Raw genomic sequence first — 220,364 nt, 5'->3', positions numbered from 1 at the left:
TTTTAATTTTAAGAGTCAAGCACTTACATTAATCTGAGTCTGAAATAATAGGCCCCTGATTTAAAATCTCCTAACATTCTTTCACACTTCATAAAACTAAAAATAAAATTGTCTCAGCAAACACTGACCTATTCCGCCAGCCAAAGAACTGTATCTCAAGGAGAACTGGAACAAGAGGTCTCAAAACTGCCAAGTGCTGGCAGTCTACTGTGTGTAGCCTTAATCGGTCTTAAATGCGAGGTGGGAGAGAAGAGCCTACGGACTGTCCAGGATAAGAGATTTACTCCCCTTCTTAAATCAAAAGCAGATTCCATGCTTCAGCTGTGCCCTAACCCGCTCGCCCCGCCCCCCACGGGGTTGTTTTCCCCTATTTTCGTATATATTTTACTCGAAGATGACAGGTGAGGGAAGCTTCAAGCGCCGTATCTGGTCCACAAAGTAAACAGAGGGGTTAGGGTGGGCTTATTTATTTACAAGGCGTTCAGCCTCTCAGCTGTTTTTCCCCTCATTGGCATTTGGAAGCTTGCCGTCCTTCAGAAAAGAGACAGATTTGGCAGGAATGTTCTTTGTGCCCGCCTCCCTTTTTACCGGGGAGGAAAAAGGGGGACAGATTTATAATAACAACCTTGAGTGGTGGGTGGGGGGCGGGGGTGGGGAGAAAAAGTTTCAGCCCGCACGACAATGCCTGTTTTTTCTTTCATGGGCAACACCGTGCCACGAACAGTTTTGGTGCCACTCGGAGCCCTCCCCCTGTCCCCTCCCTCTCCCTCTGCAGGCTCGCTCCGGCAGGCGGAGGCACAGTTAAATTCCAGCACCTTCTCCACATACCCCCAAACTACTACGCGCTATTACTACGGCTGCCCTCCCTCTCGCCGTGCCTCCTCTGCTTCCCCAGCCTCCCCGGGGGAGCCCGGCAGCGCCCCCCCCAGGACGACGGCCGGGAGAGGGATAACGGGTGCCTAACTCCTCCAGGGCTCGGGGCTCTCTGCGTCCTGCGCAGTTTCTCTGCTCCAGGCACGAGCACGGCCCGAGAGCCGGCGCCTTGCAGACACACACGGATCCACGCATACAGTAGAGCTGTCTCGATCCACATTCTTGCACACCGCCCCCTCCTTCCCCCGAGCTCCCGGAGTCGCTGAGCGGGGCGAGTGACAGGCGCGTCCCGCCAACCCGCGCCCGGGCGGGCAGGGAGGAGCGGCGCGCGGGGCCAACTGCGGCGCGTCTTCCGGCGCCCGTGGAGGCGGCGAGGGTGGGACGCGGGGCGGAGCCCGAGTTTAGGAAGAGGAGGGGATGGCTGTCATCAATGAAGTCATATTCATAATCTAGTCCTCTCTCCCTCTGTTTCTGTACTCTGGGTGACTCAGAGAGGGAAGAGATTCAGCCAGCACACTCCTCGCGAGCAAGGTAAATATAACTTACAACTCCTTTCTCCTCTTTCCCCTCCCTCCGGCCTCCCGGCTGCAGCCGCCGCACAAACCCCTCCGGCACGGAGCCGCCTTCGCCGGGGATTATTCATTATTATCCTAATTATTATTTATTGTGCATGCACGGAGACCCAAAACAAACAGGCGGGCCAACCGCCACAACAACAACAAAAAAGCCCGCCTCCTCCCCGCGGGCCTCAGGTGGAATGCTCTAACGACAGCTCCCGGGCGGCCGTGGAAGAAACGGGAAAGTTTCAACCGAACCTTGCTGTTCTAATAATAACAGTAATAATTACTACTTTGGGGAGGCGAGGGGCGGGGGGAATCCCAACAAACCACAGCCTTGACCCTAGGTAGGCAGTCAGCGATGCGCTGCCAACTCAAGGTTGCAACACACACACACACTCGGCAAGGTTGCAATCCCCCCATCCCCTTAAAGCTGGGGGAGGGGGGCGGTGGAGGGGGGGAAGGCGACAGTTCACCCCGAGCCGTCTTCCCCGGAAGAGTTGGAAGGGGAGCGGGAGAGGAGGGCGAGGAGCCCGGGCTGGCGGCCGGGCGCCAACGAACGCGGCTGCCACCCGCTTCCCGGGGACTTGTTTAAAGGGCTCCGGTTGCCGAGACGCGAGCGGATCGCGGCGGGAGAAGCCGGAGCTGGCGCGCCGTAGAGGCGGCAGCCACCGCCGCGGGGCCGGTGCGTGCCGGATCGGAGGTGTCACCTCCACTTTGCGCGTTCCCTCGGGCGGGGATGAGGACGCTGACCGGTAGGCAGGCCTTTAGGCAAAGGGGTTACCGGGGCGCTGCGCCCGGGGCTCTGCGGACGTCCCTGCCTCTGGTACCTGGCGGCCGCGCGGGCTCGGGTGTTGAAGTTCGGGGTGTCCGGCCCGGGCCGCACTGCCGGGAGGGAGGGAGGAGGCCCCAAAGAAGGAGGTCGGAGGTGCCCGCCGGGCTCAGTTACCCTGCCCTCCCCCCCCCCCCCCGGGGGTTGTTTTCTTTTGCTTGGCGTCTTCCCCCAGCTTGAGCCGCGGGAACCTCGGGCGTGAGTCGCCCGCGATCGTCCGGGTGCTAGGGGCTCGTTGGGGCCCGGGAGAGCCATCGTGGCTGCGGGCCGGGAGGCCATGATCCGGATAATCCTCTCTGCCTGACTGTCACAAACAGGACCCGCGCGCACCAGGGCAGCACTGGTGGCGTTCGCCGGAGAAGGGGAAGGGCTGCTGGGGGGGGGGCGGGGGGGCGGGAGCGGGCGGGGGAAGGAGGGAGGGGGTGGCCAGGGCGGGAGGCGGGGAGACCGGGTGGGAGCCTCCTCCCAACGATGACACGCACCCCTTCCTTCTCGCTCCCTGCTTTCGAGTTTGCTTTATTCCCATCCCAACCTGATTTACCCCTTCCTCTGCTCTCCCCCTCCATCCGGCCGTCTTCCCTCCTCCCGTTTGCGTTGCAAAACAGGGCCATGCCATCTGCAAAGGTGTCGCGATGCACTTCCCCAAATAACCGGTCCGGCGTGCCAGTCCCTAGGCGCCCTCCGGCTGCGGGCGCACACCGAGCCCAGTCCTCCGGGTGCCCCGCACCAGGCCTCGCAGCCTGGGCGCAGTTGCACCGCGCGGGGCGAGGCGCAGCAGTGCGGGCTCCAGGGGACACCCGTGCCCTAGTCCCGGCACTCGGCCGGTTTCCGGTACACGCGGGGAAATCGCCTCCTGCCAGTGTCTTCGCGCTCGCCCCTGCCTCCGCCGCCTGGATTGCATTATTATTATCCGGGTTGCAGCTTGCGGCGGATCCTGGTGAGCGCGGGGCAGGCCGGACTGCTGGGGGGTGGGGGGTGGGGGTGGAGGGAAGTTGGACGTGGATCAGGCAGGGAAAAAAAAAAAAAAAAGTTTGGCAGGGCGGCTAAGTAGGGAGGGGGGTGGGAGGGGGCGGCGAGCTCCCGCGGCTCGCGTCTCCGCGCCTCGGGGCCGGCGCGAGTGTGTCTGCGCGTGAGTGTGAGTGTGTGTTGTGCGCGCCGGGGCCAGCGCGACGCGAGCAGAGGCGCCGGCAGCCGCCGGGAGCCCGGGGAGGACCAGGCGAGGTTTGGTGGCGGGGGCTGGTGGGGGTGGCGTGTGCGTGTGGCTGTGAGTGTGAGTGTGAGTGTGCGCGCGCGAGCGGCGGAGAATCAGGAAGTCACAGCAGCGAAGCGCACACAGACATGTTTGATCGCCGTGACATGACGCGCGCGAGGGAGGAAGCGGCGGCGGCGGCGGGGGCCGGGCCGCGGGCTCGGGCGCGGGCCTAGGGCTCGGGTGGGGAGAGCCGCTCCGGCAGCCGGCCGCGCCGCCGCCACAGGCTCGGCGAGCCCCGCGCCTCTTTTTGTTCCGCGTCCCCCAGGTAAGGAGCCTGCGCCGGCGCCGCCCGCTGAGTGCGGAGCTTTCCGGCTCTCTCCCTGCCGGCCCCCGCCGGTCTCCCGGCTCGCCTTTCCTGCAAAGTCAGGCAGGCGGGGGAAGCGGGCTCCTCGCCCTCCGATCGATCGCGTGGAAAACTTTCCAGCGGGAAGCACCGCGAGGGGGAAGGAGAAGGCCTTGCTGGTTGCTGTCGCTTGTCAGTTCTTTCTCCTCCGGGTCCGGAGCGTGGAGTCGCTGCGCCCTGGGGCTGTTGCACATTCAAAACTTCGGGCCTAAACGTGCCTCCAACTCTCGCAGGATTTACTCCAGCAATAAAATAAATATTCCAAGTCGTCCATTTGGTCTTGCCAGGCATTAGGATTTTTTAAGAGAAGGAGACGGGCTTGGGGAGTCGAGGAAAGTCGGGGGGGGGGTGTTGTGCAGAATCCATTCCTTCTCTAATGTCTGCGCCGGGTGTTATGTAATTTTAGTAGCACATGGGTGCAAAGCCCACACTGGGCTTCTCCCCTCCTTTGTTTATATAACTTTTGGGAGAGTTTTGCAAGGTTTCGCCTTTTATCCTTCCTCCCCAATCTGATGGACGTTGGTGCTTTTGAAACAACAAAGCGACCGGGGTTAATATTTTATGGAGAGGTGTCATCATTGTCTCCTGGTCATTAGATAGACTGTATTCCTAAATACGTGTAATGTTAGAGCCTAAGGGAGGCATTAAGGATACACGTTTGTCTCCTGTATGGAGTGGTTATTTTTAACGTCTGTGCGTCATGAATAGCAGAGTTAAATTTTAAACTCCCATTTCAAAGGACTTTTTTATTTACACCTGGTTGTGCCATGCTCCTAGGAGCAGAATGCTTGTATGAACAGAAAGATTGTTGCTGGCGTATGGAGTGGCAGAGAATTTCTGTCTAACCATCTAAGATTCAGAAGGCCCTGAGAGCTGGACTAAAATAAAAGCCATACCCAATATTATGTGTGTGTATAGACACTTAGATGTGCACATTCAAATATTTCGGTAATATTTTCCATCGGTTACTTGGGGGGCCACTGCCCCAGGCTTGTTTGCCAACACTAGACTTGGTAGGCATCCAGCCGACTTTGAGCACACTGGTTAAGTGCTAAGAGGTGTGGCAGGTTTGAATCCAAGTTGGTGCATTGTTATGCAAATCCAGACACACTTTCTCTGTTAAGGATCTAATTGCGCTTTTATTCTCCTGGACTTTTTTTTTTTTTTTTTAAAGCTCCTTGACGACTCAAATGTTTGCCACTGGGAAGAAGGGATCTGGAGATACCTGTTAGGTACCCAAGATATTTATTCCAGTGGACTAAGGAAAAAATCCAAGCCTGGAGACCGGGGTCCATTTACCTGATTGGAGGCATTAAGCAGAGGTGCCTTGTGGGTAAAGAACGCTGTGAAAATAAATTAGGAGTTTGGGGTATCAGAATCCTTGAAGAATGGTCAGAGGTGCGGGAGTGCCCCCTTCAATGCAGCCTTTCTCTTCTGAGTGACAGCAGTGACATCCCAGCTCCAGGACTAGCTGCACTGTGGCGTCTTAAGAAAAAATTCACCGCAAGAGTGTGTTCAAAGCAGCTTTAGATCTTTTCTTTTGTTCGGTTTTAAAGTGTTTTTTGAGCATTTCTCGTCAAGTTTTCTTGAAAGGTGCTTTGACCAACACCTGAGGCTTGGAATTGACCAAAAAAAAGGAATGAAAAAGTGCCCCTGCTTGTATTTTATCGCTAATGCTTGAATTCTGTTTAAGATATTTCTGACAGTATAACTGGAAAGTAACACTTTGGCAAATAATTATTCAAAACTTTCTGTCTTTGATAAAGATAAGACATTTACAGGCCAGTGTAAAAGCGTATTCCATTCTCTCTGGGAGACCATTGTGACGCCCCTTATATTACTGTAATATTTTGACATTTCATTTTAAAGGCTTATTATGTATTAGAGCAAGATCAGAAAAGAGAAAACTTTCATAAGCTATAAAAGTGGTGGTGTCCCCCAGTGTTTTGGTGGCTTTTTCCTTTTTTTTTTTTCTCCTTTAGAAGTCTTCCTTTGTAAACAAGGCCTTTGTCAAACTCCCCTAGGTCAGCAGCTTTTTGATAGTCCAGAGAAATAATAAATCACGATTTGTGACATCTTGACATGCTGCCATGAGAACAACTGAATTATCACAGCTATAATCCTGGGTAGTGTGTGTCACTGCTGGCCTATTGAGGGAGTGTTGATAGGACCTGGTTTCAACCAGCACAAGTTTTGATTCCCACTGTGTTGTGGTCAAGATGATTTTAAGGGGAGCCACGGACAATTTGTTGCTTAACATGAGTGGACTTGGAGAACTCCCTATAAGTGGATCACTTGTCTCTTCTGCAGTATTTCTGGGGAACAGATGAGAAAATCTCCCTAATGGGAAAGCCCATATATGGGAGCTACTTGGGATTTTTCTCTTGTCACTTTTTTTATGTGAAAGAATGATCTTCTGAATCACTCCCTGTCCTTAAATGTGTTCTGTAGATTGTTTTAGACCAACAGAGGATGCTGACTTTTCTGTCATCTTGGTAAGAGTTTGCATTATGGGACTTTAATCTCTAGCCATTTGAAAAAAGTCTTGGGTCATTCCCTAAGTAGTTGGTAGCAGAAGATCCGGATGGTGGTGAAAGTTATTTGGTAGAGTATTTAGGAAGGCCTGAGATGTTTATTTTTTCTACATAGGAAGTCATGACTTCATATTTACCAGGGAATACAGAAGTTTAAAACTTAGTTCTGCCACAATCGTTATGAAAGACAGCATATTTATTTTGAGGTTATTTATGAGCAAGTTAAATGGAATCTTGCAACGTGGGTTTGGAAAACTTTACGACCTCATTACTGCTTATTATGATTTTTTTTCTCATGTTAATATAGCACTTTTCCTTGAAAGTATTTAGGATACATTAGAGACTTTAAGTAATACAGGTTTTAAAGATACAAAGATGCTTGAATAATTATACCTTAGCAAAACATATAATAGAGCTGATGAAATTCAGGAGCCACCTAGCTGGGTCTTTAGGATGTTGGATAGAAGCATCATTTAATTTTAATTACGAGTGAATAACTCATTAATTCACTCATTTGGAATGATGGTTTAGATACGGAATACAGGATTTTGACTGAAATATTGACATAAGTGGTGCCCTTCTGGACGTCTGGATTTATAACACATTATTATGTAATTGAAGCTGTGAATTGTGATAGTTTTTTCGTTATGTAAGACTTCCAGGACATTCATACAGTTATAATCCAGCTATATGCCTGTATCATGTAAAACCTTTAAAAATCGCAATATTCTATTGTATTTTCAGGCACGTAAGCATCAGTTTAGGCATCGGTCTTACACCAAGATGTTATCTACAGCTATGCAAGCACTAATGCTTCAGAAACTTTTTAGAAACTGATCTAATCTAAATATGGGCTGACCCTTTTGTGAATTGTAGAGTGGAACCTCTAGGAGTTGAAATAAGTTTGAAGTTTAAAAACCATTAAATATAATTATAACTCCCCCTTCCTCCCTTTTTTAAAGAACTGAATTCACAATTTGGAAATTTACAAACTTAAAAATAGAAAACACATATCTGACCAAAAAAGATCAGGATATATTGTTTTGTAGGTTCACAGTAGTCCAAGGGAAATTCTCTATCAGTTTGTGTTTGTTTTTCTTATTTAGGATGATTACGTATTTCTTCACCTACTTGATGTTGTATATTTCAGTTGTTACCATCCCACTGAAAGAGGGGTCACTGAACTTGGAAATTGAATGTCCAGGAGGAAAGCCCTCTCCCCTCTTCCCCCCGTGCTTTTGAAGCGGGCATGTGTTTACCTTTGTAGGGTCTACACTGCCTCTGTACGTTGCCGCCGTTCGCTGTATTCATACATGTGCTAAAATGCAATTAAGCAAAGCCCGTAACTCTTTAAAAAACAATCTACAATTGAGAATTTGTGTTTTAAAGAATATACCTGAGCAAATGGCAAACTGCACAGGCCTCGTGGTGGAGGGAGTGGTCAGGGTGATCTGTCACGGGTCCATGGGGTAGCCTTGCGGCCAGAGGAGGGCAGGGGTGGAGGAGGTGGGGTGCTGATCATCAGAAGAAAATCCAGAGATCACGGGGACTGGTCTGAAGAGTCCATGAGAAGACTCAGGGAAGGGGTTCTAGTTGCGAATTTGCGGAAGACAACGCTGGACATGGTAGAAAGACTTGATGTCCAGGCTAACGCATGAATATTTTATCCAGTGCATATTGGAGGCTTGTCTCAGAAGTTTTGAATGAGGGAATTCATGAGCAAAAATAGTTGAGATTAATCTGTGGATTCGAGTCCAGGGTGGGTATTGAAGCCATGGAAAGGATCCTCCAGGTAATGTACATTTTTACACCATAGCTCACAAGGTGTCTTCAGATGTGATATTTTACTTGATTCATATCAGGATTGTAGCTGTAGCTGGCGAGGATTTTGTCTAGTTTGTAGATGAAGAACTCGAAACTTGAAGAGCTCAAATGAACTATGGTGGTGATTTTTTTAAAGGGCATGTTAGCATGTAAATGGCCATTATCTACTTTAATTGCAGCGAACTTGAAGGGTTCCTGTTTGAAATTCTGTGGCTACTCTGAAAGCCCGGGCAAGTGGGGCATATCAAAACCCATCCGTCATATACCTGGGGTTCATTCAGCAAAGAAGGGTCGAGATTTACTGCGAACTCGTAGCGTGCCATCTCAGCCAGAGGAGTTTTTAAAATGTGTATTTCAGACTCATATGTTTAATGTGTAAATACAATTATCTTAGCAGACGGAGAAGGAAGTGGCTATCATCGGTTCTTATCAGCATCCCAGATGAGGTTGCCTTGTAAAGGGGCCTAACAGAACCTAGGAAGGAGGGTTGTATGTGTAAATGGACACAAGATAGTACACGTCAGGGGGGCGTGCCCTGAAACTAGCTTTTGTTGGTTTGATTGGCATGGTTTGGTTTTGGCCAATTGCCTTGCAGTTTAGGTTCAACTAAATGTTGGAAGTGATAGTGATCCGTGATAACCTTGATAAGTACCGACGGACGTGAGTCCTGCTTTAGAAGGATGCTCTGCCCTAGTGTTTTTTTGTTGAGGGACTTCTGGTACTTCAGGTTTTCTCGTAGGCACCGTCCTCCAAAGACGTTTTCCTTGGTGGAAATGTTGGCTGTCCTCGTAAGGGAGGTCCTGGGATTGTATCACGGGGTAGGTTCTTAAAAGAAGGCAACCCACTGTCTCTGCAGGGTGATGATGTTAAGTGCCAGGTCCCTGAGTATCCCCTGGGGATGGCGGGGGCAGGAATTAGCTGCTGCGATGTTTGTGTTCTCTTTTGTCCCATGCAGAGCTGCCCCCGAGCCTTGGTCTGACTCTGGGCAAGGACAGTCCCAGGGCAGGTTATTTAAAGGGAGGGCAGCAGCTAACAACGTAATGTTTCCTTGACCGTGTGGCGGAAACGTCCACAGAAGCCAGACAAACAGAGCACCATTTTTGAATCCAGCCCCTTTTTAAAACCTACTTGACTTTGAATGGGAAACTGACAGGAAGCACTAGGAGGAAAATGTTTTCCAGGCTTTTCTAGAGTTTCAGGTCCGGTGACGTGTCACGTTGAACTTTTAAGCCCGGCGTGGTTTTTCCCCGTGGCACAAATCATGGTGCGCCCTGTTTAAAGTTGCACGTCCCAGACCGAGAAGTGGGAGGGCTTTTGGTAATGTTTCACCGTCTATCCAGGCAACCTTGGCCTCTGAAAAAGAAACTTCTGGTAGATTTATTTCCTTTATCTTCACTGCTATTCGTGCCCACGCCCCACTCCCCCATTAAGAATAGCAGTGCTTCTGTTCCCGTTGGAGAGATGTTGCTACTTCTTGTAGGGGAATTATCAATTCCTTTATACAGACAGCTACACAGAAAGCGAGAAGCCCTTCAGGTCAGGAGATGTTCTGAATCAGCAAACAGACATAAAAAGAACCCTTATCTTAACTATCTCCTGAGCCTTGCAGTTCTCCCGCACCAGCCAGAAAACTTTAAAAAGACAGAGCTGTTCCCGGGGATGCGCGAGGGGCCTAATGTTTATTTCTAATGTTCCACCTTTGGCCCATACCCCAGTCTTTCTGCAAGTCCAGCAGTGATAAAGATGTGCGGAAAAGCCAGGGTTTGCCCACGCTTCCTCGCCACGTTTGGTGAAGAGTTATTGAAGAGGTGCTGTCTGGTCGGGGTGGTCGTGTTTCCCCCAAAACCCTTTCTGGGACTAGAAAACAAAAGTGTCTGGGAGACATGCATCTATTTATTTGTTTGTTTGGTCGGTTGGTATTATTTATGTTTTTTTCTTGGAGGCCTAGCTGAAAGGCCTCCTTCTCCAGGAAGCCTCCCCGCATTCCCTCTTCCTTCTTCCACCCTGCAGGCTGTAAGCACTCTCCCCTGTCCGCCCTTAGCTGTAGCCCTTCTTGTCTTGCAGGACCTTCCATTTGTTCTCCCCGCCCCTACTGCTATTTATGGAAAAGTCCCATTTCCCTATCAGACTTGCAGAGCCTTGGGGTACGCCCTCGGGGCCTTTCTGTGCATCCTACCTGCCCTGTGCCCAATCCCTTGTGGAGATTCAGGACAGCTGGGAACAGATAAGTAAAACGGGCCCTCTGGATGTTTGATTAGACTTCACAGATCTTCATCCATGATGTCGTGTCCACCTCCTACTCTCTCCGGAGCTTCTTTTCACTTCTCTGTCCCTTCATAGGTTGATCTAGCACCACAGCCAAAGCCTAAGCCTGGCAGAATCTCCCTCCCGTTGTTTCCGTCTCGGCCTCTAGGCCCTTCTCTCTCCGTTCCTGGTTCCTGCGCATGGTGGGTCTCCAGCCGGAGTGAAAGCCCTCCTGCCTGGTGGCCGGCCTTTGTCCCCTGGGTGCAGTGGCTCAGCCCTGGGCTGGGTCAAGAGACGCAAAGTTCCGCTGACAGACTTGACTTCAGGCCAGCTGTGTGGTCCCTTCCTTCCTGCCCTCACCTTTTACATGGGCATGGGCCCACATGGGACCAAATGTGTCCTCAACTCAGGTTGCTCCAGTGACTGTGAAGCACACGTGGGTGTGTTTAAATATCCCCGCAAGGCGGGGGTCAGTGGTGTTCCAGCCGATCGCAGTAGGACAGGAAAAGGTGTATGTTTGGTCACAGCTGTCGTGGTTAGACTGGCGACCCTTCCAATTCCAGGAAGTTGAACTCATTTAATATGCTGATGGGTGTGCTGGGGCTTGTTGAGCCAAGGGGAGAAGGAAGGAGGAAGGCGTCTGGGGTGGTTGCAGCTGTGGGAAGCTCCGACAACTTTTATTTTTAAAAACACAACATTCCCCAGTTGTAAAGGCAGGGTTAGGACGCAGAAAAAGACAGGTGTACTGCTGAAAATGCCTTGGCCAAGAACACAGCGGCCAGCCCTCAGGGAGTGCATTACGGGAGGACGGGGACTCGCAGTGCCGTGCATGGGGGGGGTTGCGGTGCTTTACGCCCCTGTCCCCCCCCCCCCCAGACACGTTTCCTTCATTCTCTCAGCCACATACCTGTCGAACAGGCCGTGCTCATCTGTGACAATGTATAACCCTCCCCACCCTACCTCCCAACACAAAAGAAACGCAGATTTTGAGTGTTACCTTGTGCGGAGACCTACTGCGCCTACCCTGCCCTGGTGATCTGAGCCGTCCCCTCCCGGGTCCCCACTGTGCCCACCCCCATCACTGCCTGTCTGCATCCTGTCATCAGTGCTTTGAAGGAGGAAGAAAAGGGTTTGATTCCTAGGACACCCGGTGTGGTTGGTGAAGGAGAAGCTGAGTTGGCCAACCCTGGACTTTAAACCTTAACCACGCTAACTTAGTAATGCCCCGCGCCTCCGCTTGAGAGCTGAGCCGCTCTGTAATTTACATCGGCCGAGTTGCTTTACGCAGTGAGACAGGCTGGTTATGTCCTCGAGCTGTGCGATGAAGCTGCCAGCAGAAATGCAGAGGGAGGGCAGAGGCCAGGGCGGTGACCTCCTCTTTGAGAGTCACTCCTCTTCAGTCTTCCTGGGTGCTGGTGGCGAGGCGTGAATCCCGGGACAGCCCAGATTCCGCCCCACCCCGAACCCCACTGCGCGCAGCATTGGAGCAAGTCCTCGAGATGCTTTGCGTCCCGGGTGCACAGGTGGGGGAAGCCTTGAGATACTCTCTCCTCAAGCCCAGAAGAACCAAAAAGGCTCTACAGAGGAAAAGCACTCTGCCCCGGGCCCGGGACAAGAAGACCAGACGGAACCCAAGTCTCTGGACACCCGGTCAGACCAGCCGGAGTATCCCATGCCCGAGTTGGATGATCCTCCAGATTCCTGCCCTTCGTTAGCTGGGCTCAGGGCTCCTCCTCTGTTACACTTGGCGGTTTCTCTGAGCTACTTTCTTTTGTTCGTTGGTGCTGCTTCATGGACGCACGCCTTAGGCCCATGCATCGGACGCTTCTCTTCTTACTCAGGAGTGTCCTCCACAGCACGTCCCTGTGTTCACGTTCCCCTGAAGTAGCCAGTACTTTTCCATTCCCCCCTCTCGTCGGTTTTCCCCTTTAAGAAGCTTTTTAGGAGTTGCCTTTAACCAAAAATGAGGAGCATTTTTATGGGACGGCATACAAGTAATCACAGCATTCTGCCAGATTCCCCCATGAAAATGATCCCATAGGCACGAGGGAGGATTATGGGATAACATATGTTAAAATAGAAAATGTGGCAAGTGGGGACTGCCAGGCTGAGTGTTTGTATCTTCATTGTTCAGACTGGTGATAGGTTACCGGAAGAGCTATTGAAGCCCATTTCAAGGTAAACCATAACAGGAAGTAAGCAATTTCCTTTTATTCACTAAAAAATAAAGGGGTGTATTAGTTTGCTGATATACATGAAAGAACATTATAACTTGTAGTACCCCTGAATTGACGTCAGCTTCCTAAATTTAAGACGCTGACTGAACGAGCCTGTATGTGAGGGGGTGGCAGGCCAAAAAAATGTTTTAAAAAGTTTAAAAAAGGTAAAAAAAAAAAGTTACTTCTGCCTGCTTTGTTAATCACAAAGAATAAATAATAACATTTGGCTCTCTAGTGAATTCAAGGCTATAATTCACCCTTGAAGCTTCCCTGTTGTTTTAGAAACCACTTCAGCTGGGTTCTCTGAGTCCTATCTTGTATCAGCAAAACACTGTGTTATAATCGCTCCAACGTAGCCTTTCATTGCTTCCCGTTTTAGCCCGAATTCATTTACCAGAATGGCCTAAATTCTTGCCCACCCTTCTTAGATTTCTTTATGTGAACATAGCTCAGGCACGAATTACTCTCTAATTTTTTATTTATAAAATAACGATGCTATTAATAGTTTGCCCTTGGAATTCGTGGGCAGTTCATTCAGATCTTTTTTTTGAGCCCTTACTCCACGCGGGCTGGAGGTGCCGAGGACACAGAGGAGTGAAGAAGAGCAAGACCCCTGCCCTCAAGGCCCTCACCTTCTAGAGACTCAGCAAGAGGGGAGAGCAGGTGGCTAAGAATGGAACTAATGTGGGTTTTTTGTGTTTCCGCTGTAACCTCATCTCCCTGTGGAAAGACCCTGGCTGTGAGTGGCTGGGTTAGACCCCTGTGGTTAAGTCCCAGCCCTGTCACTAAATAGTGGGTAAGCAAATCACTGAGGGGGTCTCATTCTGTGTTTTGTGAGGTTGACAGAAAAGTTTTTGTGTGTACGGGTGTGTGTGGCCCCAGATAACATAAGGTCTGGTGTCACATTTAACTCTCACTAGTGCTATTCAGCTATATCATTGATGGGAGTCTGGGAAACGGCTTATTTGCTCGTTTTGGCTCATGTCCAAGATGCAAGCATACCCCCACCATGAGGCGGTTCCCCAGGGGAGGGGATGCCAAGAAGTCTTGGAGTGTGGGTGATGGAATACGGCTTTCCCGAAATCGGAGAACTGGGATTTTCTCACCTTGTCCGTGCTGGGCCCACTCCGGTAGTCAACGGCTGACTTCTCTTGGGGATCCTGGACCACAGAGAAGCCTTGGATGAATCCTGGCCTCAGCTCTCCAAGTGGTCTTCAGTTCATGAGCTGGCAGGAGGACCACACTTGAAACCATTTCTTCTGGGGCGCCTGGGTGGCTCAGTCGGTGAAGCGTCTGCCTTCGGCTCAGGTCCATGATCCCAGGGTCCTGGCATCATCATCGAGCCCCCTGTTGGGATCCCTGCTCAGCAGGGAGCCTGCTTCTCCCTCTCCCTCTGCTGCTCCCCCTGCTTGTGCTTGCTCGCTCTCTCTCTCTCAAATAAATAAATAAAATCTTGAAAAAAAAAATAAATAAACCATTTCTTCTGATCACTTGCGGCACAGCGGAGATGGTGGAGAACACAATGCTGCATGGGCGGGGGGGGTGGGGGGGGCGGGGAAGGTGCTGCTTGCTGCGTGGGGCCCGGAGCTGATACACTTACCAACACTGCATTTCAGTCTCAGCCAGTGGTTGTTCTGTGTGGCTCTTTGGACCCCTGTTTGTTTGAGTCCCACGTCCCACAGCCTCTGCTTTTCCCACGATGGGTAATTCTCTTTCCTTCTCAGTTTCTGAAATTGTATTTCTTTCCCCCTTTTAACTGTCTAGAATTTTCTGTGAAGTTTCCGACGCTCATTTACTTAGGAAAATGTGTCTTGGTTGGATACTTTTTCAGGGGTTTTATGTTCTAATGGCTTTGGGGGGTTAATGACTTGTAAGGTGCCCAAGCCAGTAAGTAATGGAGAGCATCTGTTGACTTCAGTAATAAATTTCAAACTTGTTTAGAATTCTGCTTATGCATTAAATTTGAGTTTCTCCAGTGGGTCTTTTTTTGTATCTTGGATGATTTATATCTTTCTGGGGAATCATTTAGAGTGTTTTTTTTTTCTTTTAAACAAGTGGTCTTCATAAAGACTAGGGCAGATGGATATATATCACACTCCCTCAAACATCTGGACGAGACAGGGCAGTTCTGTTTGATGTTTGTTACAGAAATGGCACCATGAAAGACTAACAACTGTTTCATTCTGATCTTAACATCATGTTTAAGACATTCCTTTCTCTTTTCTTCCTTCCAACTCAGTATCCCTCTACTGACTGGCAGAGACAGGAGAGGTAGATGTCCACGCCCACAGACCCTGGCGCGATGCCCCACCCAGGGCCTTCGCCGGGGCCGGGACCCTCGCCCGGACCCATTCTTGGACCTAGTCCAGGACCCGGGCCATCCCCGGGTTCTGTGCACAGTATGATGGGGCCGAGCCCTGGACCTCCCAGTGTCTCACACCCTATGCCGACAATGGGGTCTGCCGACTTCCCGCAGGAAGGCATACACCAAATGCATAAGGTAAGAGTTTATTTTCTTGTTCACTCTCGTCTTCTGAGTCATGGATGGCTAAAATCCCTGATAATCCCCTCCCCCTCTTTTTCCCCCCTACTCTTGTTAATAAGAGAATCAAGCGAGGTCTTTGTCTTATCTTGTATATTATTAAAAACATACGTTCTGAGGCTCTGTTATTGTTACAGATGTTGTACAGGAAGATCAGATCTTGGCTTTTTGAACAATACTAGATAGGATTTGCAGTTCTGACAATTAGATGCTGTGATTTGTGGGTTGTGGGTTGTGGGCTGTGGGCCTGGTGAGTAAGTGTATTCACGCATAAGTCTTGATTTTTTTCCAACTGTATATGTAAAATAACATATCATCCACGAATGGATGTATTGAAATTTATTCTTCCCTAAGAGTATTGATATTTATTTAAAAAAATAGATCCCACAGAGTGGAAAGAAAACGAGTCATTTTCTAAGGCATTTTTTTTGAAGGCTTTATCGAAATGAAATAGTTTCTGGGGACTCCCTAAAATGTACTTTGCTATCCCCTCTGTCAAGTGGCTTTTTTCTGATTTTGGAAGAGGGCTGGGATTTTGCAGAGCGCAGGTCTATTTGTCTGTTTTCGGACTGAGGTTATAATAATCTTCTATTTATGAGGCTTGGATTGTTGCTGTAGGAATGATCCTATCAGTACAACTTGGCATTAGGCCTTTCACAGGAGATGCGAAGAAGAAAGAATTGCCTCTTGAGAAAGCCGGCCAGGTCCTGTGACAGTTTGCTTTAAAAGGGAATAAGTAGCCAGTGAAACTCAGTGAGCCACACCACGCATGACCCGAGGGTCGTACCTGATAAGACAAGTAGAGGTTTTCTATCGCTTTCGGACGATGTCACAGGTGGACGGGGTGGTGGGGCTGCCTCTTGGTATTAAGTAGGCAAACCATGGAAGATCCTGGTTTAAAACAGAAAGATTATATCAAAAAAGAGCAAGTCTTTCCTCTAATCCTATAGGACTGTAGGTCAATTTTAAGGTAGGGCATTGGAGCCCAGAGGGTTTTTCTTTAATTTTCTTTCCTTTCCTTTCTTTTTTTTTTACAAATTTTGTTATTTGATGATTTTCAAATCAGGAAAGTAATATATACTTATTTTGAAAAGTAAAACTGTACTGAGATAAAGAAACAGTTAATCCTGGCCTCACCCAAAGTAACAGCTTTGTGCTCGCTTTTTATACCTCATGTTTCTCCCTGTTCAGTGAAAAGTCCTGTGTAAGCCCAAGTAGGCGTATCATACAGGTCTGATTTTTTTGTTTTGTTTTCCTTTTACCATAATACAGTCATGTCATCACTGTTAATTACTCTGAAACTTCCTCTTTTCCTTTAACAACATGTCCTGGATATCCCCCATCGTATCCCCATGTTCTCTCTCTGCTTTTGAGGTTTGTTTTTGTTTTTTTTTTTAAACACATTTTCAACTTGTCAGGTATCTAAAGAAATAAAGCTGCTTATTTTCTGTATCATATTCTTGAAGAGACATATTGAACATCTAGACATACTGAAGTCATTACATTGTCTTGTGTTCATATTAAATTAATTTGGGAGCTATTATAGGTCTGATCTGTCACTCGTCGGCCTCAGTCCAAGTGGGTTGAATAATTTCAGAACGATGTGAGGCTGTCTCACCTCCCAAATGAAAGATAAACTGTGAAGGAAAGATTTAGCTGACCTTTAGTATCATTTAGGCATTTGGAAGGTTAAAAGGTATGACTGAAGGTTGGGTCATGGGTAGATTTTTGCACTGGGTTGTTTCTATGGGTGATTATCTCTTCTGATCCCTTCTGTTTTGTGACCTAGTGTCTTTGTCACATTTTCTCATACCCACCCCCCTTGATACTCTTTTTTTGTTTCGCTTTCTTTTGTTTTGCTGAGAGTTTGCATTTTTTGCCATCCTGCTTTTCCTTACTCCCAGCCCCTGCATGGGGACGTGGTTAAGTGCCTGAGTTCACACCTGCTGACCAGATGCCCTCACTTTCTCAGAGTCCTTTTACAAGGCAGCTCTATTCCTTGTCTTTCTCCTCCTTCTCCCTCTGAGATTCAGCTCTTTGCTTTTCAGCATCACTGGAAATAAATAAACAAGTGGCCTAAATACATCTGCTTGTGTTGCTTTGATTTCCTCCCTATTATTACTATTTAACAGACTCAGAGACACTCTTTATATCAAATTCTTCCCATTTTTCTTCTGAACATCCTCTTTATGGCAAATTTTTCCTCTTTTCAAGTGCGTGCTTTTGACTCTGCAGAAATTAACTTTCCTTTCTGTAAAACTGCAAACACTCATACTTTCTTGCTTGAAGTCATTTGGTTTCTATAAACTCCTGGAACTATTTCTTTCAGGCGGTTCTGAAAATTGCTCTTACAGTTTGGGGAGGAATAGACTTTTCCTTTTTTTTTCAAACACATGCTCCGTTGCCCAATTCTGGATTGGATTAATGTCAACTCAATGGCTCTTTATCGTGTGCTTGCTAGGCATGAGGCCTCACGTCCTGGTTTGAGTCCCTGTGATCTTGACATTTTTTTTTTTTTTTTCCAAACTCTGCCTTTAAAACATTTTCAAGTTGGGTTCTCTCTGTGGTTCGGATTCATCCGTCGTACCTTCCTTCTCTGGCAGTACTCTGCTCCACCCCGGCTCTTCCTCTTTTCCCAACTGCATGGAACTTTCTGGTTTCGACTTTGAAACTTTCCATATAGTTCTTTCCTCTCTGATGAAAAAAAATGACCAAAAAAAAAAAAAAAATACATCATCACAGACATTTCAAATAGGCTTCCTTCAGACTTTGGACTAACTTCAATCTACAACAGGTTTCAGGACTTACTTAAAAGGGTAGGGAAGAATGGCTTATATTTGTGAGCAGGACTTCATTTTTATTTGTAGGCCTTTGACATTACAAAAAAAAAAAATCCAACTTTTTAAAGCCTTAACTTTCGACTTATGGATAGTTTCGCTGACCCTGTTGGTGTAGTCTTATTTTTTTTGTCCCCACCTATAAAGTCTATGTAATATATGATAAAACAGGTGGTATAGGTATGAAAATATATGTCTGTCCTATGAGCAACAGATGATTATGCCACAGTTTTGAAGACTTTAAAAGTGAGGGATCTTAAAAGGTCCAGATGGAAATTTTGTACCTTCAAGAGGCATCTAACTGATGTCCTTTAAATGTTTCAGCCCATCGATGGTCTGCATGACAAGGGGATTGTGGAAGATATCCACTGTGGATCCATGAAGGGCTCCAGTATGCGGCCACCTCACCCAGGAATGGGTCCTCCCCAGAGTCCGATGGATCAACACAGCCAAGGTTTGTGTCCGCTGCACACCTGGTATTGTTCCATACCATAGTCTTTCATCTTTCTTACCGGTTACTTTACTTGTGACTTCCAAAGAACGTGTCTAAGGAAGGCTGAATCTGCAGGCTGCTTCTCCCCTTGCCCGTACCAATACGACTATGATTTTTGTATGGGCAGTTCTATTTCCAAGATACTAGTAAATTCTACTAGCCACCCTGTGTCCAAGCAATCCGCAAGGTGGCTTTGTGTACCCGATGCAGATTCTTTATTATGATCTTCGAAGGTAAATTAGGTCAGCCCCATTTTCTAGGTGGGGAAGCTAAAGCTCAGAGAATTTGCTGTGTTTTCCTAAGTGAACACATCCAGTAAGCGAAAGGGCCAGGAGGAGAATCCAGGTCTGTCTCCAAATGACAGCAGAGATGTGAAGGTAAGATGAGCCACCTGTGTCCCTTGACTTGCATGCTCATGCGTTGTAAGGTGGCTTTTTCTGGCCGTGGAATTACCTGTTATTGCTGGTGGGTGGCTGTATTTGTCTCCTAGAGCCGCTGTAACAAATTCCCACAAACCGGGGGGCATGAAACAACAGAAATTGATTCTCTCCCAGTTCTGGAGGCTGGAAGCCTGAAATCAAGGTATTAGCAGGCCATGCTCTCGCTGAAGGCTTTTGGGAAGAATCTTTTGTTTTGCCTCTTCCTAGCTTCTGGTGGTTGAGAGCAACCCTTGGGATTCCTTGGCTTGTAGATCTCTCATTCCAATCTGTTTTGGTCTCCGTATGACGTTTTCCTGAGTGTCTATGCCTGTGTCCAGATTTCCCTCTTCTCGTAAGGACATGAGTCATTGGTTTAGGGTCTCCCCTGATCCAGTATGGTCTCATCTTAACTTGATGACATCTGCAGAGATCCTGTATCCAAATCAGGTCACCTGCACGGGTACTAGGGGCTAGGGCTTTGGCATACACAATCTCTATAGAAGACATAATTCAACCCACAATAATGGCCAGTCAATGTACGGCATATTTCTCTTCCCTTTGGTGCCTTCCTCCCTCACTGTTGAAGGCGTAGTAAAGATACCTCAGAGTCTTTGAGGACATTGTAACCTGTTTTCAGAATCATTGTACGGTCATTTCAGCATGCAAGGGCATGCATTAATCTAGGACCGGTTAACCCTAACGTGTTGATCTTCTCATTCAAAGTTTGTGGTTTATGTGTTGTTGTATGTACTCCTTTGTCATTTAATAAATGTGGGGTTTTTTTTCTCTATTCATGATCAGCCATCCATCCACCCGAGGGGAGATTTTTTGACTGAGGATTTAGAGAAATGTATCACAATTAAAATACACACACACACACACACACACATATGCAAATCATGGAGGCATAGGAATGTATCTTCATTCATAGTCAAGCAGGTTTTGAATATCCCAGCCTCTGATCAGAATTTTGATGGCAGACAGGTATAAGTGTTGCAGATGACGCCTCAAATGTTGACCACATCAGCCAAGCAGACTGATTCATTGGGATTTTTTGCAGTATAGGAAGAAAATATTTGACCCATTCAGCGTTAAGAATGGATTTAGACAACGCTCGCAGGTTTAACAGTTATATTCTGAGGAGCCAGGTGGGTTCCCAGAGCTAATGTAGATCTCATTTATACTACCTGGGAGGTGTAGATGAGTGACGTTCAGTGACTCTCAAAGCCCAGTGCCTGCTCTGTCTGCTCCTGGCTTTGCAGTACCTCCAGGAGTAAGGCCCAAGGAAAACTCCAGCACAAAACACTTTAAATGCACGAATTTTCAGTGAGCACTTTTATGTATCTTAAAATTTCTCTCACTGCTTGGTTCCTTTTATTCTTCTTGGAATCTCCAACACTTGGTACAGTATCCAGCACATAACTGGATAGATACCTCGTTCATTTTGTTCAGTTAGGTAGAGAAGTGAACTGATGCATTCACCGTCAACAATTTTAAATAGATACTAATTTTTGTATAATTTCGGCAAGTTATAATTACCTGGGAATGTAGGGGTCTGCACTAAATGGAATCCGAATTAGCACGTAATATTTTTCCCCAAACTAGTAAAGTGCATTGCAGGCTGGGGAATGAGTTATTTAAAAGCATATTTTTCAACAAAGTAGTATTGGTATAATAGAGTCTTATTCTATATAATGATCTAAAAAGAGTTTAGACTCTGTAATAGCATGTATCTTTAAAGACCCCATTGTAAAAAAAAACCAAACATTTATAAACACACATGTATGGAGAGGTGCGGTATTGATCGGAAGGCTGCTAGCTTTAACTACCTAGCAACGTATTAGGTTATTTGGAGGTATTGGTTGAGAAGCAAAACCATTTCCTTCAATAAATACTGAATCATGTACCTTATGGTCCCAATGATAGCATTGTTTATTTTTAGTCCGTTGGATAGGAAAAGCCTTCAAAGGCAAGTATATAATAGTTAATGTGTGTGTGTGTGTGAGAGAGAGAGAGAGAGAGAGAGAAGAGAAAATTCATATAAAATTGGCACTTATAAGTTCTAGATTATTAAAAGGAGAGACATGATGGCTTCTCTTGAGACAAGGTGAAACCAGAGAGATAATGCCCTCAAAGACTAGGGAAGGAAAACTGCTACTTTTTTGGGGACCACTTTTGAATGAGCAAATCAAACCAGCCTTCAAAAAGAGCAGATTCTGTATTGAGGCTGGCGTCCTGCAGACAATCGCGTGTTCACTCTCAGGCAGTTTCTTCGCCCCGTTTTCTTAACTAAAGATAATTAATAAAATACGTTATGTTGTCTCATCATTTCGATTCTGGTTTTTCCTGAGGTTGCATGGAATGCTGGTCATGTAGGGGGAAAAAAATCTGTCTCTTTAGCTGAAATGCTGTCACATTTGTAATGTCATACTGTGATAGAATGATTTAACATGCCCTATATTTTCTAGGAAAAAAAAAAAAATTTCCCGTCCCCAGTTTCTTCTTGTCACATTTGAGGTAAAATTTTGTTGCATGGATTAATTCCAGAAAATGATTTTTATTCCACTCTCAGCTTCTTCCTTAGCGAATTTGAGGTAAACTTAATCCTTGTGCCTGATATCGCTGTCTCACCTTCCTAGCTCCATTTGCCCATACTTCAGAGTTTAACAGAGCAGTTTAGTCAACACTTGAGTTTAGACCAGATTGTCTGATGTTTTGGTCCATTGTGTTGGCCATCCCATGATGTATCTTGGGTAAGCCGTAATTGAGGACCTCGGAAGTAGGAGAGACCGGAAGGCAGGAGACCTATGACCCATTTCAACGCCTGGTAGTATCCCTTCTACTATGAGAATCCCAGGAGGAGGATTTTTGGTAGCAAGTTTCTTACCCCTGTGGTAGATAGAGGGTTGGCCAAAAAGGTGTCAGGAAAGTATTTTCCATAATGAACAAACTATATACCCTTATGCGCCAGCATTACAATTAAGGGGCGAACGTAAGCCTCATTAAGGAGGAAGAATGTTAATGACAAAGTTCTGTGCATGTTGGGGATCCTCTCTAAACGTTTTCTGTCATAAGTAACAACATACCAGGCTCTAACTTTCTGCTGGTCTCGCAGGCTGCTCTCGGGGGCATTTTCTTGGCTGACTCATATGACTGACTAGAACCCTAATGGCTGAGTGGTTTTGCACTCTGTTATGAAGTAGGGATTTGGGGAACGGGAGTTAGTAGATCTTCCAGTTCTCATCAGGGCAGTGTTGGCTCTGAATGGAGCTCCACTTCTCACCAGCTAATAGCACAGAACCTACCCTTGTCTTCGAGCACCTGAATACATTTGTTTCCCTTTCCAAATGGCGATTTGAGATAAAAGTAATTACGGCCTTTCTTTTCTCTAGTTTCTCGAACGGTGATGGTGAGTCCCCAGCCAGTGTTGGTCTGATGTTCTTGGGCCTCTGCAATCCCACGTGGATGCACAGAGCTTTCGGCCCAAACCTAACATGGGTTCCAACACACAGCAGATGTCTAATAGAAACCGATGTGATGACCTTTATGGTAATTGTGACCCAAGCACATTTATTAAAGGGCAAAGACCTTGAATCTGATATTTGATATTGTGTCTTAGGACACCTTTGACTTGATTCATTAGCACTTAGCTTCAATTCAGGGTAACCTTTAGGATTACAGGAGGCTAGTTTGTTCCCTCCTCACCTTGGCTCTCCCTGCAGCCATGCTCAATCATAGGTTTTTCTAAGAATTTTTTGGCCAGGATCTACAGTTCATCTCTGGGAATGAGTTCCTTGAGATACTTCATGCATTTTTTTTTTTTACTTTTCTTCCCCAAGAAATGTATTCTTAAATTTCCCACGTAGATCTCTTAAAACCCAAACAGATTTCTCTCATGTTTATGTGATACCGTAAACGGTTCTAGAAGATTTTTGAGACTTTCAAGTCTCTAACTTCCAAATTAATATTAGAGCCTTGAGAGAATATATACACATTGGAGTCAGACAGACTTTGGTTTGAATCTTGAAGCTGCCAAGACCTAATTGTGTGACACTCTGAGCCTCGGTTTCCTTATTAAAAAAAAAAAATGGAGGTGACAACACTTAACTTCTAGGGTTGTTGTGAGAATTGAAGAAATAATGTGTACTCCATTCATATCCCTTTAATTGTCCTCACCCTCTCTGTGCTCCCACCCGCCTGATATCCATTGGCCAGCCTGCCATCTTGCCTCCAGTGGACTCCAGCCCCTCTTACCAACACCTGGAAAAGTCTCTGGGGACTAATGATCCCCAGAGTCATAACCAGTGACCTAAGCAGTGACCAATGATCCTAAGAGTGTGAAAACTCCAGCTTCTTCCCCACCCCCACCCCGTTCCCTGGGATAATTTGGAGGCGAGTCATTGACCTCATACTCCAGAGGTTCTGCCTGAAATTAGTCTGCAGCAGCTGCTGTCTCTTTCTTATATCACCTTTCTTTTTTTTTAATTTTACTTTATTTTATTAAGTTATGGTAGTCACCATACATTACATCATTAGTTTTTGATGTAGTGTTCCATGATTCATTGTTTGCGTATAACACCCAGTGCTCCATTCAGTACATGCCCTCTTTAATACCCGTCACCAGGCTAACCCATCCCTCCGCCCCCCTCCCCTCTAGAACCCTCAGTTGGTTTCTCAGAGTCCATAGTCTCTCATGGTTTGTCTCCACCTCTGATTTCCCCCCTTCATTTTTCCCTTCCTACTATCTTCTTTTTTTTTTTTAACATATAATGTATTATTTGTTTCAGAGGTACAGGTCTGTGATTCAACAGTCTTGCACAATTCACAGCGTTCACCATAGCACATACCCTCCCCAGTGTCCATCACCCAGTCACCCCATCCCTCCCACCCCCCTCCACTCCAGCAACACTCAGTTTGTTTCCTGAGATTAAGAATTCCTCATATCAGTGAGATCATATGATACATGTCTTTCTCTGATTGTTATATTACCTTTCTGTACTCCCCTGCCAGTGTGCCTGCACCTTCCAAATAAATCCCCTGCACTCAATCCTTCCATCAGGCTCTGTTTCGAGGGAGAACTCAACTAAGTGCCTTGGGTAGTGGCTATGACAGTGGAGGCCCTCAATAATTGTGCCCAAGAATAAACCAAGTAATAATTTGCTGTCCCTATGAGAGACTCTTCATTCCCCCTTGCAAGATAGTACATACTCTCCAGGTTTTGTTCTGGAGGTTGGAGCTACTTTTAACATATAACACCGTCCCCTGCTGTCTTTGCTTTATGTGTACAACAGCCATGTGCAGTGAACCTTCTAGGACACACGTGGCTATTGGTCATTTCTTGAAATATGGCTTGTCCTAATTGAGATGTGCTGTCGCTTAGCATGGAAAACAAAAAAGCACGTAAAATATGTCTTTATGTCTTTAATAATTTTTGTATTTTGAAACGATGATATTTGGGGTATGTTGATTTCAGCAAAACATATTATCAAAATTGGCTCTGTGTCTTTTACTTTTTAATGTGACTACTGGAAAATTTTCATTGCATATATTTGGTCCAGGGCAATTTGATAATTACACGTAGTTCTGTAATTATTAAGTGACGTATGCTTTAAATTTCTAGCAGGCGGTGCCGTTGCAGAAAAATCATCCAAATGGCCAGGAATGCCGGGTTTTCAGGGTCACTGGGGGCAGCCTGTGATCTCCTTTCCTGTTTTGTTCTAGGTTACATGTCGCCACACCCGTCTCCGCTGGGAGCCCCCGAGCACGTCTCCAGCCCTCTGTCGGGGGGCGGCCCGACCCCACCCCAGATGCCGCCGAGCCAGCCGGGGCCCCTCATCTCGGGCGACCCGCAGGCGATGAGCCAGCCCAGCAGAGGTCCCTCGCCTTTCAGCCCCGTCCAGCTGCATCAGCTGCGAGCGCAGATTTTAGCTTACAAAATGCTGGCCCGGGGCCAGCCCCTCCCCGAAACACTGCAGCTTGCAGTCCAGGGGAAAAGGACGTTGCCCGGCATGCAGCAGGCCCCACAGCCCCAGCCACAAGCACAGCAGCCGCAGCAGCAGGCCCTTGTTAACTACAACAGACCATCTGGTAGGTTAATGTGCAACCAAATGAATAACGCCGTGGTCCAGTCCGGCTAAGGAGGACTGCGAAGGGCGCCGGAGTGCGGGGCTGCTCTAAGCCCGGGGCCGACTTAGCCTTTTGTTGTTCCTTGTTGGCTCCCTTGTCTTGCTTCACTTGGCTGCCCGGGACCCTTGGGCTCCTGGGCCGCAGGGTCCCAGGAAGGAAGCAGTACACCCCCCCCGCCGTCCCCGGGCCTCTGCATTCTCTTTCAAGAGGCTCAAGGTTTGTCGGGAGCCTGGCCACATGCCCCAGGTTAAGAACCCTGCCCCCAGCGCCTTCCTGCGGCCAGAAGGTGCCCCTAGACTCCGCTCTCCTCGAGCCATGTTATGTGAGCTGACTTATTTATTTCTACCCCTTTGTGTGGTTAGAAAAGCATTTAGGGAGACCTCCAAGAAGCATACCTGCAGTAAAATAATTATCAAGTGTAGGAAATCAGAAACAAAGGGAAATGGCAATTGGGGTCAGGGAGGTCAGGAGCGTGGAGCCCCCCCATACCCCCTCCTCCCCAGAGCTCACGGTTGCTGCCTCTGAGCTTGACAGAGGACTCCAGCTTCCTGGCAGTCAGGAAAGGAGAGAGAGTCTGGTACTACATCCTCACCATTTGGCAGCAAGTGACAGAGGAACACAGAGCCTTTTATAAGCATGAGACTATAAAGTAGAATTTCCAAGTGGGATTGTTTTTTTTAATCATTGGTATTATTATTATTATTGTACGAGACACTGAACGATAGAGGCATCCATAAGATTTGTTCATAATAAACAGAGTAACAGAATCCACGCGGCCTATTTCTTCTATAGACCCTGGCATCAGATCCGAAGCTGTGATATTATGTAACGGGCAGAGATGAGCTAGTCCTTTGTATGGCCTTCTGGCGGTCTGGCTTGATCCCACCGCTAGAATTCAGAGGTGCGGGGGGCTATGCGATGAGCTTCCACGATTGTTGTTTTCTCTGGCAAGGTTTTTGTTAACCACCAGAGAAGCAAAGAGTTGATGGTTCTGTTCTAACTAGAGTTTTGAATTCCGGGGTCTTCCTTGACATTGACACCATTTCCTGTGAATGCTTCCCTCGCGCTGGGGCAAGCCAGGACGTACCGATCACTGCGAATGATTCGTTTGGGACATTGGTACTTTGTCTAAGTTTGGGGACTTAGGCAGTGGGGAGGAGTTCAGATTATTATTATTATTTTTCAATTATCATTTCTGCCTTCTGAGTTTGTAAATGTTTCTTTTCCGGTGGGGCAAGCTCCAAGAGTTGCCCTACCCAAAGGGTTAACTCACCTTGTTAATTGTGGATGTAGCCTTAGGAATGGGTTTTTTAAAGAGCAAGAAAGGATCATGTCAGCTCCAGATCTTTGTGTAGTGACTGTGGTGCGTTGGTAGGTGGAAGATCATGTGGGACTGAACGTCAAGGACCAAGAAGGTTATAGAGGAAAACCATGCTGAAATGGTAGTTTGGACACTTGATGTGTTTAGAGGGTTCAAAACAGCATAACTCCAGCTCTTGGGAAGGCAGCTAGATGAAAGAAAAAATATATGGATGTCTCGGCGTAGCCGGTACTTATGAAGCACCTACTGGCCTGTGTCATGCTCAGCTTGAGTACTCTGCATGTGGGACTCATCTAGAATATGGAGAGTCGGGACTCCCATGCTAGCAGTCTGACCCGAGAGCCCATGTCCTTACCAGCTGCCCCGTCCTGGCTCCTTCATAACAAAGGGGCTCATGGCAAGGGAAAGAACCTGTCATAAACTGTGTACCAAAGGCGGCAACCATTTTACTCCTGTGTGTGCCAAAAGGAGAAGTATCTCCGCTCCTCACCTAGAGCCTTTTTACTTGTTCTCTAGACACAATGTCACAGAAATTAGTACTCTTGACATCCCACATCGTAGTAGTTCCCAGTAGAGGCTGAATGGCAACCAGAGAGTTGGTAGTTGGAGGAAGATGGAGCAAAACCTGTACCTCCCAGGAGCTAGTGATATGGGACTGTGTCGTGTAGGCGTCCTTCACTGTGCATGGAAGTGTGTCCCAGGGTGTCTTCACAGACCTCCATGAGCATTGCTCCTTTTTTTCTTTTTTTTTTAAATTTTATTTGAGAGAGCGAGAGAGAGGACAAGCAGGGTAAAGGGCAGAGGGAGAAGCAGACTCCCTGCGGAACAGGGAGCCCGATGCGGGGCTCGATCCCAGGACCCTGGCTGGGATCATGACCTGAGCCGAAGGCAGACCCTTAACTAACTGAGCCACCCAGGTGCCCCAAACATTAGTGCTTTAAAAATGACCTGTGCTCAGCAGGAAAAGATCCCAAAGTATCCTTTAAGAAGGCAAGAAGCTGAATGATTCATTGATTCATTTCAGAAACCTTTTCACCCAAAGTTCGAATAAGGAAACCAAATAAAGTAGTAAAACTTAGGGGACCAAGTTTCCGTTGTCTGGACCCTTGTACCTAACAGCCACTTCACATCCCAGTAAACATAATCCCTAGTGCGTTTTCTGGACCATTTCCTGAGGAGGGGGCTCCATGACGTTACCCATCTCTGATGCTTCATCTTTCCTCACCACGCCTCTGTCGTCAGGAGGAATCTGTTTTGTTACTCAGTGCTCTGTCTCTTGTATTTCGGGCAGTCAGGCTTCATTAGAAATGAAAATATTGGGGCAGATAGTATTTTATGCCAGAGTGGGCAAGGAGGCCATGGATAAAGTTGGAAGAAGCTCCCTCCTGCCAACAGAGCAGACCCATTCCTGCCACTGGGAAGGAGGTTACACCCCAGAGTGTTGCAGAACTTGTACCCAAACCTCAGTTTTCAGAGGGAGGTGGCATCCTTACTTGACAAAGACTTTTTTGGGGGGGTTGGCGTTTAGGACAAGTCAAAATAAGGCAAAGAATATTTTATTTTTAGAGTTAATATTTTTAATTGTTATTACTTATCTCCATCCCTCCTTAACAAAAAAAAAGTATTATTGTGTATAAATACCTCTACTAATTTTTCAGGAAAAAATAAGTTTAAGTATATCCGCTTATCTGGAGATAACTCCTGTTCCTTGTTTCTTTTGTCCGGCTTTATAGTGTTATCCATGTTTGAGAGAATCTCTTTGGCTGGGGTGGTCTGCCTCAAACCTACTCCAGAGATGTGACTCACCCTAAGTGACACACATCATCAGAGGCATCACTAGGGAATTATGGGTTGACTGCAGGAGTTGCACACTGAACAAATAATTCTTCAGTCCTCATCTGCTGTGGGCTCCCTGCAAATCTAACCCATCATCTTCTTTTTCACTTTGATTCATTTTTTTCTTTTATAGAAACTAAAACAAAATTAAAAATAGGAACTGTAAAAGTTTGGGTTTGGGGTTTTTTTGGTTTGTTTTTTGGGTTTTTTGTTGTTGTTATTGTTTGTTTTTGTTTTTGTTTTTTTTTTGGTGTGGGGTACGGAGGACCTTATGGTAGAAAGTAAAAGTATCATTGCTAATTTTTTTCAGTACTTGTCTCTCTCCTGCTCCCTGCCCCTGCCACCCCCGCTCTTTTTAGGTATCTAAAATACCTAGGTATGTTCAATTTAAATACACTTCTTTACATTTATATTTTTTCAACCCGTGGAAACCACTTAAATCCTTATTTAAGGCACAGAATTTTGAGTAAGGATCCTAGTGTGCCAGGAAGACGGTGTGAGTTCTGAATGCACAGAAATTCTGTACGTGCGAGACTCGGGTATTTTAATAAGTTCGTTTTCCTGTTTCTTAAAATCAGGCAGAGGGCTGCATCTGAGAAAGACCCCCCTCCCCACCTTAGCTGCACTAGGTCACTCTCAGGGATATCAGGACATACCTCTGCCTTGATTTCCAAGGTGAGGACTGCGGGGAAAACAGACACATTTGGAACCTCTGACAAGTAAGCCTAAATTGTTTATGGGGGCGGGGGGGTGGATAGGAGATAAGCTAGGGAATGTAATTTGTCTTAAGTTTGAAGATATCAGGAAGTGGTCTTATCATTTAGCAGACCCCGAGTGTCTGTAGCAGAGATGATTTCTGTGGATAGAGAGCCAATCCAGCCAGGCATCTCAACTATAAGCCGCCTGAGGGACAAGCAAGAAACCTGAGGAACAGGTAGTTACATTCTGGGCATGTCCAGTTGCAGCAAGCTGCACTCGCTTCCCTGGGCTCTGTAAGTAGGAGTTTTTATGTAATCTGTTGGGAGGGAGGAAAAAATAGCCCCGTGCAGTAAATGAACTCACGGTGTTTAGTTAGGAAAGGAATTTGCTTGTAAGTGGCTCTGATAGCCGCTTGGCAGGAAGTACTTGGCAAGCTGACTTATCTGAGTATTTGTGCTGAGTCGTTGTGAGCCGTAGAAACATTCTGAAGTTTGCTGTAGGAGAGTGTACTCCCAACGTTGCCAGCTAACCCAGTACCAATCTTCCTTAAAAGCCTTTTTTTCGCCATGGGGTTTTTCTATAAAGCTAAGTAACTAAATTAGACTTCTTAGCCTCTGTGGACTTGCAAGTGTTAAAAACGACAAGAGTGGAGGGTGTGGATCATGTGGTTACATGATCTCATTGAATCCTCACTCCCACTCTGGGGGTTATATTATTATCCCCATTCTACAGATGAGGAGACTGAGGCGCACGGGGTTAAGTGACTAGCTCAGACTCACGCAACCAGCAGGTGGTAGAGCTCAGGTGACCCTCATGAGTTCTTTTGGAAAGAGGCAGGATGCTTTGAATGTGCCTATTTTCGTTCACAGCAAGTTGTAGGACTTTTTGAATTGGAGATTTGAATATGTAAGTTCATGTTTGGGTCTCTCTTTCTCTGCTTCTCCATTTTAAGGGTCCATCAACTTTAAAGAACGTCTTTGTTTTTAACGGATTCAAAAGTCTAGCCCTGTGCCTGTGTATTAGATCTGGTCTTGAGTCATAGGCTAAAAATGACTAGAACTAGAATCAGGGATATCAGACATGCTCTGGATACCTTCCTTTGATGAAATGTGGCTTAAAAATAGTGACTTGAATGTACCTCAAGGAGTCATCAGAGGCTTCTGCATAGGTATTTACAGGAGAGAAGGCTAAAGAAGAAAGCTCCGGAAACAGGTGGAATGTGTAACACCGCTGCCCTGTTCTGGCTTTGGTTGATGAATTATTTAAACTTTGAAAGGAGGAAAAACACTTGCGGGACTGAATGTAGAGTAATTATTATGATATTATCGTATCAGCAAGACCCGAGTTTTCTTTTTGTTAAAGATGGTGGTGTTTTTAGGGGGCTTCAGTGTAGTAAGTTTGTTACTTAGTATGCTTATCCCGACTCTTGAAATATATTTAATTCTACCAGTTTCTTGAGTTTATTAAGGAGATTTATAGAATCACAGAGAATCAGCCTGTTAGAAATCTCTGTCTTCTCTTTTTTTGGCTGGATCACACCTAAAACAACCCCGATGAAAAATCTACCCTGTTTCAACGACCTCTAGAGAGAACATATTCTAGAACATCCCTCCATAACTCATTCCAATGCTTAACAACCCCAAGATTTAATGTTTAGAAATCGGTTTCTTATATATGAATGAAAGAAACTTCTAAATATAAAATATTATGAAAAGCCATGCATTATGTAAAAGACTTCCCATTCAGAAAAAAAAAATCAGAAAGTACATAGCTGAAAAGAATCTCTTTATTACGATAGTACATCTACGATACCTAAAATAGAAAATTTTTAAAAATGCATTTTTCCCTCAAGAGTTTTTCATCCCCCAGTGGACCCAGGGCTACCTCAGGATTATGTAGCTGCATGTGTTTTGGAAAGTTTACCTAATATCTCAAGGAAGGTGAAAAAAGCCCAACAGTAATACACACACACACACACACACACACACACACACACGTACAGTTTCCTAAGCAGTTTGTTCTAATTCCTCACATTCCTCCTGTCAAAATGTTTGCTTATACTCTTCTTGCATTGTCATTTAAGCCCATTTCTAAATGGTGTTTGCTGGAAATTGAATAAATGTGTCTAATTTTTCATAATGTACGTCTTTGTATGGTTAATTATTAAGGTGCCCTGAAGTATATAGACTATTATTTTATTACCATTTAATAGTTTTAACTTTTCTTAGAAAAGATATAGAAAATGCTCGGGAGAATGCTTCTCAGAGGTTTTAACAGCTTACTGAGTTTTTTTTTTTTTTCATTTCCTAATTCATCTGGTAGCATCCCTAATCTTACTTATAATTTTGAAGTAAGTAAAAATGTAACTATGAGGAGAGACAGAACACTTCTTACTTTCGGTCCATACCTAGCAATCAGTTTAAACTCCTGAAGTTTAATGTGGAAAATTGCATTAAATTAACTTATTAAGTACATTTTGATAAGCTTGATGATTGCATATCTCTTTATTCTGTTAGCATGAGAAAAAATGCTCCCTTGAATCTTAATATTTGCTAGTTTTTATAGGTGGAATGAGCAGATTTGCTCCCCTGCCTCCACTGAATGTTTTTAGAAACATTTTCTAATATGTAGTAAAACAAACAAAAAAATTCAGTTCCTGAGATGCACTGATTAAGCCTGAAATGTGCCTTTTAGGTCATTAAGGGAAAATGTGTGCCCCTTTCAGTTCACATGGGAGGGCTGGCCAACGTGCTGGCTGTATTTGGAAAGTGAGGGTCAGGCCTCTGAGGGTCTGCCTCAAGTCCCCCAAGGTGCAATTTGCAAAATGTGATTTTAGGACCACACCCAAATTGCATCTGACTGTTCCATGACTCCCTTACTTTTCTGAATTTTTGAATGCACCTGCAATTCTTATTTAAAAAAAACAAAAAACAACAAACTACTCTAGAGCTACATTAAATGCTGACCATCCGCTCCTTTAATGGATGTACTGCTTGAGTCATTTTTGGACCATTTCAGCGGTGTCCATCAGTGAATGCCAATTGCCCTGTGGGGATAGATGCCTGGTTCTTCTTAACTTTTTCCCCCTCCCCGCCCCCCCGCCCTCCCTCCTTCCTCGTCTCCTTTCCTCCCCCCTCCTCCCTTGTCTGGAGATGTTCAGTGGTCCCGGAGGCGGGGGGCAGCGGGCAGGCCGGGGGTGGCTGCAGGGCGCCGGCCCGCCCGAGCTGCCCATGTCGCTCTTGTCCCGCAGGCCCGGGGCCGGAGCTGAGCGGCCCCAGCACCCCGCAGAAGCTGCCGGTGCCCGCGCCCAGCGGCCGGCCCTCGCCCGCGCCCCCCGCCGCCGCCGCGCAGCCACCCGCGGCCGCCGTGCCCGGGCCCTCCGTGGCGCAGCCGGCCCCGGGGCAGCCCTCGCCCATCCTGCAGCTGCAGCAGAAGCAGAGCCGCATCAGCCCCATCCAGAAACCGCAAGGCCTGGACCCGGTGGAGATCCTGCAGGAGCGCGAGTACAGGTACCACGCACCCCGGCCCCGGGGGTGGGGGCTGGCAGCCGTGTCCTCGTGGGGACCACCGAGCCCAGCGGGGGGCGGGGGGGGGGACGCCCTGCCCTGTGGGACAAGGCACAGGCCGAAACTCATGCTGCAGGAAGGACCTTAGAACCAGAGTTTGCTTGCCATTGGGGTGGCGGGAGGAGGCCTGTCGTGGCTCTGGGTGGGCAGGACTGTGATTTTCACGCGTTGAGTCAGAAAAAGGTCATCACCCCCTGTGACACGCCAGGCACGGTGCTGGGCCCTAGGGAGGCAGAGACCAAAGCCCAGCGGCGAGTGCTTGTGGATCCAAGAAAGCGCTCCTCCCACCCTTAGCCTACGCAGTGCCTCGTGGTTTGAAGTTTTATCCTCCAAAGATGACTCTGAGCTGGCCACTTGTTGCGGGTGTCCTGCGGCCAGACCTTCGGGTTAATGACCCATCTCATGATACTAAAGCATTCTTGGTGGCTCAGTATAATATATTCTTCGTTTTAATTTGTGCATTTGTGGATCTGCTGCCCGGTCCAGCCCTCGGGGTAAGCTGTCTTCATGCAGGGTCCATATTTAAACTCTTACTCCAGAAACTTAATTTTCGCCTGATTTGGCACATTCATCTACATCCGTGGTTGGCAAACCTTTTCTGTAAGAGGCCAGGTGGTAAACATTTTACCCTTTGCGGACCCATAGCAAAGGTCCCTCAGCTCGGCCCTGACCACGTGAGAGCATCCACAGACAATAATGCGCTGGCTGTGTTCCAGTAAAACTTTATTTGCAAAAATGGCCTGTGGACAGGCTGGAGTTAGCAGATGCTTCATGTAAATAAATGGTTAATGTTAACCAAAAAGAGAGTCCATGAGTAAGGAGTCAAGATAAAACAAGGCTAAGATCACTATCTCTGGAGTTGGCCGGTAATGCGGGCTCGGTCACTTACCAGCTGTGTTACCTTGGTCAAGTTACATCTCTCTCTCTTTTTTTTTTTTTTTAAGATTTTATTTATGTATTTACTTCAGAGAGGGAGAGAGCGAATGTGAGTGGGGCAGAGGGGTAGAAGGAAAGGGAGAGAGAATCCCAAGCAGACACCCCACTGGGTGTGAAGCCTGACGCGGGGCTCAGTCTCATGACCCTGAGATCTTGACCTGAGCTGAAATCAAGAGTCGGACCCCTAACCTCCTGAGCCACCCAGGCGCCCCAAGTTACATCTCCTTTCTGTGACTCACTTTCCTTTTATGTTAAAAGAGAGTCTTATAGTACCTCTTGTAGGGGGAAGATAAAATGATACAAAGACTTTCAGTACATATCAGCTATTATTGTCTCCCAATTCTTATTTCCTTCCAAAGAAAATTAAAGTTTGGAAATTATAGGGAATGTTAGTAAATAACATCAAGGCTCCCTTTAAAGACATTACCTGGGTCTTTATCAAAAAACACATGACTTATATGTTATTAGATTAAAATGCTACGTTGCCGGCTTTGAGAGTAACTCCGTGAAAGAAATCACAGTAACATGCCATTAAATGCGCTTAGCTTTTTGGATGAAGAGTAGAGCTTTGCTCTCATTACTATTACTAATCCTCGATGAAGAGTTTTATACTGCTGTTTCCCGAATTTTAGGTACCGCTAGAGAGCTAGATATGCGTCAGTTCGTTGGTATTGCCGTGTTGAGGCGCAGATCACTGTGCGATACAAAAGTCAAATGTCAGCACTATACTCTCATTTGGGGCAGAAGAACTTTTTTCATATGCAGTACTTTCTTTATGTTTCTACTGAATAAAAAAACGTCAGAAGTATTTCTTTTAAAAGATTTATTTATTTAAGAGAGAGAGCTCGCACGCTTGCAAGCTAGGAGAGGGGTTGAGGGAGAGGGGAAGCAGAGCCCGATGTGATGCAGGGCTCCATCTCACGACCCTGAGATCATGACCTGAGCCAGTATCAGGAGTTGGCCACTTAACCGACTGAGCCACCCGGGCACCCCCACAGGTATTTTTTAAAAAGACAGTAAAGGGATAGAGGGGTATCGTTTAGTTACTCTAAGATCCTGACTTCCTAAGAGCTAACATTTTTTCCCCTTCCTTGAACTACCAGTACTGTTGTCACATCATGCAAATGACATTCATAACAAAGACACTCTCTGTACCTAGAAACACATCTGGACTTTTTTCCTTACTCGGCCTGTGTCGTGGGTGTGTGTGTATGTGTGTGTGTGTGTGTATTTTACTGACTCCTAAATTTTCTTTATGATTTTTACCAGAACCTTATTTGCAGGCCTTTCTAGTCATGAGCCCATTTTAGCCCCTTTTTCAGAAGTGATCTTAATGGATGGTCTCCCAAAGTATATAGGACTAAGTAGTACAATGTAGCCTATCCTGGGGTGTGAAACGCTTTGATCTTCCAGTCCTGTATCAATAAGAAAAAAATATAGGTGTCAGTATCTTTTAAATTATAAGCCCCGCAGAATGTGGTGTGATGGCTATTTTTCATTTATTATCATTGCTATAAATGTCTTCTCTTCGGTAAAGCCGCATGGCTTCCGAAACCATCCCTCTGGCAACCCTGGGTCTGAAAAGCTGGTGGGGACTTTGGACTGGAACTTTCCCGCGGCCATCTTGAGAAGAAGCGTAGGTTTCCACTGGTAGCCTTGTAGGGCATCTTTTATCTTCCTTGGTCAGAGAGCAACAGCTGACTTCTCTTTTTTATTATTTTTTTAATTTTATTTTATTATGTTAGTCACCATACAATACATCATTAGTTTTTGATGTAGTGATCCACAGTCCATTGTTTTCTTGTAACACCCAGTGCTCCATGCAGTACGTGCCCTCCTTAATACCCATCACCGGGCTGACCCATCCCCCCACCCCCCTCCCCTCTAGAACCCTCAGTTTGTTTCTCGGAGTCCATAGTCTCTCATGACTTCTCTTTATGGAGATAAATTGTTCAGCTGCAGAGATTAGTTACATTTCTCCTTTAGAAAGGGTTAGATCAAGTGCTCTTGTAAGAGAGCGAAGAACTCTTCCTTTTGCCCCTCGTTGAGAGAACGGCTCACTCATCTTTAGCAACAATAACTGGAGGGGTCCAGTGTATCTTTATCTTCTCATTGACTATTTGAGCAAGGTCTAAGGAAAAAAAAAAGAACTCTTTTATAATTTTATAAACTTGGTTGGAGCAAAAATCATCTGTCAGAAACTCTAACAGATGTTCATTTCTTTGACCGTTGTAATATCACTTACCTCATCTATAAAAATTGAAAGGAAGTTGTCAGAATCTCAGATTTCTTTCTAACTTTTAAGTCATTTGGCTGTTTCTCTTGTTCATCATAAAATCAGAATTTTGACAGATTGACCTTCTTTATTCGGCAAGAGCATAAATAAGTTTCTGCCTGTGGACTGTGAACACTTTGCCTCAGACCAGTACAAGTTCTGCCATTAAAACATTTTGTTCCCGTTTAAATTGGATCCTTTCTTTTTGACCATCTTTCTCTTAATAATGGAACTGACTGCCTTTTTCTGTAGTAAGTGTCAGAGAGAGATTTCCAGTGCTTTTTTTTTTCACCCCTCCCGCCCCCCCCCCCCCCCGGTCTTTCTGGCACTTTCCTTGCCCTATCCGTGTACCTAACTTCTGTCCTTCCACTCCAAGGTAGATATTTGGGCAAAAGGGCTCCGGGTTTCACATTTGCATGCAAACTGATTCCACAAATGTTTGCACGGAAGATGCACTTCTCATTCCAAGGAGGGTATCTGAGAAGAGCCCCGTTGCATCGTGCCAGCCCTCTTCGGGATCACTTCTGAATTCAGCCTGAACACGGTGGCGCACCTTGCTTCAGGAAGCAAGCGTAGCCTGCTTAGCCTGCTTTTTGTCCTTCCCTGCTCCCCATTGCAACCCTGAAATTCCTTCTCGAAAATTACCAAGGGCCATTTTATAAGCAGAGTTACAAAAAGTCAGTCTCCCTTTCCCTCCCTCTCTCTCTCTTTTTTAAGTGTCACTCAGCTTCTTGAAGGAACAAAATGTACCAGTGTCATTTTCTGTTCAAATAACTCTCCTACAGGAATCATAAACTTCTCCTCTGGACCTGAACAAATATTCTGTTACCTTTAATGGAACTCTTTTTCTTGCCGGAACAGTAACCCCTCTTGATTTACTGTTCAATCTGTATGAAAAACCTGAGTGACCTAATTCTGCTTCAATTTTCTGTGCTCGTGAGGACACTAAATGAGTCTCCTGCAGTTATGCAGTATTGCTTGTGTTGTTGTTTCTAGAAGTTTAGAATCCTGAATCTCTTTATCGGACTACCTGCTGAATCCCATTGATGGGGAGATGAAATTGTCTGGAGAGGAGCATTATTTAAAATGAAGATTTCTATTAACAACGACGACAACCACGGCAAGGAGATAAAATTTCCTACATTAAAGGAGCCCCTCCCATACCCTCGCTACCCACCCACCATGTACTGAATCGAATGCATATAATTTTACTCTGGAATCTCCCTTTCCTATTCTATAGTTTAAATGTTTGCACTTTGCACTTCTTGCCTCCCTTTCGTAAAAGAAGGATTCTTTTGTGCCGGGGAAGCTGAGATTCACTGACAAATTACTAGGCCCTTTGGAGAAGCAGACATTTAGGGAAGAAGTGCCCCCCCCCCCGCCCCCGCACACCACACCGGCTCCCCACCTACTCTGAGGCTCCATCTGCCCCCAGTCCCCGCCTCCCCGCCCCCCTCCATCCCCACCCAGTCTGTGTGATTTAATCTCTATACTCTCAGCCCCGTTGCCCTAAGATTATTTGTTTAGTCCTATTTCCACAGACCTTTAGAAGATTAAGGAAAGGCAGCTATGCCTCTAATTTCATACCTGACCCACTTCGTCAAAGAGAGAAAACCAGAATATCAAGGGATGGTTGGAGTTCTGGGATATTCAAATGAAAAAGGTCTGCAGTAAATCTAGAACCAAGGAAGTGGCATGTAAATCCAAATCAATGGCCCTCACCTACCACGCTGTAATATTTATTTTTCCTGCAGTATGGCCTTCATTGTACATGAGTAAAGTTGTTCTGTTTAGGGTGTTTTTTTTTTCTCATTTAAATTACATATTTGGAAAAAAAACCATAATAGGTTTTTCTATCAATATTGTAGTTAAGATGCATCATCTTTGGCTATATTTGGAGATTTTTGGCTATGTCACTATTTAAAAAATTGAATTGGACAAATGAAATGGACCTTTGTTCCTACAGTGAAAAATAAAAAAAAACCCATGATACTCATCCCATGAGTATCAATAGTAATAGAAATGTGAAAGAATGTTGGGTAAGTCTGAACAATTTGATCAAAAGAGTAAAATGGTGGAAGTTTATTATTTTTTATTTTATTTATTTTATTTTTCTATTTCAAAACTGATGGAAGTTTCTTATTGTTGTTTGTGCTCACAAATGTTTAGTGTGTTGCAGTTAAACCACTTAAAGGTGTGATTGCTTGTGTTGGTACATATAGCCGAAATAACAGGGTGATAACATACTAATAGCACATTATGACGATAAATCATTCAGTAAATCAGAATTAATAACATGTGTGTACCAAATAAGATAGGAATCTGCCATAATGTTGTTTCCAGTGAAGTCAGTGAAAAAAATATGCGTTTCTCTTACTATCATTTTCGAAGTTTTGAAAAAAATGACATTCCCTTCTCTACCAGAGCAAACAGCTCTAAGTTTGGTTTTGTTGTTGTTGTTGTTGTTGTTGTTGTTTTTAAAGCACTCATTTTGATATTCGGGCTAAATGAAGTATTAAGATATTTTGTGACATCTAGGTCAGACAAGATTTTACTTTTTCGTGTTAACACAGAGCATCATAAAGGCTGACAAAACCATAATACGGATTTGTATTTATTTATTTATTTATTTTACTTTTTCCTTTTTTTTTTTTTAAGATTTTACTTTTTAAGTAATTTCTACACCCAGCGGAGGGCTTGAACTCACAACCCTGAGATCCAGAGTCACACGCTCCACCGACTGAGCCAGCCAGGCGCCCTGCATAATATGAATTATTATAAATACAAAAATCTTTAATTATCATCTTTTAGAGTTGAGGTCCAGGAAAGCGGTAGTTAGGAAATGTATATTAATTATCTACGGTATTATACTGCAGGTATCAGGTGAATCACTAGCTCTGTGAAGTCGGCCTGTTTCTTGCTATCTCCAAACCTGAATTTTCTCATCAGTAAGATGGGACCATTATTAGCATTTACCTGGTAGGGGTGCGTGAGTGTGTGCGACAGAGACAGAGACAGAAGGAGAGAGGGAGGGAGGAAGAATTAAAGAAAACTGTGCATTAGATACACCTTAGTGTAGTTAATGTTAACTTAGCTTAACTTACTACCTTTTACTGTTCTTCAGGAAATCTGTTCCAAGACGCTCCTGCCCCAAATTTGGAGGGAGGTAGTTCTAAAAATAGAGTTAAATGGTGTGTAATTATTTGTAAGGATAGGATCCAGGTGAACTCTGGAGCCAGTTTATATGGGTAACAGTAAAAGTATCCCAACTGAGTGAAGAAAGTGGGATGTCTTTTCTCATCTCTTCTGCCTTTATTATGAAGAAGGGCCTGCAGTTATATTTTTGAGGATGTCTGGGATGAGAATCCCCAGCAATCCTCTTCTAGAAATTCGTAGATTTTAAACACTGTTACTTCACCAGCTCCTGCCGCCCCAAGCCTGATTTTTAAAAATGCCCAATTTGCCTCTTCTTTTCTCAGACAAGCACTGCTCGTAGAGGGAGTGGTTGTGGTCGGCAGGGCTCTCTCTGAATGTTTCGGGTTGGCTGATTTCTGTGGCCTCAGCAGCACCTAAAACTGCTCTTGTTCACTCAGCTTTAACGGCTGTTGTCATCAGCGTCTTGACAAGGAGGGCAAATAGCCCAGTTGCCTGGGACAGAACTAAAACTTAAGAAGAAAACTCTCGTCTCAGCTCTGCGCTCTGGCTGGCTGGGTGTTTGGGAGCCAATCCCACGGTCCCGTCTCTCGTTTTCCCTCCGTTCAAGACAAGCTATGGCACTTGACTTCCCTCCTAGGTGTATCATGAGCCCTTCTTCTTCTGGGTGTTAGAGAGAGGTTAGTGAAGAAGGCCAGAGTGTTCGGTAACACGTAGCACCTGTCTGCGTTCATGCAAAGGTAGCTTTTCTCTGTTTTACATCAGAAACTCTAGTTGGGTGTCAGAAATTGGCCGACCGGCAATGTCTGGAATGTGTCTTGCCAGGAACTTAGACCCGAGGGTTATTGTTTATCATTAAGGCTAAATCGTAATGTATATTTCCACCTCTCCCTTCCCTCATTTCATCGTCTCCTCTAGGCTCCAGGCTCGCATAGCTCATAGGATACAAGAACTGGAAAATCTGCCTGGCTCTTTGCCACCAGATTTACGAACCAAAGCAACCGTGGAACTGAAAGCACTTCGGTTACTCAATTTCCAGCGTCAGGTAATACCTTTTCCCCAGTGAATCTGAGATGTAGGAAATAAATGTAAGTCTGTTCAATACTGTTAGAAAGATATAAACTTAGTAAAATAGTGTATCTTTTAGACCAGCCACATAGAGCTAAAAGTAATGAGGATGAATTGCTTATTATTCTATATATATATTTTTTTGCTTCTGTAGATCAGAGACATTTTTTTCCCTTCCATATTATGGTTTCCAAAGTCAGAGTAATGGCATTTTGTTACCATGGATGAAACCTCGAGAACAAATGGGATAGCTTGCCTTTATGAGTGCAAAGAAAAACAAGAAGGTGGGAGAGCAGGATCAGAGCCTCTTTTGTAAACACAAATGTAAAATCCTAGCCATGACGATGAAAATAATCTTAACAAATACGATAACCACTCTGCTAAATGAATAGCTCATCATTTACAGAAACACATAAAACTGTTTGTCCCCATCACACCCCCACGTGGTGACTGATCAGTTGATGATCATCTCTTCTTCTTGCTCTGGTTCTTAGTAGTTACTGATGAATCAAAGCTAGCATGATGATCTATTTTACCATTGCTAAATTACTAGGGAAACGAAGGAGCGCTAATTTTTACCTTGGTGAGTTTGGCTTTGTGGACCCAAAAGGTGCCAGTCTCCCGGTCTGCGCACTGCCTCATTTAGCCAAAGGGGAGGAGGAGCACGTATTCCTCAGGCCGGTGGGTTGACTTGGTGAAAGTCCCGGGGGGTGCAAAATGAATTACTAATGAATGAAAGGAATTTGCATGACTCGGTATGTTGCAGGATGTGACTGAAATCGCAAAGCCACCCCACTTGCCTCTGTCCTATGAACCTGGGAGTACACTTGCCCTCTTGGTTATAATGTCACAAGAGGACATCCATGGTGGTGGGGAACTAGCTGGCTACGGCTCTGTGGGAGTAAAAGAAAGAAAATAAAAGGCTCTGAGTCCCATTCACTTCCTTTCTTACAGGCGATGTCCTACCATGCATTGATAAAGTGCTTAATCCAGTATTGTTAAATGATTAATAACCAAGTAGATTTTCACAAATGAGATTATATTCAGATTCACTTCACTATGCTGGACTCTTACTGGTTTCTGACTTTTTGGTTGATACTGTGGAAAAATCCATGATCTGTGGAGTTTCCCAGTGAATTAACTCTAGTTGCTGCTGACTTGAGGTTCAATCGAATTCCTATTTTAATGTATATTCCCAACCCCAACCCTCAGCTACCACCACATAACGTCCAACATGGATAAGACATCACATTGATGATAATCTAAGGGAAGTCCATGATACAGTGTGAAACCTAAATATCTTGACGAATATCCTCATTGGGAGTGGGAGGAAGCCAACGCCAGGATCTCCCATCTTTCGTATGAGAATGAACATTGCATTAATAGTGTTTGAGTAGCTGCTGCTATTGTACATGAACAGGAAGTCATTTTTCCACTCTTTTTTGCAGAGCATCATTAAAGTTAATCTCTAGACACAAAGAGAATGTTAGTATGGCACTTAAAATGAAGTAAAATATTTCAAAAGCTCTTTAACTAATTAATATCATTAGAATAATTAAGCGGGATGAATGAATTTATTTAAAACCCCAAGACAACGTCGGCTTTTTTTCAGTGTCACAGTGCTGGGGTTTTTTGTTGTTGTTGTTGTTTGTTTTGTTTTTTGGGGTTTTTTTTTTTTTTTTTTTTTGTCTTGTTTTGTTCTGTTTCCTTAATCTGAACGGCTTGGAAAGAAAACTTATGCCATCTCTGAAAACACCACGTAAATTTGGCACGGTTTAGTCCCTTGGTTTACAGAAAGGTCCGCTGTGGTGGTGCCCCTTCTAGAGCCCCCCCGTGTGCCCGTGCTGACCGGGAGCTAGGGCAGGGCAGGGCCCAGGAGCCAGGCCTTGCGTCTGGCGAGGCTCTCCAACCACTCTCCCCCCCGCCACCCCGACAGCTGAGACAGGAGGTGGTGGCCTGCATGCGACGGGACACCACGCTGGAGACGGCCCTCAACTCCAAAGCCTACAAACGGAGTAAGCGCCAGACGCTGCGGGAGGCCCGCATGACGGAGAAACTGGAGAAGCAGCAGAAGATCGAGCAGGAGAGGAAGCGTCGGCAGAAGCACCAGGTACCGAGGTCTGGGCTGTGCGCCCCCACGCTGGCAGAGACGCCCCGACCGAGCCCTCAGGCGGGGTCTGGAGGCCTGGAGAACGGACCGGGGTGTGCGGTGGGAACATCACAGAGCAGAAAGGCTCCCGGGAGCTCCCGTGGGCAGACTGCCCCATGGAACAGGCAGGGGGGAAAAGCAGGCCATGCCAGGGACATGGGCGGCCTGCCCACGGCCTCCTGTGGCGGGGATGAGATGGGGGACCCTGCTTTCTGGATACCAGGCAGGTGTCCTCTTCATCATCCCACCCGCAGATGCCCGCCGGATGGGCACGGGAGAGTTGCCAGGGGCAAAATCCTCAGGAGCAGGAACTTGGAAAAGGAAAGAAGAGAGCACATGGTTATTTTTATAGCAAATATAAATACAGTCTCCTGGGCTTTTCCAGGGCCCAGTTGGAGGTTTCATAGGGGCAGATATTTTATTTTATTATTTTTTTTTCCTTTTCTACATTTTATTTTTTTTTAATTTTTTTATTGTTATGTTAATGCCCATACATTACATCATTAGTTTTAGATATAGTGTTCCATGATTCATTGTTTGTGCATAACACCCAGTGCTCCATGCAGAACGGGGGCAGATATTTTAAAACATTCCTTTCTAGGCGTTTGGAAGTAGTTTGATGGAGAGTTTGATTTTGCGTTACAATCCTATACATTGTGTTTGTTTTCCTGTGCTTAATTTAGTGCCCGGCGTTAGCTTCATTTTGAAAGATGTTAGCTGTCCGTTGGTACACGTTTCCTCTCCTGTCTTTCAAAAGTCGATCCAGGGGCGCCTGGGTGGCTCAGTCGTTAAGCGGCTGCCTTCGGCTCAGGTCATGATTCCAGGTCCTGGGATCGAGCCCCGCATCGGGCTCCCTGCTCGGCGGGAAGCCTGCTTCTCCCTGTCCCACTCCCCCTGCTTGTGTTCCTTCTCTCGCTGTGTCTCTCTCTGTCAAATAAATAAATAAAATCTTAAAAAAAAAAAAAAAAAAAAAAAGTCGATCCAAATAAGGTGGAGGGGTGGCGAATCATGGTGCTGAGGCATTTGAGTTAGAGCAGAAGGGGCATTAACTTTTGTAACCTGGTTCTCCCTGGAAATATCCGCCTACCTTGGGCTGACTGGTGGGTGATTTGCTTTCAATTTTATCCTTGCCCGTTTTGCAGGCATCTGTCAGTCCTTGATCTTGCTGTTTTCACGAGGCCCTATATCTTTGAGGTCCTAGAGGCTTCCCTTCCACAAGCTGGTGCCTTTGAGAGGCTGCTTTTCCCACTAGCCCCAAAGCCCACAGCTCAGCTACCAAGAGACATCCCAGGGCACCTGCCCCACAGAAGATTCTAGTCTTCTGCTGTTGTGAAAGGCTCCCTGAGCGTTTTCTTGGGCTCCATGGATGACACTGGGAAGTAGACTTTAAGTATCCTTTTCCCTCCTCCCTTCGGGGCCTGTAGGAATACCTGAACAGCATTTTGCAGCATGCAAAAGATTTTAAGGAGTACCATCGGTCTGTGGCTGGGAAGATCCAGAAGCTATCCAAAGCAGTGGCAACTTGGCATGCCAACACCGAAAGAGAACAGAAAAAAGAGACGGAGCGGATCGAAAAGGAGAGAATGCGGAGGCTGATGGTAAGGGGCTCACCTGCGGGCACCCCGGGCAGTGGGGTTCCAGCATGCACCTGTATCGAGAATGTTAAATATGCCATCTCAAGAGTGGGTAAAAGCGGCTTATGAAATATATGAACACGCCCCTTTGAACTTCATATGGATGGAGTAAAAATATCTCCTTTCTGAACGATGCATGCCACAAACCCAGGGCCACAGCTGATGAGTATTTAATATCTCCGTGTCCTGGGGTGGCCTTGCTGTGTGGAATATAGCTTCTCGCATCAAGGCAGGTACCCCAGTTCATAGGAAGTTTAACAACCAGATCTAGAAGGATGGATATGCTCGTTCTTTTTAAAATATTGCCACTTTTGAGACTAATGACACAAGTTGTTTTGAGCGAATGCGTCATTAACTTGTGTCTTGGACTCGAAGAAGGTCTGTTTCTTGAAGCCGCTGGTGCTTATCCCTTTTTTTTTTTTTTTTTAAGTGGTAGAAATTTCTCCCTTCTAGTGTAAAAAGTGATTTTTAAGTTAACTTTGAAATGTTACTTTTTTGGTTATGGCTGTGTTATTGTCAAAGGCTATTCGTGGATCATTACCTTTGTGCCGTTATTTTTTAATGGGTAGATACATATAGAAGGGATCAGTTTACATCATTGGCCTGGGAGTCTGGTTTTATTGACCGTTCATTTTTGGAATTGGACCTCAGAGCACACTGTGGGTTTTAGAAAAGCGTGTGTGATCTCTAATGATAGGAGACCTGCACATCCTACCTGGGACATAATGCCCGAGTATGGGATGGAGATGAAATTGTTAGCTTTGGCCCCTAATTACGTCCCTGGAAAATTCCAAGTGACACTGTCTTCATTGGTGGTATTATGGTTTGCATTTTGTTTTCATTACCTTTTTTGGATTCCAGAGAGTTAACACCATATTTTAAAAGGCTCTGCGTCCAGGTACCACTAAATCTTACCATCTTCTCCCACCTCCCTCTCCATTTTTGTGGGGGGAGGGGCGGGGAAGGAGAAGACTGTCCACGAGATTTCCACCCAGGTAGGGAGGCCATTTTTATAGTGATCTGAGCAGCAAGCAGTCAAACTTGTCTGATTCAGCTGGAGAGAAACTGTATTAGAACTTCAGTAACAGATTGGCTTGACACTAATGATTAGGCATTTGCAAATCATTAATTTTTGCAATTAAATGATGGAATATACAGATAACAGAGAAACTGAAGTTTTTTATCACTCTTTCTTCAAGTGAGATCAACCATAACCAAAAGCAATTAGAGTTATAATAGCATTTGAGGTTCGTGCTCATCCACGGGGCAGACAGCAGCTAGACTGAGTGATAAAACTTCCGTCACTTGGGGAGAAGCTGGAGTGACGCCCCTGGACTGAAGATCCTCAGCTCGGCTGCAGTGCACTTGCCTCTTGAGGATTTTGTGACACGTCCCTTTTATCCTGCGTCACACTGGGGAAAATATTTTGAGATGTCCTTTTATTGGGATGTATAAAAGAGATTTCTCCTGAAATGGCTCTGAGGACATCAGAGTTTTTATGGCATTTAACCTCATAATGTTGCTTAATGGGAGGCAGAGGTGGAAATTACTGTACTGTTTTATTGCTCAGCAGTATCGGACTCCGGGTGCTAAATGCCTTGCCTTCAGTCACCTAGGCCCACCGTGCCGTGCCGATCGGTGACAAAAATCCCCCCAGATTTGACATTTGCTATCAACCACCACGTTTGTAAAGCTTTTACATACGAGAAGTTACACTAGTCAAAGTCCATTTGAGTCTTTGCCCTTAGACATGCTTATTGAAATGTTTCTGAATGAAACGATAGTATGTCTGGAATCGGCCGCAGGGCAATCCAGTTTGGGATTGGGAAGGGGAGTTGTGGGAAGGGTAGCCATGAGACAGGCGTCTTCCTGAGTTCATTTCGGTTGCTTGGTGTTGGTTATATGAGAGACTATACTCTTCTCCCCACTTCGGGTTGTTCTGGAAAATTTCCATGCTTCCAAGTGAAGGATACAGTCGGATGGTGAATTGTCAAATTTTCATAAGTTTTTTTTTGTGCAAAGAAACCTCAAAAAACACAGAAGTGAGTCAAAGTGCTTGCCCACACCGGGTAAATAATGTGGTATTGGGTCCTGACTCTGCCACGGAGCCCGTGTCCTGGGACTTGGGCGGGCATTGCGCTCCCAGGCCGCACCCCAGTCCCGGATTGTGCATGGTCACTCCCGCAGCCTGGATCATTCCATTCACTGTGCTCACCACCAGTCAGAGTTCAGACGGTGATGGGGAGCGCTGAGTGGAAAGTGGAGCTGCCATCCCATCTTTACTGTGCTCTGATTATGTCCCTCTTTTCCTTAATAGGCTGAAGATGAAGAGGGCTACAGAAAACTGATCGATCAAAAGAAAGACAGGCGTTTAGCTTACCTCCTGCAGCAGACCGACGAGTACGTGGCCAACCTGACCAACCTGGTGTGGGAGCACAAGCAAGCCCAAGCAGCCAAAGAGAAGAAGAAGAGGAGGAGGAGGAAGAAGGTGAGCGCCCTAATGGTGTGAGGGAGGGAACCAGGCGCGCCAGACGGGATGTTGGAGGTGAGCGTGTGATGGGTGGGAGGTGAACAGAAACGGTTCAGGCCGTATTTTCCTTGTTCCATAGCGTGTTTCAAAATGAAGTGTACAGGCTCAATAGAAAAAGGAAAAAAACGTGGGCACACGTAAGTGTTTGCTTGAGGTTAGTGCTGGTGTGGTAGGGCCATGAAAATGGAGCAGAAAAGGCAGAGTACAGTTGGAAGGAACCCAAGGAGGTGTGAGGGACGGCTTTGGGTTGCTCTCAGAGCCTCCTTGAGCCTGTTTGTTCAGACGGGCAGCCATGCCCAAAGGGTGCGTTCAGTTCAGCTGCCCTGCTGTGGTGCTAAGGGGAGTGGGCAGGCCAGGGTTTTCGGTCATTACCAAGGATAGTAAATGGTTTTATGTAAAATAGAGCCTAATTAGCATGGAAAGGGAAGGGTAAGATTTAGAATCTCGGCTCTGTGGCTATTATATCTCGACGCAGGTGTAAGCGGCCCGTGTAGACCAGTGAATATAGATCCTCTTTGAAGCTTGAGTGGTCTGGAGGTTTACTTCTTGGTTCGTATTTTGTTTTATGGCGGATCCTGACTGGCCTGGACACACACGTCCACAGGAAGGAGAAAGTCTTCGTCGAGGTCGTGAGGAGTGAGGCTGGGTGGCTTTTCATCATGTATTCTCTGCACTGAATCACGGAACAAAATGTTTTTCAAAAAAATAATTAATTTCATGGCTCCTGAATTCTCATACCTGCTTCGTAATTAAGGGGGAGGAATAAATGATGGAGAAGGCGCTTCCTTGCACCTGACTTCTTGGGTATAAGATAGCTTCCTGCATTGTGAAGATGAACAAGGGATGACTCAGGGCTTGGATTTAGACAGTTCGTCGTCGTCGGGGAGAAAGACCTCATTTTCTTGTCAAGGTAGTATTACAGACTTTGCAGAATTCCAGCTCCCGATTTCTGACTTAAAAGGACGTGTTCAGAGTCAGGGAAGAGCACACGGGCAAACAGATAGGATTCCGTAACATTCCATAGGGGGACCGTGTGAAATGACCGTTTTCATTTTTCCTAATGCGGAGGTGTATTTTGCAGAGGTTACCACAGAAAGGTCACCGTCAGTGTTTTCAGTACTAAAGTTCAAATTCTACATTTTGCGTGTGATTAAAAGCTAATGGCCCAGATTTGTGCTTCTGGCTTATAATTAATAGATTCCTGGCATGATATGAGATTGTTAATATCATTGTCAGCAAAGAAAGATATATCATTGAGTGATAGTGATTATGCCTGTATTTTCGTATTAATCTGTACAAAGCAGGAACCTGTCATAATATTTTTCTTGGTGCTGCCAACCCCACGTGATCTATAGGTTGGCTCTCTACTTCCCGACCCTTGCCTTCAGGTTTGCTGATAGCAGGTATTCTTTCTCTTTTATCCATTTGTCTGGCAAATATTAACTGGATGCTTACTGTGAGCCAGGCAAAGTGCTCAATGCTGGGGGAGAAAGAAGGAGATGTTGAGGAAAAGCACACTTGCCCTCTCTCTCAGTTCCATCAGAGAGTGAGAGACAGAGAGACATTGATCAAAGACACACCCAAATAGATAATCATAAACCATGATGAACGCTGTGAAGGAAGACTGGGAGCCAGACTGGGGAGGGGGCCTGGTTTCCTGGCAAATGAAAGGTCCATACCAAAGCCAGTCCCACTCCCGTCTGCCGGTTAAGAATCTCTGGGTGGCTCCCGCTGGTTATCTGCACGTGATTGAATGTGCAGAATCATTATTTTATCATCAGCTCTCTGCCTCTTCCCTGGCGTGCTCTCAGGATGCCTAGCATGGGAGCTCGCCCTGCCTTCATCAGGACTGAGGGGCCCGGCTGGATTTCCTCCTAGAGCCATTTTGCTGGGACGAATGGGATAAGGAAGGAAACAAAAGAAACCCGGCCCCTCCCCAGTCCTTCCTGAAAACCATCCCTTTCGTGGGGCTTTGAGACTTGGTTCAAAGCGAGTTCCCCAATTCCAGGTGCACCTTTATTCAAGTGCAAAGAAAATGGATGCTTTCAAAAGCTGATTATTTGACAGTCTGGATTATCTGTAGTTCTTCCCTCCATTAGAGTGAATGATTGAGGGTGGCTTGTTCCAGCTTCTCTGTTGGAGAGGAAGGCTGTGTCCAGAAGCTTAAAAAATTCTGTGCCGACCCTTTCCGCTCTTCCCACAGAACCGAGTATGATGCTGTGCCTTTCTGGAGGTTGTTTTCTGCAGTTAAGTAAGGCCTCAATAAGCCTTTGTTTTTCCTGAGCCAGTGGACCAACAGCATTGTGCTAAGGCAACAGGTGTGGGGACAGCGAGGATATGGGTGCCTCTGTCTCTGTTGTTAGAGGGGAGTGTGGTTGAACTTGTGATTTCATTGGAAGAGGATTATTATTATTATTTTTAATGTTGCCCCAGTGTAACAGAGGAAGGCCTCTGTCTTTCTGGGGAAGTGTGTTGTGTTTCCTTGTTGTTGGTAACCAGGAGAGTGGGTCTCCTTGAACCTGCCACGAGCGTGTTTGCACCTCTGTTCTCACCATTAGAACCGCTACTATGAAGTATACATTTATACATCATTCTGGAACTTCTCGCTCTCAGCCCGGTCTTCCATTAATGCCCTTGAAGTGAAAGAAAAGGAAGCAAACTATATGTATCTACCTAGGTGTTAGAGGAGGAATAATTTGCAAAGTATCGAAATATCTAATTAAGTGAAACCAGCCTTTGCAGTGTGACGGGATTAATGTACTCTGATGTGCACTCAGCATGACCTTGAGGTATCTGTCCTCTCCCATGATTGGTCTCTAACATCTGCGGGGTGACTACAGGTTAAAAAAGGACACGGGGCTACATAAAGCCAGCAGGGTGTGTACAAATAGGAATGAGCATGCTAACGTAGAAAATTGGTCCCACCGCCCAAGAGCTCATGTCAGTCTGCAAACTTAAGTTCCTAACTGTGGAAGAAAACGTACCCTCCTAATTTGCTTTTATTCCCTTATAGAATATTTCCTTAAAAGATCTGTTGCCTAGTGCTTCTGATCTGTGAGGAGGTGATAGGATTACATGGCAAAGCGTATCTAAAGCATTTAGAAGGTATCCTGGCACGTAGTAAGTGCCCAGTAAATAGTAGTTATTTTATTAAACAATTCTGTGGTATAAATGTAGGATAGCAATTGTTGAAACGTAGTTATAAGAGTTGTTTTTTTTTTTTTTTTTTTGAAGAAAATCTTCTTTTTTCCCCATGTTGCGTATTCTCTATGATGTTGGGAGAATAAATGTTTGGCTACCATTTTTTTTCCCCCCAGTTAGGATCAGTTAGGTACTGGGTAGGATGTCTTTTTGGACAGTGGCAGGTTCTTTGACCATTGAGGCATGCAGTTGGAAATGAGGATTTATACTTTTTGGTGGACTCTGCTTACCCCTCCCTTGCTAGCTCCTGCAAAGAGAATTTTCTAATTGTGGGGCCTCTTATTTGCAGCAGTTCCTGGTGGTAATGAGGTGGTCCTTGCAGAACTCTAGGGTATCTTTCTTTAAGCTCTGGTTATGCATCCAGGCCAGCCACTACCCACCCCCGCCCCGCCACCTCCCATGTCCAGCCTAGTTCAAGAAGTCTAGTCCCTTCATGGGTTCCGCCTCCTGAGCTGTTGACTTCAGGCCGAAAATAAATATTTAATTCCCTCTTCCAGATCTTTGAATGTAGCGTATACCAACAGAACTACACCCTTGTTGTGAATGTGTGACATTTCTTGGAAACTCATGACACTAACAGGAACCAGCGGAGAATCCATGGGGGACTGCTATGCCAAGTATTTTTTTCATCGTGGCGTTTGCTTTTCCTTCTGAAAGTTCTTTTATTCTCTTTCTCAGCAAACACTGTTATAAGCATATCTCAGGACTGCGATGTTTTGGAGGGGGAAATCTTTCTGGCACAGCATTCTACGCTGGTCAATATAGCAATAGGAAGTGTGTTTTTATCCTTTTTAGATATCAACAAATCAGAAAAACTTCTTGGTATAATTTTTGGTGAAAAGAGCATGAGATACAAAGTAGTAACGTAATTGAGACACTTCTTTTCAATTCAAGTTACTCTCCAGTTCTTCTCAATTCTTTTCTCTCTCCTTTTTTCCCCCAAGAGGAAGATTTTCCCCTGCAAGGAGAATTTCACAGGTGAAAGAAAGGTTCTTTTTTTTTTCTTCAAAGATTTATTTCTTTATTTTTTTGAGAGAGAGAGAGAACATGAGCAGGGGGAGGGACAGAGAGAGAGAGGGAGAGAGAATTCCAAGCCGGCCCCGCGCTGAGCACAGAGCCCGATGTCGGGCTCGATCTCCGGACTCTGAGATCATGACCTGAGCCAAAACCAAGAGTCAGACGCTTAACTGACTGAGCCACCCAGGTGCCCCCAGAAAGAAAGGCTCTAAGGTAATTCTGGGCAATTTGAGTATAGGGACTGTGGTAACAGTAGGTGAATACAGTGCCATAGTGATCAGATTCATTAGATTCATTTGATTAGTCCAGTATCAAAATGGGTGAAAACAGAAGTTTGGGTCCAAGTCCTGCTTAACTGGATTGACTGGTTACTTGAGTCAAAAATGTTAGAATTGGCTTTCTCTGCAGGGTGTGACCAAAGTAATGTGTAATTGCCTGTTAATTTGATATTCTTGGGTCTTTTTTATTGCCTGATCACCTATCACAATGCTCAGAGGTCCACTTAAATGACAGTAAAAATAACCCAGGTGGTTTCTGGAAGCTTAGGTTTCCACTGAAACAGAATGAGCCTTTAAGATGCCGGCACTTTTGAATGTTGTTTCAGCAGAGTATAAGAACACCTGCTGGAGGATAAAATGTACTCACTCTATAATATAAATTGTAAAATTGTAAAATATTTGGTACAAAACTGTTTCTTCACAGATTGGGGCTGTTTGTGGCCCCCGTTACGGCAATCTGAGTGAAGCGCCCTGCTGGAGTTCACGTTCTTGGGTTTGGCTTCATGGGATTTTCCCGTCTTGGGGTTCCTTTACCTCCTCACCCCTGTTGATTATTTTCTGTAGCTTCTGCCAGGAAGACAGGTAGCAGTGCACACAGCTTGGTGAACCTTCCCAAATGGAATTTCTAAATTGCCATTGGCCTTGCAAGTTGGGAAGCCACCTTGTTTTTAGTTATGAGTGATGTGTTCCATATGCCCTCCATCACTAGGAGAATTACCCTCCCCCCTCCCTCCAGCAGCATAATCAGTTCCCAACTCTTTGTAGGTAGGAAGAAGCCAGGACAGAGTTCCTTTAGTCCTGATTAATGGGTGAACGGCAGCGGATCGTTTTGTTTTGTTTATAATCAATGGAAAAAAAATTAAGCTCAGGCATCCGCTGGTCACGTAGGATGTGTTTGTGATCGCATGATGGAGATAACTGTATGTGAAGGTTCCCCAGTCGGTGGGGAGACATGGTAGCACCAATCGCAATTTGTTTGGAGTTCATCTTGAACAAAGAAAAGGGAAGCGGTTTTTTTTGGTTTTGTTTTGTTTTGTTTTGTTTTGTTTTCTGGGGAGAGGGTTGGGCAGCGAGGTTAAAGCACCCCACCCGTATGATGTGAGAACCAGAGATTGTCACCAAACTGGAAGAATCCAAGGCATGATGGGAGAACGTGTTGTCTCTTGTCATAGAGAAGGCTGCCACCTGGCTTCCACCTCATGTCACAACAGCAGGATCGGTTGTAAGTTCGGGGGCGCAAGAGACCTCTCATGGAGCGCCCGTTCGGTGAGGAATTGTGAGTGTGTTCTTAACTGTTTTATGGCTTGCAAATAGACTGGCCTCTAATTACAATAATGATGACTCCCTGAGTGTGTGCTAAGTGGAAAGCCTTGTTCCGGATGCTTTCCTTCCTCCCTTCATTCACCCAATATTTACCTAGTACCTTTCATGCGCTAGGACTCCTGGTAGGTGTGAGAACACACGAATGACAGAAACAGAAGTCCCTGACATCGGGCAGTGCTATAGCCAGTCTCTCAGAGTTGTCCTCGATCACTGAATCTTTTACATGGTGGAGATGGACGCTGGCCATATATATTCCATGGAGCCTTGGATCATGCGTCCTGAAATAGTGGTCCCGTTCTGCCTCCGCCCTTCAAGGGAGGGACTGTTACTGTCCCTCTTTTTTACGGAAGAGGGAACCAAGACACGGAGATTTGCTCAAAATCTCACAGCTAAGATCTCTCGTACTGGGCGGCAGAGCTGGGATTCAAACACTGGTGGTCTAGTCCCAGCACCAAGTTTCTTAAGTCTCATGTTACATTGCTTCTCGAGTTTGATGCCGAGTGGAATGTTTAAAATGAGTTTAGAGGATTTTAAGTAAAGGAAGGGCCTGATGGTGGGGCAGTTTTTAGATACCACTCTAGCGAGTCAATAGCATATTCATAGAAGACTACTCTTTAGAATGGTTTTGAATCTATTATTTATGGTCCTGCAAGCTCTTTAATGTACTATTCATTGAGACGGCGATCCAGTTCCACTAGCTAGATATTGGAAATTGGCTTATCCATTGTCTCATTTGATTTTCTTTGTTGGCCAAATTTTGTAGCTTATTTCTGATTTGTATGGAAAGAATGGTGGGATTAATTGACTTTCTCCCATTAATTAAAACAGTCGCCTGAGTACAGTGCCTGAGAATTCCAAAAACGGAACTGTTAGGGGCAGGTCAAAGGGGTGGTTTTTTTTCCGAGCTTTTCTGCCATTGTTCTCTGGATTCGTAGCCTAGACACAGGGCCTAGCTCTTTTCAGTGCTGATCATTCCTTTTGAGCTTGTAAACGTTTCATTTTCGGGTGGCATAGATAGAAAATTAAATTCTTGGGAAATCCTAACCAAAGGGAGTGTTTTATTCCCTACTCTTTGGTAGAAATGCTACATTTTTTTCATGCCTCATGCTTTTGCATACATACATACATACATACATACATGTATTTCTTGTAAGAAAATTTTGAAAACAACTTCAAAAATTTCAAACATTTATGGGAACTGCTTTTCTTCAGCATAGACAAAAGGTTGGATTTTGAACAGTTTCTATAAAAGCTGTTTTGTCAGGAGACAGTTGAGTCATTTTCATGGAAAGCAAAAATGTATTATATAATCAATGCCTTAAGTAAACAAAGTAGAGTTAATATTGATTCTGTATCATTATATATATTTTTAATTAACTAAAGAGCCCATAGGAGGAAAGCTCATTTTCTTAAATGGCTTGATAAAGGAAATGACTAAAGTTGTGTTTTGTTTTGTTTTTCCTTCACGCAGAAGTAGTGTGGCTTTCCAGCAATAACTTTAAAATAAGGATTCTGTAAAGGTGATGGTAAAGATTTCACTTGTCGGAAAGGTTGTCATAAATGTAAGAAATTTGAGGCTCTTTTGTGTTTAGTGCAGATGAGACTCTCTCGGGTATGTACAAAACGTGACATAATCTTAGCTTTTCATTTAGGCTGTCTTTGAGGCACATAGAGGTTAATGGACTAAGATATTGAAATATTTAAGAAATGGCCGATGACAGAGTTTTTCACGAGATCACAGTATCCGCATCAAATTTCCTCATATTACCCACCGCGGAAATACTATATAGTATGAAAAGGTAGAATGGAAAACATCCAGAGAATTCACAGAATGTTATATGATTCTGTAGTTTTATGACTCAAGAGCGGTTCCAAGTTTACTGGTGTTGGACATTTTTAGAAACCTTGCTAAGGGGAATAAGAAAGTTGAGCTGGTTATGTCAGGGTTTGTCTTCCTGGTGCCAAACACGAGAAGGACATCTCGCATGCACTGGCCTCAGCCTCGCTGCTCTCGTGTCTTCAGCTCATTGGGTCCCGGAAGACGTCATCCACAAATCTTTGGCGTGGGCCAGCCTTGAATCACACCTGGCTTTCAGGAACTTCCTCCAAGTTGCCAGTTAAAAAACAACAACAACAACAAAAAAACAAAACAACAAAAAAAAACACACTTTTTCTCAGACGGTGCAGAGAAATAGAAATAAAAGGCGTCAGTACTTAAGCTCTGTCAGATGACAGTGGTGCGTAATGATGCCTGAGTTTCCACAACGTCCTTCCTATAGCCGTCTTCTTGACTGACGTGTGAACATCTGACCTTGCTTTGCAGAAGGCTGAAGAGATTGCCGAGGGAGGAGAGTCTGCCCTGGGACCAGATGGAGAGGTGAGGAGTTTTATGCCCATTCCTGCCTGTTCTGCTCAGTGAGTCCCCGCCATGCCCTACAGCACCATTTTCTGTGAATACCAACTTTATTTTTACTCAGCTATTCATTTCTAAGTAAAAATAGTAATACATTAGCATAGTAGAAAATTAGCCGAGTAGAAAAGGGATATACTGGAAAGTAATCTCCTTCCGTCCAGACTGCCAATCAACTGATATTAAGTTTGTGTACCATTCCGGAGTCTGCTGTGCACATATATGTTTATGAATACATAGAATGTGTAAAAATCTCAAGTGATTCTATAATTGCATTTTCCCCGTAAATGATACGGAAGCATAAGATATGACCCAGTTTCCTTAGTGTATTACTAATTTGAAATTATAAAACTCCGTCAACACAAACAATTTACATACTTCGTGAGCTTCTTTTTTGACATTTTTGTATAGGCTTACGAGAGAGCTTCTCTGTGTAGATTCATCAGTATGTTCCTAAATGTGATTTCCAAGGATTTTGAAATTCTCCTGAATCATGAGAATACAATTACCTACTTAATGGATTTTTTTTTTTCTCCAAAAACTTAGAAGTTCTCTGCCAAGGATTCACATGAGGACGCATAGCCCCAGAGCGGGATGGGAAGGAGTTTGTTTCAAACTGCCTTCTCCTCTCTCAGATTCTGATAAACCTGCTTGGGGGACCCTCCTAGAATCTGTGCATGTGAGGCATACTGTGAGTGTGAACAGCCTGGATCCAGACACAAAAGGTTGAAACCACTATTCCGTGCACAAACTTCTTGAACAATACATGTTGCTTCACCACTGTAATCTCCCACAAAGAAAGAAAGGATCGGGATGAGTGTCTAATGTGTCAGGCACTCTCAGAGGGCCGTTCTGGGGGAAGAACAGTATATATTGGAGCACCTAGAAACGACTCTAATTTGTAAAAGCCCCCAGCCTTACCTAAGCATGCCTCACATGGGTCTGTAATTAACAAGCACGCTGGGAGAGATTTAACGTGTTACTGTGACAGTGCTCTTACCTCTTATTATCTCTTGGGAAAATTAGCCGCTGATCTGGGGCTTGTGACATACACCTTTTTTTTTTTAAATCTTAACACATGTGCATTCTGTTTGCTGAAGTTGGCGAAGTGGACATCTTGCTCAGTTTGTTTTGAAATAATGTTCTTATACTTGCCGGGCTCATTCAGGGTCTTTGCCAAAGTTCTCATTCTAGCTACAGGAATTCCCGATTTTCTCCGAGGCATGACATAAGCAATAAAACAGGCTGTGTTGTAATAGTTCAAGATAATGGAATATGGCTTTTCCAAGGGAAGTGATAGTGACTGGTAGGTTTCCTTCTTTACCATGTGGGTGTGTAGATGACCTTTCGCCCGAGCCGGGAAGAAATGTCATGCATGCAAAGTAATGGTGTCCGCACCCGTTGCTTTAGCATACATCAAAGAAAAAAGAAGGGACAGCCTGGAGTAGGCCTTTTCTTTATTTAAAGGTTTTTTTGGTAGATAATTGCTAATATATTGGTTTTTCTTTTTTTTTTTCTGACAGTGTTTTGTTGAAGGAGAAGGGAGAAAGAACTTTTTTTTTTTTGGCCATTTCCTATAAGATATGGAAGATAAGCTACAGTATCCTGTGTTTCCTGTCATTTTTATTTAACTCCAATTAAGAACAATTGAAAAAAAATTCTTTGGAATTAATGAATTGTGTAAACATTGAATTTTACTACTTTTAAGGAGATGGATAACTTGGCCTGCTCACAAATCAAGCATTTCCAGCCAGCGTCTTGCCTGGGGCGGCGGGGGGGGTCTGTCCCGCAGGTGTAGTCACCCCATAATCAGTAGCATTCATTTGCATAGGATTACTCCATTTTTTTTAGGCCTTTTGAAACAATTTGTTCTCTGAAGCAGGTTACACACGGCCTCTGCGATTTCATTTTTAATTTTCTGAGCAAGCCATTCTTCATGAAGAGTCTAATAATGAACTTCAGCTCAGTCTTGGTCCGTTCACCCGGTTTCAGATGAGCAGAGCTTCTGGCTTTATCTCACTCCCAGGTACCCGTGGCCGAGCTAGATAGCAGGACGTTTGGTTCTGCAGAAGCTCAAACAGGCCCCTCACGAGGTGACACAAATCACAATACCTCTTTCTTTTCACATTCTCTCAGAAAGCACGACTTTGCAATAGTTGTTATGGGGGGGTATTATTTGGGGGTTGAGGGTTCTTAGTTGCAAAGGACAAAATGACAAGTCTGCCACATTTAAGTAGGAAGGGAATATATTCATAGGATATTGGGTAGTTCGTTGGATCCCCAGGAAGCCTGGAGAGCCTGCCTTGAGGCAACAGGCCGTGTTCCACTGGACAGCTGGTCAGCGAGGCCGTGGCTGACACGGAGCATCAGCAGGGGCTCGGCACGGCCCGTCCCTGTGCTCTCTTCTCCCTCCAGCGTGCCTGTTGCTCCCAGCTTCCCCTAGCCTTGGGCTCTTAATTCCAAGCCTTGGTGAGTACATGCAGCTGATGGAGCTGAGGTCTTGTGCTGGCACTCTCACTGCAAGGGAGGCTGGTGCTTTGGGTTTCTTTAGTAGGAGGTGACCTCCCACTTGCTGCCAGGACTTCTAGGTAGCAAACTTTCCAATCACAGAAAAAGGTTTCAGATGCAGGGCAGCCCAAAGCCTGAGAAGCGTCCAGCACAGAATTGGGAGGTGGTCTTAACACCCAGCGGTGATGTGTATTTGTTTCTCCTTTCTAGCCCATAGATGAAAGCAGTCAGATGAGTGACCTGCCCGTCAAAGTGACTCACACAGAAACTGGCAAGGTCCTCTTTGGACCAGAAGCACCCAAAGCAAGTCAGCTGGACGCCTGGTTGGAAATGAATCCCGGGTATGGCATTAAAGCAGAAATTCTGGTTGTCCGGTGGCTTCCTAGATTTCTGTGGTCCCCGTAAAATCCTGGAGCTCCAACAACGTGACCTGTGCCGAAATGGTAGAAGTCATTACCTGCATTTGTCATTTGTACATAGAACGTGCTAAGTAGGTCATGCTTGTATATGTTGTCTTGTAATTTAAAAAAATTAAGCCCCCTCTCCTTCCCACTCCTTTTCCTGCAGTTACGAAGTTGCCCCCCGATCTGACAGTGAAGAGAGCGATTCTGATTACGAGGAGGAGGTATGTTGGCATCTCTGTGTGTGGGGTGTATGTGGGAAGCACCTGTGTTTATCACTGCGCCCTCCAGTGCTGGCCTTGGGGTGACATCTGGAGCCGAGGACGCACCAGAGCGACGATGATGGTGTCCAGCAGTGCAGTGACCTCGCTGGGGCTCCTGGCCAGTGGCGGGACTTGGAGAATTCTGACTCTATGTGAAACCAAGCAGAGAGAAGCAGGCGTTGTATTGGAGATGGTGGAAAGGTCTTCTGGGGAGAACTGGAGATGGGTTACTTTGGGAAGGCAGTGCCCTGCCTTACCTGGTTCACGCTGAGGCTGAGCCACCCAAAAGTTTCCGGAGTCCTTGAGGCCTTAGAGTCTATTCGAAATTGTAAGTCTGGAAGCTTCGATGAAAGGGCAACGCAGACTTGGTTTGATGAGGTTATTGATCCTCTTGGTTTCTCTTTAAATGTGATTCTTGTTTAAATTCCTTGGATATTCCCGTTACCCAAAGAGAAGCACATTTCTCAGCCTCTTGGAAGGGACGGTCAATAAATTTATCTAGAACCTAAAATGGTAATCTTGGATACTTTTAACAGAACTTAAGAAATAGTAATAAAGGTTTTTTTTTAGATCAACTACGAAATGCATTATAATTACAAATAGAAGGATTAAAAGAAGATTTTATCTCCTTTCTGAGAGCATTGTTAGTGGGTAGTCATTAATTCTGTTTACCAGTGTGGAGGACTCTTGGTTCAAAGCGCACCCTGGCACAGAAGCCAGAGACCGGGCGAAGCAGCCCCACTGGTCATACAGCTCACCAGGATTTTAAGATGATTGTGATTTTCTTCTATTTTGCGGACCCCTTTTTTCCCCCTAAATTAATCTACTATGAACACTTGTTAACTTTTACAAAGAGGAGGAATAATAAAAGTTTGGTTTTTTTGTTTAAGCATACCAGTAAAAAGTAGCTGCTTTGGGTTGCATGCTATTTATTTTTTACAGGCCACTTTTGCTCTGAGATCTTTGAAGCTTCCAGAATCACTTTTAAAAATGTTTCTTGTTCATACCGATGAATGGGTCCATACAAGATCCATTGGAAGAATCTTGTCATTGGGTCACAGAGCCAGGGAGGGACGAGGGACAGAGGGGCTGCTGAACCCACAGATGTCAGCCCAGGACAGACAGCCCCAGACAGCTCTGGGCAGCTGGGAATAGAATGAACTCTGACCTGGGGTCTACAAACCCGAGTCCCCGTCTCGGGTCTACCACTCATGGCAAGTCACGTCCCTGCTCAGAGCCTCATTCCTCCCCTGGAAAACGAAGGGGCTGGACTGATTCCTCGCCTCACCCCCAGCCTCTCAGTGATCAGCTATCATAGGTTTGATTGTTAGCCTGAATATCATGTCAGTTCATGTTTTCATTCACGAGTCATGGGAAAGCATTATTCTCTTAAAACCTGCTTTTAAAGAAATTCCACCGGAGAATCTGGAAGGGTTTAGCTCTCAACACCAGTGGTTGGTCGTGGGCATAATGACTACATAGCAAAGCTTTCCAACAGATCAGCAGAACGTAGTATGCGGTTGAGAGGAGGAGGTCATGAATCCATTGCCAAGTTACTGACAGTTTTCATCTAAAGACTGAGAGACCTTGTGATGTGAAGTAGTCCCAAAGCAGTGGGTTTACAAGCTCCAGCCCCACTACCTGGGTTGCATGGAGGACACCCAAGTCCCACCAGTAAATTATCGGAGAGCATTTTTATGAGAAGGGCAATAGTAAGCCTCTAAGTCTGGCTTTGGAGAGAAGACTGTAGAATGCTTCTAAGTGAGAGCAGGTATGATGTGCAGGACTCTTTGATAACCAGTGATAAATACCCATCTGCGGTGACTTTTACCTGTTTATTCTTGGGAGCAAGAGTTCTAATGGATCCTCAGAGGGTTTCTTCTGTTCTCTTGCTCTATGATTTAAACAGAAATGGAATGGCGTATGGCCTGGTTTAGGGAGGTGTTAAATTTACTTTCTCCCTTTGTCGTATTTACTCTGGGAAACTGAATACCATTCAGTCTCTCTTCAGAAAGTGCCAATCCTAGAGATCCCTCGTTGAAATGGAATCCTTCCTGTGTCTTTACCCACCCACCCCACCCCCACCCCAGGATGAAGAAGAAGAGTCCAGTCGGCAGGACACGGAAGAGAAAATACTTCTGGATCCAAACAGCGAAGAGGTTTCTGAAAAGGACGCCAAGCAGATTATTGAGTGCGTATCGCTGTTTTCTCCCTTGTGAAAATGTGTGTCACGAGGATTGTGCTTGACAGATTTTCCTTCAGAAAACTTTGTCTGAGGAAGGAAGCCGACCGACTCCGTGGCCATGTTTCCCTTGAAACGCTGCCATCAGAGGTCACCACTGTGCTTCGGGTGCTCGGCTCCTTCCTTCCTCCTGAACCCCCACCTCCAGCTCAGGTCACTCCTCGGCTTCTCACCGCCTTTGCGCTTCACCCCAGACTGAGCTGATGGGGGCTGGCCCCGCTAGCTGGCTGCTTTGCTGTCTTCCCCTCCTCCCTCAATGCGTCAGCACCCACCCAGGAACGCCCGTGAGAGATGCCGTGTCCCCCCCTCCCCACGTGGTCTCCGCAGCACCCCAGGACCTCTCAGCACCCCATCCTCCTCCCTGGGTCCGAGTGCCAGCTCTGTTCTTCACTCTGGCCATTCTCCATGTCAGCTCTTTGCTTGTGCAGCTCTAATATTAAAACTTGGGGGAAATGATATGTAAAATAGAACATTTTAAAGTAATGAAATTTTTTTTAAAAAGTGGAAATAGGCATTGTAATATTTTCTCCTTTTTTTTTTTTAAAGATTTTATTTATTTATTTATTTGAGAGAGAGCGCACGAGCAGGGGGGAGTAGCAGAGGGAGAGGGAGAAGCAGACTCCCTGCTGAGCAGGGAACCCGATGTGGGGCTCCATCCCAGGACCCTGGGATCATGACCTGAGCTGAAGGCAGATGCTCAACGGACTGAGCCGCCCAGGTGCCTGTATTTTCTCCTTTGATTCGAGGGCTGCAGGCCCCACACTAGGAAACTTTGTTTTCTGGTCCACCGCTCCTCCTTCACCAAAGGTTTAGAAACCCCCAGTGGCTCCTCACTGGCTGTGGAGTTGAACACCAGCTTGTTAGCAAGGCATAGGAAGCGGAAGCTGGCCTGTGTCTACCCCATCTCTGTGGGCATGGTGCTCCCTCCCCCAACTCCCTCCCAGCCTTCTGGGGATGGGATTTATCTTTGCATCTGGAGAGCCTACGACGGCCTCCCTGGCCGCGAGGTCATCTGCAGGGAGACAGTTCATGCTCGGATCAGTCATTGGAGGTCAGGCGGACCTGCATGCAGGTCCTGACTCCACTGCTTTTATGCGGCCCAGGCACATGAACTAACCTCTGTGAGCCTGAAGTTCCCCACGTGCGTAAAACGGGGATGATGCTCCTGTCTAGCTTGCTCACTTTTTGTGAGGGTTACCGATCCTGTATTTTAACTGGAAGACATGCAGGCAGTGACCAGTAAACCATACTTCCAGTAGCTGTGTTAGGCTCTCCATTCGCTCGCCCAGGGATCTGTGGATGATGCTCTGCTTTCTCTGTCCCAGGACAGCCAAGCAGGACGTGGACGATGAGTACAGTATGCAGTACAGTGCCAGGGGCTCCCAGTCCTACTACACGGTGGCCCACGCCATCTCTGAGCGGGTAGAGAAGCAGTCGGCCCTCCTCATTAACGGGACCCTGAAGCATTATCAGGTAAATGGTGGGGGCTGTGCCTTCTTGGCCAGTCCCAGTCCTTCAGCTCACTTCGGTTGGCATGTGTCTTGCACATGTGTACAAGGATTGCTTAAGGAGTTTGATGATGGTGAGGCCTTTGGGGTCACGTTGCTTGTAATACGATGATTCTCCGTAATGCTTACTTCAGAACGCTTCCATTTTACCCTTACTAGGGCATACCCGTTTTCTCTTTTGTGAATTTAGGATGGGTTGTGTTTTAAGAAATACGGGCTTAACATTTGCAACGGTTTTATTGTGGATCTCTTCACAGCGGAAAACCCAGCTACATCCTATGAGTAGAGAGGGAACATCTCTGCCTCATCTTGTAGTCAATGAAGTATTTCTTCCAAAACTTGAGTGGTGGCTCTAGTTTAATACCAAGGATTCAGCTTCTGGGAGCCGCTGTCTACTACATGTATGCTTTTTCTAAGACACAGTAAAATGGTGACCTTTGGTGAAACGTACTCTGTAAACAGAACAGACGTTTCATCTGACCTGTTGGAATAAGGTCAGCTCCTATCTTCTACCTCCTACCACTTTGGCATTTCCCAAAGTGTGTTCCTTGGAACACTTGCTTCATAAGATCTCCCTTAAAAAGAAAAATAGGCTTGTGGTCAAATAAATACAAGAAATACTATCATCCAGAGGTAGGACTATCTTATAATTTACTATTGCAGATTTGGATGCTTATGAGAATGAATAGGGGCCCTTCTTATTAATACCGAGCATAACCCAGGATGATCCTGAGCCAACCAGACATATGGGCACCTTGGCAGTGACCCCTCCTGGTAATCCCTGATGTGCATGAGCACATTCACGACTCTGCAAAAACAAGTGTGCAATCGATGACTGAGTATCAGCATCCTATAGTGAAATAAAATGACTTCCTCTTTCCCAAATTTCTTTGACCACCCAACTTTATGTTCGTATATCCCCTATAACATTCTGTAATTTAGGAAGTATATGCTTAAAGTTCTCCAACTTTGTGGGCTCGGCTCCCCTAAACTCTTAACCCCCGTCACTGTGCTGGCTGCCATGATGTGGGGGTGAATCACTTTTAATGCCACGTTGATTACCTCCTGCGATCCAATGCCTTTCTCATCACTTGTCCTCACCACCTTTCCAAACCTATCTCCCCCATTTCCAACTGTGAGCTTCATGCCCCTCTTCCTCTCCTGGGCTGCTGTAGACTTCCTGAGCAGGCCTCCGCGTCGGTCCCCTTCCGGGCTTTTCCTCCACCAACTTCCTCCTTCCTGGGCTCTGACCGCCCGCATCGGACCAATGAGATCCTTTCCGTTTCTCACAAACCGCTTCCAACTGTGGCTCAGGGCCCCCTGGATCACCCTGTCCACGAGTAAGCTTTCTGCCACCTTGCTGCTTGACAGGTTTGTGTATCATTAATAGTTACATAACCCTGACATAACGGGGGGTCTTCCTGCTGCTTCTGGGGAAAGCCGCACACATTTGGTTCCCTACCCAAACCCTCCACTTCCATGGTCTAGGGAAACCCGAATCACTTCCCACCATTTTCATGAATTTCTAGTCTCCTCTGCTGCCAGTTTATGCTTCTGTTTTATCTGGGTTTAACACAAATGCAAAATTCAGCCCCTTTGCCAGTTTTCATTTAAAAAAATAAAAATCCACCACCACTGTCCAAATGTTTCTGGCGTTTAGTTGACTTTCCCAAAGGTCTGGTGGTCTTGGGGTCCTGTTGCAGGGCTGCAGGCCCTCCTGCCCCCCACTGTGATTCCTGGTCACTTCCCCTCTTCCTGTTTCTCTCATGGCTTAGTGTTGCTGTCCTTCTGCAAAATTCTTTAGGATGATTTGGAGTCTTGCATGGTACTAGGTACCCCAAGTGGCCTATGAAAGTATTTCTGCAGACCATTGCAGTGCTTTCCCTAAGAAAATCTCTACTCAACACAACTGAATATGCGTGCCAGAACAATATGAAATAAGATTATACGTATTTATATGTATGCCACGTACTTTCAACCACTTCTTGGCGCATGTGGATATGTGCATGCCTTTTGTCTCCTCTTTGACTGCAAGCTTCTGGAGGGAGGCATGCGTCTTACATAATGGCCAGGCATCTGTCCGCTATACTTCCTCGCATGGTCCTTTGCACAGAACAATCATTTAATAAATATTGAAAATAATTGAATTACTCACTTGGTTCTTACATAAAACAAAATTAACATTTCCCGGAGCATGACTTAATTAGCAAGCTAAATTGACTTTAGCAGATATGCATATTTATATATTTGTGTATTTATGTGTATTCACTTATATGCAATACCTAATATATAATATGTGTAAATAGCTATGTGTATTATATAATATGTAAATATATATATATATATATATATATATATAAAATATAAAGAAATATATTGAATTGCTCCTACCATTTAAACCCAACATCTGTGCAGTGGTGGTGGTATTGGTATTGGTGGTTGGGAGAAAGAACTGGAACAATTTTGTGTTTTCACCCCAGCCTTTCTTGTACTTAACACAGGAACTCCACAAAGCTGCGTCTCTGGTGCAGGGCTTTCATCCTTTAAAAACACGTTGGACATGTTTCCAGGCAGTCATCTTCCCCTGCGCTGCCCTTGGGGAGCACCCCCATGGCAGAGTTTCCATGTGAGGCCCCGGGAGCTCTCGCTACACCAGGAAATGTCCTCCTGCGGGCCCAGCAGTGGGCCCCTGGCTCCCTGGTCAGCCGGCTTCCTCTCGCGGAGGGGATCCCACCCCAGGGGAGGCTCTTCATGGCCAAGAAGGCTGTGTCTAATGATCTCTGATCTGTGTGCCAACCCTGCCTTCTGGTTTGTTTGTCTCTAATCCTCACATTGGCTTTTTGTTCTTGGAGTGGTTGGAATGGATTTTAGTTTGGGTTTTCTTCATTTATAATAACTCTGGAATGTCATATACTGTGAAATGCTAAGTAGGGATGAGCAGCAAAGCTGCTTAAAATCCCACCAGTATGCTACAGCCCGTCATTTCTAAATCTGATTAACACTTAGCACCTGCCAAGCAGCAGGGATGATTACAGGCTCATATTTTAAATTCTTTTTGTGTTGGTGCGTCCCCCACTTTCCTACTGTGGGAAATCCAACGTATAGCACCGAGGAGTTAAGAAGTCACAGCCTCACTTGAGTTGTATTAGTATTAATTACCTGTGCAGATCTTGGATAATTGAAGCAATTACTCTTCATTTCAGCTCCAGGGCCTGGAATGGATGGTTTCCCTGTATAATAACAATTTGAACGGGATCTTAGCGGATGAAATGGGGCTGGGGAAGACCATACAGACCATTGCACTCATCACTTATCTGATGGAGCACAAAAGACTCAATGGCCCCTATCTCATCATTGTTCCCCTTTCGTAAGTAAAGTCATTTATTCCGTGCTTATCTTTCTGTAGGCTGTAGATTGCCCTATTAGTAGCTTGTCCTTGTTTTTCATTTAAGGCCGAATTTTCGCATGTAGTGGGATCACCAAAGAGCATCTGATCTGGACTTAGGTTTTCGCTTCCCACCCCCGGCCTTTTTGAATGGCCATTTAAACACGGGACGGAGTGATTTTATCAGCCCTTAGCACCGCGCCGCCGTCTACACAGCCCGCACACTGCACAGCTGGGTCTTATTTGTCATCACACCTTAAGCGGCTCACGGGGCAGAAAGGTTTTGATATCTATTTTTTAAAGATTTCTTGGATTTTTTTTTTCCCCGTGTCCCATTTCCAAAAGGTTACATATATTCAAAAAGTATGCCTTCTTAATTCTGCCTTGACTGTGTCTTTTAAAGCAGAATCTAGATCACAGTCGTAACTGGGAATTTTGCATTAAACTGCCTTCAGAATGGGCAGTCTAACGTCCCCGATTCTGCTGCTCCACAAGGACAGGTCTTCCTGTTCTCCACTCAATTCCCAGAACCCCGGGCGGTTCCTCGTAGGTCTTTTCCAGACTCTCCTGAGAGGAGGAATACCATCCTCCTGGGAGCATAGTGTCTCTGGCTTCAGGTGTTAGATCACAGTTCTGTTCACTGAGACCTTTGCCGATCTCGGTGCTAACACAGACTTGGACCTTGCAAAACAAACCAACCAAAAGGATTCTGGTTTCGCATTTGCAAATTCTGTCCGAATGAAGACTATTTGCAGACCTGCTGAATCTGTATTATCCGAATCCATAGTATTTAGATATCCTTCGTATTGTATCTACGTTTCGAGGATCTATTTTGTTCTTTGTTTTTCATGTTCTGACTTCTATATTATGGTGATGCTTTCAGGGATTTAAAAAAAAAGAAAAGGCATTCCATATCTCTCCCCCTGCTCCCTCTTGACAGATTTATTTAAAATTTTCATGAGCTTTTGTCATTTTCTTTTTCCTGACTCAACTTTTCTGTGAACTTATATAGCTGTTTTTTTATTTTATTATTGTGTTATATTAATCACCATACATTACATCATTAGTTTTTGATGTAGTGTTCCAGGATTCATTGTTTGCGTATAACACCCAGTGCTCCATGCAGTACGTGCCCTCTTTAATACCCATCACCAGTTTTTAAAGAGTCCCCAAATCACTCTGGCAGTTGCTGTTTTCAATATTGAAATTAAGGGTTTTTTTTTCCCCCCTCTATGTTTATGCATTTTTTAATTTTATTTTTTTCTTATGAGTTTCTTAGGAACTGACAAACACATTTGTCATGCTTTGGGGCAGCTTATTTTCCACCTATCTCTTATTTCCACACCTTTCAAAGAAATACGTAGTTGAGATATTTTATATTCTCTCTCCCCTTTCAAGGTGAGGCCTAAGCATGAATAAGAACATCTTTTTAACCACCGACTTTGATACCAATGTCTTTTTCTCTGTACGTTTTCTTTTTTGTTCTATAGGACTCTGTCTAACTGGACATATGAATTTGACAAATGGGCTCCTTCTGTGGTGAAAATTTCTTACAAGGTTTGGAATGCTGTATTTATATATAAATGTGGAAAAGCAAAAAATAGACCCTCTTTTTTTTTTTCTTCATTCCATATGCACATCTGTGAACTGTATTTGGTTGTAAAGTTTTGTCATGTACATCATGTACCAAACAGTGTGAGTTAATCATCCCAAGAAGATTACTGTAATAAACCATAATTACTTTCAGATAGTGAAATGCAGAAGAAAATTGTTAATTATCATATTGCGAGGTTTCTGATGAGAGTAATACAAATGACAAATACCGCACATTCCGCGTGCCACCACCGTACCCGCTGTTCCTGCAAACTTCGGCAATTACCCGGGCGCCGGGGCTGCCTGCCGCACGCTCCCATAGAAAGGCAGCCTTTCAGCCGAGCCGGGGGTTCTCTGCCACCTCGAGGTTGCTGTAATTTCCTTATCCATCTTCCCCCTCCCTCAGTTTGCAGAGGGGAAGCCTGCCTATAAGGGTCTGAAAAGTGTCCAGATGTGTGCTGATTTCACCAAGCACTTTCTTTGTGGATAATGGATGTGTGTATGATAATGCATAGAGGTGCAATCTGCACTCACGTGTCTGGGCTCCATTAAGCCATGAATAGTGAGACAAAATGCACACATTACTTCCATTGGGTAATACATATCTCTCTCTCTCTTTCCATCCAGGGCACCCCTGCCATGCGTCGCTCCCTTGTCCCCCAGCTGCGGAGTGGTAAATTCAATGTCCTCCTGACTACTTATGAGTACATTATCAAAGACAAGCACATTCTTGCAAAGGTATGTTTTTTTTAAAAAAAATAAGTTCTTTTACCTCTAATTACGGACCATTGCACTGGAGTCTGATGTATTCCCCTAATTATACTCACTGGTATAATTTGATCATTAGATGGCTTTTCCCTCCCTCTCTCTCTCTCTCTCTCTGTCTTTCTCTCCCTCTCTCTCTCTCTCTCTCTCTCAGAGTCAGATATATTTTGGGAATGGGTTTTAATTTGATGCGTGCTTTTTTGTTGTTGTTGTTTCGTTTCGTTTTGTTTTTTTGGCATATGTCGTTGATTCTGGTTCTCTTACCGAGCCTCTCGTAGTTAATGAGTTTACATCTCTTAAAAAAATTCACCTGGACTCCTTCTGCAACTCCTTTTCTCTCCAACGGCCCTGAACGTGCTTGTGGAGGAAATAATTGTTTTGGTTGCCCTGGGTTATTGTCAGCAGCGTGACTTCATTCCTCTTGTGCCTCTGTCTCTCTAAAGACGAGTAGGCACCTCTCCATATGGTCTCCTCCCTGTGAACGTTTGTCCAAGCTGTGGCTTTGGTGCTATTCCTGGGCTAGGTTTTTTTTTCCCCTGGGAAAATAATGGGCCATTGTTTGGATGACTCTGGGCTGTTTCTGTGACTCTTCACTCGAAGCTGAGGAAGACTTGTTCTCTACCTGAGACACACGTGTCTCCTAATTTGTATGTCCGAAGTTGTCCTTGAGCCAGAAGATAGAAAATTGTTCTTTGATTTCTCACGCCTGGCCTCCTAATGCATTCACTCAGAATACCTTCTTTCGTGGGCCCGAACATGAAAACTTCATTTCTCTTCCTCCGGCAATTTCTCTTGCCCTGCGGTGTGTGGGAAGTGCTATAATCTGAAACTAAGCGATGGCCAGAACTGAGCAGAACCCCCGTTTCTGGGATCTGTTCTCTCTCCGCAGGAAACCTTTGCTCTGGGCACCGAGAGTTCCCTTCCTGACATCCCAGGGGCTCCCACAGGAGGCTTAGTAATCAAGATGGCAATGGCCACAAGGCTGCGTTCCTGTTCCTCATTCTCCGAGAGGAATTTGGCAGTGTCAGAAATGACACGTTTTCAATAGGACTCCGGGAATGTGTTCGTAACATCGGAGATCCTTTAAAAAAAAAAAAAAAAGAAAGTCCTATCACATCTTCTGCATATGTATTTCAGAACTCATCAGAGATGCCTGGTAATGAGATGAATTGCTTTTATTTGTTGCTGGAGGAATGAAGCTATAGAAGGGGTAGTGATATTTTGTCCAAGCGGAAGACCTAATGGGTAAATGAGTAGATTAGCAGAATCGAAGTCCTCTCTGATTCCTTGTTTATTAGGTCATTAGCTAAATTAGGAAAGTAGATTTCAACTGCTTACTTAAATACATTTGTATCTGCTGGCCTCTTTTCGTGCTATTGGTAAGCTTGGGGTAGTTGTCCGTACAACTTCATTCTCATGGACACTTTACTTAGAAATAGTGGAGGAAGAGTAAAAAAACAAAAACAAAACCAAAGCTCTGGTAGTTTCTTTTACCCAAACATCCCAGCCTGACTGATGGATTTTATATTTCTTCTCCCCCGACTTTACTGTCACTTCCTATGAGGAAGGCAGGGACCATCTAGAATACTTTGCTCGTCTGCCTCCTCTCTGGGAGCTTTGGAGCAGGATCCGGGGACATCTGAGCACCAGATGCTTTTCTTGGCCATTGCCACTGTTTTGCAGGGAATGAACAGGCTTAGTGGGACATTCCACATTGTTCTCACTTAAAGAAACTGAGACCAGTGACCTTGAAGAGGGCTGGAGGGTAAGTTATGAGAGAGGAAGAGACCTGCATGCGGACTTAGGAGGGAAGATGGTGTCATATGGCCCTTTTTTATTTTTCACGCGGTAGTCATGCTGGGAAAGGAGATTGTGTTTAATTCCAAAGTTCTGGCAAAAATAGAGGAATGATATTTTAGCATTGTCTTCACTGGCAGTGAGCATATCCTTGCATTGTAGATATCTTAAAACAGTGATCCTAGACCTGGCAGGTAAGGACCTGGCAGGTTAAGGAGTAGGTCTGAACCCAGAGACTCCAGGTTGCCAGATCTTACTTAAATTTTAAGAGAAGCTGGACGTTCAGATTTTTGTGTGAAATATTGCAACTTTTAAATGTTAGCAGCTCATTCAAATTAAGAAGAAAAAAGAACACTGAGCTGAGCCAAGCCCTAACAATGTAACAATAGAAGCGAAGGCATGAAGCTGTAAGTACCTACTGATGCCATCTTGGAAAATCGGTCATTAATTTCTGCCTCAAGTGGAGAGCTCTCTTCTCTCCTTGCCATGAGCTGAGGCAGCATGAGCACTAAATCGGGGATAGCCGTCATGGTCTAGCACTGACAGAAGGTGTATTGGTTGGGGACACACAGGAGCTAGTCCTGGCCCAACCATTTCATTCTGGGCCCAAGTTCCCCTCTTTGGCAAGAGCAATTTGGAATCACATGGCCCTTAAGCAATACTGTTGCTTGACGTCCCATTATCACATGATGTGTTACATCATCTATCAAGTATGAGAAATAGACTGTTGAGACTTTTTTTTTATCCAAAGGAGAATCACACCATATTATACACAAAGTCTGAATTCCTTGGTTTTCCACACCACGGCTTGCCTGTTGGAAGTGGTTGTATTTTCCCTTTCTCACCGCCTCGCCCCTTGGTCCTTCCTCTTGTGTTACAGATTCGGTGGAAATACATGATTGTGGATGAAGGCCACCGAATGAAGAATCACCACTGCAAGTTGACTCAGGTCTTGAACACTCACTATGTGGCCCCCAGAAGGATCCTCTTGACTGGGACCCCGCTGCAGAATAAGCTCCCAGAACTCTGGGCCCTCCTTAACTTCCTCCTCCCCACCATTTTCAAGAGTTGCAGCACGTTTGAACAGTGGTTTAACGCTCCATTTGCCATGACTGGAGAAAGGGTACTGGCCTAACTTTTGTATTTTCCACTGTATGGCAATGAACCGAATGTGAAGAACCCAAAGCTGAGAATGTTAGAGCCCAGAGAACCTGTAGACTAGTTGACAATGTCACTTACGTTACAAAACTCATCAGTGGGTGTGTGTGTTCTCTTTCCAGGGTTGTTTTCTGCCCTACGAAAATGGATCTAATGATGGGTCTAGGGTCCTAGGGTCTAGGATCCTTGATCATTTGCCGACACATTAATCAGGCCACTAGAGAATGATCCTGACTGATGGAATCCTTATCTGTATGGGCCACAGGGAGAATGAATGGAAAGATATTTGTTGAATCAATTTAACCAGATCCACCAAACCAACAGAACACAAACCTTAAAAGCAAATATTTCCTTGTTGTAAACTTGGGCTTCTCTTTAAACTGTTTCCCCATGAAGAGTCTGTGTGTGAAACTGAACTAGCTCACAGTAGTTTTCTGCACACATTTTTTCCCAGTTTTAGTGTGCGCCTCCGTTTTGTGTCTACATTAATACTCCTCAAATCCCAGAGTAGCCATTTTCAGATTTCTTATTATCATTCCTTCCACCATCTATCTTCTCTTGGAGCTCATTTATGAAAGGAAGACACGGGCCATTGCAAGGAAAAGGAATGGGTACCTGTCCTTTTGATTAGTGGTTTCTTAACTGTGGGAATGAAAAGCCACTTAGAAGGCTTTTGGGACATTTATGTTGGAACTATTCAGCACTTTAATTTTGAAGTACATTATAGGGGCCTTTGCCTTTTGTCAGTAATTCATTGGCTTGCCCATTTCTAGAAAGTAATGTCAATCAAGTCTGCCCCCTAGAGGTTCATAGAGAAAGGTGACATAGAGGTTCTAGAGAAGGTTCTATATAAAGAGGATTGACCAAGATCAGGGCAGAGAGAAGGAAGAATGGTGAGGTAGAGGGGCTTGGAAACCCACCACCATCCACTGGGTCTACTCTCTTCTTCTTTTCATGTTCTGACCTTGTCGCCTTAGGGTGTTTCTGCATCTGAGACAATCCAAGTTAGGAGCCTAACTTAAGGCTTCGACTTTGAGTAAGCACACATGCACTATTGCCCCTTTACTTGGGTTCTGTCTCAGTCTTCAGTAAGGCTTTGTTGCAGTTCTATCCAAAAAAAAATTCTGAGCTTAGGGACTGGTGGCTCGGGCCCGTTTTCCCTGGAACTCCGCATTAAGACAAAGACACCCATTTAGAGGCCATTTTATTACCACCTGGCCCGTGGGAGGAGGATTCTGAGGCGTGCATAACAGGTAAAGACCTGGCCTTCATGGACACAAAATTTCAATCACATATCACAACAAATTAATAAATGTAACCCTAAAGCGTTATTTCATGAAACATCATTAAAAAAAAGAAAGTCCGACTCATCTGAGGTTCTCTCGTAGGTGGACTTAAATGAAGAAGAAACTATATTAATCATCAGGCGTCTACATAAGGTGTTGAGACCATTTTTACTGAGGAGGCTGAAGAAAGAAGTTGAGTCCCAGTTGCCAGAAAAAGTATGTTGCAAAATTCAAAAGCCGTGGTTTCTTTCCCTGCTGATCTCCCAAGTACTTGCGTCTGAAATTGTGTTTTTAAAACAGCAGGCTCGTATTTTAGTCCCAGGTATCTTGGAAATATCGTACAGGACATTTTTGTTTGGCAAAAGCTAGAGGTTTTAATGTAGAGAGAGAGAGAAGGGAAATTTCAATATTTTTCAGCCTGGTCTCCCTAAAGCTTTGGGGCCAGCTTTTATAAAATTACCAAATTCATTGAGTCTCCTGACATTTTCCCTTTCACTTATATCAACTCAACGTTATATTAGTTTAACATTATATTTTAAGTTTAGATTTTTTTTTTTAAGTTATTAACCTCGTGAAGTTCATTCCTGCAGCTGCCACCGAATTGATCTGCTAGTGAGTCAAACAAGGATATGAGTTTGGGGCTTGCATCATCATCAAAAGGCCTCATAAACATTTACCAGGTTTCCTAGACATTTATTTAATGCTTGTGATGCTTGTGATGTCACTCTTTGGGTAATAAGTGAAAAACAGAGTTCCTGCAAATTGCAGACACGTCACCTAATTATTCTTGGACATGGCTTTTGTCCTACACCATAAAAATTAAGTTCCTGTGAATATTTTAAGCAGGTATTTTTCAGATGGCGTTTTGCACCCTGACTTCTCAATGCTTGAGAATGTCTTTTGAGCCCTTTGCTCCACATTTTTTGGTTTGCTTTGGGTATTAGTTCAATATGTTCCTGATCATATTTTGGAACCACACACTTCTGAGTTTTAAATTTTATTCTCTTGAAGATAGGTTGTTTGGCATTGTATACTACTTGTTGCAGGAGGGGTATTTGGATTTGAGTTTTCTCTGTAGATGAGCCAGTTCTGAAATGTGTATTTTGCGTCATTGTGTTTTTTTCTCTGTAATGACTTCTGGTTTTTTGTACAGATTGGTTCGTCCTATTCATTTCTTAAGTGGGAGCTGACAAGAGAGCATACAAAGTTGATCACCTTATTAAGAGAGAATTTTGTTCCAGATTCCCCTATTCATTAACAGACAGGGGGAAAAAAAAATAAACTTAAGCACAGTTCTTATATCATGCTTATCATAGCAGAAGCCTAAATATTGAAATACTTTATTTTGCTAGCGAATGCATCTTGGGGATTGAAATGCTCTTGATATTTTTTTGACTTCCTATGGTCTTGGTGTCTTTGGGTAACCCCCTTACTGTTCAACGTGGACCTTGGTTACTGAATAAACTGGGGAATGGGTCCAGTGGTCATTTGACCGCCTTGAACTACTTCCCAGCAAGAGATGCTGCAAGGTGTAGAGATGGATGTTAACGATTTTAACGTGTCTTAGACTTCTGTTTCTTTAGCAGAGGTATAAAATCAAAGGTAATGAACCAAAGTCCTTCATATAGTCATTCTATAAAACTTCTTCATCTTTTTTTAATTTCCAGGACTAGCTAATATAGATAGATTTAAAAAGCACATCACAAGTTGGAAATATGCCCTGTTTGAAGAAGATCCATTCTATAAAAATCCAGACTTGCCCAGCATAAGGGTTATAGGGTGATCAGTTGTATCAAAAAGGAATTCTTTGCTTTACTAAAATATGTATTTCACTGCTCCTTCCACAGAAGAGCTTCCTGAGTCTTGGCAAACTTAAAAAAAAAAAATTAGGATTAGATTATAGAGCACGTGTCTCCTGCATAAAGTACACTTAGACTCTTTAATACCCAGAGTATTATTTGAGGTACGTTAACTGCCCCATGTGTGGTATAGATCTACGGCTAAGCTCCCTTTTATGGAGGCCGCTCGGTGGAGTAGAAATCGTGGGCTCTGCCCGTCACAGCAGACCCGGGGCCCTCTCTCTTACTAACCGTGTCACATCGGTCAGTTAATCCAGCTCATCAGTGAACTGGCAAAGAAATACTACCTGTCTCACAGAATCGTTGGGGATTAAATGGATGTAGGACCCATGAGTCGAAGCCTGGCGTACGGGAGGCTCTCAACTGGTGACAGTGACTACCACCATACTCCTTAGCGTCAGCTCCTGTTACTCTGACTTCTAGTTCCCCTTTCTGTTCACCTCAGGCTCTTTCTCACGCTCCACTCCTCGCGCTTTCGGTGTCCCCCCTCCCACCTCTGTGCTCATCAGCCTTTCCAGGGGAGTCGGGGAACTCATCACTTTGCACGCATAGATAGCTGTTGTGGTTTGGTCTGTGTTCCCTCTCTACTTTTTCTGTCTCGTTAGGAGTTTTTACCTGAGGGAAATTGGCCACTGAAGTGTCGTCCTTGGGGGTAAGGAGCTTCCCTCCACCACCATCGGCTTATAGCCACGAACAATGCGGATGTCTTTCTCAGCCTCTATAAAGAGCTGGGCAGGGATTCTGGCTGATGGCAGGAAAAAGGCCACTGTTCCACAGCAGGAATTCTCAAATGCTCTCATGAAAAGCCACCAGTTAGGGAAGAGTTTTTTAATTTTATTTCTAAATTTACATATAAAATCCACTCTTTGGGGTATAAAGTTCTGTGGGCTTTGACAAATGCAGAGTTATGTGAACCACACGCACAGTCACAATGCAGAACAGTTCTCCCTCCTAGTACCACCCCCCACCAAAGTCCCTGGTGCTGCTTGTTTTTGGTCAAATGCTCTCCGTAACCCTTGCCCTCATGCGACCACTGATCTGTTCTCCGTCCCTATAGCTCCACCTTTTCCAGAATGTCATGGGGATGGAGTCAGACATCATGTCTCATCATCACACCTTTTGCATCTGGATTTCTTCACTCAGTGTAACGTGTTTGAGCTCCATCCAAGTTGTTGCCCGTATCCGTGGTTGTCTTGTTTTTACCGTTGAGTTAGTATTCTCATCCATGGACGCACCATAGCGGGTCCGTCCATTCAGTGGAGGGGATGGTTGGGTTGTCTCTGATTTCTGACAATTATGGATGCATCTGCTGGATACGTGGTGCATAGGTTTTCTTTTCACTGGAGTAAAGACCCAGGGGCAGGCTTGCCGGGTCCTATGGTAAGTGCACATGTAGCTTTACAGGAAACTTCTGGAACCATTGTGCATTTGTACCAGCAATGTCTGAGCCTTGCATTTCCTCCACATTCTCGTCCATCCTCATCGGGTGCCGTCCGTTTTCTTGACATTTTTAGCTATTTCAACAGGTGTGCACTGGTATTGTGTAATAAATTTGCATTTTTCTCATGTCCACTGATGTTGGGCATCTTTTTATTGCATCTTTTTATCCATATGTCTTCTTGGATGAAACGGTGCTCAAATCTTTTGCCTGTTTGTTTTTTAATTGGGTCATTTCTTTTCTTACTGTTGAGTGTTAAGCTAGAAAAACTCTGAAAAATAGGAAATATATTTTGTGTGTACTAAACAGTCATTCTGTCTATTATAGCTGGACTGAGCTCAGATGAAACTAAAGCGGGCATGTCAGGGTCAAAATTTTGACAAGTGCAGCTCTACTTCATAGTAAAATTAGTTTTCATGGATGAGTATTTGATAAAAATGAGTTTTCATTGATGAGTATTTAATAATATCGTGAGTCTAGTGACACACCTAATGAGCAAGGGAAGGTACCATTCCCCCCAGGACACCCCACACCACCACCAAGCTATAGCATAAAATCCATTCCCTATACTCAGGAAAGAATGGCAGCTTATACGAAAGGACATGTATGAAACCTAGTGTAAACTAAATAAAAATTGATTTTGCGATTTAGCTCCCATTTGGGGTTGTCTATGCTGACTGTCCACTATGTTAATTCATAGATAATCAAGAGCCAACTGTACTTGCAGACAGCTGTAGATATATATATTGACGTCTAAATACGCTAAAATATGTATACAATGTCGGAGGTTAACTAGAGGTTGACCTACCTAAAATCGATCCTAATTTTGATTTAATCTGCATGAAACAACAAATCAGCTTCACCGAGAAGCTGTCGTGATATAAACATTTAGAACGCTTGATGTAATTAAGCATTACTTCGTTCCTCCCTCGCACCATAGATTCCAGAACCTGGGACTTTGAAGTATGTAATCTTATTGTTTGGAAGTCTCAGTTCAGAAAGTGGTAAGATATCACCCCCTGTAGTCTGGGTGCGCTGTTCCAATAATACATCCTTTTGGAAAGGATGTTGTAAGTGAAGAATAGTATTCAGGCAGAAACTACGAATAACGCCTGAATCCTTCTCTGGGGGTGGGTGGAGGAGACTCTGGGCCAATATGATCACCTGATGTGGCTCCTTATAGGGACCAGTTTGATCACTTACTACAGTAAGAATTCTTAGGCGAGAATGACCCTGGGTGTGAGGTCAGCACCTCAGTTTTACATATAACTTGAGCAAAAATAGCTCCAGGGGCTCACCAGCCTCACTCGTCGGGGGGGACTCCCCCATCTGAAAGGGGCACAGATTTCATTTCCTGCAGTGCCAGCATATTTCGAGGAGCTTCATTCATGCCATCATCAGGTGCCGTCACATCTCCAGGGGTGAACTCAGACCCAGCAGAGTTTAGAGGGCATGATTATCATAGAAACTTCTCTCCCTTGGTCCCTGGTGGTCTGTGGGTATGTCTACTTTATAACTGTTCAGTCTGTCCTTTTCTCAGTACCTAGCTCTGGTTGGCTGCCTGCCGTGTGTATGGCCTGGGTGGAAGGTGCAGGAGTCACCCCGGAAACAGGCATGGTGTGACAGGTCAGCAGACGGGGTGGGGCGACACGGCCTACTCACCTTCGACAAGGGCATGTTGCTGAAAGGCCACATCATGTCCCCCATCCAGATGAATAATGCAGCCATTCAAGCCCTTTAGGGCAGCGGTCTCCAGAACACACCCTTGGTGGGGAGGGTTGTGTGTTTGGGCAGGGCTGTCTACTGGTACTCCCTTGGAATACAGAAACAAGATTTTTAGAACTTCCGTTTATATTCTAAAAATAAAAAATTAAGCTTCGTTGACCTCTACCATACAGACTGCCACTGGTACCCACGTGGTGTAGGATCTGAAAGTCAGTCATGTGCCTGGGTTGGACTGGGGAGGTCCTCCCAGGGGGAGCGTGATGGGGAGCACCACCACCAGGGCACCTGACCGCCCGCCCACCCTCACAGCCCCGCTCCTGCACTTCCTGCCTGTGGTGAGACTTAGTGTGGAATTAATACCCTGTGTCCAGACCAGAGGATATGGGAGGATCTGATTTTAACTAGACCAACACTCCCAGCCCCCAGCGTGGACAAAGGGCTTAAGAAGATTCTGCAAAAGATTGCAGGTTGAACACAAGAAGAAGAACATCAGCATAGGTACATAGGGAGAAAAAGGCAGTCCTGTCTCTTCTCCTGTTCCTGGTGTGGATTTTTATCAGCCACATCATAGGGTAATTGGGCTGGAATTGGCCAAAAATAATTAGATGTCATCACATTGGCCCCTTGGAATAAATCAGTGGCCTTTAACCTTGACGACCATACCCTAAAAGTCCCATGTGTTTGTAGACTTTAACGTTAGTGCATACATGTAATTCATAAAGAAATCTATGGGCGTGTATTGGGAAGCTGTGCTCTAGCGTGTCTTCCTGGTAAGGGGATGCCACTGAAAAAGCTTAATAACCACTTCTTTGAGAGAAATGAAAGGAGAAATTGACTTTGGCTGGTAGCTAAGGTGATTGGGGAAGACGTTTTAAGAAGCCCTCGAGGTAGAGTAGGAATTAGGAAGGAGGCAATAAGAGTCACCCCCCCACCCCCACCCAACCCCAGGCCTAGAGAAAAGTATAAAGTCAAACAGAGCTTGGAGTTGCCTGAGAAGGCACGGGGAGCAAACGTCAAACACAGTTTTGACACTTATGACAGTGATTTCGATCACGTGGATCACACCAGCTTCTGGTATCCCCTAATGGCGAAGGGAGGAGGGTTAGGGAGACTTCCCCATCTTCGAGCAGCTGTTGGGTCCTCGGGATGGGTTCGCCTCTCTTAGCTGACTGGAGTGCCGCGGGTGGGTTTGGCATCCCTGTCTGCGTGGCATCATTGTACTCGCCTCCTGCTTCCCAAAACACTTAGCGGTCAGCACTAGCTGACTGATGGGAAAGGGGGCTGAGGATGCCGTCCCTAATTCTGTATCTGCTGGGCCCTAAAGCACTTAAAAGCAAGCAGCGGCCATCCCTTCCTGCAGAGAATCCCCAATGGTGGTGAACATGGGAAAGCCTGAACATCTCCTTGGTCATCCTCAGCATAGAGCTTAGAAGAGCAGACTCGGTTTCCAGTCCTAACTGCACCATTAAATACCCCTATCACTTCGAGCCGGTTTGTTGAACTTCTGATGCTCAGGTTCTGGATAAAATGCAGGCATGGCATGTGACCCTCTCCTAGAGCTCTTGTGTGATAAATGAGAGAAGGCACATAAAGCACTCTGTGTAGGTCCTGGTCCACAGAAAGAGCTCAGTGATATTAGCCCTTGGTGCCATTTTTTTTTTTTTTTTTTTTAAGATTTATTGACTTATTTTGGAGGGAGCGGCAGCAGGAGAGGGAGAGAGAATCTCCTGCAGACTCCATGCTGAGCACAGAGCCCAACGCAGGGCTCGCTCTCACGACCCTGAGATCATGACCTGAGCCAAAATCAAGAGTCAGATGCTTAACTAACTGAGCCACCCAGGCGCCTGCCTTGGTGCCATTTTTATGCTCCTACTGGTTGCAGTCTGAAGTTGTCTAACACTTTTCTTTGCCGTGATCAAATTTCATTTTGAGAGTGAACGTCTCGAAAAAGTCAAAGTACTTTAAAAATAGGACATGATCAGGCATCTAAAACAGAAGGCCCGTAGCAAGTGCGTTCTTATTTATTAAACTTGGAGATTTCTGGTTTTTTCCCCTCTGGCCAAGGTCATTAAAAACAAAAACAAGTATATGAAAGGTCACCTGCTTTTCTTAACTTTTCTGCAAAGGAGCCAGCCTTTCTCCAGTCTTCTTTGGTGCATCAAAACAAGTGGCGAAAGGCTATTAATTGCAGTTCCATCTGGCCTGACAGGTTCCTTCTGAAGCCACAAGTGAATGAATATTCAACTTCTCTTCATCTGTGACCTCCTCGCCCTGGCCCTCAGAGCTGAAAATAACCTGATCATTTTTAATCAGTTTATTAAACATTAGGCAGCTTGCTGATTTACTTTTAATCACATTCTGCAGATTTCTAGGCATTTATTTGATGTTTATTATGAAAATTGCACATTTGTATTCTGGGGATTTTTTTAATGAAGAAAATAATACTGGGAAATAATGAAGGCAGATTTTATGCATTAAGAACGTGCTAGAAGTATTGCAGGTGTGTGCTAAGCCAAGGGCATGTGAATTCCCTTTAACTGTTTTAAATCGGATTTTTTTTTTTTCGATAGTCCGACTGGAGGCCCACGAGGCTTTGCCTTCTTTAGGTGATCATAAAGTTGCATCCAATTTTGGATTAATTCCTCTCTCCCACCTGCTGTCCTCACAGGTAGTATTCTCTCACCTCTGAAAAGCAGAGGTTAATGGCAGTCAACCTAGGGCTATTACAAATCTCACGTGGATTAGTACTGGGGGTCGCTGCATATGACCATTTAAAAAAATTGTCTTACAGGGGCTCCTGGGTGGCTCAGTTGGTTAAGCAGCTGCCTTTGGCTCAGGTCATGATCCCAGGGTCCTGGGACTGAGCCCTGCATCGGGCTCTGCACTCAGCGGGGAGCCTGCTTCTCCCTCTGCCTGCCACTCTGCCTACTTGTGCTCTCTCTTTCTCTGTCACATAAATAATAAAATCATAAAAAATAATAATAAATAAATAATAAATCAAAAAATGTCTTACAGAGCAAATCTTGGGATATTGGGCAGTCGGTGTTTTTTTGTTCATATGAAAGAGGGTGTAGCGGGGAAGTGGAAGAAATACTAGGAAGAAACTCTGTATTGAGCTTCTTTGACTTTGAACAGTTTGTAAGCTCCTCTCTCTCTCTCTCTCTCTCAAATATGGAGCAAGTCAAGAAATTTCAGAAAACGTGACCCTAGCCTCAATCACGTACACCCTTTGGCAGGTCCCTCCCCCGTAATAGTACCTTTAGCAGTGATGACCATGGTCTCCACCACCACCCCCATCCTACCCTCCACTCCTCGAATCCAGGGAGGGGAAACGGAGGGACCCACAGAGTTCCAGGACTGCTGCCCGCTACCCTGTCCCAACTGTCTTCTCAGAACAGGCACCTTCTCTCTCCTGCTCCTACGTACTCGCTGTTCTTTCTCCCTCAGGTTGAATATGTGATCAAGTGTGATATGTCCGCACTGCAGAAAATTCTCTATCGCCACATGCAAGCCAAAGGGATCCTCCTTACCGATGGCTCGGAGAAAGATAAGAAGGTACATTTCAGCAGATGATGCAACTCAGCGTGCTGCTGTCTGTCTGCTCACGGCCGTGACGTCAGATCCTCCCAGGAAGCGTCCCTGCTAATGCTGATCTGTTAGAGCCAATTTCTGGGCCTTATTCTGTAACTGTCGTAGCTGCCAAAGGAAATCTCGTAACCTCTTATTGCAAACTGCATTGGGGCAGGAAGAATGCAGTATGCTCGTATCACCCAAATAGCTTATAGCTCTGCTCATGTCAATTCTGCAGGGAATATATTCTGCCTAAATGTGGGGTGGCACCTTGGAAAGTTTTAAAATCCTGTGTCACTCCCTGGGCATCTGCTCCAGGCTTCTGTCTTCCCAGAATCCCAGGGAACAGACAGTCATGTCACAAAGCCATCAACTCAATATGATTCCCTCCTGTAGGGTAAGTTAGTCACGAGAAAGATGTTACATCTGTAACTCAGAAACTGCTCTATAACAGGAGCTTTGGATGCCGGCAGGTGTACGTTATGGGGAAGACCTATGGCCCTCTCTATAAAAGCCTACTTTTTAAAAATGGGCAGTATCTGGTCAATTAACGATTTGTTTGTCCTGTGTTTACTCTCTCCACTCGTTCTCAGGGAAAGGGAGGTGCTAAGACTCTCATGAACACTATCATGCAGTTGAGAAAAATCTGCAACCACCCCTATATGTTTCAGCACATTGAGGTAAGTCTGCACTCTCCACTTTGATTCTGATCCCGATTGCACTACTCCTATTAATACTACTTTTAAAAAAAAGAGAAGGAAGGAAGGAAGGAAGGAGGAAGGAAGGAAGGAAGGAAGGAAGGAAGGAAGGAAGGAAGGAAGGAAGTTGAAATATGTGTGGACATTGAAATGACATGCTCTGATAGCTCGACAAGCAGAATTAACAAATGTGAATTTCCTGGTGATGGATTCTCATTGGCACCAAGCACTTGAGCATCTGGAATTTTATAACCAAGGGTTTGAAGCACTGAGAAAATACTGCAAGCTTGGGCTTATTATGTGGGTTTGGGTAAGTGCTGTGAATTGCCTTGTTATGGTAGGAGCTATGAAATTGAAGGTAATGACGAATATATCCAGTTTCCTCAGAAGGATGCTATGAAAAATATTGAAATAATGTATTTGTACCTGTTGAAGAGGGAGACGCTCTCGAAATATTTTCTTTGTAAAAGACACTGACTTTGGTTCGGCTACATAGATCTGCATTTTTCCTTTCTGGCTTCTACCCCGACAATGTAAATCCCAGCTTTTATCCTGACACTCTGGTTCTTACAGAGCTATTTTTAGGGGCTAGGACATTTTCTGCCCTGTTCATTGCGTGTAAGTAACTTTTCTTTTTTTTTTTTTTAAAGATTTTATTTATTTATTTGAGAGAGAGAGAGTGAGAGAGAGAGAGCACATGAGAGGGGGGAGGGTCAGAGGGAGAAGCAGACTCCCTGCCGAGCAGGGAGCCCGATGCGGGACTCGATCCCGGGACTCCAGGATCATGACCTGAGCCGAAGGCAGTCGCTTAACCAACTGAGCCACCCAGGCGCCCGTAAATAACTTTTCTAAATTGACAGGATTTCACCCCAGTGGGAGCAATTGACCTGAGCAGGAAGGAAAAGGAGCCAAACTGTAGGCCCCACTGTTCCATGTTGTGGCTGATGCCGTGGTCGTGGTGGGGCCTACTTGCCACGGCGCATGAGCTAGGGCTCCAGGGCCCAGATCGCTGCAGGCCTCCAGCACCTGCACCGCTTCGTTAAGAAGGAAACATACGGAAGGTTCTGGGAAATCGGAATTTTAATAATTACAGTATAAAAACAGAGTTGAAATACTCCTGCCTTTGAAATATTCTTGACTTCGACGATTCTTCTTTCTTTTTTTTCCTCCCTTATTTTTGGCAGTCGCGCTTGTCAGAGAAGCGTATTTATTGCAGGCCCTCTGCCGGTTCTGGAAACCCCTCCCAGCCTGACCCGCTGGGTCCACATCCGGAGGGCAGGGGGTCTCTAGGCTGACAAGCTCTAGATCCATGTCAACTGACAATAGCAACAATACCAGCAACAAAAATAAAATCCCACCAAAAAGTCCTGGCTGTTTAGACACTCGGTGAAGGAAATCCAGCGTGCAACCATGAGGCCGTGTCCCGGGCCACTTTGTAATCGTGACCTGGTGAAAATGTCTCGGCATCTCCAAGCGTCAGTGCACTTGACTTGTCATCAAGTGGTGGCAGCTTATGGGACTGGCAGAGGCTAAACTTAAAAAAAAAAAAAAATAAGAGAGGCAGCATCTTATAAATTGATAACATATATTAAACAGGTGGAAGGTATCGATGAATTAGTGGTGGATCTATATTGGTCTGTGGCCGGTGGGGAGCTAAAAAAAATTGTCCAATGATGAAAATGACCAGGGTCATGCCAGGTGAACCCGTCACCCACCGTCCCATCCCCTCTTTCCTGAAAACAGTTTTGAGATATTTATTCTGATTCGTACAGGGGTTTGAGGACTTAGAAGTTATGAAAATTAAGTGTCAGTCTTACTTCATTTTGGTTGTCATGCAAAAAATTAGCCTTTGAAACATGCTAGACCGTGTCAGGAAGGGGGATGATGCCTTCCGTCCTCAGGTTCTGTCTGGAGAACCTGGGGAGCCGAGTTTAAGTAACCTGCCCTCCATTCCTTGCATATTTCCATTCTAAATAGCTGTCAGGAGAGAGACAGACTCTGATTTGCAATTTGTTTTTAACATAAAAACTTTCGGAAGGCGTATTCCTAGAAATGAGACCCAGAGTCATGGGTACACATGGCCACAACTCTGGCTGGGAGTTGGTGTGTGCATTTTGCCTCTGTCTTTGTAATGTTTGCACGCCACCTTTGTTCATAGGAAATCACCCCACAAGCTCCCTCTCTCTGTTGGGCTGTTTCCCTGGGGACTTTCAAACCAGAGAAATGAACACATTTTTTAAAACGATGCTAATCCCTGGGATGCCTGGGTAGCTCAGTCGGTTAAGCGTCTGCCTTCCGCCCAAGTCATGATCTCGGGGTCCTGGGATCGAGCCCCATGTCTAGCTCTCTGCTCAGCGGGGGGTCTGCTTCTCCCTCTCCCTCTGCTGCTCCCTGGGCTTGTGCTCTCGCGCTCTCTCTCTCTGTCAAATAAATAAGTAAAATCTTTAAAAAAAAAAACCAGAAACAAAAAACGATGCTAATGCCTAAACTTATCACCGTGCACTGACACATTCCATCTCTCTGGTTCTTATAGCCCTGCTTAGGCGATAGGGACGGATCCCAAAAATCTAGTGAGGAGTGGCTGCTGGTGGAGAGGGAAGGCGTGGCTCTTGGAGTCAGAGTGGGCTTTCTGGCCATTGTCCATTCGGTGTTGACTTTGCCAGCAGGGTTAGCACACCGAGGGGCTGGAGCCCACCATAAACGAGCGATGAGCTGAGCGTATGTGAGAGGAGACCTCAAAGGGAAAGAGAGCTGATCCCCTGGGAGGAGAAGCTTTGCTGCTCGTGGGGAAGGAAAAGGAAGCAGAGGAGGGAGACAGCGGGTGGCTAGTGTGAAGGTGTGACATGCTTTCCTTCCCCACAGATGGTCTCCCGTTCCCTCCAGTCAGCCTGGAAACACCACTCGGAGAACAGTAACTTATTTCTTCTACAGGATCAGTGAGGAGGGAATTACATGATTCGGGAGTTTAAATTTGATTTGAAATTCTAAAATTTTCATTTTAAGTTCAAAATTCTGTGTTTTGAAGATGGGAGCCCGGACCCCTGAGGGAGTGGTTGGTGTCCATTGAGGGCCTTATTTGTAACAGAGAAAAGCACAGAATGGAGGAATTTCAGGATTTCTCTAAACTCAGATTTAGAATATAGCATACAGTCACCATGACTTTTACTGTTAAATGTTTTTGCAGTGTATTTCCATGCACGTCTGAATCCTGATTAGTTCGTATTAGGCTCTTTCTCTAGTCTAGATTCTAAACTCCTTGGGGACAGATACTTCAGTTGTTTCTGGATCCCCCGTACCTACCTGGCTCAGCCCTGGGTCAGTAGATGCTTAATCACTGTTTGATGAGTAAACTAACCCTGACATCTCAGTATGAGATTCTGGAGACTTGCACAAACTCCCAGGACACATTTGTGGCAGAACGAAAGTCTGAATTCAAAGACATTGAGTTTCCGGTTCATCGTCTAAAAAGTATTTTCTTATTATTTTGTTTAACTATGCTCTAGAAATAAATGGGATGACCTCTCTAAAAGAGTAATTATTAAGTTAATAATTTACATATCTGGGTGGGGTTTTTTTAATCATTTTTTTTTTCTCCTTTCTCTTTTAAAGGAATCCTTTGCTGAACACCTGGGCTATTCAAATGGGGTCATCAATGGGTAAATCTTAAAATTTATCTTTCTTCCAAAAAACAGTTTGTTGGTCAACTTTTCACTCCGTAGTGTTTCCTATCACACACGTACCTACTGCCAGCCTCGTGCACCAGCCTCTCACCTCAGCAGAGGGTATAGGAGTTGTTAACCGAAATGATATCAGCCTTCTCTTTTACTTTACTGGCATAAATTACTGCATGCCTTGAGCAAGTGACTATTCAAAGGACACGGATCTCATTTAATAGAATTAATAGTAACCCAGTGTCCTAAAAATGTGGTGGAAGCAATAGTGCAGCTTGGGCCGGAAGAGAATTTATCGTATTGAATTTCAAGTTGATACTTAACTTGGGCGTGGGTGAGAGGAAACGCCTCATCCGCCATAAATATGTGTGACCTTACAGTCATTCACCAAAGTATGGTCCGTATAAGAAACGTTTTTTGGGGGCACCTGGATGGCTCAGTTGGTTAAGCATCTGCCTTCAGCTCAGGTCATGATCCCAGGGTCCTGGGATCGAGCCCCGCATCGGGCTCCCTGCTCGGTGTGGAGCCTGCTTCTCTCTCTCTCTCCCACTCCCCCTGCTTGTGTTCCCTCTCTCGCTGTGTCTCTCTCTGTCAAATAAATAAATAAGATCTTTAAAAAAAAAGAAACGTTTTTGGTTAGCAGCGGCCATTAAAGAGTGCCATGCCTTGCAACAAAATAGAAAAGTTTGCATTCACAGAAAGTCTCTGTTTTGCACCAGGGGACATTGATTATTAGGATGTGGGGGCCATGCTTGGATCCCAAAGGCAGATGATGTCACTGGGCTAAGAACTAGAAAGTGGGACCCACCCAGAACCAGAGCCACCAGGCTCTCCCACTCCTGCTTGCTTCTCTCTCCGTCCCGTGGTCACTCCTGGGTTGCATACTAACAGCACGGCTGCAGGAGATGTTTGGAGGACGGTGGTTGGAACGGGGGACAGAGGTAGGGAAGACATGCACGTGAAAATGTGTTAGAGACGACACACAGTGTGTCATAGAATCAGCTACCGATGATCCATTGCAGTGTTGCAGAGTGCATGCACTGATGAGTTTTCCCGGTCATATCAGCCTGACAATTAAGTTTTAATAATTTAACACATCCCTGTTGACAAAAGAGAGGAGTTTATTATGGAAGAGGAAAGGCCCTGCTTTAGTTCCTTGACACTGTGACAGCAGCTACCCCCACCATCCTCTTTTTGATTTGAACTTCTCTGTAAGCCAGGCCTCATGTCCCCTCCCCAGTCCATCCGTACAGTGTACATGGTGATCTTCTAAAAAGATGTGGCAGATCTTGCCACTGCCCTATTTCAGACCCATCAGCGGCTTTCTGTTGCACTTAAAGTGATCACACTCAGTGTGGCTCGGTCCTCCGGCATCTGCCGGCCTCCTGCCCCCCGCACAACCTGCTGCCTCTCTGTCCCCATCTCCAGAATTCCCCTACTGCTTATGTTCAGTTCCTCAGACTCACCAGGCTCCTTTACTCCACAGGGCCTTTGCACATACTCTCCCTACTTCCTGGAATCTCCTCCTCCTCCAAGGCCCCGTTCTTCAACCGGCTGTCTTGTTGCTCATTATTTGGTGTTTTAGTTCAACTGTTCTCTCTTCACAAGGTCACCCATCAAGGGCTGGCAAATCTTTTCTCTAAAGGGCCAGATCTCAAATGTTTTTGCCTGTGTGTCAAAAAGTCTCTGCCCCAACGTTGCCATTGTGTGGCGTGAAAGCCGCCATGTAGACAAAGCAGAAATGAGTGAGCCTGGCTGCGCCCCAATCAAGCTCTATTTACGCAAACAGGCAGCAGGCCAGGACCTAAATTTGCCAAACCCTGCTCTAATTTAAAGATGTCACGTGTTGTTATGCGTTGTCTCATAGCAACTTGTTATTTTTCTCTTTAGTGCTCATCACAATTTGCAATTAGCCGTTTGGAAGGCAGGGATTCTATTTTCTCATCCCTGTACATGCGGAATGCACCCGGCAGGTAGTAGTAGATGCTCAAGAAATATTTGGACGCATCTTAAGTGCCCTAAATTAATAACTTGATGTGCTTACCGAGTAACAGTTTAAGGAAACACAACAGATTCACGACTGTGTGTGGATAAGAGGGAGAGAAAGAGGGAGAGAGAATTGAGGGAGAGGAAGAGAGAGACAGCGAGTGAAAGTATTAGGAACACGAAACGATCTCCTCTTTCTAGAATCTGTCGCCATACATAGCATCTATAACGTACTCCTTGTGGGTTTTATATAGAAGTATTTCCTTTTTCCATGACATGCCCCCATCACTCTGGGGTGGATATTCATTCATTCATTCAGGCTATCCTGGATTCTTCAAGAAGACAGCAGTAATACCGTCTTCTTGTTTTGCCTTTTTGGGTTCAGGGCTGAGCTGTATCGGGCCTCAGGAAAGTTTGAGCTGCTTGATCGTATTCTGCCAAAACTGAGAGCAACTAATCACCGCGTGCTGCTTTTCTGCCAGATGACGTCCCTCATGACCATCATGGAGGATTACTTTGCGTTTCGGAACTTCCTGTACCTTCGCCTTGATGGTGAGTCCCGAAGGGACCAGGCTCGGAAGCCACGCCGCCGGGCACGCAGCGGGTGAGGGGCACTTAGGTCCGGCCCCAGCCGGCAGGAGGAGGGAAATTGTTGAAGAGTTAACTAGCAGGGTGGGGTGCAGCTTTTTTTTGCAGATAGCAATTTTTATATCCCCCACCTTAAAATAAGCCGAAATCACTCGCACAGCTGTTTATCCCCGCCCAGACAAGCCAGTGCAAGTGGACTTGGAGGCATTTATATGTGCCACAATTAAACTAAATGAAACTAAATTAAAATTTAAAAACCCTCTCTGCTTTTAGGATGGTGTGTGACCTACACACTATGCCGAATATTCTGATAAGCCCTTAGCTTTCTCTGTTGAGGCATATTTTAAGGGGATAAAGGCTGTGTCTCCTCTCTTCGGTAACACTGTACTTATTCATTTAGGATGATACCGAATTATCATTAAAGCTTCTTTCTTTTCCTAAATAGAACATATCTCCATGCTGCATTAAGAGATAGGGCCCCACTGTGTCCTGGATTTTACAAAACTATGTGAAATAGTTGCCTGATTTGCCTGGGTATTTCGATTTTTAGAAAATCAGTAAGAACATATGAATGGAAGGAAACATGCATTTAGAGATATTTATTTCCAAAAGTACTGTATGATTTGGATACCTGCCCTAATATTTTTGAGGTTGAAAGATACCAAATTTCCTATGCTGTGGCAAGGGGATAGCACTTTCTAAGAGTGGTACGTGGGAATAGGAGCTAATTTATAGCCAGGATGGTATGGAATCCCTGCACACAAAATGTAACAGTATTACTAATATCTGTTTTTATCTGACGCAATCTTCAAGCTATTGTTATGTGGGAAATTTAAAAGTTTATGTTCCATTAAAAGGTTTTATTTTGGGGCGCCTGGGTGGCTCAGTCGGTGAAGCGTCCAACTCCTGATCTCAGCTCAGGTCTTGATCTCATGGTCGTGAGTTCGAGCCCCATGTTGGGCTCTGCACTGGGCATGGAGCCTCCTTAAAAAAAATAAAAAATTAAAATTAAATTAAATAAGTAAATAAAAGGTTTTGTTTTATGTTCAGTCCAACATTCTGTCCCCCTGGTTGCCACTAATTAGATAGAACTGGACACACACCAACCTCAGACTTGCCCTACTCTCTCTTCTATTTTTTTTTTTTTTAAGATTTTATTTATTTATTTGACAGAGAGAGAGACAGCGAGAGAGGGAACACAAGCAGGGGGAGTGGGAGAGGGAGAAGCAGGCTTCCCCGCGGAGCTGGGAGCCCGATGCGGGGCTCGATCCCAGGACCCTGGGACCATGACCTGAGCTGAAGGCAGACGCTTAACGACTGAGCCACCCAGGCGCCCCTCTCTCTTCTATTTTTTAAGTGAATTCTCTTTATGGTGTACCTCCTAGGGTATTATTAACTTTTGAACTAATTATACCTCAGACAGACTTGATTTTGAAAGATCTTTTTATCTCTCCCCTCCAAAGTCACCACAAACAGATGCATGGCTAAGTCAATGTTCCTTCTTGAATTTGTGACACGGTTCTGTCGTCCAGTCTTGTCTCTTTTGGCAAATCTCCTGCACCGCGTCTCGTCCTTTGTCCTTTGACCTGATTCTCCCGTCCCTTCTCCGTAAGGGGCAAGGTCAGCCCTCATCTGAAGGGCAAGCCCGTCTTCCCTGCTGCTCAGGTGAGGGGCAGCCCTGCCCTGGTGTCCCGAACAAGTGCTGTTTTACCACTTTGTGGCTTTTCGTTTAGAATCTCCCTTCTTTGAGGATTGTGGCCCTGGAATATTCAAGTGTGTGGAACTGGCAAGAAGTGCTTTCCTTGAAACATATCTCGGTCCTGTTTTCTTGCCAGCCTGAGAGAGTCTCCTTCACAGGTTGCTGTTGGTGGCCGACCTTATCCGTTTGTCATTAATAATAATTGTCATAAAAGGTGACGTTGATGGAAGGCCTACTGCTTGTGGGATACCGGGCAAGGCTCTTCCTGTGCATTATTGTTGTAATTTTCTCGGCAAACAGGCTTTTACCCCTTTTTACCAAGGTACGAATACGATCCCCATTCCACAGATGGGAAAACAGAGGCTTAGGGAAATGAGCTAACTTACGCATGACGCAAACGGCAAAGCCAGGCTCTAATTTAGATCTCTCTGATGCCAGTTAGTTTTCAGAATTAGCTTTAGCAGACCCAGGAGGCTACATCCCCTCTCCGAAAATGCAGGCTTCTTTCCTGGCAGGCGGCATTTCAAGAATGATTTTGAACTTATTCACAATTTTTAAAGTGATGAATTGGAACGAGATACAAGATGAATGGAGCCGCTGTGTTCCTGACATCGGAGTCCTCGCCATTAGGCTGGAGGAGACAACAAGTAAACAAGCTTCATAATAAAATGTTACAGATGGAGTTGAGGAAATGGTACAGGCTTCTGCCCACAAGAAATAGCAACCATTTGTTTGGGGGGGCTGGAGAGAATCAATGGGCAAACAGTCAGTCTACACACTCACAAGGGCACCAGCCACCTGCCCCTTCACCCGTTTGTTAAAATGACTTCAGATTTTCGTTGCTGAATTTGAGGTCTCAGATGTTTGACCTCAGGGGGGAAGAAAATCACTCAATGACAGCTAAACAGATTTCTTTTTCTTGCAAAGATGATGGTTGCATGAACAGATTTGGCTACTGTCCTGTTACATAGTCTTTGTTTTCCCTGGAAGTGATTTTTGAGTGAGAGCAAGTGGTGAAGCTACATCCCAGAAGACCAAATTTTCCCAAAGCAGCTGAAACTAAGTTAAAATTAGTAATCATGAAAGCCTGACAGTGTGTTCCTTCCAGCGCATTCTGCAACTTTCAACACAGTCGCGCTTGCTCTTAATTGTGTTCTTGGTTATGTTCTACCTCAAAGTCTAACAGAACGTGGAACTGACCCTCATACTGAGCATGTGAAATCCTGTGCCACCTGCAAGGAGCATTTATTTGCTCTGTGGATAAACCCTGACACAGTGGTTTGAATCTCCCTGAGCAAATATCCCAGCGATTGCTGATGATCAGCAAAGATCTCGACTCGGGGAACCTGTGACTTAATGGGAATGGTAATCCAGCAAATTCTGAACCTTGTCATTAGAAATGTCATAGTTCTTTGCCTGAAACGTGATTTAATCATAGATTTTTCTGGCTTTGAAAATTCATCAAGTTCCCAGCTAGTTAGACGGTGTGAATCCACACCAGATATGTGCTCCGTCTCTTTGCTTGAGGTACCTGGCGGAGGGCCCCAAAACCCCTTTGACCAAATCATTTTGGTATTTCTTTTGTTTTCCAGGGCTTTATTTTGCATTTAGGGTTATTTTCATCCCCCAGGAGACATGTCCACTAACCAGTTTAATTTATAGCTTAATGCGGGTGGTCGTTAGCCGATTCTTTTTCAGTGGATTTAAAATTGAACTTATATCCTCAGAGCATATAGATCTGTACCCCGCTGTCGGAAAACAGACATCCTTGTCTCTGGAAGCTCTCCTTTCCCTCACTTTAGGAACATCTTTTTTGTTGTTGTTTCTGTGGCTTTCCATGTGGTTTGAGGCGGAGGGTAAATATGGAACCGTGACTCCATGTGAGTAATTCTGTCTTAATTATTGCACCTGGAAAGACGATACAGCGAGCAGGTTTCATGATAGCACAGAACTTGTCTTCCATTAGGATCGAGAACACATAGGTCACCGTGGTCTCAGAAAGCCAACTCTGAAAAGAAAAGAAAAGAAAAAAAAAAGAGCCCCACAGAGTTGAGACCTCACTCAGCAGAGCACATTTGGTGCTCCTCCCCCCAAAATCTAAACTCTTTACCGTTTCTCCTTGCAGGATTTGACCAGGTGGCTAAACTTGAAATCTAATTTAGAAAGCAAAATGAGCTCTAAAGAACACTGCTTCATTTAATGAGGAGAACCCCCAAAGCCCCTTGGTCCTAATCCCCATTTGCTATATATGGGGAATTGGGTTTTTTTTTTTTCCCCTCCTCAGGAGGGTACTTACCATTTTTATTAATAGGAAGAACAGCTCCACCCCCTTCCCCCTGCTGTGTTTGGGTATTTGACCCCCAGGATAACATGATTTCCTAAGCTGTCCTCGCTTAAATGTTTTAATCCTCTGAAATAAGTTGCTGGTGTGTTTTCATCCTTAAAAAAAGAACACCATGTAGGAATAATATTTGTATAGCAGGAGTTGAGGGACCATCATGGGACACGCATATCTGTTTCCCAACAGCCCAGAGCCTTTTTCAAAACTCTGCAGCGATGCTTCCCGGGGAAATTCATTACAAACACAGAGTGTATGATTGAGTGGCTGATTTGGGAGGCAGGTACGGTTGACTTCGTGCCCTCAACGTGAGCACCGTGCTCTGGGGTCTGGCGCTCTCCGCTTACTCCCTGTTGTGGAGTCTCTTCAGGCACCGTGGGGCTAGCCGTAGGCAGGGGTATTATATGCTGCTCCGTTGGGTTGTAGGTCAGCACCCTTTGAACTCAGCAGAGCAGAATGTCAGCATGAGAAACAGACTAAAGAGCTTCCATATACGTATATATATAGGGGGGTTATTGTGGCTTCAGGTCTTGCTAAACCAGGATAAAAATATTCCTTTCACGTTTTATGTTTTTCCCAGCCAGATCATGCTCAGGAGCAATCCAGACAGTAAAACGCAGTGGAAATCGATTTCCCCTTTGTTTCCACCCTCTTGGCATAAACAAGAGCTCACTCTAATGCCCGTCCGCAAAATTGCCTTAAACCGTTACAATAATCTTTGTAGGCACGTGTGCGTGCGTGTGTGTGTGTGTAGGTAGGTGGGTTTTTAAAAATTATTTGGTGTTTTTAAGCACAGAAGTAAATCTAGAAAATGTTTTCATTAAGTTTTAGGTTAACGTGAGAATGTTCTGGAATTTGTAAAGTTACAAAGGCACCCGGTCCTAAGTGTTTAAACCCAGCGTTTTGAAACAATGGGTAGTAGACCGTGTTTTTTCTTGATTTGAGAAAAGTCTCTCTCTCTATCTGTCTCTCTTTTTTAATTGCAAAATGTCCAAAGTTCCTTTCAAAAAATACAAAAACCCCAGGGGATTATCTCACCGGTGCCAAGAGGTGTCTGTTTCTCCAGGAGGCTGGCCGATCTCTCTGGCTCTGTGCCATTTTCGGACGGGAGTTCATTGGCAAATTTACTTGTCTTATACCCACAGGCACCACCAAGTCTGAGGACCGGGCTGCTTTGCTGAAGAAATTCAACGAGCCCGGGTCCCAGTATTTCATCTTCTTGCTGAGCACCAGGGCTGGTGGCCTGGGCTTGAACCTTCAGGCAGCGGATACCGTGGTCATCTTTGACAGCGACTGGAACCCTCACCAGGTCTGTCCGTCTGTGACGTGGGGGCCCCTGGCGTCCCTTCTGGAACTAGGGGGACTAAGAGACTGTTGGTGTCGTCATTCACCCTTGTGGGGAAGAGCAGATTTCTAAAAGAGTGGGCCATTTCTCCCAAGGGCTGTCTTACCTCACCTCCCTCGGAGGTCGGACACCTCCACACACCTTCGATGTGCCTTTGAAAAGCTCCAGTTTGGGGTACAAACTCAGTCTCTGCTCAGTGTTAGACCCATCTCCTGGGATTGACCCCAAAGCAAAGGATGTTTGGTTATAGGAAAATTCACAAATGTCCAAAATAAAAACAGCAACAACTAACATTTATTAGACCCTAACTCTGCGCCAGCCTCTTCACGTGCATCGCTTCATTCCGTTTTCACAACGCTGTGAGGTTGTTAACATCACTAGATGCACCTTTCCAGTCAAGGAAAATGAGTCCCCAGAAGCTGTAAGTAAGTTGCTGAAGGTCAAACAATTAGTATATAGTAGTTTGTCTTTTGGTCTGTGTGTTTTGTTTTAAAGTCGCCATCAAAGACTATCCTGTGGAGCATCTACTACTAAGTTCTTTGAGCCAAGTCAATTTACAGTTACCCTTTTATAGGATTGCTTTGATGATTGAAAAAGCCCAAGAGAACGGGTCCCTTGTGGCTCCCCCGTGGTTGCCTCCGTGCTGTGGGGAGACAGTCACCTGCTTGTGCGAAATTGGGTAGAATGCTGTTCGTCGGGATTTGATTCATTTTGAAGCACACGTGAATTCAAAATAGGAGAGAGGAAAACTGCAGCTCCCCCATATGAATGTGACGGGAACATCAGTTTCCCCGGGCTGCTCCCTGCGCCTCGGTTTCCTCCACTGCAAACACGCAGAGTAGTAGTGTTCTCACTGGGTCGCGGTGGAGACTGGGACGAAAAGGCTTACGGACGGCACTCATTTAGGGCAGGGGATGGAGTTCTGGGCTGCACAGAATGATGAGAGAGCTTGTAAAAAAAGCACGCACGCCTGCTTCCCATTCCCTGCCACCCCACGCCCCGTTTGCTTCCCAGGCTTCTCCAGACATTCAAAAGCTCCCTAGAGATTCTGCGTCGTTTCTCTCCTAGCTGAGGAGCGCTGATTTCAAGACTAGACCAGTGGTTCCGAGCCTCGGGGGGCCACGGCCATTGGTCTTCAGGAAATATTTTTATATATTTTATATATTTTTATATCCTACGTTGCGTTCCCGGGCACAGGTGGAATTCTTACTCCCATGACAGACCTGCAGTTTTCCTGCTTACTGTTGGGAACTCCACGTCAGTCCCACATTTCGAGAGTGGCTGCAGGGCTGCAGGCCCTGAGGCTCTGCTGGGCACCTAGGGGAGGAGTGTGTGATTCTTCTCCTCCCCGGGGTGCTCGGTGTGGTTTCGATCACCCTATCTCTGCTGCCTAAATCTTTACTGAGGGAAAAAAAAAAAAAGAAAAAAAAGCCTGTCTATAGGTGAATGGAGGGTTCGCTAGATTTTATCTTTGGAGGTAAGCACATCTGGGGCTTCTCGGCCGACCACCTGGTTTGGCACAGGGCAAATCCCAAAGGCCAGAGGTACTCACTGTCTCTAGAAAAGCTGGTTTACCAGGGAAAGGATGCCGGGACATCCATGCCTGTCTCTCTTTCTCTCCCTCTGCCCTGCTCTCCCCCTCTGTCTCTGTCTTCTCCCTCTCTCTCTGTCTCTCTGTCTCCCCCCTCTGTCTCCCCCTTCTGTCTCTGTCTCTCTCTCTCTCACACACACACACACACACACACACACAAACTTACAACCACTAACTAAAGGTGGAACTCCAGAATCAAGTAAATTGCATGAGCGTTGAACAATTCATTCACCTTTCACTGTATTTGAACTAAAACTTAAGCAACAAAACACACAGGACCTCAGACTTTCCTCTGGTCTGATTTACCACAGGTTCCCAGCAGTGGGCCATATATTTCTCCCAAATATTTTTATCTGCCGTAGGTAGATTTCACTGCCGCCTGATTTGGGCAACTGGGCTGATCATATTTTTCATGTCTGTCACTTAAATGTGGCCATTAGTTTGGGCAAACCTTTTTTTTTTTTTTTCATTTTCAGAAGTCAGTGATCTTAGAGTGATAGAGTGAATATTGATTTTTCATATGAAAGGTAAGAGAACTAACTTTCATTAAGCAGCGAACTCCACTAGATACTACAAGGCCGTTTGCAAACCTAACTTCATACCTAGTCCTTGAAATACTTCCCACTCAAGGAGACCAGTCAGTACTAACTTGTCCGTGTCTGTCTGGTATGAATCCTGTGCCCCTGCATAAAGGTCGCGTGGTCCCCAGAACGAAAGTTGTGGACCTCTTTTTACCATGTTGGTTTCAGCATGCGTTGCAAAAAAAAAAAGGCGTTCTGTTAATTCTTTGTCACGTTGAGTCAAAATTAAGGCATATTGACCAAAGAGCAGTTCTGTTTGACAAAAGTTGACAGATTGAAGATAGAGGCCTACAAGTCGCTAATTGGAGGCTCTCCTTAGAAGTAAAGTTGGAACATACACATGTGGAATTAGCAATAAAATCCCTCGGGATTACCGAGGCTCTCATTTCCAAACAAACATGGGTTGGTACCCTTATTATTAGCCCCTGGAGCTGGAGTTGAGTTGTTTAGACAGAAGGGCCAACCGCAGAGTTACCTCGGAGGCTCTCTTCTCAGGCTGTGTTCTTGTCTTCAGATTCAATCACACCTACTTGGTGTGATGAAACATCAGACCACTAAAATCTCAGAAGTATTGAAGAATCCATCCAATAACGACAGCACGCATTTCTTGGTCACCGTATACGCCCCCCTCCCCATTTTGGCTTACAGACTTAGGCTTATATTCCATAAACTTCTTCAGCCTAGAAACACTAATTTTTGCTGCTTTCCAAATAGATATTTGGCTTTATACACACAAAAAACACCACTGCCACCACCACGAAACAGAACAGAACAACACACCTAATTGGCAGCCAGCTCGCGAGGGCTCACGAACTTACCACCCCCGTTTTTAGGTGTCCCGGGCCCTCCACTTCCTTGCCTATTACATTCTGCTGCCACCTGTACCTTAATATTTTTGCGATTTATCAGCATCTTCTAGGGCAGAGGTCAGCAGACTCAGACCTGGGGACCGAATCTGGCCTGCCATCTGCTTTTGTAAGATCTGTGAGCTAAGAATAGTTTTTTTCCCATTTTTAAGTAGAAAAATGTAAAATGGAGAAAAAAGAAGATGATAATCAGCCTTTTGGTGAGAACAGTTGCTAAGTGTTTGCTCTTGGCCCAGACAACCTAGAATATTTACTATTAATAGATAATCACTCTTGGGCCCGTTGCAGAAACAGCTCACGGACCCCTGTTCTAGAAGATAATCCAGAGGCTGACAGCACACAACTCGCCGTCTCGGCCACTGCGTCACCACACTGGTGAGCGCGTGTTGAGAGAGATGACTGAACCAAGGTCTTGTAAATGAAGTTTAGGGTTCCACTCCTGCCCCCAACTTTGGATTTCACTTATCCACCTCACTTTCTCCTCTTTGGAAAATCATCTAATCTGGATGGGTGCCAGCCATGTTCATGATTCAGCTGTCTGGTATTTAATATTATTCAGACATCTTCTGAGGAGCAGTTTTTGCCTTATTAGTCATTTAATCATAGAGGTCCCTGCAGCAAAGACAGGTCTCCTGGGTGGACTTGGGCCTATTGTCGCCTTATGCCACGTGCATGACTCATCTGGTCAACAAGATGGGCTTATAGCTGTGGAGTATCAGCTCTGTGCAAAATCGGGTGCTAGGGATGCAGGATACAGGGGACAGACTTTTGCCCTAAAAATGTAAACAGGTCTAATGGGGGACACATGGAAACCACTACTTAGCATGGGCACAGAGACCATCCCCTGGGCCAGAATGAGTAAAAGTAACAGACCAAGAAAGTTTTATTGTATAGCATTAAAATCAGGTAACTTGGCCTCAGGTTTATGAAGGTTTTAATTGAAAGATTTCATTAAAACCTTTTTCTTCTTGTAAGAGTAATACATGTTTAAAGCAGCAAAAAATGTTAAACCATTTGAAAATAAAAGGAGGAAAATTTAATAATGACTGTACTCTTATTACTGGGAAATGTCAATATTGTTGGCGTGGCCCTCCTGCCTTTTCTTGGTCTGGGTAAATAAGCGCATATAGGATCCTGGTGTACCTACTCATATGTAACTTGTAGTTCTTACTTATTATAGCTCTGTGTTATTAAATTTCTAATTGATTTGTATGATACTATACATGTAGTATATGGCACATAACCTACAAAGACTAATTTTTTAAACCAACCTGTTATTGTTGATTTTTTATTTAATTCTGCTTTTAAAAATTGTAAATAATATGTAACAGCGAGAGGTACACCCTTATTTGTAAATCTTGGTGCATATCCATGATTATTTCCATAGGATAAATTACGAGAAGTAAAATTTCAGGAGTCAGGGACCATACCCAGTTTTCACACTTTTGAAACACAGTGCCAGATTTCTGCCCCCAAAAATGTGACCAATTTAGTATTCCACTAGCAATCCTTTTCATTCCCCAAACTAAAGATTGCATCTTTGGTGGGTTTAGATCCCAGGAGATCTGTCACCTGAGCAATCCCTGTATGTACACTGTGTATGTGTAACGTATGTGTGTATAATTCATGAATATTTTAAAAATCTTCTTTAACACTTGACACAAGCAGCCATGATGACCTTGCAATTTAAGGTCAGTTGTAGGTCATATCAAAGTCATAATTCTGACATCAGATGTATTGGGTTTTTTTTGTTTGTTTTGTTTTTAGTTGGGGACTAATTCTGGTGGTGAACCAAGCGCATCAGAGCCCAGCTTCCCTCCATTAGGGATGAACTAGCTTGCCTGTGTTAAAAATGAAAGCAAAATCTTTGATGAGTATGGGTGGGTTAAACAACCCTCCTCACTCCCCTCTCGGGCAGGCCACATGCGTGCTCAGCTAATGCACGCACTGGCCCCTGACAGCCTGTCCTTGTCCCTCGCAGGATCTGCAAGCACAGGACCGAGCTCACCGCATTGGGCAGCAGAACGAGGTCCGGGTGCTGAGACTGTGCACTGTAAACAGCGTGGAGGAAAAGATTCTCGCCGCCGCAAAGTACAAGCTGAACGTAGATCAGAAAGTGATCCAGGCGGGCATGTTTGATCAGAAGTCTTCGAGCCACGAGCGGAGGGCATTCCTGCAGGCCATCCTGGAGCACGAAGAGGAAAATGAGGTATTACAGAAAGCCGAGTTTATGAAATCAAAGTGACCTTTTGTCTCAGAAGGATTAAGAATGACCTCTCCGTTCTTTAAAGAGTTTCCTGGGCTGGCGTTAATTAAAATGAATAAATTAGCTGCTATCTTCCATCCCAAGCACAGAAAGCCTCTGAAAGTTATCCAAACCAGTGTCTAAAAGCATTTGCTAGAGGGACCGCAAGGCTCAGCCAGGGCATGCTTCTTCCAGGTTTCTCCCCAGAGATGCAACCCGTGCGTGGGTTTGATCGTATTGTAAATATTGCCTTCTGTAGGGCAGATGCAGAACTGCAGACAGGCCCGTGGGGGGAGAGTGGGGGGCAAAATCAGCCAGATGAGACCAGACAGAGCCCGGAGGAAGGGCCTCTTCTTGCCTTTTCTCTCTGCCATCCCCCAGGGCCCTCTGTTGTCTTTTGCCTTTTGATTAAGTACTTCAGTATGATTGTAGGACAAGCCATCTTAACCTATTTACTTATACTTGGAGAGCATGACTTTTACCCCCAGTTCAAGGTTTCCTGTAAAAGCCGACCAAAGGCTGAGAAAATGACCAGTTTAAAAAAACAAACAAACAAAAAACAACCTCTCTTTCCTTGGCAAGATTGTTCAAAGAATGCATTGCTTATGTTTCTCTAAGGGGGCGGGAATCTTCAGGTCATCCCTTGTATTTTTTTTTTTTTTTAGATTGCCAGTTTTAGTAATTCTTTTTAAGATTTTATTTATTTATTTGAAAGAGAACAGAGAAAGAGAGAGAGAGAGAGCATGAGCAGGGGGGAGGGGTAGAGGGAGAGGGAGAAGCAGACTCCCTGCTAAGCAGGGATTCCCTACATGGGGCTCCATCCCAGGACCCTGGGATCATGACCTGAGCTGAAGGCAGATGCTGAACCCACTAAGCCACCCACGCGTCCCCCCAGTTTTGGTAACTGTACTAAATTTTCAACCCAAATGGATTTGAAAGAGATCGAAAGACCTAGTTCCAATGTAGTCTAGAAAACTGTGCAAAATAGCAGTGCCAGTCTTCATCACAAAATTGTCTTGGGATGGACACATTTGGTTTGATGTCCCCATATTTGTAAACTGAAGAGTGGGTTGACCTTACGGAGTCATATGGAGCACTCCTTTCATTACATATATTAGATGTAGCTTGACTTTGCCTTCAGTAGGATATATGTTTTTTAAATCATCTCTAAATTATAAGCCAAATTCTTTTAAAAGCCTCGCATACTTTTTTTTTTTTCCTGAAACGAGTCTAAATGTGAAGTAGATCTTGATATTTAAATGAATCCTGAAATGAAGCTTTCTGCACACTGAAGAGCACTTTTCTATGGTGCTTCTTCCTAACTTGTTGGTCTTCTATATTTGATGAGTTACGTATGAGATTTCATTAAAATCATGAAAAATAGGTGTGCACATACGTTCATACCTTGACACACATTTTAAAAATTTTGATCTCGAATAGTTCACCACTCTGGTTCTTAAAACTGAATATGTGATATAGGTTCTATTCTTGAAATTGAGTATTTGGTACTGATTTAGAATCAGGTTTTCGGGTGTTTTTTGTTGTTGTTGTTGTTGTTATTGTTTACGTACCTGGAATTGAAGAAAAAGGGGGGTGGTGGTACGTGATATATATGTTCACAAAGCAGGTGACCCAAGGCCTTCACTGTGTTTTTGCTTAATTTGTCATGTGTAGGCTTGTGAAAACAGAACCTGGCCCGGGTTAGATGGGGTGCAAGGTGGCCTGGCACTTTTCAACCCTCCTAGGCTGCGGGGAGATGTTCGTGTCTCCCAGCCCTGGAGGCCACCGTGGGGGCTGGAGTGGAGTCCCTTGCCAGTTGCTTCTCATTACCAGCAGCGTTGCTGGGCCTCCACACTCCTTCCAAACTATGGGTGTGTCAGACATGGTACCATTTTCTGGGTGGCCTGTGTCGGCATGTGACGATGTTTGGGGACGCTGATAGACTGCAGTCACGGGCTGTGGTACCAAATATTGAGTCTGCAATCTGCACGGTTGACAGAAGGACTAAGGCACAAAAAGCCCAGGAAGAGATTTAGCCCACCTCCCAGACATTCTGGTCTCCAGGAAGGTCAGGCCACTGCAGGCAGGCTTCTTGCCAGTTTACAAGAGAATCTTTTCATCCTAGGCACGGGGAAGTCCAAGCCCCCTTTTGCATAGACATTGAGTGGATAATATGGGGTTCTGGGTATAGAGTGGACAAAGCAGGGCACCTTTTCACCAAAGGATCCGTTAACCAGATTCTTTGTATGGTCAAGTATCAGCCGCCTGCCAGCTAGTCTTTGTCAAATGAAATGTAATATTAAAACAAATTGACTTTAATCAGTCTAGAGATGAACTAGAATAGAAAGCTTTTTAGAAGTAATTATTAGCTTGAATCATTAGAGTTTTGCTTTATGGAAATGCATTCATTTCTAACACAGCGCATCAGACATTATCTTGGGAAGCACCCGAGTTATCTCATTTAAGCCGCTCTTACACTCATACTGTTTCTAGAACAAGGTACCTCGTTTTGAATGTATAATTTGGGAAACTGGATGTTTGAAGTTCTGGGTTTCCTTCTTCCTCCTTCTGCTAATACACTGAAATTCTCCATTCGATTTTTAACACGCTTAGCCAGCATATGATAAAAATAATTTTGGAAGGTAAGTTCTGCAGCCTCTGCCCAACTTTATAAAATCATGTTTTTCTTAAAGTGTGGAAGTCAATGCATTTCTAGGAAGCTGGAGAACTTGGTTTCTGAGGAATTTGCAGAGAGAGCATGTGACTTGGTCTAACACAATATAAAATGAAAATGTTAGCCCTTGTGTACTTGCTTTCTCTACTTCATTTAATTTTTTTTAATTAAGGGTAGTTCATGGGGGGTTTGTTACAGATACATTCTGAGTTGTCCCATCCACAGCTTTAACCATTAGCATGTTAATTCCACTGAAAGACACTGATTAAACCTATCTTAAAGGCTCTATATTTGACCTGTCTATATGATTTTTAAGGTCTTGCTCTGTGCCTAGTCACAAACTTTCACCTATTTATGGTTTTTGCAAGGCTTTGAAAGTAAGCCCTTGTATGTGGATTGAGATTAATAGCATTACAGGGATTTATGTGAGGCACTTTCCCCTGTGCATTTCCGTACTTAAATGTTACAACTTCTCTTCCAAGTAAATGTCACACCCATTTTACAGATTAGGTCACTGAGGCAGGGAGACCTTAAGTATCTTTGTTTTAGAAGTAATGGCATCAAGATCCACACCCAAAAAAGCCCAGGATTTCTCATCGTGTACCATGTTTCCTTTCTAAACAGATTTTGCTTGGGGAAGGATGGTTTGAATAGCTTGTAAAATAATGATGGCAAATACTACACCCAATGATCTTTCCCTTTTCTTTCTGGCTGGAGAAACGGATCCCTGTGGTCTGCAGGACAGACCCACTTGACTCCTTCATACCTCACCCCACTTGTCCAGGCTCTCCCTTAAAGTCTGTTAAGTCATTGTGTTCTTGACCCCAGGAAGAAGATGAAGTGCCGGACGACGAGACTCTGAACCAAATGATTGCTCGACGAGAAGAAGAATTTGATCTCTTCATGGTAATATCATAGGAACTCATGCACCTTTCTCTATTAAGTCGAGATGTCTGGAGCCCTGCGTGCCCTGGCAGAATTTCATTTGTGAAGCCTGTGCCTTTCCTTCAGTTCAGAGGCTGCAAACTGGCTGGATTTAGCCTGCAGGCATATTTTGTTTGGCCCACGCAGTGTTTTTTTTTAAATTTCAAATTTGTTGCCAACATAAAAAGAATCCTGATTTCTGGCTTCTCCTGAAAAAGGAGAATGGGGCAATACCAGGCCCACGTCTCTATATGGAAACAGTTGGCCAGGGCTCAGTAGCAGCCGTACCCTCTGGACGGGCCATGTGGTCCGCAGCTTTGCCACAGATCCCCGCCCCCCACCTGCCGCCCCCTTGCCAGCTCATTTCTAACTCCAAGCCCTGTCATTCAGGAAACCTGCCTGGCTTCTCTAGGTAGTTTGTAGCCATTCCCTCACTGTCTCCTTACTGGATCACAACAAATATGCTCCCTATGGGGTAGGGGGACAGCAACCAAACAATAGGGTCATCCCTCTCCTTAATGGTAAAGAGAGCCTGTTTAAGGGAACAGGAACCTTCCAGAAGCACATCAAGGTGTAGCCTTCACTGAAAGATTGAAATTGGTTGGATTTCACCGGTCCGGACAGATAGAAAAGGACCTTGACATTTGAGGCTTTAACATCCATGGTTTCAACCTTGATGTTCCATGCTACGTAGGTAGTCATGTGTAATTTGCTGGAATCTGCATTTGATTTGCATGCGTAGACTGCCACAAGGTCAGGACGTGCGGACGCAAGCCCCTTGGCGAGCGAAGGAGGCCCTCAGGAGTGATGTTTTACTGCATTCTTAAGGCATGTTCGTAACTATTTATCTCTGCTTCCCCGATGCTCAGAATAGTCTGGCACATAGTACTTGCTTAACAAATATTGATTGAATGAATGCCGGCATTTGCAAAATGTTAGACCTTGTGAAGATGTCAGCGTGGATCAGGACACAGAAAGTTTGTGAGCCTCCCTCCACTACCGCCAATCATGTTGATCTTTCTGACATTTAGTCTGATGGCCGAATGAGTGAATAAATGTGAACTGTAACTCGGGTGGTTGAACGCTGCACAGCCCCCACATCAGAGGCCCCCCAGTTTGAATGCCCTCAGGTGTCAGACAAGCAGTTTGCAGGAGTGAAGCAAGCGGAGGGGTGGGTGGGTAGCGGTGGTAACCTGGTAACCTTGTCTAAGGGGGACAGGGCCCCAAGCCCCACGTAGCCAGGAATTCCAAATGGCCAAGAGATGCTGGGAATGTAGGTTTTTCATGTGCGATCTCTGGATTTCAAAATGTTTGTGGCTAAATTCAATTTTTTATTATGATCTAATGCTGTAGGCCAAACAAAACAGGACCCCTGGCCCAGATAGGACCCACAGGATTTGCATTCTCTTTTTAGCATAGACAGTCTGAGAAGGGAGCTCCCGCTGTGTGGAGGCTACGTGTGTGTGTGTGTGTGTGTGTGTGTGTGTGTGTGTGTGTGAGATTTTGTAATTTTTGTCTAGGGAACAGTCGTTGTGTCCACACATAATGATTCAAGATAAAAAGACACTTAATTCTTTCTGAGGGAAGTTTCAGGTAGCCATGGGAATAATTCCTAACCTGGAATGTGTACTTTCCCTCCCGACCCCCCGTGCACCACCGTCCCCGGGTTGGGCCATTTTGGATCTAACTGATGCAACGGGGTCATATAACAGCATGGCCCATGTAGGGTGTTCCTGAAACCGAGATTTCTTAACTCAAACTGTTGGTCACCCCCTTTATAGATTGTTCTCTACCGAGGGACATTAGAGATACACATAGGAAGCAGACATCTTTTCTCTCCTTGAGGAACTTATTAAAATGTAGATTCCTGGGGAACACGGGGGCAAGAGGCCCTCAGCTCCCCTGGCTGCTCACTGATTGGCAATAATGCAGCACGGCCACAGCCTCAGATGCTCTTGAGGCCCAAGAACGGATAAGCTGCCTGTCATTATACAAATTAGATTAGGCCCAGAGATGGAGATTTCCATCAGCAGCCCCAAAGTGGGGCGGGGGGGGGGGGGGGAAGAGTGCTTCTCTTTTCTGACTTTTGTGCTGGGTATTTGCAGAAATTGAAAGCCTCAGGGGAAAAAAAAAAAAATTGAATGTCTGGCCGAGGCCCAACCTTCTTTTAATTTGGGAGTATTTTATCATACAAGGAACAGGCTTAGAACGAGTGATGCTGGAAAGGGAGCCCTTTTTGGTAGGCATTTCAATTTGGGGCTTGTTCTGCTTGTTTCTCAATGGCTGACTTCTCATTTTTGGATTATACAAATTTGGGGTTTGGTTTGGTGTTTTGTTTTTTTTTTAAATCTAAGCAGCGGGCTGCCTTTGGCCAATTCACTATGCATTAGCACCTCCACCAGGGGGCAGGAAATCAAATTTGAATCCTTGCCAGCTACTCTGATGAAAAAGTTCAGTGAGACACAAGAATGGAATGTGAGCTAGATTTAGATTTCATATATTTAACCTTTTTATCCCTTATTATTAAAAAAAAAGTTCTCTGTAAAACTTTAATATAAGCTTGTGATTTGATTTATCATGGACATTGTAGTTAAATAACACACATCAAACAGACAGTCTCTTTAAAAATAAAACCTTTCTTTTGAGTATTTTTCTTGTTTCCTTCTAAAAATGGGACTTCAGAAACAGTGATCTTTCATGCTGATTACCTATGAATTTTACCTAAAAAGATCTCTGACACATCAAGGTACAAATATGAAACAGTTTGATAACATACAAGCATGAAACTTTAAACTGCTATGTTCCCTAAAAAGGCAAGAAGTACTTTTTAAAAATAACTGTACTTGTTAGCACAACGTTTATTATCAGGTGTTAAGACAAATACATTCATGTCGTACCTGAATAGTGAATTAGACTTACTTGAATATCACCTTCAGATTTTGTTCTCGTCTTCTGCAAGTAGAAATCTCTGGGGAGAGATGCAACCATCAGAACTTTATGCTTATTTAAAAAAAAAAAAGTGCATCAACCCTTTCTAAAAGGAAAAAAAAAAGCAAGTGCAATTTACTTTTTATATCAGATTTTATATCAATTTGCTTTTTATTTTTTTCTATCCATTTTTTATTTTTATGTCAGGAAAGATTTACGTTCCCGATCGTGAACAAATGCATGGCCTAAGTCATTTTAACAGTTCTTGGTACAGGTAATGGTGGTAGTCAACCCAAAAACCAAAGTGTCATCTCAGTGGAATACGTTAACCAAAAAAATGGTTTGTTTGTTTATTTTCTTATTAGCGGTCTAAAGAATTGTTAGGAGGTCACTTCGAGAAGCCCCTCTCTAGACTGCATTGTCAGCAAGGCATTCTCTGTGCTAACAACGCAAGTTTGGTAGATCCCATTTCTGATACCAGAGCATTAGGAGTCAGGATTAAGAACACCCTCTCCAGCTAACTATAGCCCATGACGGAACAGGACAGCCGCATTTATCGACCAATGGGGCTCCCCAGGCTGCAGGCCTGCCGCATGTTGGGAATATAATGATTTCCCAAAAAAGTGGGAGCACAGTTTAAGGGACTTTGAACTTGAATTTTTTATGTGGATCCTAGAGGTCAAGTTTGGATTTGAATAGAAATTTCATTTACCTTTGGTTGCCGGTTTTAGTTCTTGCGAAAAAGTTATGTTGAATCCCTGTTTCAATACGGTAGAACCGAAGGAAGAAAGGGGCAAGGTAAATCATTTAATGGTTAATGGTCTATTCGATTGTAGCAATAGTACATCTAGCTAGCAATGTATATATCTATATATACTTACATAACTAACGTATGCAGCAATTCAGTGGAGGTTTTATTTGCTTTTTAAAGCTAGCAGGTTGTTTAATTACAGGTTAAAGCCAAGTGTGTGGCACTTAACTTACTTACAAGTGCACTGGATTTTTAAAAAGAAAGCAAGAGGTGGGGGCTTAGGCGCTTGGGAATCTGAAAATATATGAAAGGGAGACACTTCATTTATAACCTGATCAGTTAAGATGAAATTGCATCTGACCGTCTTCTCTGGTGTGATAGTATTTTCGTAAGAGCGAAACTTCTTAAAAGCTAAAGAGTTGAAGGACATCCCTCTCACGGAGCCCATGGTGCACTGAAAATGTAATACCTTCGTGGCCGAATGACTAATCAAGCCATTAATGTACCCACATATCTGAGTCCGAGGGTGGCCGATCTGCGGCGACACTTGGGGTGCTGACTTTGTTTCCTGGTTGTTTAATTAAAAGCATGAGCCCTATTGAGTAAAAGGAAGTCTTCTTAATGAAGTTTCTCTTTTATAGGCTTAAGGAGTACTTTTATGCCAGGGAAGCAGTGAATTATATCTCCAGGGCTCATATTTTTTAAATACATCCCCAATTGGACTTTCCTCACTATGACTTAAAGGGAGAGCTTTGCACACACACAGACTAAGTACAGGAATTTTTAAAGAGTGTATTTTCAATGCATGAATTTCAAAGATGGGGTACAGAGGGAGGGAGGAGACTTTACCTTGCAGAATCTTCTGCGGAGACAGAGTGGTTGAGGAACGAGCTAGAACACGTCAGCCAGGATCAAGAGACTTTGTGGGAAAAGCAGAAAGTGACCCTGAAACCATAGGGGGTGACTTGTGAAAGTTTTGTGTGCTGTGAGGTCGATCCTGTGCCGAATCCCCTTTCCCACTGGTGAAACTCTTGTTAATACCTCCAGCGTATGGACATGGACCGGCGGAGGGAGGATGCCCGGAACCCGAAGCGTAAGCCCCGCTTAATGGAGGAAGATGAGCTGCCCTCCTGGATTATTAAGGATGACGCCGAAGTAGAACGGCTCACGTGTGAAGAAGAGGAGGAGAAGATATTTGGCAGGGGGTCTCGCCAGCGCCGGGACGTGGACTACAGCGACGCCCTCACGGAGAAGCAGTGGCTGAGGGTAGGTGTGGCTTTCTTACCTGTCATTGCCAGGTGGATGCTCCTGTTGGCTTGCGCAATCGGGAGCCCAGGGACCAGTGGCCAGTGAAAGCAGAAGGGGCTCTTGAACACAGGGAAGGTCGCTTGGCTGTTACTGTGGCCTCTTTGCATTTCAAGGCAGGGCCTTGAAATATAAGGAAGAATGTCTTGCGAGAGCAGAATTGGCCATTGGAAACAATGAGGCCCGCTAATGTTTTATGCCCAACTGCCTGGTCATGCCTCACTGTAGGAGTTAGGATCAAAATGTGGAAGGGGGCCTGAGAGATCTTTTTAATTGTTCCCCCTCAATGTCCTGGTCTTGAATCGGAGTTTTACTTTTCCAAGGCCTGCGGAGAGAGTTGAGACAGTGGTATTTTCTAGCTGCATTGTTATTTCCTAGACCCAAAGAAATTAGAGCTGGAAGGTGTCTTTGTATTCTCTTGGTTTTAGGGACAGAGCAGTTGTGGCCCAGAGAGGTTCCGTGACTGCAGGATCGCACAACTGGCTAGAAATAAGAAGTCGTGAGTGCGGAAGCATTTGCATGCCCAGTTTTGGCTAATGTGATCTGTCCATCGCAAGCACAGACTGGGGTCACTGAAGTTTGGAAATGTTATTCTGTAGTTTGGGGTCCCCCCCAACTTTGGAAAATGTTGATTTCTCATCTTGACTGGGGAATGAAATCTCAGAATGTTTGCCTGGGGAGCATAGAAATATCGCAATGCGCGTCCTAGGAGTGACGTGCTTGAATGCCACGGCCGGTGGGAATCTTGCATTTGAAGGTTTTGCCCCACTTTCCCTCACTGGGAGCAGACTTAGTGCCTGTGTTGACAGCAATCTGGGACCCTCGTTCCAGGCAGGACCAGTAAATGTGCACTGGAAATAGCTCCGTTGGGTTGAAAACCAAACAAAGTAGAAGCTGTTGTTGTGAGTTGTTCATTTTATCGAAAGGGAATGCCGTTCCCAAGCTTTGTGAAACGTGGCTTTAGGACCCAGGACATAAGTAGGTAGGTGGGTAGAAAGGCAATGGGAAGGATTTTGAGATCGGTTATCAAAGGCAGACAGGTCTTGGCACCACTTGAGATGTGATTTACTCAGGATGCTGTATGATGAGAGAGACGTGACCTGAATTTTGAAAAGACTGAGAAAAGAAGAGCATTGCTCATATTTATGGCTGAACAATGGCATGTGAAATCTAACTTCCTGTGTGCGACTGTCTTACTCTCATATCCAAATATCCCCGTGGCCCCAGAGCATGGTTTTATGGATTTCTTTTGTTTCCCAGTTGTGAGGTTGTGGCTGTATAATTAAGATTCATTCTGTAATGTGAAGAGTTTTGTGTTTGTTTAATAATCATTTCTGAGCTCAGGAAAATTCTCCCTTTCTCTTTTATTTAAGCAATAAACTGAGTACCTGGAGTCCTATTACAGCAGATGATACAACCATCCAGCCCAACATGGAAAGTCAATCTTTATATGTAGAATCTGCAGATATTACAAGCAAAATCACCTTGTCTTTTAGGCAAGAATGTGGCTGAACTCATCATTTTTGAAATAACCCTCGGGAAACGCTTTTAAGAAAAATAACATGGAGGGGCGCCTGGGTGGCTCAGATGGTTAAGCGTCTGCCTTCAGCTCAGGTCGTGATCCCGGGGTCCTGGGATCGAGCCCCGCGTCGGGCTCCCTGCTTGGCGGGGAGCCTGTTTCTCCCTCTCCCTCTACTGTTCCCCCTGCTTGTGCTCTCTCACTCTCTCTGTCAAATAAATAAATAAAATCTTTATTAAAAAGAAAAAAGAAAAATGGATCTTAGAAAGTTTTCAAGTTTAGAATACCTCATTTGTTCTCTTTTTCCTTCAGAGTCTGTCACTAATGAATAGCAATGCCTAGCACATAGTAGGGACCCAAGGAATGTTTGCGAAATGAAATTGTAACTTTTAAGAGGAAAGTAGACATTGACTTCGTTGACCGTAATGTTAGGATAGCCCTTCTCTTTCTAGTGATCCAGTAGACTCTCTTTGACCTCTAACATACACGTCTAAAAATGGAAAACTAGTTTGTTTTTCAAAACAACACTGTGAAATTCGCGTTTATAATATAACGTTCACGCTGAGGCGTCTTGCGAGATACGGAGACACCTGGGAAGGACAGACGTGTTCTCAGCACAGCTCTAATGTAGTACCTCTTTTTGTGATCCATTCTTTTGAAAATGGTCTGCATTTAGAAGGAGCTGGTGACTCTCTGTGAGCTGGGACACGCAGTCAAGACATGGCCTAACATTCAAAATAGATGCTTACTGTCTTTTCTTTTCTCATTCGCCAGCAGCAGTCCTGTTCAATATCAGCCTAGCAAGCTTTTTGGATAATAACATTATATTCAAGGAGTTTTCACGAGCCTGGACATGAAGAGATGTTCTCTACTGGCTTGTGATTGAGTGCGTTGCGTAGACCCGGCCAACCCAGCCTTGAAAGGGAATATGGCAAAGCCTGTCGTGTAAGAAATGCTGAGACAGGGCTAACATAATTCTTCTTTCTCCTGGCAATGTTGTACAAAGCCTGCTTGGCAGAGGCCTCGGCGATACGTAGAATCCCAGCGCTGGAAGGCAGCTGAATGGAGCAGCTCCCCATCCCGTGCCCACACCACAGTCTCCGCAGCCCCCGTGCCAAAACGCTGGGCATCCCTCAAGGAGACGCGCTGCCTTTTTGTCTGCAGAGCGCCTCCAATTTGTGGTCAGCCCCAATTGTTAGTTCCTCCCCGCTTTGAACAGAATCCCCTTTCCCTGTCGCTGTTCCTCGCTGGCCTTGATTCTGCTTCCTGGGGTGAACAGAACCCTGTTTTCTTCTGTGTTTAGCATCACATCCCACCGGATCAAACCTGAGGACTCGTGGTCAGTCCGGAATGCACTTCCCCACCCCTCCTCCTTCTGCTGAACCTTTCTCATCCTTCAAGGCCCAGCTCCATGACCGCCGCATCCGTGGCACCTTCACAAATAGAGCGCGGTCGAACTTCCTCTGAGCCTCACACATCCATGCTCGTTCCTCGGTCCCAGCTCGGAACGCAGTTTCCTGCCGTTTCTTGGTAGTTGCCCACATGCCCGCTTTTCTAGTAGCAGGGAAGGTGGATCTTGTTAGAACTTAGGAATTCCGTGTGCGAATAGGAAGCGCCCATTGGCTGCTACATTGAATTAGCACCAGATGGATGTGGAAGAGTATGGCCTAGGGTCATGTTCACAGCTGCAACGGCTGGACCTACACATGCCCTACTCACAAGTAGAATTTTCTTGCCCACGTAAAAGCCCATGGTGAGTGGTTCTGGTTGGTGGTGGCCTCGGCTCTCCACGTGGCCATTCCAGAGCCCCGGCTGATGGAGCCTCTGCCAGCTTCTTCATCAGTTTCCCAGCGAACTGAAGTGGGGGAGACAGCACAGAGTGGCGGGTGTGGGGTTCGGAGGGGCCAGGCCTGCCCTGGTTCCATTATCACTGCCGCTCACGGTCCATGGGCTAGAGCTCAGTGGTGCGGCCACGCTGGTCGTAAGGGAGACCAGGGAATGCAGTCTGGCCGTCAGCCCAGGAAGATAAGATTCTGGTGACTAGCTAGCAGTCTCCGCCCCAGAACACTTAGGCTAAATTTAAGTGATATGGCCACTTTCTGTGAACATTGTATTATGGTTTTATCACAAACAGGTTTTATTTTAGAATCGTATTATGCTAAAAATTCCCACAGTGACCTTTAGACCATCTGTTTCGTTGGAAGATTTTGAAATTTTTCTGTTATTCGTAACGTTTTAAATGAGAAGGATCACAATTTCAAACACAGCCTAATTAAAAAAAAAAAAGTTTTTTAAAGTTATTCTGAAATCCCTGTTTTCCATTGAGGGAAACTTCGGTCTCTTTGGTGTTAGTCAAAGTCTCCAGTTAACTTATCTTTTTGGGGTAGTCAGGGCAGCATTCAAGTATCCCATGGGCTGTTTCTCTCCTCTCCTGGGGCCTGCTGTCCCATCTTCCTCCCCAAGTGGCATCTGGATAATGGTAGGAGCTGGTGTTTCATCGTGGCCTTGGGGGCTGGTGCCCTGGTTCTCCCGCTATCCTGTGGGTCGCTGCTGGGCTCAGCGCAGGGCTACCGGTCTGTCCTGTCCCTGGAGGTCTCGGCATGCATCTGGTCCCATCTCATTCCCTGGGAGATTTCCATGATTTGTGCTGTTGAAGTCTGGGGTCCTGGCTCCTCCAGTTGGCAGCTTTTCTGAAGTCTCACGAAGACCCCCAGGCCCTCTGGTGCTGTCCTCGCGCTCCCAGCTCTTCTGTGCCCTGCTTGAGAATCTGCAAAGTCTTGGCTGTTTTCTTCACACTGTGCTAGACCATGCAAGAGAGTCTAGCCCTGTTTCTCAACAATGGCAGAGTCACCACCAGGGGGTTGTCAAGACTGAAGTTTCTAGAATCTGATGGCTGGATGGGTGAGGGAGGTTTTTTTGGGGTTTTTTGTTTTGTTTCGTTTTGTTTTTTGCTTTTTTTTGGTAAAGATTTTATTTATTTATTAGAGAGAGAGAGAGAGTGCACGTGAACAAGGGGGGGGCGCAGAGGGAGTGGGAGAAGCCAACTCCCCGATGAGCAGGGAGCCGGATGCGAACGCGAGGCTCGATCCCAGGACCCTGGGATCATGACCTGAGCCAAAGGCAGACACTTAATGACTGAGCCACCCAGGTGCCCCGGTGAGGGAGCTTTTTAACACAAGCAAGACGAAAATGTCTAGCTTTTGCACATTGTATCTCTACAAGCCATATGAACATATCGTGGGGGACCTTCCCAGAGCCTTAGAAGGAGCGTGTGAGGTAAAAGTCCTGAAGTTTGCACTTTATTAGCTTCACAGAAAATCTACCACTGGGCACTTTTAGGGTCTCATTCCTCTAGCTCCTTGCAACCGCCCCCCACCCAAATGCACCACTGGACCCTCAGGGGCGAGTACTCCGTTTCAACACCACCCAGGTTCACTTCTGTTGCTAGCTACCCAGAGTTGGCATAGACCCCACAAGTTAAAGGGCTCAGGCCCCAACAAGACAGTGCTTATTTCACCCACCAGCCGCACTCTGCGGGCCCCCAGGCCACCTGCTCTTCTGACTGACTGGCTATGAATTCAGGGGTTCTCATGACCCCCTCAGGTTCAGTAATTTGCTGGGATGATTAATGGAACTCAGAAAAGCACTGCTTGTGGTTACAGTTTTATTACAGTCAGAAGGACCAGCAGATGAAGAGATGCACAGGGTGAGGTCTAAGAAGCAGACAGAGATCCCCTCCTTGTCCTCCCCTCCTCGAATCCCCCTCCTGACCATCAGTGCCTTTCACCGACCAGGAAGCTCCAGTGAGCTTCAGTGTCCAGAATTTTTATCCAGGGCTCATTACTGTGTAGGCACAGATGATTAAAATCATCCACTGGAAAAAAATAAATAAAATAAAATCATCAGCTGGGTGATTAGACTCCGCCTCCAGCCCCCCACTCCTCCCAGGTCCGCCTGGCTCCGCAGCCCAGCCATCTCATCAAGTGGTTGGTCCTTCTGGTGACAGCCCCCATCCCGAAGCCCTCTAGGGGCCCTCCCTGGTCACCTCATTAGCATCACAAAGACACCACCACCACTCAGGAAATTCCAAGGGCTTTAGACGCTCCGGGCCAGCAACCAAGGACAAAGGCCAGACACATTCTTGATTAGACAACAGGTGGCAGGATCCTCAGGCCTGACCTCTTACCTCTTCCTCTTTACTCCCGCCAAGAAAGAAGGCACCCTGCCCTGCCTTGTCACGAACACAGAGTAACTTCCTGTACACATGTGGCCCGGCCATAGGTTCAGCCCTGTGGCTTCTAGCAGTTCTGTCCCCCAGGCCTCGCCGTCGACGGCAAAGAGCCTTTGAAATTGAGGAAACTCCTCTCTCCCTCCACCCATCCTGATTTAGACTGCTGTCTGATGGTGGGCTCACAAATCCGTTTTTGGAAAGCACTGGTATCATTTGGTTTTTTTTTTTCTTTTTGCATACCAACTTTATCCTAATCCTTCTGAAGGCAGTGGGGGGCTCCCCTGAACAGCGGATGGCGCCTTTAGAAAGTGTAAAAGAGAATATGAATGTAGTTTTAAAAAGATGATATCCATCAGCATTTCAGAGCTTTTCCCAAGGTGAACCCCAGGCGATGACCGTGCTACACCACGTACCGTGTGCGTGTGTGTGTGTGTGTGTGTGTGTGTGTGTGCGCGCACATACACAGTAATTGGCTGGTGTTGATAATTTCTTGGAAAAATATCTTTGTGTCTTTATGTGTGAGAGCAGGCGTTCCGTCAGCCTAAATTGGCAGCCGTCTGATGAGCCCAGGGGGATGGGTTTTTCGGTTTAGCTCCAACCATGTGTGCCCTGTCTGGGATGTCTCCCGTACTGTAATCATTACTGGGGGCAGGGGCTCCATAAAATCGGGGGGATTGCAAAGCTAAAAGCTGGGCTGAGGGTGAGTTCTGGAGTACTTGCTTTTTCTCTTCTTTCTGTTCCTTTGGTCCTTCTGCCAACTTCAGAATCCTTCCCTCCCTTAAAACATTTAGTGACACCACAGAACGTATTTAATTGTCGAGTGAGTGATTTGTACCCTACAGCACTGGAAGATAATTGAAATGCAAACTAAATTATGTGCTCTGTATAATATTTAATTGCCGAACGAACTTTGAAGAGTACGCTTTTGTGTCACGATGGATGTGGACATCTCAAAACTGTAATTTGGAAAGGTCCTTCTTATTCACTGGTGTCTCGCTGTGTGGTCCCTCTATATGAGGAGGAGGAGGATGCTTTTTTAGGTATCCTGTAGAAGCTCCTGGCGATGAAGGCAGTTATCTCTGTTTTTGCAGTTGGGCCCCAAACCAAGTTGCAGAAGTGATGGTGATAAGACTCATTTCCTCCCATCTTTGAATCTAGGGATAGATGGAGCTGGTTTGAGAAGGTTTAGGATTTTGAGAGGGACCTCGAGGAAGGGCAGCCCAGAGAGTACCCTCTTTTTCCTCAACCAGTCTGTTCAACCAAGTAAGAGCCCAAGATCCCCACAATTTCTTTGCCCAAGTGGCAACCTCCTGGTCCTGTCTCCTGACCACTCAAAGGATTTTGGGGGATTCTCCTTCCCGGAGCTCGAAGTAGAGGAAACAGTAAGAGAGTCTTAAACCATACAGTAGTGGGGGTAATCAGTAAGTAAAATGCGACATTTCTCAAGGGAATTTACCTGGGGGTGTCTTAAAAAGCTACGTAATACCAGGGTGCAAATAGCAGGATAAGATCCCCTGGTTGGCTTCCCATCACCAGAAGCCTGTGCCAAAACCTACGTGGGAAAGAGGCAGAGACATCCATGGAGAGGTAGTCACGAAGAACTGGAAAAAGTACCAAGAAAGGTTAAAGAAATTGGTATCTCAAACACAATATTTGAAATTCTGCTGAAATACACAATGAGAAATAGCAAACTATCTTGTCACCCATCTGTAAAGGTGTCTCCTGTGTTTGGGCTGGATTCAGTACGATCCAGCCTGAAATCAGAGATGGGGGCTGGAAACTCCTCGCTGTAATCCCAGCTGAGAACATCTGTGATTCTGTGAAATGTCCCTTTCTCCTAAAATATCTTACACTGACAAGATTGGTTGGTTGGTTTTGGTTTTCAGGATTCTTCACCAAAAGTATAATGTGCAGAATGCCTTTAATATTTTGCTGCTTTTGTTTTGTCACTTTAAATAATCTTTCTTTGCTTTTTGCTATAAGACATAAACATTGATTTTTTTTTTTTTTCCTTTTATCAAATGGCATTTTTAGCTTTTAAAATTGGGTCATCCGATCTACTGGGGCAAAAAATATCTAGCAAGCTGCATTTCCGTTTTTATACACAAGGGAGAGCTAAGGACCTAGAAAATAGATTTGGGTTTTGCCAAATTCGTGTTCTTCAGTACTTTAGGAAGGAAGTACTGAACTGATTAGTGGCAAGAGTTTGAGTTGTTTGGGGAAATATCTGACAGTAGTAAACAAATTTTGGTAACTTTTCTGCAATTTTTATTTTATTCTTAAATCCACTGGCTAGATGGTTTTCACAGCGATTGGACCTTGGTGTGTTCCCTTTTGTCAGAATTCAGTAGGGTAAGTTCAGTAGAAGAAACAGTCCTCCGAGGGCCAACTAAAATAAACATTAAAGGTTGAGAAGCAGGAGAGACTTGTTTTGCTCAATTTTTAAGACTGTGATGCATGGAATTTCTGGTTTCGAGTTCTATCCTTTGAAACAGGGATTCAGCTCGGAAATGTAACTCAGGCGCGGAAAGTAACCATGGGAAATTGGATCAGGCTTACCGATATTTACAAGCCCGAGTAAGTTCGCCTTATCTTTATGAGGAGCCAAGTCCTGCAGAGAAATAGATGGTTTTAGAAATATGTCTGCTTTTTTGAATCAAGATCTGGTTTCTGTCCCGTACTTTTTTTTTTTTCTTTAATCGGTAAAGCTGCAGGAAGAAAATCTTTTTAAAAGAAAATTTTTGTTTATCCTTGACAGGTAAAAAAGTATATATATTTAAGGTGTACAATGTGATGTTTTGATACGGGTAGACATTTAGAAATGACGTCATTCGTGGTGGAGGTGAGGGAGGGGTGCCAGTCAGGAAGTTAGAGGCAGGGCGGGATGATTTTACCATCACTGTGTCCACATCTGGGTGGGTGTCATCTGGGTGGGTGTCAGAACTATGACTTCGGTGGCTGTGTGCCTGGGTAGCTTAGGATCGTGGTCAAAAATGTAAGCCTTGGAATCTGAGACCCTGGGTTCAGATCCCAGCTCTAATTATAATTAGCCTGTAACCCTGGGTACCAAGTATAACCTCTTGTAGCTTTTGCTATAAAGTGGGGGGAAATAATAGCATGTACTTTGTAGAGTTTTCTGAGGTTTAAATGTGTAACATTTAACCTGGCTCATATAAGAAGGACTCCAAAAACAAATTGGCTGTGTCAGAGTAAATGTGATAAGTGATAGTAAAAGAGGGAAGAAAAATATTTCCATTGTGTGTCTTGAATACAGGGTTTGGAGTGACAGGGGAAAGGGGAAAGGGGTAGATATGAAGGCGCCTATCCCCACTCATTAATGGAATTAAGGAAGAGGAGATGTTCACTTGCTGAATATGTGGTGGGACTGGCCTATTCTCCTCAAGCTTCTTCTCAAGCCCCCCAACCTATACACACTCAGCTATCAGCTCTCGTCCTACGTTTTTCTACTTAATCTTCCATGTCTTCGGGAAGAGCTCGGGGGCCAGCTGTCGGGAACCGGGTCCTGTGGGTCCGGGCCCTGCCACCAGCTGAGGATGGGGTCCTGGGCCTCCCAGGCTGAGTGAGTTGTATTACCTTTGACTTGCAGGGTCCCTTCCACAACCTCCAAAACCATGTGAAGCTGCTATGACTTTTACTTTGTACTCTGGTTTTAAGAATGATCACCCTCTGTTTTCCTGTTAGTGGGTCCATGCACGGAGGCTGTTTAAAAGCAGATTCAACTTGACACCCATTTCTCAAATGTGGAGGAGGCTGAGCCGCACTGTGCTCGGACCGGGGAACGCGGTGTTAATTGTCAAGTTTCTGTTCCTTACCGTCGGAGCGGGGCCCACCTTATTAGTGCAATTAAGAGCCAGATTTGAGAGATGCTATTAGAGATAATAGTGCACACTTAGCCACCTTAAAGAGCTTGTCAAGAGCAGGTCTCCAAGTGTACACAGATGGGAATTAATAGAGATTAAAATAGATTGTGAGATGCTCTAACTTGTACAGCTTGAACTGTTCAAGAAATGAGCAGAGTTTAAGCAACGTGGGTCCTGCTTCCTGTGAGAGTTTCAGTGTCCTGCCTCTGGGGACATTACTTAGGATTTTCCCTCCCCCAGTCTCAGGACTCCCACAGGAGAGAAGGGCAGCTTCCCCTCCACAAGGGGAAGGCGATAGAGTTCACCTGCTGCTGCACTGGGAGACCAGAGCCTCTCTGACAGCCATGCCCGTGCTCCTAGCCCCCCATGCGGGAGAAATACAGCACAGCACATCCTCTACCTTTGAGTAAAGAAAAGGAGATGCAGGGAGTTCGGTGCTGCAGAATGTGATGTTTGCAGATTCCTGGCGTTGTGGAGGATGGCTTTTTCTCTTGTTCACAACAGTTCAGGTGGCCACCCAGAGAGGTCAGAGGGTGAACTTTCCAAAGCAAATACCAACTCCCCATCACCCCCTACCCACTACTCCCACTCCCCAGCATGCCCCCACCACCGCCCCCTACCCCCCACCTCACTCCCACCCCCACCACATAAAACCCTCCAGCGGCCTCCTATTGTAAGTGCAATTAAACTCAAACACTTCTGGGCGCCTGGGTGGCTCAGTTGGTTAAGCATCTGCCTTCGGCTCAGGTCATGATCCCAGGGTGCTAGGATGAGCCCCACATCGGGCTCCCTGCTCAGCGGGGAGTCTGCTTCTCCCTCTGCCTCTCCCCCCCCCCCCCCCCCCCCCCCCCGCTCATGCTCTCATTCTCGCTTGTTCTTTTTTTTTTAATTTTTTTATTATGTTAATCACCCCTCGCTCGCTCTCTTAAAAAAAAAAAAACACTTCAACGTGGTCTGTGACATGGGGCCATCTGGCCTCAACTTCTCCCCTTGCTCTCAGGGAGGTTGTCACACTGGGCTGTCTTTCGGGTCCTCTGCACTTGCAGGAAGGCTCCTTCCCGTGGCTGCCTCCTTGCCCTAATGGTCTCTTTCCAGAGAGATCCCTCCTGACTGCACTAGCTGAAATCGCCAGGCCCGGCCAGGATCCCGTGACCTATGCCCGTTTCCTGCATGGCCCTTGCCATCATGCACGGAAGCCAGCGCCCTCGCCTGCCGGGTGCACCGCCGTAGGCCAGCACCGGAGAGCCCCTCACATAGTGAGCACTCCATAAATACTTGTGCCGGAGCGAGCGTACCAGCCAGAGCCAGGGTTCGGGGGAGGCTTGGTCGCAGTCTGTGTCCTTTTGGCAGAGTCCGTGAATCCTGTGCTTTTTGACTCGTGCGGGTCAAGGTAGACATTGTCGGCATTCTTTCCCATTCGATGCCAGTGATCTATGTCTTCATGGAAAGATTGCTTACTTAAAAGAATTCTAAAGGCATGCAGTTCTGACAGAAGTGCTCTTGAGCTTCTCAAGAATTTGCAGGCGCTGTTCTAATTTCAGAGCACAGTGATGAAGATCACTTAAATATGCACCCAAAAGTACAATCGCTGCTTCACTGTTCCAACCTTGCTGTTCCTTGCAAATGGCCATAATTTTCACAACTGCCTTCCAGGTCGAACTTTTTCTTTCTTTTTTGGCAAAAACCAGATGAATACATCTAATCTAACTCCGAATTTAAAAGACAAAAAGAAAGCACTAAATTAGCTGGGTTTTCATGTTGAGTTTTGTACAAGAAAGTGCCCAATAGAGAACGTTGTTTTCAGCAGAAGGCCGAATACTTTTATAGGGCTTCTTTCTTATTTTCTATTAGAGAATGTTAGATTGTCAGAATTCATGAAAAAAATTGTAGATGGGACCATGAAACTTTGCTCCAGGCCAAGCTTATTCTGCTCCTCCTACTGAAATACAGTATTTAAGGTCACGCTGCTCAGAGTCCTATGTAGAAAGCATATTCCTAATGCAGAATGCTGTTTTCTAAAATATCCTTCCCTTGGACCTTGTGTGGAATGTTTTCTAAAGATGTCCTAAAGATTATTTAAAATGATGTCTTCAAAACTTTATCGAGGTTGCCAGTGGATCTATTCCTCTCTTCCAAGCTGCCTCTGTTAACTTAGTGGGAAGAAGGGGGACTCAGGCATCAGGATATCAGGGATCTCTCTGGTTCCAGATCTGTCATCATTTTGCTCTGACATCTTGGATGAGTCCTTTCACCTCCCTGGGAGGGATGGGGGTGAGGAAGAGTACATGGCCCCATCTTTCTGCCCTGGCCTTTGGTGGCCCCGGAGAGAACTATGTGGATTTACCCTGGTCTGGCTCCAACTCTGAGACTCAGCTCTAAAACTCAGAGGCGCATGGGTGAGAGACTTCGTCTTTGTTCTCAGGAAGGCTTTGTCTTGAAAATGCAGTTTTGACACGGGGTCCTATGGCATTTTGGTGGCCTCAATTCATGATCCAGTGTTTGGGACGATCTGATTGTTGGCAGCATTTAGAGAGTTGAACTGAGTCCGTGTGCTGATAAGACACAATGGATGGGAAACCAAAATGCGTGGTGCCCACAATGGGAGCACCTACCTGCCATATGGAGTTACCGTCCCCATGCAGGTAGCTGGGGACTTCCGCCATTCTGTACAGAACAAGACCAAGAATTTTCTAGCATTTTGTCATCAAGAAGAAATTATCCACCCCTTCATTTTTTGAATCTCCTGCATACTACCAAGCAGCATGCCTAACAGGTGCCAAAGGGATCCATTTTGATCATTGACACCTAACAAGTCTCCCCCTCCCACCCAAATTATCAAGACCAAATCCATTTGCATTCATATTAATTTAAAAAAATCAGGGATGCCTAGGTGGCTCAGATGGTTAAGCGTCTGCCTTAAGCTCAGGTCATGATCCCAGGGTCCTGGGATGGAGTCCCACATCGGGCTCCCTGCTCTGCCTCTCCCCCTGCTTGTGCTCTCTCTCTCTCTCCCACTCTCTCAAATGAATAAATAAAATCTTAAAAAAATCATTACGCTAATGTCATGGGATGTTACTGGAAGGCATAGGAAGATACTGTGGAGTCCAGCAGACCACAATGTCAACATTGCAGGGGATTCCCTGTCATAAATACGTATTCTGCAGGAGAAATAATAAACCCAGTTTAGGGTCTTTATTTGCCACCATTTTATCTTATTACCAAATCTGATGATTGTTCTATTAGTTGTATCTTACTGCATTTTTATAAACCGCACCCAAAAACACTTGGAGCTTTGCTTTTTTTTTTTTTTAATGCAAAGTTGAAAATAGCTTTTTGGGAGGCATTTTTCACATCGTAAAAGCGTAACGAGAACTACAGAAGAGTGAGGGAAAGAAAACAGAATCACCTGTGATCTCACTGACCTTCACGTACCAGGTTGGAGAAGTAGCCAAGGAAAACACGGCCAGGGGTTATTTTGGTGCCATTACGTTCAGAATTATTTTTAACCTGTTACAAGGCTGAGCTCTTTTGTAGCCATTTCAATAAATCCCAGCCGGCGGTACCCATCAAGCCCCAGCCTGCTGTTAGGAACATTTGCATGTCCTTCCATTTGGTTTAAAAACACCCTGTTTTACAGGGCGCCCTGTGCCAAACGACTGACTTTTTTTTTTTTTTTTTTTGAAGGCCATTAAGGGGTATGTGGGAGCATGCCTTCCCACACTGGAATAGTGATTTTTTGCTTCTCCATAAACAGAGCTTTCATGTCCCCACTTCAGATTTCACAGGCTGTCTCCCCCCCTTTTCAAAATTGCTTTTACCTCTCCGTGTCACGTAGCTGGTGCTTTCTTACCACCACAAAGTGGGCTCCCATCACTCCATTCCCCTCCCCAGGACCGATGTGTTTCCTTTCCTTTGAGATATAAATGATGTAAAAATATGGTATCCTTTTTAGTTGCCAGGTCTGAATTCTTACTCCAAATGCCTTCCCATGGAATTTTCAGGACTTTCGGTTCCTACTCTGTCCTCTCCCTTCTGTGTTCCAGACAGTGCTGGCCTGGGAGCTATAAATCTATATCACGATTTAATCCCCTTACAGACTTGGAATAGATATTCTCTCTCCCATTTTACAGATGAGGAACTAAGCCTCACAGGCAAGGAGCTGGTTTTCCGATTTAGCATTTACTATATGGCAGGTAGATTTGTTGGGGTGAATGCTGAACGTTCAGTTTATCGACTGGTAGATTTTGAAAATGCACATCAGGGTCTGCGGGACTGTGGGGTTTTGGCCAAAGACAAATGCTATCCCGGTTTACAGCCCCTTTGCCCACTGAGCCGACCTCCTCCTGGCTTGTGCATTCTTGACAAGGTGCAGGAGCTTAGAACAGATGAGCAACAGGTGAGTCTCTTGATGACCCGGGGAGGACTTGCCTCTAGAGAAATTCAAGACAGCCCTTCAGATGGAATGAGTGTAAGACGAGCCTCTTGAAGGTGACTCGCCCCTCCAGTCCTCAAGAGGGCGCTCTTCGTGGACTTCCATCTGCCCAATAGTGGGACTCTCTCTCCCCTTCCTGTTTGCCTTGTTTCCAGGGAGGCCAGAGCCCCTCCCTCTCCTCCTCCTCGCCTTGCTAACTAGACTTGCACATACACATCCTTCTCTGCCTTCTGGCAAAGTGAGGGGCGATCTTGGTTGTTCTCCAGGCTAGAGGGTTCTCTTTGCCAGTGAGGCTGAATATCTTATTTAGGCCGTTTTACTCCCAAAGCCGGAGCAAGACCCAGGATGGTATAATCACCAGTTAAAATAAAGGCAGGTGAGGGGCACCTGGCCGGCTGGGTGCGAGAGAGCGTGCGACTCTCGAGCTCGGAGTCCTGAGTTTGAGCCCCACGTCGGGTACAGAGATTACTCAAAATACATAAATAAAATTTAAAAATAAAATACAGGCAGTTTTACAGAGGTGGGTTGGAGCAGGGTAAACAGAAACCAAAAATCGTTATTTTGCCCCATTTGTGCTTATTTTAATTCACCGTATAATTGAGTAGCTTCCTCCAAACAGCCTTGCAATGTGCTTCCTTGATAAGCCCTCCCATTCTGAGAAAGCGAAGAAAAAAGAGTGAAGATTTAATTTTCTTGCAACAAGATTTTTGGGTCCCACTGGTGAGTAAGGCATCAGTCTAAATGCCTTTACATTTTGATTAAGGGGACTTTTTTAAAATTCCCGAAGAGATTTCGGACTGATAGGAGATTTGGGCATATTTTGAGAGAAGAACAAAACTCATACAAAGCAGAATTAAATCAACAGTGAACAAAAGTACGTGTGATACATTGTAAAAAGTACAAAAGGGAATCCTGTAGGATTTTATGAAGAAAGTGACGTTTTAGCCGTTTCTTTAAAAAAGGAGCATGATTTGTGTAGGACAGGGGCTCAGGAGGAGAATCCCAGGCTCCGCACCACACTGAGGCGTGGGAATGTGTGGCTCCTCCCTCTGGGACCTTGTGTGTTAGGAGCACGGTGTTTTTATAGGGGTTTTTACAGGGATAGGAGTAGAGGAGAAAGATTAGGGTAGGGCACTCCCTGGAGGCTTTACTCTGTTCCATAGAAAGACCACAGGGTCTGAAGTGCGAGAACAAATGTGCGTTCCTCCTTCTAAGCAGAAAGAAGATAACCGCTCGCTTTGTAAAGGATGAATTAGGGCCCAGGAGAGAGGGCAAGAAAAACCCATAGGGAGGCCATTACAGCTGACCCTGCCTGTGCGAGAGGAGAATGAACAGAAGGGAATGAACTATTTCAGAGGTAAAGCACGCAGCGACGGGCAGGCCTGCCAGACTGTAAGGAGGGATACTCGTGATTTTAAGGGTCTTTTTTTTTTTTTTAGCTTGGATAACTGGGGGGAAATGATGCTGCCCTTTGATGAGACAGAGAGATCCAGGGAGAAATATTTGCTCTGCTGGGAAAAGAGCGATGACTTTGAGCTGGGCCATTTGACGGGATATTGGAAATCACAACCGGTAACTCCAAAGCGAGTCCAGGCTGGAGAGAGAAGGTTTGAAGCCATGTGCATTGAAGTCACAGTGAGGCCAGGGGCAGTCTGGATCTCCAAAGACGGTTTCACATCCAGAATAAAGGACCTGACTTCTTGCAGGGACCTCTGACCCGTGGCAAGGGGCTGCTCAGAAAGCACCCACCACCCTGCGGGTCGAGAGTCTGTGTCCAGGTTGCTCAGCAGCAGGAAGTCCGCCAGGGACCCCACTGTAGAGGTGGGGAGGTCGAAGCCTTCCAGAGACACATCTTATATTCTCCCCGCTGCCCCCCAGGAGAGAGGTTTTGAAGTTCTCCAGCAGCCCGTCCCCCGCCAAGGGCCATTAAGAGACCTCTCAGCTGTTGCTGTTCTGGGCATCAGATTATCAGTGATGTCTACCGTGGACTCGGGGCAGGTGGCCATATTTCACTGCATGTTTACTGTCGGGAGCATGAAAAAAGAGATGGGGGCCAAAAATAAAACCTGGGGAATCTGCATGTAAGGGGAGGAAAAGGCAGTGAGAAAAGTTGGGGAAACCCAAGACCGTAGCCTTATAGGAAGGAGAGATTTTAAATAGTGGAGGAGGAAGTAAATAAAATAGGGTTTAGACCAGATCAGTAGGGGGATTTAGAAGCTTTGTGCAACTTTTGAAAAAATCTCAGTGTCCTGTCCTAGATGCTAAGGAATTTTACCCTGTGCTCCAGAAGCTGATTCATCAGTTCAGGTGACTCCAGAGGTTGACACTATAGGGAGCGTGAGCAATGAGAAGATAGAGGGAAGATGCAGCAAGTTCGGTGCTAGAGTTTACGATTTTGTCCTTGAAGATGAGCATAGAAAGATCTAGAACAGAGACGCTTGAATTCACGACTGTGTTCAGTAAACAAGTGTATAGCCAGGAGCTGATTTCCCAGGGGACCCTGTCTAAAAGTTCAGTTTGTATTCGATTATATTTATACTATCTCACTTTTCTTGCCCAAGTGCTATGTTAGCTACAGTAGGGGAATGCAGAGAAATAAAGCGTGGTCTCGGTAAGAGAAATATCAGAGTGATACGTTACAGCTGGGGATGATCCTGAGTGGGGAACGAGTTGATGCCTGACGCTTGGGACAACATGCACAGGTACAAGGGATTGGGAAAGGCGCTCCAGGTGAGAAGTGTGAGAAATCGCAAAGTGGGGGATAAATACAGCGGGCTAGGGCGAGACGCTGGCTTTCTGCTCCTGTTCCTAGTGGGATGGTCGCGGGCCGGGAAGTAATGGCAAACTAGATCGGGTAAGATCAGATTATGGGGACCTCTGGAGTCCAGGCGGGGAGGCTTGGAGTTGGCGTCTTGAGGATCGCTTTGCAACTTGAGTAGGGCAGTAACCTGATGAAAGAAATATTTAAGATCTGGCCGATGGGATGCAGCCCACAACTACTTAGAAAAATTCCAGAATCCAGCTATTTAGATCTTACTGCCGGGGAGGAAAGCCTGGATGACAAGAACAAGCAACGTAGTGTGACTTTCCTTTTGACTTCCACTCTGGAAAGAACAGCAGAAGCCTTCTTAACAGAAATAATCATAATCCGCTGTGGGTTGGTCAATGAAAATACTAAGATGAGAAAATGTCACTGAAAGTAGATGAAACCTTTAATAGAAAATATGTGTATCTATTTGCCACATTTTTACATAAGGCTAAAGTTGCCCCTTGGAGTCTGACTAGTCTGCTTTGCGTAAGTAACCCTATTATGTTACACTTAGGATTTCCGGTTTTGGTGTTCTTAGAATCTTTTTTTTTTTAAAGTTCAGGTTTACTGAGGCATAAGTAATGAAGTTAGAAGACCTCTCAAGGATACATTCTGAAAGCACTCCCCGTTCTAGTTAATGATCACTTCCGTCACCTGAGGGAGAATCCTGATACTTAGAAGAAGCTCGCAGAATGCAGACTCTTACCCATGTTGTAAGAGTCCAGCCCTTGCCAAATTCAGCAGTGTTTCGTTCTGTGTTTTAAGCCACTCCCCTTTTATGGAGTCTTTCACCATCCTCACTGTTCTTAGAAATCAGAGCTCTGTGTCTTTTCATAATCGTATTTCATTTTACGTAATCTCCAATTGAATTACCTAGTTCCCATAACAAGCGTAACTGCTTCCAGATCTTTGGGAACACAACCAATTGTTGGCATACGTGACAGGTGGAGCGAGCAGAGGGTCCTCTCGGTGGGCAGGGCCTTAAGTGGAGGTGGATTGAAGGAGGCTTTTTCCTGCCTTCAGATTTAATGACTGAGAAGTGTGCACCCTCTTAAATTTTTTTTCTATGTGCTCTGTTCCTGGAATGCGGTTAGGGGAGATTTTCTGCGGATGGATGTCCCTGCTAGGTAGAGCCCGTCCCTGGGTGTCTACACTGTGTGCATCACTGACCACGTTTCCAGTGACCTGGTCTCCTGGTTTTGCCTCTGCTCACCAGCACTGCCCATACAAATTTCAGCCATCAATTCCCAGCAGAACCCTGGCGTGGCACCCCAGGAGGCCATGAGCCATGCGAGGCCAGAGTAGTGCTAAGCATGTTTGTTAGTAAAACCTGGTCTTACCTCTGTTCTTGTGTCTTTGTGCTTTAGAAATTAGACTTGTTTTTAAGGTTTATTGCATGACAGATTGTGTTAGAACACCTAGAGCTTGTAGCTAATCAGGGCTCAAAATTGTTTTGAATTTTTAGCTTTACTGACCTGGCATTAAATAAAGGAGGAGAGTCCTACTTGACAAATAACTTTACGTATATTTACAAGTGCCACGTAGAACTACCTTGAGCAAATGTAAATCTGAATCTATTATTGCATGTGTCCAAGGTGGCTTCTCAAGTTGAACTGGGACCAGGCGCTCCCCTGCTGACACTCTGCTGGTATCTGCATGGATGTGCGTGTGCGTGTTTACATGTGTGTATGCATGTGTGTAACCAGTCACATGTCTGTGCATACGCAGTTACGGCCTCCCTCGGACCAGCGGCTCTTTGCTCCTTTCATTCAGTTTCAACTCCCACACCAACGGGACACTCTTCCATGCTTGCAGTCCAAATCCCTAAAAGAAGCGAACTAATCTGGGGACTTTGCTGCTGATGCCGAGACCCTCTGGCCAGGCCCTGCACAAGCCTGGAGACAGGCCCCCCTGAGCACAGGGCACCCGTCCCAGTTCCACCGGGTGAGAGCAGGCCAGGGAGAGGTTGCCCGACCCAGAACACCGCAACCAGGCAGCCCGCGTCCCGGCAGGGCACTTTCCCTTAGATTCTAGGACTGCTTGGGAGACCATGGCTGCCATCCCTTACTCGCAGGGATGTTTAGGCTCTTGCAGGCGGTCCTCACGCGACGTCCTTCCAGTATACACACCTTTCCATGATCAATGCCATGGTAGAGTTAAAAAAACCTCCGTCCCCAATCAGAAATTTCAGTTACCATATGGATTAGTCTGCTAGGGCTGCAAGAACAAGATACCACAAACTGGGTGGCTTACAGAACAGAAACTGACTTTCTCACAGATCTGGAGGCTAGAAGTCCAAGATCAAGGTGTCCACAGGGTTGGTTTCTTCTGTGGCCTCCCTCGGCTTATAGATACCATCTGCTGCTCCCTGTGTCTTCACATGGTCTTCCCTCTGTGTTCCAATCTCCTCTTACAAGGACCCCAGTTGTGCTGAATTCAGGCTCACCTGAATGACCTCTTTCTTAATTACCTCTTGAAAGGCCCTATCTCCAAATACAGCCCCATTCTGAGACACGCGGGGGTTAGGACGTCCCCGTATGTGTTTGGGAGGGGACCCATAACCACATGGTATACTGTGTCCTCGTATAAAGTACAGACATTGCTGCTAGCTCTTCGGTCCGCACTGTGTCCGTAACAGGTGCACGTCATGATCCAAAGCCATGCCCATCCCTTCTTGCAAAGTGTGTTGGTGACTGGTCACCGAGTAGCTGTGACTCAGTCCAGGGATGGACCGTGAAACTTGGGAGTTGTGCTGCTGCCTCGTCTCCCAGTGATACACCCACACCACATTCCAGCCGACGTACATCATCAAGAGCGGGAATTGGCCACCAAAAGCAAAAGTGAGGTGAAAAACAGTGCAGAAAGTGAAATTGGAGGTGCTTAGAAGGTTTGAAAATGGAGCACCAGGGGTGAAGAGAGGAGTCCTGCAGGAAACTCCACTATAGACCGTATTGGAAGGGGTGCCTGGGTGGCTCAGTCAGTTAAGTGTCCGACTCTTGATTTTGGCTCGGGTCATAATCTTGGGGTTGTGAGATGAGCCCAGCATCAGGCTCTGCACTGGACGTAGAGCCTGCTGGGGATTCTCTTGCCCTCTCCCCCTACCACCCCACTCACCGCTCGTGCTCTCTTAAACAATTGGAAAAAGTCCGACGAATATTAACAAGCTCAAGTCATCTTCATGTATATTAGTTGAAATTGAATTGGCACATTTACTTTGAAGACTTATGTATGTATATAAATCCCAATCCACTTGGCTGGTCTTCAGGCCGAAGTGTTGAAGTGAACGCGTGCATTGAAAGAGAATGGTGATTATGAGGAGACAGGAGAGGAAACTTTTCTGCCGGAAAACGCTGGTTGCATGGTTTCAGAAGCCAAAATCAGGGTGAACTGAGTGGGTTGGTGATACCTCCAGGACAGACAAGGGCACTGCTGTGAAGTGTGCCCCCAGGTTCCAGGGATGAGTTCGGGCAGCGGGTTCCAATGATCATCCAGTATTGACTGCTGGGGAGACAGGTCTTTTCTGGAAGACCCTTCTGTGGAGTGGTAAAGGAGGACCTGGATCCTCGACCAGAGGAACTTCGTTGAAGGTGAACTTAGTGAGGTGAATGAGGAAAAGTGCTTAGAGAAAAGGATGAAGAGACCAACCAACCCCTCCGCATCAAAGGGTTCATCTGAGATTCTTCAGGACATTGAAAGGGCAAAGGGTAAAATGTTGGGAGCTGATCCTTGGCAATTTGCCAAGGCTTAGGAAAGAGGCTTGTTCTATATCCTAGGTTATTTAATGAGAAGAGGAAGGTAAATGCTGTCCAAAACTGATTTTTTTTTTTTGGTACCAAAAAAAACCCCACAAAAACCTCTTAATGGTCGTTTCTAAAGTTTTAAGTCTGTGTACTAAATAAATATTCCTGTTGCTATGTTTTACATTTTCTTCAAGTATTACTGGCAATAGTAGTTTTTAGTTTTTCGACGTACATTTGTAAGGGGCATGGAACAATCATCATTTTCTGAGTGTTAGACTGGCTTTTTGAAGTTTCAACTTGCACAGTCATCTTTATGGTCCCACACTTCCATGCAAAGCAAGAACTGCATGTGTGTGCTTGGGGGCATGTGTGTGTGTGTGAATCTTTTTGCTGAGAGTCTTGTTAAGATGCACCGTGTTGTATCTTCAGATGTATTATTCACCTAAGCCTGGCCAGCATAATTAGCCTTTTCCTGATGGTTCGGAGTCTTCATTTGTGCTGTAAAGTAGAAAATACGGTGGTTAAGGGTGTGGCTTATGCAGCCAAACTTCCAGAGCTAAAATCCTGGCTTTGCTACTTACCCGTGTATGATCTGGAGTAAGATGCTCCATCTCTCGGAGCCTCCGGTTCCTCACCAGTAACCTGACGAGAATAACAGTACCTGCCTCCTCGTGTTGTTGCAAGGATTAAACGAGCAAATGTGTGTATAGCTTGGAGTGCCTGGCGACCACGGAAACAATACGTGGATAGGGGCTGCTGGTGATGATGATGATGGTAGTAGGGACACTGGAAGTATTCACGATGTCAGGTGTCTTCAGATGGATTGAAACTGAGACCCTTTCCTCTATCGGACAGGCTCGGGCTGCAGTGCTTTTGATTTCTTGCGTTGTGTTACTTACGTGTTCCCCTCCCTTAATTTGTCTATTACTGGTCGTCTTTAAGCAGAACAAGCATCCTACTCTGAGCCACCCTCTCCTTAGGATTTGATGCTTTTCACCCACAGGGTGGGTTATAGCTCTGAGAATCTGTCTTGTGTAGAAGCCCTCAAGAGGGCTCCGTGTCCCAGGCAAGCCCCAAAGAGAACCATTTCTTTGGCTTGAGGGCCTCCAGATGAGGTGATACTCTGTCATTGTCCATTACCTGTCTATCTCAAAACCATCAGGTTAATCTTTGTAAGCGGTGAAATTACACGCCACAATCTGTCACCTTCTTTTGGCATTTCATTTTTTATTTTAATATACTGAGAACCTTGAAGTCCGAGGTGACCCAGCCTTCGCTTGTGGGGTGAGTGGGTTGTGAGTTATAGTAACTGATAAATGGTCTCGGGATAAGAAAGCAGAGCTGTGTTTCTTTTCATTCTCCATCGTTTGTCTAAGCCTCTTGCTAGCTCACAAATTCTCTCTGGTTCTTTATTCCACCCAAGGGAGCTGGGGCGTCGCGCGTGCCGAATTTGTGAGAACAGAGGTGTCCGTGCATCATGTTTATAATGCGGTAGTGTCTACAGAGCCCGGTGTTTCTGGGGCCACCCTCTACTAAATCTAAAAGTCATGCTCTGAACAGAGTACTGGGCTCAGTACTCCCCAAAAGGTACCATATGGATTCTTAGTTGATCCTGTGGCTGAAATAAGTTTTATACTTCCTATCCTTATTTTTTCCCCTCGTCCCACCCCAAAATTGCTTTTACCTGAAATACGGTTCTAATTTGCCTTGTCTCAGTTGTATGAGCTCACCTCCTTCCTTCTTCCTCTAGGTTTCCTTAGGTAGCTTCCTTACGCCATTAGGGGGAAAAGAGCACCTTGGTTCGTTTTCGCAAAAGTGATCTGAAGTGGTTGAATAAGAAACCAAAAAGCTCACTGTACTGAGAATTTGGTTAATGGTGGCTCCTGGCACTTGCCCTTAATGGCCAGCCCTGCCCATTGCAGTGGCCAGCTCCCAGGTGCCTGACGAATGAGTGAAGTAAGAAAGGGTCCCCTGAATTAATAGCTCATCATCAGTTGATTGCACCACAGTGAAAAAGAAAAAAAAATATATGCTTAAAAAAACAAAAACCTTTTAGATCAACTCCTCTCTTTCCTTGAATATCTGAGGCACTTGTTAACAAAACTATAAACTTTGTGAATCGATATGCCATCATATACAGGTATTTTCATACATCCTGGGTATTACCTTAATAACCTCAGAATGGATAAGGATTTTTGGAAAAGGCTCCTTGTCCCTGGCGAGGGCGAGACGGAACATGCTACCCGTTGAAAATGCTGTAAGGTCTGAGGCAGGAGGGAAAGCTAGCAAGACTTCACTGGTATTGTGCGCTGTGTTGAGGTGGTAGGAACACGTAGGAACCTGCCGTTGGGTTTGTTTGTTTCTTAAATATTTACAGAGTCTGATTCCCCCACCCCTTCCCCAACCCCGTGACTTTTCTTTTTTTGGTTGTGGTAAGAAGCACATCATGCAAAATCGACTTTTCACCATTCCGAGTGTACGTTTTAGCCGAGTGTACATTTTAGTGCAACCATCACTCCTATGTACTGCAGAACTCGTTCATTATCCCAGCCCGAAAGTATACACTCCTCGAACACCTAACTCTCCACTCCGTGCCCGGCAACCTCTGTTCTTTCTCATGTAAGTGGAATCAGTATTTGTCCCTTCGCTGTCTGGCTTATTCTACCTTGGGAATTTGGTTTTTATGCCGATTTATCTAACAGGTTGCTTTCGGGGATGGTAATGATCAAAAACCTAAAATTTGTCCCAAGCCCCAAGTCTGAAATCCTGTATCCAGAAGTGCTATGGTGTTTATTAAACCAAGTGACTAAAATGAGGTGGCATTTTGGGCAAGAACTCCATGTTCGATTTGTTGCTGTCATAAAATAAAAAAAAAAAAAATCCCTATTGTAAGAAAATTTCCCGTACGTGAAATCTTAAAGTTTGCTAAAAATCCACTTTTTTGCCACTGCTACTGCTGGTAATCTGGTTGTCTGGGGGATCATTGCCTGTCTTACTGGCTTCCAGGGTCTGGGCAGGGATAGAGAGTGGGTTAGCCTCCCAGCCTCCCCTAATGTTAGAATCAAGTTTAGCAGTGTGTGAGTGGTCTTCAGGAAGCAATGTGGTATTGACGTGTAATTGTCTTAACCCACATGCTTTAATGCTTAGCCCTCCATCTGTAGCCCTACCCCCACCCCAGCAGTATTTAGGATCCTCTTCTGGAATCTAATGCAAGTTCCTAAAGGAGAAAGATACCCTCCCCACCTTCCCCCCCACCCCCCCCACCCCCCGGGAGAGCAAGAAGACCTTGTCAGTGGGCAGAAAACAGTGATATTTAAACATCCGAGTTAGGTATGAGAATACGGAATCTCCCATTTCCTATCCAAGAAATTTCCCATGCATTGTCTAGATGTCTTTAGAATTGCTCCTTTTGATTTTTCTGAAGATGGTCTGTTCCGCCGTTGGGGGGGCTGTGCCCCTGTGTGTGGTGAGCTTGGAGATCCCAAGTGGAAAAGGCAACCACAGCGAAACAATACCCCGGGAGTTGCCTGTGGCTTTTGTTTGCTTGTCCCTGTTTACCTATTCACAGCCACGGATCCTTTCTGCTCTGCTGTGTGTTACTGAGGTCAGGTGTAATAGCGCCCCATTGCAGCGCGGGTTAAGGACAAGGATCATGCCGACTTTCTGTACTGTCCGTCTTCCCCTAAAAGACCTAGCATGTGTAAGGATGACAGAGAGGGGCACAGACCAGACCCACGTGTGGACGATTTCCCGGTCAGGTCTGCCATGTGCTTTTTGCAAAAGCTGCAAAAGTGTTTGCTCTCAAACCACTTACCCTGCACAACGGTCTCCTACATTCTGTTATCAGAACCTACGCGCTGCTTTCTTAGGAGCTAATTGAACAAGGAGCCAGTCTGTATCTCGTTCTTGCACATCCTGTGTCGTGAAAATGTATTCTTCCAAAAAAAAGAGAAAGAAAGGAAGAAAGCAAGAAAAGAAAGAAAGCGAAAGAAGTGGGGGGGGGGGGGGAAGAAAAGGTTGCCATCCAGTGGAGGAAGGAGTAATTCCCAGCTTCATTCAGGAAAAACGCAGGCTGGAATATGCTTAACTATTTTAACTTGGCTGGGGATTTTTATCACCAGAAGGGTTTTTAGTGACATCCGGAGCCAAGCGGGTGCAGTGCGCCTTTAAGGAAAGAAGTGCCTCACCAAACTTCCCCGTAGTTGTATCTCACCGTGTGCATAGGGGAGGAAAGTGTTAATTTCTTATTTGTACACTTTTTTTCCCCCGACTTCCTTCCTATTCACTTCATTAAATCTAGAGGCAGTTCAGCATGGGAGCCGTCTGTATGTTGAATTAGGGCTCGCACTCTTGCGCAACACGTCACCAGTCGGAAACTGGGGGTTTGCTTCTGTGATTTATTTCATTATTGTGCTGGTAAAAGGTTTGGAAGGGCATTCTTTTCGGGGTAGTACTTTAGCATTGTGTAGCAAGTTTTTTTTTTTTTTTTTTTTTTTGGTGACCCCCCCTCCCCGCCTAGCACTGAGTTGAGTCAGTTGAGCCAATTTGATAAATATTTTTTAAAAAAAATAAAAGAACAGTTTTAAATTTCCATGAATAATTTTTACTTCCATGCAGGAGTAATCTTACTCTACTTCTTTAAGTGCGAAAAGCACTGGGAAATATTTAGTGATTTGATTTCCATTAGAAAAAGACCCTTAGAAATCCCTGAACATAAAGTACTGCATATGGATGTGTTTGGGGTCTTTGGGGAGGAGGGAAGGTGCTTTGTAGCTGACTGCATTCCTGCATAAAACCTTAATTTAAGGGGAATAATGGTCAGTACTTTGTGTGTTTCCTTTTGATTCCAAAACCTAAATGTAATACGAATCTGCACGTATTAGCAATTGTCATAAACATTGTCTCCACTAGTTCTTTTTGCAATTGAATTTGTTTTCGCTTCTTAGCTACTCCCAGATTTAGAGATTGATAAGTCCAAATATCACGAGCTTATGCTTTGTTCCGTTTTTGTTTTTTTTTTTTTTCAAAATTAAGGGGAGGGGGTGAGTTTAGAGCTATCCTTTTTACGACTTCCCCCTCTTCATGTACCCCACTGAAAAAAACAATGAAAAATTTTACAGCAGGAAACTGAAAGGGAAGTGTCACAGTTCGGGATTTTCTTTAAGGAGAAAGAATGACATTGTATTAAAATGTTTGAACTTGAGAACATGCACATTGCTTTTACTGACATGGATTTAATGAAAAAAATTCTTTTATAACAAAAAAAAAATCAGATTGCTCCAAAAACATGCAGCCTATTTTTTTAAAGCACTAAAATGATGTTTAAAATACCAAAAAAAAAAAAAAAGCTTAAATTGTTTTTAATTTTGTAAAATAAATTTGAATATTAATTTGTTTTCTTATTGGCTTAATTGTGAAAATGAGAGCAAGAATCAGAAACCATCTGAGCTAAAAAATCTCTAATTCTGCTGCCTGGAATAATAAGGGGGAAAAAATATGATAAGTAGTTGTCAATATTAAAACAGGCTGAAGGAGGAAGGCTTCGGGCCTTGTAGTAGGTAGAATGAAACAGCAGATTTGAGTATCCACAATCCTTTCAGTATTAAATTTTCAGTAAAATAAAATTACTTGTATATGAAAACATAGCCTTTCCCCAGCTCTCTTTTTTTTCCTGATCAGCTGATGAAGAGACTAGCAGCTCGCTGCTTTGCTGGCTTGTTAATTTTATCCCCACTAACTGTGATTTCCGATAGCCGGCCTGCTGATAGTGGTAAGGTAAATATCCTTTTTCGTTGCCGTCTTGAAGATTCAGTAGAACTACATCCCAGGCATGTGTAGGTGTGTAACACATCAAAAGCCGGTGTTCTCCGTATTTCTGTGTGCAACTGGGTGCCTGAGGAGAGCAGTACCATTAACTGTTGACAGCCTTGCATGCTGTATTTATTATTAGCATGTTCAGTCTCCAAGATTTGCGGGACAATTTCCTTTTCTTCATCTTTGCTTAGCTGCAGTGTGTTTAGCTGTATAGTGGGTGTCCTGCTTTTAGGCAAATGAATATTAACGAAATAATGTGGAGCTTTTTCTTTTTTTTTCCTTTTTTTTTTTTCTTCTATTTTCCTCATAACTCATCAGATCTCGCCTCCTTCATAGTGGTTATCTGAACACTGTAGGATCGTGATGGAAATTGTCTTTTGATTATTAAGGCCTAGCCTCAGACTGTCCCTTAGGATTCTTGTCTGTGTGCATGTTGCTTCTATGGGTTTGCACATTGGAAAGATGCACAGAAAACCTTCTTTTAATCCCACTAGCATTTTTCACATGTCAGGTTGTTTTGTGTTCTGCACCAGGTTTTCTTCATAAAACCTTTCTTTTTCAGGAGGCATTGTACACAAGTGAAAGAAATTATGTCTGAGCTGTAATCACTCTTTATATTGATTGTTATACTCACATGATCATAAATATTAGCCATGTTTGGTGCTGTGGAGAAATGAAGGTAATTGCTTTATGATTAGGGCTCTTTCAGCTACGAGAAAGGATTGATTAGCATTTGCATACTGGAAGCAATATTGAGAGGCAGGAGAAACAAACAGCAACGTCAGTTATTTTGTGTGAGAAAGCAGTCTTGAAATGTAATTTAAAGGTTTTTTTAAAAAAATTTTCTTTTTCATGGTCAAATGTCCTTTTATCTTTTTTTTTTTTTTTCATTGCAGTTTTCTTGTATTTTTCTTAAGTTCTGAGATTTACCAGGTGGTGGGGGGGGGGAAGAAAGTTTAAACTTCTGGGTCTGTCACATGGATCTTTTTAGCCATTTACGAACAGGTTTCTTTTATACCTGGTTGTTTTTATAGCAATTTTATTATCTCTCTGCATTAGTGCTGCTGGCTCTGGTTTAAAGCAAGCGTTTGCAGGTAATTGGAAAAAAAAGTATTTGTTGTTTGTGAGTGTGTGTGTTCTTTATCAGATGATTTAAGTGCGTTTACCAAGGAATGTGGCTTTGTACTTCCTGTTTCCTTGTTTACCAATTGCTACGTTAGAACAAAATCTGGATGGAATTCTGATTTATGTTGTGAATCATGAGTAAATTGATGTAAAACCTCAAAGATGGGTCAGAGCTTATATGATTGTAAGGACGTATTCTTAGAGGGATTTTTTTTTTCTTCACCCACCCCTCATTTTGTTTTGTTTTACCGTTCCCCGCCCCCCTTACAGTAATGAGACAATTAAGGTCTTTTTCTTACATCGAGCTAAAATTTCATTTGGATTCAGTTATCTTTCAGACACTTTAAATGTATAGCTCTTTTTGTATCGTCATTTCTTCTCACTATTAGTGTTTCCGGCTTTCAACATATTTTGTTCACAGATTAGACGTGGTTTAAAGACGCATTGATTCAATATGGCGGTCTTTGCTCCTCTTACCTGACTGGTTACTGTTAACTTCTATTTTTTATTATTTCATTTCTGTTAGTTTCATTTTATTCTTACTATTCAGGTTGGCTTTTTAAACTTTTCTTGGTGATTCTCCCGTCTTGAATTTTCCTCCTTCATTCCCTGTTACACTAGGCCATTGAAGACGGCAATTTGGAAGAAATGGAAGAGGAAGTCCGGCTCAAGAAGCGAAAAAGACGAAGAAATGTGGATAAAGATCCTGCAAAAGAAGACGTGGAGAAGGCCAAGAAGAGAAGAGGCCGCCCTCCAGCTGAGAAACTATCCCCAAATCCCCCCAAACTGACGAAGCAGATGAACGCCATCATCGATACTGTGATAAACTATAAGGACAGGTGAGTGTTTCACTCCTACCCCTTGATCATCTTCACAAAGAGTGCGGTTGATGCCACAGAGCAAGATTTAGGAAGGTGCGCGCTGGGGTGTTAAGGCTCTTTCTAGTTACGTTTCACAGCTCTTGCCCCAAAGGTGTCCGCAGCCTTGTGCCAGGTTCACAATGGCTGCCGTTGCTATGTCGGATGCTGTTTTACTGGCTGTTATTTGAGATATTTGGAGACAGGAGTTTAGGTTACAAAATTGAAGTCTAAGCTGGAGGAGGAGTCTTAAGGATCTCTGAAATACCATCCTTTTGGTAAGGATTTGGAATGGTAGCGTGAAATTATACTTTTGGGCTGAGTTGTTAGGGAGAGAAGAATCCTAGCATACTTAAGGTAAATATTTCGTGTCAAGACTCTGATGAAAAAACCAAACAGATGCTTCGACAAAAATGCCGTTCCTTCTTTCCTTCCAACACACTTGAACGTCTGAGCGCTTGTTTCAAACCCTCTCCTTCTTCGTAATGATACTACTTAGACGTGGCATTTCAGCAGATGTAACTCGTGTTCGTGGAACTTTTCAGTGTAATGTTGAGAAATCTGTGCTGGGCACTATTATCCCCAGACCTGTGTAGGTCAGCCTGATACAGTAGATAAACTAGTTGGGCTACATTTTGGGTAGTTGTTTTGGTTTCTGCTTGATAGTCATGTGATGCAGTTTTCATAGGAAGAGCACATCTCGTTCCAATTAAAGAATTGATAGGAAACAATTAAACATTGTATTTCTCTGGATGGCATAGCGGCATTGATCAGTTTTTGGTTACTAATCTTTTTTTTTTTTTTTTTTTACATTAACTAGTGTTGCTCTGTACACCTGGGCATGTTTAACATGAATAAGTTGTGATTTCAGTTTTTCATTGTGACTTTGGTGCATGTTTTATACCAAGAAGAAAACCTCATTATAAAGGTGAAGTAGTATAAAAAAGAAAATACTTTCCACCCAGAGGTTTTATTGTTAGGTCTTCATTATATTATCCCTAAGGAGTTTCCGGAAGTGGTGGAAAGTGGCAGGAGGAGGTATGTGTGAAAGAGTCAGAATTTCATGCCCCTCTTTGCGTCCTAGATCTTTTGCTTACTCTTTTTACTTTTTGTTTCTTCTTCTTTTTTTTTTTTTTTTTTTTTGGTTGGTGTTGTTACTTTTTTTCAAGTGCATCCCCTTGCATATTTCGGCAGTGGTGACAAAGAGCAGTCCCATTATATTGGGTTTGGATAAGCTGCTCATTGACACAGGGGAATGACAGCCATCCAAGGAATGAAAATTTGGCCACAAGTCCGTTTCTTTGACCAGAGTGAACATGCAGATTTCTTTGTAAACCAAGAGTCCATAACTCTGTCAAGTTTCTCTCTGTCCCCAGCCCTACCAATAGATGTGCCACAGGCAGGAATGGTTTCCAGGAAACCAGCTTGGACAATGATGCCTTATTTGATCAGCCCCTGGTGCAAGGAAAAGTAAGTCGGGTCACTCTTGCATATGCCACCAACGCTTTTGCCATTGTCTCAGGAGAGGTAGCATCTGTCACTTTGCCCAGGTGTGCCTTGTTGATAACCTGCTGAGTGAGTCTAGGGCCCAGGGAACACTGAGACGAGCCAAGAAGAGGTTCAGAAGCTTGGCCTTTTATTCCAGGTGACGGCTCGCTCCTCCTTTAATGGTGTGAAAGAGGTCACCAGCTGGTGGACCACATACCGCCAACAGATGGATTGATTCTATGGTTCATGTTGTTGCGGTGGGGGAAGGGAGGACAAAAAGAAAGCAAGCAAACGCATGAAACTGGCGAGATTTTCTATCAACTTCAGGTGTTTTCCATTCTGTCCGAAAAACCTAAAGATCTTGCTACGTTCTACTCAGGTTTCCCTAAGGTCACAATTGGTGGCAATGGAGATGTGGCCACCCCCTCCCCACGGGCTCTCCTGCTCTGGGGTGCCCCCACTCCCCATCACCTGCTGCCACCCTTCCAGTGTGGAATGCTGGTGGCCATTGGTCACCATGCCTTTCCCACCTGGCCCTTTATATTACTGCTGGCTCCATACCCTTTTGGGTTTATGACTTCCTGAAACACATAGCTGTGGGCTGACCACGCTCCTCGAAACCCCCACCAAATGCGAGGTTCCATCCCTTAGCCCTGAGCTAAGCACAGCCAGGTAGCTGACGGCACAAGCTCTCACCTGGGTTCAGCTACCCGTGTTTGAGTCTTGAATCCAGCATCTACTACCTGTGGGGCACTGGGGCACCTTCCTCAACCTCTCTGAGCCGGTTTGCCTCATCCACGAAATGGAAGGATTGACCGTGGCTGCCTCGAGAGGCGTTCCGTGACTTTGAGGAGTTAATACAGGCCAAGCGGGTGGAGGCGTCTCATTGCTAATAATCAGCCTCTCCGACTACTATTAGCTCATCAGGTGGGTAAAGGGAGCTCGGAGCCCTTGAAAGGAAGTGTCCTTGCTGATAGAATTTCCATCCTCCCCGCCCCCCCCCCGAAAATAGAAAACACAGTTTCACTGGGACTGATTATTGAGCATGTCTCTGCTTGTATGGTAGGGGGAAAGAATATTTATATATTTTAGCATGCAGACTTTAAGTACTTTTTTTTTTTTTCTCCCCATTCTCTGGTTTCAATTACTTATTTAACCCTTGCTTAAAAAGTACCCTCCTAAGGCCCATCCTGTCAGCTTCCACATTTGGGTGCATTCTACGGAGCATGTACTCAGTCGCTGTTGCGTGTTTCATGGATTGTTCGTGTTAGTAATCTAGAAAAAGCACTGATTCTGAATATTTCTGTGTTTTATTTCTCTTACCCAACTTGGTTCTCAAGTAGGAGGCTCTCAAATTAGGCGGGCCTTAATTGGATACATTGTTATATTTTTGTTGGTTTTAGAAAATACTGCTGGGAAATGTACCTACCCCTCCATGTGTTGAGATTTCTGTACCATTAAAATCAGCTACTAATATAGTAACTCAACCTACCTGTGCAAGAAATACCACCAGTACTCACCTCCCTCCTATCACCTCAGCCAAATGTTAGTGCTCTGACAGCCATACAGATCAGCGGTGTATTAAATAAGAACTGCCATCTATATTTAACTGATATATAAGAATTAATTAGCTCTCATGAGACAGTTTTTTCAAAGTTCTTGCATGATTCTGGGACAGATGTATCTTTCTTTTTTATAAAGAACTAGGATAATTTAAGCATCTATTTATTCCCTTTGTTTTCAGTGCCAGGCCTTTTTTTTTTTTTTTTCTTTAAGGAGGGTACTTTTTAAAATGTGACCCCAAAGAGCCAGTAATTTTGTGTGATTCACAAATGTAAAATCCTTCTGCAGTAATTGCTATCAGAAGGTAGTACTTACTGGTCAGCTATTATTCGTTCCTATCCTTTTCTTTTCCCTAAATTAAGTAGTATTTGTTTTGACTTATATTATGCATTGTTTTCTGTTTCTGTAGGAGGTTTTTAAAAATCCTCTTGTAAGATTATGTAATATTTAACCTCAGACTCGATTTCTTTAAAAAAGGGATTCATCCTACTCTGCATTTGTAACCCTTTAAAACTGCCCCTGGGATGAGATCTAGAACAAGGTGGTGAGGGGTAGGGTCTCCTAGAGAGAGCTGTCCCAAGTCGAGAGACGTGGCTTAAAGTTGCTTGGATAAGGGAAAGATTCTAGAGGGATTCAGGGTTTTAGCTCTCCCTGGTCCATCTTCCCATAACCCAGGTGTGTCTCCCACACCACGTTGGACAGACCACCATCCAACCTGTGTGTGGACACTCCCAAGAGTTAGTTCACTGTGTTAGGGGGCAGTTCATGACACTGAAGGATACCTCTTAACACAATAGTCATTTCCTGTATTAAAATGGATTCAGCCTTCTGTCGTCTAGCTATTTGTTCTCCTTGGATCTTCAGAGAGTAAACCTGTTCCTCATTTCAAGAAAAGTCCTTTGTGAACAACGTATCCACCTCAGGACATTCTCCTTGAGGTTGAAACCCCTCCCTTTGCTGAGTGATACCTAGACGTGCACAGTTCTGGTCCCCTTCCTTGGGCACATCCTGCTTTCTTAGTGTCCCGTTGAACATACGGCATCCAGAATTCCAAAGGTATTCCCATGGCTAAGTACAGGGTGGTTAGCTTCCTTGGGCGGGATACCAATATTCTGTTACCATGACTCAAGAGTGTATTAATGTTTTCCAGCAACTCTGACACAGACTTAACCTTTATGGAACATGGGACTTGTTGAAAAGCTTCCATTCCCCAAAACATGCAGAAAGCTCTTTTGTCACTCGATGCTGCCAAGGTTAGCCTTCAACTAAGCATTTGATTTTTTTTTTTTTTTTTTTTTTTTTTAACTGTATCTACTGACTTCATTCTTTCCCCGGTCAGTTCTGTTTAACTGATTCATGTCCCATCTTTCTAGTCTACTGTTAAAACTTAATTTTTAGGCCTTTTTAAAAAATGGCTCCTAGTCTTAAGGTCTTTTTCTTTTTCTTTTCTTTTTTTTTTTGGTCATCAGAACATTTGTTATAAGCTGTTGTTGAGAAACTTCTAAAGGGCAAAGGACAGTCTCTATCCTGTGCCCCCTGAAAAATCACTTCGGGTTGACAGGAATCTAGTAACCAGTAATCCCTAAAGTTGATTAACCGTCTGCGAACTCACAGTGCATCATGTCATGCACGTTCATCTGTCCTTTGTCAAGGCTATCAAGAAAGGCTAAAACCAAGAGAGACCACATTCGTGGCCTCTCCAATCTATCCACCTAGAAACCCTGCCGAAAGAATGAAATGAGGTTAGCCTGCCAAGACTTTATCCAGGAGACCCCCTACTGGTACTCAAATGATGTTATTTATCTTCCCTAAATAGCCCTGTGGCATCTGAATAATTTCTCCTAAAAAAAATTTTTTTTTTTTTAACGGAGAGTCCACATCAAGCATAGCAGCCTCGAGTTTCCTTTTTCATTTTGACATGGGGACGCCGGCACTCTTCTCGTCTTCTGACTCCATTTCTGTTCTTTGTGATTTCTTAAACATGATTAGAAGCAATCCACACACTCCTTCAGGATGTAACTGGTTTGCACCTGGAACTTGGACTCATTTGAAGTGCCTTCCTGTGCTCCGCCGACTCCCCCACTGGTAGCTTTTGTTCAACATTTATCGTGCTTTGCTTTTCACATCTGAGCATTGTTCTCATCCCTGAAGGATCTGGAAACAGAAGCTGACGTTGTGTCGTCTCCTCACTCCCTGACCATTGTTTGAGGACTGTAGTGGGAGCATTCCAGGAGGACTGGCCCTGCTGTCTGCCAACAGTTGGGACTTCAGGGCCAGCTTTGAGGACGGACGCAGGGAAGCAGTGGGCGAGGCGGGAGATACCTGTCTGGCCAGTCTGATTGGTGGATGAAACCCTGGCCCACGGTGGGAAGTAGGGGCAGGGCTGGTGACCGCTGGGCTCCTTCCTCCCTGACACTCTTGAGGCTCTGCTGTCCTCCCTGAACAGGGACTGTCCTCTTCTTGCCTTGAATTTTAAGAAGCCTCAGTTGACATGTCTGAGAATGGTGGAAAGCCTTGGCTTGTTCTGAATTTTAGCTGTCCTCAGTTGTAGAAAATCATTTATTCATCCTGGAAATATTTATGGCATTCCTCCCTTATTTCCAGCCCTGTACTGCAGAATAGGGCCAGAGGGTAAAGAAAAAACAACAGCAACAAAACAGAAAAACCCTCAAAGTACTTACCCCACTGGCTCACCATACATGTGTTGGAGGACATAGTCTTCCTACCACATGGTCTTCCTTCCAACAGCTGACCGACCAGGGGAATTTAGGGAAGGGAGGGATCACGTGAGCTCGTTATAGGAGGACACAATGACATTTCTTGTGTTTAGGGTCACTTTTAGGAAGAAAAAAAAATGCTATCATTATAAAGACATTTACCCTGGGAAAGGAGAGGTAACATTTCATTTTATTCCATTACATTTTAGCACCTTTCCACAGAAAGACTGGGTAGACCTCTAACCTTAGGACAAAGTGTCCTCGTTTACCTCCTCTACACCCCAAAGTCACTTGTAGCGTTTCCCTCTGTTTGAGGAAGGCCGAGCTCTGCTGTCTTGGAAGGTCCACATCACATCAATCCATTCTCCAGAAGGGATGGGCTCTTGTTAAAATGTTGCCTTGTTCCAAGGTTTCCTCTCAAGTGCTTGACCTGAAGTGCATTATTTACTGGGGGGGGGGGGGGCTCTCCTGCATAGATCACCATCTGGAGGCTTCGATCCAGGGTGGACTGTTCATACCACTGTTCCTCCTGCCCCTCCAAAATGGATTTGTAGTAGCAGAGATGTTTAAAACCAAATCCACATCACTCTATTCTTTGAACTCGTTTTTAATTGTTGTTTTGGTATTTTGTACATTTTTTCTTCCCCCACCTAAGGTGATCAGATAGCTGGCCTGGGTAGGTCTGTCCCCTTGTACTCCTTACCTGAATCATTCGAAATTATTCTGCCGGGATCTCTTTTGTTCCGAGTCTTGCATCCCCTGTGATCTCCAATCTTCATTAGTTTCAGCTCACAGAACCTTGCTCATCGTTCTCCGAATTACTTACATCCTGCTCTATAAACTAAGATAGCATTTCTTGTTGCCACGTTTCTCTTCCTCCATCACTGCAGGTCCTGAGACACCGTGGTCTGTTTTTCCTCTGTGTCCCCGTGGTTACCATAATCCCCAACCCAGCGTCCCAAAGGCACAGTAGAAAAAGCGTTCCTGACCCCGTGCCTATTCCTGATACGCAGTCAGATACCAAGTTCCCTCACCACACACACAAGCATCTGTCCTGGCCACCCTGGCTTCTGTGTGGCCCCACACGCTTCTGCAGGAGGCCCTCCCCTTGGCTGGCCTGACCTGCCGCCTGTGTCCCCTGCCTCCCGTCTGCTCTTCGTCCTGTCTCTCTGGGGTGTGTATCTGATCCTGTCTCCCTGGTAACGTTGCATGGCTTCCCTTTGCCTACCGGATGATGATGATGATGATGATCCAACTTCTTAGCATGGGAAAGGTAGTCTTCCATAGTCCGGCCTTGATGACCTTCCCAACTTCGTCTTCTATCATGTCCCTTCCTGTTCTCCCTCTTCTTTCAGACATTCCAGCTCATTCTCTTTTTTCCCACCTCTCTGCTCCTCCCAGCATATGCTTTTCCCCCTCTGCCATGCCTCGAGCCCTCCTAAGAGCCAAAAGTGGCCCCAGGAAGGGATTTTTCTAGGCAGCCCCACGTAGGCGCTGCGTGCCAGCGGGTGCTGTCCTCACCTGCGGTAAGGTCTGGATGGGAGGGTAGTTTCTCCTGCAAAGTCTCACGCCCGGTATCTGCTTTATTTGCCATGGCACAAAGGGACACTAGTGTAGCAGGCTCAGGACGGCTCAACTGAAGCGGCTTCCCTAGAGGCCCGTGGAAGGGCCAGAGACCTCAGGTGGTGGCTCCTGGTCCTTTCCAGTCGCAGGGACTTACTTGCAAAGACTAGAGGTCTGGGAGGCAGAGCCAGCTACCTGGGTGGTGTCCTCTGGAGCGCCGTCCCTACGCTGGCTGCCTCCACATCGTGCGCTCCAGCTCCCGAGGTAAGTCCTGGGGCTAGGCTCGGACAGGGGCAGGTCACAGCTACTCGGGCGAGGTCACGCCCCCCGCCCCCCCCCCCCCCCCAGCCAGTGCTGCCTTGTACTGCTTCTGGGCAGTGGATGGAACCTGAGCCCTAATGCTCCCCTAGAACAGGTGCAGAGGGAAAGGGCATCGGCGTAAGAGGCATTGACGTGTTGAAGAGAAGCAGGAAAAGTCTCAGAGACGTGAGGAAATCCAGGAAATCGTTTTTTGGGGTTTTCCCCCATTGCCGGAGAACTGTGGTTTTCTCCGAGTGTGGTTCCGCCCAGGATCTCGCGTGGTCTCCCCCCAAGTCCCCTGAGTAGGCGAGGCAGGTGGGTGAGCGGGGTGAGGCTTGGAAAAGTGAAATGCCTTCCCCCAAGGTCACCCACCGTGGCAGGAAGAGCTGGGCCGGGACTCGAACCCAGGTCTTCTGACGCCGGTGTTCTTTCTACTCTACCACAGGTGTAACGTGGAGAAGGTGCCCGGTAATTCTCAGGTGGAAATAGAAGGAAACAGGTCAGGATCCGTCTTGTATCCCCTTGTCTCTGAATACAGGTATCCCTTGGCGCAGCGCACAGACCGACTCCCAAGGAGCCGGCCGCCCCTTTCTCCGCGTGCCCGCCCCCCCCCGACGGCCCCCGCTCGGGGTGCGGGATGGAGGCGCACGGATCCTCTAAATCGCCCCCCCCAGGGCTTTCGAAGGCATGTGCGCGCGCTTCAGTTTGGGTGCGCCCGCGCTCTGAGTGCCCGTCCCCCTCCCGGCCTCACCTCGGGGACGCGCTTCTGTCTTAACCCGCGCGGGCCTCCCCGCCTGGGGCTGCCTTGGCGTGGAAGCTTCCCGAAGGGCGCCTGCGGCGGTGGCGCGTCGGGAGGGCGCGGAGAAGGGCGCGCGCTGGAGTCCAGGGCCGCGTGCGGAGCGTCGGCACCCGGGTCGGCTGCTGGCCGCACCTGCCCCGGTCCTGAGCGACCCCCAGGCCCTTTGACCTTCGTGTGCCTTTGCTTCTGGGGGTGGAAAGTGCTTTCCGTCTAGAGGTTTCGGGAGAATGAGGTGGTGATGGTCGCGCGGGAGGGGGCGACGCGCAGGACTTCCCAGGGTCAGGAGCTTCTAGTCCTACTCGGAAGACGTTTTTTCTTTCAGCCAGCCTGAACTTAAAAACAGAAATAAAATTGGTATGATACTTGACTGTCCCTATTCCATTTGTGTCGGTTGACCCAGTGACATCCTTTAGAGCGTTTTTTCCCTCGCTAGCGTAGGAAGCCGCGTAGGGCCAGGAGGAAAGGGGCCTCGAAGCTTCTTCTCTAATGCGTTCCGGGATGAATACCCATCGCCAGCCGCGCAGATAAGGCGATGAAACGTGGGAATGATTTGTGCCTACCCGGGTCTGTGTGGGGATGGGACTGTTGTGCAAGATGGTTGATTTTTTGTTTCTTATTTCTTTTTTGATCATTCCTATTGGTGTTGAGGAAACAGGGTTCAGCCCTGGAAGCCAGACACTCTAACCGTGGTGTGTACTGCGGGGACCTCAAGAATTGTGTTCCGTTCTTGGCATCAGGAGACCGAACTCAGTCTGGATTTACAAATAACTTTGACTTTATTAGTTTGGCTACTTTAAATAAAGAAGCAACTTGGATAAAAGCTTCCACCACCCCTACCCCTGCCCCCCCCAATATGGAAAGGAGGCTTTATGGTCTAAATGGGGTGTGATGTGGCTAAACGCCCACCTCGGTAAACAAGAACAGACATAAGCTCCTCCCCTCTTTCCATCAAAATGGTCATGTGACCGTGAAAAGTGGATTAATCGCAACTTTAAAGAGTTTTGCAAGCCCCCCATGTCATGTCTGGGCTTTTCGTGGAGGTGATAGGGCTGTATGTAGTTGGGACCTAGATACATATGTTTTTACTGAAGACACATTTAAATTATGATTTCCAGAGCCATAGCAAGGGCCTTGACATTTCCTCTGTCCGGGCTCTGGAGTCTTTCTCGTCCCTTACTATCATGTACGCTGCTTTTTTCCATACACCCAAGTTTATGATGTGTGTTGTTCAGAGCTTGTATTAGGATGAACAGAATTTGAAAGTTCTTTTCATGTGTTCAGAAGCACTGACCATTTTCCATGCCAGTCTCTGTGTGAGTACTGAGAATGGGGTAGAAATGAATCCAGTGGAATGCCTTAAAGCGCAGTTGGCAAGAGCTACGAAGGAAGAACACGTACCCGATATGAGTACAGTGTGTACGGGGACGGAGGGGAGGGTCGCAAGGCGCGGCGAAGGTATCGGGTCTACTCGTGCACAGAGTGGGGACCCCCAAGTAGACCGCAGGGGTGGAGGACAGGGCAGAGGCACTCGGTCCCCTGTGCAGGGGCCACCGTGGTGATAGGGAAAAGCAGGACTCTCTACCGACCATGCGGATCCCAGGAGGACTGGACCCCGCAGGGCAAGGGAAGGGGGCAAAGCATGGGACAAGGTGGTGGGTGTGAGGACAGAGGTGACTTCCCAGACGTGTGATTGACAAGACTCCAGAGCAGACCGGACGTGATAGAGAACTACAGATCACTCTGGGGTCTCTGGTAAGTGAATGTGGTGCCGGTCACAGGAATGCCGGTGGAAGGACAGGTGGCATGTGTGGGTGCCACATGCGTGCACAGCTGCCCTGCCCGACATCCAATTTCTCTCCATGGCTGTAAACTGCCCTTGAGGTTGTGATTATGGTGCTAGTATTGACTATCCCTTCAGGACTAGCGAAGAAGCTCTTTTAGACGAAATTTATTTTTAGCAATGTTGGCACCAGACATTGTGTCTTTCTTTAAATAGGGGAGGGAGGCTAGGACTATGGATCTCTGGCCCAAGCACTTCTGCATATAGTAGCTCTAATTAGACGAGAGAGAAAGTTGCATGAAATAGTAGTGTGACCAAGTGGACACACTTTAGAAAATCTTCGTTGGAGGTGAAGAGCCTTTCTTCCTGCATCGGATACTTGGGGCTCAGCCTCAGGGCTGACAGTTTATCTTACGTAGCTGCAGCCTGGTGAGGTCGTAGCCTCATGCACTGTCTGGGAGGGTGCTCCCCAGACTGGGGTCCTCAAACTCCAGTCCTGTAGCTTCTTGGAGATCCCCCGGTGGTGCGGTTAGAGGCTCTGAGAAGTCTGATCAAAAGTAACCTATTGAGGTTCATTCCAGTGCATCCCAAACTCCTTCGACCAACAAAACCCCCTTCTCCAGGGAAACTTGTTAAAAATCCATTAAGCTTGTGTTCCATGGAGCACACTTTGGGAAATGCCGACCTGGAGCTCAGGAGTTGCATTTCGTCCAGGGAGAATTTGCTCAGGGAAGTGTGGATTTCAGTACTTTATTTTTCCCTCATGACAAATACTGCTACTTCTCACATGTTTAGTAGAAAAGGCTACTTGGACTCCTGGTGACTTGACACTTATTTATGATGCTCCGCCAATTATACCCGCATAAAGCAGTGGGCAGCCCACAAATAAACTTAGCCTGTCTGCTTTCCAAGGCGCAGAAGTCCTCCCGAGGCTTCAGGGTCAGTCTGGCCGGGAAGAGCAGGGTCTCTGCCTCTCAGAGCTGCAGACGGGTACCAGCATAAATGACCTCTCTCTGCGGGAGGAGGAGGAGGAGTCCCAGCTGGATAACAAGGCGGGTTTTCTTACAGGCTGATAGAACGGTCTTTAAAGCCACTCTATAAGCATTTTAATAAAAAACGGATTGCTCTGAAAGATGGCAGTTATTGGGCATATATGTTCTTGCATATTCATGGGGAGAAAATCTGCCTCCTTCCTTAGAATCACACGTCCTACATCTTCCTTAGGAATTTGCTAAAATAGCAACTCAGGACAGAGCAGCCCTCCGGTGCCCCCCTTTAACCCACCCCTCTAACAAAGTGACGCATGGGACTTGAGGCTCAGGTGGGGAGGCATTTGATTTTGTTTGCCTGTGACAGTTTTGTGCTTTTGAGTGTGGTCACATTTCAGCCAAAAGCTTTGAAGTGTTTTTACCGTGACGAAGTAGAGACAAAGGGTCGGATCCAAGAATAAAATACTCGGGAAGGGAAGGTGGGTCCTTGCCTTTTGAAAGGAAGGCTTTCTTTGAGTGCTGTCCAGGTCTTCAGGATGACATGACCTAGACTGGTGAAGCAGCTGACCAAGGTCACAGGTGGACAGGTATGCAGTTAGGATTCGATACTTCTACCTGCTCTTAGGAAATGTCAGGTGAGAAGAAGGGGGAAAGCAACCAGACATCCTGGGTCAGTATTTCTAAAAGAGTCAAGGGATAGGTGATAGATCTCAAAGTTTCCTCAAAATGCTTGTCTAAGCAGAGAAATCATATTCTCAGAATCCCACGTCCTGACAAGCACCTTTGATTTGTAGTAGTAAGTTTGAGGAGAGAAACCTGAAGAAATAAATAGGAACTTAACAGTATAGTAGATTCTGATGATTGTGATACATTATAAATTTTATGCAATTATTCTGTTCTGTTCTATTTATTTGGCTTTATTATGGTAGAATTAAAAGGTGCCAGTTGGTGAAATGTGCTACTTATGGTGATATAAATAAAAGTTGGTCATATACCCCTTAGATATCATTTCCCCGGAAAAAAGTTAGATTAGATTTTTGACTTAGAGCATGTTTTCAAAGAAGGTAACCCAGTAAAAGTGTTTGAGACCTACTTTATTTATGGATAATGATATGGTTCCAAATTACATTAGAGTGTAAATCCTCCTTCTGTTGAATCAGAGTGCGTTGTTGTGAATATTTATTTATGCTCTGGCAGATCTCCTTGTGGTTCTTAGTTTATGACTTTTTAAAAACCTAGTTGCGGTTGTACTGCGTTTGCAGTTTGATATCCTGTGTTCTTTTATTTACTTATTTTTACTGAAGGTCCCAGCAAGGATTTCTCCCTTCTTCAAGGCATCATCTTTGAATTCGTAATTTCAGACTCTCTAGCATTCTGTTGTCCTTTCCCCAGCACACGTTCTGGATGGTTTCAGTTGGTTATTCTAAATAACGCTGTGGTGAACATCATTCATGTATGTATGTGTCTGTTATATGGACATACTTCTATTACACATGTGTGTTATTAGCCTAGAGCGGATCACCAAAAATAGAACCACGCAGCAGGGTATAAACCTTTGCTGCTTTTCTTACTGAGCTGAGTGAGCCTTTTATCGACTGCTAACGTCGGGGCACTTACCGTGCATTAACCTGAAGTAACCTTTTTGTTGACACTTCAGGCACATCCTAGATCTGCAGTCCTAACACAACCCATGGGGTGATTTGTACCCGCCACGGCTTCCGCTGCCAAAGGCAAGCTTACCCCAATAGCATTCTGTTTTGCCATAACCTCCCGTATTCTTCAGGTTTCCAAGCTTGTTAGGAATTATCGATCAGTTATCGGTCAATACTCAGTAAGACTCAGGTGAGAGATCTCAGTAGTGAACGCGGAGCGCAGGTGCTTCTCACACCTGTTTGGTGCCTAGCTCGGGCTCTGGGGGCTCTCTGGGGCAGGTGGGGTGCTACTGTGTTTCAGGTGTATTTTTATGTGGTTTGTATGAAACCTCACCAGAATCTGACCCTGAAAAGCAACAGCATGCTTTCACCTACTGCCCTCCAATGTTGACCCAATTTTTTTAAAGTTTTCATCCCAGAAGATTTCCTGTGTTTGATTCCATATTGTAGTAACTTTTTTTTTTTTTTTTGTAAAATCCTTGCAACCCCAAGTGGGTATTCTAAATCATGACATCATTGTTTGTTTTTTTTTATGCAGGCAAGATAGGTTTTGTTTAGTAAGTGTAAACATGGGGCTATTTCAATGTTAGCTAAATTCTCTGTTTTCAGAAGTATCCATTATCCATGCTTGTCAACAGATCAGCCTGGGCAGGTAAAAAGAAAATCCTATAAACAAAAAAAAAGCAGAAACAAAAACCAAAAACCTCTCACCCAATACCTTATCTTCTTGGTTTGGGTTTACAGGGAAGGCAGAATAGCCAGCATTTTAAAGGAGTCGGTCTCTTAGCTAGCATTTCCGTCTTGTGCCATACCTGAAATGTAATCAGAGGGCAAGCTGATGTTTATGGGACGTTCTTCACATATGCTGTCATCATTTTAGAATCCCAGGAGTACAGACGTGAAAGTCGTGCGCGTCCTTTGGTTTGCAGAAGTAAGGGGAGAGAAGTGGGTTCCCACATGAAGCCCAGCAAAGTAAACCTCACCTGTGTGCTTGCGTATCCATGTGTATGCACACACACTTACGAACAGTACATTTGGGGTTTGCAGACCACCGTTCCCACAGTGACACGGGGGACCCTTACGTCTCACACACCCTGACATTGGGGCCACGTGTCCCTGTGTCCATTCACCTCTGTGGGGAGGAACCCCTGGTCTGCGGTCGGCCAGCACCTGGAAACTCTCTGCAGTGCACACTGTTATTTTATATTTTAGGTTATGCTCCTCCCCCACCCAGGTTGTTCCTTATCAGGGTCACGTTTCCTGTTCTGTGATAGATCTCTGTATGAGATAGATCTCTGTATGAGATAGAACTGAAGTAACGGACCATCAGTGGAATCCTTGTTGGGAGCAGGGAAGCGGGTATCACTTCGGTCATGGGAAGCAGCACTCTTCCAGCGAACAATTTCTACTTACAGTCCTTAAATTGTACAAAGTGACATAATGGAAAATACCTGGGGGGGGGGGTAGGTTAAGCATTTCAACAGAAACAGAACACCTTCTTCAAACCATTGTACAATTAGTCCATTGTTCTGGACTTAAAAAAAACCTTTCCAGCCCTGGAGGAAAAAAAAAAAAAAAAGCATTTGAAAAGGTATGTTGAAAAAGCCTTTGCTCAGCTTAAGTTTGAAAAAGAAATGCCAAGAATTCAAAACTCTGTCCGACTGTTTCACTTCCTTTTTAATTTTTTTTTAACCTTTAATTTAGGGGAAAAAATAAGTTACTGTAGTGCTGTTGGTAGCAAGTGGTTCTACTTGGATGCATTCTTTTTTATTTGAGAGAGAGTGTGCCCACAAGTGGGGGGCAGGAGGTGGGGAGAGCAGAGGGAGAAGGAGACTCCCTGTTGAACAGGAGCCCAGCACGGGGCTCCATCCCAGGGGTCATGACCTGAGCTGAAGGCAGATGCTTCAGTGACTGAGACACCCAGGCGCCCCTACCTCACTGCATTCTCTAGGTCACCTAAAGCTGGATGTCCTCCTGACATTCCTGCCCAAGCTGGTCATCAGAACCACTCCTCCGACAGGGAGGGGGATGCTTTTGGCCGCATGTAAGATGTTCCCACCCTCTTTGGAAAAGAGGAAAAAAACAAAAACAGGTACATAGAAGAATTAAGTTCTGGGCAGGGAGGTACCAAAGGTTAGTTTGATAGTAAGAATTTCTTCCCATTTTCATGGAGAATGGGTTCTTGAAGTATGGTTGGAGGCATGGAGGCTGGAAATGAGTAAGCAAGTGGGGGTTGACCACGATCTTCACGGGCACACAGAAAAGAAGCTGTCGTGACGAGAAGAGTCAGGTGATCAGTATAGACTGGGTTTGCAGGGAATGAGCAGAGGAGGGCTTTGAAAGCCAGACCGAGATGTCTGTATGATGATCGCACCAGCAGACCACAAGAGGTCTTTGCCAGTAGCTTCCAGGTCTTCTGTTTGCCCCTGTCCTCTGTCCTCAGGGAGATGGGAGAAAGGCAGCAGGACAGGAATATTGAGTCGAGTGAGCCCTTAATTTTTAAACAGTATCAACAAAATTTTGTCTTATTTTCTGAGTCTCAGAACGTTCAGCTCTCTCCGTTATGAGCACAGATAATTCTGGACCTGTCTCGTCACAGGGTCTAGAATTGCCACAACCCGACTAAGAGCAGGGACATCAGACCAAGATTGTTTGGGCCATTTTGCCCCCATTTGGAAGCGCTTTATCACGTTCTTGGTGCAAACAGCTTATTTCTTATTTCACCAGTTAGCACAGTTGAAACCGAGAGTCCGTCACAGGTGTACAAAGCACAGATGTCCTTGTAATCCATCAATAGAAAAATGACACCATCTGTTGGCAATGTACAAAATGACAGCGTGAAGATGTCACTGAGGGTCAGGTGTTCAATCTGAGATTACAAAGAGGTCTGACTTCCTGATTGTCGAGAAGACACGGATAGAAATAGAAAAACTGATACCTATAAATTGCCTTCCAGATACTCCTTTTCAAGCAGGTAAAATGTTTGTGTGTATAAATCTCAGAATGGTAGGAAAAGAGACAAAGCAGAAATTGTGGGCCTATGGTGAAGGTGATAGTAAATAAACCAGTTGTTGTCACATACTCTGTGGTAATAATTTATGGAGGTACAAATGCATCGATCAGCCCGGAGAAGGGGGGTAGGGGTGGCCACAGGGTGGGAGACGCTCCTTGGTTCTTCCCACGGTAACCTAAAAATCCAATTCCCTGTTAAACTGCAGTGTTCTTAAACCCCTTGTGTGTGCCCCTGATTTTCATATTTATGAGGCTCCTATATGTATTAAAAAAAATAAAGCCAAGACCCAGCATAACAGAAAAACTCGCCCATTCCTTTGACAGAGGATTTTCGGTTAATTTATGCAGGCCCCTATGCTCTTCAGCATTTTCCCCACTGGTTGCTAAGCAACCGTTTGAGTTACTGCGCATGCCTTTTTTATGATAACTGTCATTATGAATATTTTTTAATTATACAACTGGGACTATGGATTAAAACAGCATATTGTCCCTCATTCTTAGCCACAGCTTCTAGCATGCTTGCACACTCCTGGACTCACCTTCCAGAATTTACAGGGCAGGGATTTAGGTTTATTATTTATTTATTTTTTTGGTAGGTGTGCCTTCACAAAGGAAGTAGAGACTGCATCGTAAGGGAAGCGAGATTTTTGTGAAAAATGACTCCGCCATACCTCACAGGCTGCCATGGATGTGAATAGGCCAAATCAGATGTTAGAATCCCGAACCTAAATTATGAATATCTTTGTTCCTATAACCGTGCCTGCTTCCAGTACTCTAAGTGATGTTAAAAGCTTACAGTGCTTTAGACTGGTTTTCAAAGTTATAAGTCGTGAAGCATTTGCTGCTATTGAATGTGCTTTCAAATAAAGCTACCACGGGTTTGAGGGAGGGTACCGCACTAATCCCAGACACACGAGACATCTGCACGAATAAGTTAGTTTTTTCCTGCCCAAGTGGCTCCGTACGCACACGAGAGCAGTTAGGCGATCTGAAGGGGTTCCTCTGGCAAATACTAATAAAGGTACGCATGGTTCACAGCGTGTAAAATACTCTAAAAGGAATCAGACAGAAAAGAAAGACACACAAAGGCTTTTCATTTGAGTTTCCGGAGTATATTCTAACATACTACTTTCTAAATATACAGGGAGTTTGAAGACAAAGGAATATGGAAATAAAGCCATTGTGTTTTTTCTTTTTTTTTTTTTTTACCAACTCAGTTATTCATTTAAAAATGGAATTGTTGGTTGAATAGGACGTTTTAAAGATTTCTATCAAAAAGCAGAGCCACGTTCCCTCCGAAGGAGGAACTCACAGTGGACAGAAGTGGAGCTCTGATGGCATTTTAATGTGATTTCAGAGTTAGCGCAGGGAGCGTTCAGCTCCAGTACACTTGTGGGATTTTTCTTGATTTAAAGGGCCCCGCGTCTGTAGGCCGGGGGATGCCGTTTGCTTTTTGGGCATTTTCTGACATAAACGCTTTCCTTGGTAACGTATGACCGGATCTGTGTCTGTCTGTTTCTCCCACCCTACAGTTCAGGGCGGCAGCTCAGTGAAGTCTTCATTCAGTTACCTTCAAGGAAAGAATTGCCAGAATATTATGAATTAATTAGGAAGCCGGTGGATTTCAAAAAAATAAAGGTAGATATTTTGTTTACGCGCTTGATAAAAAGAAGGGTGAAGCCGTTGAAATGATGACACTCAGGACTGGGCAGTGGCGTCCTGTCTGAGCACCATGGACAGTCCCCCCCCAATCTAGGGCTTGTCATTAAAATGGCGGGGAGATCCTTGGGCCTTTCCGTGTATTTTATTTAATTATGTGGAGAGCTCATAATGTAACATATTGCATTTTATTTAAGAAGTTTCCGACTCCTCCCCCCATCCTTTTGCTGTTCTTGTGTTCCATCCTGTGCTGCTCCTTCCCCCTTACAAGAAGGGACACCTGTGGGAGGGTGGGCTCTCTGAATGGCGCCCCCTGGAGTTGTTGACTCCCGTATCCCTGGCAGGGCTGTCTGCTGTGAAGACAAAGGAAAAATCAAATCAGGCTTTTTTTTTTTTTACCAAGTAATGATTGTTTGCTTTTTTTTTTTTTCTTCTTTCCTATGTTTTATCCAAAATTTGCATTAGGAAAGAATTCGTAATCACAAGTACCGGAGCCTGGGTGACCTGGAGAAGGATGTCATGCTTCTCTGTCACAATGCTCAGACGTTCAACTTGGAGGGATCCCAGGTATGTCTTCAGCTGTCTGAAAAATGTAGAACCTAACGTGTGCTTCTGCACTTTTAAGTGATAGATTTCATTTTTCTGCTGTTTGAATCATTGCCTCTCCCCCGGGGAGAATCAAAAATAAGAAATAAAAGCCTACATCGTATGCTAGCATGTAAGTAAATTGAGGCTTTGGCACTTTCAAATTAAGGCCAGCCTCTGTGTGCCATAGCTGTGCCAGCTCCTATTTGTGCTTTCCTTCAAGGCCTGGCTTCTAATTAGAGGAGGAATTCCAGGAAATCACTTAGTGTAATGCTGAAAGGCTAGAGGTACAGTTTTTGCTTTTGTCGAGACTGTGTATTTGATTATATTCATCTTCGTTTTTCTGACCGTAACCTTGCATCAGGAAGTGAAACTACTGTGATTTAAAACAAAACGAAAAATACATCTAGAGGAAAAAAGACCCACTGTCTCTAATTGCTTACAGAAAATGCTTATCAAGCCAACTGTAATAACTCCCCTTGTCTACTGTGCATAAGTAAGTGACACTCAATTGATGAGAATAACTAGGGGGAGGATACTCTCACTTTAATGACACCTGAGTTCCAGTCCCCTTTTGTAGGCACCCCTTTTTTCCCCATCTGTATTTCCAGCCCAATGCTCTTGTGTCATGAAGAAGGAAGGAGAGGTCCATGTGTCTGCCACCCAGTATCCATGTCAAGCCGCCAATAAGTTCCTTAAGCTTCTCTCTGGATCTTACTCTTTTTCCCACCCTCCTGTCCATTCCAGCCGTTAAACTGGAGAACATGAGAATCCTCGCATGGGTCTTTTCTGAAAAGACGGTACATTTCCAGTTCACAGTGGTGTTCTCTTTGTCGAAACACTAGTTCTCGAAAGCACGCCTTCTGTATTTGAGACACTCTTGAAAGAATGCTAGAAGGACAGCCAGGACCTAGAGGGTAAACGAGTCAACGAGGGTATCTTCTGTGAATGACCACTTTCAGGCCCTGGATAGATTTTGGGGGATATTCACCCTAAACAGTTCATGGTCCAATCACACTGGCCCATGAACACGTGCTTCCCCAGATATACATGCTGTTGCAAGACATAGGACAGAGAGAGCCTGCAGGCCCTTTATATGGTCACAAGACAGCAACATCTTGCCTAACGCAGTCCACGGTCATCGCCAGGAAATTGACCTTGGCGCAATGCCAGATGCATGCACTTGGTCTCCTTCCCTAAAAAGCCCCCCTCCTTTCTCAGCCCTGATGGACTCCTCCTCACCTGTTACTATCCAGCTGAATTTTGATTTCTGGCAAATTCTACCCCCGCGGCCCCATCCCAGGACCCCTCCCCACCCTCTGTCCCCCTTGCACTATGTACTGTGGTGCTCACTCCAGGGTGTCCCGTCACCTTCATGAGCGTGTGGCTCCTCTTTACAATAAAGACTCTGTTCTAGAACTGGGGCCATTGTTTCCCATGGTTTATTATTTGTTGAAACACCTAAAATGTATCCTTTTCATCATTTTTAAGGGTACAGTCCAATATTATGTTCTCTTTATTGTGCAACAGATTTGCAGAATGCTTTCACCTGATAAAGCTGAAACTCTCTACCCATGAAACCCCTCCCCCTTGAGCGTTCCCCCACCCCCCTGCCCCGTCCCTGGGAACCTATGAATTTGACTACTTTAGATACTTCATAGAAGTGAATCAGACAGTATTTGTCATCTTGTGACTGCCTTATGTTACTCAGCATAGTGTCCTCAAGATTCATCCTTGTAGCAGGTGAAAGGATTTCTCCTTTTTAAAGGCTGAAGAATTCATTTTCCATATATACTGCATTTTGTTCCTCTACCAGTGAACCCTGCGTTTGCTTCCACTCTTGGCTATTAAGAATAAACAATAGTGCTGTAAACATGGGTGTGCAAATCTCCCTTGGAGACCTTGCTCTCCATTCTTTTGGGTATATACCCAGAGGCAGGATTGCTGGATCATATAGTAACTTCTATTTTTAATTCTTTGAGAAAAGGGACCATTTTTGAACTTGAGATCTTAGCAACTCCACGGGGCTGTGCTCAGGTACATGCAGACACTAAAAGGGAAGTATTGATTCGAGGAGTAACAGCCAGTGCGGATAAACCAATAATAAAGAAGAGACGCCATTTTGTTAGGGCATTTGCATTTTAAAGGAGGTTCCTTTACCAGAGTATTTGATAGAACAACTCGAATAAGAAATGTAGTTTTTTTAAATATTCCTTTGGTTGTCAAAAACGAGAGGCTCTCTTATGGAAGCCCACCCTTCCCTAAGTATATATGCCCATGTGCGTACTCACATGCACACACACACACACACACACACACACATTATTTCAACCACAAATGGACTTTTTTTCCAGAAGAATCAGTGTGTCTGTGTTTGAGTTCAGCATTTTCCCGTGGGGTTTCCTGCAAGCATAAAAGCTAGCACTGGTGTTTCTAAGAGGATTCACGTATAACAAAGCAGGTGTGTTCCTCGAGGAAGAAAAGAGCGCGTTGCGGTTGAGCATCTTGCGTCCTCAGCTTGCGGGTTTTAACCGGTGCCCCTATGACCCTTTAGATCTACGAAGACTCGATCGTCTTACAGTCCGTGTTTAAGAGTGCTCGGCAGAAAATCGCCAAAGAGGAAGAGAGTGAGGACGACAGCAACGAGGAGGAGGAGGAGGAGGATGAGGAGGAGTCCGAGTCAGAGGGTAAGCCCAGGCCTCTGCTGCTTCTGCTTCTTTGCCCTTTGCCACCTGTGTAGATGGTTCCACGGAGGCTGACAAAACAGACGTTCGAGTCCGGCAGAGCTGGATGCCATTCCTTGGTCTCCCGTGTCCTTGCGTGTCCTTGCTGGGCAACCCCAGGCAGTGTATCTAACCCTGCTCAAGGGCCCCTTCCTTCTCTATAAAACCCAGGTACTAAATAATGCGCCCCAGGCATGCAAGGAGCTTAGCATCGGGCCAGCCTCCTAGCAAACACTCAACTGAATGTTGTCTTTGGAAAAGTCAGCGTGAAATACGTTTTCTACCAGCATTGCTGTTCATTCCCCTAACTGTTGCATAACACAGTGGTCTTCTCACTTGGAGGGACTTATGGAGCGTTGATTCCTGGGCGCCACCCCCAGAGTTTCTGATTCTGTAACCTGTGTTGGGGCTTGCCAGCATTTCTAACCCGCTCCCAGGGAATCCTGAGGCTGCTGGGCCCAGGACCAAGCACACTGTGAGAGTCTGTGTCTTAGAAAATCATTGTCAAAATGAGTTGGAAACGTGGTCCATCTTAGCCATCGTGGATCAAACACGGATCCCGTCTGTTTTTAAAATTTTGGTATTTTGTTTATCATGGATTTTTTTTTGCATTAATTTTGAGTTTTTCAAATACTGCATTAAGATATTTACCTGGATTACTGAGTTTGGGTGCCTTCAGAAATTTTAATTAAGTTTTTAATTTTAATGGCAGAATAGTTACCATACAGTGTTTTATTAATTTCAGGTGTACGCCAGAGTGATTCAACAATTCTATACATTTCTCAGTGCTCTTCAGATGAGTACACTCCTTCATCCCTATCACCTATTTCCTCCATCCCTCCATCCCTGCTCTGGTAATCGTCAGTTTGTTCTCTATAATTAAGAGTCTGTTGCTTGGTTTGTCTCTTTCTCCTTGGCTCATTTTTTTTGGTGTCTTAAATTCCACCTATGAGTGGGATCATATGGTATTTGTCTTTCTCTGACTTAATTCATTTAGCGTAATATTCTAGCTCCACCCATGTTGCAACTGACAAAATTTCATTTTTTATGGCTGTGTAGTATTACGTTGTGTGTGTGTATCACATCTTAACTATTCAGAAATTTTGCACCCAAGACCTCTTCTGTCTTAGCGTCATTCCAGCCCTGGTCGATAACCCATATGTTTACACAGGGTTAAGGCCGCCTTCAAAAGTCAAAACTTTCCTAATTACATCCTCACCCCATACCTCCTCTCCAAGTAACTAACCCCAGGAGTTTATGGTCTGCTACGTGAAACAGTACAGGCGCGCCTCAAATATTTTTATTAGATTTGTTCCTGATTACATACTTGGTGCAGACAACTTGGAAAATATTTTTTTAAGAAACGATAATTTGTAATTCCATTACGCAGTATACATTTAGCATTTTGAGAATTTGCCTTCCAGTTTTTTTCTCTACCTATTTTCTTTATAAAAGCGCAGCACACGGTTTCGTAGCCTAATTTTTCTATATTATGAACATTTTTCCCATAGCAATGAGTGCCTTCAGACAGCAGTATACATTACGATTCATTAATGAGTCTAACAAAACGTATCAGTCTCACTTTAAGTACTGTCCTGAAAATGTCTACCCTAAATCACTGCGGACGCCGTTCAAACATCGGATGCCTGCGTCCCACCCCCCAGCCTGGAGTGTGTGACGAGTGTCTGTCCCCACACCCACCTCTGTTCTTGGTGTCAGTCTTTTCAGTGAGTCTGCCTTTTATTAATTGGACCTTTTCCAATTCCGTACGGTTATTCCCCAGGTCTGATATCCCAGCATTTGATGCATTAGGTCTACATAACGGACCTCGACGAGAGCTCTCCTTACTTGAGAGCCGCGTCTCTCATCTGCTTTCAGAGAGCTGCCCTCTTACCCCTCGAGGTTTCGCTTCTCTGAGCTCTCCTGAGACGCGGTGCGTTAGCTTTCTGGGGCCACTGTCATGAACCAGCACAAACGTAGTGGCTTAAACGACCCAAATTTATTACCTCACAATTCTGTAGGTCCCCGTGTGCCGTGGGTCTGTCCAGAGGCTGAAGGCAAGAACCCGTGTTCCATGCAGCCTCCTCACGCTGCCTCTCTTGGACCCTCTCTTCTGCCACTTCTGCTTTTTCTTTTTAAATCTTAGGGTATAAATGACATGTTAGTTTCAGGTGCACAAATACGGATTCAGTAGTTGTATATGTTGTAAAAGGATCAGCACAGTAAATCTGGTTAATAGCCATCACCACAAATAGTTACAAATGTTTTCTTTTGTTGGGAAAGTAGATCTACCTTCTTAGCAGCTGTCACATAGACAGTATTAACTCTAGCTACTGTGCTCTACCGTAAACCACTGGACTTACTTTTTACCTAGAAGTTGTACCTTTTGACCCCCTTCACTCACCCTCCAACCCCCACCTCTGGCAACCAGCCTCAGGGTTTTTTTGTTTGTCTGTTTTTGTTTTATTTTTAAGAATTCACATTTAAGTAAGATCATATGGTTATTTATCTTGCTCATGTCACGTAGTAAATGCCCTCTGGGTCCATCCATGTTGCCGTAAATGGCAGGATTTCATTATTTTTAAGGCTGAATAATATTCCACTACACACACCCCCCCCACACACACACCCCCCACATTTTCTTTATTCAACCATCAGTGGGCACTTAGTTGTTTTCAAATCTTGACTATAAGTAACGCTGCAGTGAACATGGGGGTTCACACATCTTTTTAATTTAGTATTTTCTTCGTGGAAACACCCACATGTGGAATGGCTGGATAATGTCTTTTCTTTTTAATCTTTGAGGACGCTCTATACTGTTTTTCATGGTGGCTGCACAAATTTACATCCCCACCAACATGGTACAAGGGTCTCCTTTTCTCCACATCCTCGCCAACACTCTTTATTTCTGGTCTTTTTGATACTAGCCATTTTAACAGGTGTGAGGTGATACCTCATTGTGGTTTTGATTTCCCATTTCCCTGATGATGAGATGTTGAGCATGTTTTCATGTACTTGTTGGCCATCTGTATGTCTTTGGGAAAATGTCTATTCAAACTCTTGGCCCATTTTTTTAATTGGATTGTTTTGCTATTGAGTTGTAGAAGATCTTTTTTTTTTTTTTTTTTAAAGATTTTATTTTATTTATTTGAGAGAGAGCATGAGAAGGGGGAGGGTCAGAGGGAGAAGCAGACTCCCCGCCGAGCAGGGAGTCCGATGCGGGACTCGATCCCGGGACTCCAGGATCATGACCTGAGCCGAAGGCAGTCGCTCAACCAACTGAGCCACCCAGGCGCCCGAGTTGTAGAAGATCTTTATAGATTTTGAATATTAACTCCTCAACAGATGATTTGCAGTTTTTTTTTTTTCTCCCTTTCGGTAGGTTGCTTTTTTATTTTGTGGATCGTTTCCATTGCTGTGCAGAAGCTTCTTCATCTGATATAGTCACGCTTGTTTTTGCTTTGGCTGGCAGTGATTTTTCGGAGCAGACACCATAAGTCAAGACCAATGTCAAGGATCTTACTGCCTGTATTCTTCTAGGAGTTTCATGGTTTGGGGTCTTATGCTCAAGTCTTCAATCCATGTTGAAATAGTTCTTGTTATGTATAAGATAGTGATCCAGTTTCATTTTTTGTGCATGTGGCTGTCCTTTTTTTCCAATACCACTTCCCAAAGAGACTGTCCCTTCACCATTGTACATTCTTGGCTTTGTTGTAAACTGACTGTTTTATTTCTGGGCTCTCTATTCCATTGATCTATCTGTCTGTTTTTAATGACAGTACTATGCTGTTTTGATTGCTATAGCTTTATAATATAGTTTGAAATCAGTGAGTGTGGTACCTCCAGCTTTGTTCTTTCTCAAGATTGCTTTGGCTACTCTGGATCTTTTGTGGCTTCATACAAATTGTAGGGGATTGTTTCTTCGATTTCTGTGAAAAATGCCATTGGAATTTTGATAGATTACATTGAATCTACAGGTTGCTTTGTGTAGTATGGACATGTTAACAATGTTATTTCTTCCAGTTGATAGCACTAATAATTTTTTCCATTTCTCTGTATATGCTTCACTTTGTTTCATTAATGTCTGATAGCTTTCAGTTTACAGGTCTTTCACCTCTGTGGTTGAATTTATTCCTAGCTATTTGGTTCTTTGTGAGGCAACTGTAAGTAGAATAGTTTTCTTGATTTTTTCTGAGACCTTGTTACTCGTGTGTAGAAACACACAAGATTTTGGCATATTGATTTTGTATCCTTCCACTGAATTCTTCGACTAGCTCTAACATATTTTGAAATCATTAGGGGAAACTTTAGCGTTTTCTATATATAATAAGATCTGCAAATAGTGACAGTTTTTCTTCTTCCTTTCCAACTTGGGTGCCTTTTCTTTTTCTTGCCTAACTGTGCAGGGTAGGACTTCCAATATTGTGTTGAATAAAAGGGGCAAGAGTGGGCATCCTTGTTTTTGATCCTGATCTTAGAGGAAAGGCTTTCAGATTTTCTTCATCGAGTATAATATTAGCTGTGGGCTTGTCCTATATGGCCTTTATCATGTTGAGGTATTGTCCTTCTATATGTACTTTGTTGAGAGTTTCTATCATAAATGGATGTTGAATTTTGTCAAATGCTTTTCCTACATCTATTGAGATGATCATGATTTGTATCCTTTGTTTTGTTAATGTGATGTATCATGTTGATTGACTTACAGATTTAAACCATATTTGCATGCCTGGAATAAATCCCTCTTTTTATATATACATATATATATATTTTTTTTTTGAAGATTTTATTTATTTGACAGAGCAAGAGAGCACAAGCAGAGGGAATGGTAGAGGGAGAGGGAGAAGTAGGCTCCCTGCCAAGCAGGGAGCCCGATGCGGGGCTCGATCCCAGGACCCTGGGGTCATGACCCGAGCCGAAGGCAGACGCTCAACCATCTGAGCCACCCAGGTGCCCCTATATTTTTTATTTTTAAGTAATCTTTAACCTAATGTGGGCCTCACAATTCCAAGACCAAGAGTTACCTGTTTGACCGACTGAGCCAGCCAGGGCCAGCCAGGTGCCCTGGAATAAATCCCCCTTGATTGTGGTATATGATCCTCCTAATGTGTTGTTCAACTTGTATTGCTAATGTTTTATTGAGGAATTTTGCCTCTGTGCTTATCAGGGATATTGGCCTGTAATATTTCCTTGTAGCATCCTTGTCTGGTTTGGTACCAGGGTAATGCCGGCCTGGGAAAATGAGTTTGCAACTGTTTCTTCCTCTTCATTGTTTGAGTTTGAGAAGATTCTTATTCATTCTTCTTTGAATGTTTGGTAGAACTCACCAGTGAAGCTGTCTGGTCCCGGACTTCCGTCGGTTGGGAGGTATTTGATTACTGATTGGATCTTCTTACACATTAATTGATCTGTTCATATTCTCTGTCTTTTGATGATTCAGTCTTGGTAGGTTGTATATTCCTAGGAACTTATGTCTTCTAAGTTGTCAAATTTCTTGGCATATGATTGTTCATAGTAGTCTCTTAAGATCCTTTGTATTTCAGTGGTATCAGTTGCAACTTCTCTTTCATTTCTGTCTGTGAGATCTTACTTTCTTTGTGAGTGTAGCTAAAGGTTGGTCAATTTTGTTTGTTTTCAAAGAAACAGCTTTTAGTTTCATTGATCTTTGTCTTTTTACTCTCTATTTCATTTATTTCTGCTCTGATCTTTATTATCTCCTTCTTTTTACTAACTTTGGACTTGGTTTGTTCTTCTAGTTCCTTGAAGTGTAAAGGTGGTTGTTTGAGACTTTTCTTCTTTGTCCAAGTAGCCTCTTAGGAGTGCTTTTGCTGCCCAAGTTTTAGTATGCTGTGTTTTCATTTGTCTCAAAGTATTTTTTTTTATTTCTCCTTTGATTTTTTTGTTGTTGTTGTTGACACATTGGTTGTTCAGTAACATTGTTTAATCTCCACATGTTTGAATTTACCAGTTTTCTTCTTACAATCGATGTCTATTTTCATACCATTGTGGTCAGAAAAGATGCTTTATATTTCAGTCTTCTTAAGTTTATTAAGATTTGCTTTGTGGCCCCATGCATGACTTATCCTGGAGCTTGTTCCATGTGCACTTAAGAAGTATGTGTATTCTGTTGCTTTTGGATGAAATGGTCTGTATGTCTCTATTAAGTCCCTCTGATCCAACATGTCACTTAAGACCGATGTTTCCTTATTGCTTTTCTGTCTGGTTAATCTTTCCATTGATGTAATTGGAGTACTAACCTCATGTGCTATTATTGTATTGCTATCTATTTCTTTCTTTAGGTTCATTAATACTTGCTTTATATATGTAGGTGTGCCTATGATGAGTGCATAAATATTCACGAATGTTTTATCCTCTTGGTGGATGGACCCATTCATCATTATATAATGCTCTTTTTCTTATTCCAGTCTTCTTTAAAGGTTTATTTTGTCTGATACAACTATAGCTACCCCAGCTTTGTTTTGGTTTTGATTTGCATGGAATATCTTTCTCCATCCCTTCACTTTCAGTCTGTGTTTCTTTAGATCTGAATTATTTGGTAGGTAGCATATAGATGGATCTTTTTATTGAAGTATCATTGACATGTCCTGTTAGTTTCAGGTGTACATCATAGTGACTTGATTTTTTTTTATATATATATTATGAACTCATCCCCACAGTAAGTCTAGGTACCAGTGAATCCATAAAAAGTTATTACAATATTATTGGCTATATTCCCTATGCTGTCCATTTTATCTCCAAGACTTTATTTTATAAATTGAGGTTTGTGAAGTCTCCTTCACAACTCCTCCCCACTCTGGTAACCAATCATTTGTCTCCTGTATCTGTGTTCTCTTTTGTTCATTTCTTTTGTTTTTTTTAGATTCCATATGTAAGTGAAATTACATGGTATTTGTCTTTCTCTGCCTGACTTATTTCACTTAGCATAATATTTTCTCAATCTATCCATGTGGTAGCAAATGGCAAGATTTCGTTCTCTTTTGTGGCCGAGTACTATTTCATTGTCTCTATATATCACCTCTTCTTTATCCATTCACCTATCAATGGTTGCTTGGGTTGCTTCCATGCCTTGGCTGTTGTAAATGATACGGAAATGAACAGAGGGGTACATCTATCTCCTTGAGTTCATGTTTTCCTTTTTCAGATAAATACCCAGAAGTGGCATTGTTGGATCACGTGGTAGTACTACTTTTAAAGAATCTCTGTTCTGTTTTCTGTAGTGGCTGCACACATTGACATTCCCACCAATAGTGCACGAAGCTTCCTTTTTCTTCCACATCCTCACCAACACTTACTTCTTTGTGATAATCGCCAGTCTGACAGGTGTGAGGTGCTTTCTCATTGTGGTTTTGATTTATATTTCCCTGATGGTGAGTAATGTTGAGCCTCTTTTCATGTATGTGTTGGCTGGCATCTTTGGGAAATGTCTATTCATGTCCTCTGCCCATTTTTTAATCAGGTTGTGTTTGATAATAAGCTTTGTGAGTTCTTTATATATTTTGGATATTAACCCCTCATTGGATGTATGATTTGCAAATATCTTTAACATTCAGTAGATTGTCTTTTCATTTTGTTGATGGTTTCCTTCACTGTACAAAAGCTTTTTAGTTTGAAGTAGTCCCTTTAGTTTATTTTAGCTTTTATTGCCCTTGCCTGAAGAAACTAGTACAAAAAAAACAATATTAAAACTGATGTCAGAGAGCTTACTGTGTGCTTTCTTGTAGGAGTTTTATGGTATCAGATCTCACATTTAACCTTTTATTACATTTTGAATTTAGTTTTTATTTGGTATAAGATAGTGGTCAGGTTTCACGTTTTCGCATGTAGCTGTCCCATTTTCCCAGCACCATTTATTGAAGAGACTGTCTTTTCCCTATTATATAGTCTTGCTTCCTTTGACCATATAAGCATGGGTTTAATTCTAAGCTTTCTATCCTGTTCCATTGATCTATGTGTCTGTTTTTGTGCTGGTACCATACTGTTTTCATTAGTGTAGATTTGTAGTGTATTTTGAAATCAGGGAGCTTGATAACTCTGGTTTTGTTCTTTCTCAAGATTGCTTTGGCTATTTGATGTCCTTTGTGGTTCCATACAAATTTTAGGATTACTTGTTGCAGTTCTGTGGAAAAATGCCATTCATGTTTTCATGGGGATTGTACTGAATCTTTAGATTGCTGTGGATAATATGGACTTTTTAATAATACTAAGCTTTCTAATCCATGAGCATGGTATATCTTTCCATTATTTGTGTCCTCTTCAATTTCATCAGTGTCTTACAGAGTACAGGTCTTTCCTCTCTTTGGTTAAAGTCATCCCTAGGTATTTTATTTTTTTTGGTGCAATTGTAAGTAGGATTGTTTTCTAAATTTCTCTGATAGCTCATTAGTCATATATGGAAAAAAAAGATTTCGGTGTTAATTTTGTATCCTACTACTTTGCCAGATTCATTTGTTCATTCTAATAGTGTGTTAGTGGAGTGTTTAGGCTTTGCTAAATATACTATCCTGTCCTCTGTAATAGTTACAGGTTTAGTTCTTTCCAATGTGGACACATTTTATTTCCTTTTCTTCAGTAACTGCTCTGGTGAGGACTTCCAATGCTGTGTTGAATAAAAGTTGCAAGAGTAGGCATCCTTGGCTTGTCCCTGATCTTAGAGGAAGAGCTCTTAGTTTTTCACCATTTGAATATCATGTTTTCATCTGTGGGTTGTTGTATATGGTCTTCATTATGTTGAGGTATGTTCCCTCTATACTTACTTTAAGAATCTTTATCATAAATGGCTGTTGAATTTTATCAGATGTGTTTCTGGCATCTATTGAGAAAACGATGTTTATCCTTTGTTTTGTTAATGTGATATAGTACATTGTTTTCTGGATTTGAACCATCCTGCATCCCTGAAATAAATCCCACTTGACTTTGGCATGTGATCTTTTCACGCATTATTGAATTCAGTTTGCTAACATGTTGTTGAGAACTTTGGCATCTGTGTCCTTCATGTATATTGGCATGTATTTTCTTTTCTTGTGGTGTCTCTGTGTGGTATCAGGGTAATACTGGCCTTGTAAAATGAATTTGAAAGCATTCCTTCTTCAATTTTTGGAATAAATTGAGAAGGATCAGTTATAACTGTTCTTCAAGTGGTTGGTAGAATTCACCTGTAGAACTTTCTGGTTCTGGACTTTGTGGGGTTTTTAATTACTGATTCAATTTCAGTACTTGGATTTGCTCTATTCAGATTTTCTATTTCTTCATAATGGAGGCTTGGAAGGTAGTTTCTAGGAATTGATCCATTTTTTTTCTGTTTTCCAATTTGTTGGCATATAGTTGTTTATAGTAGTTGCTTATGATCCTTTGCATCAGATTTTATTTTTAAAAATTTTTTTATTGTTATGTTAATCACCATACATTACATCATTAGTTTTTTATGTAGTGTTCCATGATTCATTGTTTGTGCATAACACCCAGTGCTCCATGCAGAAAGTGCCCTCTTTAATACCCATCACCAGGCTAACCCATCCTCCCACCCACCTCCCCTCTAGAACCCTCAGTTTGTTTTTCAGAGTCCATCATCTCTCATGGTTCGTCTACCCCTCCGATTTCCCCCCCTTCATTCTTCCCCTCCTGCTACATTCTTCTTTTTTTTTTCTTTCTTAACATATATTGCATTATTTGTTTCAGAGGTACAGATCTGAGATTCAACAGTCTTGCACAATTCACAGCACTTACCAGAGCACATACCCTCCCCAGTGTCCATCACCCAGTCACCCCATCCCTCCCACCCCACCCCCCACTCCAGCAACCCTCAGTTTATTTCCTGAGATTAAGAATTCCTCATATCAGTGAGGTCATATGATACATGTCTTTCTCTGATTGACTTATTTCGCTCAGCATAACACACTCCAATTCCATCCACGTTGTTGCAAATGGTAAGATCTCATTCCTTTTGATGGCTGCATAATATTCCATTGTATATATATACCACATCTTCTTTATCCATTCATCTGTCGATGGACATCTTGGCTCTTTCCACAGTTTGGCTATTGTGGACATTGCTGCTATAAACATCGGGGTGCACGTACCCCTTTGGATCCCTAAATTTGTATCTTTGGGGTAAATTCCCAGTAGTGCAATTGCTGGATGGTATGGTAGCTCTGTTTTCAACTTTTTGAGGAACCTCCATACTGTTTTCCAGAGTGGCTGCACCAGCTTGCATTCCCACCAACAGTGTAGAAGGGTTCCCCTTTCTCCGCATCCCCGCCAACATCTTGTTTCTTGACTTGTTCATTTTAGCCATTCTGAATGGTGTGAGGTGGTATCTCATTGAGGTTTTGATTTGGATTTCCCTGATGCCAAGCGATGTTGAGCACTTTTTCATGTGTCTGTTGGCCATTTGGATGTCTTCTTTGCAGAAACATCTGTTCATGTCTTCTGCCCATTTCTTGATTGGATCATTTGTTCTTTGGGTATTGAGTTGGATAAGTTCTTTATAGATTTTGGATACTAGCCCTTTATCTGATATGTCATTTGCAAATATCTTCTCCCATTCTGTTGGTTGTCTTTTGGTTTTGTGGACTGTTTCTTTTGCTGTGCAAAAGCTTTTTATCTTGATGAGGTCCCAATAGTTCATTTTTGCCCTTGCTTCCCTTGCCTTTGGTGATGTTTCTAGGAAGAAGCTGCTCGGGCTGAGGTCGAAGAGGCTGCTGCCTGTGTTCTCCTTTAGGATTTTGATGGACTCCTGTCTCACATTGAGGTCTTTCAACCATTTGGAGTCTATTTTTGTGTGTGGTGTAAGGAAATGGTCTAGTTTCATTCTTCTGCATGTGGCTGTCCAATTTTCCCAACACCATTTGTTGAAGAGACTGTCTTTTTGCCATTGGACATTCTTTCCTGCTTTGTCAAAGATGAGTTGACCATAGAGTTGAGGGTCCATTTCTGGGCTCTCTATTCTGTTCCATTGATCTATGTGTCTGTTTTTGTGCCAGTACCACACTGTCTTGATGATGACAGCTTTGTAATAGAGCTGGAAGTCCGGAATTGTGATGCTGCCAGTTTTGCTTTTCTTTTTCAACATTCCCCTGGCTATTCGGGGTCTTTTCTGGTTCCATACAAATTTTAGGATTATTTGTTCCATTTCTTTGAAAAAAGTGGATGGTATTTTGATGGGGATTGTATTGAATGTGTAGATTGCTCTAGGTAGCATTGTCATCTTCACAATATTTGTTCTTCCAATACATGAGCATGGATGTTTTTCCATTTCTTTGTGTCTTCTTCAATTTCTTTCATGAGTATTTTATAGTTTTCTGAGTACAGATCCTTTGCCTCTTTGGTTAGATTTATTCCTAGGTATCTTATGGTTTGGGGCCCAATTGTAAATGGGATCGACTCTTTAATTTCTCTTTTTTTGTCTTGTTGTTGGTGTATAGGAATGCCACTGATTTCTGTGCATTGATTTTATATGCTGCCACTTTACTGAATTCCTGTATAAGTTCTAGCAGTTTTGGGGTGGAGTCTTTGGGGTTTTCCACATAAAGTATCATATCATCTGCAAACAGTGAGAGTTTGACTACTTCTTTGCTGATTTGGATGCCTTTTATTTCTTTTTGTTGTCTGATTGCTGTGGCTAGGACTTCTAATACTATGTTGAATAGCAGTGGTGATAGTGGACATCCCTGCCGCGTTCCTGACCGTAGGGGGAAAGCTCTGTTTTTCCCCACTGAGAATGATATTCGCTGTAGGTTTTTCATAGATGGCTTTTATGATATTGAGGTATGTACCCTCTATGCCTATACTCTGAAGAGTTTTGATCAAGAAAGGATGCTGTACTTCGTCAAATGCTTTTTCTGCATCTATTGAGAGAATCATATGGTTCTTGTTCTTTTGTTAATGTATTGTATCATGTTGATTGATTTGCAGATGTTCAACCAACCTTGCAGCCCAGGGATAAATCCCAGTTGGTCGTAGTGAATAATCCTTTTAATGTACTGTTGGATCCTATTGGCTAGTATTTTGGCGAGAATTTTTGCATCCATGTTCATCAAGGATATTGGTCTGTCATTCTCTTTTGATGGGGTCTTTGTTTGGTTTGGGGATCAAGGTAATGGTGGCCTCATAAAACGAGTTTGGAAGCTTTCCTTCCATTTCTATTTTTTGGAACAGTTTCAGAAGAAAAGGTATTAAATCTTCTTTAAATGTTTGGTAGAATTCCCCTGGGAAGCCATCTGGCCCTGGGCTTTTGTTTGTTGGGAGATTTTTGATGACTGCTTCAATTTCCTTAGTGGTTATAGGTCTGTTCAGGTTTTCTATTTCTTCCTGGTTCGGTTTTGGTAGTTGATACATCTCTAGGAATGCATCCATTTCTTCCAGGTTATCTAATTTGCTGGCATAGAGTTGCTCATAATATGTTCTTATAATTGTTTGTATTTCTTTGGTGTTGGTTGTGATCTCTCCTCTTTCATTCATGATTTTGTTGATTTGGGTCATTTTTCTTTTTGATAAGTCTGGCCAGGGGTTTATCAATCTTGTCAATTCTTTCATAGAACCAGCTCCTAGTCTCGTTGATCTGTTCTACTGTTCTTTTGGTTTCTGTTTCATTGATTTCTGCTCTGATGTTTATTATTTCTCTTCTCCTGCTGGGTTTAGACTTTATTTGCTGTTCTTTCTCCAACTCCTTTAGGTGTAGGGTTAGGTTGTGTACTTGAGACCTTTCTTGTTTCTTGAGAAAGGCTTGTATTGCTATATACTTTCCTCTTAGGACTGCCTTTGCTGCATCCCAAAGATTTGGAACAGTTGTGTTTTCATTTTCATTGGTTTCCATGAATTTTTTTAATTCTTCTTTAATTTCCTGGTTGACCCATTCATTCTTTTTTTTTTTTTTTTTTTAAAGATTTTATTTATTTATTTGAGAGAGAGAATGAGAGAGAGAGAGCATGAGAGGGGGGAGGGTCAGAGGGAGAAGCAGACTCCCTGCCGAGCAGGGAGCCCGATGCGGGACTCGATCCTGTGACTCCAGGATCATGACCTGAGCCGAAGGCAGTCGCCCAACCAACTGAGCCACCCGGGCGCCCCCATTCATTCTTTAGTAGGATGCTCTTTAGCCTCCATGTATTTGAGTTCTTTCCAACTTTCCTCTTGTGATTGAGTTCTAGTTTCAAAGCATTGTGGTCTGAAAATAGGCAGGGAATGATCCCAGTCTTTTGGTACCAGTTGAGACCTGATTTATGACCTAGGATGTGATCTGTTCTGGAGAATGTTCCACGGGCACTGGAGAAGAATGTGTATTCTGTTGCTTTGGGATGGAATGTTCTGAATGTGTCTGTGAAGTCCATTTGGTCCAGTGTGTCATTTAAAGTCTTTATTTCCTTGTTGATCTTTTGCTTAGATGATCTGTCATTTCAGTGAGGGGGCTGTTAAAGTCTCCCACTATTATTGTATTGTTGTTGATGTGTTTCTTTGCTTTTGTTATTAATTGCCTTATATAATCGGCTGCTCCCATGTTAGGGGCATAGATATTTACAATTGTTAGATCTTCTTGTTGGATAGACCCTTTAAGTAGGATATAGTGTCCTTCCTCATCTCTTATTACAGTCTTTGGTTTAAAATCTAATTTGTCTGATATAAGGATTTCCACCCCAGCTTTCTTTTGGTGTCCATTAGCATGGTAAATGGTTTTCCACCCCCTCACTTTCAATCTGGGGGTGTCTTTGAGTCTAAAGTGAGTCTCTTGCAGACAGCATATTGATGGGTCTTGTTTTTTAATCTAATCTGATAGCCTGTGTCTTTTGATTGGGGCATTTAGCCCATTTACATTCAGGGTAACTATTGAAAGATAGGAATTTAGTGCCATTGTATTGCCTGTAAGGTGACTGTTACTGTATATTGTCTGTGTTCCTTTCTGGTCTGTGTTGCTTTTAGGCTCTCTCTTTGCTTAGAGGACCCCTTTCAATATTTCTTTTAGGGCTGGTTTGGTGTTTGCAAATTCCTTTAGTTTTTGTTTGTCCTGGAAGCTTTTTATCTCTCCTTCTATTTTCAATGACAGCCTAGCTGGATATAGTATTCTTGGCTGCATATTTTTCTCATTTAGTGCTCTGGATATATCCTGCCAGTCCTTTCTGGCCTGCCAGGTCTCTGTGGATAGGTCTGTTGCCAATCTAATGTTTCTACCCTTGTAGGTTACATATCTTTTCTCCCGGGCTGCTTTCAGGATTTTCTCTTTGTCTCTGAGACTCGTAAGTTTTACTATTAGATGTCGGGGTGTTGACCTATTTTTATTGATTTTGAGAGGGGTTCTCTGTGCCTCCTGGATTTTGATGCCTGTTTCCTTCCCCAAATTAGGGAAGTTCTCTGCTATAATTTGCTCCAATATACCTTCTGCCCCTGTCTCTCTTTCTTCTTCTTCTGGGATCCCAATTATTCTAATGTTGTTTCATCTTATGGTATCGCTTCTCTCTCGAATTCTGTCCTCGTGATCCAATTGTTGTTTATCTCTCTTTTTCTCAGCTTTATTTTCCATCATTTGGTCTTCTATCTCACTGATTCTCTCTTCTGCCTCATTTATCCTAGCAATTAGTGCCCCCATTTTTGATTGCACCTCATTAATAGCCTTTTTCATTTTGACTTGGTTAGATTTTCGTTCTTTTATTTCTCCAGAAAGGGTTTCTCTCATAACTTCCATGCTTTTTTCAAGCCCAGCTAGTATCTTTAAAGTGATGATTCTGAACTCTAGATCCGACATCGTACTAATGTCTGTATTGAGTAGGTCCCTGACAGTCGGTACTACCTCTTGTTCTTTTTGTTGAGGTGATTTTTTCCGTCTTGTCATTTTGTCCAGAGGAGAATAGATGAATGAGAGAAGAAAATGCTAACAGGGTAACAACGTTGCCAGAAAATATACTCTAAGCAAATCAGAAAAGACCTGAAGCCAGGGGAAAAGAAAGGGAGAAAAAGATAAAAACAAACAAAAACAGAAGAAAACAAAAACCAGAATATGATCAAATATGCTCAGGCTGGTGCATAGATCAGTGCCACACACTAGATTTTGGGTGTATTTTGGTCTGTTAGAAGAAAGTGCCTCCCAAAATTTTAAAGAAAGAAAAACATATATATGTACAAAAATAAGGGTTGATACGATGAAGGGGTGGAATATGACTGTAAAGATGAAAATTATAAAAAAAATTTATAAAAGGAATTAATAAGAAGTTGTTTGAAAAAAGAAAAAATTTTTAAAAAAAGGAGAGAATGTGATCAGGCAGGAGACTAGAACAAAGCCATACACTGGAGATTTAGGGTATATTTTGATCTGTTAGAAGAAACTATCTCAAAATTTTAGAGAGAGAACTTACATATATATGCCAAAAATAAGGGTAACTACTATGAAGGGATAGAATAAGGACTCTAAAAATGAAAAATAAAAATATTTTTTAAAAAGGGATTGATAAGATGTTGGTTGAAAAAGGGAAAAAGAAAAATCCAAAAAAAAAACGTTAAAAAAAAAATAACTGAAAGACTAAAGAATCATGGTAAAAAAGCCATGAATTCTATGTGCAGTATTCCCCTAGCGCTGGAGTTCTGCCATTCTCACTGATCGGTAAACTTGGTCTTGGCTGGCTGTTCTCGCTGATCTTCTGGGGGAGGGGCCTGTTGCCGTGGTTCCCAAACATCTTTGCCGGAGGCAGAATTGCCCCGCCCTTGCCGGTCGGGACTAAGTAATCTGCTCGGGTTTGCTCTCGGGAGCTTTTGTTCCCTGCAAGCTTTCCGTACAGCTTTGGAGGCGGAGAGTGAAAATGGCGGCCTCCCAGTCTCCGCCCCAGAGGAGCTGAGAACTTGGGGTCCCGCTCCTCAGCCCCCAGAGAAAAGCCGTCAGTCACTCCCGTCTCCCCAGTCTCCGGCCGCACTCCGTGCTCACCCGGCCTGTGACCGCGCCTTTCTATCTGGCACCCGACCCCGGGTGGAGTCTCCAAACCCAGCAGATCCCTGTGGTGCCCTCCCGCGCTGCTGCTCCCGGGGGAGGAAGGGAAGTCTCCCCGGATCTGCCGCTTGTTGGGTCCCTGCTGGAGGAGCAGTGGCCCGACTGTGCCACGGAACACGGTCTATGACAACCCCGAGCTGAGAGCCCGCGCCTGGGCTCCGTCTCTGCAGCCGGCTTCCCCGCTCCGATACCTGGGAGCTCTGCCGCACTCAGGCACCCCCGGTCTTTCTGTGACCCCGAGGGTCCTGAGACCACACTGTCCCGCGAGGGTTCCACCCCCTGCTTAGCCACTGGAGCGACGTCCCTCAGCGGAGCCGACTTCTAGAAGTTCCGATTTTGTGCTCCGTGGCTCTATCACTTGCCAGAAGTGGCCCACAGAGGCCCCTCCCCCGCCGTCTATCCTCCCGAATATCGCCTCGGAATCACTTCTCCGCACGTCCTACCTTCCAGAAAGCGGTCGCTTTTCTGTTCAGAGAGTTGCTGCTATTCTTCTCTTCGATCTCCTGTTGAGTTTGTAGGTGTTCAGAATGGTTTGATCCCTATCCAGCTGAATTCCTGGGACCAAACAAAATCCAGGTCTCCTACTCCTCCGCCATCTTACTCTGCCCCCCGCATCTCTGATTTTATTTAAGCCCTCTTTTTCTCTTGATGAATCTGGCTAGAGTTATATCAGTTTTGTTTATCATTTCAAACAATGAACTTCTAGTTACATTGATGTGTTCTATTTTTTTTTTTTAAAGATTTTATTTGACAGCGAGAGAGGGAACACAAGCAGGGGGAGTGGGAGAAGTAGAGCACCCAATACGGGGCTCGATCCCAGAACCCTGGGATCATGACCTGAGCTGAAGGCAGACAACGACTGAGCCACCCAGGCGCCCCGCATTCTATTTTTTTAGTCACAATTTCCTCTGACTTATTTCCTTTCTTCCACTAAGTTGGGCTATCTTTTTCTAGTTGTTTATTTGGGATTTTTCTTGTTTCTAGAGATAGGCTTGTAGTGCTGTGAACTTCCATCTTAGAACTGCTTGTGTTGCATCCACAGAGTTTTGAAACCTCGCATTTCCCTTTGTGCAAGAGATTTTATTTCCTTTTTGATTTCTTGGTTGACTCATGGGTTTTTTTAGAATATTTAGTATCCACATCTTTGTGTTTTTTTCCAGTTTTCTTCTTGTGATTTCTAGTTTAAGACTGTTGTAGTCAAAAATAAAAGGTGCTTTCCATGATTTCATTCTTCTTAGATGTTTTGAGAACTGTTCTGTGTCTCAGCCCTGGACATTGTTGCATGTGCCCTTGAATGTGTCTTCTCCCGTGTTTGGATGGAATGTTCTCTAAACATGTGTTACCTTTACATGATCTCATGTGTCATTTAATGCCATTAACCAATGTAAGCAAGGTAATAAGGTCCCCTACTTTTTTCGTTTTACTGTCCTTTTCTTCCTTTCCTTCAATACTTGCATCATGTATTTAGGTCTTCCTATGTTGGGTGCATAAGTATTTATGAATGGTGTATCTTCTTGGATTGACCTTTTTTATCATCATGTAATGCCTTTCTTTTTCCCTTAATGCAGTCTTTGTTTTAAAGTCTGTTTGATCTAACTGTTGCTGCTCCAGGTTTTGATTTGCTTGGAGTATTTTGTTTTTCCATCCCTTCCCTTTCAGTCTGTGTGGTTGTAGTCCTGGATGAAGTCTCTCGTAGGCAGCAGAGAGTTGGGTCTTGGTTTTTTGTTTGTTTTTTAATCCATTCAGTCAACCTGGCTATTGATTGGCCTCTTTATATTTAAATTAACTAGTGATAGCTATGTGCTCATTGCCATTTTGGTAATTGCTTTCTGGAGTTTTTATGGTTCCTCTCTGCACCTTTGTTCTCTTCATCTGTGGCTACATGACTTGGTTTAGAGGTATCCTTAGTTCTTTTGATCTTTTGTTTATTTACTATAGGCTTTCGCTTTGTATTGAGTTGATAACAACTTAAGTTTTAACATATTCGAAAAGCTCTACATTTTTAATCTCCCCTCCCTACCTTTTAGGATTTTAAAGATTTATTTGAAAGAGCATAAGCAGGGGGAGGGGCAGAGGGAGAAGCAGACTCCCTGTGGAGCAGGACCCTGGGATCATGACCTGAGCTAAAGGCAGACGCTTAACTGACTGAGCCACCCAGGTGTCATTCCACCTTTTATGTTTTTAATGTCACATTTTACATCTCTTTATCTTGCGTATATACTTGTGCATCTCAACTAGTTATTATAGTTAGTTACTTTTACCACTTCTGTCCTTTAACCTTCCTACTAACTTTACAAGTGATCAGGTCAGTACCTTCACTACAGATTTGCTGGTGTGATTTCTTATTTGCACTTCTCTTTTTAGCGGGAAAAGTCCCTGTACCACTGCTGATAAGGTCCGTTTGGTGTTGATGAACTTTAGCTGTTGCTTGTCTGAAAAACACTTTTCTCTCCAATTCTGAGTAACAAAATTGCCAAGTTGAGTGTTCTTAATTTGCCCCCCTTTGAGCACTCTGTATGGATCTGCCACTCCTTTCTGGTGTAGAAAGTTTCTGCTAAAAAATGTGCTGTACTCTTAGGGGGTTTCCGGTGTACTTTTCACGCCCTCCGGTTGGGTTTCAGTGTGTCTTCTGTGGAGCTTTCAGCTCAGTCGTTGCATTCTTCAGCTCTGTGACTTTTACCGCTACTTGTTGGTACTCTCTGCCTCTTTGTGGAAGTTCTCCCTGTCTTTGTCCGTCCTCCTGCCCAGTTCAGTGAGCACTTTTAGGGCCACTATTTTCAATTCCTCTTCTGAAAAAGTTCGTAAGAAAATGGAAGTCAGGGGTGTACCTAAGGTTTTATCTCCCTCTTTCATCTGGAACACATTCCTGTTTCTCTTTGTTTTCCTTGACTCTGCATTGGTTTCGATGCCTTAGTTTTAAACCTCCACTTCTCTGACTCTTGAAGGAGTAGTAGCCTCTTGGTGGAGATGAAACTTCTTCCCCCTGGCCCTCGCTCTCTGTTGTCTCTCTCACCTTTGTGATGGTCCCAGCAGCGTTTAGCACCCAGGGTGTTAAATGTGTGTGAATGCTGCCCTTTGGGGGACACTGGCTCCCTGGCGTGTGGCAGAGGAAGAGCTCAAAGATGACACCCACCTTGCAAGGTCGTGCGAAAGGGTTACTGTCTGTCCTGAGATAGATGTGTGTTTTATTAGAAGCTTGTCCCTCTGACCGTATCTGTGAAGATAAGCTGATGGGTCTCTTCTACCAAAAGACTGGGGTTCTTGGACTCTTGTCTTTTGCTGTGCCCTGAGGGGGTGGTAGCTGCTAAAATCGGGTTACCAGAGGAGGGTACGAGCTCCTTTCCAGGAGGTAAACTGGTGTGAGGTAGAGGGAAAGTGCAAAGATGCCTCCGTCTCTAGAGAGCACCCAAACAGGCCTTCAGATATGTGTCAAATTTGGTACCTGCCCCTCGGGATGATGTTTTAACAAAACAAAGAAGCCTCTTTTCACCTAAAGTCTGGGTGCTGCTTGGTCATTGCCTCTGTCCTGGGGCAAGAGACCTATTTCTAAGCTCACTGAAGCCTTGTGGGGTTCTTGCATGTGAAACTTAAAGGTTTTAGGGACTCCTCTCTTAAAAGTTGGGGTGCCCAATGTGAGCTTCAACACCTTCACTCCTTGGGGAGAGTCTCCAGGTTTTGAGTTCCCTCCTGATCTTGGGGCACCACCCCAGGGGGAGGTTTATAGTGAGAGTGTGTCTCAGCCTCTCCTACCTGTTTGAGGGGTTTTCCTTATTTACCTGATGTGTAGGAGTCACTCAGCTCATTTTTGGGTTTCTTTCCTGAGGAAATTGTTCTACATGTAGCTGTAGATTGGGCATGTCCTTGGGAGGTGAGTTCAGAATGTTCCTTTGTTGCCATCTTGAACCAGGACCTCTTCTTCCTTTCTTAAGGCCACAGGGCTCACCTGGTTCATCCAGGATTATCTCCCCTTCTCAGAGTCAGCTGATCAGCAACCTTCGTCCCTTTGTCCATGTAATGTCACAATTGGGGGATTAGGATGCTCTTTATAGTGCTCCTGTGCTGGTCCAGTGTTTCAACCAAGTTAGGCCTGGCAGCCTGTTGGGTGGGTTTTTTGGAGGTCCGTGTCCACGGACACACAGAGCCTGGTAGTTTTAGAGCATCCCACCCTCCAAGGTGGAGTTAAATGATCTACTTGGAGAGACATTTTCTTACCTTTGCTGCCAATCTTCTGCCCTTTCACACCTTGCATGGATTTTTCTGTATTCCAGATGTCAGAAAGTGCTCCACCTGTGTGGATAGATAGTTTTTTTTTTTTTTTTTAATCAAGACTTTTTCTTTTAGAGGCCTTTATATCTTTATGCATTTCTGTGAATAGGTCGGCCTTTTCTTCCTTTCCCGAATTACTCCAGCCAAACGGGAGGCCCCTACCTTGTAAGTCCACTATGCAGCAGACATTTGGGTACAAGGGCCGGAAGCCAGACCAGGAGTGCCGTTCAGAGTACTCAGATGTGCCCATCTCTGCCGCGTTCGGGAGGGCAGAGGGTGTAAGGTGGCACCGCGGTTTAGAACAGTCAGCCGGCCTCCACAGAAGATTGCATTTTTGTAAACACTGTGGTGGGTCCCCCCATTTCACAAAAGAAGTCTGAGAAACTCTCCTCCCCAAGCTTCCTTGTGGAGCTATAATTCCCTCCAGGCCAGTATCTATTTCTAGGTGCCTTGCGACCCAACATGAAATTCCAGTATGACTGGTTTGAATGAGAGCCCCACATCCTCGGGGACTTCCTCATCAAGTCCTAAAAATGGTATGCTGTGGACACCTAGCCCAGAACAGATTTTCCTTGGACACTGGGTTACACGCCTGCCTCAGTGACCTTGCACAATGAACTCTCCCATGTGTTTTTATTCCTTCCCTCAGAATAGCCCTGTGACGGTGGATAGGGGTGCTGTCTTTCTGAAGGCTAATTTAACAGGACACTTAGAAATTTACCATACGGATATATTCACCGTACTGCCCCCAATCTGTCAACAAAGAGGTTTTCAGCAGCTTTGCTTATTACACGGGCAAAAAAAAAAGCTGAGAACTTCAGCACCCATCACGAGACATCACGAGATGACTGGTTAAATCATTCGTAGTGGACCCTTGAGGAAGAACATTTTCAGGCCTTGGAAAGAATTAGGCTGGTAGATATTAACAGATAGAAGTGTCCCCCCATAGGTGAGAATAAAGAGGTGTCAAGTTGGGGCATGCATAAAGCAAGTGAATGACTATACACGTGCTTGAATTCTTTATGTTCTCTAATTATATAAACCATAAATTGTTTCCGGAAATCATTACCAGGAAGAACAATCAGGAAATACTGGAGATGAGGGAAAGAAAGTGTTCACACTTTCCATTTTGTACCTTTCTGTGCTGTTAATAATACTATTCAACTCTGAATTTTCTTTTTAAGTCAACTGGGGTTATCTACACAGTATCATTGGCCTTTAAAAAAAAAAAAAAGGCTTTATACTTACTCCTGACAAAATTCTATTGAATAAACACCCACAACCCTCCACAAGTAAGAAAGGCAGCTCTGCTTCTCCTGCTTATTAGGAAGATCCCCATCCGACCATTAAGTGACCGCAAAAAGGACCCAGCCTGCTGCGGGATCTCATCCCCTCATGTAGCCTGTTTGGGGTAACAATGTAGTGTATCCTCCTAACCAAGCTGTGTTTGTGAGTGAAAGCAGGTGCTAACAGGACGATGGAGAACAGGCATAAATCGACAATGTTCTGGGCACTCCCGGGACCTTTGGTTTGTCAGCTGCAGCCTGGCAATCTTTTCACTCCCTGGGGAAGGACTTCCCTGCGATTCCTCACTGCTGTTTTGTTTTTGTTGTAGCAAAATCTGTTAAGGTGAAAATCAAGCTCAATAAAAAAGACGAGAAAGGCCGGGACAAAGGCAAAGGCAAGAAAAGGCCAAATCGGGGAAAAGCCAAGCCTGTAGTGAGTGACTTCGACAGTGATGAGGAGCAGGATGAAAATGTAAGTGGAATGGGCTTTGGCTGAAGCCCAGAAGTCCTCTCCATTCCTTTCCTGTCATGTAACCGCTTTATTATCCAGAAATGGAAATGTAAAGACTTGGGGAGATGTCATTCCTGAGGGCTGTGAGCTAAGCTACATGATCTACAGCAAAGAATTTCGGGCTTTTGGTCAGTGCCGCCTTCACTGTCCCCAAAACTGAAAAACGACTCCGTCGAGTTTCCTCTTCTACTTTCTTACCTTTCCACCCCTTACAAATACAGTTTTCTCGATGGCCGGTTATTTTTAATCTTTGAAAAATTCCGGACCAGGGATGGAGGCAGGCCCTGAAATACTTACCTTCCCCTCTGATGTCATCTTTACTGTTAGTGGGAGCCTCCGAGGAGCGCCCTGTCACTTGCACCATGTCCTAGAAATCCGGGCCCAGGTTAGGTGTGTTTGGCTCCGGGCCCTGGAAGCAAACAGCAGAGATTGGATTCAGACCCAAACAGTGTAACCGGGTCTAGGGCACTGTCCCTGGACGTGGGTGACACGAGGCAGTGGCCTCCATTTTATTCACTTTCCGGGAGACCTCAGGTTCCTTATCACCCCCCACCCCCCCCACCACCTCTGGAAAGAGAATTTAACATTTGAGTCTCTATGCTCGTTGGGTCTTCCTTCAGTGCACTGCCCTTTGGGTCTGATGAAAAACATTTGAGAATTCTTAATGCCGACCCACCCAGCCTTCACCCTTGTCCCAGGCTTTTTCAAACACATTTAAAATGCTGTGTTTTCTTTAGAAGACTTCCTGTGAGTAGACATCAAATGCATGGTCCTGTGGACCTCTGGTGAATTTTCTAAACCCACATTGCTAAAAATAAAAGTTCCTAGCCTTGACCTTCTTGTGCCAAAGCAAAACTGGTGCCGCTGGTGGGTCGTGCTCTGGGATTCCCCAGCAGAAGCTCCCCTTTTGAGCCTGGATTCCTCGCGAGTGTCCTGCCACCTTGCCACAGAATGTGGAGACGTGGGCTAACCCTTTCCAAACGGTCTTGTCTTTTCTACTCTGCCTCTGCGGGGTTTATTACACCTTTTTCTTACATGTGATTTCATGCATTTTTATCATGTTTTTATTTTTAGGAACAGTCAGAAGCAAGTGGGACTGATGATGAGTGATCAGTACGGACCGTTCTCCCCCCTCGGTAGAACTGAACTCCTTCCTCCCCTCTCTCATGTCTACCCAGTGAGTCCATTTGTCCTATGGGCCCTGGGTGGTTTCTGTATCATCATCATCTATAAACTAGCTTTAGGATAGTGCCAGACAAACATATGATATCATGGTGTAAAAACACACAACATGCACATACACACACACAAATATTTGTAACATATTGTGACCAAATGGGCCTCAAAGATTCAAAGATTAAAACAAATAGACAAAGCTTTTGATGGAAAATATGTGGGTGGATAGTATATTTCTAGGGGTGGGTCTCATTTGGTAATGGTTTGATTGTGCCTGGTTTTACCACCTGTTCAGATGAGAAGATTTTTTTTCTTTTTGTAGCACTGATAACCAGGAGAAGCCATTAAAAGCCACTGGTTATTTTATTTTTCATCAGGCAATTTTCAAGGTTTTAATTTGTTTGGTATTTTTTTTTTTTTTTACACTGTGGTACATATAAGCAACTTTAATAGGTGATAAATGTACAGTAGTTAGATTTCACCTGCATAGACATTTTTCCATTTTATGCTCTATGATCTGAAAAAAAAAATGCTTTTTGAACTGTATAAGATTTATGTCTACTGTAAACATTGCTTAATTTTTTCTTTGCTCTTGATTTAAACAAAGTTTTGTTGAAAACGCTATTGAATATTGCAATCTATATAGTGTATTGGATGGCTTCTTTTGTCCACCTGATCTCCTATGTTACTGATGTGTATCGTCTCCTTCTCCCTAAAGTGTACTTAATCTTTGCTTTCTTTGCACAATGTCTTTGGTTGCAAGTCATAAGCCTGAGGCAAATAAAATTCCAGTAATTTCCAAGAATGTGGTGTTGGTGCTTTCCTAATAAAGAGATAATTTAGCTCAACAAACACTGCCTCTTGTTCTTTGAGTTCTAGGGGATTGAAACCCTGGTGCCTGAGTGAAGGTCTCCTGCAGAGGGCTGGATAGTCTCTGGCTACGGCATGCTTGGTAGGAAAAAGACGGAGAGAGCCAGTCTCCTGGAATGAACCAGGCTTGTTGCAAAGGAGAGGAATCCATCATCTCAAGCACTAAGCACCAACCGCGCTAAGCCCCTGCTCAACCTTTTCTAGTGCTTAAAATTCTGTTTACTAGCCAGCTCATCTATATGGTAATACAGATTTATAGCATGCTATAATATGATATGTAACAAATCTGTATTAATAGCTCTTGATTTTGAAAGATTTCAAAAGGGCTCAAGGGAAAGATGGGTTCCACGCACGCCTATGTTCTCCTACCAAGAGGCAACCATGGTTAATACTTTGTCCTCCTCCCCTTTTCATTATTAAACCATCATGACACTTTACCCCTGAATACTTCAGCACGAACCTCCCTACAATTCAAGCCATCCCTCTGGCTCCCGCACTCCTACTTTCATACCAAAGGGAATTAACAAACATTTCCTAGTATCTCCTGTGTCATCACAGTCCCGTTTCCCCAACTGTCCCAAAAGTTTTCAAAGGCGGCTAGCACCTTCTTCCTTATGGAACTCATGACTCCAGGGCCCAAAATGGAAAAGTTCTCTCTCCTCTCTCCTCGGTTGATGGAAACTTCCTTCCCTAGCATCCCCCAGGGAGAATGCCACAATTCCGGCATTCCTAACACAAAGTATCGCCAAGGCATCCTACTTAGAATCTTGTAGGAAATCAGACCCACGCCAAATGCATCCTCCTCAGACACTCCCTTGTCCCTCCAAGTGTCCACTGTCCCGTCTGCATTTCTAGTTAGTCTGAGCACCACAGATGGTGCTGAGTTTCCTCTTACCCTTTGTAGAGTTTGCTGACCACAAGAGGCTTGGAGCTTCCCCTGTAAGAGGGAACTGGATTAGAGTTTGTTACTGAATGGTTTGGTTTCAGTTCAAAGAGAAGAGTCCTATTTCACTGCTACCCTCCGTTTCCTTTACTCCATGTACAAACCAGACTCTCTTCTCGGCCTTGGAGGTACTGCTGTTCTAAAGCCGTCCAAACCATGGCCTTTATGGTTCAGGATTTCTACTGTGGAAGAATGTTCCTTAATTCTGATCCCGCGACCTGTGGTGTGTCATTCTCCCTCGCTCTAGCAGACAGGACAGGAGGCAGGGAAGGTGGTCCACACCACAGTGGTGAGGAGGCAGGGAGAGGGAGCGCACATGAGCATGAGACAGGCCATCCTGCACTGGGGTGCCGCCTGTTTGCATCCTCATTGGGACAGCCATTTTGTTCAGCTCGAGTAGCTGAGCCCACGAGGTAGGCGGCGCAGTTCTTTCCAAGGTCCCTGGTTTACTAGGAATGCAGGAAGGGAGCTAAGAGTATAGGGCAATCTACTGGGTCCCTTAATGGGTTTATTTAATTATAGGAACGCTGTGAAGAAGGCACAGTTCTTGTTCCCTTTTTGCAAGTAAGGATCATGCAAACAAGAGACCGAATAGCTGTGGCCAGTGCACCAAAGCTGAATCTGGAAGCGGCTCCTGGGCCCATGTTCCATGCAGCGAGGGAGGCGCCGCACTGGTCTCGTTGATAAACCCCAGGCGTGCACTCGCTCTGCACTTGGAGACACAACCGTGCTTACAAATCAGTCCCGGCTCCGGACTTTCCTCTGAGACCCAAGCTCCTGGGCTCAGCTCCTCTGCTACCCTGGCTCTTCCTGCTCAGCGACAAGCGCCGCCCCAAGGACCAGAACCTTTGTCCGTTAGACCCCAGCTACAGTGGCAGACCCAGCGGGTGTGGACACTGCGACTGCCCTCCAGGTGACTCTGAGGCGTGCTCCAGTTGGAAAAGCAATGCTAGCTCCACCATACTGTTAATCTCCATTATTTCACTCCTGGGGAGCGACAGGAGGCCACGTGGAGTAAGTGCAAAGGCCGAATGTTTTCTCCCTCTCTCTCCTCTACGTTACCAGGAAGCAAACTTCATTTGTGCTTGACTCGAACCTCATTCAGACTGAAAAGGTGTAAATACTTGGGGGAATGTTTCTGGTCTGCTTAGCCAAAGGACAGAGACCTAGTCTCCCCTTATGAATAAAGGTGGTCCCCGCAAGAATTTTAGATGAACAGTCTATCTTACATCTACAGACCTCCTGGAAGAATAGCCAATTCTATCCCTCTTCCTAAAATTTACTAAATAAGAGCTACATCAAGCCCAATAAAGCACAATTGCTGTCCTTCCTCAGATACACTGTTGTAGCATATGAATCGCAGGGTTTCAATCTCTGCTGTGCTTAGGGAGAGATGATCAAAGATGATGGAAGCGTAGCATGAGAGACAATGACAGATAGGTCTGGAATTGCTAGAGGGATGTCCAGGTGAGCGATATCCATCATTGGTGTGGTTTGGGACAGTGGACTTAATGGAAAGTGGAAGGGACACGTTCTGAATGACTGAGCCCTTTAGCTAAGAGGGCATCCATATTCTGCATCCCTTTCAGTAAGGATTTTCCGAAGGGATTTTCTAAATTGCCTAAGGCAAAACAACTAAGTCAAGCATATGGGGAAACCAGTTTCCTGTTTATAAACACTGGGGTTTCTTGTGTACTTGTGTACGAGAAAGAGGCCTTTGTGAACCCAAGTACTGTTACGAAGCAAGGCTCACTGTGGGATTCTGAACTTCAAAGAGAATGGATGCATAGTCCCTCCAGCAAATATATGTAGTTTCTAAATTGTCTTGCAAAAGCTTTAATTAAAGTCCATTATAAAATGGACATGGGTCCACCACAATTAGTGCAATAAAAAAAAAAATTTAGAATTTACCCCCACCAGACAATCAGCTTTAATAGCCTGATGTGGTTACTTCTGTGCCTTTCTTCTTGTTCACATAAACACATAGAATCATATATGTCGTCAAAGGCCAGCTCCCCAGCTATCACCAACATCACCCGCTAATAGGATGAGCTGATTGTATTGCTTCCTACAGTAAGGGAGCTCCTTGATGGAGCTTTGGTCGTGTGAGAGGGAAGGTCAAGGTTGGACTTAATTGAAATTTGATTTAAGGTATGCCTTTCAATGTGGGAATTTGTTTAGAATTGCAGAAGGATCATGATAGAGTAATTTAGGATTGGGGGAAGTAGTAAAGCAAGGATTTGGGGTGGAGAGTCAAAGGGTCTTAGGGCATAAATATCAGTTTTGGTGCTTTATGGAAGAGCTCATGTGTCCTTCAGGAAGTTCATGTAATTAATTTGTTTGGGCAAGAGTCTCCTTGCGTACTAAAATTGTACTAATGACACAATGGAATTGTAAAGTCATTTTAATGTGGATGGTAAGCTGTGGGGGAGGAGTAAATGTTCCTCTTTTTTATTCTTACTTTTTTAAGTACCATACTACTCTCTGCACCTTGCCTTATTTTCTTCCAGGCCAACAGAGATTAAACTCATTTTTAACTTTTTTTCTATATTAAAAGAACATTTGTTTTCCTGTCCCTTTTAAAAGGAATACATGCACATTGTAGAAAATGTGGGAAGTAAAGAACGTACCAAGGAAGAAATCACTGATATCCTATCAACCAGAGAGAAGCACTTAAATTCCGTGTTTCCTGGCTGGCATTTCAGGAGCTGGGAAGTCCTCTCTCCCGTTCTTACAAGGAAACAGCTGGGCACACAGAAAATCAATCACTCTTCTTAGATGCGCCAGAGAACTGAAGTCACAGAGCAAGCCACTGCCTCCGAAAAGTGAGGACACAGGCAGACAGAGTCACCGCTGCATTCTCTGGAGCAGACGTCCAAAAGCTGCCTAGGAAAACCTAATCTGTAGCTAACGAATTACTGGAGGCCCGATGTGGACAAGTGTGAGAGTTAAAAACACCTGGGGATCCAGAAGCCTATCACATTTTCACAGTGATGACAGGAGAAAAATCCCCTCAGTCTTGCAGCAGACAGAGAGAGAAAGTAGCTGTTTTTAAATATTTCCAGAATATTCTGTTCTTTTTAACAAGGCCTGTCCTCCCTGGAACTATTTTACCAGAGCCTACCCAATGTGGAAGAAGGGAAATACCCAACTCGAGTAGCCTCTAGGCTTCCCTGTCTCTCCTGAGGGGAAAAATGATCTGAGAAGCACCTGTGAAGGTCACAGCCCCAGGGCACAAGGTCTCTAAGGGCCTGGGACCTGACCACAGGGCTAGAGAACAGGGCTCCCCCACCCACACACCTCACCACACCATTAGGGCTGCTGTATTGTACCAGAGTAGTACACCTGAGAACACTATGCATCACACGTAGTATTTATAGTCTCTAGGGAAACCCAAAGATAACAAAGGAGACCAAAAAAAAAAAAGGACACCAGAGGGAAGTTTAGCCCTGGACACCAACAGCTATAGCAAACACCCCGGCCAGATAAACCTAAAATTTCACACTAAAGCCTATCTACCTATGAATATTTAAAATCTCACATTGAGGCCTATTAGTACATTATTTTTTTTCACATAGTACATTATATCCTATTCGCAACAAGTAATTACACAGCACACTAAAAGACAAAAAAAAAATGCATTTTGGAAAGACAGCATCAGAAGGAGACTAGATATGGCAAAGATGTTGGAATTATCAGACAGGGAATTTAAAACAATGAATTAATATGGTAAGGGCACTATTGGAAAAAGTGGAAAACATGAAAGAATATGGGTAATGTAAGCAAGGAGATGGAACTTCAAAGAATCAAAAGGAAACACTACAAACAAAACAAAACACTGCCAGAAATGAAGAATGCCTTAAATAGGCTCATTCATAGACAGGTCACAGCCATGGAAATAATCACTGAGCTTGAACAAATGTCAATAGCAACTTCCAAAATTGAAATCCAAAGAGGAAAAAAAAGAATAAAACAGCATCTAAGAACTATGAGACAATTACAAAAGATGTAACATATGCATAATGGGAATACCAGAAGGAAAAGAGAAAAAGGAACAGAAGAAATATTTGAAGCAATAATGACTGAGGATTTCCCAAAACATGACAGACACCAAATGAGAGATCCAGGAAGCTTAAAGAAAATGGTGGGAATGCAAAATGTACAGCCACTCTGGAAAACAGCATGGAGTTTCCTCAAAAAGTTATAAATAGAGCTACCCTACAATCCAGCAATTGCACTACCAGGTATTTATCCAAAGGATACAAACATAGTGATTTGAGGGGTCACATGCACCCTGATGTTTATAGCAGCAATGTCCACAATAGCCCAAATACGGAAAGAGCCCAGATGTCCCTCAACAGTTGAATGGATAAAGAAGATGTAGTATATACACATGATGGAATATTACTCAGCCATCAAAAAGAATGCAATTTTGCCATTTGCAATGATGTGTATGGAAATAGAGTATTATGCTAAGTGAAATAAATCAGAGAAAGACAAATACCATATGATTTCACGCATATGTGGAATTTAAGAAACAAAACAGATAAACATGGGGAAGGGAAGGAAAAATAAGATGAAAACAGGGAGGCAAACCATAAGAGACTCTTAACTATAAGAAGCACACTGAGGGTTGCTGGAGGGGAGGTGGGTGGGGGATGGGGTAATTGGGTGATGGGCAGGCATTAAGGAGGGCACTTGATATAATGAGCACTGGGTGTTATATGCAATTAATGAATCACTAAATTCTATCCCTGAAACTAATAATACACTATATGTTAACTAAATTGAATTTAAATTAAAAATTAAAAGAAAACCAAACAGGTTAAATACAAAACAAACAAACAAACACCTACACTTAGGCATATCCTATTCAAACTGCAGAAAATTAGAGACAGAATAAAAATCTTGAAAAAGCGAGCATGTGTGTGGGTAGAAGGGGATACCGTACCTATACAGAAGCAAGATTAGGTCTTACATTGGAATTCCCTCAGAAACCATGCAAGACATTGAAGAGAACTATTTAAAGTGTTAAAGGCGTCTCCAACCTAACATTCCGTACCTAGCTAAATTATCCTTCAAAAGGGAAGGAGAAATAAATACATTCTCAGATACAAAAATTGCAGGAGGTGACCTGCTTTGTAAGAAATGTTAAAAGAAGGTTTTTAGAGAGAAGGAAAACCATATAGATCAGAAACTTGGATCTACATTAAGAAAGGAAGAGCCCTGGAAAAAGGAATAAGTGAAGATAAAATAAAAATTTCATGTTTCTTATTCTTAATTGATCAAACAGGTAAGAGTGTGTTTGAAATAAAAATAGTAACAATGTATTCCATGATTATAGCTTATGGATAGATGAAATGAATGACAACAGTGTCATAAGGGATGGGAGGAGGAACTGGAAATACTGTGTTGTAAAATACTTGCACTGCAGGGCACCTGGGTGGCTCAAACATCTGCCTTGGGCTCACGATCATGATCTCAGGATCCTGGGATTGAGCCCAGCATCGGGCTCCCTGCTCAGCAGGGAGTCTGCTTCTCCCTCTCCCTTCCGCCTGCACTCATTCACTCTGTCTCTCTCAAATAAATACAATCTTAAAAAAAATACTTGCACTTCCCATGTAGTGGTATAGTGTTATATAAAAGGGGACTTGCTTTAGTTGTAAATGTATATTGTAAACTGTAGGGCAACTGATGGAAAAAAAATTCTATATATAAAAATTGTATGGTGAGAGGGGAAAAAATGGAATCATACAAAATACTCAAAACCAAAGTAGGTAAAGAAAGACAAAAAACAAAAAAAAAAGAAAAGAAAGGCAATAAATAGGAAATGGTAACAAATATGGTAGCTATTAATCCAAATCTATCATTAATCACTTACAATGTCCATAGTTTAAATACACCAATTAAAAAACAGATATTGTCACAGTGAACCTCAAAACGAGACCCAACTCACTGTTGGTATTTGAAAAGGGTTTCTTGTAGACAAGACACATATAGACTAAAAGTAAAGAAATAGAGAAAGATACCTCATGCTAACACTAATCAAAAGAAAGATGGAGAAACTCTAATATTGGACAAAGCAGACTTCAGAGCAAGGAAAATTATCAGAGATAGAGGGTCATTACATGATAACATGATTAAAGTATCTGTTCTCCAGAGAGAATCACTTTTTTGAGAGAGAGAACATGAATGGGGGGAGGGGCAGAAGGAGAGAGAGAATCTTAAATAGGCTCCACACTCAGCGTAGAGCCAGACTCGGGGCTTGATCTCATGACCCTGAGGTCATGACCTGAGTTGAAATCAAGAGCTGGACACTTAACTGACTGCATCACCCAGGCTTCCTCCCAGAGAGAATCGCTCTTAAATTTTTAATTTATTTCCTTTACATGTTCTCCTATGTACTTCACCTAGATTTATTACGATATAATTTACACACAATAAAATGTGCCCATTTTAAAAGTAGAGTTTTGGCAATTATATGCAGTAATGGAGACATCTCCACAATCAAGATATAAAACATTTTTATTATCCTAAAATTTTTCTCATACCCCTTTGTGGTCAGTTTCTTCCCCTGACCCCCAGATTTAGGAAACCACTGATCTGCTTTCTGTCCCTAAAGTATTACCTTTTCTAGAATCCCATATAAATGGAATGTACATTATGTGGTTTTTTTGTGTTTGATTTCTTTCAGTTGCCATAATATTTTTGAGATTCATTTATGTTAAATATGTGTTTTGTGCCTTTTTATGACCGAGTAGTATGCCATTATATGAATATCTCACGATTTGTTTACCCATTCACTATGTGGCAGACATTTTGGGTTGTTTCCAGTTCTTGGCTCTTATAAATAAGACTGCTGTAAACACTGAGGTACAAATATTTGTATCGACATGTTTTCAAACCTCTTAGGTGATTACTGAGGAATGAGATTGTTAGATTCAATGTAAAGATTTAACTTTATAAGGTAATATCAACTGGCTATCTGTATGAGAAAAATAAATGTATAAACTCTTATACCTCATACCATACACAAAAATTAACTGAAAATGAATCAAAATGGATGTTAAATTTCTGAGCTAAAACATATTTTTAATAGAAAACACAGGAGAAAATCTTCGTGATTTTGGTTTAGACAAAGATTTCTTAAATGGAACACAAAAAATGCATGAACCACAAAAGAAAATGTTGATAAAACAGACTTCTTCAAAATTAAAAAAAATTTCTCTTTGAAAAACACAGTTAAGAAAATGACAAGGTGGGGCACCTGAGTGGCTGTTGGTTGAGTGTGCGACTCTTGATTTTGACTCAGGTCATGATCTTAGGGTTGTGAGATCAAGCCATAGGTCAGGCTCTGCACTGAGCTGGGAGCCTGCTTGAGATTCTCTCTCCCTCTTCCCCTTCCTCAGCTCCCCCCCACACACACACACACTCACTCTATCTCTCAGGAAAAAAAAAAAATGACAAGGTAAGCCACAAAGAAGGTGAAAATATTTGCAAGCAGATATCAAAAAAAGAACTTGTTCGAGGAATACATATAAAAATCTCTTACCATTCACTAAAAAGACAAACTATCCAATAGAAAAGTGGACAAAATATTTGAACAGACACTTCACAAGAGAAGATAGATGAATGCTCAGTAAGAACATGAAAGAATGAAAAAAGATGCTCAATATCTCTCATCATTAAAGAAAAGCAAAATAAAACTATAATGAAATACCACTACACACCCACTAGAATGGCTAAAGTTAAAAAGATTGACAATGGAAAGAGCTGACATGATATGAAGCAGTACAAAGGCAAAATGCTGTCACCACTTTGATACTCATTCTTTTTTTTTTTTTTTTTTTAAGATTTATTATTTATTTGAGAGCAAAGGGTGCGGGGGCGGTCAGGGGCAGAGGGAGAAAGAGGAACTTACTCAGACGCTGCACTGAACACAGAGCCCAACTCGGGGCTGCATCTCAGGATCCTGAGCTGAAACCAAGAGTCGAACGCTCAGGTGACTGTGTTACCCAGGCACCCTAATACTCATTCTTTTGAATTAGCTGTATGATCTCCCAATGAATGTGTCATAATTTAGGTAACTATTTACTCTTCTGACAGACATTTGAGTTGCTACCAGTGGAGGTTTTTTGTTTTGGGGGTTTTTTTTTCAGCCATTATCAATAATTCTAGAAAATCATTAAACTCACTCTGACTATAATTTTTGTCTCTCTTTTTAAAAATAAATCAGCAAAATTACATTTAAGTCACTGCTGAAAACATTTCCCTTCCAATTACACAGGACTTTAATAACAAACCAACAAAAAAAACCAAAAACTAAAGTTGATTGCTTTCTTTCTCAGTCATGTTTATGCTTGATCAGTTAAACCAAAACTACCAGGCACTTGTTTTCATAACAACAATACCTCCACCTTCTTTTAGAGAGATGCTTATGCTCCATAATTTAGTTGCATTTGGAAAGAGTTTTTTTTGTTTGTTTGTTTTTGAAAGGTCTTTAGAAAGCAAAGTGCCCATATTTGCCCCTGTCACTAAATTTTGTAAAATAGGGCTCTTCTGGATGCTCTAAGGCAAAGTTTGGGAACTACAGGGGTGTGAGGTCTAGTTCTTTGTCAGATCCCTGTGCTGACAGGAATCTCAACACAAGATCACTCGCCACTGTTGGGCTACTAAAGAAATATTCTCAGGCGCCTGGGTGGCTCAGTTGGTTAAGCAACTGCCTTCAGCTCAGGTCGTGATCCTGGAGTCCCAGGATCGAGTCCCACATCAGGCTCCCCGCTCCGTGGGGAGTCTGCTTCTCCCTCTGACCTTCCTCCCTCTCATGCTCTCTCTCACTCTCTCTCTCAAATAAATAAATAAAAAATCTTTAAAAAAGAAAAAAGAAATATTCTCAGCCTGGTAAGCCCTTGGGGAAGCTGGTTCATAAGGGGGATAACTAGCTGTAAATCACCTCTCTGTAGTGAGGCTATGAGTTTAATGTTTGCTGAGGTTTAATAGAGATACCATGGTTTTTCTCTAAGTGAGTCTGGCATGTGGGATACTTGGAGTGTGACCCCAAGGGTAAAATCCACCAGAGAAGGGCAGCCTGATAGTAATAATTCACATTCAAGTAAGTCCAGAGAATTTATATTTATTCTAGCATTTTTTTAGGCTGGTTGATTTGGAGAAATGATACAACTTCATTTAAGAGCCTTTTAATATCAAAATGTGTATGGAACCACAAATGACCCCGAATCACCAACACAATCTTAAGAAGAACAAAGCTGAAAGTATCACAATCCCAGATTTCAAGTGATACTACAAAGCTATTATAATCACTACAGTATGGGACTTGCACAAAAAAAAGACATAGATCAAGAGAACAGACTAGAGAGCTCAGAAATAAACCCACGCTTATGTGGTCAATCTATTACAAAGGAGGCAAGAGTATATGATGGGGAAAAGACAGTCTCTTCAATAAATGGTGTTGGGAAAACTGGACAACTATATGTAAAGAATGAAACTGGACCCCTTTCTCACACCATACACAAAACCAAATTCAAAACAGGTTAAAGACCTACATATGAGCCCTGAAACCATAAAAATCCTGGAAGAAAACATAGGCAGTAATCTCTTGGACATTGGCCTAGCAACATTTTTCTAGATCTGTCTCCTCAGACAAGGGAAACAAAAGCAAACATAAACTACTGGCACTACACCAAAATAAAAACCTTTTGCACAACAAAGGAAACCTTCAACAACAACAACAACAACAAATGCAACCTACTGAATGAGAGAAGATATTTGCAAACCACATATACGATAAGGGGTTAATATCCAACATATATGAAGAACTTACACAGCTCACTACCAAAAAACAGTCAGATTTAAAAATGGGCAGAAGACATGAACAGACATTTCTCCAAAGAAGATACACAGATGGCCAACAGCCATATGAACAGATGCTCAACATCACTCAGTATCAGGGAAATGCAGATCAAAACCACAGATGAAATACCAACACCTCACACCTATCAGAGTGGCTAGGATAAAAAAGACAAGAAATAACAAGTGCTGGTTAGGATGTAGAGAAAAAGGAACATTTGTGCCCTGTTGGTGGGAATGCAAACTGGTGCAGCCACCATGGAAAACAGTATGGAGGGTCCTCAAAAACTTAAAAACTAGTCTCATATAATCCAACAATTCCCCTACTGCGTATTTACCCAAAGAACTTGAAAACACTAATTCAAAAAGATATATGCACCCTGTATTAATTGCAACATTATTTCCCATAGCCGAGATATGGAAGCAACCCCAGTGTCCATCAATAGAAGATGTAGTGTGTGTGTGTGTGTGTGTGTGTATATATATACACATATATATATACATATATATATAATATTGGAATATATGGAATATTGGAATATATGGAATATTACTCAGCCATAAAAAGAATGAGAGCTTGCCATCTGCAACAACACAGATGGACCTAGAGAATATTATGCTAAGTGAAGTAAATCAGAAAGACAAATACCATATGACTTCACTTATATGTGTAATCTAAAAAATAAAACAAACGAACAAACAAACAAAAGCAGAAACAGACCTATAAATACACTGAATGAGTGGTAGCCAGAGGGGAGGGGGGTAGGAAGATGGGCAAAATGGGTGAAGGGCCATGGGAGGTCCCAGCTTCCAGTTACGAAGTAAGTTAAGTCACAGGAATAAAAGGTACGGCATAGGGAATAGAGTCAATGGTACTGTAATAAGGCTGTCTGGGGACAGATGGCAGCCACACTTGTGTGAGCACAGCATAATGTATAGACTTGTCACCTCGCTATGTTGTACAGCTGAAACTGATGTAACGTGTGTCAACTATACTTCAGTAAAAATAAATTTTAAAAGAGTTTTCCATATTACACTGACTCAAACACAGGCCCCTTATATAAATACTACTTCTAGAAAAGAGCCAGCCTAACAATGTCAAATGTCACCCCATAAGATTTGTTTGTCCTACAGCAGTGTTAAGGGATGGTACTGTATTTGCAGGGCACGACGTACTTGAGGAGTCTAATTCTGAGCACACTTTCCTTCAGTATGAATCAGCACATATGACCTTGTAGAATTTCTATGGACACACTAGGAATATTTTTGAGAGTCTGAGTCCTCAATCAACAGCCTAAATAGGAAAAATTTCCCTAGAGTTGAATATGGTTTCCACTGCTTTCCAAGTGTATTCCCACTTTTCAGCCTGTAACTTTGCTTTGATGATCTTCCTTTATAAAACACACAGAGGGCATCCCACGCCAGGTCCCATGCTCAGTGCTGGGGAGAATATCAGGAAGAGTAAACCCTAATACCTGTTTGCATCACCCCTACAATCAGGACCCCTCCCTGGCCACTCTGCTACCTTCACTCTGTCTTCCATGGCCAATGATCATGGCCATGGCCTCATCGCCTACTGAGTGCCAAACTCTTTGGCCTGCTTTATAAGGCTGAGCAAGAGCCAACCAGAGCATCTCTTCTGTTGCAGGATGGATAGGAATCACAACTTGGACCTGGTTCTAAGTTGTTTTTACTGTTTATTCCCAAACCAGCAAGCAAACCGTGTAAAGGATGTACACCAGATAAAGATACCAACATGCGAACACACCCGTCTTTGGCCCCCTTCAGTGGCTCATGGAGGTGTATCCAAAGTTCTGTGGTCAATGCAGCCTTTGCAGAGTGAGGAGCCCACTGAGCAGAGCAGCTCCAGTTCCCACCAGTCCTAGAGGATTTGATATTAACTAGAGATAGCCCATGTGCTTAACAAGCAAATACCGTTACGGTTTGTCAATGTTAAAACTTACATGTTTTTACATCTGTAAAAAACACATTAATGTTTTTTAATCTACGATGTCATAATCTTGTTTGGCAGCAATTTTCCTTTTTTAGAAAGAAAATCATAATGCATCTACAATTGATGTCTTAGTGTCAATAAAATATTCTGTATTTTCTCCCTTTCCTTCACACACATCATATGTAGCAAAGTTATGTACACTCTTCTTCATTTTTTCACTTAATTTATTTTGGAGAGCATTCATATCAGTGCATAAAGAATTGCCTCATTCTTTCTAACCACTGCATGTATATTCCATTATGTTGTTATTATAACTAATCTAAATCGTTCCAGACTCATGGGACATTCTGGTTGTTTCTAGTGTGTGTTTATTTATTGTTGCCAAAAGTGATAAATGTTATGAGAAGGGTGGGAGCCAGATGCTATGGAGGGAACCTGAAGGTTTTGTGGAGGAAGTGAAATTAGGTGTGAGACCCAAGAGAGATAGAGATGAGCCAAGTCAAACTGCTCTTGGAATTTTAATCTTGGTAGGCCATGAAGAAGCCACCCGCCATCTTCCTTTGGTAGAGTGTGCTTAGAATGTGCAGATTTCAAATAATTCACAAGAAATGTCTGCCCTTAAACTTTTTTACTTGCGCCCCCCCGCCCCCCCCCCACCCAGTGATCCTGGAAGATTAACGTCCATCTCACTGTCCTGAAAGGGTCTTGGAAATAGTCGTTGCGGTTGACCCTTGAACAACGTGGATTTGAACCACCTGGGTCCACTTACACATGGATTTTTTTTTCCCAATAAATTCAGTCCTGTAAACGTATTTTCTCTTCCTTATGATTTTCTTAATGTTTTCTTTTCTCTAGTTTACCTTACTATAAGAATACAGTGTGTAATACATATAACATACAAAATATGTGTTGACTTCTGGTCAACAGTAGGCTCTTAGTAGTTATGTTTGGGGGGAGTCCATAGTTATACGTGGATTTTCAACTGTGCAGTGGGTTGGTGCCCCTAACCCCCCCCCCCATTGTTCAAGGGTCAACTGCACTCTCTTCTTTAGGCTGACATACGGCACACGGGAATAGATATTCAAGAGGAAATATTGAAGGTCTATAACTATTTGATGATGATTTAGGTAAGACTGGGAAATTTGCAGTAGGATCCTGGAGAGAAGGAAAGGCATGAACGCTAAAGACGCAGACCAGGGTAAAAGGAACTAACAAAATGGAGAAAGTGAGGTCAAGATGGTCCTAAGCTTAAGAAACTTCATCCATTCTATTCTCCTGTATTTTGCCTTGGGAATACCAGGATTTTTAAACAGTGCATTACACAGAATTTCAGTTCAGAGTGGAGGTTAATTCCTTAACTCATCTCCTTTTTCTCCCCTGTAGTCCCCCTTGAGTTGTGAGAAAAATTGCAATATTGCTCACCATGTGTAGTGCTCTAAGCTCTTAGAGAGACAGACATACAGACAGATAAAAGGATAAAGGTATAGGTTCACTTAAAATCTTTGCAACAACTTTGAGGTAGGCACTATTATTCCTATTTCACAAAGGTTCAGAGAGGCAACCTGTCCAGGGTCACCCACCTGCTAGGTAGTAGAGCTGGGATCCACTCTTCAAGCTGACCAGCTCCAGAGTCCTTTCTCTTAACTAGGACTCTAACTAGAACAGAAGCCTGCTTCTCAGTGTCTCTTTTCTGTACTAGACTATATGCTCCTTAGAGGACACAGATTATATTATTCATCTTTGGGTGAGCCCTTCTCCTCCACCCAGGTGAGTAACACGCACCAAAAAATATATTAAATAGAACACACCTAATGTCAATGCCAGCCAGCATTCATTCCCACACTGGATTACTCCATGTGGTCTTTGTGTGGATAGTCTGGCACCTCTCCACTGCATGAGCCACCCTCTGGTCAGTGTTGGTCTAAAATACCAAACTGATCATACTTCCCATCAGCTCAGATCATTTCAAGGTTTCCTAGGAGTCAAGTATAAGTCTTTAGCACAGCTTACAAAGTCCTACAAGGCTTGTTTCTGCTTACCAACTTCAGCCTCACTAACCCACACTCCCAACCCCACAAACTACACTGTAGACTAGCACTGAGCAGTGGAAATCTAACATGTGCAATTTTAAATTTCCTACTAGCCACATTTTAAAATATGAAAAGAAACAGGAGAAGTTAATTTTATGGATATGTTCTATTTAACCCAATATATTCCTAAAATGTTATTTCAACATGTAATCAATATACACAGTTAGAGATATTTTACTTTTTTATAAAAAAAATTTTGAAAACCAGTATGTATCTCACATGTGGAATATGTCTCAGTGTGGACTAGCCACATTTCAAGTGCTTATTGACCACATGTTGCTGCCACATTGGACAGCATGGCTCTAAACCGAAGGCTCTCAAACTTGAGCTGCATCAGAATCACCTGGAGGGCTCATTATAAAAGATTTCTGACTTTACCCCCAAGGTTTTTGATTCATTAAGTAAAGGCAGTACTGAGAATTTGCATTTCTGACAAATTCACAGGTGGTACTGATGGTGGTCTCTGGACCATACTTTCTGAACCATTGTTCCAGACCAGAAATTATAAACTGGTGCCTTCAGGATGGATCCAGCAGGGAGACCAATTTATTTGGACCACACAGTGTTTTAAAACCTTTTTGGAGTAATTACCAATGTTTAAAAATAGCTGGATTTTTCATAAAAGTCTAGACTTCAAACTTCTGTTGAAAATTTATAAATTTAATTTTATAGGGCTGTATTTCCACCTGGCAGTAAGCACCAGGAACCAAATCACAAGCACCCTTTCCTGAAAGGTCATGAAGACCCACTACACTCTTTTACAATATTGAGGTCCTTGCTGTGATTGAGTTGTCATCCCCAAACCTAGACCTTCTGGACTTCTCCCATTACCTAATACACTGAGCTCTCTCTTGCCTCTGTGACTTCATACATGTGGTTCTCTCTGTCTGGAACATTCTTACCAACACCACCACGTCAACCTGGCTAACTCCCACTTGCCCTTCAAGGCTCAGTTGAGATGTCATTGTCTCCAGAAGTCTGCTCTGCTCTCCAGTGACTGGCCATGTGGACTTCTTCTCTTTGCTTCTCCTGTCAGAGCTATTACACATAACTCTAACGTTCCACTAGCTTACTTGTCTTGCTCATCATTGTATGAGTTTCCTGAGGGAAGGAAATCGCTTCTTTCTTATTCACCACTGTATCCATAGTGTCCAGTCCACTATCAGAATGGCACAGAGCTGGCATTCAATAAATATTTATTGACCATATGAATGGATAAAGACATAAAAAGGCTAGAACAGGTCTTTAAAATAACATTGCCCAACTTTTGACTTTCCTGTAAGTGGCTACAGTGAAATCTTAGCTTTATACCTAATTCTAGAGGTGACAACAAAAATGCAAATTGTAAATTTTAATTTCTCTTAAAACTACAGTGAAAAAATAAATTTAAGCTTAATTATTTAAAATATTCCACCAGCTTGAGCTCAACTTCACCCTGCTCAATTTACTGAAAGCCCAAAGTAATGAAATTAAGTACACCACCACTATATTGTCAAGTTACAGACTCCTGCTCAAATTACTGCATATTCTGCATGTCATCTGCACTGGATCATCATTTTATTGGTTTAAAACAAACAAAAATCTTTCCTCAAATTAAAAGAGTCAACATTATTTCAGAGATTCTTGGAATATGGCACTGTAAGTTTATAGGAGGGAGATGAGAGAGAAGGAGAGATTGATATTCCATATCTATACCAACCAGTGTACTGGGTACTTTGGAAATCACAAAGATATAAAGGTAGAAATTCTACTCTGAAGCAGTTAATCATCTAGTACAGAAGGTAAGTCATAGGACATAGATAAATGTAATATAAGATAGGAAGAGCCAAGTGTCCTGTGACAGGTGGAGAATGTCACATGAGAATTCAGACAGTAAAAAGTTCTCCCAGTTTGGGGTGGTATCTGCAGATCTTGCATGGTATAGGTAGCATTTGACCTGATCTTGTACTAAGATCAAAAAGATCTATGTCCTTCAGCAAATTACATTTCTTCTCAAGAACATTAAGAAATACACTGCAATCTCTCTTTCAAAATTCCTAACATCTGAGAAAGTTGGTTCATTTAAGAGAAAAAAGCTTGAAGACTCTGGAAAGAAGGATTTTAGACTCAGCTTTATGAGGAGCTAGTTTGTGACCTTCAGAAGTTTCTTAATCTTTCTGGACAGATGAGTTTTCTCATCTGTAAGCTGCACAGATAATAAATGATCTCTCAAGTCCTTTCTGGCACTAGCATTCACTGACTGTCTATATTCTAATTTTTTATTTGATTAGGCTTTTGTGGTTAAATGCAATTAGTTTTGCTATGTGCTTCACAATAAATTCAGACTTTGCAATTCTTCATTATGCACAGAGGCAGTCATGTCTTATTGCTTAGGAGACAAATGAATTGTCAACTTTATATGAGGAAAATGATTAGAGATTATGTGTCTGGAGGGGAAGAGGAACTCTTACATTCAAAAGTGGAATAATAACTTAAGAAGGTCTTGAAAAGACTATTGAAATGTTCTTTCGAGTCAGATAATTAAAGAAGAAAAAATTCATGACCAGGTTGTCAAATGCAATGCAAATAGGCAATGCATATCATTAAATAAGTGGTATTTCATTAGTCCTGACCACGTAAAAGGGGGTAGAGGAAGGAAGACCATGCTGATATATTTTGTCCAATTGATTAAATCTTAGAAGTAGCATTCAATTTATTTTAAGGAAAGCCTTTGCTAATGAGCATGGCCAGAATTTGCATCCTTCCTTGTTTACTTAAAACCTATCTGTCCCTGGTAAGGATATGTGCTTCGAAGCAATGCTCAAAGAAGTGAAATTGAATAGCCCAGGAGCAGACAGATGGAAAGTCCATTGGAAAGCTTCCATGAAACATCAATTACCAGTGATATTTCACTTAACCTGGCTATACACCACACAGTAGTTGGTGACACTTTATGGACAACGATGGAGTTACTCCCAGACCTATCAAAACAACTCTCCCAGAAGCAAGCTTATGGACACAAGAAACTTCATATTGATCTGTTATTTTTTAAAAGTCAGTTGCTTTGCTGAAACTTGAGAACAGAGCAACAGTTCCCAAACAGTGGGATGCTTAAAGCAGCACTGATATCTCAGTGTCTTTCCTTCAGAGCTACAATAAAAATACAGTCTTCTGATCCATGGAATGAAAACAAGTCAAAAGCAAGAGGAATTGTACAGTTCGGGGGAACACCCAGGGGCTTGGCTCCTTGTTCATCCAAGCTCAGGCGTTGGTTTGGCTGCCTCATAGCAGGTCTGGAAGTTGAAGCAGCCATGACCAAGAGGGTAGAGTCCTAGCAGCAAACATGGTCCGGGGATCTGGAGAAACAGGACCAGGACATGAAATGGTTTGGGTCATGTAGAGCTGACCTTAGGTGAGTTCGGCCAAAAAGAATGTACAGAAAGCTAAGGTAAAAAGCAGAAGTAGACAGAGCATCAGAGAGGTCACCCAACGTCATAGAACTAGCGAGGGACTGAAGGTGAATTAAAACCCACAGTCCTGCCTTCTTAGTTCACTGGATAAAGACGGGAAGGGATTTTATTTTACTTGGAAGGGAGAGTAGCATGGTGAGATCTGGAGCCACATGGATCTGGACTGAATCCCAATGAACCGTGTGAGAAAATGAGGTAATACACACCAAATGCCTGACACATACTTGAGACCCAATGAGTGCTCGTTTTCTTCTCTGTCATCACCCCCCCACCCCAGAATCTAATGATAAATACCACTCATAACTGTTTTCCATGTTCACTACAAGAAACAATCATCTTTCTTGACAATATGCAAACACATGGAAAAGACAATCTATGTTTACTTAAACAGCGATGTGTTGGTTTTTAAGCTTTTTACCCAATTTTTATTAAACGGTAACACTTGATAACTTTATTGTGGCTTAGTAGGTACTAGGATGGGTCCAAGTGCTGTTCTAGAAATAATCCTCAAAATGAGTGTGCAAGGTAGAGAGTATTGTATTCTATTTTACCCATGACGACAGCGAGCATGGAGCGTTCAACAACTTGTCCAAGGTCACGCAGTAACTGGCAGAGCTGGGATTTAAGCAGACAGAGTGGTGCCAGAGCCCTGCCCTGTTTTTAATCCCTCAGCAAGGCTGCCTCTCAACCTGCTCGTGCTATTCTTTATTAAGTGTATAGCATGTAGATCTAAGATATTATTAATCGGGCTGGATCAACAGAAACACAAAAACATCTAAGCTCATTTATTATCAACTTTAGAGACAAATTAAAATTTGTCCCAGGGAAAGACTGTTTCAGAGTGATTACAAATCCTCAACAATACAGTAAATTAATTGGTCTGTCCCTGTCTCCCCCTTTTCCCCAGAAGCTTGGTTTCCACAACTGATTCTCAAAAGAAGACACAATTCAGTGAATCACTTGTTAGCCTACGTATTATCATTCATTCACCACAAATGAACAGTGGATTATGTAAGGCAAGCTAACACAGCTAGGGGATGAAAACAAATAGGAAATAGGACTTTGCCCAAAATATGAGGAAGCTCGGAAAGTTATTACAGCCAACATGATAAGTGAACTAAAATTAAATATCACTAACCCACTATTATTTTTGGTTCATTTCAGCACAGCAAACATTCACCAATGAAGAAATTGAAGGGAAAGGTTATTCTGTTTGAGAAAACAACCTTCAAGCAGCCTCAAGCACTTAAGAAACACCATTTAATCATAACAATAGATATTCTGGTTATTAACAGATATGTAATATTAATACGGTAGTTGCTATAGTTTGGGATGCCTTAGCAGCCCATCCCTCTTTCTTTGAAACTTTCCTTTCACCCAACCCCCGCCCCCCTGTGGTGGAAGGATGAACCCCAGAGGCGGTCCCTCTGGCTACAGCCATTTGGATGAATGCATAGGCTCACCATGGCCAAATGCATTTTTTCTCTTGGGAATTTAAGTAAAGACACAGAGACAACATTCAGGTGTTGTTGGAGTTGTGCCAATGACAGAAACAAAAAACCGAGTAAACACAGAATCTAAAGTAGAAGAAAGGAGCAGACACCCACAGACGTTCAGGGACAAGAGATGAGACAGACTCTGGAGAGACCCAAGAATTCCAAACTTCATAGTTTCAGGACCTATGGGACCCATTTGAGGAGACAAAGACCCCAGACTCATAATCTGAAAAATAACACTTGGTTAATCATATGAACTGCATTGCCCAAAGAAAGCAAGGAAGTATTCTCAGATCATCATATGATCAGCAGGGACAAAGGCCCTCCAGATGCTCGGGTAGAGGAGAGAACTTCTATTACTCTGCCAGGATGGTCAAGGCAGGCCTTGAGCTCATATGGTAGCCCATTTTTAAGGGGCTATTTAGAAAAGATTGCAATGTTTGTCATTAAACTATTATAGATCTACATTGTGCTGAGAATTTTAATTTCCTTCTCTACTGACACAGGGTGCAGACTTACTATGGATGGGCTGATTTCTTTATCTACGTGGCTGTCCTTGGTTACTAGTCCTTGTATGTTCAATAAAATCATCTCTCGTAGCCCATCATCACTATCATTGCCTTCACTCACTGCCGTCTTAGGTTGGGTTCTTCCACCAGTAGACCTGAGATGAAGATCTGAGTGCAAGCAGCTTGGGAGGTGATCCCAGGGGCATGGGAAATGAAAACAAGGAAGGGAAGAGAGCCAAGGCAATGTTCGTTAATGAGGTTACTGCTGTGGGCCACTAGGGTGCAATCCCACTGGGGACCTCTAAGAGACTATGTAGAACATGCCCCAGAGCTGTCCTACCACAACAGTGAGGAGCGAAAACATTTACCACCCAACTCCTGCTGGCCACTGTTTGAGGCTCCTCTGTAAGGAGGGTCAACTTTCCAACATATCCTGCATGGACCTTGCATGATCCTGCAGCCAGAGATCACCCTCCAGTGGACAACAGGAAGATTCTATCAAGATGGAAGGATCAGTGAGTGCTGAAGATGGGGGCAGAGGGGGGAGCAAGAGCACTTGCTAGCTATACTCACCCACGTCTCTTTACTTAAGCTAGAGGGAGTCCCTCTTCTTTGCAACCAAGCTGTCTCTCACTAGAACAGTTCCACCAGAAAAGCCTCTTGTAGCCAAGCTTAATCCATGGTGTTTCTTAAAAAAATCCATAATTCAAAAATAACCCTATCTTTCATTAATTCTAACTGGTCTCCCTTCCCACAAGCCCCCCCCCCCCTGCTGATCTGAATTAATGTCATTTTATTGCATTACTAAAAGTTGATTGTACATTGTAAAAATTTCAATAAAAGTTAACAGGAAAGGAACTGAAATTGGACTTAAATCTAATGGGCCTGACAGTTTCCTTCACTAGCAAAGTCTCCTTTCATTAATTATTTATAGGCTGGTGGCAGTCCTGTGTCATGAATTAGGAGAGCTGCACAAGCCATCCATCTCCCATCCTAGGAATTAATGACCACACAAGACCAGACAGGGATGACTAGATGCGTGATTCGCCAAGTCTCTCAATGTTTACTATAAAAAAGAGTAAGAGGGATCAAAGTCGATGAGAAAAAAGTTCATTTTCCTCTGTGGAAAAATGGAATTGACTCAGAAGGCCAGGACTCAAAACATCGATAATTTATAGTCCTACTTCAGCAGGAGTCCTCCTTAACACTGCTATGGATTATTAAAGAAGCATGTTAACCCAACTATTGTATCAAAGGATAGATTTTATGAGTTACAACATGATTTAAGACCATGCTGGAGAAGGCTCGGAATTACAAGGGTGTGGCCCAGTGTTTGGAACCAAGGGCCGATGATGTGTTTGTTATCTGAACAAATGAGTAACACATGCTAGCCTTCCAGTTCGGGATATTTCAGTTGTAGCAAAGATAAACAATGCTAACATCTGTAACATCTTTCAGAAACCAATCATGCTTAACACTATTTCAATTCATGTATCTCGAATCCTTGAGAATCCGAGGATTGAAAAAGGATCTCTGAGTACAGTGGGAACACAGTGGGTAAAGTGCTACGTAGGAATTTAGGGGCTGAAATAAACTCTGCCTCTAATCATATGGGTAATCGTAGATGTGTTGCTTCCTCTCTCTCTTGTACTAAATGAACTCTACTGATCCTTCCCATTTGGTGTGTCATCAATTCAAAGTTTCACATTTGAGTTCTAGGTAGGAAGAGTCAGGCATTAGGTCTTATAGTGATGATCAAGGTAGAAGAAGGCCCTCGCACACAAAAGGTTGGCACTGACTACTCAGCTATTGAGGGGAAGGAGACAGCCTCTGTTTCTTGCTTTGTCTGTGATGGGCAGTGACCTGTACTGAGGCCCCTAGGCCAATGGGGCAGAAGAGTCACCTAGATGGTTCTGTCTTTCTGCAGTGAGGACTCTTGGAGGGAGTGGGTTAGGCCTCACTTACTCTAGTCACCTCGAGTCTTCCAGCCACTGCTCCCAACTGAGGATTGGGATGCTCTAGCTAAGTCAGCACACCAGTCATTTTTCAATAGCTTGATAACCAGAGGTGGGTGAGAAACCACTATTTTCAAACTTTAAGCAGGCTCTTTTTCTAGAAGTCAAGTCTTGAATTCATCTTGGAGGTGGGGGCTATGGTGACTTTGGTAGGGAATGGAAGGGATGTGGAAGATCACATTTTGAGTCTTTTAAGTCTTGCAAAACTAAAATCATCGTGATGACACAGTTTGAGACTGGAGGTCACTGTTCACTGTCTATAGGCAGAACTAAGCTCTGAAATATACTCCCTTTACTTTACAAAAAATAGACTATATTTTAGAGCAGTTTTGGGTTCACAGCAAAACTGAGCAGGGGATACAGAGATTTCCCATATACTCTCCGCCCCACCCACACACAGCCTTCCTCATTATCTCCATCTGCAACCAGCGTGTTATATTTGCTCTAACTGATGAACCTACAGTGGCCCATCATCATTACCCAAAGTCCATAGTTTACATTAGGGCTCACTCTTGGTGTTGTACATCCTATGGGTTTTGATACATGCATAATGGCATGTATCCACCATTATAGCATCATACAGAATAGTTTCACTGCCCTAGAAATCCTCCATGCTTTGTCTATTCTTCCCTCCCTCCCCTATTGCCCCTGGCAACCATTGATCATTTTACTCTCTCCAGAGTTTTACTTTTTCCAGGAAAGCACATAGTCATAGAATTGGAATCATACAGTATGGAACCTTTTCAGATTGGCTTCTTTCACTTAGTAATACGCATTTACGTTTCTTCCATGTCCTTTTATGGCTGGACAGCTCATTTCTTTTTTAGCACTGAATAAAGTGATGAATGTACCACAGTTTATTTAGCCATTCACCTACTAAAGAACATTGAAGTTGCTTCCAGGTTTTGGCAACTATGAATGAAGTAGCTATTAACATCTGTGTGGACATAAGTTTTCAACTCCTTTGGGTAAATACCCAGGAGCCCAGCTGCTGGATCACATGGTAAGAGTATGTTTAGTTTTAGAAGAAAATGTTAAGCTGTCTTCCAAAGTGGCTGTACCATTTTGCATTCCCGTCAGCAATGAATGAGGGCTCGTGTTGCTCCATGTCCTTGTCAGCATTTGATGGATTTTAGCCATTTTAATAGTTGTGTAGTAGTATCTCATTGTTGTTTTATGTTGTATTTCCCTAAGGACACATGATGTGAAGCATCTTTTCCTATGTTTATTTGCCATTTGTTTATCTTCTTTGGTGGAGTGTCTATTAAGGTCTTCTGCCTATTTTTAATCAGGTTGTTTTCTTTCTTTTGAGATTTAAGAGTTCTTCAGTTTTTTAGGTCCTTTGTTGGAACTGTCTTTTGTAAATATTTTCTCCCAGTCTATGGCTCGTCTTCCCATATCTTGACATGGTCTTTCACAGAACAGAAAGTTATAATTTTAACAAAGTCCAGCTTCTCAATTATCTCTTTCATAGATCACGTCCTTGGCGTTGTTTATAAAAACTCCTCACCAAACCCAAGATTATCTAGATTTTCTCTCTTTGTTATCTTCTAGGAGTTTTATGGATTTGCATTCTACATTTAGGTTTATGTTCCATTTTGAGTTAATTTTTATAAGGGTATAAAGTCTGTGTCTAGATTTATTTATTTTTTTGCATGTGGATGTCCAGTGGTTCCAGGATGGCTTGTTCAAAAGACCATCTTTTCTCCATTGTATGACCTTGCTCAAATGTTAAAGATCAGCTGACTATTTATGTGTATCCATTTTTGGGCTCTCTATTCTGCTCTATTTATCTGTTTGTCTATCCTTTTACCAATACCATGCTGTCTTGATTATTATAGCTTTATTATAAGTCTTGAGGTCAGATAGTGTCAGTTCACCAACTTTGCTCTTTCCTTTAATACTGTGTTGGCTATTCTGGATATTTTGCTTCTGCATATAAATTTTAGAATCGGCTTGTCCATATCCACAAAATAACTTGCTAGCTTTTGATTGGTATTGCATTGAATCTATAGGTCAAGTTGAGAAGAGCAGACATTTTCACAATATTGAATCTTCCTATCAATGAAAAGGGATTATCCCTCCATTTATTTGGTTCTTCTGTTTCCTTTCATCAGAGTTGTGGAGTTCTCCTCAGTATAGATCCTGTACACATTCTCATTAGATTTATACCTAAGTATTTCATTTTGGGGGGGGTGTTAATGTAAATGGTACTCTGTTTTTAATTTCAAATTCTATTTGTTTATTGCTGGTGCATAGAAAAAGGATTGACTTTTGTATATTAATTTCATATAGTACAACCTTGCTATAACTTCTTATTAGTTCCATTTTTGGTGATCAATTCTTTTGTGTTTTTTATATAATCATATGACCTGCAAACAAATACAGTTTTATTTTTTCCTTCCCAACATTTTCTTTTCCTTTTTATTGGATTAGCTAGGCCTTCCAGTATGATGTTCAAAGGAGTGATGAGAGGTGACTTTCTGGGCTTGTTCCTGATCTTGGTGGGAAAGCTTTGAGTTTATTACCATTAAATATGATGCTAGCTGTAGCTTTTGTGTAGATGTGCATTATCAAGTCAAGGAAGTTCCTCTCTATTCCTAGTTTGCTGAAAAAATTTTATCATGAATGTGTGTTGCATTCTGTCAAACGCTTTTTTCTGTATCAAAATTATCATGTAATTTTTCTTCATCAGTCAGTTGATGTGATGGTTTACATTAATTAGCATTTGAATAGTGAGGCAGCCTTGCACACAGGTTGTGATGCCTGTTGGATTCAGACTGCTAATATTTTGTAGAGAATTTCTGTACTTATATTCATGAGAGCTATTGATCTGTACTTTTCTTGTCATGTCTTTGGTTTTGATATTAGGGTAATGTTGGCCTCAAAGAGTATATTAGCAAGTATTATTTCTTCTTCTATCTTCTGAAAAAGATTGTAGAGAATTGGTATAATAACTTCCTAAATGTTTGGTAGAATTCACCAGGGAATCCATTTGGGCCTGATGCTTTGTTTTGGATAATTATTAATTTAATTAATTATATATAATATTATATTATATATATATAATATATATATATTATATCTGATTATGTATATATATTATATATACATAATCAGATAAAGGCCCATTCCAATTGTCTATTTCTTCTTATATGAGTTTCAGCAGATTGTATCCTTTAGGGTATTGATCCACTTCATCTAGGTTATCACATTTAGGGATAGAGTTTTCATAGTATTTCTTTATTAATCTTTTAATGACCAAGGGATCTATAGTGATGCCTCCTCTTCCATTTCTAATATTAGTAATTTATGTCCTCTCTCTTTTTTTCTTAGTCTGGCTGGAGGCCAATCAATTTTACTTTTATTTTCAAATAACCAACTTTGGTTTTAATGATTTTCTCTATTGATTTCTTGTTTCCGGTTTCATCGATTTATGCTTTATTTTTCTTCTTAATTTGGATTGAATTTGCTCTGCTTTTTCTACTTAAGGTGGAATTTCGATTATTGATTTTAGATTTTTTTCCTAATGTGTGCATTCAGTGCTATATATTTCCTTCTAGGCATTGTTCTGCCTTGTGCTACAAATTTTGATAAGTTGTGTTTTTATTTTCATTTAGTTCAAAATGTTTTTAAATTTCTCTTGAGGGGCGCCTGGGTGGCTCAGTTGGTTAAGCGACTGCCTTCGGCTCGGGTCATGATCCCGGAGTCCCGGGGTCGAGTCCCACATCGGGCTCCCTGCTCAGCAGGGAGCCTGCTTCTCCCTCTGACCCTCTCCCCTCTCATGCTGTTTCTCTCTCGCTCGCTCTCTAATAAATAAATTTAAAAAAAAAAAAAAAACTTAAAAAAAAAAATAAATTTCTCTTGAGATTTCTTCTTTGACTCATGTGTTATTTAGAAGTTTATTGTTTAATTTGCAAGTATTTGGGGGATTTTCCAGCTACCTTTGTGCTACTGATTTTTAGTTTAATTTAATCAGTGAGGTCATATGATACATGTCTTTCTCTGTTTGACTTATTTCGCTCAGCATAATACCCTCCAGTTCCATCCACGTCGTTGCAAATGGCAAGATCTCATTCCTTTTGATGGCTGCATAATATTCCATTGTATATATATACCACCTCTTCTTTATCCATTCATCTGTCGGTGGACATCTTGGTTCTTTCCACAGTTTGGCTATTGTGGACATTGCTGCTATAAACATCGGGGTGCACGTACCCTTTTGGATCCCTACTTTTGTATCTTTGGGGTAAATACCCAGTAGTGCAATTGCTGGATCATATGGTAGCTCTATTTTCAACTTTTTGAGGAACCTCCATACTGTTTTCCAGAGTGGTCGCACCAGCTTGCATTCCCACCAACAGTGTAGGAGGGTTCCCCTTTCTCCGCATCCCTGCCAACATCTGTCATTTCCTGACTTGTTAATTTTAGCCATTCTGACTGGTGTGAGGTGGTATCTCATTGAGGTTTTGATTTGGATTTCCCTGATGCCGAGCGATATTGAGCACTTTTTCATGTGTCTGTTGGCCTTTGGATGTCTTCTTTGGAAAAATGTCTGTTCATGTCTTCTGCCCATTTCTTGATTGGATTCTTTGTTCTTTGGGTGTTGAGTTTGATGAGTTCTTTATAGATTTTGGATACTACCCTTTATCTGATATGTCATTTGCAAATATCTTCTCCCATTCTGTCCGTTGTCTTTTGGTTTTGTTGACTGTTTCCTTTGCTTTGCAAAAGCTTTTTATCTTGATGAAGTCCCAATAGTTCATTTTTGCCCTTGCTTCCCTTGCCTTTGGCGATGTTTCTAGGAAGAAGTTGCTGCGGCTGAGGTCGAAGAGGTTGCTGCCTGTGTACTCCTTTAGGATTTTGATGGACTCCTGTCTCACATTGAGCTCTTTCAACCATTTGGAGTCTATTTTTGTGTGTGGTGTAAGGAAATGGTCCAGTTTCATTCTTCTGCATGTGGCTGTCCAATTTTCCCAACACCATTTGTTGAAGAGACTGTCTTTTTTCCATTGGACATTCTTTCCTGCTTTGTCGAAGATTAGTTGACCATAGAGTTGAGGGTCCATTTCTGGGCTCTCTATTCTGTTCCATTGATCTATGTGTCTGTTTTTGTGCCAGTACCATACTGTCTTGATGATGACAGCTTTGTAATAGAGCTGGAAGTCCGGAATTGTGATGCCACCAGCTTTGCTTTTCTTTTTCAACATTCCTCTGGCTAAGCGGGGTCTTTTCTGGTTCCATACAAATTTTAGGATTATTTGTTCCATTTCTTTGAAAAAAGTGGATGGTATTTTGATGGGGATTGCATTGAATGTGTAGATTGCTCTAGGTAGCATTGACATCTTCACAATATTTGTTCTTCCAATCCATGAGCATGGAACGTTTTTCCATTTCTTTGTGTCTTCCTCAATTTCTTTCATGAGTATTTTATAGTTTTCTGAGTACAGATCCTTTGCCTCTTTGGTTAGATTTATTCCTAGGTATTTTATGGTTTTGGGTGCAATTGTAAATGGGATAGACTCTTTAATTTCTCTTTCTTCTGTCTTGTTGTTGGTGTATAGGAATGCCACTGATTTCTGTGCATTGATTTTATGTCCTGCCACTTTACTGAATTCCTGTATGAGTTCTAGCAATTTTGGGGTGGAGTCTTTGGGATTTTCCACATAAAGTATCATATCATCTGCAAAGAGTGAGAGTTTGACTTCTTTGCCGATTTGGATGCCTTTTATTTCTTTTTGTTGTCTGATTGCTGTGGCTAGGACTTCCAATACGATATTGAATAGCAGTGGTGATAGTGGACATCCTTGCCGCGTTCCTGACCTTAGGGGGAAAGCTCTCAGTTTCTCCCCATTGAGAATGATATTCGCTGTAGGTTTTTCATAGATGGCTTTTATGATATTGAGGTATGTACCCTCTATGCCTATACTCTGAAGAGTTTTGATCAAGAAAGGATGCTGTAGTTTGTCAAATGCTTTTTCTGCATCTATTGAGAGGATCATATGATTCTTGTTCTTTCTTTTGTTAATGTATTGTATCACGTTGATTGATTTGCGGATGTTGAACCAACCTTGCAGCCCAGGGATAAATCCCACTTGGTCGTGGTGAATAATCCTTTTAATGTACTGTTGGATCCTATTGGCTAGTATTTTGGTGAGAATTTTTGCATCCATGTTCATCAGGGATATTGGTCTGTAATTCTTTTTGATGGGGTCTTTGTCTGGTTTTGGGATCCAGGTAATGCTGGCCTCATAAAATGAGTTTGGAAGTTTTCCTTCCATTTCTATTTTTTGGAACAGTTTCAGAAGAATAGGTATTAATTCTTCTTTAAATGTTTGGTAGAATTCCCCTGGGAAGCCATCTGGCCCTGGGCTTTTGTTTTTTGGGAGACTTTTGATGACTGCTTCAATTTCCTTAGTGGTTATAGGTCTGTTCAGGTTTTCTATTTCTTCCTGGTTCAGTTTTGGTAGTTGATACATCTCTAGGAATGCATCCATTTCTTCCAGGTTATCGAATTTGCTGGCATAGAGTTGCTCATAATATGTTCTTATAATTGTTAGTATTTCTTTGGTGTTGGTTGTGATCTCTCCTCTTTCATTCATGATTTTGTTGATTTGGGTCATTTCTCTTTTCTTTTTGATAAGTCTGGCCAGGGGTTTATCAATCTTGTTAATTCTTTCAAAGAACCAGCTCCTTGTTTCGTTGATCTGTTCTACTGTTCTTTTGGTTTCTATTTCATTGATTTCTGCTCTGATCTTTATTATTTCTCTTCTCCTGCTGGGTTTAGGCTTTATTTGCTGTTCTTTCTCCAGCTCCTTTAGGTGTAGGGTTAGGTTGTGTACTTGAGACCTTTCTTGTTTCTTGAGAAAGGCTTGTATTGCTATATACTTTCCTCTTAGGACTGCCTTTTCTGCATCCCAAAGATTTGGAACAGTTGTGTTTTCATTTTCATTGATTTCCATGAATTTTTTTAATTCTTCTTTAATTTCCTGGTTGACCCATTCATTCTTTAGTAGGATGCTCTTTAGCCTCCATGTATTTGAGTTCTTTCCAACTTTCCTCTTGTGATCAAGTTCTAGTTTCAAAGCATTGTGGTCTGAAAATAGGCAGGAAATAATCCCAATCTGTTGGTACCGGTTGAGACCTGATTTATGACCTAAGATATGATCGATTCTGGAGAATGTTCCATGGGCACTAGAGAAGAGTGTGTATTCTGTTGCTTTGGGATGGAATGTTCTGAATATGTCTGTGAAGTCCATTTGGTCCAGTGTGTCATTTAAAGTCTTTATTTCCTTGTTGATCTTTTGCTTAGACGATCTGTCCATTTCAGTGAGGGGGCTGTTAAAGTTCCCCCACTATTATTGTATTGTTGTTGATGTGTTTCTTTGCTTTTGTTATTAATTGCCTTATATAATTGGCTGCTCCCATGTTAGGGGCATAGATATTTACAATTGTTAGATCTTCTTGTTGGATAGACCCTTTAAGTAGGATATAGTGTCCTTCCTCATCTCTTATTACAGTCTTTGGTTTAAAATCTAATTTGTCTGATATAAGGATTGCCACCCCAGCTTTCTTTTGGTGTCCATTAGCATGGTAAATGGTTTTCCACCCCCTCACTTTAAATCTGGGGGTGTCTTTGGGTCTAAAATGAGTCTCTTGCAGACAGCATATCGACGGGTCTTGTTTTTTAATCCAATCTGATAGCCTGTGTCTTTTGATTGGGGCATTTAGCCCATTTACATTCAGGGTAACTCTTGAAAGATAGGAATTTAGTGCCATTGTATTGCCTGCAAGGTGACTGTTACTGTATATTGTCTGTGTTCCTTTCTGGTCTATGTTGCTTTTAGGGTCTCTCTTTGCTTAGAGGACCCCTTTCAAGATTTCTTGTAGGGCTGGTTTCGTGTTTGCAAATTCCTTTAGTTTTTGTTTGTCCTGGAAGCTTTTTATCTCTCCTTCTATTTTCAATGACAGCCTAGCTGGATATAGTATTCTTGGCTGCATATTTTTCTCATTTAGTGCTCTGAATATGTCCTGCCAGTCCTTTCTGGCCTGCCAGGTCTCTGTGGATAAGTCTGTTGCCAATCTAATGTTTCTACCATTGTAGGTTACATATCTCTTCTCCCGGGCTGCTTTCAGGATTTTCTCTTTGTCTCTGAGACTCATAAGTTTTACTATTAGATGTCGGGGTGTTGACCTATTTTTATTGATTTTGAGAGGGGTTCTCTGTGCCTCCTGGATTTTGATGCGTGTTTCCTTCCCCAAATTAGGGAAGTTCTCTGCTATAATTTGCTCCATTATACCTTCTGCCCCTCTCTCTGTTTCTTCTTCTTCTGGGATCCCAATTATTCTAATGTTGTTTCGTCTTATGGTATCGCTTATCTCTCGAATTCTGCCCTCGTGATCCAGAAGTTGTTTATCTCTCTTTTTCTCAGCTTCTTTACTTTCCATCATTTGGTCTTCTATCTCACTGATTCTCTCTTCTGCCTCATTTATCCTAGCAGTTAGTGCCCCCATTTTTGATTGCACCTCGTTAATAGCCTTTTTGATTTCTACTTGGTTAGATTTTAGTTCTTTTACTTCTCCAGAAAGGGTTTCTCTAATAACTTCCATGCTTTTTTCAAGCCCAGCTAGTATCTTTAAAGTGATGATTCTGAACTCTAGATCTGACATCGTACTAATGTCCGTATTGAGTAGGTCCCTGACAGTCGGTACTACCTCTTGTTCTTTTTGTTGAGGTGATTTTTTTCCGTCTTGTCATTTTGTGCAGAGGAGAATAGATTAATGAGAGAACAAAATGCTCGCAGGGTAACAACGTCCCCAGAAAATATACTCTAAACAAATCAGAAAAGACCTGAAGCAGTGGGAAAAGAGAGGGAAAGAGTGAAAAAAGAAAAAGAAAGCAAAAAAAAGAAAAAGATAAAAACAAACAAAAACAGAACAAAACAAAACAAAACAAAAACAGAATGTGATCAAATATGATCAGGCTGGTTTATAGATCAGTGCCACACACTAGATTTTGGGTGTATTTTGGTCTGTTAAAAGAAAGTGCCTCCCAAAATTTTAAAGAAAGAAAAACTTATATATGTACAAAAATAAGGTTTGATATGATGAAGGGATGGAATATGACTTTAAAGATGGAAATTATAAAAAATTTTATAAAAGGAATTGATAAGTTGTTTGAAAAAAGAAAGAAGAGGATTTAAAAAAAAGAAAAAGAAAAAAAAAGGGAGAGAATGTGATCAGGCAGGGGAGTAGAAAAAAACCATACACTAGAGATTTAGAGTATATTTGATCTGTTAGAAGAAATTATCTCAAAATTTTAAAGAGAGAACAACTTATATATATATGCCAAAAATACGGGTAACTACTATGAAGGAATAGAATATGACTCTAAAAATGAAAAATAAAAATGTTTTTTTAAAAAGGGATTGATAAGATGTTGGTTGAAAAAGGGAAAAAGAAAAATTCAAAAAAAAAAAAAAAGAAAAAAGAAAAAAAGACAGTTAAAAAAAATAATTAACTTTGAAAGACTAAAGAATCATGGTAAAAAAGCCATGAATTCCATGTGCAGTATTCCCCTAGCGCTGGAGTTCTGCCGTTCTCACTGATCGGTAAACTTGGTCTTGGCTGGCTGTTCTCGCTGATCTTCTGGGGGAGGGGCCTGTTGCCGTGGTTCCCAAATGTCTTTGCCGGAGGCGGAATTGCCCCGCCCTTGCCGGTCCGGGCTAAGTAATCTGCTCGGGTTTGCTCTCGGGAGCTTTTGTTCCCTGCAAGCTTTCCGTACAGCTTTGGAGGCGGAGAGTGAGAATGGCGGCCTCCCAATCTCCGCCCCGGAGGAGCCGAGAACTCGGGGTCCCGCTCCTCAGTTCGCCCCCAGAGAAAAGCAGTCAGTCACTCCCGTGTCCCCGGTCTCCGGCCGCACTCCGTGCTCACCCGGCCTGTGACCGCACCTTTCTATCTGGCACCCGACCCCGGGTGGAGTCTCCAAACCCAGCAGATCCCCGCGGTGCGCTCGCGCACCTCTCCTCCCGGGGGAAGAAGGTGAGTCTCCCCGGATCTGCCGCTTGTTGGGTCCCTGCTGGAGGAGCAGTGGCCCGACTGTGCCGCGGATCACGGTTTATGGCAACCCCGAGCTGAGAGCCCGCGCCTGGGCTCCGTCTCTGCAGCCGGCTTCCCCGCTCCGATACCTGGGAGCTCTGCCGCACTCAGGCACCCCCGGTCTTTCTGTGACCCCGAGGGTCCTGAGACCACACTGTCCCGCGAGGGTTCCACCCCCCACTTCGCCACCAGAGTGACGTCCCTCAGCCGAGCCGACTTCTAAAAGTTCCGATTTTGTGCTCCGCGGCTCTATCACTTGCCAGAAGCGGCCGACGGAGGCCCTTCCCCCGCCGTCTATCCTCCCGAATAACGCCTCGGATTCACTTCTCCGCACGCCCTACCTTCCAGAAAGTGGTCGCTTTTCTGTTCAGAGAGTTGTTGCTCTTCTTTTCTTCGATCTCCTGTTGAGTTTGTAGGTGTTCAGAATGGTTTGATCCCTATCCAGCTGAATTCCTGAGAGGAGAGGAAATCCAGGTCTCCTACTCCTCCGCCATCTTGCTCCGCCCCCCGAGAAGCATGTGTTTTCTGATGATGCTGGATGAAACAGTCAACAAAGGTTAATTACATCCAGTTCACTGATAGTGCTATTGAGTTCAACTGCATCATTACTGATTTGCTGCTTGCTAGATCTGTCCATTTTTGATGGAGAGGTGTTGAAGTCTTCAACTATAATAATGAATTCATGTATTTCCTCCTATAGTTCTATCAGTTCTTGCCCCACATAGTTTACTGCTCTGTTGTTAGGTGTATACATATTAAGGATTGTTCTGTCTTGCAGAATTTATCTCTTTCTCATTATATAATGCCCCTCTTTTTCCCTGATAAATTTCCTTGCTCAGAAGTCTACTCTAAAATTAATATAGCTACTCCCAATTCAGTTAGTATCAGCATGATAGATCTTTATTCCTCCATTTACTTTTAATCTATATGTGTCTTTATATCTCAAGTGGGTTTCTTTTAGACAACAAAAAGCTGGGTCTGGGTGCTTTCTGACAATTGGTTTCAACTGGCATATTTAGACCACAGACCTTTAAATTAATTACTGATATAGTTGGGTTAATATCTTCCATATTTGCTACTGTTTTCTATTTGTTGCCCTTGTTCTATGTTTCTATGTTTGTCTTCTGTTCTTTTTCTGTCTTGTTTTTTTTTTTTTTTTTTTTTAAAGATTTTATTTATTTATTTGAGACAGAGAGAATGAGAGAGAGAGAGAGCACATGAGAGGGGAGAGGGTCAGAGGGAGAAGCAGGCTCCCTGCCGAGCAGGGAGCCCGATGCGGGACTCGATCCAGGGACTCCAGGATCATGACCTGAGTTGAAGGCAGTCGCTTAACCAACTGAGCCACCCAGGCGCCCTTGTTTTCTTTTTTTTTAAGATTTATTTATTTATGAGGGGGGAAGGGGCAGAGAGAGAGGGAAAGAGAGAGAATCTCAAGCAGACTACGAGCTGAGCACAGAGCCTGAAGCAGAGCTGGATCTCACAACCCTGAAATGACCTAAGCCGAAATCAAGAGCCTTAACCGACTTCACTGCCCAGGCGCCCCTGCCTTTTGTGTTTTTAACTGAGCAATTTAAATGTTTCTATTGTCTCTCCTTTGTTAGCTGTTTATTATTATTATTTTTTATTTTTAAAATTAGTTGCCCTATTTCCATTGGATATTCTTTCCTGCTTTGTTGAAGATTAGTTGACCATAGAGTTGAGGGTCCATTTCTGGGCTCTCTATTCTGTTCCATGATCTATGTGTCTGTTTTTGTGCCAGTACCATACTGTTTTGATGATTAAGGCTTTGTAATAGAGCTTGAAGTCTGGCATTGTGATGCCACCAGCTTTGGTTTTCTTTTTCAACATTCCTCTGGCTATTCAGGGTCTTTTATGGTTCCATACAAATTTTAGGATTATTTGTTCTAGCTCTGTGAAAAGTGTCGATGGTGTTTTTATAGTGATGGCACTGAATGTGTAGATTGCTCTGGGTAGCATAGTCTCTTCAACAAATGGTGCTGGGAAAATTGGACGGCCACATGTAGAAGAATGAAACTGGACCATTTTCTTACACCATACACAAAAATAGACTCAAAAGGGTTGAAAGACCTAAATGTGAGACAGGAATCCATCAAAATCCTTGAGGAGAACATGGGCAGCAACCTCTTCAACCTCAGCCACAGCAACTTCTTGCTAGCCACAACTCCAAAGGCAAGGGCAACAAAAGCAAAAATGAACTGTTGGGACTTCATCAAGATAAAAAGCTCTGCACAACAAAGGAAACAATCAACAAAACTAAAAGACAACCTATGGAATGAGAGAAGATATTTGCAAATGACATATCAGATAAAGGGCTAATATCCAAGATCTATAAAGAACTTATGAAACTCACCACCCAAAGAAGAAATGATCCAGTCAAGAAATGGGCAGAAGACATGAACAGACATTTCTGCAAAGAAGACATCCAAATGGCCAACAGACACATGAAAAAATGTTCCATATCACTCAGCATCAGGGAAATACAAATCAAAACCACAATGAGATACCACCTTACACCAATCAGAATGGGTAAAATTAATAAGACAGGAAACAATAAATGTTGGCGAGGATGCGGAGAAAGGGGAACCCTCCTACGCTGTTGGTGGGAATGCAAGCTGATACAGCCGCTCTCGGAAACAGTATGGAGGTTCCTCAAGAAGTTAAAAATAAAGCTACCCTACAAACCAGTAATTGCACTACTAGGTATTTACTCCAAAGATACAAATATATTGATCTGAAAGGGCACCTGCACCCCAACGTTTATAGCACTAATGTCCACAGTAGCCAAACTATGTAAAGAGCCGAGATTCCCATCGACAGATGGATGGATAAAGATGTGGTATATATATATATACAATGGAATATTAGCCATCAGAAAGGACGAATACCTACCATTTATATTGCCATGCATGGAACTGGAGGGTATTATGCTGAGTGAAATAAGTCAATCAGAGAAAGACAATTATCTTATGGTTTCACTCATGTAGAATATAAGAAACAGCACAGAGGATCATAGGGGAAGGGAGGGAAAACTGCATGAGAAGTCATCAGAGAGGGAGAAAAACCATGAGAGACTGGTAACTACAGGAGACAAACTGAGGGTTGCTGGAGGGGAGGTGGTTGGGTGGATGGGGTAATTGGGTAATGGGCATTAAGGAGGGCATGTGATGTGATGAGCACTGGGTCTTATACACAACTGATGAATTACTGAACTCTACATCTGAAACAAATAATGTACTGTATGTTGGCTAATTGAATTTAAAAAAATAAACAAATAAGAAAAGTAAAAAATTAAAATTAGTTGCCCTACAGTTTGCAGTATGTATTTACAACTAATCCAAGTTCACATTCAAATAATACTATACTGTATATAAGTACATATAAGCTATATGAGCACATAGGTATTTGTATATGTAAGTGATATATGTTGCAACACATATATATGAACAGCTGAATATAGTATTACTATTATTTTGAACTGTTATTGGTTAGATCAACTAAGATTAAGAAAATAAAAGTTTTTATTTTACCTTCTTTTGCTCCTTCTCTCCTTCCTTTCTTTATGTAGATCCAAGTTTCTGAACTATATCATTTTCTTTTTCTCTAAAGAACTTCTTTTAACATTTCTTGCAAGGCAACCCTACTTCTTTAATTATTGTTTGTCTGAGAAAGTCTTTAATTCTCCTTCACCTTTGAGGATAATTTCACAAGGTATAGCATTCTAGGTTGGTGGCTTTTTCCTCTTAACATTGTCATATTTCTGAGAAGTCAGATGTAATTCTTATCCTTGCTTCTCTACAGGTAAGGTTGTTGGTTTTTTTTTTTGTTTTTTTTTTTAATCTGGCTTTTTTCAAGATGTTCCTTTACCTTCCATTTTTTGCAATCTGACTATAATATGTTTAGGTGTTTGTTGTTGTTTTCATTTATCCCACTTGGTGTTCTCGGAGTTTCCTGTATCAGTGGTTCAGTGTCTGATATTAATTTGGGCAAATTCTTAGTCATTACTCCTTCAAAAACTGCTTCTGTTCCTTTCTTTCCCCTTTTTCCTTTCTGGTATTCCCATTACATGTATGTTACACCTTTTTAATTGTCCCACAGTTCTGTGTGTGTGTGTGTGTGTTCAGCCTCTTTTTTCTTTGCTTTTCAGTTTGGGAATTTTCTGTTGAAAAACTCACACTCAGTGATTCTTTTTTTTTTTGGCCATGTCCAATCTACTATTGAACCCACCAAAGGAATTCTTCCTTTCTGTTAGCATTTTTTATTATTAGCACTTCTTTTCAATTTTTTTTCTTAGAATTTCTCTCTCTCTGCTATATCATCCATCTGTTCATGCATGCTGTCTACTTTATCCATTAGAGCCCTCGGTATATTAATCATAGTTGTTTTAAGTTCCCAGTCTGAGAATTCCAACATCCTGCTCTATCTCAGCCTGTTTCTGATGCTTGCTTTCCTTACAAACTGTGTTTTTGCCTTTTAGTAGCTTGACAGCCAGACATGATACATGAGATAAAAGGAACTGCTGTAAAGAGAGTTTTAGTAATGTGATGGGGTAAGGTGTAAGGGGAGAAAAAGCATTTGATTAATCCTCTGTCTTTTACTGAGCCTGTCCCTCTGGACCATGAACTTCATGACAGCACCCCAGTAACCCCCTCCAAACCCTGAGTGGGACAGGATGGCTATGGTGGGACATGGAGTTGGGTATTTCCCTTCCCCCAGGTAAATGACGCTTTGATAAAAACCCTAGCAGGTTAGGATCTGGTTAGTTTCTCCTGAGGGCTGGCCTTATTAAGAAGAACAGAATGCTATGCTGTATTTAAAAGATGGCTTCTTTTCCCTCCCCTGCCAGAAGCACGGCACAGTTTTTCTCTGATCCTCACTGTGAGAGTCTGTTCAAGGTCCTGGAGGTTAAACTCACAAAAGTGTGGGAACCGGCCTGTGACTGGGTCACCCCTGAAGTTTTTGACTCACAGACTTGTCTACCCTGAGCCTCTGGCAATTTTTCAATTACAGTTCAGGTTTCGCTAGGCCAAGGAATGCCCTATGCCTCAACTTCTCTACATTGTAATTCTCTGTGCTTGCTTGTCTATCTCTCCAGTCTGGAGGCAGCAATTTTCCCTGTGACCACACTTCTGTCCCAGATATAAGTAGAGTTGTTGATTTTTCAGCTTTTCACTTGTTAGGATAGAGTGTGACTTCCAATCTCCTTACATGCTGAACCAGAAACCAAAAGTTTCCTTCCTTTTTATTCCTCTAGGAATAAGAGCTCAGAGATTTGGACTCTGGGTGGGAGAAGCATAGTTACGGTGCTCCCACTGGAGGAAGATGAAGATGAGCTGGCCTCTGCAACATGGTAGCCTGCCTAGCTCTAAGCAGAGAGAGAAAGGCCTGGCCGATAATCCTGGGGCAAAGACCCCAAACCTATCACCTCACGTCTCATTTGAAGATTTCCTTTCCATGTGTGAGTCCTCCAGTTATTCCCTAGAATACAGCAGATCTTTCAAAACATTATAGCCCACTATTTTCTGTGCTTTGGAGAAGGAATGTGTTAAGAATGAAGATGTAGGCTTGGGAAAAGGGCACTGCATATAGCCACGTAGTGGAGCACTGCTTGAGTTCAGGTAGGGGGTACAGATCCCAACCAATGCAATGTGGATGGCAGTCCTTGAACTTGTATAATGTGAACCTGTAGCAAAGGTCCCAGAAGTAGCCAAGGCTTTGGCAACAAGTAAATGGGACAGGTGTGTGGCATTGGGGTTCATTATCACAGAGTCCCAGACATACTTTGAGTAAGGAATTTAGGGGGAAAAATTGGACTTTCAGAGGTCAAGTGAGATGAGGCATCAGATTCATGCCACTGGAGGATTACAGGGGAGGAAGCATGGCATGACCTCAAAGCCTAGAGAAGTTGGAGACATCTAGCTTACATCGTCTCCTCTCTTCAACCACTCACCCTACCGCCATTTCTTCTCGCCACAGCTACTGTCATGCCCCCTGCAGGCTGGTGGCTCCACTCTGGCTCCTTCCCCGAAGGCCAGCTCTCTGGAACACTGAGATTTCCATGAGATCCTGGAAACATTCTCATCCAGCTTCTCTTTCATGTCCTGAGAATCCCATCAGCCACAGGCTGCTTGGCTTCTAATTTGATGTCAAAATGGGAGCTGAGAGTGCCAACATGAACAGAAATAAAACTAAAAGGTGTGGTTTCATTCTGCAGCTTTGTATTCTAATTTAATGTGGGCTTAGTCTCTGACAAAAATCCTATTAACCTACATGGTAGAACATTCCAGAATGAAAGCAATGCCAGTTTTCCCAAAAGAGTTTTTGGGGTGAAGTGAAAGCTGACAAATACATTTGAGCACTACCCAGGCTCCAAAGCATCATCTGGAACTGCAACAACATAGGCCAGGAGCACCTACTAGTTTCAATAACATGCGGTGCACATTTACTGCATGCCGGCTCTCTGCCAGTACTCTCAGGAGTCACTAGGAACCATCCTTGAGGCTTCATCACTAAGTCCTAATGATATTACTGTTGAATGCCTCTTGAGTCTCCCACTTGAATTTGCTTTGCCTTCTCATCCATCACCAACACCTCGATCTACTACACATTAGCCCCTTAGAAGCTCGCTATCCTCATGCCTACCCGCTCTCGTCCATCCTCCTGACAGAAGCCAGAAAGATCATTTTGAAATACACACCTGGTCATGGCACCTTCTACTCAACACACTTCTGTGGCTGACCAGAGCAACATCAAGATTTTTAACACAGAGATCTAACAGGACCCTGCATGATCTGGCCCTACCCATTTCTCCAGCCTCTTCTCATCTATCATCTCTCTTACTTTCTACCCTTCTGTCTAACCCACGTTGATTCAATTCCTCATTTACACCAGGTTCCCTCCTGCCACAGTGCATCTGCACACACGGCTCCTCCTGTTTGTAACGATACCCCTCACTTCTTTACACAAAACCTCCTGTTCATCCTTGAGATCTCAGTTCAAAACTCACATCCTCAGAAAGCTTTCCTTAATTTCCCTATCAAGGTGAGATTCCACTGCTGACCTATGATATGTGCTCACGATACTGGACATTTGTAGCATTTCACATGGTGGCAATTTAAACATTTTTATATTAACAGCAAAAGACATGAATGCACTTTGGGTAAACCTTTTATGGAAATATAACGCAAACAGTAAAGCCATACTTGAAATTCAGCTTCATGATTTTTCATGCATGTTCAAGGTCAAGAAACAGATCATTCCAGCATCCTAGAAGCCTCCCTTTCCAAAGACCACACCTCCTTCCAAGAGTAATGACCACTATTTTGATTTCCATGTCATGAGAACATTTTTCTTTTTAAAAATTCCTATAATTCACTTAAAGCAGGAGGTCCCCAACCCCCTTCCCACTCTAAGTTTAGTATGTATTCTCTTCTCCCTTTTTCAATACATGTGCATACACATAAATGATGTACGTGTAGAAATGTATAGTTTTATCACCATATAATTTTACACTTACTTGTTTGACAATTTATTTTCTGTTTCTGCCACTACACTATAATCTCCACAAGGACTAAGCCAATGGCAGTATCTGCTCCTCATTTTCTCCCTAGCATCTAGTGCAAGTCTGGCCCATAGTGCACACCCCATAAATGTCATGAATAAATGAATGACTATACCAGGTGCTGGGGCCACAGGAGTGAGTGAGACAAACAGGTTTACTGTCCTTATTCTCTTCTGATTTCCACAGTGGCATTGATCAGAAATTTGTCTTAAAGTCTCCCAGAAGTGCCATTCTGAAGCTACAGTCTCCCTCCTTCTGGGCTCTCTCTGAGCCCATACATACCTCGGAGAGCTCTTCCCGGATAATTGATACACTTGCCCTGGGCAGTAAAGAGGTCTCTCCTTGACTTCCCCGTGCTACCCACCAACCTCCACTGGCTACCTCCCTCCTCCAACTCTAGCTCCTCTGTGTAGATGCCCCTGGCTGGGATCTTTCTTCTGCCTTCATCCTACAAAGCTCAACACATCACCCAGAATTAGCTACTAAAGCAAATGTGATGGAAAGGGCTTCATGCATGGGAGTCAGAAAACATGGGTTCAAGTTCTAATCCTTCCACTTTCTGGCTGACCCTGGGCCAATCACTCCACCTGCCTGGCGCTAAGTTTCCACATCTGTAAATGAAGGGGTTGAAGGGGCTGGATGGACAAAAGCCCTCGAGTTTCTTTTAGCTCTAATACTCTATGATGTTTATGATGGAAGGTATCTATGCCTAAGAGAAGACAGCTTATCTCCCTACCGATGGCCCTAAGTCTCAGCAATGATTTAATTCCCCCAAGGGAGGCTGAACGCTTCTGAAGCCCTGTTTGGTTTCTTCATTACACAGGTCACTGTCACCCCAGCCCCCCACTTTGATAAGACG

General features: G+C 43.8%; 1 protein-coding gene and 1 long non-coding RNA gene across 8 annotated transcripts; both read left to right on the top strand.

Moving 5' to 3' along the window:
* The first annotated feature begins 1,266 nt into the window (after positions 1-1,266).
* On the top strand, positions 1,267-179,440 carry SMARCA2 (SWI/SNF related BAF chromatin remodeling complex subunit ATPase 2). Of its 7 annotated transcripts, none has more exons than XM_036076061.2 (34): positions 1,267-1,404; positions 14,918-15,178; positions 18,382-18,511; positions 24,691-25,056; positions 32,202-32,460; positions 39,800-39,926; positions 41,886-42,059; positions 43,523-43,696; positions 46,050-46,220; positions 54,405-54,458; positions 57,210-57,340; positions 57,567-57,624; positions 59,754-59,854; positions 61,231-61,378; positions 64,617-64,780; positions 66,289-66,355; positions 67,019-67,129; positions 69,834-70,076; positions 71,500-71,613; positions 79,867-79,974; positions 80,583-80,669; positions 84,297-84,343; positions 86,730-86,896; positions 92,115-92,278; positions 97,334-97,561; positions 101,100-101,177; positions 105,922-106,140; positions 134,352-134,569; positions 142,664-142,717; positions 151,983-152,088; positions 152,575-152,676; positions 155,249-155,381; positions 177,278-177,420; positions 178,534-179,440. In XM_036076061.2, the coding sequence occupies exons 2-34, from the start codon at positions 14,954-14,956 to the stop codon at positions 178,567-178,569; spliced, it is 4,707 nt and encodes a 1,568-aa protein (XP_035931954.2). In that variant the 5' UTR covers positions 1,267-1,404; positions 14,918-14,953; the 3' UTR covers positions 178,570-179,440. The 7 variants fall into 7 exon arrangements, with proteins under 7 accessions (XP_035931954.2, XP_077917448.1, XP_077917447.1 ...); XM_078061321.1 differs by lacking the exon at positions 1,267-1,404 and adding an exon at positions 1,970-2,115; XM_036076065.2 differs by lacking the exon at positions 1,267-1,404 and adding an exon at positions 2,034-2,185.
* Positions 137,846-138,935, top strand: LOC144380018 (uncharacterized). The gene is made up of 2 exons (XR_013443686.1): positions 137,846-138,694; positions 138,789-138,935. It is a non-coding gene; the product is annotated as an uncharacterized LOC144380018 (long non-coding RNA).
* Positions 179,441-220,364: the final 40,924 nt, after the last annotated feature.

Source organism: Halichoerus grypus, chromosome 14 (genome assembly GCF_964656455.1).
Source record: "Halichoerus grypus chromosome 14, mHalGry1.hap1.1, whole genome shotgun sequence".
Lineage (NCBI taxonomy): Eukaryota > Metazoa > Chordata > Mammalia > Carnivora > Phocidae > Halichoerus > Halichoerus grypus.
The sequence above is the reverse complement of the archived record's forward strand: the minus strand, read 5'-3'. Positions and strand labels throughout refer to the sequence as shown.

Excerpts from the sequence above, each read along its gene's own strand:
- SMARCA2 (XM_036076061.2), top strand. The coding sequence starts at position 14,954 with ATGTCCACGCCCACAGACCCTGGCGCGATGCCCCACCCAGGGCCTTCG. Across the intron at positions 59,855-61,230 it reads GACGCCAAGCAGATTATTGA|GACAGCCAAGCAGGACGTGG; the intron begins GTGCGTATCGCT and ends TCTCTGTCCCAG. Across the intron at positions 106,141-134,351 it reads CGGAGAAGCAGTGGCTGAGG|GCCATTGAAGACGGCAATTT; the intron begins GTAGGTGTGGCT and ends CTGTTACACTAG.